Source organism: Stegodyphus dumicola, chromosome 12 (assembly GCF_044657685.1).
Source record: "Stegodyphus dumicola isolate Sdum_Otavi_A_Nest chromosome 12, ASM4465768v1".
NCBI classification, from domain to species: Eukaryota; Metazoa; Arthropoda; class Arachnida; order Araneae; family Eresidae; genus Stegodyphus; species Stegodyphus dumicola.
Window position 1 is genome coordinate 27,326,625 of NC_140779.1, and position 288,358 is coordinate 27,614,982.

General features: G+C 35.9%; 1 protein-coding gene across 1 annotated transcript; it reads right to left on the bottom strand.

Annotated features, from left to right (window-relative positions):
• Positions 1–13,255: 13,255 nt before the first annotated feature.
• Positions 13,256–232,361, bottom strand: LOC118205220 (uncharacterized). The gene is made up of 36 exons (XM_085827386.1): positions 232,321–232,361; positions 226,815–226,859; positions 226,371–226,415; positions 220,634–220,678; positions 216,769–216,813; positions 214,107–214,151; positions 193,974–194,018; positions 188,932–188,976; positions 182,241–182,285; positions 181,163–181,255; positions 179,579–179,623; positions 175,856–175,900; positions 173,181–173,225; positions 170,327–170,371; positions 169,997–170,041; positions 162,807–162,851; positions 154,895–154,939; positions 141,408–141,452; positions 136,780–136,824; positions 122,078–122,122; positions 118,226–118,270; positions 111,595–111,639; positions 105,929–105,973; positions 105,232–105,276; positions 90,421–90,465; positions 85,896–85,931; positions 85,198–85,242; positions 81,256–81,291; positions 78,371–78,415; positions 77,682–77,726; positions 69,121–69,165; positions 35,578–35,622; positions 32,634–32,681; positions 23,821–25,425; positions 16,402–16,519; positions 13,256–13,622 (listed from the first exon to the last, which is right to left on the bottom strand). Exons 1-36 carry the CDS (start codon positions 232,349–232,351, stop codon positions 13,409–13,411), a joined length of 3,441 nt encoding a protein of 1,146 aa, XP_085683512.1. The 5' UTR covers positions 232,352–232,361; the 3' UTR covers positions 13,256–13,408.
• Positions 232,362–288,358: the final 55,997 nt, after the last annotated feature.

Below are 288,358 nucleotides of genomic sequence, written 5' to 3' on the forward strand. Positions count from 1 at the left end.
TAAAGTTTTACAAAATATGAAATACATAATAAAACATATTCGAAATCTGGTCTTCACAAGACGGGAAACATGCATATATATTCATGCTGATTCTTCGTTATTTAATTTTTTTAAATATAATACAGGGTGATAATATTTTTCGGCAATAACTTAAAAAGTGATGTGCAGTTATAGTGAAAATGCCGTTACGGGAGTAATATCCCATCCATCACATCTCTTTTGAGGTAATATAATTACCATAAAAATATCAAATGTTGTTGAATAGAAAATAAAGTAAAATGCGTCAATTTACATTGAAAATTCAGTGGCCACTTTAACCGTAGAATTTAAACTTAATAAATATTTAACTCGTAAGAGATTTGCCTATGATAACGTTGAAAAGTGGATACTGTAGAGTATTGTGAAACTCCTGAAAATCAATTCCTAACTTTTTAAAGTAAACCTTGTAAGGATCTTAAGTTTTACTAACGTTTATTTTATTTTAAATCTTTACTATCACTTCTTATTTTCTACTTCCGGCCAGAATTATAAGCGTGAAGGATTTTATGCAAAGTTTGTCTGGCGAACGCCAAGTACTTAAGTTGTGGCTTTTTGCCAAGCGAAAGAGAGGAAGCAGTGAGTTCGAAGCAGGCCGCTTACCTTAGAAGTTACGCAGTTGCTATTTGCCTTCCAGGCCAGAGGTTTTAATCCTCTTGATAAATTAAAACGTATTGTAGTGTTCACAGTCTCTGTGCTACATACGCTTCCTGTTATTATAAGGCCAATCTTCCACGTGTATTATTCTAAAGTTAAATTAGAGTTTAGTTTTATTTTTATACTTTTACGTTAGACCCCCGAGTGGCGGGTCATTGTATTCCGAAGTACGGAAGTCATTGTATATAGAGAAAAATAAAGGGTTTTGTATACCCTTCTTCTGTATCCTGTCTACTTACTACAATTAGAGAACATAGCTTTAGTAAGCTCTCTGTTCCTAGTCAGGTCCTTGTATGTTCCCGAAGAAGGTTAGAAGGAACATTGAACCTGATAACCTTAACGCTAAAATTTCTTGTACTGATGAAAAAATAAAAAAAATCAAGAAAACTAATAAAAATTTTGTTGTCAACATTCAAACAATCGGAAGAAATCAAAATGGCGCTATTCCTCTATTTTTGCTGAGAGCGACTGTAATCTAAGTAACAAGGCTACCATTCCCTTTGAACCCCATTTAAATGCAGTAATGTTTCAACCCAGCACTGCATTTAACATTGAAAAACAACCTCCCCAAATGTCTGAAAAGGCGTTTTTTGGAATTTGGGAAGACTCAGAAATTTGCGGTTACTATGGTAAAAATCGGTATGGTTATGGAAGATTTTTAGAAAGGGAAAGGATCGCTTTTATGCGGCTGGAAGTGAATTTAGCGGCTCAACCATTATTGTTTTTAGCGACGGTGACTGCCATACCGAAAGCCCCGGGTTCGAATCCCGGAGAAAGCATGGATGCTTGTAAATGTATTTTGTCTGTCTGTGTCTAATACGCAGCGAGTCAAACAACTAAATTAAAAGTTTGGTGGTAGATAGAGGAAGAGAGGTGAAATACCCTTCGACTCGTCCGCACGGAGTGCTCTCCATCAAAATTGGAATTCGTGCTGTCACCTGCAGGGTGCTCAATGCTGTTGCGAACGATAGACGCAGTCTTGCAATCCTTGCTGCGCTGAATCTCGTGGGCTTCTTCTGATGATACTACCTGTTATACAGATGAGATAACTCGCAACAACAATAACAGAATGAATTTCATATCTGCTAAAACCCAGGCAAAGGAAGCCCAAACCTTTGAATGGAGTAAACCTAATGAGCTTGTTCTGATGAACCTGTGAAATGTTAGTGGAAATGCAATTTAAATAAATGCTAAAACGATATTATGGAACTAAATTAAATTACTAAATCCTCTGGCAAAGTTACGGAAAAAGAGGATAGCGAGCTAAAAGTCTTCGCCCAAACACTGTTACTGTTGGTGCTTTTTAGAAACACAGGAAACATGAAAGAGCTAGAATTAAGTTACAGAATTTGTACAAACAGAATTATTTATATATTAGCATAATTTCATTTCATTTACCATCCTGAATTTTCTCCTCGCGGTTTAAAATAATCCAGCCATTTTATAACATAAAATGAGAATTTAAATTTGGCAGTTAATGCCTGCTTTTCTTAAAGAGAGATTAGTGTAATATCTTGGAAATTTATTATTAATTAGAAGGCCTATTCTTGAAAATAATTTACTTCAGTACAATTTTTTTAATTATATTAATTTGATTTATAGTTGTGTTATAAATAACGTTTTCAGAAATATTAGATTTCCGATGAATTAATTGAGTATTTTTAAATTTTAAGCCTCTTCTTTTACTTGTTGTTGTATATACAAATATATATACATGTATGTAAAGGAATGAAAACGTTATTCAAAGTACTTTTTTCTGTCAAATGACATAAACATGTACTACTGGAATTCTTGCATGTACTACAGTACAATGTGTACTTGTATAATTTTAATACATCTGGTTTCTTTGGGAATGGAAAGGGAAATAAACTAAATTTCTTAACTAGAGGAACATTAATTTTTCCGGATTATGTATAATTTTAAATTAAAACTAATTTTTAATAACCCCAAAATTTAAAATTCTGCCATAAGTTTTCATGTTTCAGCTCTTTCGAAGAATAGTCAATGGGAGTTTAAGCTTTATAATGCATACCTTGGGTGACATAAACAGAAAATGACACTGATGAATGATAATAAAGAGAAATAAATTTAAGTACTTATCATACTGTGATACCGTTCCTTGCAGGACGAGACATTACGACTGTGAAATAGTGTAATAACACGTCATTTGTTAAGAAAAAATGTGAATAACATTAAAGATGTTTTCTTCAAAACATAGACCCCATCAGAAGCATAAATAGATATTTAAATTTTCAGTTATGAAAAATTTTAATATAAAATACGTATTTATTAACATAAAATATACTTCTAGGCCTTACCGCGCGATTGATAAAATAAACTGTAGACACAGAGGAAGCTTTAAATTAACATTTTTATTTAAACCTTAACTTAACAATTCACTGCTTGTGCTCACAAACGTAAATCTCCGTTGATTACAGTATTTCAGATAACACAAAATGTAATTTAATGTTAAACAACATTAACTCTGCACATTTGTAAGTGTTCAGCCTAACCCGGATTATTTCAGTTCTAATTGCGTGAGGAACTTGGCTGGCGAAAATGTAACGCTGGATAACGAAATTCACAGAACTATGCAAGAGAATAGAACAATGCTGCCAAAGCTCTTTTTTAAATTTTCAAGAATTCTATTTTTTTATACACTTGTCTCATATACATCTTAGTGGGAGTTGATGAAAAGGAAAAGTGAAACTAAAGTTTGAATCATAAGATAATGAGTTAACTTGACTCAACAAAAGTTTAATAATTAAATGTTTCATCTCAGAGTTAAGTAGAATATACTACAAATTTCATCATAGATGAAACACAGATAATAATGAAATAATAAATAAACATAACATAAATTTAAATATTTATTCAGTTCTTATTTTATCCCTGTATTGTGTTCCTGAAATAGCATCTATCCTAAACTGACATAAACTATAATATAAAATTGTGTAGGTTTATTATTATTTTAATTAACGATTAACTATGATTAAGACCCTATCTATATATTATCATTTTTTCACTTTCTCTCGAGAATGCAAAGGAGTTTGAGAGTATTAAGTCGAGGGTTTGGGAGAGCGTGTTTCTACCTCTCCACGCCACATTACTAAACTCAGAATTTAAAATCAAATGTGTAGTCTTTGAATACTAGGCCTAGTTTAATTCCTGAACTTCACTGTTAATTTAAGTTATAGGTCCGCAAGTGGCTGCTGTAACTTGTAATAAGTACAATATTTATTATTATGAATCCCGATTTTTCATTATCTTATTTTTGAAGTTTATTTATTTTAAATCCTTACATAGTGTTGTTTTTCATATTTCAGGTATTAATCAACTTTGACAGTATTATAAAAGTATTTGACAGTATTATAAGTCAAAATCTTAATTTAAAAGAAGAATAAATGTTTTAGGTTATATAATGTGTAAATGTATTAAAATAGATAAAGGTATTAAAACATAAAACACATAAATACTTTTACGAATAAAACTGAAGGAACATAAACATCATAAACAATGTGAAACAAAAGTCTATTATTTTTTTTTTCATATGGGAGCTACTGTTCCAAAAGGTTTTTTTTTTCTTTATTTTATCTCAAAGATCATTTTTAGAAGTCGTTTATTTTTTAGAAGTATATAGGTTTATTTTTCTTATATAAATACACTCCTTTTCAACGGGATGAAGGAAATTATACAGGACTCCGACTTTCATTCTCCTCTCATCTCGACAACTTAGCATTCGTGTAACGTTTCGAATAAAATTCTTCTCGGTAATTGTACGTTCGAACCAGAATACATACTTAACAATATGATATAATGTCATAATCCCACTAAATCCTAATCACAAGCTTAATCTCGCTTTAAATTTCACTGGCCATGCATAATTTGTAAAACTCGAGAAATGATTCAACTGAGCGTGAAAAGAAAGCTTCGAAGAAGACAATTACAGTAAAAACAAAAATGTTTCATTTTCAAGTTTGATAGTGGTCTGAGGCGTTGCGACTTAATTCTGAAGACGACTATGCTATAAAAATTAAAAGGCAAAACAGCAGTATAAAAAGATATAATGTGAAGAAAATTATGGTTGTTAATAATTTGGTTTTATTTGGTTATGGCAGAGCCCTCGACATATTATTGAAACTTATTATTGAAGATATCAAAAAAATTAACTTTGATTAACGAAAAGCAGTTATGCAATGACAGTATTTCTAAACATTATTCAGTCTGAAAACAAACCGATAAATAGTAACCTCACTTGATAAGGTGTCTACAACCAGAGCTCGAAACTATTAATTTAGCAAACGTAACGAATATTCGATAAGCGAAGTGGCTTTCATGCTTATGTAAGACATACGATGATTACCAAAAAACAAAAAAGCAATGCTGAACATTTTGTTGAAGAGTTTAAAATCTTTGTGCTGAAAGCTGAATTTATATCTAATCAGATTTTCAGTTGTGTGAAAAAAAACCTTTTCTACAAAAATATTCGTTAGAACACTTACATTGCCTAAAAGGAGGAATGGAAGTAAGCCATACCTTGCACTAGTTTTACAAGCTACCTAATGAGGGCATAAAATGTCAACTTTTGCTTATCTAGCTCTTTAAAACTCCAGAAATATAATGATATAAGAGAAAGTGTAGTTTATGGGGACTACGTGTTTTATAATAAAGGCACATTTTTTATATTAAAGGCATTTGTATACCCTTTGTATACCCATGAAATATTTTTTCTATATGGAAATGCATCTAGAAAGATTGATTCACCACTTTTTGGCCTTCCAGGCATTGAACAATGCCCGTGCTCACCATCAAATTTGGCAAAACATGTGGTAGTTAAATATAACTTCCGTCAAATGTAGTTCTTTCTCTCTAACACTATTTCTCTAATCAATGCAGAGTCCATCTAGAAATTTTAAAACTTTCTTTGAAATGATTTCACTTTTTTTAAGAAACTCTAATCAAAGCAACCCTTTTATAAGAGCTCTAATGTGATCTCAAACTTTGAACTATTTCACGAAGAAACGGTGAATTTTATACCATTTCTAAACATCCAGTTCTTGAGAATAATGCATAAAACCTAGAATTTGCTTTTAACGAGTGAATGTTTATTTTGAGAATTTGCGGCCAGAGCGATGTTCTAGTCAGAATTTTTCAGGGTGTTGAGCAAGAATCTGAGGACCAGTCTGTAGTAGGAGGCGATATTACGTCTTCGGAAAAGTCTACGTTTTAGATCAGTATACCACAGAGATTTAGGTAAACACTGAGATTCAAAAGCTGCACAGGAAGCATAAATAAGATTCTTTTACCAGAGAAGAGGATTGCCATGTACAGAAATAAAGTACTTTTGTTGCCAAGGGTAGAAAACAAAGAACGTGGCGTGAAAATTAAATCATCCCATCGCTATGCTCACCCTGTTCAACTATAATATTGTGGATCGCTTTATAAAAATACATTGAAAAATCATCAACTTTCCCTTCTCCTTTTTCGCTTTGCACTAGTGATTGTACATTTTGTCAGTACGGTTGAATGGCAGTTAATTTCCATTTTCATACACATTTATTGATTTACAAATCAATTTAAAGTTCTATGTTCTTCTATGATTTGTTCTTTCTGTTTATCATAGCGGTAAGGTTTAGTCCTACAGGGTTTGTCGGCAGTTAACTGTATCTCATGCGTAACTATTTGACAGCTACCAGGCCGTTCTGAAAACAAGTTTGAAAAGTACTCACCATTTGCTGGATGGCTTGACTTTCATGGTCATTCAAATGGCTAAGGTCAACTTGCGGTTGTTCCACTGGTTCCACCACCCTCCGGTCCATCTCCAGCACAATAGAACTGTCCTGGAAATTCAGTTTGGCCTTCGCGGCTTTTAAAAACTCCATACTTAAAATAAGTGGACTTTGCAAATGTTTTACTACAAAAATTAATACTTTAAGGCTTTCATTTTGAACCTTTATTTTTAAAGATAGTTTTCCTATACATTGACAAGTTTGTCCTTACGCTGCTATGATTTCTGTGTTTTTATTTTTAAATAATCGTAACCTATTAAAATTCTTCTTAAAAAAATATCACTCATAAAATTACCTCCTGCTTCTGTATCGATGAGGGCTTCTACTCGTACATCGCCAACCAAGACTTGTATAATTGGTAATTGCGAATTTTTTACGATGACCGTATTTAAGTATCTTTTTGAGGGTTTTTTTCAAAACTTCCGGGGTCTGGACCCTCGCTTTCACAGGCCCCTCTATTCGTTTAAAGCTTTCCTTTCAACTTCTGCCTTCTGGGTACGCGGACGGTTGTTTTCAAATTTCCTTTTTGGGCCTTGACCCTCGAGCTTCGATGAGTTAGCTTGATAGCTCTTTCCCCCATAAGAGCGGTTTGCATTTCTGGTCTGCTCATTTGAAGATTGCCTTCGGATACTTTGAGAATAGGATGCCCCTCTAGCTTTTTCCGCTATTCTGCGATTTTGGAACTTGACCGCCAATTCGAAGAGCTCCTGCAATGTGCTTGGGTTTCTAATTTCGAAATAATCTTGAGCAGCAGGTAGCAATCTTGGTAAGATTATTTCAATAATCTCCGCGTCGGGTTTCTTACAGCATATCCGTCAGCTTAATTTTTCGCAGAATGAAGTCCGTCAACTCTTCTATATTCCGTTGATAAAAACTGTATAGTTCGGCTTCTAGCCTTGCTCGGTCTTTCACTATGGGGAAGGCCTTTAATAACGATTTTTTGAAATTTTCAAATGTATATGTCTGGCCTCCGAATTCCCCTAATAAAAATTTGCCTATTCTTCCACCATAGCGCGGCCTGTCCTCTTAGTGCAGATGTGTCGATGGCAACTTTTTGTCTTTCAGGCACAGGGTAGAGCTGGAAGTGATTTTTAAGGCCTTCTAGAAATATCGCCACCGAATTTTTTCCGTCGAAATTGACGTTTGGCTTGATTGACGCTCTCATCGTCTGGACCAGGTATCCAAATCCTTCCAATTGGTTTGCCATTTCTTGTTGTTGTCCAACAGCTTCCATCCAATTTTCGGCCATTTCAGTTCGACAAGTGTTCGGGCGCCAATGTAATGTTGCGCGCTTCCAACCTGCACGCAACAATAGTGGTGACTGCTATGAACTGGAAAGTATACAAAGTCTTGAGGAGGGTTTAAATCCCTCTTTATTCAACTTTAGAAATTACAGATGCGTGCTCTTGACGCTCACAAACTACGCCGAACCGGCGGTAAAATAAAAATAAGAAACTAAAAAAAGAATACCAACAAGTGCCTAACTACGAGGCTCTCTAAACGTAACTAACCTAACCGCGTTCTAAAATACCTCTGACAATTCAGCAAACTTCTGAATATTACGTTGAAAGATTTAACAATCTGCCGAGGCAAGCACACAGGCCGAAACGCGTGGTTCTTCAATTTCTAACTAGCCACCTCCACGCTCGTGAAGCAAGAAAGCACACCTTCGAACTCGTTTCCCTTCTATTTAACTCAGATTACTTCCGCTGACAATTTGAATCCTTGCGCGTTCTACTAAAATTTACATACTCTGGCATTGGCAATTCTAGGGGAAAGTGAGGCTTGACAGGAAAGATAGTTTAAACTTAAAATAAATGTTAGTTAAAATAAATCTAAACCCTACAAACTAACAAAGGTCATTAATAAATTAAGCTTTTTTATAATGTTTAACTGATACCTTTTCATGAAAAATGCAGTTTAAAAATGCTTAGACAAAAGAAGATAAATAACCCCACGAGGTAACCTGAATAAAAATTGTATACTTAAGGATAATTTTTTTTTCACATTTGTTAATCTGATATTGTTTTATTGAAAATTACATGTTGTTTTGTTTCCGTTTATTCTTAAAGTGTTATTAACATTTTCAAGTAACGCGTGCAATCAATTTTTTGGATGTCGATTTCTTAGCTATGTAGAAAGTTAGTTAGATAATATGTCACTATGCAATTTGAAAAACACATGTATGCGATGTTAGCGTCATGCGATGATTGGTAAGTACTTTATTTTTTACCACGATATTTTCGATGACGATGTTCTTAAACTGCGAAGTATTTGAACAACTTTGTTTTCGACCACGATATGTTAGAACTGCGATGTTTTCTCCCACGATGTTTTGTACCACGACGTTTTCTCCGCGACGTTTTCGTCTGAGCTGTTTTTGCCGCCATGTTTTCGGCTGTAACCCAAGATATTGCTCAAAGCCGAACGCGCTACAGAATTCTCTATGAGGAAAATGAAAAAATGTTATCATAATACATGAATCTTGGTTATTTAAATGACCGAAATAAAAAGAGATCCATTTATTACCATCAAAGCGAAGAAAAAAAATCTTAGAAACTAAAGAAAGTTTCAAAGGAATTTATGATCCTTGCCGTTTTTTTATATAACGACAAATAAAATTAAAGAGAGTGTAAAATACTGTTATAGTCAACTCTATATATTATCAATAATATGTTTTCTACCTAATTTGCAAATATATAATACATTCCCTTTACCCACAGTGCCATCAATCAGAAGAACTGTTCAAGACAAAGCAGACAGCCAAACGTCAAAATCCACTGTTAGTGTCCTGTAAAAAATGGAACGTGTATTAAAGCCACACCCTTCATCCATATCCCTACTAAATCTTCTCATGTATTTGATACTATAAAAGGCTTCAGTGTCTTGGAAATGATGGTGTATAAAGACAGTAAAGAATAAGGGTTATCAAATGAGACATTCCAAACACAAAAATGTTAGGTAAAATATTTCTGTAAATACAATGAAAATCGTCTAAAAATAGGGGAACAGTCTCTGCATTTGCTTGAGATTAATTTGATAATTCGGTATTAAATTAGTAAAAAGATTTTATTAGGCTTTAGTTTCGGGTTTGAGTGAGTATATTGCTTGACTGTGAATTCGTATACACTGCCCTTTTTAGAGCGCGACTGAAGATTAGAGAATTCGTTCGCAAACTCCTGGTGGTGAAGAATCATCGTCCACAACCACTTAAGTTCTCTGTAGAGTCATTTGGTTATATCTGAAGCAGTAGACATGAAAAATGAGCAATGCTCTGGCCGGGACTCGAGCCTGGATTTCTGGAATACGCGCCGAGTGTGCTACCGTTACACCACGAAGGCATTTAGAAAGGACGGAAAAAATATAAATAGAACTACTGCAGTTGGGGTAGTTTCAAATTAACAACAATATCGTACTTCATTCTGAAACTCTATTTGCACACTCATATAAACAGCGAAAATATGTATTATTTATTTTCCGTTTTCAGAACCCTAAAAATAGTTTTAAATTTTAGAAGATACCAGATACACTTCTGTATGTTTGCTTCTTCGTTTTTACTGAACATAAACCGCAGCAACGAAGTCGCAAATAGAATGCGTAAAGCTAGAATTAGAAAATTTAATAGAACTGTTATAAGTTGCGCTTACCTTAACACAAATTTCCAGGTCATCTTTGATATTTGTCAAGGTCATCTTTGATATAGTTTTGGATGTTGCTTTGCAAAAATACATATACTTGCTGACAGGGTTACTTCTGTATGAAGCATCCAAAATATGAAGCATCCAACCTGCACGCAACCTGCACTGTATGAAGCATCCAACCTGCACGCAACAATAGTGGTGACTGCTATGAACTGGAAAGTATACAAAGTCTTGAGGAGGGTTTAAATCCCTCTTTATTCAACTTTAGAAATTACAGATGCGTGCTCTTGACGCTCACAAACTACGCCGAACCGGCGGTAAAATAAAAATAAGAAACTAAAAAAAGAATACCAACAAGTGCCTAACTACGAGGCTCTCTAAACGTAACTAACCTAACCGCGTTCTAAAATACCTCTGACAATTCAGCAAACTTCTGAATATTACGTTGAAAGATTTAACAATCTGCCGAGGCAAGCACACAGGCCGAAACGCGTGGTTCTTCAATTTCTAACTAGCCACCTCCACGCTCGTGAAGCAAGAAAGCACACCTTCGAACTCGTTTCCCTTCTATTTAACTCAGATTACTTCCGCTGACAATTTGAATCCTTGCGCGTTCTACTAAAATTTACATACTCTGGCATTGGCAATTCTAGGGGAAAGTGAGGCTTGACAGGAAAGATAGTTTAAACTTAAAATAAATGTTAGTTAAAATAAATCTAAACCCTACAAACTAACAAAGGTCATTAATAAATTAAGCTTTTTTATAATGTTTAACTGATACCTTTTCATGAAAAATGCAGTTTAAAAATGCTTAGACAAAAGAAGATAAATAACCCCACGAGGTAACCTGAATAAAAATTGTATACTTAAGGATAATTTTTTTTTCACATTTGTTAATCTGATATTGTTTTATTGAAAATTACATGTTGTTTTGTTTCCGTTTATTCTTAAAGTGTTATTAACATTTTCAAGTAACGCGTGCAATCAATTTTTTGGATGTCGATTTCTTAGCTATGTAGAAAGTTAGTTAGATAATATGTCACTATGCAATTTGAAAAACACATGTATGCGATGTTAGCGTCATGCGATGATTGGTAAGTACTTTATTTTTTACCACGATATTTTCGATGACGATGTTCTTAAACTGCGAAGTATTTGAACAACTTTGTTTTCGACCACGATATGTTAGAACTGCGATGTTTTCTCCCACGATGTTTTGTACCACGACGTTTTCTCCGCGACGTTTTCGTCTGAGCTGTTTTTGCCGCCATGTTTTCGGCTGTAACCCAAGATATTGCTCAAAGCCGAACGCGCTACAGAATTCTCTATGAGGAAAATGAAAAAATGTTATCATAATACATGAATCTTGGTTATTTAAATGACCGAAATAAAAAGAGATCCATTTATTACCATCAAAGCGAAGAAAAAAAATCTTAGAAACTAAAGAAAGTTTCAAAGGAATTTATGATCCTTGCCGTTTTTTTATATAACGACAAATAAAATTAAAGAGAGTGTAAAATACTGTTATAGTCAACTCTATATATTATCAATAATATGTTTTCTACCTAATTTGCAAATATATAATACATTCCCTTTACCCACAGTGCCATCAATCAGAAGAACTGTTCAAGACAAAGCAGACAGCCAAACGTCAAAATCCACTGTTAGTGTCCTGTAAAAAATGGAACGTGTATTAAAGCCACACCCTTCATCCATATCCCTACTAAATCTTCTCATGTATTTGATACTATAAAAGGCTTCAGTGTCTTGGAAATGATGGTGTATAAAGACAGTAAAGAATAAGGGTTATCAAATGAGACATTCCAAACACAAAAATGTTAGGTAAAATATTTCTGTAAATACAATGAAAATCGTCTAAAAATAGGGGAACAGTCTCTGCATTTGCTTGAGATTAATTTGATAATTCGGTATTAAATTAGTAAAAAGATTTTATTAGGCTTTAGTTTCGGGTTTGAGTGAGTATATTGCTTGACTGTGAATTCGTATACACTGCCCTTTTTAGAGCGCGACTGAAGATTAGAGAATTCGTTCGCAAACTCCTGGTGGTGAAGAATCATCGTCCACAACCACTTAAGTTCTCTGTAGAGTCATTTGGTTATATCTGAAGCAGTAGACATGAAAAATGAGCAATGCTCTGGCCGGGACTCGAGCCTGGATTTCTGGAATACGCGCCGAGTGTGCTACCGTTACACCACGAAGGCATTTAGAAAGGACGGAAAAAATATAAATAGAACTACTGCAGTTGGGGTAGTTTCAAATTAACAACAATATCGTACTTCATTCTGAAACTCTATTTGCACACTCATATAAACAGCGAAAATATGTATTATTTATTTTCCGTTTTCAGAACCCTAAAAATAGTTTTAAATTTTAGAAGATACCAGATACACTTCTGTATGTTTGCTTCTTCGTTTTTACTGAACATAAACCGCAGCAACGAAGTCGCAAATAGAATGCGTAAAGCTAGAATTAGAAAATTTAATAGAACTGTTATAAGTTGCGCTTACCTTAACACAAATTTCCAGGTCATCTTTGATATTTGTCAAGGTCATCTTTGATATAGTTTTGGATGTTGCTTTGCAAAAATACATATACTTGCTGACAGGGTTACTTCTGTATGAAGCATCCAAAATAGAATGAGAGTAAAAATTTGACATTTTGAGTTCAGTTTTTATGTAGTTAGATACGTACGGTATTCAAAACAAAAAAATCAATGTCCACTTTAAAAACGCGAAAGTTAGATTTTTTCCCCCTGTTAGAATATTTTTAAAGTTAAGTATCATTTTATCGAAGGAAAAGGCAATATAGATTGTATAATGATCGTTAATAAATAAAAATTATGCCGCTGCCTTCAACGCATTTTTGTCGGAAATCTTTGCTGGAATTATGTGTACCAGAATCTTCTCAGTGTCGGAAACTTTTGCCTTAGGATATACCTTTGAGGATATAAGTATATACGCAATGGTATAGACCTAAAGGTTTAGTGAAACATTTTTCAATCATATGAATTTAACAGTTAGAACATTAAATCAAATTCAGAAACAAATTACCGCATTTTATGCAATAGAAATTCAGCACTACCGAATTAAGAATGCAGTAATACTATTTTATTATACGTATGCATAAAATATCAGCATAGAGAATTAGGACAAATTTAAAGGAACACAAACTGAAACACCTTTATAAGAAGTGTAATAAAAACGATTAAACTGATTTACCATTCAAAGAGGCTTTAAATTATTCAAAAGAATTTGATGCCTAAATTTATGATGAAGGCACCAATTTTAATGGTTTTATGTTAATTTTTTCAATTAAAAGCTTAGAAAACACAGAAAATTTGCAAGATGTCATGTTCTTATTAGTGGTCTTTGTATTATTTGGAAAGATGTCCAATAACCCCAGTATGCATCTGAAGGTCACCTCTGAGCAGTTGTTGAAAATTTCTTTAACACATGTCTTCAAAGGAGTATTCAATTCGCTGTATGAAAGAAATATACGATTTATTTACAAATAACATTCACAAAATAACTTTCTAAGCAATACAAGTATGAACATAGACTATTGTTAAAGAATATTTTCATAAATACAATGCTTTCTCTTTCATAGTAAATTTTTAATCTATGTTTCATGCATTTCTTTTAAAACTTCTGAATGTTGAAATTTTCTCTAGGAAAGAATCTCATATGGACACTACAAGATTTTGGTATTTATTTTAAAGAAAACATTCATATGTATGGGCCTATTATATTGTACAAGTTTTTTGCTGCATTTCATTTAAACTTATTTCCTCGAATTTCATGAGATATATTGCTCATTCAATTAATTAGATTCGCACTTTTCGGCAAGACTAAAATACATAAAAGCTCAAAATATTTTCATTAAAAATTAAAAAATATAGAAAAGCATAAAACACAAAATACAGTTAAAATAGTTTAAAAAAAACAGTTTTTACAATTAAAATTAGTTTCTACGCAAAAACAAGCGATTCGGCCAGCGGGCAAGAAGGCAGATTTTTCGGTGCGCAAAACTGAAAGTTTACGTTTGGTCCCACTCGGCGAAAAGATACTGAAGGTGCAGAAACTGACTTAATTCACTGCTCTGCTAAATTTCAAATGTAAAACAATAACTGCTGTGTTAGGCTTAGTTGTACTTAAACACCTTTTAAATTGTTCCTAATTTGATAACTATTGCATGCAGATTCATTAATACATAAAAACCTTAACCGGAATATCAAAACAACATACTTCAATCACTTTCAAAGCCAAAAAGTGAACAATTTACCAAGAAGGGTACCCACAAAGGGAAGGGATGCCCTTCGCGGAGAACTCTTTAAGAGAAATTGGGTCGTATCCACGTGACACATGAAAAAAGATCACAGAAACTTCCCTGTACCTAGTCTGTGAGGATTTCAATCCGGATCCAACAAGGTCCTTGGCGTTGGTGGACAGTAAGATTTGATTATGTTGATTAACATCTTTCGAGCATATAACAGAATAAATAACTAAATTACGCGCAACTGAAAGTCTAAAAAATGATACTAGAAATTTAAGGAAAACTGATTCGTATTTGCGTAACACATGAGAAACCACAGCGAGCTCATTGCATCAGGATGTGAAACCATGTCGAAGTATCAATGTTCAGTGATTTTAAAAGAACAAATAAATATGGCAAGAGGGAAATTTTCATGCTTTACTTTTTCCATTTTTATGGATATAGGTGACACCATCACTCTGAATGACTTTACTGTACAATCATATTGTAATACCCTGTTTATGTCATGCATTTTAATGAGGCGGAAATACACTACTCGACATTAAAAATGCAACACCAAGAAGGACTGGTCAGAAACTGATGAAATTTGGAAAAAGACAGAGACAGCAAGCAGCAATATTTGATCTTTATTTCAAAATGATAGTCAGAATACAGAGCGAGAACGGCGTCGGCTCAGTAGGATGTAGGACCACCGCGGACAGCGATGCCCGAAGAAGCACGTCTAGGCATAGAGTCAATAAGAGTGCGATAAGAGTGTGGTGTCCTGAGGGATGGTTTTCCATTCCCTTTCAACCATTTGCGACAGTTCGTCTTCTGAACGAGGCAGAGGCAGAGTCTGCAAACGGCTTCCAATCACATCCCACACATGTTCGATTGGTGACAGGTCAGGTGAATACTGTGGCCAGGGAAGCATCCGTATTCTTTGCAGAACATGTTGGCAGATGCGAGCACTGTGTGGTTGGGCGTTATTCTGCTGAAAATTTGCATTAGGCAGCCCCTGAAGGTAGGGGATTGCTACCGGCCGCAGTACATTATCCAAGTATCGTTGGGCCGTCATAGTGCCCTGGATACGAACTAAAGGTGATTTAGAATCGTAGGCAATAGCGCCCCAAGAGAGGATTAGAGGATTCCAAAACAAAGTTTAAGAAACTGAAAACAAACTGAAATAAGCCTGAAATAAAGTTTCGCTGCGATAGCAAAAAGGTTATTCTAACGAATCAACTTATGTCGCCTTTGAAAATATGAACAAGTCTGAGAATTAGTGTTAGATTTATTTTTGGTATAATGCAAAACGTTCACCCTAACCATCCGAAATGGAAAAATTTTAATTCTACGAATCGACAATGTTATCTTTTATGCCTTCCTGAATTTTATACCTTTTTTTTCATTTGAATTATGACGCATAGCAGTATGTGCATTGCTAAACGAAAACTTGGGAAAAGAGAGAAATAGGCGCAGGCGGCGTAGATTTCGGATCAGTGATAAAAATTAATGCATAATGATAACCTGTATTTGTGATCCCCGTAAATGACCTGAAATCTTTACACACATGCATGGTTATATATTTTGCACGTAGTTTCAAGCAGTCTTGAACTTGAAAACGTTCAATAACTATTAATATTAAGAACCTGAATAAATATGCAATGAATCCTAGATTTACGAAGCGAATAAGATCAGATTTTAATTTAATTATCAGTATTTTAATTTAATTATCAGTAATTTTAATCTCACGTATCGCCTTTAGTACACATTTTATTAAAGGTAGAGCAATAACAAGCAGCTGTATTACATCTCAAAGATTTCTTTTTTCTTATAGATTATAAGATTACCAAATGATGGATGTTCTAAATCATAAAAGTTTCCACTGTAGTTCAAAAGGTATTATCAAAAATATGTCTTAGGTACTTTAACATTACAAATGGAAAAAAGATGTATAACATATACTTTTCAAATTTTCTTAAAGTGGTTTTCAAAACAATACTTACTCATGCAATATCTCATTTCTCATATTTTTGGCATCTTCTGTAGTGTCATTTGCACAATAAGTAATGAAGGCATTCTTCATTAGTGGGAAGCAAGATGACAATAAATCTTCGGAGCAAGCTAAATTTATTAATTCAGGTTTAGGATATTTCATTAAATCGTGAAATATTTTTATAAATATGTCATCCAGATTTAAAGGACACTAATAATTATATAGCTCTTGTACAGTTTTGTACAGTTAATACATTGATTTTCATACATACATAAAAAGAGAAGAACAATAGACACATAAAATATATACACATATAAAAGACGAAGAAGTCAGCAAACTATATACAGTAGATTTACCATTTTTTTCCTACTTAATTATTTCCATTCGTTAAATTAGTTGTGATATATTTGTTAAATAAAAAATAAATAAAAAGCGCCTACTTTAATACATACTAACATTAACAAATATCGTCGTTGTAAAAATATAAACATAAATAAGGATAACTTTAAAGTGAGTTCAGGGCAGTTCTCTATTTGCTGGCTTCCTGTTTTTTATGACCCTGTTAGGAGTTCCGTGGCCTTTGCAGTCTTGCATAACTTTATCTTTTTTCTTTGAACTTTTAGTATTATTTATTTATGTGGTTGGATATTTTATCTTTTATATGTCATTGTATTATTTTGAGTATTGTCTGCGATTATGTTATGTAATGATGCTTTATACTGTTGATGTACTATGTTTCTTTGTATTAATATTATTTTTAAGCATTATTTCATTTTTACTATTATTGTATTATTTTAAGTTGATTTATTTCCTTTTATAGGAGTATTAACATAGTTTAATTATTCATGGTACATTTCAGTATTCTTATTATAACATTATTTGTATTTTATACAAATATATATTCTTTCCTCTCTCGAGGCCTAGAGATTCTTTTTTTTTTTTTATTGTTGCCTTTCCTCTACTGTGAGTTATGTTATTTACATCTGTAAGACTTGTGGGATACTTCATGGAGGACCAGGATTTTGCATCTGTTTTCTCAATTAAAAAAAAATAAGGCTAAACATATTTCTCAAGAAAATGGGCAAGGCGATTTTATAATTAATAATGCTAACATAATTGAAATTTGCTATTTGTTCTATTTTAACTAATTTTATATATCTAATAAATTTCCAGTATTTTCGAATTAAAAAAATTGCATTTTTAAGAGGAAAGAAAACGATTTTTTAAAATATCAGAGAAATTATACAGATAATATACTTCTTTTATATCTCTGAATGTTGGACGATTTCATCTTAACAAAGAGTTCTTTTATTCATGTCATTTTAAAGTAAGATTAAAAATTTTTAAACATATATAAAACACTGACATAAATGTTTACATTAATCGTTAAAATAAATTCGATGATTATAACATTTCGCATACTTGTTTTAACAGCAGATGTATCCCTACCAAAGCGCTAAAAGCTAATAAATTGATTTATCTTTTATTTATAGTTCGAGATATTATAATTCTTCAAACGGTATCTTCGTTGTTTTAACAACTGACATGTCATAGTTTTTATATGTTATATCTTAGCATTAGATGCGGGAATTCTTCTATACTTACAATTAGGACGACAATCACTTAAACAGCCCTAAGAAATATCTTATTTTTATTACTAAAAAGTATAAATACATTTTGTTGCTCTGATCTGTTAAACGGCTAAATTGAAAATGCTACACAGATATTAAAATGAGAATTATTTCATTAACGTTGAAATAACTAAAAACTTTATTAAATAATACACTATGATGTATACTGTTTACTTATTCGTATATGCAGTACTTGCTGCTTATTAAACTCACTGATTAATAAACTCAGCCGCTTACGACGTTAAAATTTCCAGGAATCTATGCTAATCAATTTAAAAACTCACTCAGAAGTCAAACAACAAAAATCAGCGTTATACCTACAAAATTTTCACAGGACTAGTTTCGATGGTTTTACCGAACCATCATCTTCAGCTGCAAAACCGCAAATGAACAAGATAGGAAACAATGATTAGATAAGATAAGAAAGCCTGGACAAGAATAAGCAAGTGGTGCCATCTGTTGGCGAAACCAGAACTAAAACATAATTTCTCTAAAAGCCGAAGGCAAATTTGGATTGGAATTAGGATCGTTAACTAGAACAGAAAGATTTTTATGAATATGAAATGCCTCTAGAAAATCCAGTTCTCCAATGGAAGATGTTTTTTGAATAATTTTGGCAGCAGAAAAATTGAAAGTGTGATTTTCGGACCAACAATGTTGAGCAACAGAAGACCTCTGTGTTTCCTTTTTTCTAACATATGCCTCATGTTCTTTGACGCGAAATTTTAAGGCTCTCTTAGTTTGGCCAATGTAAATTAAACCACATTGGCAAGGAATCCTATAAATACCCCAGGAATTCATATCCGGAATGGGGTCCTTGAGTATAGAAGTTGGAATTTTATTGATGGGAGAAAAAACAACCCGAAAGTTAAATTTCTGCAAAATATGTGCAACTTTATAGCTAATTGATGGAAAGAAGGGAATGACAACAGAATTTTTATAATCTCCTAAAATAAGAGTGTGGCTTTTAGTGTGTTGAGATGAGAATTTTTTAACTGCTTGGTTAATAATGTTGGGTGAAAAGCCCCTGTCAATAGCTATTGCTTTTAAATAATTTAGTTCTTCATCAAGGGCTAGTTTGGAGGAGCAAACTTGAAGAGCACGGAAAACATAGGAATAAAATGAAGCTAACTTTTGTTTAGTCGGATGACATGATTTAAAGTGTGGTGGAAGGCAAACCGATGAAGGTTTACGGTAAACTGTAGTACTGAAGTTGGATGTGTTACGTGTGACCAGAATGTCGAGAAACGGAAGAGAATTGCAAGTCTCAAGTTCAAAAGTGAACTGAATAGCAGGATCAATAGAATTCATTGTTGAAAGAACTTTATTTAAATCATCTTTATTACCTTCAAACAGGGTAAAAGTATCGTCTACGTAGCGGAACCATGCTTTAAACTTCCCGGCATGGTCCCGCTACGTAGACGATACTTTTACCCTGTTTGAAGGTAATAAAGATGATTTAAATAAAGTTCTTTCAACAATGAATTCTATTGATCCTGCTATTCAGTTCACTTTTGAACTTGAGACTTGCAATTCTCTTCCGTTTCTCGACATTCTGGTCACACGTAACACATCCAACTTCAGTACTACAGTTTACCGTAAACCTTCATCGGTTTGCCTTCCACCACACTTTAAATCATGTCATCCGACTAAGCAAAAGTTAGCTTCATTTTATTCCTATGTTTTCCGTGCTCTTCAAGTTTGCTCCTCCAAACTAGCCCTTGATGAAGAACTAAATTATTTAAAAGCAATAGCTATTGACAGGGGCTTTTCACCCAACATTATTAATCAAGCAGTTAAAAAATTCTCATCTCAACACACTAAAAGCCACACTCTTATTTTAGGAGATTATAAAAATTCTGTTGTCATTCCCTTCTTTCCATCAATTAGCTATAAAGTTGCACATATTTTGCAGAAATTTAACTTTCGGGTTGTTTTTTCTCCCATCAATAAAATTCCAACTTCTATACTCAAGGACCCCATTCCGGATATGAATTCCTGGGGTATTTATAGGATTCCTTGCCAGTGTGGTTTAATTTACATTGGCCAAACTAGGAGAGCCTTAAAATTTCGCGTCAAAGAACATGAGGCATATGTTAGAAAAAAGGAAACACAGAGGTCTTCTGTTGCTCAACATTGTTGGTCCGAAAATCACACTTTCAATTTTTCTGCTGCCAAAATTATTCAAAAAACATCTTCCATTGGAGAACTGGATTTTCTAGAGGCATTTCATATTCACAAAAATCTTTCTGTTCTAGTTAATGATCCTAATTACAATCCAAATTTGCCTTCGGCTTTTAGAGAAATTATGTTTTAGTTCTGGTTTCGACAACAGATGGCGCCACTTGCTTATTCTTGTCCAGGCTTTCTTATCTTATCTAATCATTATTTCCTATCTTGTTCATTTGCGGTTTTGCAGCTGAAGATGATGGTTCGGTAAAACCATCGAAACTACTCCTGTGAAAATTTTGTAGGTATAACGCTGATTTTTGTTGTTTGACTTCTGAATTAGTATTTATTCGGCGTGTTATTGTGTCTTAATTAAAAACTCACGTTTATCAAACTCACATCCATCGCTTATTAAACTCAGACTGGCAAAAGATAGTGTCAGAATATCTTTCCTGTACCTAGCAATGCTTTTCGTAGTCCATCTATTAAAATTATTGTGGACCGTATCTTTATCGTTAATGTATGTAATACTTCAATAAAATGGGTTTGACTGAAATTTTCCTAACCTTGCTTTCTGTATTTGTCTTCAGACTTCCTAATCTGAACTGGACTTCAGACAGGCAGAATTTTCTTATCTGAAGGTTAATAAAATAATCGTCTACAGTTTGGGAACTGTAACTGAGTGAGGGTTTTCAACTTCTGTACCCCATCTTTTAAGCTAAGGCACAGAACAGAAATTCCGAAGTACCTATGGTTAGGAACAACCTATTTAAAAACTTTAAATAGTGTGCAGAATAAGAAAAATACACAAAAGTAAAAAGAAGGAAAAAATAAGGAAATCTAACATAGCTTGAGCTGTAAAGGAAGAAAAGAAAATAAATCTCTGTGTGAAAGGTGAAAATATTTGAAGAATCATAATTAGTATAAAGAAAATTAAAAAAAAAAAAAAAAAAAAATCCCTAGGCCAACGCGCAGAAATCATAGCGTGGAGCTAAGGTGAAGAGTTTGAGGGGTACTGAGACCCTAACTCAGGAACTATATACCGACTTATATTCCAGCTATATATGACTCTCCAACTATATATCAACTGATATATAGCTGCAGGAAGAGAAACCCAAGACTGTTACCCAGGAATTGCATAGATGGAAGGAAGAAGCGGATAATCATGTAGCAAACAACTGGATAGAAAACGTTTTTATTTCGGCTTCTAAAGTGAATAAAAACTACAAGAAATTTATAACAAAGATGAAGCTGGAACGATACCAGAGCACGGATCAATATTTAAGAATGAAACGGCAGGTGGGTAAAGAAACTGAAGGAATACGTTACTGCGTTATTAACGTATAACATAAATCCAACAACTCAAAAGACAATTGTGGTTATTGCCAAAAATGAAAGTCTGGATGTTTGAAAGGAGAAAAGAATTTACTTCTAATATTTCATAACAGTAAGAACTCATATATTACAAACCCTGAAAAGTTTTAATCCTGAAATATTTTAACTTCTTATTCTAACCCCTCTAAGAAGTAGTGCCTTAAATTTTGCAATGTTATTTCGCGTATATCAAGATTTGTTTTGCAACAATTTGTTTTGATTTAATATATATATGATGTTTAGATTCGGGGGATTTTAAAATGCTTATGTCACTAGGAAGTTGAAGCGGAACACCTCGATAGGGTATGTTTGTTGTAGGATACTATATGACAAGATTTCTCTTCTATAAAAATACAATAACAGCCAGAGTTTACTCGATACATTGATTAATTAAATTTGTCTATAATTCGAGGCACCTATAGGTCATTTTTCGTACGTCGAAGTTGTGTCACTTTTCACAAATGCCGTAAACCTTGCTCCTGCTTAAGAGAGTGAGACCAGTATCAAAGCTTCAAGTTTATCCATTACCGCGAAATAAGCTGTTAAAGTTTTCTAATGCCTTTATGGCCTTGAAAGACAAGCTAAATTCAACAAGACGAACAAATTTCAACAAAAGCTGTTCGCGGAAAATATCGATGCCGTGCGTGAATAGATAAAGCAAGATCATCTTGTGAGATACCGTGAGATTGACGCTTTTTAAGCATTAGTATGGCAAATATAAATAAATTCCATGACCATTTGGCCATAAAAAAGATTTGTTTGCGTCGGATCCCGCACAATCTGACAAACGCTCAAAAGAAGGCTCGTGTAGATCGATGCAAGGAAATGTTGGAAATATAAGTTCAAGCTGCATCAGCTATTTATAATTATTTATAACATCTACAAGCTATTTATAACATCTACAAAGGTGACGAATCATGCATCTAAGAATATGAACTCAAAATAAAGCAACAGTTGACTGTATGGGTCTTCCAAGTCGAGCTAAATTCAACAAAAGTTCTTCGCGGAAGAAGCACATCGAAACAGATGATTGCCTGTTTCTTTTACTTTTGTGTTTCTTTACTGCTTTCATCTGCGGTATAGTCCTGATTTGGCACCAAATGAGTTTTGTTTATTCCCGCACATCAAAATAAATTACGTGGTCAGCGATTTGCGAAGACGGAAGAAGAGTCTGATGCATTCAAAACACATGTTTTGGAGTTACCTCAATGGGGGTAGAAAAAAGCTACGAAAATTGGTTCAAACGCGTGCCCGAGTGTATTGATCTTCATGGACAATATTTGAAAAACAATAAAATCAATTTAAATCAAAAACGTATTTTTTTATTATTAAGCCAAAAATATAAATAGCAACTCTCGTATTATACTCGATGGGTTAATCTTTCAAAATCAGTTAAAAATATTTTAAAATGGGACTTTTATGTAGAAGAATCCTCAAAGGAATCGCACGCTATAGCTAATATTTCAGATTTCAGTAAAGGAAGTTACGAGGATTCAGTATTCGAATATGTATTAATTCACAACAGTATTGAGGCAATGTATATAAAAATTGACTATGTATGGAGCATTGCGTTAAACTAACTGCATACGCTGACTAGTAAAATAATGCAGAGAAACGCGATTATTTGCACTCTTCAATCGAATCTAGAAACGTACTGCATATTCTAAGAAAATTTCTTAAAATGGAAAGTGAAGATGAAAAAAGTTATCAGAAATTTTACAAAACGGAGAATGCAATTCATAAATTGGATTTGAAGACTTAAATAATATGAATCAAATACAGATTTGTAAAATCTAAATTTTCAACAAAAAAGGAATTTAAAAAATATTTTTATGAAAAAGTTTTAAATGAATTTTAAATTTGTGTCAATAATTTAATTGTAGCATTAATGTTTAATTATTATATTATAATTAATTAATGGATTAGCTGTTAGTTATTATTTTACTTGGAAAGTTTAAAACTGCTATTACGGTTTGCAATTGCCGCTTACTACTTAACGAACTCAAATTGAACGGAAGTGATTTTAATAAGCGGCAAGTACTGTATATGAAGAATTAATATCAAATCAGAAAATAATTTTTAATATTTTAATTAAATTTGAAATCAACTTCTAATTAAAGTCATTGCTTATATTTTTATCTTCTGCAAAGCTTCAGTATTTTAGCATAGGGAACTATTACTTGCAGTAAAAATTTTTGCGTAAACGGAAATAAAATTTATCTAAATACAGTAGAATACAAAACTTATGACTTTACCTGTTGGACTCGCCAGACAGGGAAGCGAATTGTTGGCCTTTTTGAGATCATCAGTAGAATGAACATTCGAAGGTGCCGCCACTTCTGTTTCATTCCAAAGCGAATGGTTGGCCTTTTTGAGATCATCGGTAGAATGAACAGTCGAAGGTGCCGCCACTTCTGTTTCATTCCGAAGCGAATGGTTGGCGTTTTTGAGATCGTCAGTGGAATAAACGTTTGAGGGTACCATGTCAGTTTCATTCCGAAGCGAATAGTTGGCGTTTTTGAGATCATCAGTAGAATAAACGTTTGAAGGTGCAATGTCAGCTTCATTCCAAAGAGAATGGTTGGCGTTTTTGATATCGTCAGTAGAATAAACGTTTGAAGGTGCAATGTCAGCTTCATTCCAAAGAGAATGGTTGGCGTTTTTGATATCGTAAGTAGAATAAACGTTTGAAGTTAGCATGTCAGTTTCATTCCGAAGCGAATAGTTGGCGTTTTTGAGATCGTCAGTAGAATAAACGTTTGAAGGTGCAATGTCAGCTTCATTCCAAAGAGAATGTTTGGCGTTTTTGATATCGTCAGTAGAATAAACGTTTGAAGGTGCAATGTCAGCTTCATTCCAAAGAGAATGGTTGGCGTTTTTGATATCGTAAGTAGAATAAACGTTTGAAGTTAGCATGTCAGTTTCATTCCGAAGCGAATAGTTGGCGTTTTTGAGATCGTCAGTAGAATAAACGTTTGAAGGTGCAATGTCAGCTTCATTCCAAAGAGAATGGTTGGCGTTTTTGATATCGTCAGTAGAATAAACGTTTGAAGTTACCATGTCAGTTTCATTCCAAAGCGAATAGTTGGCGTTTTTAAGATCGTCAGTAGAATGAACATTCGACTGTGTCACCTCTGTTTCAATCCGAAGCGAATGGTTCGCGTTTTTGAGATCATCAGGAGTAAAAACAATCGAAGGTGCCATCTCAATTTTACTTCTTTTATCATTTATAGGCACACTGTAATCGTTGAGAATTCTTTCCTTGTTGGACTCATGTACAGTATCAAAAAATCTATACGAAATTTTCAAAGCAGAGATACTGTTATTATTTGAGCTGATGCTACAACTACTGTCATTTTGAGGATTTATTCCTTCTACAGTTTCATAAGGAATAGCAGGCACAGGTGATGGATTATTAAATAATTGAATATCCATTTTGTTCGATGAGTTTTGGCTAGATAATTGCTTTAATTTATCGTCTTTATTTAAATCTGTAAAGGATGTCTTGTTATAATAAACAGGATTCAACTCATTCTTCTCTTTCTCACTTTTTAGATTTGCAGTATTTAACTGACTTTGACTTGTTTCATTACTAGCAGACTCAATAATTTCATTAAAAGGGCGTTGTTTATTGCTGTAAGTATTTGGAAAAATAACTGTGGTATTCTGAGGTATGACTGTGGTATGAAGTTCCTGAGAAGAATTACCTGTTTGCAAATCATAAAATATTGGTTCATGTTCTACAGAACTTCTAGATGCAGTATGTTCTGAGAGTAATTCTCGCTTAAAATCAAAAGAAGGATATGGATCATCGTCCTTCTTAAGACCGTGTTCTCTTCTTGATCTTGATTGATTTACATCTGTAAAAATAATGAAAGATATTTTTAAATAATATTTTGCAACATAAATATAAAAACAAGAAAACAGCATATTATAAACATATTACAAAAAAGCCTGCAACAGTCTTTGCAGTGATATCATACAGATTATTCAATTGAAAGTGGACCACATTTTAAGAACGTAAAATTTTGTTCACATTTTGTATTCTTCAATTCAATAGTTATAACACTGCTATGTGAAAGAGTTTGATAACCCAATTTTTCATGGGAGAATTAATTTGTCAGAAGCAGAAACGGGATTTATAAGTCCTTTGTGAAAATCACTCATTCAGCACGGTCATATGAACCTTGAAAACGGTTTAAAAACTGTGTTTGGGATAACATTTCCATTGTAGATCAGTCCTTAAGAACAAGGCATACTTTGATCTAATTAGACGTGTCAACGGTGTTCCGTAATATCCCCCCCCACAAAAATTAGACATGAAGAAGATTATTTTTAATACAGAGGCTAACAAATATACTAGTGCATTTTGATAAATTAACAAACTTCGATAAAGGGAGGTAAATCAAAGTGATCATATTATCATAGAAATAAGTAAATTTTTCATTTGTTGAATGTCATGAAAATAAGTAAATAATTTGTAGGGTTTAACTTCATTTTTAATAGTTATTTTTATTTTGGAACAAGCCTTTTCCTTACCCTCCAATTACCTACCTACGTTTCTCTGCCAGAATGAGTTTTCAGTATTACAATTTATGCGAATAATTTGGAAACGACTATTTAAACTGAAGTCTGGTTCCCTTCAATAGGACAGTGTGTTCTGCCTTTCGATCACGCTTTTGCTATTAGTTAAATCTTACTATTCTACGGCTGTACTTAATGCAAGCCTGCTAGTATACGCCCGTGATCCTTAATTAGAGGCAAACTACGAGAGTCTGATTCTCTGCATTTTAGGCTGATTAATTTTATAATAAATCTGTAGTTTTATATTTTCTATTTTGAGTTCAACCCCAAGTGGAGGCTTTCCATTCGCACAAAAGGGTAAACTGTAAATATATTTTGAGTTAGAATAATATGGTATTTTATTTTAACGCTTTTTGGAGTTTTTACTTACTCACAAGAATTCGGAGAATAGTTTCTAATCAGTTCTTCGGTATTCTAGCTTCCAAGAACTCCGTTTTAACTAGAATATTTCAAATTTAAAAAGGAAACGAAGCGCAAAACACACAAAACATATATCTTTTAATTTTTATGCAATTTTTTCTTTTGAAATTGAATTAATATTCCACTTTGGTATCATGAATATAATATGCCATTTCTATACAAATAGAAATAAGTTTTTCCTTAATAAATTATTTTTTATTTCTTTGAAAATATATCTCCAAAAATATGGTACGTGAGTCATCAAGACCACAGCATCGATACTGGTCTATGGACGGTATTGATCAGTGCTTTGATATAAATTCGCTTGATCTTTTCTTTGCACATGCTCCATAATGAGCTCGTGCATGGATGCGTTCAGCTTACAAAGGACATTCCCATAGTTCAAACTCGTAATTATTGTTGCCACCATATTTTACTTCAGTTTCTTTCACATACCACAAGAAGAGTTTCACCGACGCGAAGTAAAATCTCGATTAAAAGTATATTAATTTAGTTACACGTGGTTGGAAATTTTAATTGTGAGGAAATTGCAATTTCTTACTACTTACCTCAGCATACCTAAAGCATCTATGGGAACGGGTGAAAGCTAGTTAATCCTTTCTCTCTTAAAGCCAATAACAACTCGAGCTCATTAGATTTGCATGAAAATCCGACTGCATTCGAAATGAGTTGTCAAAAGCGGTTAAATTATGGGGTGTTGGAACCCAAAAATCTTCAAAAATGATTACTTCGGATTTTTGCATTTTCAAATTCTCTACACTTTTATCTTTCTAAAAATACCATTCCTTAATCTCTATGAAAATTAGAACTGTAAAAAATCTAGTTTTAATTTTTCATCGAATGCTTTGATAAATGAGGATTTTTACATAAAAACGCGTTTTTCTCTAAACATAATTTTTTTATACTCGATGTACCTTTCCTCGGGAACAAGTGCTCACAGTTATCTGAAATTTTTATGGCATATTTATTAGATTTCCTTATGTTTACTGAAATGAGCTTTTTGTGATAAACCAAGAAAAAAAATTGTGTGAGAAAAATGCTAAGTTTTACTATGCCTAGCAAAGTATTTTGTAAATTACTCAGAAATTCAAAATGTTTCAAAAGCTCATTTCATTATAATAAGATAGGTGTACTTTAATTACACAAAAAATTTCAAGCGGGTATCTACAGCAGATTTTGAGAAAAGTACATCGAAAATGGCCAATTTAACATTGTCGGTATAGGAATTGCTCATATCCCTTCGAGTATCAGCAATCCTATACCGACAATGATGATATAGGGCGCGGTTGTAATACCGATAAAATGATTACACTTTAAAGTGCCAGGTTAAAAATTTACTGGAAAGTATTATTACCTTAAATGTTCGGGTATAATCTAGTCTACCCAGCAAAATGGCGGTATGCAAATAGGATAAGTGTATAACGAAATTGTTGGATCGTGATTATTGAGTTTTCGAGCTTTATTCTTACGAGACCTGGGTCTGGTGTACAGTTTAGAAAATAAGATTACTATAATAAAAAAGTTTACTCTTGTATCATATCACTGACACCTACTGTGCTCAAAAGCAAATGTTCGCTACTCCCTTTCTGGTTCTCCCTTTCTGGTTTCTGAGTCTAAAAATTGCTTATTTACTACCTTGGTCAACACGATGAATAATGGCAAAACTATTTGTTTGAAACAACGATGGATGCTAGTCTTACCTGAAAGTTCAATCCCTTATTCCAAAGCTATAAGCGTCACTTTTTGACAGAGCTAGATAGCTTGACATGTCATATCCTAGTTCTACATTAAAGATTCTGGAAGATTTGACAGAATTATATTTAAAGACTTTGAATTCTCTAAATCGCTTAAGTGTAGATTATATTTCCTAAAAATACATTAAATAACTGATGTATATAAGCAATACACACCTTGGAAGAGCATAAAATGAACATCACCGTTGTGATTCACAAATATATATTAGGAATATCCTCGTAAAATTTCTAAACTAGTGAAACAAATAGACAAATAAATTGAGCTTAATGAACCTCATTTCTAAAATAGTCTATAGGGAGATTTCATATATATGTGCGAGCCCACCAGTGGCCGAGCGGTAAAGTCGCTGAACACTGGTAGTTCGGTCCGAGGTTCGAATCCCGCGAACGGGCTGGCTGCATGGGCGTTTTCTTGGTTTTCCCCATGTGTAACGTGTATACGAGCCAGTTTCCCTTAGAAAGTCCTCCACGAAGGCATCCCTCCTCTTAGGCGAGATAGCCCTCGAGGCTTTGCCATAATCACACACACACACACACATATATATGTGCACTTTCTAACATAGGCTATAAGCATGTCTAATATATATGTAGACTTACTGTTTATGCAAAGGTTCCATTTTTAAATTTAATGCTCTGTATATACCGATTCACAGATTGGCTGTTATTATAACGGAAACATTCTATAATTGAACTGTAAATGGTATCATCAAAATTCTATAATGCACATGCGTTAACAATATTCGGATTCTACATGATTTTAACATTAATATTAAAACGTTGATGAATTTTAAAAACAGTATTAAACATCCTTATATTCTAGTTTTACAATTTAACTTTGTGGAGATAAATTTAATTTACCTAATAGTTAATTTTTGTTTCAATTTTCATCCCCATTTTCATCTACGCTTTCTTATCAAAATGTTAATAAGCCGGCACGAATTTGTTATCGAAAATTGTTATGTATTATTTTATAGTGTTAAATTATTCCTTATTATTTTACTGTGCATAAGGTATTCTTAGTATTTATATCATTTTAACGTGGACAATGAATTGTAATGTTCGTATTTAAGAATTAATGTATAATATTTCGTATTGTTTAAACGGTGGCTTTGCAAATGCGGTCAAGAGCAGGAGACTGACGTTAATTACGGAAGGGGGAGAGTAAACGGCTGTGTCAGATATCATATGGGGAGATATATTTTAAAAGAAAAGTATTTTTAGGTCTCATTCAGTATCAGTATATCAGGAATATATATCGCGCGCTGGAGATAAATTTTTTTTTCGTACAGTGTTGCCATTGCTCGCTTTGAAATCGCTGAGTTTGTTACTCAAAAATTCGTTGAAGTGTTATAAAATATGAAATCGATAATAAAACAAATTTTAAATTCAAATTAGGGCTTCCACACGCCGATATTATTCTATGGAAGATTACGTTATTCAAATTTTGATGGTTCTAGGTACCGTCGTTTTATCATAAGCGAGAAGCATACATACATTCATGCAGACTCTTCATTATTTAATTTCTTTAAATATAATACAGGGCGATAATATTTGGTGGCAACAAGTTGAAAAGTGATTCGCCGTTTATAGTTTTCAACGCGAAATGCCAAAATGAAATTAATAATCCTTCTGGGCAAATTGCCCCTTTGGACTAATAATGTATTCTAAGAGCGATAGGCTGATGCCTACCAGTAAGGGTTTGGAATCAAGAATATATTTCGCAGAACCATATTACTTGCAAGTATTTCATGGACTGATATCGTTAAATTTTGAAATTTCATATAAACTAGAAAAAGGGATATAAAAATTAGGAAATATTTTATTTTTAAATAAACATTCAATTTATGTGTAGAGAGTTTCAGAGATGTAATTTTATTGGGGGGGGAGAACTAGGAAATTCCCCTAGTTAAGTAATGGAAAATCGGGAAATTTTTGCGATCGAGGAGCAAAACGCTTTTTTGTGAGAGGGTGGTGGTGGTCTATACCAGAAACGAAGGAATAACACAGATAACTGGCATGTAACTAAATAAAATATTATACATTTTTTTTAATTACAAATTTACATTTATTAATCAATTCAAGAAATGCATACATAAACATTAGAGTCAAGATTACTGCTTAATTTGACTGTATTTTTAGACATTATGCTGTACCTAAAACGGCTTTTCTTCGTTAAGAAGTTCGTTTTTAAAAAGGTACCCTTTCCCATCGAAATCGTCGGCACTGATACGAAATGAAGGGCGATTTATACTATACCTCAATATCCTGGCCTGTAAGACGCGCAGTGGTTTATCAGGTTAAAACTTGGGAAAAATACTTAGACAGAAAAGGATTAAGTACCTATTTTAATGATAACACTTTATACAACGAAAACAGAACTGTTGCATTAAAAAATTAGCAAATACATCAGCGTTTCTTAGAATCCCAGAAATTCTTCATCACTGTTGCTAAAATCATAGTTATTTTCACTTTGGTTGTCACTGTAACTAGATTTGCCACTTTCCTAAAACTCAATGTCATCTTTATTTCCACCTAGTGCACTGCTCATTCCACTCTTTTAAAAAGATTTGTTGTAGGATGAAATTGGATAATAGGATAAATGTATTTTTCAGTATTAACTTCATTCTGAAGAATTTTCTGCAGTCTAGTTTGCTTCATTTTATTCATAATTCTCAAATTAAAAACAATTTAATGTTTATATGTCATTAGAAAATTAACCAAAAAGCACACAATGTAATTGAAAAACAGTCCTTAGACGTGAAAATATTGAAAGCCATTTGGGTTAAGACTATTTTCTCATACTCAGCTACTTCGCATACATGGAACAGCATTCAAAATGAAAAATTCAATATTTACTACAAATTCATTTATGTAACAAATATCTGTCTTTCTGCTCCTACTTTAAAAAAAGATGTTATTTGCCTTACAGTTTATAGTTAAAAAATACATTTTCATTGTACAAAATTGCATTCATTCGAAGAATTCAATTTGTATTTTCCTCTGTATAAAAACTGAATGTAAAGAAGTTCGATGTTTAAACGACCCCCACATTTTCTCAAGACCAGAAGCAAGATTATCCCCTCTTTTTCAGTCCCCCGTGAAAAAAGGGGTTCTAAATTTACGACCTGACCGCATATAAGGTGATTTCGTTCAAACTTTTCGTTCAATTAAGGCAAGCTCTTTTAAATTTGGCAGAAGATGAGTTACAGTTAAAAGGGCGCGGGTGTATTTCCGTTTCTCACGAGTCGGCTTCTTTTGGAGGTTAGGAGTGGGACTGCCCAGCTGCAATTTCCTCTTTTGTGGGGGTTGAACACACGTGTTTTGCTCGTTCAGAGGCGAATAGTTCTAAGGGGCGGCGATTATTTCACAGAGTTATAGGTTGGAAACATTCCTGTTTGCGCGGGAAAGTAAGGGTCTGTCACCTTGTAGAGAGTTCTGAATTTCTGCGAATTCTAGAGGCTATTTATCGCCTTTCTTCTAGTGGCTAGAGGGAGTCCAAGTTCTGTTTATAATTGGCTAAATTTTACTTTTATTAATGTTTAAGCCAATAGTGATTTTGAGGCGTTTCTTGGAGAGTGTCAACCGAGCTTTTAAAAGCCGCTGCACGAGAGGCAGGAGTCGATTTTAGAAGTTCTTTTTAGCTGATTTTGGTAGATTTTGTTTAGCAGATTTTTCAGAACCTTAGCGGGTTTGATTCCTTCACGACGGCCCCTTGGGTGCCAGCCGCGGTCAGTGGGGTGCTGAGATGACCGGAGAAAAAAACAAAAACGCGGCGGCTCTTTGGGGGTCGACCGCGGTTTATATTTAAAGCTATTTATCACCGAGATTCTGGTTACGGAGACCTGTCCGAGGCAGTGAGGGTGCTCGTCGTGTTGGACGGTGGCGATTCCTGTCTTGCGGCCTATTATTTTCGCCATTTTGTGACACCCTGCCCGATCAACAATTTGAAAGTGTAAGTGACGACTCTTTTAAGCGTACAGAAACATTACTGTTATTCCAGCAAAGGTCCTTTATTCACTTTAAAAAATGCTTAGTTGCTAATGTGCAAACAACCTAGGTAATTTGAGAAATGAAACTATTTTCCGTATTTTAATGGATCACCCTAGATAATATGCAGTATAACTAACTTCAACATGAAAGTAACATGAAACATATACAAAAGCTGAATGTTTTTTTTTAATTATATATTTTAAATAATAGATCATGGATTGAAATAGAAAATTTATAAATATATATTATATGAAAATGTTAATTCGCAAAGCATATATACATATTAAATGCAGAAATTAACTGGAAAAAAAATGGGGTACCTGATTTTCCCTTGGACTCAGCAACCGTCGTTCCTTTCTTTTCTTGATCTATAATAAGTATTAATATTTTCTTTCATGTAAGCATGTACATTGCGGAAAAAAAAAAAAAAAGAAAGAAAGAAACGGGACAGTTCTGTGTCTCCCTTTCTACTGGGCCGATTAACGAAATCCAGATTGCGTTTTCCATGTCTCGACTTAGGATATATATTAGATTTTTATATAGCATTGTTCTAACAAAGGGATTTTGACAAAAAATCGGAATTTTTCTGAAATGACATACCATTTGTTTTCCATATTTTGATTCTACGACACAAATTATGCCTAAATACTAAACTTTGTAAAATTTGGTGCGATATTTATGGAGAAATTCAAAAATTTTATCACCAAGTGAATTATTCTTGGTGCAAACTGAATTTTTTTTTCAGTTTGCACCAAGAATAATTCACCTGGTGAACTTCTTAATTTGTGGCAACCTATTTTCATTTCCCTTTTTGCACTGTGCACGATGGGGAAAAATGCACTTCGTTCCCACTTTCAAATAATTTTAACAAAGTGCCTAAATCACATTTGCTGTTTTATCGCTTTCAAGAAATATGCAAAATTCCAAAACGCGCCAATATATATTCACGTATATCTTCGGAAATTTTGAATAAAAATCTCTAATTTTTTGCAGGTTTACTTATAAATACATCTATTTTAAGATGATGGTAAAACTTCTGTAGGTTATAATTCAAAATGTTTTTCGAGAAATTTATAAAAATTGTTTAAAAATACAAATTTTAAAAATAAATCTTAAAAATTGGGCAAAATTTATTTGGAAGGAACTTGAATTTCGAAATATGAAAGAAAGAATCAAATAAGTTTAATAAAAAAGAGAGATTAAAAAATATATACAAAATTAAATTAACATCGAGGAGCCAATTTTTTAAAGAACTACTCCTGCGATTTTGACAAAACTTGAATCGTAGAATCGAAATATGGAAAAAAAGTGGCATGTTCTTTGAGAAAAAGTCCTACTTTGTGTCAAAATGCCTATATTAGCCCAATGCTGTATATAAATCTAATACATATCCTAAGTCGCGCTTTCGAGACATGAGAAACGAAAATTGAATTCCTTCAATCGGCCCAGTAGAACAGGAGATATAGAACTGTCCCATTTTTTTACGCATTGCACATATAGAGTGCACACATTTTTTTTTTTCACATATAGAGAGAATTGTAATAAGATGCAGAAAACAAATCAAAATACAAAATATAAAAAAGACGCAAACGAACAAAGAAAAAATAAACAATAAATAACTGAAAGATTTCAGATTTTTAACATTCGCACAAAAGGTTTTGTTAAAGCTGTTTACACTCTTGCTGAGCTCGCAGTCTACCAGTCTCTTCTTGCACTCACTCCTGCTAAACGTTTTTTTTTTTCCTTTATTATTAAGCACCGTTTTTTTTTCGTACTTATACCATTTAACTTTCAACAAAATAAACAATTTCTTACAGTTGCATGATTAAAATTTCGGATGCAGTGTTAAGTACTGGCATGCGTTTTTTAATTTTGTTTCAGTCTCTCAGTTCTTTATATTAGTATTCAGTTTTCTTAGTAAGCTAGCTAATAAAATAAACTACTCTTTCCATTCTTGCCCTTTTGAGTATTAACTGTATTCATTAAATATTACGTTCTTCGAACCTAAGCTACATAACATTCAATTCAAACACAAAATTTCAATGTAGTTAAAAACAGTTGATTTTTATAATTCCCAATAGAGGTTACCATACCTATTTTTATGTTTGCTAGACTGTTTCTTAAATAACTATGTTCCAGAGCCGCGAAGCGCCTAAAATAGTTATCATAGAAAAGAAAATATATATAATGGTTTTCATTCGTTCAGACAGTTTAAATTCATAAAGGTATTAAATATTTATAATTGGATATCTCCTGATTTTAATACATGCTTATTTAAATCAATCATATCAAAAAGAAAAAAAAAACATATTCTCCAGAATTGTGTTTAATGCTTTTAAATCTTTTATTTAATGCTTTTAATCGTTTACTCAAAAACTTCTAGGCTAACTAAATCTGAAAGTACCATAGGCTTCACTGAATGGCAACACGCTAGCTGGTGGAAGATAAAACTATTTTATTTCCAGCGGCGGCAAAATATTGTTTCACAGAGCTGAGCTTGCTATTTAAGACAGTTAAATATTAACATTTTTTCAAAGGCAAAGACAGAATCTCTCACGCTTAAGCTAATTTTTTTTTTTTTTTTTTAACAGAATTACTATTCTCACTCAAATCGTAGAGTTGGCTAATAAAAACTTCACTCAGTTTTAACATATATTAAATTATAAGATATTTCTCCCGCCTTCCTAGCTTGCCTTCGTGGTGTAGTAGTTCTGCACGCTGGGCCGGTAATCCAGAGCTCCGTGGTTCGATTCCGAGCAAAGACGATTGCTCATTTTTCATCTTGCCTGCTTCCAGAAAAAAAACCTAACGTCTCTATAGTGGCGCCCGAACTAAAAGAGTGTTGAATGATGATTCTCTCATCCAGGATCTGGCGATTGAGTCCCTTAAAAACCCCAGTCGCCCTTTAAAAGGGTGGAGTATGTACCGTATGTACACAACGATATGTAAATCTGATATTTTCTGACGCGTCTTACATATAAGAGTATAATTCTCACCTATCGTTAACTTTAGTATAACAGTTGAATTCCAGAAATCTAATACTAATGTGTTTAATACTGAATGGATCCCGCATAATAATTCACTATAGAAAATATTTAATATAATTTGAGCGAATATATAGCCCAATTTTTTTATACATGATATCGAAATTCTTACAGGAAAATAAAGACTAACAATGTCTCTCGTCCTCAACATACACATTATAATAAATTTTTGACATTTTAATAAAACCATTGAACAAAATTTGCTTTAAGCACCACATACCTAAACCTCCTGATTTCGCACCAACTCCCAATGCACCTGAACCACCTAAAATGAATAAATATGCAGCAGTTATAGCTTTCAATATTTTAGGTTTCTTATGATTAAAATGGTTCTTTTTAATAAGAATCAATCCGAAGAATTCAAGAACTATAAATTAATGTTCACTTTACAGCCGTGCGTAATTCGTGCATAATGGTATACGCCGGGTATTCTTCTATAACTGCCAAATGCTGGAGTTAATTGTGTGCAACTTCGGTTGATTCATTGTATTTAGTATTAATTTATTTTATGCTAGTGTAAATTAAAGACCAAAAGTAGGTTTATTGTACGCCTCAGAGGAACCACATACTTACTCAACATTTCTTTGGACTTGTTACATACACTAGAAGAATTAAGCGAACAGTAGCTACAAGATTCATTAGTATTTTAGCTTGCGAGGAACTCTAGTTTAGGCAGAATATTAAAAGCTCATTACTGGTCAAATACTTGGGACATTTGTGATATATCTTGGCACTGCGGTTTTCAGTACATAGGCCAATCATGACCAGTATTTAAAACGTTTCCCCAGGTTACCATAAGTAGATATTTGACAATAAATTTTGCTAGGCTTATTAAAATTGCATTCATTTCAAAATCTCAAAAATTTGTCCTTTTTCATTAATACTATTAAGAGCTATACAAACCTATATAATATTTCCAGATTTCAGGCATATGAGTTTTTCACGTCATATGTATAATTTCGTTTGATGGATAGCACTGGAACTGCCAATGCTGTGTTCTATCATTTTTTTTAGTGTAAAAAGGGTCTACTCTTCTGCAATTTTTCCTGCCAAAGCTTAATTCCCTGAAAATGAAGGAGCTGTGTCTGTTCGCCCTTGAATTTGAAAGGAATTTTATGAATGTATAGTTTTATTCTAAATTTAGATCCATGAGTATAGATTTAAATCCATGAGTATCCATGAGCTTCGGATTAAGCTCGAATTTTGAATTGCTGTAAACTATGCAGACTGATTCTAAATTTATTATGTACAAACTTGGGGGGGAATGATCCAGAGCAAAGATATGAATAATATTCTCATAGAAACCTCGTGTTGCAAGAAATGTATTTATTCGTAAATACAAGTTAAAGTGCACTTGCAGTAAAAACCTGTATAATGCGAATGAAATCACATAACATCTCGTTAGAATTGGTTCATACGAAGAACAGCACACATAGAAAAATTTGAAACACATTTAAAAACATTTTCTTGAAAGTATGTCACGAAACAGATTTGCATATTAGTTATTTGCATAAAGATGTACTGTTGCGAAAGAAGGCAATAGGTGTTGTGACGAGGTCACATTGAAATAATTATTTACTACGTTATGGCAATATTTAGATATTTGCATCAGATTCCTTTGGTGACAATTTCATTTTTTTCGCCAACTTGTGTTGTAAGGTGAGGAACAGATTTCATCAGACAACTGTTGTAAGCGGAGGAAAGTATTGCATCAGACAACTGTTGTAAGCGGAGGAAAGTATTGCGTCAGACAACTAGCGTCTTCACTTCTGTTTGCCTGGGTAGCTGAAGGTATTTTGCGATTGGTTGCCTTCTGACGCTGGATCTTTTTTCATTGGGCAGCAAAACTTAACTGTGGAACTTTATAAAAGGCGGTATTTTTTGTCTACCAGGAGGGAGGAGAAGGAGGAGATTGTGAAGGTGCGAGATGGAGATGCTGCATAGAGACAGACAGTAAGAGTGGAGTAAAAATGCAAACTTGTGGGAGTTTATCGTGCAAGCTTTCTTTGGTCTCCCAGTGTGTATGAAGGAAGTGATTTTCTTTCTCTTTGATGTTGTAGCTGCAAAATTTAAGCTAATCTCCTTTTTTTCCGGGCTTGTCATTTTCGCCCGGCATCCCGATGAAGAGTACCTGCATGTGTGTGAGCTGAAATACACCAAGTCTTCGAGGGGCTGTGTGGAAGAATTGATCTATCTTCTTTTGTTCTGAGTGAGGAGGCCTCATATCGTCATGTGACATACCGGATTACAAAAAAAAAAGGAGTATCTCTTCAGTATTGTTGGTATCCACTAAAGCAAGAATTAAATCTGTTTTCACGTGTTTGTCACTCTCTCGTCACGGCGGGCTATAGACCTGGATCTTGTCCTGGGGTAAGTTGCCACTATATTCCTGTTTATCATAACATGTGACATATACGTTTGCCACCACAACCAACGAAAATAATCTTTACCACACTTGGTGCCGCGCCCAACCGTTTCGTGTGCTGTGGCAATTACATTAACGTTGCATTGAACTGTATCTATTCTAAGACTGTATTTAAAGCAGTTGTATTTATGAATGTATTTAAAGTGAATATAGATTGTATTAATCACATGAATGATTCAAAGTCTAACTGAATGTATTTAAGATGAATATACATTGTATTAATCACATGAATGATTCAAAGTCTAACTTAAGTCTTATGCTGCAGTGGTAAATTTGTTTGATATTAATTTTTTTATTTGTATTATATATATGATTTATAGTATATACCTTTATTGGGCAAAAATTTGCATATTTATCATATGTGTCATTTCATAGAATGTTATTTTGTTTAATTGAGTATGTCTAAGACACGACAACAATCTCCTGAACAAATGGAAACTAAAACATTCACATTTAGTATTGCATCATTTTCTGGTGATCCTGATACCGTTCGCTGGTTCACTAGCCAGATTAAAGAATATAAAACTCTTAATAATTGGAATGATAAAGTTGCACTATTATATCTGAAAAGTAAACTTGTTGGTGCTGCACAGCAGTTCTTGGCAGAATCGCCTGCTTGCCAAAATGTGACTTCCCTAGACGAGGCTTGTGAAAAACTGATAAATTTCTTTTCAAAGGATTCTAACTCTTCATCTAATTTAATTGCTTTCCAGACCATTCAGCTGTTACCTGGTGAGTCAATGAAAAGTCTTGCTCATCGCATTGAAACTTTGGCTCATGCTACATACAACCATGTTCAAAATAGCAAAGCATTAAACCAAATAAAATCTTTGCAGTTCCTAGCTGCTTTACCAATAGAACTCAAAGAAAAATTAATTAGTGAATCTACAGATAATTTTGATCAGCTTGTGAATTTAGCTCAGCAAGATCATTCTAATTCGCAAAATTTGAAAATATTGCAAACACATTCCATTGCTTTGAATAGCAAAAATGATGCTATTGAGAGTTTAAAAAGTCAAGTTGAAAACCTCAGTCTTCAACTTGCATTACAGAATGAAAAATGTCAGTTTTGTAATTTAGATAAGCATCCCTTAAATCAATGTAATGCTGTTTTGTCTATACAGGCAGGTAATCCCACACATGCTCATACAAATGACCACTGTGTAAATTGGATACAAGAAACTCCCATATATCCTCCATACCCACTTCCTTGCTTATACTGTCATAAATTTGGACATTCAATGTCAGTATGTCGTGCGTATTTGGCGATGTGTAGCCCTCGTCAGAACCAGGTTAGAAGTTCGAATAACTATGTTAGCAGTCGTCCTAATCTCACTAGACCACAGTTATATCGCAATAGTACGCGACAAGGTGATAATTCAAATGTTAACAGATTTCCATCTTATGTTCGGAGACCAAATTATTATAATCAGCCAAGATACAGTACCCCTTTAAACGCAAGGGGAGTTCACAAGTAGGTGGCGATGTGACCTCTAATGTTTCAACCAAGTCACCAAAAACCAACTATCATACGAGCAAAGAATCGGAGAGTATTGAAACATATTTAACTAAGCAAATGATAATCAGTGGTAAACCCTCGAGTTCTATCAAAGAGTTTTTGCAACAGTTTCATGTCAAAAGTAAAAGTAATTGTTTACCTATTGCGCATATAAATAATGTCTTTTCTGATTGTACTCTTCCTTTGATTCATGTAACATTTGGTAAAAATTTGTGCACTTTATTACTTGATTCAGGAAGTTCTGTGTCATTGTTATCAAAAGCTGTGTTTGATACAATAAGATTGGATACTAAAGTTAGATTTTTATCCAGACATGTTCAAATTAAAACTATCAATTCCAATTTACATTTTTCAGCCTGTGCGGAAATATCATTTAAGATAAACAAGCAGCATTTTAAACACGCCTTTTATGTATCTGATGCTTTTCAACAAAATTTTCATGGAATTTTAGGTTATGACTTTTTATCCAAACATGATGTCTTAATATGTGCTAAAAGTGCAGTTGCAAAATTTAATAATTTTGATGTACCTCTAATTAATATGGCTAATGTAAAAAATTATAATTGTAATCCTGTACCTTCAGAATGTTATGCAATTTTGAAACACAAAATTATGTTAGATCCTGGAGAATCGACAATTGAGCACTTAAGAGTCAATAGTTCTCATGCTAACAATCAACCTGTCCTTTTTCAACCAACTGTAAGTAAACACAATATTGAATTGCATCCTGCGATCCACACTCTAAACGACAATTCCTTCATTACTGTCATCAAAAATATTGGTTCGAACAATGTTCATATAAACAAAAATCAGAAGCTAGGTCAAGTCACATCTGATATTGAATTTGCTGAGACCATACCTGATTCTGTAAATTCAGATACTCCTCAAAATGAGTATTGCAATCTTATAACTCCATCAAAAGAGGTTTTAGAAATAAGGAAACAAGAATTGTTACCAACTGACTTTGATCTTAACCATCTTTCTCCTGAACAAAGGCAGTGTTTATTGGATGTGTTAATCTCTAATTATGCAGCTTTTTCCAAATCTTTAAAATCACTTGGCTGCACTGATAGGGTAACCCCACAAATTTGTTTTAGGTCTTCGAATCCCATTAGGACCCTCCCTTTTGAAATTCCTTATTCATTGCAATCCCAAGTTAAAGAGGATCTTCAGGAATTGCAGGAAGCTGGTTTAATTCATCGAAATGTTGCTGAATGGGCTTGTCCCATGCTATTAGTAAAAAAGAAGCCAGATCCCAAATACTCTAATAATCCACCCAAATACCGCATGGCTCTTGATTTAAGATTGCTTAATTCTATTATTGAACATTCAACATATCCTCTTCCAAAGATTTCAACGCTTATAAACAACATCTCCACTTACAAGTACTATTCAGTACTTGACTTAAAAAATGCTTATTGGCAAATTAAACTTCCCGATCACTTGCAGGATGTGTTAACATTTACTACACCTTTTGGATCCTTTGCTAATAGAAGGCTAGTTTTTGGCTTAAAGACTGCCGCCAGTACTTTTCAAGCTTTAGTGGATACGCTTATTGATGAACTAAAAATGGACGGAATCGTAGGTGTGCATGCATATCAGGATGATATTGTAATAAGTGCTTCTGACTTTGATGATATGATGACTAAGTTGACTGCAGTATTGAAAATTTTATCTAAGTATAACATAACACTGTCTCCTACAAAATGTGTCTTTTTCAAAACAGCTATAGATTATTTAGGATTTCACATCTCTCATAACTTAATTAAACCCATTTCAACTAATATTGCTAAGATCACTAACTTTCAACCACCTAAGACTGTCCGCCAGGTCAGAAAATTTCTAGGCCTTTGTGGTTTCTATAGGCATCTCATACCAAATTATGCCGAAATTACTGATATTTTGACACAATTGACCAGTAAGAAGAATAAATTTAAATGGACTGATGCGCATAGCGTTGCATTTGAGAAACTTCAGCATATATTCTTTTCTGAACCTTTTGTTATCTTACCACAATGGGACAAGGAATTTATACTGAATACTGATGCCAGTGGTCATGCTATTTCGGGAGTTCTTCTGCAGGAGCACAACAATGAATTGCATCCTGTATCATATTATAGTCGAATATTGTCACCATCTGAAAGAAAATACCCGGCTATAAAATTGGAACTTTATGCCATTTATCGGTCTGTTACTGCTTTCAAATCATATTTATATAATCGAAAGTTTACAATTTTGACTGATAGTAAACCTCTGTTGCATTATCAAAAATCTACGCCACCTGCTGACAACACGACTAGGTGGCTTATGGAGTTAAGTGAATATACTTTTGAATTTAAGCACATTCCTGGAAAATTAAATTCTCTAGCTGATTACATGTCACGTATGCAAGATCCTGATCATAATCAGCCAGTGTTGGCTGAAAACTCTAAAGATAACTCAGTTATTCTTCCGTTTGTTGAAACAAATCTTGAACGACCCCAAGTGAATGCCCTGGTTTCTTCTGGAGATCCATGAAATTTCTGAGTCAACGTTTCTTGCTGAGCAAAGTTCGGATCCTTTTACTTCAGAAGTTATCACAATTTTGAAAAATCCTTCCTTGCTTAATGCTGCAAAGGTACATAATTTATTCATTAATGAGTCAAGCAAGCTTCTTATGTTTATTTCAAACAAACAAAATAATGCTGAGTTAATTGTTGTTCCACAAGCACTGAAATCTAAAGTGTTAGAAATTTCCCATATATCCCATCTTGGGGTGCAAAAGACTTATGAGATTTTATCGAAACGTTACTTTTGGAAGGGCATGTATAACGACACAAAGAACTTTGTCCTCTCGTGTCATTTATGCAACAAATATAAGTCGTTCACTCCTAAACAAGCACCATATAAAGCCACCAGAATACCTAAGTACCCAAATGACTTTATTTCCATGGATATTGTCGGTCCTATAAGGAATTCTGGCCATGTTCTTACTGTTTTAGATCATTTTTCTAAGCATCTTGCTTTATATCCACTTAAAAATCTCACTGCAGAAACTATTACAGGGCATTTATTACAATATATATCTGTACATGGACGACCGTAAATGATCTTGACTGATTTGGGCACACAATTCACTTCATTAGTGTTTGAATCAATTACAAAATCATTAGGTATTAAATTATCTCATTGTACTCCCCAGAGACCGGAATGCAATGCACAAAGTGAACGAGTTAATACTTCAATCAAAACTTCTTTACTTACCCTTCATGAAAAAGGTGTTTCATTTCAAAAGGCATTGTTAATCCATCAGAATATTTACAATGGTACTATTCATCCTTCAACAGGCTATTCTCCTAATATTTTGCATTTTGGAAGAAACTTATCTTTACTTTTTGATACATTTCATCCTGATCCAAGGCCAGCTCAATTGGATAAATCCCATTATTTGTGTGATCTTCTAACGCAGCTGAAATTAACTTATGAACATGCCTATGAGACGCTTGAGCGAAAACAAGTAGAACAAAATACTCGTCAACTGAAAAATGCCAAATTGAGATCATTCAGTATTGATGACGTAGTGTATCTGAAATCTAAGGATACATTTAAACCCAGATTTTCTGGACCATTCTGTATTGTTTCAAAATCAAGTGATGTAAACTACACTATTCGAGCACTTGACAATGAGTTACCACAGGTGTGCATCTCAGTAGGGAAAGAATCTATACGCGATTGTAGTATCTTCAGTGATGGAGGACTTTATGTGTGCCGAAAGAGCAGACATGGACTACATGCATGGCCCTGCACACGGTAATGCCTGAATTGCGCAACGAATGTCACACGCGCAGTTTCTCGACAGGCGAATGCCAGAGCACAGAATGTTTCATCGGTCACATCGCCAACTTTTCGAAACTTGTTTGTGCTCGTCATCAGAGAGGATGCTAGTCCACGACCAACTGTTCATAATACAAAATTTGAGGGTAAATTTTGACATACAGATTCGAATCAAATAGAAGAGATGTCGGACAAAGGTTTTGGTCAGCATAATATTTGGAGAGTGTTAAACAAAAATCGCTTACACCCGTTCCATTTTTTGTGAATACAAGCCTTGAATCCACAAGAAGATCCACTGTGCCTGACATTCTACCAGTGTCTTTTGCGGTAATTTGGATTCCAGCCCGTCTTCACAGGTCCTGTCCTGATTGCAGGTGAGGCGACATTAAGTAGGCAGGGTGGATTTGATGCCCACAATCCTCATCCGTGGGCAACAGAGAATCCAATGTTTATGCGAGCACATGTATCTCAACAAAAATATCAGTGCAAATGTGCGGTGAGGTATCGTCTAAGAGATTTTAATTGGCCCATACTTACAGCCGCAGTGACCCAAAGGCAAAAATCTATTTTTTTTGTTTTTTTGTTTCTATAATAGGTGCTACTAGAAATGTTTCAGGACGTTCCGATCTTCATTCGTAAATGAATGTAATTCCAGTATGATGGTGCACCAACAGACGTTCGCACTGAAGTTTGCGATTAATTAGATCTCACTTGTGTGGCGCTATGAGTCAGCGCTAGCAGACCAGTCCAGTGGGCACATCAATCCCCCTAGTTTTTTAACCTCGATTAAATTTTGTGGGATATTTGAACTGTCTTGTCTGTGCTACTTCAGTTGACTCGGCTAAGGTTATCGTTACTCGAATATCAGTAGTTGCAGCGTGTGTGCATGAAACACCTGGCATCATTGGGAGTGTACACAAGTCTCTCCACTGATGCTGTCATGCATGTATCGCTGTTGATATTCGGAAGTTTCAGCCGTACTTGTAAACACATTGTTTCAATTGAAATGAGACACACCTAAATTACCTAATCTGAAAGTAGTATTTTTAGATGTGAACTTACCTAAATGTCTTTAAGTTTTGCAGAATACATGAAAAATATGAGTACAGTTTATCTGGTAGTAGCCGGTGCTGCTGTAGTAATAAGGAGACTATCATTCATTATTGTTATGAATTGTGTACTTCGATGGATACTTTTATTCAAATTATATGTGGAATTTTTGTATTTTCCGGTATAATAATATAACATGAGAAGCATGAGCCCAAAGATGTTTTGCTGAAAATTTAAAAATAGAGGGACCAGTCGATAACATTCAGTAAATCGTTATCGCGGTATTTTGGCCAGATATTGCTAAACTGGTGATTATTTTAATCACTTATTTTTGTCAGCACATTTGATAGGAAATGGTCAAACGTCTAAAAGCCTCGGACCTATTTTGAAAATTTTGGTCTGGAACTGTATAACTAATGGATATTGAAATCATATGATGTATATTGAAATATATGATATGATATATATTGAAATGTCGGTAATTGATACCTGCATTAGCTATAACCGTATCTCCGCCCTGACATGGATTCAAGGCATTTCGAGAAGCAGAAAGCATTAGAGATTACTCAACGGCATGTAGAAAAGTATATAAGGCGAGAGAGAACATGAGATTCTCAATAGTTATTAGTAGTTAGTTCATCATAGTTCCTAGCTTTGAGATAACTGCATGCTAGTTTCGCACCCGATATTCATTTTGTAATACGCTGTGTTTAACGTCCTTAGTAGTTTCATGTGTACCTACTGATTATACTCTGTGATACTGTGAAGAGCTGTAGGTACGCGTTTGCAGAAAATTCAGAAGTGAGAACGGCTTTTTTGGTTCTATATATTTCAACAAGCTATGATCAGTTTTCGTGCGTACAATCTATTACGAAACCGTATGTAACACTAAATGTTTCTGACGTGTCTTACACGCATAAGTGTAATTCACTGAAATCGTTAGCTTTAGTATAACACTTTAGAGCACATGATACTACACATGATTTCGAAATTCTTACAGGAAATTTTAAAAATGACAAGTTCCTTCGTCCTTAACATACACATTATAATAAATTATTGACATTTTAATAAAACCACTGAACAAAATTTGCTTTAACTCGTTGAAGACCGTATCGGCCCAGACGGGTCTCTATTCAAATAACCGAAAACGCCCCAAACGGCGGAAATTCCGATGATGCTTTCTTCCCTCTCCTAAGGTATGCAGTAGCAGGTGCAGTTTTTTCAAATGCATTGTATCAGTTTTAGGCGGACAGCTTGACCTAAAAGGAGTTATTTGTGGTTTCGTATCTTTATTTGTTAGAGGTAGAAATGATGTCATTTGAAACCTTCATTCTTATTTATGTTTTAATGGACGGGGAGGGGAGGAAATTGCTGTGACTTTCGAAAACCATTTCGAGCGGTTCGGTATTTTAATATAGAGGTTAGCGAAGGCTTTGGGTTTTAATGAGTAAAATACTACATACCTGAAACTCTTGATCTCGCAACAACGCCCAATGCACCTAAACCACCCAAAATGAACAAATATGCAGCAGATATAGCTTTCAATAATTTAGGTTTCTTGTGATTAACATGGTTCTGTCTAAAAAGAATCAATCCGAAGAATTCAAAGAACTATAAATTAATGTTCATTTTACAGCCGTGTGGAATTCGTGCCTAATGGTATACGCCGGGTATTCTTCAATAACTCCCAACTCCTGGAGTTAATTGCGTCCAACATTTTTTATTAATTGTAATTAGTATTAATTTATTTTATGCTTTCTATTTTGAATTAAACAACAAATTGTGGATTTTTGTACGCCCCAGAGGAACCACATATTTGCGCATATTCGGTTGGATTAAATGGGTAAATTAACATGTCTTTGGACTTGTGAAATACATTAGAAAAACTAGAATATAATAAGAAATTTCATCAGTATTCAAGTATAGGAGGAACTCTAGTTTAAATAGAATATTACAGCCTCTTTTCTGGTTAAATACTTGGGCAATTTGTGAAATATCTTGGTATTGAGTTTTTCAGTACATAGGCCAATGACGAACAGTGTTTAAAACGTTTCGGCAGCTTATTAGAAGATATTTCACAATACATTTTCCTAGGCTTATTAAATCGCATGAACACATCTCAACTTCTCAAAAACTTGTCCTTCTTTGTTTCATATTATTAAGAGCCATCCAAACCTATGTAATGTTTTCAGATTTGTGATATCTGAGTTTTTCACGTCAGATGTATAATTTCTTTCGACAGACAGCACTGCAACTGTGAATAATGTGTTCTGTCCATTTTTGTAGTGTACAAATAGTCTACACTTCTGCAATGTTGCCTTCCAGAGCTTGCTTCCCTAAAAAAGAAGGAGCTGTGTCTGCTCGGCCTGGAATTTGAAAAGAATTTAATGAATGTATAGTTTTATAATAATTTAAATCCATGAGTGCATATTTCGGATTAAGATCAAATTCTGAATTGCCGTGAACAACTATACAGGGGTATCCAAATTTATTAGGTACAAACTTGGAGGGATGATCAGGGACAAAGATATGAATAATATTCACATAGTACCCTCGGGTCGCACGCCGTTTATTTAATAATAAATGCAACTTAATGTGCAGTTACAATAAAAACCTGTATAACGCGAATTATATCACATAGCATCTGGTATGAATTGCTTCATACGAAGAACAGCACACATGCAAAAATTTGAAACTTATTTTAAAATATCCTCTTGAAAGTATGTCACCAAACAAATTTGATATTAGTAATTTGTACTTTTCAGATTTCTACTTAAACATGTACTTTTGAGAAAGAAGGTATTAGGTGTGCATCGCAGTAAGTAAGTAAGATCTAGGCTGCCCCGCCTCGTGAACTAAATCACATTATGTGTCTTCTCCCCCTTTTGGCACTTCGTGGAGGTTCAACCTCCACTATTACCCTTCCAGGGAAGCAGAGCACCACCTGGATACGACACGAGGCAGCACTGGTCGTCAATTGCTCCTGCCAGTCGCATGGGCGAGCCCGTCGGAGCGGGCCGTAACCTAGCAAACCGAGGGGAACTAGCCCTCCGGCTATGGTTCCACACCGCTCAGAACATGCCAGATCACGAGGGCCGCCAATAAGTGAGTTTTCCCAGGCCTTCAGATCAACCAAGTTCAAAAATTTTATTCCCCCGTGACCGACACTGCCTAGGTACAGATCCTAGATAGTAGCTTCGCAGAGTTCTCTATGTCGACCACCGGGGGGTGGAATCGCAGTAGGGAAAGGATCTATTCGCGATTGTATTCACGTCCAGTCTTCCTGCCAGAGGTTTAAGCCTTGACCCCATAATAGCCCTCTGAGGTAGGAAGAAGGAGCTGGGATTATAATTTTTTTCAGCTTCTTCGCTTCTTCATCAGTGGCTGCTTGCGTGGCAAAGCTATCAGCTGCTTCATTTCCCTCGTTTTCTGCATGTGCCTTGATCCATGTGAAGGAGAGATGTTTCGGCGGGTTGCGCTGTAAATGTTGTTTTAATTTGATTATCAGGGGCGAGGTGTGGTTGTGATTTTCTATAAAAGTGTTCACATACTGTCTGTGAAACTTTCGCCCGTTTTATTTTATTGTTGAAAATGTAATGTACCGCCATTGTAACTGCCTGCACCTCCGTCTCCATCGCAGTAGGGAACGAATCTATTCGCGATTGTACTGTCTTCGATGATGGGAGACATTACGTATGATGAAAGAGCAGATCTGGATTACATGATTGGCCATACAAACGGAAATGTCACAGCAGCGCTGCGAATGTCACAAGCGCAGTTTCTCGATAGACGAATGCCCGAGCACAGAATGTTTCATCGGTCACATTGTCAAACTTGTGAAACTTCTTTGTGCTCGTCATCAGACAGGAAGGTAGTCCACGACGAACTGTGCATAATACAAAAGTTGAAGGTAGAATTTTGATTTATAGACTGGGATCAAGTGCAAGAGATTTTGGACAAAGCTTAGGTTTTGGTCAGCATAACATTCGGAGAATGTTAAACGAAAATAGCTTACATCCCTTCCATTTATAGAAGGCTTGAATCCGCAAGACAATCCTCTGTGCCTGAATTTCTACCAGTGGCATTTGCGGAAATTTCCATTCCAGCCGGTCCTCGCAGCTCCAGTCCTGATTACAGATGAGGCGAAATTTACTCGCCAGAGTGTATTTGGTGCCCACAATTCTCATCTGTGGGTAACTGAGAATCCAAAGGTTATACGACCATATGTATCTCAACAAATATGTCAGTGACAATCTGTGGTCAGGTATGGTCCAAGATTTTTTCATTGGCCTATACCTACTGCCGTAGTGACCCAAACGCAAAATCTATCTTTTCTTCTTGAATAGGTGTTACCAGAAACGTTCCAGGATGTTCTCATTTTCATACGTAAAGGAATGTAATTCCAGTATGATAGTGCACCAACAGACTTTTGCACTGAAGTTTGCCATTAATTGCATGTCACTTGTGGCGCGCCATGAAACAGCCGAGGCAGACCAGTCCCTGGCCACGCCGGTCCCCCTATTTGTCGAGCCTCGATTATCTTTTGTGGGGTATTTGAACTGTCTTGCCTACGCAACTCTAGTTGGCTCAGCTAAGGATATCGTAGCTCGAATATCAGTAGTGCAGCTTGTGTGACTGAAATACCTGGCACCATTGGGAGTGTACACAAGTCTCTCCACCGATGTTGTCAAGAATGTATCGCTGTTGATATTCGGAAGTTTGAACCGTACTTGTAAACATCTTGTTTCAATTGAAAAGAGACACACTTAAATTTCCTATGTAGACATTGTTCATATCTTAATTCTGGACCTCGCTTCGAATTTTGTACCATGAATTTGAGAACAATTCGGTATAAGTTAGAGAAAATTCATAAATAGTAGAAAAAAGTTTCTATCGCAAATATTGTTTTGTGAAATATATTTTGAAAGAAAAAGTTATTATCAGCAAAACGTAGGATTTAAAAATATAGATCTGATTTAAATCTTATTTATAGTCTGAAAGTAGTATTTTTAGATGTGAGCTTACCTAAATGTCTTTACATTTTGCAGAATACATGAAAAAAATTAGCATAGTTTATCTGATAATAGCCGGTGCTGTTGTAATAAGGCAACTATCATTCATATCGTTATGAATTATGTACTTAGATGGATAATTTTACTCAAATTATGAGTGGAATTTCTGTATTTTCCAGTATAATGAGAAGCATGAGACAAAAGATATTTTGCTGAAAATTTAAGAATAGAGGGACCAGTCTATTTAACATTCAGTAAATGGTTATCCCGCTATTTTGGTTAGATATTGCTAAACTCACGATTGTTTTAGTGACTTATTTTTTCAGCATATTTAGAAATACCAGCGACTGTAGGGAACGTACTAGTTGCATTCTTTCAACGTCGCTCCGTCTTTTGTTTCAATAACTGGGGAAATTTTGCGATTTATGTTTTATGTTTCAAAAGCATTTGCTGTGTATAGTCAACATCTCAGGGATTACGAGTATACCAAATTTGTGGTTTAAGTGCCTTAGTATATTAATTACCAATTAATTACGTTTTCTACACCGAGGATTACAGTGTAAGCCTACCTACACGAATACAAGTTCCGTCCCAGTATCTGCTGCTTGCTGACCTGCCTTGTGCCTTATACCAATGAGTAATATCTTCAGGAGTAATTTGGTACCAATTACAAGTTTTTAGCTAAATTTGAAATCGAGATATTAATTTTTAAATATATTTCACGTGTAATTCCGTTAACTTTGATCTTTCTGCAATTCGAACGGTCGAACGGATGCAATCTACCTCCCGTAGCTTTCAGTTCCCATTCCACTAACAAAGGATGAATATTGGTAAGTAGAGTATTGTTTCTTCAGTGATTGCGCGGGAAATAATTAAGCCACGACATCAGTTCCAGCATCATTGTTCCAGTTCTTAAGAGAGCGACATATATTTCAAAATTTGGTGAAATTTGGACATATAGTTCAGAAGATATTACTTTTATCAGCAATTTTTCGCACTTAGTAAATTCCATGATGAGTGACAGCTACGTATGCAGCGCATAGTGAATGAATTTGGATATTTCCATACATCAATTTATGTTTGTCCGATTACTTCAATAGTGTAAGCTACATTAAGAGATTCGCGCTTCAACTACCAGTGTTTATACACTGAAGTGACAAAAGTCATGGGATACCTCCTAATATTTTGTCGGTCCTCCTTTTTCCCGGCGAAGTGCAGCAACTCGACCTGGCATGGACTCAACAAATCGTTGGAAGTCCCCTGCAGGAATATTGAGCCATGCTGCCTCTATAGACGTCCATAATTGTGAAAGTGTTGACGGTGCAGGGTTTGGGGCACGAACTGACCTCTCGATGATGTCCCATAAATGTTCGATGGGATTCATGTCGGGCGATCTAGGTGGCCAGATCATTCGCTTGAATTGTCCAGAATGTTCTCCTAACCAATCGCGAACAATTGTGGCCCGTTGATATGGCGCATTGTCATCCATAAAAATCCCATCGTTGTTTGAGTACGTGAAGTCCATGAATGGCTGTAAGTGATCTCCAAGTAGCTGAAGGTATCCATTTCCAGTTAATGATCGGTTTAGTTGCACCAGAGGACCGAGTCCATGCCATGTAAAAACAGCCCAGACCATTATGGAACCACCACCAGCTTGAACAGTGCCTTGTTGACAACTTGGGTCCATGGCTTCGTGGGGTCTGCGCCACACTCGAACCCTACCATCAGCTCTTACCAACTGAAATCGTGACTCATCTGACCCAGCCACGGTTTTCTATTCGTTTAGGGACCAACTGATATGCTCACGAGCCAACGAGAGTCGCTGCAGGCGATGTCGTGCTGTCAGTAAAGGCAACTCGAGTCGGTCTTCTGCTGGCATAGCCCAAGGAAGACAAATTTCGCCGCTCTGTCCTATCGGACACGTCCCTCGTACGTCCCACATTGATTTCTGCGGTTATTTGATTCAGTGTTGCTTGTCTGTGAGCATAGACAACTCTACGCAGACGTCGCTGGTCTCGGTCGTTAAGTGCAGGTGGTCGGCCACTGTGCTGTCCATGGTGGGATGTTATGCCTGAAATTAGATACTCTCGGCACACTCTTGACACTGTGGATCTCGGAATGTTGAATTCCGTAACGATATCCGAAATGGAATGACACATGCGTCTACCTTCAACTACCATTCCGCGTTCAAAGTCTGTTAATTCTCGTCGTGCGGCCATAATGACGTCAAAGCCTCTTCACATAAATAACTTGAACACAAATAAAAGCTCTGCCAAAGCACTTAGCATTTATACATTTTCTACGCGATACTACTGCCATCTGTATACGATATCCGAAATAGAATGACACATGCGTCTACCTTCAACTACCATTCCGCGTTCAAAGTCTGTTAATTCTCGTCGTGCGGCCATAATGACGTCAAAGCCTCTTCACATAAATAACTTGAACACAAATGAAAGCTCTGCCAAAGCACTTAGCATTTATGCATTTTCTACGCGATACTACTGCCATCTGTATATTTGCATATTGCTATCCCATGACTTTTTGTCACTTCAGTGTATTATTCAGTGCTCCCAGTTGTGATGTATGGGTGACGCCAACCAACAAGATGTATAGAGGGCGCTAACTCTCAGTCTGGAGAGGCGCCAAAAGTTTAGTTTCCAAGAGGGAGACCGAAAAAGAGGTCATATGGAAGGCTCGTGGGAGCCATTAATGAAACTGAAATTCACTTTTATTACTTTATATATTTCAGTTATTAGTAGTGTAGTTTATTATTAGTTTGTGTTTGTAAAATAAATGTTTAAAAATACAAGAAGGTGGAGTTATTTCTCTATGAGGCGGTGGATGAAGAAAGGGATGATATCACACGCTCTCTTACGAGAACCAGAGCTTTAGATGACAATAAAGTAACTTCAAGAGAAGCAGGTAGGAAGCTTTTGATTTTATTTACTCACAGTATAGATGTATTAAAGATATATATATATATATATGTAAGATATATATAAATTAAAATGTATAAGAATACTAAGAAAGAAGACTTAGTAAACCTTCTTGGTGAAATTGAAGATACACAAACTGTTGGTTTAACAGTGGTTCAACTAAAAGGTAAAATTGAGGACAGTAAAATATTTAAAGATGATCCAGAATTTGTAATTGGATTATTAAACTCAATAGTTGTGGAAAGAAAAATTAGAGAAGAAAATGAAATAAAAGCTAGGGATACACAGTTAGCCTTAGAAGCTCAAAAGGTTGAACTTGAAAAATTAAAATTAGCGCAGCTAGAGAAAGAATTAGAATTAGAAAAATTTAGAAGTCAGAATACAGTTAAAGATGGATCTCGCGCAGATAAAGACATGATTACAGGTTCGGGAAATTATTTAGAAAATTTGATAAAGAGTGTTAAAACGTTAACTATTCCTATTCCGGGAAGATCGGAAAATTTCAATTTGTTTTTTCAAACATTAGAGAGAGCATTCATAACTAAAAATGTACCACAGGAGCTCAAATCCGAAATTTTGATTAACATTTTAGGGGATAAGGCAACTAATATATTATTTTACACTAATGATGAAGAACTAAAATGTTATGAAACCATTAAAAAACTAGTATTAAAAGAATATCAGCCAACTGCTTATGAATGTTTAATGAATTTCCGAAGAGCACGACGCGATCCTAAAGAGTCACATGTTCAGTTCGCTTCTAGACTGTCTGCAAATTTCCAGTATTACTGTCAGTTACGTGAAGTTAATAACTTTGATGCACTTTGTCAACTAATGATTTCCGACAAACTTTTCCAAACGTTACACAAAGAAACGGCAACTTACATTAATATTAAAACCGGAGAAAATTGGTTAAAACCTAAGGATTTAGCTAAAGAAGTTGACTTGTATTTTGTAAACAAAGGCAAATCGTTAAACGAAACCACTTTTAACACTAATGAAAACATAGCTAAATCGTCCCACTCTTCAAGAGAATCGAAATATATTCCGCCTCATATGAGAAGCAACATAAATAAAAATAAATATCCAAAGACCGTTACATATGTGGAAAATTAACGCATCTCGCTAAATCTTGTCCACAAAGAAACAAATCGGTAACACAAAACCCTCCTCTAAAAAAAAGAAACACCAGAGCAAAATACTAGTGATAAAGTAATAGCAAAAATCGGATCTTCATGCTTGTCAAATGAAAGTTTTACGCAACCATTGCAAAAAGTAAAGATTTGCGTTGCAGGTAACGAAATCCAAGCCATAATTGATTCAGGTGCTGAAATTTCTGTTATAAATCCGAAACACATATCAAATTTCTCTATTGAGAACAACTGTAATATTGACCTAATTTCTGCATTTGGAGAAACCATATCAGCTAAAGTGGCTAGAACTCCTCTATCCATCAAAAATACTGATAATCCTAATTTATTGAAACCTGTCGATGTATTAGTAGCTTTAACAGAAAAACTTCATATTCCCTTCATATTCAGAGGTCAATAAATCATATACATTTGGAGTAATTACCTCTGAATCTCATCTGCTTAGCGCGAATCGTGATTGCGACACAGTGCCTCCATCGCAGATACCGGAAACGAGGAGCCATGAGTCAAAACAATTCGAAGGCGAAAGCCGCGCTGATTTATTTATGACAGGAGGAGAGCAAAGTTTAGTCATAAGTTGCATTCAGGGCGAAAACGAAAGTGGGGTGGGTCAACATTCAGATGCCAGTATTTTTAAACAACAGCAAAGGGAATGTGAGACATTACGCAGTACCTATAAAAACGCGCAAAGAAATAAAAATAAATATTTTTTAATGGATGACTTAATTTATCATACTGAAAGAATTTCCGGAGAACAAGTTAGTCAATTGGTATTACCTAAAGTTAGAATGGAACAAATTTTAAAATTAGCTCACGAATCTATTTTTGCAAATCATTTAGGGATGAGAAAAACAAAAGAAGGATTCGTTATTCATTTTATTGGCCAAAAATGTCACGAGATATTGAAGAATATTGTAAAACTTGTAAGGAATGTCAATTACAAAGTAGAGAAAGAACTAAAGATCGTATACCCATAGTTCCAGTTCAGAGGCCTGATTTTCCATTAACACAGTGAATGTAGATATAATCGGTCCAACTGAACCTCCATCAGCACGTAAACACAAATATGTACTATGTTTAGTCGACCAACATTCTAGGTGGCCAGAAGCTGTCCCTTTGAGAACTATTACAGCAAAATCAACATGCGACGCATTATTAGAAATCTTTATGAGAACGGGCATACCTCGGGTAATAGCTAGCGATCAAGGTACCAATTTTGTTGCAGAATTAACACAAGAATTCCATGCCAGATTAGGAGCAAGTCCTAGATTTGCAACACTAGGACATCCACAAAGTTCGGGATTAGTTGAACGGTATAACCAAGCTCTAAAACGTATGCTTCATCATATCATTAGAAACGACTCTAAAAATTGGGACAAACATATACCATACCTGTTATTCGCTTACCGCGAAATTCCAAATTGTACTACGGGAGTATCCCCATTTAAATTAATGTATAGAAGAGAGGCCAGAGGTCCGTTGTCAGTATTAAAATCGTCATGGTCAGGAGAAATTCCATTACCAATAAAATTGGGTAAAAGTGCTGTTGATTATCTACAGGAGCTAAAGATGAATTTAGAAATAGCAGCAGAGCAAGCATCTATAACTGCAGAATTGAAACAAGGTGCATATGCAAGATATGCTAATCGAAGGGCTATATATAAAGAATTCAACCCTGGAGATCAAGTGTACCTGCTGATTCCAGATTCCAGTAATAAATTATTTGCCAGATGGATAGGACCTGCAGAAATATTATCTCGTTGTAATCCAGATTCTTACAGAGTCAGACTGACAGATGGTACTATAAGAAGAGTACATGTAAATAAAATTCGAAAATTTAATCCAAAAGTACAGGCAGTAGGTGTAATATTTGAGAACGAAGAAGAACTAGGAGAAGTCCATCCCACACACAGTGTGAGTGACAAGTCCAATCATTTTCATCTTAGCGAAGTAAATTTAAGCCATTTAGATGATGATAAAAGGAATGAAATGATGAACTTGTTATTTAATCCAAAAGTACAGGCAGTAGGTGTAATATTTGAGAACGAAGAAGAACTAGGAGAAGTCCATCCCACACACAGTGTGAGTGACAAGTCCAATCATTTTCATCTTAGCGAAGTAAATTTAAGCCATTTAGATGATGATAAAAGGAATGAAATGATGAACTTGTTAAGAAAATATGAAAACTTATTTATAAATAAGGTACAAATTGCCAAAGTAGGAGAACATAAAATAAGATTAAGTGACAATGAAAGGAAGAAGCCATATGTTTATCGAATTCCAGAAGCATTGAAGCCTCAAGTAGATAAACAAATCGAAGAAATGTTATCAATGGGATTGATTGAAGAAACCAACGCTGAAATTTCGTACCCTATTGTATGCGTTATGAAGAAAGACGGTAATATTCGCCTTTGCGTTGACTTTAGATCCCTTAATGCAGTAACGAAACCAGATGACTTCCCTAGGGAAAATCCTAAAGAGCTCTTATTCTACATTGGAAAAGCCAATGTGATATCCAGCATTGATTTATTCAAAGGCTATTGGGCCATACCATTAGAAAGAGAGAGTCAAGAATTAGCATGTTTCAAGACACATCGAGCTCAGTATCAATTTAAAGTCATGCCTTTCGGGCTACGCAACGCCGCTGCAACATTTCAGAGAGTCATGAACCAGGCCCTTGCTAAATACAAAGATTTTGCTCGAGCCTACGTCGATGACATAGCTGTTTATTCAAATAATTGGAATGAACATTTAGTACATCTTGACACCATTTTTTCAAAACTGTTAGAACTACAGTTTTCCGTAAATCTCAAGAAATGTTCCTTCGCTAAAACTCATATTAAGTATCTAGGACATATCATCGGTTCCGGCAGTCATCCAGAGAAATCCAGAGAAAGTGGAGGCTATCCAGAAATTAGCTAGACCTCAATCAAAAAAACAATTGAAAAGCATTCTAGGCCTATGTAATTATTACAGAGACTACATTCCACATTACGCCGAAACAGCGTATCCATTAACCGAGCTCACCAAAAGAAGAAGAAGTCCTGAAGAGCTGTGCTGGACAGAAAAATGCGACAAAGCATTCATTAAATTAAAGAAATGCCTAATGGAAGCACCTAGTCTTTATACCTCTGTACCAGGGTTACCTTTTATAATTCAATGTGATGCATCTTCAACAGGTGTTGGAGCCTGCTTATCTCAAAGGAAAATCGGAAAGTTCTACCCGATTAGTTACGCCAGCCAGAAACTTACCAAAACACAACAAGCATGGCCAACTATCGAGAGGGAAGCTTATGCTGTTATTTGGAGCTTGAAAAAGTTTGAAACTTGGATTTTTGGATCACCTGTGGAACTGATAACTGATCACAATCCGTTAACTTTCATCACAAAGAACGCACCACAATCTTCTAAGTTACAGAGATGGGCTTTAGCATTACAAAAGTATGATACTACAATTTCACATTGCCCAGGTGCTAAGTTAAGCAATGCTGATGCGTTGTCCAGACTAGAGACTATTGAGTGACTTGTGTGAAAGAAAGAACTTTTCATAGACATTTATGAACTCTTAATATTATTATTTTTTTATGTGTGTGTTTCTTTTTCAGCTACTCTCCCAGAGACTTTTAAGTATATCATAGACGCTTTAAGTATTCTATTGCATTAGAATTGTTTGAAAACTAAATTTTAATCATTTATATATTACAGTTTTAGAAGAAGTCTTGTAGTAGGTGTAGAACTAACCTGTATAAGTATTGTGTTATATATCTTTCAACTTCAGTATCGATTGATTTGTAGACTTTAGTAGGTAAGTAACTCTTTCGTTTGACGTCACCATGATTTGTCATATTTTAATAGGCTTTCACCCTATTTCAATCTTGGATGGGGGGTGTGATGTATGGGTGACGCCAACCAACAAGATATATAGAGGGCGCTAACTCTCAGTCTGGAGAGGCGCCAAAAGTTTAGTTTCCAAGAGGGAGACCGACAAAGAGGTCATATGGAAGGCTCGTGGGAGCCATTAATGAAACCGAAATTCACTTTTATTACTTTATATATTTCAGATATTAGTAGTGTAGTTTAGTATTAGTTTGTGTTTGTAAAATAAATGTTTAAAAATACAAGAAGGTGGAGTTATTTCTCTATGAGGCGATGGATGAAGAAAGGGATGATATCACACCAGTGTTTCTCCGTATAGTGTAATTAGTGCAGCTCTGTGATTAGTGTGTTATCCTTCAGCTATTCTGCCCATTGGATTACCATGAAGTTTTGCACAGATGAAGTTATAGCACCCTAGGTAGGAGTTCATAGAACTTCTTCAATAGTTCTTTATTTTCATTTTTAATTACCTAATAACGCTAATTAATAACCAATAGAAGGTTTTCCAAGGAACTTTAGACTCAGAGATAATTACAACAATAGTTACTACTTGCTTATAATTTTATAGGTTATTTTACTGTCTAAATATATCTCCACTGGGATCAAGTTCATTTAATTAGCGTTATACCTCGTTAATTAGCATCAATTAATTTTTGCGTCAATCACGCATTTGCCTGCTCTGTGTTAACTTCTACAGGCATCATTACTTATGCATATATGTAATGATGTAATTTAATTACTTACATCATACCCTAATTTTAATGTCAATTTGTCACTGTATTGCTATATTGATTGTGTTATTTTTATATAGTGTACGTCACACACATTAGAAATGCATCAAAGCAACAAAATCTTTACTTACTGGGACAGCTTTTACACTAGGTTTTTAATAGTCCACAGTGTAACATATTTCTCACTGAACTGAGTTACTCCTATCTCTGACACTGACTGAACTTTAATACAGTAATTTAATACAGTAATACCTGTACCGGACTTTGAACTATTGAACTTTTGCTTTCAGTACTGTTATCCTAATAATATTCCCTGTATTACTGAATTGTGCAATTAACTGCATTTTCAAACATAATTGCATACCTCTCTATCATATTCGTGAATGAGTGTGTTAAGAATCAGTGTTGTATGACAACAATTTTGAATAGTATTGCAATATTGAATAGTGTCCCTTGCCAAGCAACGATCTACTGTACCGAATGAAGAAGACCATACGCCTGTCAATGGCATACTAGACCATTTTGCCTTACTTTCTTCAGATCGGACACACGCAGAGAAAATCGTAGCACTAGCAGAAGACATCAAATAGGCCTCCGCGACATCCAGAAGGAACCAGTACCTCTTGCCAAACGACGTAAGGGTACGCATACAAAAATCGTTAGAAATTCTACAAGAGCTAACTCTAGAAGGCCCGGAATTCCCACTGAAGCCCGAGACAATTGAAACTGGGGTCAAAACATCCACCTTCGACTGTTGCAAAGCAGTACGCGCACAACACTCTACAACCTCGAGTGATCTTCCTGCACTGAGTGCATCAGTTTCTGACGCAGCAACATTAGCAGTTATATAGGAGCCACCCCCACGCTCTTTTGAAGAAGTAGTAAAACTAACATAGAGGCGTAGTTTAATAATAAAGCCTACTGGTAAGAAGACAGAAGCACAACTCAGGAACGAACTCCAAGGAAAAGCCCCGATTAGCCGTCTACAAATTGCGGTGGAGCATATCTCCTCAACATCGAAAGGAGAATTAAAGGTCTTTTGCAAATCAACTAAGGACATAGATCAAATAGAAGATAAATTACAAAATGCCAACCTGGAGATTGATATGCAAAGACGGCAAAGAAGAAAGCCACGCTGCACTGTTAATAACGTCTTGGACAACATCATGCCCGAGGAATTCATCGGGGAAATCACTGCAACAGCAGAAATCCCATCTAAAGCCTCAAAGCGCTCTTCAGACTCCAAGAACGGAAACCAAAGCGAGTCAAATGGGTCCTGGAGTGCGAACCGTCCATCCTTCCGGCAGTCCTTACGGCAAGACGAATTTTCATATGCTGGCACGTACACGCAATCAGAGTACCTGGGCATCCGTCGCTGCTACAAGTGCCAGCAGCTCGGACATACCCAGAATAAATGCAAAACGAACTTCTGTGCCTACTGCGCCGGACCGCACAATGTAAAAAACTGCAAAGCAGAACTACCAGAATGTATTAACTGCTGTGAAGCAAACAATAGACATGGAACCATGCACGACTGTAGGCACCCAGCTCCCCGAGTGCTGACTCAGGCGAATGCCAGGGAAGTACTGGTTAGGACCTGTACCTAGGCAGACTCAACCACGGCGATATATAATCACTCTTCACAGAAGGCCTGAGGGGTCTCGGGACAGGGTAAGGCTCGGCAGGGACAGTGCTGGTACTGTCTTGTTCGTCCTTGCTCTGTGTGTGGGGTCGTTACATGGGGATTGATCCATGCGCGGGGCGGTATTAATCCTCTTTGGCACCTTCGAGGTTGCATTAGGTCAGGAGCCGTCTCGCTCCAACAGCGTTGTAGGCACCCAGTTTACGCAGCTGAATGCGCAGGATACCAGCGAGCATCACCCAATATTAATAACAACAACACATCACCTAATTTCAAAAGTCAACAGACACAAAACGTTCAGATAAACACAGTGTTTAAGTCAAACGAAGAACCCATCAGATTTCTACAAATCAATATGCAGTGAATCAAGGACAGGGACAGGGAAAAGTGGACGGAGCACCAGAACTTCTTCAGTGACTTTTACAGGTGTTGCTCCGCCGCACTACTGTACCCCGCTGGGCTTTTAGTTGGCCCGCATCGGATGCCTGCCTACCAAGACATTTACATAGTAATTTTACATTAATATTAGACTTACGTATTGAATATACAATTACAAAGACAAAGTATACAATTATTGCAAAGAAATTAACCTATTAACAAAAGTTGGATTATGGCAGATTGAAATAACATAATTACTTCGAACATACATACAAACTTTCATTGTATATTGTACTTCATACAAACAATATATTTACATTAGTATATCTAGTTACATCGAATTAAAATAAACATCATTTTAAGGAGCTAATTGAAGAATTTTTTTTTGTGCATTTTATCACACTTAGTTGAATTACTAAGGCGAATTCTCTTATTAATACATTTCCTTTCATTTTTTTAACTTGTTACACACAAATGCATGGGCTGCGGTCGCTCAGACAGTTCAATTCGCAATTGATGATAAAATAGACTTTATCATAGGTTTAGAGCCATATACCCGCGATAGCGCGGCAGCAGGTTTTGAACTCCAATGGACATTATTTCAAAGTTCTAATCATCCGTCAAAACCATCCACCATAATATAAGCTATTAAGTCCAGATTATAGCTTATATATAATAATAAGCTATAATCCGGACTGCTTAAACTAACTAAAACTAAAAAACTAGGACTAAGATTATCACCTTCAAGCATACAGTTTAACTTCTGCTCAGTTATGGTTTCAACAGGTATTGAAAAGTAATATGCTAAGAAATCATCTTCAAAATCTAATAAATTATATCTCCGAAAACATCGATTATCTTAAAGAAACTTGAAATCATACTATTCTATGTTCATTTACCTTACTTAATAAGCCATCCTTTCTGCTACCTCATTTTAATGCTTTCACTCAAGACCATCTTTATTTAAGTACATCTTCAAGATCTAACTCCATCTCCTTAATATATTAATCTTAAATATATTAGTAAAGTCTGAACTCAAGATTATTAGTCAAGACTTTTACTCAAGAATGACTCTCTATCAAGAATTTCCAAGAACGTTTCATTCAAGTCGTCCTAATTCATTCAAATACTATTTCTCATCAATTTTTATTCAATTACAGCTCTTCATTCTCCATAATGGAAAACTATACTCTTATTCTAATTTCTTTACAAACTTACATTCTCAACCCCTACTATTCGCATACTTTATGTTGTTCATTTTCAAAATTTGTAAAGTATTTCCTTACGTATTTATGTTTCATTTACTTACATATTTATTTAGGTAATATGTATGTATAAATTTAATTTTTAAAAAATTAAAATAAACATCATTTAAGGAGCTAATTGAAGAATTTTTTTTTGTGCATTTTATCACACTTAGTTGAATTACTAAGGCGAATTCTCTTATTAATACATTTCCTTTCATTTTTTTAACTTGTTACACACAAATGCATGGGCTGCGGTCGCTCAGACAGTTCAATTCGCAATTGATGATAAAATAGACTTTATCATAGGTTTAGAGCCATATACCCGCGATAGCGCGGCAGCAGGTTTTGAACTCCAATGGACATTATTTCAAAGTTCTAATCATCCGTCAAAACCATCCACCATAATATAAGCTATTAAGTCCAGATTATAGCTTATATATAATAATAAGCTATAATCCGGACTGCTTAAACTAACTAAAACTAAAAAACTAGGACTAAGATTATCACCTTCAAGCATACAGTTTAACTTCTGCTCAGTTATGGTTTCAACAGGTATTGAAAAGTAATATGCTAAGAAATCATCTTCAAAATCTAATAAATTATATCTCCGAAAACATCGATTATCTTAAAGAAACTTTAATTTTTAAAAAATTTTGTTATATAATTCTCAAAATTCTAATACTACATTGACTTCATATATAACAACTTTGTATTTTGGCTTTTATCTAATTCTAAATTTTTATCTTTATTTATTGTATCTATTTATGTATATTATTTATTTATTTATTTATTGATATTTAATTTTTATTATGTAATTATAAAAATTCTAAAATTTTATTATATTTTATATAACAACACAGTTGATAGATGATTCCATCAGTTGAGCGTAAAAGCTGAATTTCTTAAAGGCTGTGCAGCTGCTCATCTGATGGTAAACAAATAAATAAATAAATCCGGACTGGTCTCCAACATCTATCTCACTCGCTCAAGTTCATGTAGCAGTGCTCCTAGAAGTACATTCTATCTCTGTTTTCTTAGCGTCGATCTATTCTTCTCCAACAAAGCATATTGGCCCGACGACAAGATTCATCCAAAGTACTGTAGAATGGTATCGTCTATTATAATCGGATGAGGCGACAAGCTGTGAAAATAAATCTTTTACTTTTCCGATCATAGAAGTTATACGATTCCGCCATTAAGACGATGATGATACTGAAAGATGTTTACATGTAAAAGACGGTTGATTCTCTTCATCTGTAAATAATATCATCTGTTTCCTTCTACACATGTAATAATTTTGTAGCTTGTAGCAACTATTCATGTTTCATTAAAGTTTCGACCCAAGTAGCCCGGCAACGTCGTAACGACGTTGCAAACTGGTCCGAGAGGTTGCAAAGTGGTCGTGGTAACTTTTACGTCTTTACAACGTTGCGAAGACGCAAAATATTTGCCGACGTCGCTGAAACGTCATGATATGACCGCTTTTAGGCGTGGTCGTTTCAGCATCTTTTTCATAGTTCATCAGCGTTACTTTTAGAATTAAAAGAGACTAAATTTGCTCTTTCAAGAATCTGAAGTCCGCATAAGATTTATTTTGCAATGTTTCATTACTTTATTTCATATAAATATATTTAACTAAGGTAGATACATCTAATGAAATATATATTTAATATAAATACTTGAATTACTAAATTTAATTAGTACTAAAAGTACGTGCTAATTATTGTTAATATTTTGTTAAAATAATTAATACTTAAAATTTTTTAAATAAATAAATATTATAGCAAAATATTTAAAAATTAAAATAATCTATAAAGTAAATTATTAAGTTATGCTTTTATATATTTTAAAAAATCATATTTCCGAAATTAATGCAAATCACATGTTAGCAATTATTTTACTGTTGAAATATGACTTTATTTATTATTGTTGAAGTAAGGACGAATTTATTTTAATTAATATGGTGACATAATATGAAACATTTCACCGCATACAGTGCAAAAATTAAAGTTTTCGCGAAGATATGATTGCGTGAAGATATATTCACAGATTAAAATTGCGTCATTTTAAGAATTCCGAGAAAACGTCCAATGTTAAAAGACCATATCCATGCAATCAATCAATCAATACATGTATTCCCGGGCTATCGCTAATATGTGCGATATTGCCGGCTCAATGACAAGTCTGCCCAAGCGGTGCATGACGTAACAGTCGAACGGACATCCATGCATATTTAACGGCTGTCCAATGAACATCTGAGCTCGAGGCTTCCGCGCTTTGGCTAGCTGCCAAATTCAAACACGTTAGTTATCTGCGCAATAAATTTCAGACTCCATCTTATTTTCAGGACTGTTTTCTTAACGGTTTTGCAATTAACCGTCGGAATTAAATATCTGAGAGCTTTAATACAGAAAGAAAAGGACGTACAAAAATACAATGATGGCAGTTTATTTTGAATTGAGGAGAAATCATCGTAAAAATATTGAATTTCTGCTTATTTTGTTTGTGAATATCTGCTTGCAACATCGTCTATGCAGTTAAATAGTGTTCTGTTCTGGTGTTTTGACTTTCCGGTGATTAAAATTATATTGTGGTTTTCCAGTCTTCAGTGGCTTCAGCTGTCCAATATTTGGATACACGAATTCTCTTATAACGTCCTAAGTGCTATGGTGTATATCATTCATATTAATTGATTATTGTCTTCATGATACAGATTGGTGCTCAGACTTTGCGAAAAAATAGCATTAAAAACTTTAAATATTTTTTAATTGATTGAAAATTTCAGTTTTATTACTTGTCTTTTGATATCTATTTTTCCAAACACTGTGTAATTCGTTTTTTATTTATTTATTTATTTTATTTTGCCGTTATGTATGTCTATTAGATTATCTCAATAAATGAATGTTGGAAATTAGGTTTTGCTCTTTATTAAATTTAAGTATATTCATTATACTTAAATAAGTATATTAAATAAGTCATTTAAGTATAGTATATTCATAATTTAAGTATATTCTTCGCTTACATTTTATGTGCTTGGGATCATAAAGATATTCATAATAAATAGAAACAAAATATTTCATCTTGTGCTATTTAACGAAGGGCTTACGATCGTATACTGAGGGTAAAATGAAAAATAGGTTTCCCCTGTCGACTGTGGTCAGAGTTGTGTATGAAAGTCAAAAAATAGAATGAGACATTAAAGATATGACATACCTTTATTTTTCCACATATGTACCAAGTACATTGAGACAATTGTCATATCGCTTGATAAGCTTCAAAAAGCCCTCCAGGAAAAAATCAGGGCTTTGCATATGGAAGAAGCGTTGAACGGCTTGTTTCTGGCGTGAAATGGTGGACCCACGTTTTTTCCCCCGTTACAATCCGAAACGGTTTGCCATCTTCATGGTAACGCACGAGGTGTTCCAGGCTGACCCCCATGCGTTGTTCCTTGTGCGTCGAGGTCAATTGTCGGGGCACTCATCGTGCTGACACTTTTCTGTATCGAAGAATGTCGTGGATGATGTTTTGAGCTCGCTCATGTGAGATTTCAAGTTCGTCCGCTACTTCATCGATGGTGATACGCCGGTTCGCTCTAATCATGTCATCCACCTTCCTCAAATTTGCATCTGTAGTGGCCGTGGGCGTCCGTCCAGCTCTCGGTATGTCCTCCACTTGCTGACGTCCATCACTGAATGTGCGACACCATCTCCGCACCATTTGCTTCGACATCACACCTGGCCCATAGACTTACACGAGGCGGTTATGAATTTCTGTTCCTGATACTCCACGTGCCCATTCATAGCGGATAACCGCTCTCACTTCCTCCTTCGACCACCTCCTTCGACACACAAGGAACAACGCATAGGGGTCAGCCTGGAACATCTCGTGCGTTACCATGAAGATGGCAATGACTTTCTGTTTCGGATTGTGACGGGGGATGAAACGTGGGTCCACCATTTCACGCCAGAAACAAGCCGTTCAACTCTTCTTCCATATGCAAAGCCCTGATTTTTTCCTGGAGGGCCTTTTGAAGCTTATCAAGCGATACGACAAATGTCTCAATGTGCTTGGTACCTATGTGGAAAAATAAAGGTATGTCATATCTTTAATGTCTCATTCTATTTTTTGACTTTCATACACTACTCTGACAACAGTCGATAAGAGAAACATATTTTTCAACTTACCTACGTATATTATTTCAATTATTTCTGTACAGTGTCAAAGGAAAGTTATTGACTATAAAGAGTGCCTGAAATGATCATTGTAATCTAGCACTATTCTAAAATGTAGAAACTAAACATAGGTAAATACATTTACATATGATCGAAAGAAATAGTGTTAAGAAACATCAGCATTACTAGTAAGTACTGCAATCCATAATTATTGCACTTTTAATTGCTTATTATTTAAAAAACACAATTTTTTTATTAATTGGAAATTTTATTTCCAATTAATTGTTACCTTCCTACTGTTATTTATACTTTCAAACACAACTAGTTCATGATTTTTTTTTAAATAGTGCTGTCATGTATGTTGTTTGTAAGGTTATTATTTCATTTTAGATATGAATATGGGAGATTATTAGATTTAGGTATATTTTTGTATGAAATATTTTTATCACATTTATTAACTACTTTATACTGTCTTTCATTTGCATATCTTGGAGATATAGAAGTTAATGGTTATATTTATTACTGTGAAACGCGAATAAATTTATACTTGACTTCAGGCAAAATAGTGATTATGTTACCTTAAAAACCACTTCCTAATTTATCATGAAAGGGGCAGTTTTCAATGCCTCTGAGATTTAACAGAAATAAATGTGATAATGATGTTATCAGAAACGCTCTTTTTTTACCCACCATATGTATCTTTACTTTTATTTATGTTTAATTGAGTTTTATTTACTTAAAACCTACAATTAATGTTATATATTTATAATAACCACTTTCATAATTACTCTCACTTAAGGAAAAAAAAATGATCAAATCTTAAATAATCGTAACTTAGAATTTGAGTTATTTAAAAATATAGTTTAAAGTACTGAAAATAATTAAGGCTATTATTAGTTATGTATATTTAGTCTAAAGAGGAATTTAAAATCTATATTTAAAGTACTGAAAATAATGAAGTCTATTATTAATTATGCATATTTAGTCTAAAGAGAAAAAACTGTATAATCTTCTGGTTTTCAGGAAATGATAAAATATTTAAACCTTAGATAAATACAAGGAATAAAAAATTTTAAAACAGAAGAAAATTATATTAAATATTAAGCTTATTTTTCTGCATAAATCAATATGCAACACAAGGACATAATAACGGTATTTTCATAACTGTTGCAAAAAGGTGGAATTTGGCGAACATTTAGACGTCTTTAAGACGTCGTGAAACGATGCTTTCACAACCAAAATATCACCTGCGAAAGACGCAATAGCGACATCTATGCGACAAAAACCTTATCTGCAAAGACGTAATAAAGACATCTTTGCAACGGTTGCAAAATAGTGCATGTTGGCGGACATCTGGGCGTCTTAAAGACGACATATTGCAACGTTTTTGCAACGACATCCGCAACGAGTTTGCAACGTCGTTAAGATGTTGCTGTGCTACTTGGGGAGTTATTCATAAGTCGGAGTAGTCATTTCAAGCCCCCAGACAGCCACATCGGAAGTAAGTTTACAAACATCATATTCTTAGACAGTGAGTACCGATCCTACGGATATGGGCGCTCAGGCCAAATTACGAGCCTAGGAAGAATTATGACAAATATGACAAAAGAAAGAAGTCAGTGTTTTTTCGATTATTTTCACATTGTTACTTCTAAGAATAGTGTTCTACTGTATTTTGAAACAAGATGGTACTTTACGATACCTAGAATTTCTAATTCGTTAAGAACTGGGCCTACAAAATCCATTAAACTGTTACATCAAATTGTGTCTGGAACTTAAGGTGATCGAAAAAATAGAGCGAGATCGAGTAACTTTTGTGGTTTTGTATCTCATTTTAATATGGAAGAAACAAAATAAAAATTACTTCAAACTTTCACTGCATTTTATTTCTGTGTGTAATTTGTTACATATTAATTATATGTAACAAATTATAAAACTGTACCCATGCACCCGCATATATTTCTACGTAACGTGACACAGTAAGGCAAAATATAAGTCTAGTGTCCTATTATGAAATTAATAAGCACCTATTACTAGTTATAATATTATTTTATCGGTCTAGAGTTTATGTAAGTATATGAAGTAAATACCAAATGTTTATGTCACCAATGAATATTATGTACCAAATATAAGCGTATATACGCTTTTGTCTATATGTAATTGTGTCTGTATGTCGTTGTTTATATGTAATTGTATCCAAATATCTACTAGTATTATCACATATCTTGGCACTGTATAGTTAATATACATCTATTACGCCCTGGATAATCATGCACCTAATGTGTCCACCCAGAATGTCTGTATATATGTATATGAATTTATGTTCTGTATATATGATGTAATTAACCAAGAATCTGCACATTTTATCCTGTAACACGGCGCCGTATCGCAAAAATCAAACTAGGGTCCCACTCTAAAATTAATTGCACCAATTATCTGTTCAGAATTGTATTAAGTACCTATTGTTAATGTATGTTAAAGTAGCACTCACCTAACGCTTGGGTACCCGCTGATTACTGTGTACCTGATACATGTGTTTTAATATCTTTGTACAAAGGTTAATGTACTTAGGAAACGGCTCAAATAATCCAGTAGCAAGACACTGCACCCCACAGTACTAAGCTAAGGTCTAACATTTAATTCACTGTACTAATTACTTATTCCAGCATAATATTGCGCACCTAATATTTCAGTATGTACACGTCTTGTGTATCTAATGATAATGCTTCAAAGGATCATAGTGTACTCATGGTGAGTACACTATGATCGTAATGTATATATGTATATACCCGTTATGTATATATGCTACCATATCCATGCTTTTCCATACACCTTGTAACATGGCAATGTATGTTAATTAGTGTTAGACACTAGAGTCTAACACTAATTACTTTACCGCCATTGTATTTTAAGTACCAAATTTGTATGTATGTTTATGTAATAGTGTATTAGCATGATGACTACGTATGGTTATCTAGATAAAGGTGCACGTGGCGCTATACCGATTAAACGTATTGGTAGAGGAGTAGTGCCCACGTCCTTCTCCGTATGTCAGCACATTTGACAGGAAATGGCCAAACGTCTAACAGCATGTGACCTAGTTTGCAAATTTTGGTCCGGAGCTGTATAACTGTAATGGATATTGAAATTAAATGTCCGTAATTGATACCTCTATTAGCTGTAACCGTATCGCGGTCCTGGCATGGTTCCATGGCATTTCCAGAAGTAGAAAGTATTAGACGTTACTCGGCGGCAGATAGAAAAGTATAAAAGGCGAGAGAAGAACATGAGGTTCTCAATAGTAGTTATTTCATCACAGTTCCAAGCATTGAGATAACTGCGTGTTAGATTCGCTCCCGACATTCGCTTTGTAATGCGCTGTGTTTAACGTCCTTAGTAGTTTGATATGTACCTACTGATTATACTCTGTGATAATGTGAAAAGTTGTAACTAGACGTTTGTAGAAAATTTGCACGCAACGATATGTAACACTAAAGTTTTCTAACGCGTCTTTCACACAAACGTATAATACACTGCAATTGTTAACTTTAGTATCAAAGTCGAATTTCGGAAAACTATTACTAATGCGATTGATACTAAATGGGTCCCGCATAATAGTTCACAACAGAAAACACTTGACATAATTTGAGCGAATATATATCCCAGCATATTTTATACATGATTTCGAAATTTTTACAGGAAAATAAAGATTGACAAGTTCATTCGTCCTTAACATACACATTATAATAAATTGTTGACATTTTAATAAAAAAACCATTGAACAAAATTTGATTTAAGTACTACATACCTAAACCTCCTGATTTCGCACCAACTCCCAATGCACCTGAACTACCTAAAATGAACAAATATTTATTATAGATTTTAATATTTTAGGTTTCTTGTGATTAAAATGGTTCTTTTTAATAAAAATCAATCCGAAGAATTAAAGAACTATAAATTAATGTTCAGTTTACAGCCGTGCGTAATTCGTGTATAATGCTACACGCCGGTTATCGTTCAAAAAGTGCCAACTCTGGAAGTTGTGTCCAACATCGGTCGATTAATTGTATTTACTCTTAATTTATTTTATGCTTTGTAGTTTAAAGACTAAATGTGGTTTATTGTACGCCCCAGAGGAATAACATATTTACTCATCTTCGGTTGGAATAATGGGTAAATTAACATTTCTTTGGACTTTTTATATACACTAGAACAACTCAGCGAATAGTAGCAAGAAATTTCATCAGTATTTTCGTATACGAAGGATTCTAGTTTAGGTAGAGTATCACAACCTCTTTTATGGTGAAATACTTGGGAAATTTGTGAAAAACTTGGCATTGCGATTTTCAGTACAGAGGCCAATCACGACCAGTGTTTAAAACGTTTCGCCACCTTATCATAAATTGATACTTCCAAATAAATTTTGCAACTCTTATTAAAATTGCATGAGCATATTTCATGTTCTCAAAAACTTCTCCTTCTTTGTTTTATATTATTAATAGCCATCCAAACCTATATAATATTTTCAGATTTGTGATATCTGAGTTTTTCACGTCAGATGTATAATTTCTTTTAATAGACAGCGCTGGTACTGTGAATTATATGTTATATCCATTTTTTAGTGTACAAACAGTCTACACATCTGCAATTTTCATTTCGTTTTAGTGTACAAAAGTCTTCTGCAATTTTTCCTTCTATGCATGTTTCTCTAAAAAAGAGAGAGCTCTGTCTATTCGGCCTGAAATTTGAAAGGAATTTAATGAATGTCTAGTTTTATATTAATTTAAAACCCATGAGTGCATATTTCGGATTAATTAAATTCTGAATTGCTGTGAACTTTACAGGGTGATTCCAAATTTATTAGGTAGAAAATTGGAGGGATGATCCAGAACATTGATATGAATAATATTCAAATAGAACCCTCGGATCGCACGCCGTTTATTTATTCATAAATATAACTTAAATCTTCTTGAAAGTATGTCACGAAACTGATTTGCATATAAGTAATTTGCATAAATATGTACTGTTGAGAAAGAAGGTAGTAGGTGTGCATCGCAGTAGGTTGGTGGTTGGTAACGGAGGGCGAGGACGCCTGATATCTAACAGAAGTAAACAGACATGTGTACCGCGCCCTCCACTAACCAGAAAAAACTCTACGAGGCCGCCTCGGGAGCATTTTAGATGTTAATAAGAGCATTTACATGGCCATACAAGGGCAGATTGCATTTGTTTTACTGTTTTGACACTTGTTGTTGTAATTTGCTATGGTAAATTTGCACATTCATAATCAAATTCAAAGAAAAATACAAAATCAAAATTGAGTTAAAAAATACAGTTACAAAATAATAGGATTAAAGTACAGGCTCGTAGATAAAAATATGAAGTATTATGCATATACAGAAGAGGAAACGTTAAATACATGCTGGAAACTGTACATTGAGTGTACATTATTTGATAAGTGTCTATGATAGGGACTTATGTAAGTTTTAGGAGTTGACTTATGTGTTTCCGGATGTGGAACTACGAGCTGACTTAGTTAGTGTATCATGCCTTGCGAATTTTGGTTAATGAAGAGAGCAAAAATCTTTGCCCATTCCCTTGAACTTGTTGGCAATTTTTCAGAATGTATTTACTGCCGGATTGTGCTTTTAAGGAAACGGTGTTAAGCTTCTATATTGCTGATGGGAAGAGGGAGGGGATGTCCTACTGTCAAATGGCATTCAAAAACATAGTTGTCTGGGAACCCTTTCGCTCCGCAGACGCATATGCCCATGAATGTTATTCCATGTCTATTGAAGTAGGTCGGTAATGGGATTTGTCCCGTAAAATAAGACGTAATGTTGCGTTCGGTGCTGACATTGAGTGCGTCCAGTCTTCCTGCCAAAGGTTTTCGCCTTGACCCAGTAATAGTCCTTTGAGGTAGGAAGGAAGAGATGGGATTGTAATTTTTTTCAGCTTCTTCATCAGTGGCTGCTTGCGTGGAAAAGCTATCAGCTGCTTCATTCTCCTCATTTTCTGCATGTGATTTGATCCATGTGAAGGAGGGATGTTTCTGCGGGTTGCGCTGTAAATGTCGTTCTAATTTGATGATCAGGGCCAAGGTGTGGTTGTGATTTTCTAGTGTTAGAAGTGTTCACATACTGTCTGTGAAAACTTTCGCCCGTTTTATTTTATTGTTAAAAATGCAATGTTCCTCCATACTAACTGCCTTCACCTCCGCCTGAATAGCAGTAGGGAAACAATCTATTCGCGGCTGCACTGTCCTCGATGAGGGGAGACTTTACGTATGCCGAAAGAGAAGATATGGATTACATCTATAGCCGTAAAAACGGTAATGCCACAAAAGAACTACGAATGTCACACGCGCAGTTTATGGATAAACGAATGCCTCAGCACAGAGTGTTTCGTCGGTCACGTCATCAACTTTGATAAATTTCTTTCTGCTCGTCATCAGATAGGAAACTTGTCAACGACTAACTGTACATAATGAAAGAATTGGAGGTAGAATTTTGACTTATAGACTGAGATCAAGTGCAAGAGATGTTGAACAAAGCTTAGATTTTGGTCTCTAGAATAGGTCTTACTAGAAATGTTCCTACATGTTCCGATCTTCATTCGTAAACGAATGTTATACCAGTATGGCAGTGCACCAACAGACTTTCGCACTGAAGTTTGCGATTAAGTGGACGTCATTTGTGGAGCGATATGAATCAGCCGTGGCAGACCAGTCCCTTGGCCAGGCTGATCCACTTATTTTTCGAACCTCAATTATTTTTGGGGGAATATATGAACAGTCATATCTATGCAACTCCAGTTGACTCAGGTTATCGTTATTCGAATATCAGTAGCTGCTGCGCGTGTGCGTAAAACACCTGGCATCATTGAGGCATCATTGGAGTCATTGGGAGTGGCATTAACTCTTCACCGATGTCATGCATGTATCGCTATTGGTATTCGGAAGTTTGAAATCTTCTTGTAAACATCTTGTTTAATTAACATAATTATCTGATAAATTATATGTGGAATTTCTATATTTTCCGGCATAATTATATAACGTGAACAGCATGAGGGCATGAAAGAAAATCTTTTGCAGAAAATTTACACTAGAGGGGCCAGTCTATTTAACATTCAGTATATTGCTATCGCGCTATTTTGGCGAGATACTGTCAAAGTGACGACTGTTTTAGCGGCTGTTCATACCTTACATCTGTACGATGAATTTGGAACCATTTGTTATAGGTTAGAGAAAATTCATTAAAAGTAGAAAAGAATACCTATCGCAAATATTGTTTTGTGAAATATATTTTGAAATAAAAAATTATTAACAACAAAACGTCCGATTTAAAAATATAGAGATGATTTAAATCTTATTCATGGTCTGAAAGTAGTATTTGTAACGTGAGCTTACGTAAATGACTATACATTTTCCAGAATACATTAAAAAATGAGCACAGTTTTTCTGATAAGAGCCGGTGCTGTTACACTGAAAATGCAACTATCCTTCATATCGTTATGAACTATGTACGCCGATGTATATTGTTAGTGAAATTATACGTGGAATACCTGTAGTTTCCGTCATAATAATATAATGAGAAGATCATGAGAGAAATGATGTTTTGCTGAAAATTTAAGAATGCAGGCGACAGTCTATTTAACATTCAGTGAATGGCTATGGCGCTATTTTGGCGAGATATTGCCAAGCTAACAACTGTTTTAGCCACTTATTTTTGCCTATTTTTGTCACCATATTTGACAGGAAATAGGCAACCGTCTCCAAACCTGAGGCTTATTTTGCAACATTTTGCTTCAGATCCTGTCTAAATGTAATGGATATTGAAATGGAATACCCTTAATTGATACTTTTATTAGCTGCAACGGTATCGCGGCCCTGAGAGTTTTCAAAGGATTTCTAGAAGCAGAAATTATTAGAGAGTACTTTGGAGACAGGTATGTAAGGCGAGAGTGAACATGAGTTTCTCAATTGTCCAAGCATCGGCATAACTGCGTGTTAGATACATTCCCGACATGCACTTTGTACAGCACCTGTCTTAAACATCTTTAGTAGTTTGATGTGCACCTTCTGATTATACTATGTGGTACCATGAAGACCTGTAGGTACACGTTTGTAGAAAATTCCTAACTATGAAGTGCGTCTTTGGTAAAATAAATTTGGCTATCTATCAAACGAAATTATGCATCTGACGTGAAAAACTCAGATATCACAAATCTGTAAACATTATACGTATCTGGATGGCTCCTAATAACAGAAAAGAAAGCAAGAAAAATTTTACAATGTTGAATGTGTTCATGTAATCTTAATAATCCTAACAGAACGTATTGCCAAATATCTACTTATGATAATTTGTCGAAACGTTTTAAACTCTGCTCGTGATTGCCCCCTGTATTGAGCCGGTGCTGTTACATGTGCGAGCATCCTTCATATCGTTATGAATAGTGCACTCAGGTGTACAATGTTAGTGAAATTATATGTGGAATTTCTGTATTTTCCGGCATAACAATATAACATTAAAAGCATGAGAGAAATCATGCTTTGCTGAAAACTTAAGAATGCAGAAGCAAGTCTGTTTAACAACCAGTGAATGGCTATCGCGCTATTTTGATTGGATATTGCTAAACTGATAACTGTTTTAGCGACTTATTTTTGCCTATTTTTTCAACACATTTGACAGAAAATAGCCAAACGTCTCCAAACCTGCGGCCCAATTTGAACATTTTGGTCCGAACCCTGTCTAACTGTAATGGCTATTGAAATTGAATATCCGTAATTGATACCTGCGTTAGCTGTAACCGTATCGCGGACCTGACATACTTTCAAGGGATTTCGAGAAACAGAAATCATTAGAGATTACTCGGGAGGCATGTATATAAGGCAAGAGAGAACTTGAGTTTCTCAATTGTTATTAGTAGATAGTTCATCAATGTTCCAAGCGTTAAAAAACTGCGTGTTAGATTCACTCCTGACATGCACTTTGTACCGAGTTGTGTTAAAAGTCTTTAGTAATTTGATGCGTAACTACTGAATATATACTCTGTGATACTATGAGGAGCTATACGTACACGTTTGTAGAAAATTCAGAACTATGAAGTGCATTTCTGGTAAAATATATTTTATCAAGCTACCGTCAGTTCTGCATGCATTCAATCTATTAGGAATACCAACTCAGCGAATAGTAACTAGAAATTTCTTCAGTATTCTCTCTTACGAGAATAGTAAAACTTCTTTTCTGGTCAAATACTTGGGTAATATTTTGGCATAGCGGTTTTCAGTACATAAGGCAATCACGACCCGTGCTTAAAACAGTCCGGCAACTGATCATAAGTAGATATTTGAAAATATGTTTTGCTAGGATTATTAAGACTGCATGCACACATTTTAACTTCTCAAAAATTTGTTCTTCATTGTTTTATACATTTAAGAGCCATCCAAAACCATATAATGTTTCATATCTGGGAAATCTGAGTTTTTCACGTCTTATGCACAATTTCCTTTGATAAATTGCTCTGCAACTGTTAATTATGTGTTCCATCAATTCTTTTAGTGTACAAATTTTCTATTCTTCTGCAATTTTTCCAGCCAAAGTATGTTTCCCCAAAAAAGAAAGAACAGTGTCTCTTCGCCCTAGAATTTGAAAGGAATAAAATGGATGTATAATTTTATTCTAATTTTAAACTCATGACTGAATGGTTCGGATTAAACTCAAATTCTGAATTGCCGTGAACTATTCAAGGTGATTCCTAATTTAATAGGCACAAAATTGGAAGGATGATCCAGAACAAAGATATGAATAATATTCACATAGAACCCTCGGATCGAACGCCGTTTATATATTCATAAATACAAATTAAGTCTTTTGAAAGTATGTCACGAAACAGATTTGCATATTAGTTATTTGGATAAATACCTACTTTTGAGGAACAAGGTAGTTGGTGTGCATCGCAGTAGTGAATTAATCTATTCGCGATTGTACTGTCTTCTTTGATGGGAGATATTAAGTATGCTGAAAGGGAAAATATGGATTACATGCATGTCGGTGCAAAATGTAATGCCAGAGCTGCACTAGGGACGTCACACGGTCAGTTTCGCGATAACCGAATGTCTGAGAACAGAATATTTCATCGGTCATATCGTCAATTTTGTGAAACATCTTTCGGCTCGTCATCAGACAGGCAGCTAGTGCACGACGAACTGTAAATAGTACAAGAGTAGAAGATATAATTTTTACTTATAGGCTCGAATCAAGCGCAAGAGATGTTGGGCAAAGCTTACGTTTTGGTCAGGCGATATTAACTCGCCTGTGTGTATTTGATGCCTACAATTCTCATTCGTGAGCAACATAGAATCCAAAGCTTATGCGACAATATGTATCTCAACAAAAAAAGTCAATGTGAGTCTGCAGTCAGTTATCGTCGAAGAGCTTTTATTTGGCCCATGCCTACAGCCGCTGTGACCCAAAGGCAAAAATCTATCTCTTTGTTTCTATAATAGGTGCAGCTAGAAATGTTCGAGAAAGTTCCGATCTTCATTCGTAAACGAATACACTTCCAGTATGATAGTGCACCAACAGACATTCGCACTGAAGTTTGCGATTAATTAGATATCACTTTGGGGCGCTTTGAATCAGCCGTGGCAGACCAATCCCTTGGCCACGCTGATCCACTTATGTTTCGAGCCTCGATTATTTTTCTGGAATATATGAACAGTGTTGTTTATGCAACTCCAGTTGACTCCACTAAGGTTATCGTTACTCGAATATCAGTAGCTGCCATGTGTGTGCGGGAAGTACCTGGCATCATTGTGAATGTGCACAACTCTCTCCACAGATGTCGTCAAGTATGTATCGCTGTTTTTATTCGGAAGTTTGACCTGATGTTCAAACAACAATTTGAGCAAGATGTTTACATCTTGGTTGAAATGATGTGAGACACCCCATGTTTATGACTTAATAGATGGATTTCTACCTAACTTTCCTATGTAGATATTCTTTATATCTTAGTTCTGTACCTCGCTTCGAAGTTTGTACTATGAATTTGGAACCATTCGGTTTAGGTTAGAAAAAATTCATTAAAAGTAGAAAAAAAAATCTATCGTAAATAGTTTTGTGAAATATATTTTGAAAGAAAAAGTAATTATCAGCAAAACGTCTTATCTGAAAGTATATATATGATTTAAATCTTATTTACAGTCTAAAAACAGTATGTTTAGGCGTCAGCTTACGTAATTGTCTATACATTTTGCAGAATACATGAAACAATGATCGACCATTATCTGATAAAAGCCGTTGTTGTTGTACTGAAATTGCGACTATCATTCATATCGTTAGGAATTATGTACACAGATGGATAATTTTAGTGAAATTTTATGTGGAATTTCTATATTTTCAGGCATAACAATATAACATGGAGAACATGAGGCAAATCATGATTTGCTGAAAACTTAAGACTAGAGGGGCCAGTCTATTTAACATTCGGTAAATGACTGTCGCGCTACTTTGGCGAGATAATGCCAAACTGACGACTGTTTTAGCGACATATATTTGGCTATTATTGTCAACAGATTTGACAGGAAATAGCCAAATATGTCCAGACCTAGGGCCCATTTCGCTATGTTTTGGACCGTAACCTGTCTATCTGTAATGCATATTGGAACTGAATAACCATAATTGATACCTGTATTAGCTGAAACCATATCGTGGCCCTGACATGCTTTCAAAGGATTTCTAGAAATAGAAATCATTAGAGATTATTCGAAAGGCAGGTATATAAGGAGAGAGAGAACATGAGTCTCTCAATTGTCCGAGCATTAGCATAATTGCGTGCTAGATTCACTCCCGACATGCACTTTGTACAGAGCTGTTTTAAACATCTTTAGTAGTTTGATGTGTACCTACCGATTATACTATGTGACACTATGAAGAGCTGTACGTATACGTTTCTAGAAAATTCAGAACTATGAAGGGCATATTTGGTAAAATATATTTTATCATGTTATCACCAATTCTGCGTGCACTCAATCTATATGAAACCGTATGCACGCAAAGATATGTAAGACTGATATTTTCGGACGCGTCCTTCACACAAATGTATAATTCACTGCAATCGTTAACTTTAGTAAAAGAAAATGAATTTCGAGAAGTGATTAATACTAAATGGATGCTGCATAATAATTCACTCTAGCAAACATTTAAGTTAATTTGAGCAAATATATATCCCCGCTTTTTTTATACATGATTTTGAAATTCTCACAGATAAATAAAAGTCACAAGTTTATTCGACCTTAACATAGACATTGTAATAAAATTTGTCATTTATTAAAACCATTGAACAAAATTTGCTTTGAGTACTACATACCTGATTTTCCGGATTTCGCACCAACACCCAATGCACCTGAACCACCTAAAATAGACAAATATGCAGCAGATACAGCTTTCAATATTTTAGGTTTCTTATTATTAATGTGGTTGTTTTTAATAAGAATTAGTCCGAAGAAGTCAAGAACTATAAATTAATGTTCTTTTTACAGCCGTGCGTAATTCGTCCGCAATGGTATACGTTGAGTATCCTTCAATCAGTGCCAACTTCGCGAATTAATTTGCGTCCAACATCGGTTGATTAATTGTATTTAAGATTAGTTTAATATATACTTTCTAGTTTAAACAAAACACCGAAATGAGGTATACTGTACGGCCCTAAGGATCTACATATTTGTTTTTATCCTCGGTGGAATAAATGGGTAAATTATCATGTCTTTGGACTTCTTACATACACTACAAAATCTCAGAGAATAGTCGCTAGAAATTTCTTCAGTATTCTAGCTTACGATGAACTCTCGTTTCATTCTAATAATACTAAATGGGTGTCGCTTAATAATTCACTATAGAAAACATTTAATGTAATTTAATACTTTTAATACATAATTTGGAAATTCTTAAAGGAAAATAAAGACTGACAATTTCATTCCTCCTCAACATACACATTATTCTAAATTTTTGGCATTTTAATAAAGCCATTGAAGAAAATTTGCTTTGTGTACTACATACCTGAACCTCCTGATAGCGCACCAACACCCAATGCACTTGAACCACCTAAAGTAAACAAATATGCAGCAGTTAGAACTTTCAATATTTTACGTTTCTTGTGATTAAAATTGTTATTTTAATAAGAATTAATCGAAAAATTCAAGAACTATAAATTAATGTTCATTTTACAGCCGTGCGTTATTCATGCCTAATGGTATACGCCGGGTATCTTTAAAATCCAACTTCGAGAGTTCATTGTGTCCGACATCGGTTGATTATTTGTATTTAGTATTAGTTTAATTTATACTTTCTAGTTTAAATTAAAGCCCAAAATGAGGTATATTGTACGCTCCAGAGGATCTACATATTTTTTTTTTATCTTCGGTGGAATAGATGGGTAAATTATCATTTCTCTGGACTTGTTACAAACATTAGAACAACTCAGCGAATATTAGCTAAAAATTTCTTCAGTACCCTGGCTTACGAGGAACTCTAGTTTAGGTAGAATATTACAACCTCTTTTCTGATTAAATACTTGGATAATATTTTGGGATTGCGGTTTTCAGTACATAGGGCAATCACGAGCAGAGTTTAAAATGTTTCGACAGTAGATATTTGATAATAAATTTTGCTAGGATTATTAAGATGCATGAACACATTTCAACTTCTCAAAAATTTTTATTTCTTTGTTTTCTATTATTAAGAGCCATCCAGACCCATATAATGTTTTCAGATTTGTGATTCCTGAGTTTTTCATGTCAGATGCATAATTTCGTCTGATACATAGCACTGCAACTGTGAATTATGTGTTCTATCGATTTTTTTAGTGTATAAATTGTCTACTCTTCTGTAATTTTTTTTCTGCCAAAGATTGTTTCCGAAAAAGATAGAGCTGCGTCTGTTCGCCCTAGAATTTGAAAGGAATATAGTGAATGTATAGTTTTATTCTAATTTTAAATCCATGAGTTCATGTTTCGGATTCAGCTCAAATTCTGAATTGCCGTGAACTATACGTGGTGATTCCAAATTTATTAGGCTCAAATTTAGAGGGATAATCCAGAACAAAGATTTGAATAATGTTCACGTAGAACCCTCGGGTCGCAGGCCGTTTATTTATACATAAATACAAATTAAATCTTCTTGAAACGGAAATGCCACAGCAGCGCTACGAATGTCAGATGCACAGTTTCTCCATAGATGAATCCCCCAGCGCAAAATGTTTCATCGGTCACGTCGTCAGGTTTGTGAAACTTCTTTGTGCTCGTCATAAAACAGGAAGCTATTCCACGACGAACTGTGCGTAACACAGTTGAAAGTAGAGTTTTGATTTATAGACTCTTATCAAGTGCAAGAGATGTTGGACAATGCTTAGATTTTTGTCAGCAGAATATTTTCTCTGACCAAGAACAGTGATTGGCCAGGAAAGCTAGACATTACAAACCACTTCATAACTGTGTTTCGCATTTATAATTAAGTACATATAACTTCTGTTGCAAATAATTGAATTTTGTGTTTTGTAATGAATTCAGTAATAAATTCTCTTTAAAATGATGTATACATGTTTGCATTTTGCGAAACGTAACATTTTCTATAAGCATACAAAGTTCAAAAACATAAAAATTTCCAAAAGTCCTCTGCAATTTTGGCCACCACTGTATTGTTAGTGAAATTATATGAGGAATTTCTGTATTTTCCGTCATAATAATATACCGAGAAAAGCATGAGAGAAAGGATGTTTTGCTGAAAACTTAAGAATGCAGGCGCCAGTCTATTTAACATTCAGTGAATGGCTATGGCGCTATTTTGGCGAGATATTGCCACACTGACGACTGTTTTAGCGACTTATTTTTCCATATTCCTGTCAACATACTTGACAGAAAATAGGCAAATCATCTCCAAACCTGAGGCCCATTTTGCAACATTTTGTTACGGCCCACCAACGGCCGAGCGGTAAAGTCGCTGAACGCTGGTAGTTCGGTCCGTGGTTCGAATCCCGCGAATGGGCTGGCTGCATGGGTGTTTTCGTGGTTTTCCCCATGTGTAACGTGTATACGAGCCAGTTTACCTTAGAAAGTCTTCCACGAAGACATCCCTCCCCTTAGGCAGATAACCCTAGTGTGCTTTGTCATAATTAAATACACCAAACACCAAGCAACATTTTGTTCAATATCCTGTCTAAATGTAATGGATATCGAAATTGAATAGCCTTAAAAGATGCCTGCATTAGCTGAAACCGTATCGCGGCCCTAAGAGGTTTCGAAGGATTCCGAGAAGCAGAAATTATTAGAGAGTACTTTGGAGGCAGGTATATAAGGCGAGAGTGAACATGAGTTTCTCAATTCTCCAAGCAATGACATAACTGCGTGTTATATTCACTTCCGACATGCACTTTGTACAGAGCTGTGTTAAACGTCTTTAGTGGTTTGATGTGCACCTTCTGATTATAACCCGTGATAGTATGAAGAGCTGTAGGTACGCGTTCGTAGAAAATTCCGAACTGTGAAGTGGTTTTTTGGTAAAATATATTTTATCAAGCTATGATCAGTTCTGCGTGCTTTCAATCTATTAGAAAACCGTATGCACGCAGCGATATGTAACACTGAATTTTTCTGACGTGTCTTTCACACAAAAGTATAATTCCGTGCGACTGTTAACCTTTAGTAGTCGAATTTCGAAAATCTAATACTAATGCGATTAATGCTAAATTGGTCTCGCATAATAATTCTCTATCGAATACATTTAATATAATTTGAGCGAATATATATCCCGGGGTTATTTATACATGATTTCGACCTACTTACAGGAAAATAAAGACTGACAAGTTCATTCGTTTTTGACATGACCATTATAATAAATTTTTGAGTATTTAATAAAATCGAACAAAATCTGCTTTGAGTACTACATACCTGAACCTCCTGATATCGCACCAACTCCCAATGCACCTGAAATGAACAAATATGCAACAGCTATTGCTTTCAATAGTTTATATTTCTTGTGATTAAAATTTCTTGTGTTTACATTTCTTGTGATTAAAATGGTTCTTTTTAATAAAAATCAATCAGAAGAATTAATGAACTATAAATTAATTTTCAGTTTACAGGCATACCTAATTCGTGCCTAATGGTATACGCCGGGTATCCTTCAATTAGTGCCAACTTCGCGAGTTAATTGTGTCCAACATCAGTTGATTAATTATATTTAGCATTAGTTTGTTTTATACTTTCTAGTTTAAATCATAGCCCAAAATGAGTTATATTGTACGCCCCAGATGATCTACATATTCTTTGTCAATGGTGGAATAGATGAGTAAATTATCATTTCTTTAAAATTGTTGCATACACTAGAACAACTCAGCGAAGAGTAGCTAGAAATTTCTTCAGCATTCTATCTTACGAGGAACTCTAGTTTAGGTAGAATATTACATCTTTTCTGGTTAAATACTTGGGTAATGTTTTGGCATAGCGGTTTTCATAAGTAGACATTTGAGCTTACTGATCATAAGTAGATATTTGAAAATATATATTGCTAGGATTATTAAGACTGCATGTACACATTTTAGTTTCTCAAAAATTTGTCCTTCTTTGTTTTACATTGTTATGAGTCACGCAAACCTATATAATGTTTTAAGATTTGTGAGGTGTTCACGTGAGACGCATAATTTCGTTTGATAGATAGCTTAGCCAATATGAATTATATGTTCTATCCATTTTATTTATTTGTTTATTTATTTATTTTTTTTTTTTGGTGTACGAAATTTCTGCTCTTTTGCAATTTTTCCACCCAAAGCTTGTTTCTCAAAAAAAGGGAGAACAGTGTCTCTTCGCCCTAGAATTTGAAAGGAATTTAATGCATGCATAGTTTTATTCTAATTTTAAACTCATAAGTGAATGATTTGGTTTAAGCTCAAATTCTGAATTTCCGTGAACTATACAGGGTGATTCCAAATTTAATAGGCACAAAATTGGAAGGATGATCCAGAACAAAGATGTGAATACTATTCGCTTAGAACCCTCGGGTCGCACGCAGTTTATATATTCAAAAATACAAATTAAGTCTTCTTGAAAGTATGTCACGAAACAGATTTGCATATTAGTGTTTTGCTTAAATACCAAATGTTGAGAAACAAGGTAGCTGGTGTGCACCGCAGTAGTAAATTAATCTATTCGCGATTTTACTGCCTTCTTTTATAGGAGACATTACGTATGCTGAAAGAGCAAATATGGATTACATGCATGTTTGTGCAAAATGTAATGCCAGACCTGCGGTAGGAATGTCACACGCGCAGATTTAAGATTGACAAATACCCGAGCTCAGAATGTTTCATCGGTCATATCGACAATTTTGTGAAACTTGTTTGTGCTTGTCATCAGACAGAAAGCTAGTGCACGAAGAACTGTAAATAGTACAAGAGTGGATGGTAGAATTTTTACTTATAGGCAAGTGCAAGAGATGTTGGGCAAAGCTTAGGTTTTGGTAAGAATAATATTCGGAGAGAGTTATACGAAAATCGCTTCTCTCCTTCCATTTCCTTTGAATACTAGCCTTGAATCCGCAAGACAATCCTCTGTGCCTGACATTCTACCAGTTGCTTTTGCCGCAATTTAGATTCCAGCCGGTCCTCACAGTTCCAGTCCTGATTACAAGTGAGGCGATAATAACTCGCCAGTGTGTATTTGATGCCGACAATTCTCATTCGTGGGCAACAGAGAATCCAAAGGTTATCCGACCACATGTATCTCAACAAAAAGAATCAGGGAGATTCTGCAGTCATTTATCGTCCCAGAGGTTTTAATTGGCCCATACCTACAGCCGCAGGGACCCAAAGGCAAAAATCTATCTTTTTGTTTCAATAATAACTGCTACTAGAAATGTTAAAGGATGTTCCGATCTTCATTCGTAAACGAATACACTTCCAGTATGATAGTGCACCAACAGACTTTCGCACTGAAGTTTGCGATTAATTAGATGTCACTTGTGGGGCGCTATGAATCAGCCGTGGCAGACCAGTCCCTGGGCCACGCTGATCTACTTATTTTTCCAGCCTAGATTATTTTTGGGGGGATATGTGTGTGTGTATTTAATTATGGCAAAGCACACTAGGGCTATCTGCCTAAGGGGACGGATGCCTTCGTGGAGGTCTTTCTAAGGGAAACTGGCTCGTATATACGTTACACATGGGGAAAACCACGAAAACACCCATGCAGCCAGCCCGTCCGCGGGATTCGACCCTCGGACCGAACTACCAGTGTTCAGCGACTTTAACGCTCCGCCGCTGGTGGGCCCCTAGGGGATATATGAACAGTGTTGTTTATGCAACTCCAGTTAACTCAGCTAAGGTTATCGTTACTCGAAAATCAGTAGCTGCTACGTGTGTGCGTGAAGTACCTGGCATCATAGTGAGTGTACACAACTCTTTCCACAGATGTCGTCAAGTATGTATCGCTGTTTTTATTCGGAAGTTTGACCTGATGTTCAGACAATAATTTTAACAAGATGTTTACATCTTGTTTCAAATGAAGTGAGACACCCCATGTTTATGACTTAATAGATGGATTTCTACCTAACTTTCCTATGTAGATATTCTTTATATCTTAGTTCTGCACCTAGCTTCGAAGTTTGTACTATGAATTTGGAACCATTCGGTATAGGTTAGAAAAAAATCATTAAAAGTAGAAAAAAAAATCTATCGTAAATAGTTTTTGTGAAATATATTTTGAAAGAAAAAGTAATTATCAGCAAAACGTCCTATCTGAAAATATATATACGATTTAAATCTTATTTACAGTCTGAAAGCAGTATGTTTAGACGTCAGCTTACGTAAATGTCTATACATTTTGCAGAATACATGAAAAAATGATCGGCCTTTATCTGATAAAAGCCGGTGCTGTTGTACTGAAATTGCACTTATCATTCATATCGTTCGGAATTGTTTACATACATGGATAATTTTACTGATATTATATGTGGTATTTCTATATTTTCCGGCATAACAATATAAGATTAAGAGCATGAGGCAAAACATGCTTTGCTGAAAATTTAAGTCTAGAGGGGCCAGTCTACTTAACATTCAGTAAATGGCTATCGCGCTATTTTGGCGAGATAATGCCAAACTGACGACTGTTTTAGCGACATATATTTGGCTATTTTTGTCAATAGATTTGAGAGGAAATAGCCAAATGTGTTCCGACCTAGGGCCCATTTCGCTGTATTTTGGACCGGACCCTGTCTATGACTCGGCAAGCAGGTATATAAGGCGAGAGAGAACATGAGTTTCTCAACTGTCCGAGCATCAGCATAATTGCGTGTTAAATTCATTTCCGACATGAACTTTGTACAGAGCTGTTTTAAACATCTTAATAGTTTGATGTGTACCTACCGATTATAGTATGTGCCGCTATGAAGAGCTGTACGTATACGTTTATAGAAAATTCAGAACTATGAAGGGCATATTTGGTAAAATATATTTTTCAAGTTATCACCAATTCTGCGTGCACTCAATCTATAGGAAACCGTATACACGCAAGGATATGTAACACTGATATTTTCGGACGCGTCTCTCACACAAAAGTATAATTCACTGCAATCGTTAACTTTAGTAAACAAAAATGAATTTCGAGAAGCTAATACTAATGTCATTAATACTAAATGGATCCTGCATAATAATTTACTCTAGCAAACATTTAAGTTAATTTGAGCGAATATATATCCCGGCTTTTTTTATACATGATTTTGAAATTCTCACCGATAAATAAAACTGTCAAGTTTATTCGTCCTTAACATACACATTGTAATAAAATTTGGCATTTTCGTAAAACCATTGAACAAAATTTGCTTTGAGTACTACATACCTGAGCTTCCGGATTTCGCACCAACACCCAATGCACCTGAACCACCTAAAATAGACAAATATGCAGCAGATACAGCTTTCAATATTTTAGGTTTCTTATTATTAATATGGTTGTTTTTAATAAGAATTAGTCCGAAGAATTCAAGAACTATAAATTGATGTTATTTTTACAGCCGTGCGTAATTCGTGCGCAATGATATACGTTGAGTATTCTTCAATGAGTTGCAACTCCGCGATTTAATTACCCCCAACAACGGTTGATTAATTGTATATAGGATTAGTTTATTTTATACTTTCTAGTTTAAACCAAACCCAGAAATGAGGTTTGTTGTACGGCCCAAAGGATCTACATATTTGTTTTTATCTTCGGTGGAATAAATGGGTTAATTATCATTTCTTTGGACTTGTTACATACATTAGAAAAACTCAGCGTAGAGTCGCTAGAAATTTCTTCAGTATTCTAGCTTACGATGACCTCTCGTTTCACTCTAGTAATACTAAATTGGTCCCGCTTAATAATTCACTATAGAAAATATTTTATATAATTTTATTTGTTTAATACCTTTTTATACATAATTTCGAAATTCTTAAAGGAAAATAAAGACTGACAAGTTTATGTCTCCTCAACATACACTTTATTATAAATTTTTAGCATTTTAATAAAACCATTGAACAAAATATGCTTTGAGTACTACATACCTGAAACTCCTGATAGCGCACCAGCACCCACTGCACCTGAACCACGTGAAGTAAACAAATATGCAGCAGTTAGAACTTTTAATATTTTAGGTTTCTTGTGATTAAAATCGTTATTTTAATAAGAATACATCGAAAAATTCAAGAACTATAAATTACTGTTCATTTTACAGCCGTGCGTATTTCATGCCTAATGGTATACTCCGGCTATCCTTGAATAAGTTCCAACTCCGCAAGTTCATTGTGTCCAACATCCGTTGATTATTTATATTCAGTATTAGTTTATTTTATACTTTCTAGTTTAAATTAAAGCCCAAAATTTCTTTTATTGTACGCTTCAGAGGATCTACATATATTTTTATCTTCGTTGGAATAGATGGGTAAATTATCATTTCTCTGGACTTATTACATACATTAGAACAACTCAGGGAATATTAGCTAAAATTTTCTTCAGTATCCTAGCTTACGAGGAACTCTAGTTTAGATAGAACATTACAACCCCTTTTCTGATTAAATACTTAGATAATATTTTGGCATTGCGGTTTTCAGTACATAAAGCAGAGTTTAAAATGTTTCGACAAGTTATTATAAGTAGATATTTGACAATAAATTTTGGTACGCTTATTAAAATTGCATGATCACATTTTAAGATCTCAAAAACGTGTCCTTCTTTGTTTTATATTATTAAGAGCCATCCAAAACCTTTATAATATTTTCGGATTTGTGATATTTGAGTTTTTCACATCATATGTATAATTTCTTTTAATATACAACACTTGTATTGTGAATTATATGTTCTATCCATTTTTTAGTGTACAAATAGTCTACACATCTGCAATTTGCATTTCGTTTTAGTGTACAAAAGTCTTCTGTGCAATTTTTCCTTCCAGAGTATTTTTCCGTAAGAAAGATGGAGCTGTGTCTGTTCGGCCTGGAATTTCAAAGGAATTTAATGAATGTATAGTTTTATATTAATTTAAAAACCATGAGTAAATATTTCGGATTAAGCTCAAATTTTGAATTGCTGTGAACTTTACAGGGTGATTTCAAATTTATTAGGTAGAAATTGAAGGGATGATCCAGAACAAAGATATGAATAATATTCAAATAAAACCCTCGGATCGCACGCCGTTTATTTATTTATAAATATAACTTAAATCTTTTGGAAAGTATGTCACGAAACTGATTTGCATATTAGTAATTTGCATACATATCTACTGTTGAGAAAGAAGGTAGTAGGTGTGTATCACAGTAGGTTGGTGATTGGTAACGGAGGGCGGGGACGCCTGATATCTAACAGAAGTAAACAGGCATGTGTAACGCGTCCTCCACGAACTAGAAAAATCTCTAGGAGGCCGCCTCGAGAGCATTTTAGGTGTTAACAAGAGAATTTACGTGGCCGTACAAGGGCAGATTGCGTTTGGTTTACTGTTTTGACACTTGTTGTTGCAATTTGCTATGGTAATTTTGCACATTCATAATCAAATTCAAAGAAAAATACAAAATCCATATTGAGATACAAAAATACAGTTACAAAACAATAAGATTAAAATACAGGCTCATAGATAAAAAAAATTCAGTATTATGCATATACTGAAGATTAAACGTTAAATAGATGCTGGAAACTGTACATTGACTGTACATTGTTTGATAAGTGTCTCTAATAGGGACTTATGTAAGTTTTAGGGCCTGACCTATGTGTTTCCGGTTCTGGAACTACGTGCTGACTTAGTTAATGTATCATGCCTTGCGAATTTTGGTTAATGAGGAGAACACAAATCTTTGCCCATTGCCTTGAGCTTGTTGGCCTCTTTGCAAAATGTATTTACTGCCGGTTTGTGCTTATTAAGGAAGCGGTGTTAATCTTCTATATTGTTCATGGGAAGAGGGAGGGGATTTCCTGCTGTCAAATGGCATTCAAAAACATAGGGTTCTGGGGACCATTCCGCTACGCAGACGCATATGAATATTGCGTTCGGTGCTGACTTTGAGTGCGTCAAGTCTTCCTACCAAAGGCTTACGCCTTGACCCAGCAATAGCCCTTTGAGGTAGGAAGGAGGAGCTGGGATTGTAAATATTTTCAGCTTCTTCGCTTCTTCATCAGTGACTGCTTACGTGGCAAAGCTATCAGCTGCTTTATTCCCCTTATTTCCTGCATCTGCCGTGATCCATGTGAAGGAGAGATGTTTCTGAGGGTTGCGCTGTGAAAGTTGTTCTAATTTGATGATCAGGGGCGAGGTGTGGTTGTGACTTTCTTGTGTCAGAAGTGTTCACATACTGTCTGTGAAAACTTTCGCCCGTTTTATTTTATTGTTAAAATGCAATGTACCGCCATAGTAACTGCCTTCACCTCCGCCTGCATAGCAGTAGGGAAATAATCTATTCGCGGCTGCACTGTTCTCGATGACGGGAGACTTTACGTATGCCGAAAGAGAAGATATGGATTACATCCATGGCCGTAAAAACGGTAATGCAACATCAGCGCTACGAATGTCACACGCGCAGTTTCTGGATAGACGAAGGCCTGAGCACAGAGTGTTTCGTCGGTCACATAGTCAAAGTTTATTAAGCTTCTTTCTGCTCGTTATCAGACATGAAGCTAGTCCACGACTAACTGTACGTAATAAAAGAGTTGAAGGCAGAACTTTGACTTATAGAGTGGAATTAAGTGCAAGAGATGTTGGACAAAGCTTAGATTTTGCTCTCCAGAATAGGTCTTACTAGAAATGTTCCTAGATGTTCCGATCTTCATTCGTAAACAAATTGTATTCCAGTATGATAGTTTACGAACAGACTTTCGCACTAAAGTTTGCGATTAATTGGATGCCACTTGTGGAGCACTATGAATCAGCTGTGGCAGACCAGTTTCTTCGCCACGCTGATATACTTATTTTTCGAGCCTCGATTATTTTTTGGGAGATATATGAACAGTCTTTTCTATGAAACTCCACTTGACTCAGCTAAGGTTATTGTTCCTCGAATATCAGTAGCTGCTGCGTGTGTGCGTAAAACACCTGGCATCATTGGGAGTGTACGCTCACTCCACCGATGTTGTCATGCACGCATGGCACTTGGTATTCGGAAGTGTGAAATCTACTTGTAAACATCTTGTTTCAAATGAACTGAAGCACACCGTGTTTATGACTGAATAGATATATTTCTACCTAAATTTCCTATTCTCTTCTTCATATATTAGTTCTATACCTCGCTTCGAAGTTTCCACCATGAATTTGGAAACATTTAGTATAGGTTAGGAAAAATTCATTAAAAGTAGAAAAAAATCTATCGTAAATAGTGTTTTATGAAATATATTTTGGAAGAAAAAAATATTAACAACAAAACGTCCGATTTTAAAATATAGATCTGATTTAAATCTTATTCTTTGTCTGAAAGTAGTATTTTTAGACGTGAGCTTACGTAAATGTCTATACAGTTTGCAGAATACATGAAAAAATGATCGCCCTTTATATAATAAAAGCCTGTGCTGGTGTACTGAAATTGCGTTTATCATTCATATCGTTATGAATTGTGTACATAGATGGATAATTTTAGTGAAATTATATGTGGAATTTCTATATTTTCTGGCATAATAATGGAACTTGAAGACAATGAGGGCATGAGGGAAAATCGTTTCCTGAAACTGTAAGACTAGAGGGGCTAGTCTATTTAACATTCAGTAAATGGCTATCGCGCTATTTTGGCCAGATACTGCCAAACTAACGACTGTTTTATAGATTTATTTTTTTCTTTTTTTTGTCAACATATTTGACAGGAAATAGCCAAATGTCTGCAGACCTAGGGTCCATTTAGCAACATTTTGGACAGGACCCTGTCTATCTGTAATGGATATTGAAATTAAATATCCGTAATTGATACCTGTATTAGCGGTAAGCATATCGCGGCCCTAACATGCTTTCAAGGGATTTCGAAAAATATAAATGATTTGAGATTACTCAGGCGAGAGAGAACATGAGTTTCTCAATTGTCGGAGTACTGACATAACTACATGTTAGATTCACTTCCAATATGCACTTTGTACAGAGGTGTGTTACATGTCTTTAGTAGTTTGATGTGTACCTACCGATTATAATATGTGATACTATGAAGAGCTGGACGTATTCGTTTACAGAAAATTCATAACTGTGAAGGGCTTTTTTGGTAAATTATATTTTATCAAGATATCATCAGATCTGTGTGCACTCAGTCTAGTAGGAAACCGTATGCACGCAAGGTAATGTACACTGAATTTTTCTGACGCGTCTTTCACACAAAATTATACTTGTAATTAACTGCAATCAATAACTTTAGCATAGGAGTTGAATTTCGGAAATCTAATACTAAATGGGTCCCGCTTAATTAAAAAAAATTTAATATAATTTAATTGGTTTAAAACTTTTTATACATGATTTCGAAATTCTTAGAGGAAAATAAAGACTGAAGGGTTCATTCGTCCTCAACATACACATTATTATAATTTTTTGCGTTTTAATAAAACCATTGAACAAAATTTGCTTTCAGTACTACATACCTGAACCTCCTGATAGCGCACCAACACCCAATGCACCTGAACCACCTGAAATAAACAAATATGCAGCAGTTTCAACTTTCAATATTTTAGGTTTCTTGTGATTTAAATAGTTATTTTAATAAAAACCCATCGAAAAATTCCAGAACTATAAATTAATGTCCATTTTACAGGCATACCTAATTCGTGCCTAATGGTATACGCCGGGTATTCTTCAATAAGTGCCAACTCTGATAGTTAGTTGTGTCCAACATCGGTTGATTTATTGTATTTAGTATTAGTTTGTTTTATGCTTTCTAGTTTAAATTAAGGCCCAAAATGAGGTATATTGTACGCCCCAGAGGATCTACATATTCTTTACCTTCGGTAAAATAGATGGGTAAATTATCATTTATCTGGACTTGTTACATACACTAGAACAACTCAGCGAATAGTAGCTAGCAATTTCTTCAGTATCCTAGATTACGAGGAACTTTAGTTTAGGTGCAATATTACTAACCTCTTTTCTGGTTAAATACTTGGGTAATATTTTGGCATAGCGGTTTTCAGTACATAAGGGCAATCACGACCAGTGTTAGGTCTTGGAGCAAAAACAATTTTACTTTACACCTGACTGCCACTGGCTCCGACATAGCAATGTGAATACTCTACATCTAAAATTTTAAAACACCATTCCAGAATTTTAAATGTTTATTTTATAGAATTCTATTCATATATTTTCAATTTATACACTATAAACACAATAACAAAAATTTAAACTTATCTGCACCAGCGTGAATAAGCCTGGCCTAATATTCTGAACTCGACGCAACTTTAGGAGGAAGATTACCGCAAATTCAAACACAAGGATTTCATCCTTTCTAACGCAGCTAATTTTCTAAATATATTTTACTAATATTCGCAGCGGGACAGCGGATTCCATTTCATTCACCCAAAACTCAAATGTTTTAACGCAATAATATCGCAAAGGAAACATCGACTCAAAATCAAAATATTAAAATCTATAGAATATTACAAAATAAACTTGGCAGTGCTGGAATGGCATCCGCTGTTGCCATTCCAGCACTGCCAAGTTTTTCTTCCTGCAGCTGTTGATAGACTTATCCTCGCTGTATGATGAGAGGTACAACATCCTCCCACACTGAATTTCTCAAAATCAGACATTGCACAAAATTTTCTAACATTACGAATAAAACAAAACAGTACTATGTATTAGTTTAGAAAACACATAAAAGAAACTCGATTAACATACAATATATATGACAGATCATACTAAAATGAGATCAATAAAGAATAAACTTCTAATTAAAGTCATTGCTAAAGAAAAGAGGATATAAGTCCAAAACGTCTATATTGTACATTATTTCTATGAGCATGTCCTTGGTTTTTAGAGTCTACCGTATCTAGATCTGTTTTCAGTTGCCAGATTTAGCACAGGATCACTGTTGGTTGAAACTGCTAGAGGATACAGGTTTTTGATTGGTCTTACCAAATATCCACTGCTTGTTTTTATCTGTACCACTCTGGTAGCCCCATCGCTGCTACTGAATATTTTTACAATTTTGCCCATTGGCCACATTACACGTTTTTTATTGTCTAGTTCTGTGAGGACTACGTCCCCCACCTTTAGGTTTTGACATGAAGCGCTTGCCTTCTGCACCAGTTGAGCCAGAAAGTCCTTGCAGAAGCGACTTCTCAGTTCTTGTCTCAACGTATTGCAGTAATTTACACGCACATTCAGTTTCTGGGAATCGGTGTAATCCAGATCTGGTACCCCCACTTGTTTTACGACCTGATTTTAGACTTGTTTTTAGACCTGTTGTTGTTTTTGTGTTATTGTTTTTCGGGGTAGGTTATTTTTTTTTAATTTTCCATAATGGGTGAGTTTATGAGGAAATTTACTAAAGCTCTGCTATTGGAGTTAGCAGAGGAGTTTGAAACAAATGTGTCTCAGGCAAATAGAGTAAGAGAAATTAGGCAGGCTATTCTAAATGCCGAGGACTATGAAGAAGAAGCTGCGAAAGAATACGCGGCAAGAATTTGGGCTACGGCTGAGCAGCGAAAAGCAGAAGAAATAGCCGAACAAGAGAGAGCAGAGCGGGAACGTGAACAAGAGAGAGCAGAGCGGGAACGTGAACAAGAGAGAGCGGAACGGGAACGGGAGCGGGAGCGAATTTTTGAATTGGAAAGGTTAAAACTGATGAATGTGGTTCAGACTAATAGCCAAGCGTCCACAGTTTCGAAAGTTGAACAATCTAGAGAAAAAAAGGTTAATTTGAAAGATCTAGTACCGCGTTTTGAACCGAGTAATATAGATATTTCATTATTCTTAATGCTATTTGAGAAACAAGCTCAAAAAGAGAACGTTAATGAGATTGATAGGGTCTCGCAATTAATTCCTTTATTACCTTACGATGTAGTCCAGTTAATAATGAAAGAACCAGCGGATAAAGGGGATGATTATCAGCATGTTAAGAAATTACTCATGCAGAGATTCAAGCTTAGTTCTTGGGCACTAAAAACAAAATTTGAAGAACATTCTAGAAAAAACGGAATGTTATGGGTGGATTTAGTGTATCAATTGAGAGTGTATTTAGAGAATTGGTTGGATTCATTAGAAGTTCAAGATTTTGAAAGTCTTAAGGAACTTATGCTCACTGAGGAAATTAAACGACGAGTCCCTCTAGAAATAAGAGAGCACTACTTAGACAATTGGGAAGAATTTAAAACAGCTTCCATTTTAGCAGAGAAATGCGACAAGTATGAGGCTTTGCGAAGAGATACGAGGAAGTTAGAACAGAGAGCGGGGTTAAAGAAACCATTTGAGAAAGATAGAGAGCGGTATGTAAATTCTAACTGTAGTTATAATCAGAAAAGTAGTGGTCATCAAAGAATTAAATCAGAGGAGCATAGAAAAGTGGAGGCTCCTAAAAAAAGCAAGTTTTCAATGAAGCAGGTTTCGAGAAACAGCGGAAAATAAGGTGTTACCAATGTGGAAAGGACGGACATATCCGACCTAACTGTCCACTGGAAAAGAATAAGGCTAATCTGGTGAATAATCTAGGAACGGAGAGTTTAGGAAAATGTTTTGAGCCGTATTTCAAGAAAGCAGCATATAATGGGATAGAGAGAGAATATCTGAGAGATACTGGAGCTGGTATAGATCTGTGTAATAGAACTTGGATTAATACTAGTGACTTATTAGGGGAAACTGTATGGGTGAAACAGACTTTGGACACAGAATGTAAATGTTTACCTTTGGCGAAAGTCACCATTGAAGGTGATTTTGATGTGGTCACCACAAAGGCAGCGGTTACTCCGGTAGAGTTAGATAAAGAGTACTATTTGTTAGGGAATAAAACTGCACAGTTGATTGAGCAAATTAGGGAACGACCGGTTCTCTTGAATGCTGTGGAGACTCGTAGTCAGGCGCATGCGCGCAGGAGTTTAGAGAAAGCGAGTGCAAAAGACTTAGATTCCAGATCGGAAGAAAAGAAAGAGATAGAAAGTGAAAGGGCCGTCAAAAATGAGCATTCGGAAGAAAGGAAGTTAACCAGTAACACGGAGGAGAACATTAAAGTTCCAGACATCAGTTTAGAGGAAAGGTCTATCATTGTGGATGTTTGGCCAGCAGAATTCTTGGAAGCACAAAAAACTTGCGCTAGTTTAGCGACCCTGTGGAAGAAAGGGGAAAGTGAAAATGAAAAAGAGTTTATAATAGTCAAGGAAAGACTATTCAGACTGGCAAGTTCTAAAAAAGGGGAAGATAAGCGTCAGCTGTGTGTGCATCTCGTTTTTAGGAAAGGGATCTTGAAGTTATGCCACGAGGAAATCTCTGTTCATTTAGGGTTTCTGGCCTAATTGCTACCAGGAAATTGAAGAATTTATGAGGACGTGCGATATTTGTCAGCGTGTAGGTCACAATAAGGATAAAAAGAAAGCCCCTATGAAGATTGTGCCTGTTATATCAGAAGTGTTTAGCAGATTAAATATTGATGCAGTAGGACCTATGATCCCTAGTTCGCGTGAAAATAAATGCTTAATTACGTCTATTTGTGTTGCTTCCAAATATCCAGATGCCATTCCTGTACAGAATTTAAACTCTAAATGTGTGATTAAAGCCTTGATACAAATCTTTTCTAGATCAGGTTACCCTAAGGAAATTCAGTGGGATTTGGGTAGATCGTTTACCAGTGAACTTACATCTGAGTTCTTTAGTAAGTTCGGAATTAAGGTGTATCATTCTTCTGTGTGTCACCCTCAAAGCAATTCTGTTCAAAGGTTGCATTCCACCTTGAAAAGGGTATTGAAGGCTTTGTGCTTGGAAAGTGGGAAGGATTGGGAAGAATGTTTGCCATTTGCTTTGTTCGCCCTGAGAACTGTTAGCCATGAGAGCACAGGTTTTTAGTCCCTGCGAGTTAGTACATGGAAAAAATTTGAGAATGCCTCAAACGATTGTGTTTGAAAACTGGCTAGATGAAGAAATTTCAGACCCCACTGTGGTCAAGTATGTTCTAGACTTAATAGACAGATTAAAGAAGTGTCAGGAGCTGACTGTAGAGAGGATGAAAGAGTATCAGAGTAAAAGGAAACTCTGGTATGATCGCAACGCTGTTACGAGAAGGTTTAAGATCGGAGATCTCGTGCTTGTTTTAGCCACGTCTAAACCACACAAAATGGCTGTGAACTGGATAGGGCCAGGTAAAGTAACTAGTGTGATTTCCGAAACCAATTATACGGTAGAGATTCCGGGTAAGCTTAGCAGTGACACCATTTATCACGTAAATTTGATGAAACCTTATTATCACCGCCTTGAGTTTGTGAATCTTGTGATGGAAGAGGTCATGGAAGATATTGAGGGAGAAGTGGATATTCCTTATCCCTTGGCTGATCCAACTCAGGTAGATTTTTGGAAAATAGTTGGAGATAGTAAGCTAGAAGAAAGAGCTTCGGCAGAGGAAATAGGGAAATTCCAAGAAGTTGTAAGGAAGTATGGAGCGGTGTTTTTATCCGACCCCGGCTGTACGTTTTTGGTCGAAATGGATATTAAATTGTTGGATGAGACTCCGGTTAGTGTCAGGCCTTACCGAATGTCGGCGAGACAAACCGACATCCTAAAAGAGGAAATTAGGCGGTTGCTTGAGTTAGGAGTCATAGAAGTCAGACAATCTGATTATGCTTCGTCTATGATTTTAGTAGAGGTCCCAGGTAAAGATCCCCGTCCTTGTATAGACTACAGAAAATTAAATTCAAAAACTATGACCGCATTTTTCCCCTCTTCCCAATAGTGAAGAAAAGGGTAGAAAAAGTCAGCGCAGCTCCATTTATCACAATCATGGATCTAACCAAAGGATACTTCCAGATACCACTCACAGAGCGTGCACAGAGGTATGCGGCATTTGTGACGCCCTTTGGATCTTTCATCCCGAAGAAAATTATGTTTGGGCTTTTAAATGCGCCATTCTATTTTTGTAAATTGATGGCTCAAGTTTTAGGAGGGCTGGACAATTTTATTCTACCGTGTATTGACGACATCGCAGTCTTTTCGCCGACTTGGGACAGGCATATGAAGGATTTGGATGTGGTTTTAGGAGGCTAAATTGACTGTTAAGCCCTCGAAATGCAAATTCGCACAAGACCATGTGAAATTTCAGGGTCATGAAGTAGGGTCTGGGAAAAGGTCGCCTAGTGAGGCCAAGATTCAAGCAATCAGAGATTTTCCGATCCCCACTACTAAAACACAGATACGTAGCTACCTTGGTACTGTGGGCTACTATGCAAGGTACATAAAAGACGACGCTCGTATTGCGGCACCTTTGACAGACGCTTTGAGGGGGAAAAACAAAAAAGAAAAAGTTATTTGGACAAAAGAGTGCGACGAGGCTTTCAATAAACTGAAGACCAAACTAGTAAAAAGTCCGGTTTTATTTGCACCAGATTATTCTAAAGAATTTATTGTGCAGACAGATGCCAGCTTATATGGTGCGGTTATTGTGTTGTCTCAGATTCAGGATGGGGAGAAACACCCTATACTGTATCTTAGCAAAAACGTTTACTAAAGCGGAGCGAAAGTATAGCACCATTGAAAGAGAGCTAGCAGCTATTATTTATGGACTGAAGAAACTAAGTCATTACTTAAACGGACAGAAATTCAAGATGCAGAGGGATCATAATCCGTTGACTTTTTTAAACAAAATGATGAGATCAAATTTTCGTTTGACTCGCTGGGCATTGTGTCTCCAACAGTACAACATTGAAATTGTTCATAGGCCAGGCAAATTACACGGTAATGCAGATGTCTTGAGTCGTGCCCTAGTCTAGTGACTGAATATCACTAGTGGATACAAAGTAAGGTAAAAAGTAATGAAAATGGGCGAAAATGATTTTTGTAGAGTTTTGGAATTATATTTGTGTAGATTCAAAATTGTTTGCATTGTGTGTTTCATTTTCAAAAAAAAATTGTTAGAATTAAATGTTTTATCTTAAGTATTAGCATTGTGTAAAATTTGAGGAATATGCTTTGTATAAGGCACACATTAGGAGTAGTTTAAATTATTTTTGTTGTATTTAGGCGGTTGTGTTGTCTAAACATAAGTGCAGGGTAATGTAACTGGCTTCTCTATTATCACTTAAATGGTTGCCACTTGTGTTTTGAAAGCAGTGAAATGTATTTAGAATGTTTCCTTCCATAGTCAAGAAAAATTTCTTTATGAGGGGAGGAGTTGTGATAAGGTCACATAAAAGAAGAACAGACTGAAGATTAATATGGACAAGGATGTCTCGTGAGAATAAGCTGAAATTATTATTTTTTAACTTACAAACAGGTTTTCAATAGTTGTTAAAATAGTCTTTATTAAAATAATTAAATTGTTGGCAATGTTAAAAACGCAAGCTCGAGAGCCACGAAATGCTCTCGCACATAAAATGTATAGAATTTGATTTTTGAAATAGATAGGTTTTTCTCTGCAGAATTGTATGTAGCCATTTTTTTTAGCATTCAATAAATTTTATTATGCTGTGTTTTGTTTTCAACCTAATGTCACAACCCAGGGTCAGCATAGCGGTTTCGGCCACTACACCACAGCCCATACATACAGCCGCAGTGAACCAAAGGCAAAAATTTATCTTTTTGTTTCCATAATAGGTGCTACTAGAAATGTTCCAGGATATTCCGTTCTTCATTCGTGAACGAATACACTTCCAGTATGATAGCGCACCAACAGACTTTCGCGCTGAAGTTTGCGATTAATTAGATGTCACTTTTGCGGCGCTATGAATCAGCCGTGGCGGACCAGTCCCTTTGCTACGCCGAACACCTTATTTTTCGAGCATCGATTATATTTTGTGGGATATCCGAACTGACTTGACTATGCAACTCCAGTTGACTCAGCAAGGATATTGTTACTCGAATATCAGTAGCTGCTGCGTCTGTGCGTCAAATACCTGGCATCATTGGGATTGTACACAACTCTCTCCCCAGATGTCGTCGAGTATGTATAGCTGTTTGTATTCAGGAGTTTGAACTGATGTTCAAAAAACAATATGAGCAAGATGTTTACATCTTGTTTCAAATGAAGTAAGACATCCCATGTTTATGATTTAATAGATGGATTTCTACCTAACTTTCCTATTTAGATATACTTTATATCTTTGTTCTGCACCTCTCTATGAAGTTTGCACCATGAATTTGGAACCATTCGGTATAGGTTAGAAAAAAATTATTAAAAGTAGAATAAAAATCAATCGTAAATAGGGTTTTGTGAAATTTATTTTGAAAGAAAAAAATATTAACAACAAAAAGTCCGATCTGAAAATATAGATATGATTTAAATGTTATTTACAGTCTGAAAGCAGTATTTTTAGACGTCAGCTTACGTAAATGTCTATATATTTTTCATAATACATGAAAAAATGATTGCTCTTTATCTGATAGAAGCCGGTGCTGTTGTACTGAAATTGCTACTACCATTCATATCGTTAGGAATTTTGTACATAGTGGATAATTTTAGTGAAATTATATGTGGAATTTCTATATTTTCCGGCATAATAATATAACATGACGACCATGAGACAAATCATGCTTTGCTGACAATTTAAGACTAGAGAGGCCAGTCTATTTAACATTCAGTAAATGGCTATCGCGCTATTTTGGAGAGATAATGCCAAACTGACGACTGTTTTAGCGACATATATTTGCCTATTTTTGTCAATAGACGCCCTGCCCCGTGACAACGCTGCAGCAGTGTGTTAGGAGCTCCTCGTTGAACGAGTTATAACCGCGGTAATATTTGTCGTGTGTCTACAAGGTTAGTAACATCGTAAAGGTCTCAACAAGATACAAATTTTGATGCTTGATTTGTGTTCCTACGTCTTATAATTCCGGAGTTATTGAAATTTTTAAATTCTCATCCATTGTTTACGCATGAGCCTATGTTTTTGAATGAAGAACCGGAAGAAGAAAATGAAGTGCTGCTTTATGCTCCGTCGTTGTTAAGTGATTACTCGCGACCAAATTGCCTTCTGTTCTCAACACAGATATCTGGAGAAAGCTGGTGCATTCCGCTTTCTAACGGTGCAAGAATTGTGTTTGTGGTGTGTGTTTAAGCAGAGTTATAATTATTTTAATTAGAGTCCATAAAGTGTCATTTTTGCGGATTTCTTCTAGGATATCTCGGCTTCTATTTGGAATATCATCATCATTTATCCTCGGCAAAGTAGGTCTTCTTGTACTCTTTATTTCGGTACCCTTGCTTTGAATTTATGTTTATTAGTTCATCTGCTATGCACACTTTTGTGTTATTTTTATTATCCGTAACTCGTATTCCCCCCTACTAACTTCTTCCAAGTCGAATTTTTCGACGCAGGGGTTGCAAGGTTGTTGTTTTCTCAAGAAGCCCCTCAGGGTTAGCATATTAACAACGACCTTTCCCCTCCACCTACAAAGCGCTTGGCACAGAATCTGTTGACACCTGTGACATTAGAACTTTTTACCGCGCGGCTTTGTTTATGTTCCGAACTTCAACTTTCTCATTTATTCGCCCATTCATGTTTATGTTACAATCTTTTTATACTTTATAAATGTAAATTTATTGATTAATGAAATTTACTGATTGTATTATAAATTACTGACTACTGATATAAATTTAATAACTTTGTGTTTGCACTTTCTAACCTTTTAAGTTCTCAGTCCAACATTAATTTTATTTCCTCTATGACTTTCTAGTTAAGCTGTCTTCAAGCCTTTTCCCCTCTTCTTTCCCCCTTTAACTGACTTCCCCTTCTTTTTATTTCTCTGATAACTTCGCTTCTATGTAACTTAGCGGCCTCAAACTCTTCTTTTCATCCCCTTGTTATCCTGTTATTCCCTTTTAATTTCTAAGTTTTCTCCTTAACTACATTAGATAGCGCCGTCTTTTCTTTTTCCCCTCTTGACACTTTACCTTATTTTTTTTTTCTTTTGCTGACCACCTCTTTCTTTCCACCCCAACCCTCCGCACACCTTTTTTTATATTTTAATTAATCCTTTTTTTTTTACAGTTTCCTCTAGTGGAAACACCTCCACATTCTTCCTGTTGTAAACCCGCAACCTCTTTAAGGTCCAGGCTCTCCTATTACTACTCTTTCTGCACCTGCGATTCTCCTTCTGTTCACGTTTCAGCTATTCCTTACATTCTCCCCCATTTTTCATCACTCATCTCTTCTCTTTGCTATCTTTGACTTATTAACATTCTTCGGGCCTCTGGCATACCACTACAACCTCTCGGTTTACGTGTTTATCACTTAAATATATGTGTATACTTACAAAATATCATGTGTACTGCTATTTACTGTGCTTACTGAAACTTTCGTGCATTAATAATTAATTATTTCCATCACACATTTGCTGTGTTGTGTACTGTAACTCTCACTACGTGCTCAGTTTCAAGTTCTGCGCAAGTGATAATTTGTGTGCACTTTACTTTGTAATTCTTCCTGCGGGCTCAATTTTAAGCACTGCTCAAGTGAACTACAGTTATGCAGTGGCTTTGTGATTTAGTGTATTCAGTGAATTAGAGACTCAGTGCCTTAATATAGAGATCTCAACAGCTTCCTAATATAAGACTTCAACAGCAGTGCTTTAATACAGAGATTACAGTGCCTTAAGATAGTTCCTTGTTATAGTGCCACAATTTAGTGCTCAGTATAGTGCCTCTAATTGCCATAATATAGAGATTTCTACAGCATTCAGTGAGATAGTCTACACAGTGAAATTAGAGACTTAGTGCATAATTTTAAAGATTCCAATAGCAATTAGTGACTCTGTGGAATAGCAGAATAATTTATATATTTTTTTATTTATCATTAGTGATTTCATACAATAGACTCAATGCAGTATGTCTGAAATGCGTACCTCCACACACTGCAGTGATCTAGATTTGCCAAATCACTTAGTTTCAACAGACTTCTCATATAGAGAAAAAATAAAAGCGGTCTTCGACGAGAGCGTACAAATAGCCAATACAGTTCGAGGTAATAAAAATATATTACCACGCCTCATAGCCACTCTAGAGATCTTTCGGGACATCGCATTACGTGGAACAGAGGTAGTCAACAAAGACGTGAACACTTCTGTAATCCCGCGCTGTACCACTGGCACTAACACCCCTTACCTTGAGGTGGTTACTTCAAGTACAAACACGGACTCCCTGCCAGTAACAGCAACTACGCAGGCTCCCAGGAACACAGGGGAAAGGCATAGCCACTTGAAGTCAGCGACAACACCATCAGCGATTGTGCCCCAGAAACCAACCTTTGCGGCAGTGCTTAAACAGTTCAGTAAACCCAGTCTGATCATCAACCCTTTAGAGAGTATCCATCCACGTGATCTAAGAACACAGTTACAAGAAAAGGTTCCCCTTAGTGAGATCCCAGTTGTCGTCAACGCTATCAAACCGGCTCCAAAAGGCGGACTAGAAGTTTTTTTGTAATACAAACGAGGAGGTACTCAAGTTACAGGAGCACATCAAAAAAGCTGAGGTCCAGGCAGAGGTTCGTCTCAGGCAAAAGAGGCAGCCGAGAATAGCCATCCATAATGTTCCAGAACATGTTAAACCAGAACAGCTCATCGCAGAGCTCAGCGCAACAGCAGGTCTATCAGCAAGAGTATACAAACCCCTGTTCCGACTTAAAGAGCGCCGAGCAAACAGAGTCAAATGGGTTCTCGAGTGTACCACGGAGAGCTTTGGAATCGCCATCAACATCAGACGTCTGTTCACGGCATGGCAGGCTCATACTATCACGGAGTTCTTGGGAATCCGTAGATGTTATAGATGCCAGCAATTCGGGCACTCCTAGGATCTCTGCCGCAGCAAGAAACAGTTCTGTGTCTTCTGCGCTGGGTCGCACAACACCAAAGTCTGTCAAGCAGAGTCACCAGCCTGTATCAACTGCGGGGACTGTAACTACCGCAACGGCACCTCCTACTACTTTGAACATCCGGCATACCACCCGGAATGCCCGATGTACCAGAGAGCCGTCTACAACACACGCTGCAACACACAATACTAAAGCTATAACATCACAGCAGCCTACCAATGCTATGTTACTACCTAATGCGTCTGAAGAAAGCAACACTTTCTCACAAGAGATCCTATCGACAAATATCGACAACCCAGTCAACCTGATTCTAACTCATTCTTCAGCAGGCTCCATAAAATGCACGCAAATTAACCTCCAGCGGGCAGAAGCAGCTAATACTCAACTAGTGCAGCATGTCCTCGATCATGAGATAGATATCATTCTTCTCCAAGAGCCTTACTGCAGAAATGGCGCAATAGGCTGCCTACCACTCTCATGAAAGATCTTCCAGCGGAAAGCGCAACTTGCTACGAACTACCCCCGAGAGCGGCGATCATTTGTTGTAATCCACAATGGTCCCCACTCATTATCAAGCAGGCACGAGATCATGTTGCAATTCTTCTGAATTATAATAACTCCCAGATTATCCTATCATCCGTCTACAGCTCTCCACCAGAAGACATCAGCAATGCAGTAGATAGTATAGCAGAAATACATAGAAAACATACTACCATTCCTCACGTAATAAGTGGAGACCTAAATGCGCACAACGTCATTTGGGAATACCCAGATACCTCACCGAAAGGAACAGCGTTAGAAGAATTTATAATGACAGCCAATCTACAGTTAATAAATACTCAGAATGCCCCACCGACGTTCGACAACTCATACAACAAAGGATGGCCTGATTTAACAATAGCTACAAGTAACATAGCCAACAATATAAGAGATTGGAGCGTCACAGACGACGAGAGTTGCTCTGATCATAAATATATCCACTTTGCAATTAATACCGACACAAGCATCACTATCCTTAAGCGCTACAAGATCCCAGGCAATAAACTGCGTGCATTAACAAAGGCTTTCTCGGATACCCTACAGAGTGAAGAAGAAGTAATAGACCAAATAAACAGCCCAGAGGAATTAGACACTTATACAGATCATCTCCTCAATACATTGCGATGTATTTGCGACAAGCTCCTGCAGACTCGCACTGCTAAACGCATACAAGGCATATGCTGGTGGACTAAGGAACTACGCCAATTACGGCAAAAGTGCAGAGCCCTAAGACGGCGTCTCCGAGGTGTAATGGACGAAGCCACCAAAATGGCATTGCTGACCACATTCCGCAGGGAAAGAGCGCATTATAAAAAATGCATACTACGAGCCAAAGTCAATAGCTGGCGGAAATTTTGCACAGCTAATACCAACGTCTATGGAATCCTGCATAAACTAGCTACAAATAAAGTTTACAAGCCTGACCAGCTTTATGCCCAATCAGCCAATAACTCAGACAACACCAATCTTGCAGAGACCACAGCATCTGCTATCCTTAATGCAATCTTCCTAGCAGATAACCCGGATGATGACTCAACAGAACAACAGAAGATATGGGACAACCATTCCATTCCTAACACACCAGACGACATACCCTTCGACTCAGCTGAAATACAGCAAATCTTCCGTTTTCTTCCCATAAAAAAGGCTCCGGGACCAGATTATGCAACAATAAAGGTGGCTTACACATCCCGCCCTACCTTCGTCGAGAAATATTTCGGCAAGCTCTTAAAACACCAGATCTTCCCTACTGCTTTCAAAAAAGGAGAAGTGGTCCTGTTCCTGAAGAAGCAGAGATCCCCAGATGACCCAAGCTCGTTTCGGCCAATTTGCCTACTTTCGTCTCTGGGAAAAATTTATGAAAAATTACTGGTAAACAGACTTAAATTCCATCTCCAGCAGACCAACTTCCTCAGCCCACGGCAATACGGGTTCCGAACTGGCTTGTCAACCACGCATGCCCTGAGTCATCTTAAAGATAGCATAGAACAAAATAGAGGCAGAAATCTTCATACGGCATTCATATCCCTGGACCTGCAAAGCGCCTTTGACACCTTCTGGTGGCCTGCTATAAAGCAAGCACTTAGAGAGGCACAATGTCCCAAAAACATCTTTAACATCATCACGGACTATCTACATGCACGTAGCCTCATAGTAGCCAACAACAATGGCCTCACTATCAAGCGGCAGGAAAGAGGGTGTCCACAGGGCTCTTGCGCCGGTCCGTTGCTCTGGATAATCACCTTTAACTCCATACTACAACATGAATGGCCTTTTCACACAGACATCATAGCATACGCCGACGATGTAGCTCTTCTGGTGTCTGGCCGCACAAGAGATGAACAGGAACGGAATGCCACAGAAACCTGCTCGATATTCACGGACCTATGCAATAAACTTAAGTTAATCATCTCTCGACAAAAGTCCGCAGCCATCGTAATTCCACGTCCTGGCACAAATCCCACAAGACGTCCATGTATAAAGCTACTGGGCAAGAACTTAAAAATAACGAAGACGATTAAATATCTAGGAGTCACTTGGGATCAAAGACTCACCTGGTTACCGCACCTCCAAGAAATACGTACAAAAACATCGACCATCGCAAGGAAAGCCAGGCAATTTCAAGGGAGAAATTGGGGACAAAACCCCCATATCAGGAAACTATTGTATCTAACATTGGCAGAGAGAATAATTCTCTACGCAGCAGTCATATGGGCACAACCAATGAGCAGCTGAAAGACCAAGCTACTGACCACAATTCAACGGCCGTTTGCATTAAACATCTGCGCAGATTATTAATCATTACAGATTACTCGGGAGGCAGGTATATAAGGCGAGAGCGAACATGAGCCTCTCAATTATCCGAGCATTGGCAGAACTGCGAGTTAGATTCACTCCCGACATGCGCTTTGTACAGAGGTGTTTTAAACGTCTATAGAAGTTTGATGTGTACCTACCGATTATACTATGTGACACTATGAACAGCTTTACGTTTATAGAAAATTCAGAACTATAAAGGGCATATTTGGTAAAATATGTTTTATCAAGCTATCACCAGTTTTGCGTGCACTCAATCTATAGGAAAACATATGCACGCAAGGATATGTAACACTGATATTTTCAGACGCGTCTCTTACACAAAAGTATAATTCACTGCAATCGTTAACTTTAGTAAAAGAGCGAATTTCGAGAAGCTAATACTAATGTGATTAATACTAAATGGCTCCCGCATAATAATTCATTCTAACAAACATTTAATAATTTGAGCGAACATATATCCCGGCTTTTTTTATACATGATTTTGAAATTCTCACATATAAATAAAAGTCACAAGTTTATTCGACCTTAACATATACATTGTAATAACATTTGGCATTTTAGTAAAACCATTGAACAAAATTTGCTTTGAGTACTACATACCTGAGCTTCCGGATTTCGCACCAACACCCAATGCACCTGCACCACCTAAAATAAACAAATATGCAGCAGATACAGCTTTTAATATTTTAGGTTTCTTATTATTAATGTGATTCTTTTTAATAAGAATTAGTCCGAAGATTTCAGGAACTATAAATTAATTTTCTTTTTACAGCCGTGCGTAAATCGTGCGCAATGGTATACGTTGAGTATCCATCAATGATTTGCAACTCCGCGATTTAATTGCCTCCAACAACGGTTGATTAATTGTATTTAGGATTATATATGTTATACTTTCTACTTTAAACCAATCCCCGAAATGAGGTTTATTGTACGGCCCAAAGTATCTACATATTTGTTTTTATCTTCGGTGGAATAAATCGGTAAATTATAATTTCTTTGGACTTGTTACATACACTAGAAAAACTCAGCGAATAGTCGCTAGAAATTTCTTCAGTATTCTAGCTTACGATGAACTCTCGTTTCACTCTAGTAATACTAAATTGTTCCCGCTTAATAATTCACTATACAAAACATTTAATATAAATTAATTTGTTTAATACTTTTTTATACATAATTTCGAAATCCTTAAAGGAAAATAAAGACTGACAAGTTCATTCCTCCTCAAGATACACATAATTATAAATATTTGGCATTTTAATAAAACCATTGAACAAAATTTGCTTTGAGTACTACATACCTGAACCTCCTGATAGGGCACCAACACCCAATGCACCTGAACCACCTAAAGTAAATAAATATCTAGCAGTTAGAACTTTCAATATTTTGGGTTTTTTGTGATTAAAATCGTTATTATTTTAATACGAATCAATCGAAAAATTCAAGAACTATAAATTTATGTTCATTTTACTGCCGTGCGTAATTCATGCCTAAAGGTATACGCCGGGTATCCTTGAATAAGTTCCAACTCCGCGAGTTCATTGTGTCCAACATCGGTTGATTATTTGTATTCAGTATTAGTTTATTTTATACTTTCTAGTTTAAATTAAAGGCCAAAATTTCTTTTATTGGACGCTCCAGAGGATCTACATATTTTTTTTTCCTCGGTGGAATAGATGGGTAAATTATCATTTCTCTGGATTTGTTACATACATTAGAACAACTCAGGGAATATTAGCTAAAAATTTCTTCAGTACACTGGTTTACGAGGAACTCTAGTTTAGGTAGAATATTACAACCTCTTTTCTGATTAAATACTTGGATAATATTTTGAAATTGCGGTTTTCAGTACATAGAGCAGAGTTTAAAATGTTTCGACAACTTATCATAAGTAGATATTTGACAATAAATTTTGCTAGGATAATTAAGATTGCATGAACACATTTTAACTTCTCAAAAAATTTTCTTTTTTTTTTGTTTTCTATTATTAAGAGCCATCGAGACCCATATAATGTTTTGAAATTTGTGATATCTGAGTTTTTCACGTCAGATGCATAATTTCGTTTGATAGATAGCGTTGCAACTGTGAATTATGTGTTCTATCGATACTTTTTTTAGTGTATAAATTGTCTAATCTTCTGCAATTTTTTCTTCCAAAGCTTGTTTTCGAAAAAAAGAGAGAGCTGTGCCTGTTCGTCCTAGAATTTGAAAGGAATATAGTGAATTTATAGTTTTATTCTAATTTTAAATCCATGAGTGCATGTTTCGGATAAAGCTCAAATTCTGAATGGCCGTGAACTATACATGGTGATTCCAAATTTATTAGGCTGAAATTTCGAGGGATAATCCAGAACAAAAATGGGAATAATGTTCATATAGAACTCTCGGGTCGCACGCCGTTTATTTATTCATAAATACAAATTAAATCTTCTTGAAAGTATGTCACGAAACAGATTCGCATATTAGTGATTTGCATAAATATGTACTGTTGAGAAACAAGGTAGTTGGTGTGTATTGCAGTAGGGAAAGGATATATTCGCGATTGTACTGTCTTCTTTGTTGGGAGACTTTACGTATGCTGAAAGAGCAGATATGGATTAAAGGCATGACCTTGCAAACGGAAATGCCACATCAGCGCTACGAATGTCAAACGCGCAGTTTCTCCATAGACGAATCCCCGAGGGCATAATGTTTCATCGGTCACGTCGTCAACTTTGTGAAAATTCTTTGTGCTCGTCATCAAACAGGAAAATATTCCACGACGAACTGTACGTAACACAAGATTTGAAAGTAGAATTTTGATTTATAGACCCTTGTCAAGTGCAAGAGGTGTTGGACAAAGCTTGGACTTTTGTAAGCAAAATATTCGGAGAGTGTTAAACGAAATTCGCTTACACCCCTTCCATTTTCTGTGAATACAGGCATTAAATCCGCAAGAACATCCTCTGTGCCTGAAATTCTACCAGTGGCATTTGCGGCTATTTGGATTCCAGGCGGTCCTCGCAGATCCAGTCCTGATTACAGATGAACAAATTAACTCGCAGGGTGTATTTGATGCCCACAATTTTCATGTGTGGGCAACAGAGAATTGAAAGGTTGTGCAACCACATGTATTTAAACACAAAAATCAGTGTGAATCTGCGGAAAGTTATCTTCCAAGAGTTTTTACTGGCCGATACCAACTGCCGCCAAATGCAAAATCTAAATCTATCATTTTGTTCCCAAATGCAAAATCTATCATTTTGTTTCTAGACCAAGTGTTACTAGAAATGTTCCAGATGTTCCGATCTTCATTCGTAAAGGTATATAATTCCAGTATGATAGGGCCCCAATAGACTTACGCACTGAAGTTTGCAATTAATTAGATGTCACTTGTGGGGCGCTATGAAACAGCCGTGGCAGATCAGTCCTTTGGCCAACCGATACCCCTATTTTCGAGCCTCGATTATTTTTTTTGGGGGGGGATATCTGAGCTGTCTTGTTTATGCAACTCCAGTTGACTCAGCTAAGGTTATCGTTACTGGAATATCAGTAGCTGCTGCATGTATGCGTGAAACATCTGGCCTCATTGTGAGTGTATACAAGTCTCTCCACCGATGTTGTCAAGCACGTGCCGTTGTTGGTATTCGGAAGTTTGAACTGTTCTTGTAAACATCTTGTTTTAAAGGAAATGAGACAGCCCGTATTTATGACTTAATAGATGGATATGACTTATTAGATGGATTGGGATGGGAGTCATTTTTCATTGAGGATATTCTGCGCAGCGACGCCGAACGTGTAGGACGCGCTGCAGTTTTCTCTTACTTTTGATCTGAATCTTCCAGTGAGTAGGCGGGAAGTTCTGTGTCAGTTTTTAAGTTTGCAAAACATATTTTTTAAAGTTCTGATTTAGGTACCCTCGGGTACATAAGAATATCCTTTTTTGGGACATCCAGAGAAGACGACGAGGATTACAGCGATGATGCAGAATCAGGATACTCGACAATTGTGATGCCGGCTACCTCCAGAAGAATTGAATTTGTCAAGACCCTTGTGTCAGAAAAACTTGCAATACCAGAAAGGTAACAAAAAAGAAGAAACTTCCAGTAACCCCTGTTATCCCAACTGAAACTGAGACATGTCCGCCTGCGGAACTGATTGAACAAGAAAAAATGACGCACCTACTCAGTGTAATTGAACAACATGGAGTGGAACATCTTATGAGCCTACGAAGCTGATTGGTCGGAATTACATGCACTCTTTAAACAACATTGTAAGAAATTCGAATCATCTCGGAAAACTAAATCAATTTATGTCTATACAAAAAGCTCTACAGACTACCGTACCATGTGCAAAGCTCTTTTAGCACAGGAAATTCCATTTCACTCATACATTCCTGACTCCTACAAGCCGTTACGTGTCATCCTGAAGAGAGTTCCCGCTTCAAGGAAAGTATCATATATGACAATCTAACCAAACGTGGATATCCCATCTTGAAAGTTCAAAAATTCACAAGAAACAGATCAGAAAACTTCACCAAACTGCCGAGTTCCTCCTTGAGCTGAATAAAAATAACGAAGATCAACTAATTCTTAACTTTTATAACATGTTCAGCTTCAACTGCACAATTGAGAAGTTCAACACACGCAGACGGCCGGTACAGTACTACACAGTGCCAGGAATATGAACACTCGCAGACTGAACCAGAGAGGTACGTAAAATGTGAATAATGCATCGCAACAATTTATGCCAAATCCCTAAAGAACATTAACCTGCATTTTTGCCGAAGTCACCACATCAGCTGCTACAGGGGTCATAGCTACTAACAAAACACATTTCGAAAACAAAATCCAGGAACCTAAGCAATTACCCCCAGCACAGGAAATCTCAGACTTGGATAATTTTCCGCAGACAATCGCAGAGCCAAAACCAGCTGAAATCGCAGCCCAGCAGGAACTAACTCATCCACATCAGATTTACAGCTCAAAATTGAAACAGATGTTACAAACGTCCTACAAGAGACTGAAGAAATTTTGACTTGAATATCAGAGATGAGAAGTTCAAGCAATTTCTTTCCACAGTCATGCAGCTAATCGGCAAATTTAAATCTGCAAAGAACCCTTCAGAAAAGTTAAGAGTCGGTTTTAACGCCACTATAACCATCATGAAGTTTGCGTAAGAAAACTGAGACGATTGACGATCCCCTTACTAGGCAGCACACAAACCCTTCACTAATCCTAAATCTCCTTTCTTGGCCAGCTTCTGAACTCACCGATAAATGGAACCACAGATAGATAAATGCATAGATGGCATCACGTTAGCACATCTTGTTCACCAGTTCAACGATTTTTCCAGATTTACCCCTACTAGTATTTAGCCTATTTTAAATGTTAGTCAACTTCTGTTATTTCAGCTTTCCCTGATTTAAATTAAAATTTTTACTTTAGCTTAAATAACTTTTTGCACTAAAATTGTTTAGGAATTTATTGCTTCACAAAATGTTACAGAAATTGACAGGTTATTTTTTGTCACCAATAGAAACATTTAAACATGTTCTACAAGGAATAGGGCTTTCGGCCCAGGTACCCTGGTGTACCAATACATCGCTCTACTGGAGTATATGGATTTCTACCTAACTTTCCTAAATAGATATTGTTCCTGTCTTAGTTCTGTACCTCGCTTCGAAGTATGTACCATGAATTTGGAACCATTCGTTATAGGTTAGAGAAAATTCAGTAAAAGTAGGAAAAAACATGTATCGCAAATAGTGTTATGTGAAATATATTTTGAAATAAAAAATATTAACAACAAAACGTCGGATTTAAAAATATAGATCTGATTTAAGTTTTATTCATAGTCTGAAAGTATTCTTTTTAGACGCGAGCTTACGTAAATGTATTTACGTTTTTCAGAAGACATGAAAAAAAGAGCACAGTGTTTCTTCATAAGAGCCGGTGCTGTTACATTGAAAATGCGAGTACCCTTCACATCGTTATGAATAGTGTACACAGATGTATAATTTTAGTGAAATTATATGTGGAATTTCTGTATTTTCAGGCATAATAATATAACATGAATAGCATGAAAGAAATCATACTTTGCTGAAAACTTAAGAATACAGGATCCAGTCTATTTAACATTCAGTGAATGGCTATCGCGCTATTTTGACTGGCTATTGCTAAAATGACGACCGTTTTAGCGACTTATTGTTGAATATTTTTGTCAACGCATTTGACAGAAAATAGCCAACCGTCTCCAAACCTGGGGCCCAATTTTCAACATTTTGGTCCGGACCCTGTCTACCTGTAATGGATATTGAAATTAATTATCCGTAATTTATACCTGTGTTAGCTGTAACCATATCTCTGCCCTGACATGCTTTCAAGGAATTTCGAGAAGCAGAAATCATTCAAGATAACCCGGGAGGCATGTATATAAGGCCAGAGAGACCATGAGTTTCTCAATTGTTATTAGTAGTTACTTCATCAAAGTTCGAAGCATTAAAAAACTGCGTGTTTAATTCACTCCTGATATGCACTTTGTACAGAGTTGTGTTAAACGTCTTTACTGATTTGATGCGTAACTACTGAATATACTCTGTGATACTATGAGGAGCTATACGTACACGTTTGCAGAAAATTCAGAACTATGAAGTGCATTTCTGGTAAAATATATTTTGTCAAGCTATCATCAGTTCTGCATGTATTCAATCTATTAGGAATCCGTATACAGTATGTATGAAGGAATTGTTAACCTTCTGTCGAATTTCGAAAATCTAATACTAATGCTATTAATGCTAAATGGGACTCGCATAATAATTCCCGATCGAATATTTTTAATAAAATTTGAGCGAATATATATCTCGGTTTTTTTTATATTCTTACAGGAAATTAAAGACAGTTTATTCGTCCTTTGCATACACATTATATTAAACTTTTGAAATTTTAATAAAACGATTGAACAAAATTTGCATTGAGTACTACATACCTGAACCTTCTGATAGCGCACCAACTCCCAATGCACCTGAATCACCTAAAATAAACAAATATGCAACAGTTATAGCTTCAATTTTTAGATTTCTTGTGATTAAAATGGTTCTTTTTAATAAGAATCAATCAGAAGAATTAAAGAACTATAAACTAATGATCAGTTTACAGGCATACCTAATTCGTGCCTAATGGTATACGCCGGGTATTCTTCAATAAGTGCCAACTCTGACAGTTAATTGTGTCCAACATCGGTCGATTAATTGTATTTAGTATTAGTTTGTTTTATGCTTTCTAGTTTAAATTAAAGCCCAAAATGGGGTATATTGTACGCCCCAGATGATCTACATATTCTTTATTTTCGGTGGAATACATGGGTAAATTATCATTTCTCTGGACTTGTTACATACACTAGAACAACTCAGCGAATAGTAGCCAACAATTTCTTCAGTATCCTAGCTTAGGAAGAACTCTAGTTTAGGTAGAATATTAATAACCTCTTTTCTGGTTAAATACTTGGGTAATAATTTGGCATTGCAGTTTTCAGCGCATAGCGCGACCACGAGCAGTGTTTAAAGTGTTTCGCCAACTGATCATAAGTAGATATTTGACAATAAATTTTTTCTAGGATTATTAAGATTGCATGAACATATTTCAAATTCTCAAACATTTTTCCTTCTTTCTTTTATATATTTAAGAGCCATCCAAAGCCATATAACGTTTTCAGATTTGTGATATCTGAGTTTTTCACGTCAGATGCATAATTTTGTGTGATAGATAGCACTGCAACTGTGAATTATGTGTTCCATCCATTCTTTTTAGTGTACAAAATGTCTACTCTTCTGCAATTTTTCCTGCCAAAGCTTGTTTCCCCAAAAAACGGGGAGCTGTGTCTCTTCGACTTAGAATTTGAAAGGAATTTAATGACTGTATAGTTTTATTCTAATTTTAAACTGATGAGTGAATGGTTCGGATTAAGCTCAAATTCTGAATTGCCGTGAAATATACAGGGTGAGTCCAAACGTATTAGGCACAAAATTGGAAGGATGATATAGAACAAATATGTGAACAATATTCACATAGAACCCTCGGGTCGCACGCCGTTTAATTATTCATAAATACAAATTTAGTCTGCTTGAAAGTATGTCACCAGACAGATTGGCATATTAGTGATTTGCAAAAATATGTACTGTTGAGAATGTAGTTGGTGTGCGTCGCAGTAGTGAATTAACCTATTCGCGATTGTACTGTCTTCTTTGCTGGGAGACATTACGTATGCTGAAAGAGCATATACGGATTATGTATATGCTCTTTCATATGGAAAATGTAATGCCAGACCTGCGGTAGGAATGTCATACGCGCAGTTTTAAGATAGACAAATCCCCGAGCTCAGAATGTTTCATCGGTCACATCGTCAATTTTGTGAAACTTGTATGTGCTTGTCTTCAGACAGAAATCTAGTGCACGACGAACTGTACATAATGCAAGAGTTGAATGTAGAATTTTGACTTATAGACCCTTATCAAGTACAAGAGATGTTGGGCAAATGTTAGGTTTTGGTCAGAATAATTTTCGGAGAGTGTTAAACGAAAATCTCTTATACCCCTTCTATTTTCTGTGAATATAAGCCTTGAATCCGCAAGACAATCCTCTGTGTCTGACATTCTACCAGTGGCTTTTGCGGCAATTTGGATTCCAGCCGTTCCTCACAGCTCCAGTCCTGATTACAGGTGAGGCGATATTACATCGCCAGTGTGTATTTGATGCGCACAATTCTCATTCGTGAGCAAGAGAGAATCCAAAATTTATGCGACCACATATGTCTCAACAAAGAAATCAGTGTGAATTTGGAGTCAATTATCGTTTAATAGTTTTTAATTGGCCCATACCTACTACCGCAGTGACACAAAAGCAAAGTCTATCTTTATGCAGCACCTTGAAGGAAGCATGCAAATAACATGAAATTTGCGACACGCAGAGGTCAGGTATGCAAATAATTAGAATTTCCGCGCAGACGCACATCAAACGCGCCTGTGGCGCCACTTCAAAAGGCTATTTAAGGCTTTGAGTTTCCAACGATTTCAAGTTCGGTAATTGTGTTTTTCTTGTGGGTTTTTTCAAATTAAAAAGATTAATTATGCCTCGTAGTAAACAGCGATCATCGTTTGATCAAATATCCGATTTCGACAAAGGAAGGACAGCCGCCAGCGAGAGTGTGGATTATCTTCAGAGAAATCGGTAGTCGTGATGGACGAAACCAAACAACTGTATGCGGATATATGTTTGTTGAATGCAGGAGGGTACGACGGACCGACGTGTTCGATCGCATCTACTTCAGTTCACCACTTCACATGATAACAGGAACATTGTGCGCGTGGCAGTGACGGATCGCTCAGTCACATCACGAACCATAGCACATCACATTCAGTCTGTAACGCATCATGCAGTGTCTGCGCGTACCAATTCACACTGTTTACAGCAGAGTGATCTGTCCGCAAGACGTCCATTGCTTCGTCTACCCTTGACATAGAATCACAGACGTCTCCACCGCCAATGGTGCGATGAAGGAAGGATGTGGACGGCAGAATGGAATGAAATTGCCTTTACTGACGAGTCACGCTTCTGTCTACAACACTTCGATGGTCGGATTCGAGTCTGGAGAAACCGTGGAGAGAGGATGTTGAGCAGCTGCGTTATGCACCGCCACACTGGTCCAGCACCGGGTATTTGGGTATGGGGCGGTTTGGATATCACTCTCGCACTCATCTAATACTCATTACCGGTAATTTAAACAGCCACCGTTACATCTCCGAGGTGTTGGAGCCAGTTGTCCTTCCTTACTTTCAGGGCTTGCCCACAGCCCTATTTCAACAGGATTATGCGCAACCACACGTGACACACATTGTCCAAGGTTTCTTCGTCAATCGCCAGGTTGAATTGCTTCCCTGGTCGGCTCGCTCTCCGGACCTTTCGCCGATAGAAAACATGTTGTTCATGTTTGCTGAGCGATTGACGCAGATTACATCTCAAGCTGCCGCACCAGATCAGCTTTGCAACGTGTTGAAGCTGGTTGGCCTGCTGTACCGCAAGAACATAGCCAAAGACTCTTTGAATTATTTCCGAGGCGTGCGGTAGCGGTGATCTCAAACAATGGCGGCTGCTCTGGCTACTGATTCTGGAAGGAACCACACTTCACAGAAGTCTATAAATTTAATCATTTGATACTTGGTCGATATGTTATCTACTAAATAAATTTTGTTGTGATATGTCTTGTCTTTCTTGGTGTTGCAATTTGGGTGGCCAGCAGTGTAGAATAGGGGCTACTAGAAATGTTCCAGGATGTTCCAATCTTCATTCGTAAACAAATATAATTCCAGTATGATAGCGCACCAACAGACTTTCGCACTGAAGTTTGCGATTAATTAGATGTCACTTGTGGGGCGCTATGAACCAGCCGTGGCAAACCAGTCCCTTGGCCACACCGATCCCCCTATTTTTCGAGCCTCGATTATATTTTTGGGGATATCCGAAATGTCCTGACCAGTTGACCCAGCAAGGTTATCGTTATTCGAATATTAGTAGCTGCTGCGTGTGTGCGTGAAATACATGGCATCATTGGGAGTGTACACAAGTCTCTCCACCGATGTTTTCATGATTGTATCGCTGTTGTTATTCGGAACATAGAAATCTTCTTCTAAACATCTTGTTTCAAATAAAGTGAGACACCGCGTATTTACGACTTAATAAGTAGATTTCTACATAACATTTCTATGTAGATAGTGTTCATATCTTAGTTCTGTACCTCGCGTCAAAATCTGTACGATGAATTTGGAACCATTCTCTACAGGTTAGAGAAAATTCAATAAAAGTAGAAAAAAAACACACCTATAGCTCGCAAATATTCTTTTGTGAAATATATTTTGAAAGAAAGAATTATTAACAACAAAACGTCCGATTTAAAAATATAGATCTGATTTAAATCTTATTCATGGTCTGAAAGTAGTATTTTTAGACGTGAGCTTACGTAAATGTCTTTACATTTTGCAGAATACATGAAAAAATGAGCAGAATTTTTCTGATAAGAGCCCGTGCTGTTACACTGAAAATGCCACTATCCTTCATATCGTTATGAACTGTGTACGCAGATGTTATATTGTTAGTGAAATTATATGTGGAATTTCTCTTATTTCCGTCCTAATAATATAACGAGAAAAGCATGAGATAAATGATGTTTTGCTGAAAACTTAGGCATTCAGCGCCAGTCTACACTGGTGTGCAAAAATTAAGCACAAGACGATTTTTTCAATATAACTTTGTACAAAAGCTTTCCAAATCAACACATTTAATACCGTAAGATCCCCAATAGGTAAGGACATGAGTAATGTAAGCAACACTTACTAAAAGAGAAATCAGAGCTTTATTGAAAAAGTAGCATGGAGTGCAATGCGACTGAAGGCCGAAACATCCCTGCGATGGGTGTCCAGCAAGAAACATCCGGTCTTTAATAGGGGATATGATCTCCCCTCACTGCTAGACAGGTTTCACAGCGTCTGCCCATGCTGAGAATGAGGTTGTCAATGAGTTGTTGAGGCATTGCTGCCCATTGGTCTTGCAGCGCCAATCGAAGCTGCAAAATCGTTACTGGTGGTAAGGTACGAGCTGCCAAGCGTCTGCCTAGAAAATCCCATACATGCTCGATGGGATTGAGATCCGAAGATCGTGCCGGCCAATCCATACGTTCAATATCCTCACTCTCTAAGAGCTGTTCGGCAGCTACTGTGCGATGACATGGTGCATTGTCGTCCATGAAAAGAAACTGCGTACCCATAGCGCCTCTAAAAAGACGCACATATGGAAGAAGAATCTCGTTACAATAACGGGTCCCGTTGACTGAACCTGCGTCGAAGATGTGAAGGTCTGTACGACTACCAACCATGATGCCTCCCCAAACGAGAACACCGCCACCTCCATACCTGTCCCTTTCAATGATGTTCGAGGGATGATTGCGGCTTCCCCGCTCTCTCCAGATCAGTATGCGATGAGAATCGCTACTCAGACTGAATCTGCTCTCATCTGTAAAGATTACTCGTCCCCATTCATTGTCTCTCCAATCCCGGTGTTCCCGGCACCACAGAGAACGCCTTCTCAGATGGGCAGGCGTTAGAGGTACACACCGTACAGGGCGTCGTGCAAACAGACCACCACCGTGCAGTCTTCTGGCCACGGTAAAACGCGATATCGGTCGTCGAGTCGCCTGTGTCGTGTGTCTAGCGATTTCTCCCGTTGTATGCCGCCTGTTTCTTCTGGCCTGTAAGGCAATATACCGGTCATCTGCGGGTGTGGTTCCTCGTGGACGACCACTACTAAACCCCCGGATAGCTGTTCCTGTAGTTTGAAATTGTCTCCAAAGTCGTGAAACGATGCTGTGAGCAATTCCGAACTCTGCTGCCACACTTGTCACACTGCGGCCTTCCTCCAACTTCCCAATGATTTGACCTCGGGATGTCGTCTAACAGATTGATTATTCGCCATTTCTCGCTGAGGCAGCAACTCGGTGTGATTTTAACTGCTATACGGCGTGCAATCTCTTTGCCAGAAATACTGATCTTACACCGACAACATGCTTTATACTACTCAGACACTCCCCCATTACGTCTACCTGCATATCTGCGCATGTGCTACCGTACATCACCTTACTTAATCTCCTGATTGGTCTTTCTGCCCGCTCTGCCTCTTCGTTCAGCTGATATGCTAATTTTTCGACTTGGTCCTTAATTTTTGCATACCAGTGTATTTAACATTAAGTGAATGTCTATGGCGCTATTTTGGCGAGATATTGCCAAACTGACGACTGTTTTAGCGACTTATTTTTGCCTATTTGTATCAACACATTTGACAGGACATAGGCAAATCATCTCCAAACCTGAGGCCCATTTTGCAACATTGTGTTCCAGATCCTTGATGTGATGGATATTGAAATTGAATAGGCTTAATTGATGCCTGCATTAGCTGTGACCGTATCGCGGCCCTGAGAGGTTTCAAAAGATTTCTAGAAGCAGAAATTATTAGAGAGTAATCTGGAGGCAGGTATATAAGGCGAGGATGAACATGAGTTTCTCATTTGTCCAAGCATTGGTATAACTGCGTGTTATATTGACTTCCGACATGCACTTTGTACAGAGCTGTATTAAACGCCTTTAGTAGTTTGATGTGCACCGTCTGATTATAATCAGTGATACTTGAAGAGCTGTAGGTACGCGTTTGCAGAAAATTCCCAACTATGAATTGCTTTTATGGTAAAATATATTTTGTCAAGCTATCATCAGTTCTGCGTGCTTTCAATCTATCACAAAACCGTATGCACGCAACGATATGTAAAACTGGAATTGTTAACCTTCAGTCGAATTTCGAAAATCTCATACTAATGCGATTAATGCTAAATGGGTCTCGCATAATAATTCCCGATCGAATATATTTAATATAATTTGAGCGAATATATATCTCGGTTTTTTTTATATTCTTACAGAAAATTAAAGACTGACAATTTTATTCGTCTTTAATATACACATTATATTAAATTTTTAACATTTTAATAAAACCATTGAACAAAATTTGCGTTGAGTCCTACCTACCTGAAGCTTCTGATAGCGCACCAACTCCCAATGCACCCGAGCCACCTAAGGTGAACAAATATGCAACAGTTATAGCTTCAATATTTTAGATTTCTTATGATTAAAATGGTTCTTTTTAATAAGAATCAATCAGAAGAATTAAAGAACTATAAATTAATGTTAAGTTTACAGGCATACCTAATTCGTGCCTAATGGTATACGCCGGGTATCCTTCATAAAGTGTCAACTTAGCGAGTTAATTGTGTCCAGCATCGGTTGATTAATTGTATTTAGTATTAGTTTATTTTATACTTTCTAGTTTAAATCAAAGCAAAAAGTGAGGTATAGTGTCGCCCCAGAGGATCTACATATTCTTTATCTTCGATGGAATAGATGGGTAAATTATCATTCCTCTGGACTTCTTATATACACTAGAACAACTCAGCGAATAGTAGCTACCAATTTCTTCAGTATCCTAGCTTACCTAGCTGTTCTAGTTTAGGTAGAATATTACTAACCTCTTTTCTGGTTAAATACTTGGGTAACATTTTGGCATAGCGGTTTTCAATACATATGGCAACCACGAGCAGTTTTTAAAACATTTCGGTAACTGATCATAAGTACATATTTGAAAATATATTTTGCTAGGATTATTAAGACCGCATGTACACATTTTAACTTCTCAAAAATTTGTTCTTCTTTGTTCTACATTATTATGAGCCATGCAAACCTATATAATGTTTCCAGATTTGTGAGGTGTTCACGTGAAATGCATAATTTCGTATGATAGGTAGCACATCCGATGTGAATTATATGTTCTATCCATTTTTTTAGTGTACAAAATTTCTGCTCTTCTGCAATTTTTCCAGCCAAAGCTTCTTTCTCTAAAAGAGGGAGAACATGGTCTCTTCGCCATAGAACTTGAAAGCAATTTAATGAATGTTGTATAGTCTTATTCTAATTTTAAACTCATTACAACAAACAAAGAACAAAGATGTGAATAATATTCACATAGAAACCTCGGGTCGCACGCCGTTTATATATTCATAAATACAAATTAAGTCTTCTTGAAAGTATGTCACGAAACAGATTTGCATATTAGTGATTTGCATAAATACCAAAAGTTGAGAAACAAGATAGCTGGTGTGTACGGCAGTAGTGAATTAATCTATTCGCGATTGTACTGTCCTGTTTGATGGAAGACATTACGTATGTTGAAAGAGCAGATACGGATTACATGCATATCCTTGGTAAACGTAATGCCAGACCTGCGGTAGGAATGCCACACGTGCAGATTTAAGATAGACAAATCCCCGAGCTCAGAATATTTCATCGGTCACATCGTCAATTTTGTGAAACTTGTTTGTGCTTGTCATCGGACAGAAAGCTAGTGCAAGACGAACTATGAATAGTATAAGAGTGGAAGGTAGAATTTTTACTTAAAAGCAAGTGCAAGAGATATTGGGCAAAGCTTAGGTTTTGGTAAGAATAATATTCGGAAAGAGTTATAAGAAAATCGCTTATCTCCTCTTCCATTTCCATTGAATACTAGCCTTCAATCCGCAAAACAATCCTCTGTGCCTGACATTCTACCAGTGGCTTTTGCGGCAAATTAGATTACAGCCGGTCCTCACAGTTCCAGTCCTGATTACAAGTAAGGCCATATTAACTCGCCAGTGTGTATTTGATGCCCACAATTCTCATTCGTGGGCAACAGAGAATCCAAAGGTTATGCGACCACATGTATCTCAACAAATAAAATCAGTGAGATTCTGCAGTCAGTTATCGTCCAAGAGTTTTTAATTGGCCCATACCTACAGCCGCAGTGACGCAAGGCAAAAATCTATCTTTTTGTTTCTATAATAAGTGCTACTAGAAATGTTCCAGTATGTTCCGATCTGTATTCGTAAACGAATACACTTCCAGTATGATAGTGAACCAACAGACTTTCGCATTGAAGTTTTCGATTAATTAGATGTCACTTGTGGGGCCCTATGAATCAGCCGTAGCAGACCAGTTCCTTGGCCACGCTGATCCACTATTTTTCCAGCCTAGATTATTTTTGGGGGGATATATGGACAGTCTTGTCTATGCAACTACAGTTGACTCAGCTAAGGTTATCGTTACTCGAATATCAGTAGCTGCTGCGTGTGTGCGTGAAATGCTTGGCATCATTGGGAGTGTACGCAACTCTCTCCACAGATGTCGTCAAGTATGTATCGCTGTTTGTATTCGGAAGTTTGAACTCATGTTCAAACAACAATTTGAACAAAATGTAAATCTTGTTTTAAATGAAGTGAGACACCCCATGTTTATGACTTAATAGATGGATTTCTACCTCACTTTCCTATGCCGATATTCTTTATATTTTCTTTCTGTACCTCGCTTCGAAGTTTGTACCATGAATTTTTAAACATTTGGCATAGGTTAGAAATAATTCACTAAAAGTAGAAAAAAAACTATCGTAAATAGTGTTTTGTGAAATATATTTTGATAGAAAAAATTATTAACAACAAAACGTCCGATCTTAAAATGTAGATAAAATTATTAACAACAAAACGTCAGATCTGAAAATATAGATATGATTTAAATCTTATTTACAATCTGAAAGTGCTATATTTAGACGTCAGCTTACGTCAATGTCTATACATTTTGCAGAATACAAGTAAAAATGATCGCCCTTTATCTGATGAAAGCCGCTGATGTTGTACTGATATTGCGACTATCATTCATATCGTTAGGAATTGATTGCGAGCATCATTCATATCGTTAGGAATTGATTGCGACTATCATTCATATCGTTAGGAATTGATTGCGAGTATCATTCATATCGTTAGGAATTGATTGCGACTATCATTCATATCGTTAGGAATTGGGCACATAGATGGATAATTTTAGTGAATTTATATGTGGGATTTCTATATTTTCCGGCACAGCAATATAACATGAAGAGTATGAGGCAAATCAAGCTTTGCTGAAAATTTGAGACTAGAGGGCCAGTCTACTTAACATTCAGTAAATGGCTATCGCGCTATTTTGGCGAGATAATACCAAACTGACGACTGTTTTAGCGACATAAATTTGCCTATTTTTGTCAACACCTTTGACAGGAAATAGCCAAATGTTTCCAGATCTGTGGCTCATTTTGCTATATTTTGGACCGGACCCTGTCTTTCTGTAATGGATATTGAAACTGAATACTCGTAATTGATCCCTGTATTAACTGTAACCATATCGCGGCCCTGACATTCTTTCAAAGGATTTCTAGTAATAGAAATCATTAGAGATTACTCAGGATGCAGGTATATAAGGCGAGAGGGAACATGAGTTTCTCAATTGTCTGAGCATTGCATAACTGCGTGTTAGATTCACACCCGACATGCACTTTGTACAGGAGCTGTTTTAAACGTCTTTAGTAGTTTGATGTGTACCTACCAATTATACTATGTGACACTATGAAGAGCTGTACGTATACGTTTCTAGAAAATACAGAACTATGAAGGGCATATTTGGTAAATTATATTTTATCAAGCTATTACCAGTTTTGCGTGCACTCAATCTATAGGAAAATATATGCACGCAAGGATACGTAACACTGATATTTTCGGACGCGTCTCTCACACAAAAGTATAATTCACTGCAATCGTTAACTTTAGTAAAAGAGCGAATTTCGAGAAGCTAATACTAATGTGATTAATGCTAAATGAGTCCCGCATAATAATTCACTCTAGCAAACATTTAAGTTAATTTGAGCGAATATATATCCCTGCTTTTTTATACATAATTTTGAAATTCTCACAGATAAATAAACCTGGAAATTTTATTCGCCCTTATAATATACATTTAACATAATTTGCTTTGAGTACTACATACCTGAGCTTCCAGATTTCGCACCAACACCCAATGCACCTGAACCACCTAAAATAGAGAAATATGCAGCAGATACAGCTTTCAATATTTTAGGTTTCTTATGATTAAAATGGTCCTTTTTAATAAGAAATAGTCCGAAGAATTCAAGAAGTATAAATTAATGTTCATTTTACAGCCGTGCGTAATTCGTGCCCAATGGTATACTTTGAGTATCCTTCAATAAGTTCCAACTCCGCGATTAATTTGCCTCCAACATCGGTTGATTAATTGTATTTAGGATTAGTTTAATTTATACTTTCTAGTTTAAATTAAACCCCGAAATGAGGTTTATTGTACGGTGCAAAGTATCTACATATTTGTTTTTATCTTCGGTGGAATAAATGGGTAAATTATCATTTCTTTGGACTTGTTTCATACACTAGAAAAACTCAGCGAATAGTCGCTAGTAATTTCTTCAGTATTCTAGCTTACGATGAACTCTAATTTAGGTAGAATATTACAATCTCTTTTCTGGTTAAATACTTGGGTAATAATATTTTGGCATAGCGGATTACAGTACATATAGGCAGTAGAGAAACAATCTATTCGTGATTGGGCTGTCCTCGGTGATAGGAGACTTTACGCATGCGGAAAGAGCTCTATTTTGGCGAGGAATCGACAAACTCACGACTGCTTAGGCGATTAATTTTTGTCATCAAATCTGAGGGGAAATGGCCAAACGTCTGAAAACTTGGCGCTTAAATACTTGGGTAATATTTTGGCATTGCGGTTTTCAGTACATAATGCAATCACGAACAGTTTTTAAGACGTTTCGGCAACTGATCACAAGCAGATATTTGAAAATAAATTTTGCTAAGAGCTTATCAAAAATTGCATGAACAGATTTCAACTTCCCCAAAATTTGTCCTTCTTTGTTTAATATTATTAAGAGCTATCCAAACCTGTATAATATTTCCAGATTTGTGATATCTGAGCTTTTCACGTCAGATGTATAATTGCTTTTGATAGATAGCACTGTAACTGTAAATTATGTGTTCTATCCATTTTTTAGTGTTCAAATTGTTTAATATTCCTCAATTTTTCCTGCCAAAGCTCACTTCCCTAAATAAAGGGAGAGCTGTGTCACTTCGCCCTAGAATTTGAAAGGAAATTAATGTATTTATTGTTTTATTTTAATTTAATTCACTGAGTGCATGTTTCGGATTAAGCTCTAATTCTGAATTGTTGTCATCTATACAGTATGTTTCCATATTGATGGTACAAACTTGGAGGGATGATCCAGAGCAAAGATATGAAGAATATTCACATACAAACCTCTTGTCGTAAGCCATTTATTTATTCATAAATACAACTTAAAATGCACTTAGAATAAAAAACTGTAAAATGCTTATTGCGAGCAGATAACATCTCATATGAATTGCCTCATACGAAAAACAGCACACATAGAAAAACTTGAAACATATATGAAAAGATCTTCTTAAGAGTACGTGACGATATAGATTTGCATATTAGTAATTTGCATAAACATTTACTGCTGCGAAGGAAGGTAGTAGGTGTGCATCGCAGTAGGGAAAGAATCTATTCGAAATTGTACTGTCTTCAAATGTGGGAGATTTTACCGTATGCCGAAAGAGCTGATATGGATTACATGCATGGCCGTGCAAACTGTAATGCCAGAGCTGCGCTAGGAATGTCACACGTGCAGTTTCTCGGTAGAGGAATACCCGAGCATAGAATATTTCATCGGTCACATTCTCAAATTTCTGAAACTTGTTTGTCCTCGTCATCAGACAGGAAGCTGGCCCACGACGTACTGTACATAATACAAGAGTTAAAGGTAGAATTTTTACTTATAGACTAGAATCAAGTGCAAGAGATGTTTGAAAAAGCTTAGGTTTTGGTCCACATAACATTCGCGAGTGCTAAACGAAAATCGCTGAACCCCTTCAATTTTCTGTGAATACAAGCCTTGAATCCCCAAGACAGTCATCTGTCCCTGACACTCTACCAGTGGCGTGCCTTTTGCAGCAAATTGCCTCAAAGCCGGTCCTCACAGCTCCAGTCCTGATTACATATGAGGCGATATTAACTCGCCAGTGTGTATTTGATGGCCACAATTCTAATCCGTGGGCAACAAAAAATCCAAAGGTTATGTATATCTCAACAAACATTCATTATGAATCTGCGGTCCGGTATCGTCCAAGGGTTCTTAATCTCCCCATACCTACTGCCACAGTTACCCAAAGGCAAAATCTATCGTTTGTTCTGCAATAGGTGTTACCAGAAATGTTCCAGGATGCCCCGATCTTCATCCGTATACGAATGTAAATCCAGTATAATGGTGCACCAATAGATTTTCGGACTAAAGTCTGCGATTAATTACATGCATTTGTGGGGCGCTATGAATCAGTAGTGGCAGACCAGTTCCTTGGCCACGCCTATCCAGCTATATTTCGAGGTTCGATTATTTATTGGGGGATATCCGAACTGTCTTGTCTATGCATCTCCAGTTGATTCAGTATATCGTTGCTCGAATATCAGTAGCTACTGCGTGTGTGCATGAAATACCTATAATCATTGGGAGTGTACACAAGTCTCTCCACCGGTGTTGTCAAGCATGTATCGCTGTTAGTATTCGGAAATTTGAAATGTTCTTGTAAACGTCTTATTTCAATTTAAGTGAGACATCCTGTACTTATGACTGAATAGATGAATTTCTACCTAAATTTCCTATGTAGATATTGTTCCTTTTTTAGATCTGTACCTCACTTCAAAGTTTGTACCATGAATTTGGAATCATTCGGTATAGGTTAGAGAAAATTTATTAAAATTATAAAAATATCCATCGCAAATAGTATTTTGTGAAATATATTCTGAACAAAAAAATTATTAACACCAAAACGTGTTTTAATAATATTGATGTGTTTTAAATCTTGTTCATATACTGAAAGTAGTATATTTAGACGTGAGAGTACATAAATGTCTTTACATTTTGCAGAATACATGAAATTGAGCAGAGTTTATCTGATAATAGCCGGTGCTGTTGTACTGAAAATGCGATTATCCTTCTTATCATTAGCCCACCAGCGGCCGAGCGGTAAATTCGCTGAACACTGGTAGTTCGGTCCGAGGTTCATATCCCGCGAACGGGCTGGCTGCATGGGCGTTTTCGTGGTTTTCCCCATGTGTAACGTGTATACGAGGCAGTTTCCCTTAGAAAGTCCTCCACGAAGCCATCCCTTCCCTTAGGCAGATATCCCTCGTGTGCTTTGCCATAATTAAATACACTACCACCTTCTTATTGTTATGAATTGTGTACATAGATGGATAGTTTTAGTGAAATTATATTTGGAATTTCTGTGTTTTCCGGCATAATAATATAACATGAAAAGCATGAGAGATATGATATTTTGCTGAAACCTTAAGAATGCGGGGGCTAGTCTTTAACATTTATTAAATGGCTATCGCGCTATTTTGTCGAGACGTTGCCAAACTCACGACCGTTTTGGCGTTTAATTTTTGTCATCAAATTTCGACACAGTCTGATAAATTGTAAGCTGTAGCATCTAAAGCAAGAGGTTTGAGCCAAGTAGCTACCCTCTGCCACACGTTGCTTGTGTACCCAAAGGAAGCCACCTGCTCCACCAATCAAGACTTCAAGGCCAAGCTAAGTCAAGAATTTTTGCTACTTAAGATCGGAGTAAAAGTAGCGTCAATCAGAGGTATCCAAAAATGCGGCCTCGCAGTTGACTGTCCCACGAAGGATGACCTAGAAAAATTAAAAAGCACATTATCAAGTGAAAAGGGTCAGGATCTGGTCTACGCTAAGGTACCAGCATCAAGACTTCCAAGATTGTACATGCATACCGTCTCACAGATGTCCAGGAAGCAGAGATTGAACGGGCACTGGCATCAGAGCGCAATGCCACAAAATCAACGATCAAGATCCTGTATCGTCTCCGGGACAACGCTGTTGGAGCGAGAAGGGCTCCCGACCTAATGCAAATTCGAGGGTGCCAAACAAAATTAATACCGCCCATTCTTGGATCAATCTCCATGTTGCGACCCCACAGAGCAGTGGCAGACAAGGCGGTAGAAGTACGGTCCCTGCCGAGCCTTACTCTGTCCTGAGAGCCCTCAGGCCTTCTGTGAAGTCTGATATTATGCTCCGTGGATGAGACTGCCTAGGTACAGATCCTAACCAGTACTTCCGAGGCGTTTTGCCTGAGTCATTCCCCGGGAGGGGCCGAGAAGGAACTCATTCAAGTGGGTTCTTGAATGACAACCCATCGTATACCAGCACATCATGCAGGCTCCCAGAATCTATCTCGGCTGACGGGCATTCATAATTGCAGACTTTTACAATACAAAGCGATGCTTCTGGTACTAGGAGTTTGGCAACACTCCAAAGGAATGCACCAACAGCAATATTGTGCCTACTGCACAGAACAGCATGATATACGAAACTGCCGAGCACAACAACCCGCATGAATCAACTGCGCGGATTATAACTATAGGACTACCAGGATCATCCCCTGTGGCCATCCCGCTTACGATGTTAACTGTCCTTCCTACGGAAGATATATTGCTATCATCAGACGAAACACCAGATATCAATGAAGTGCCACAACCTTCCACCCAACAGTCGCCAACGCCGGAAATGCACAGAGATACAATAAAATGCATACAAATTAATTTACAAAGGGCAAAAGCAGTTGCAACGCAATTGGCGCAACATGCAATTAACCACCAACCAGACTTCCTAACCATCCGAGAACCCTACTGCAGAATAGGAGAAGTGGCCTGCCTTCCACGCTCCTGGAAAATCTTGCAATTCATAATGATCCACCACCCAGACTAGCAATCGCCTGGTGCAAACCTCTATGGCTCCACTTACAAACAGAAAAGAAACAACAGAAAACAAACAGAACCAAACAGAAAAGAAATCACGTAGCAATACTCCTAAGTCTCACTAATATGAAAATCATTATATCATCAATCTACAGTCCCCCGCCAGATGATATCCACGAGACTATCTTGAGTATCGCGGAGATACAGACAAAATACTCAAAAACCCCGCCTATCATAGGCGGATATTTTAATGCCCACAATATCATCAGGGGATATCCTACCACCACTCCTATTTAGAAGACTTTTAGCTAGCACGTAATCTACAAATAATAAACTCCCCAAATGCGCCAACTACATTTGATAATACATATCACCAGGGTTGGCCAGACATCACAGTCGCCACCCATAATATAGCAAATTACCTCCAAGATTGGCTGGTGGCAGACGAGGAGAGCTGCTCAGACCACCGCTACATTCACTTCAGCATTGCGGGGGACGTGCGGATTAACATTCTCAAGCGATAAAATCTACCAGGCAGCAAAATTAAGAGCATTCACCTGACCTTCGCATTAACACTGCGGCAGGAAGAACCGAAATTAAGTCTCCACAGTGATCCTATAGAATTGACTAACTACACAGAGAAGCTGCTGGACACCTTGCAGCACACCTGTGATCAGCACTTGCCTACAAGAATGGCAAAACGCTTACAAGGTATATCATGGTGGACAAAAGAACTGTGCCCACTAATAAAGTCCATAAGCTCGGTCATCTTTATGCCCAGACCGCAGCCCCATCCACTACGAACAACATACCGGAAACAACAGCAGCCACTATCTTAAATACGATCTTTCGAGCAGACAATCTAGATGACGATTCCCCACAGCAACGGCGAACAAGAAAACTCAACCACATCCCTTACACACCAGATGATTAACCTTTCGAGATGGAAGAAATGAAGCAAATATTCAGGCACCTCGAGGTTCAGAAAACGCAAGATTCTGATGGCCTGGATTATTCCATTATCAAGGTGGCTTTCTATGCTCGCCCTACTTACTTTAAAGGCTTCTTTAACAAGCTCCTGCGATGTCAAATTTTTACAACTGCATTTAAAAAAGGACAGGTTGTCTTATTTCTAAGAAAGCATAAATTTCAGGAAGTTCCAAGTTCTTTCAGGCCCATATGTATGCTGTCTGAATTGGAAAAAATATATGAAAAAATGCTGGTAAACAGGCTTAAAGCATCACGTTTATCGCCTTAACTTTATCAGCACGTTCCAATACTGATTCCGCTCAGGATTGTCTACCGTCCATGCACTGGAGTACCTCAGGAAGAATATATGCAACAGAGCAAACAACCTGCATACAGACTTTATATCACTGGATCTCCGAAGTGCCTTCGATATCCTCTGGTGACCTTCAAAGGGAGGCAAAGGGCGCCCTAGGAACCTATTCAACACCTTCAGTGACTACCTTCACTCCCAAAGTTTAATAATAACTAACAATAACGGCGTCACTACTAAACAACAGGAAAGAGGGTGCCCAAAGATTTCATGTGCTGATCCTCTATTATGGATCTTAACTTTTAACACCATACTGCAAATGAACTGGCCTACCCTCACCAAACAGATAGCATATGCAGAAGACGCAGCATTGCTAGTCACAGGCCACACACTGGAAGAGCTGGAACGTAACGGTACAGAAACTTGCTTCCTCTTCTCAGACACATGCATCAAACATAAACTGGTCATTTCTGCCGAGATATCGACGACGATGGTCATACCTCGACAGGGTACCAACCCAACAAGACGGCCGTGCATTAAGCTTATGAGTCAGAACCTTTAAATCACCAAATCAATAAAGTATCTCGGAGTGACGTGGTACCAAGGACTTACATTGCTATCCCACTTACAGGAATTCAGAACAAAAGCGGCAAACATAGCAAAAAAGGCCAGGCAATTTCAAGGTAGCAACTGGGGACAACATCCGCATTTACAAAAGCTGCTTTATCCAACGGTAGCAGAGAGGATTGCCCTTTATGCCTCGGCCATATGAGCGCAACCAATGGGACTAAACCAAGACTAAACTTCCGTCAATAATACAGCGTCCATTTGCCTTAAATATAAGTAAAGCCTATAGAACAACGGCGACTGACGCAACACAGATACTTACAGGACTAATGTCTCTGCATATAAAGGCCAGCATAGAAGCCGTATACGAACACCTAATCAGGCTAAAGAAAAATGCCACATTTGCAGATACCCTCTTCCATATCGACGAATATCGACGTCGAAGAGGAATATCGACGAATTGTTAGAGAGACACTCAATATTGGGGAAGATGAAATGGATAGATTTGATAATAATGAGAATGAGTTTAGTAGTGAAAGTTTGGAGGTTGAAGTGGATTTTACATATGAAGAAATCAGAGAAGTTATATTAAATCTCAGAGATAAAGCTGCTCCGGGACTTGATGAGATTCGTGCAAGAGTAGTTAAAAGACTTTTTGTAAATTACCCCTCTTTTTTTGTTATACTTTATAATAGGTGTCTGTCTCTAAATGTTTTTCCGGATGCTTGGAAAGTTGGTAAACTTATTTTGCTACCAAAAAATGAAGAAAAATATCGTCCTATATGTTTGCTAAAGGTATTTGCCAAAGTTTTCGACAAGTTGATTGTTAATAGATTATTATATGTTTTAAATGGCAAACATCATTTAGCGGATAGCCAGTATGGCTTTAGAAAACGAAGATCAGCTAATTTGGCACTTTTTAAGGTTGTGGATGAAATACGAAAATTGAAAAGCACTGAACATGTTGCTATTGTTTCTATTGATGTCAAAGCTGCCTTCGATTCTGTACGATGGTCCTCCGTGTTGAATAAATTGAATGAGTTAAAGGTAACAAAAAAGTTGTATATGCTTATCAAGGATTATTTTAACAATAGAAGTATAGTTTTTAAGGGTGTATCAGAAAATATTGATATAAATTTGCAATTGTTTAAAGGATGTCCGCAGGGATCATGTAGTGCTCCCCTGTTCTGGGCCCTTATAGTTAACCCACTCCTGACTAGTTTTAATGTTCCTAATGCAAAAATTATATGCTACGCTGATGATATTTTACTTCTTATCAATGGCACCTCTTTGGAGAAAATTCAGGATACTTTTACTGAAGTTGAAAAACGAATGCTTAATTGGAGTCAATGTGAAAACATTCAATTTAATGTGGATAAAACTTTTGGACTCTTTTTTCCTAGGGGAGGTGCCAAGACTAGAGTACCGAAATTGAAATTTGATGGGAAAAATATTAGATTTCAGAAGAATATTAAATATCTTGGTGTAGTTATTGACGAAAAATTGAATTTTATTGAACATTTTAAACTTTTACACAGAGATACTGATAAGATTTTACATTTTTATAGGAGTACTTTTAATGTGGAGATATTACAAAAGAAAGCACCAATACTGAAGAAGATTTTTAATTGTGTCATTTTACCGAAAATATTTTATGGTATAGGTGCTTGGGGTGCTAGGGCAGGGGAGTTGATCAGACTAAGAGATAAATTAAATTCTTTGCAGAGGAGCTGGATGCTGGCTATTACTAGAGTCTTCAGGACTGTTTCTACGGAGGTGGTCTGTATTCTTGCAGGAATTCCTCCCCTCTCTTCCCAATATAGATTTTACTATCAAAAATTTTTACTTTTAAATGATTTGGTGGAGGAAATAAAGATTGATAATTGCAGTATTAACAGCGATGCTTTCCGAGGTTTTGATGATAGCTATATACATCCTGCTAATAGAATTCAAATTTTTTATGATTGTAACTATTTGAAATATCAAGAACTGGATATCTATACAGATGGGTCGGGGCTCGAGGGTGGTATTGGAGGAGCATTTGTTGTTTTCTTCTATGGCATTGAGATTCATAATTGGAAATTTAAACTCCATGCTATGAATTCTGTGTATCAAGCTGAGATGTACGCAATATTTGAAGCTTTGAATTGGATTAAAAGCACTTTAAAAGTTGGTTATTGCATAAATATTTACTCCGATGCCTTGTCGGTACTGCAATCCCTCTCGGGCCCGGAAAATAAAAACTGTTTAGTATTTGATATAAAAAATTTATTTTTACAATTGAAAAACATACATAATATTAAAATTCACTGGGTGAAAGCACATGCTGGTTATGATGGGAATGAAAGAACTGATGAGTTGGCAAAAGCTGCGATATTAGATGAGAATGTTATTGTGAAGTATATACCATACTCTAAAAGAAGAGCCACCTCCGTTTTATTTAATCATGTTTTGTATGAGTGGAAAACCAGCTGGGAACACTCTAGTAGAAACTATGGTTTGTTAAAAAATATATATTTAGGAAAAAAAATGGAAATGTATATAGATATTGATGTCAATCAGATACTAACAGGACATGGTCGTTTTCCAGCTTACTTAAAAAGATTCGGACTACAGGATAGTGATAAATGTAAAGTTTGTGATGGTCTTGGAGACTCGAAGCATTTTTTTGAGGACTGTAGTCTTACCGGGAGTGCTAGGGTTAAATATAGAAAACAACTTCACAGTGATTTTAAGAAAAATTATAAGAATCTTCAAGAATATTCTAGAGAGATTATGAGGATTATAAATTCGTCAAAAGAAGCCATAGGCATTTTTGTGTGAATGATGTATGTATATGTGTTTATATGTTTTTACGTCGTCTTATTTTTTGTTTCTAACAGTTATTATTATTATTTGTTTCTGTTCGTTTGTATGAATGTTTTAGGTCCAGGGATAAAGTGAATTTCCCTGGTCGTATTTATTATTTCTTTTCGTTTTCCTTTTACTAACTATTTTGTTACTCGGTTCCTGTTGTTTGGTTTCCCGGGGCTTGTAGTTTTTCCTTTTTGTTTTTTATTGTTCTCTTGTTGAGTGTTTTGAGCACGGCTGGATCGCTGGCTCGTCGTTTGTTGTTGGATGGGCTTCCTCCCATGTAGAGTCATATGACCAAGCTTGTCTTGGTTAGGTGGGCTGGGGGCTGCGCCCCGTAAATATACCCTCTTCCATATGGCGCAATACGATTCACCTGGCAGTGTACAGCATGTGCACCCAGCACATAAAAGCAATGGCATTCATGTCGTGATAGAAAAGCACCCAGCGCCTTACACAGAAAACGTACAAGCAAATTCGTTTTTATACCGATGGTTCGAAACATGACAATGGAGTGGGATGTGCTAACATTCATATTGAAAATGGGCGGATAGACAACAAATGGAAAGGTATCGGCCCACAATAGCATTTTCCAGGCTGAAGCACTGGAAATTGCAGCTGCAATACAATATGCGCTAAACATAAACCCAGTAACAACTGAAATCCACGCATACAGCATGTCAGTACTACAAGCACTCAAAAAGCACCAACTTACCTCCCCCATAATTACAGAAATCGAGCAGCTCCTGCGCCACAACCAGCAAACCATCTTCAAATTAATATGAGTTAAGGGACACGCTGGTATTGAGTGCAACGAGATGGCCTACCAGTTAGCAAATGAGGTGGCCACTAATAGCGATACGCAAAAGGTGATAGCTCCAATCCTGGCTTCGCATCTAAAGCGAATCCTGAAAGACCTTGGCAAAAGCAGTGGCAACAGGAATGGGATAACGGAGAAAGAGGGCGAAGGACGCACAACTTTTATCCAATAGTTGACAACGAACGTCTACAGGCCATAGCACCCCTGACAAATTACATTACGAGTCATGGCCCATTTCCTACCTAATTCCAGAGATTTGCCATTTCGACGACAGATATATGTGTCTGCGGGGCAATTGGCTCCCCTGACCACTATACATTTCAACGTAGTCTTACGTCCAACCTCCGCCTACCACTCCCAACCACAAATACAGATTCCTATAAGCGCTTTGACATTAAACATCCATCAGAGATAAAAAAATGATCTGTGAAATAATAAAGTAGGTAAACGCCTTAGGACAGGATGTTTGCCATTCAAACTAACCCCACTAAGAGCACCTCAAACACAACCATAGCTAGCCTTTGTGTATGTCCATCAATGTTCGCCAATTCGGTATGTCAAAACTGTATTTACCTAACTAACTGTGTCAGTGAGCCATACATACCCACACAAACTTTAACACTGTGCGAAACTATAAACTGGTAAACTGGCACAGTGCAAACTAGTCGTCATAATTAAGTTACCAATAATCTACATCACACGTATTGTGCTGGGTATTATGACTGTTTTACAGTACATAATACCATTGTACGCAGACTAATCAATTGTACGCAGATTAAAATAATGGTGATTATTTTAATCTGTCTCATATTTGTTTGTGCATACACAAAGCATTGGAATGCTATACTAACAGCTTTATACAGTCACACAGAATTTGCCTCTGCCTGAGTAGTCGTGAGTAAACATTATCCAATACCCACAGCATTGTGTAACTCATAACATAAATGCGTTATACAAACTATCTGCAACATTATATGCACCCTATTCTGCACTGTATCTGTATAACTGCACTGTATCTGCTATATATAATATGCATCTATCTACATTGTGTGTGCATTACCAGTATAATATGTATTATCTGCAATACCTTACGACCTGCAATGTATCTGCAATACCTGTGAAATCCAATAGCTTTGTACAGAATTATTTAGCTTTGCACGAACACACAACATGGCATTCATGATATTGCACACTATAACTGTGCTGTGTATAGTTGTATAGTGTTATATTTTGTTTCATTCTGTTCTTATAACTATGCGCAAACTAAATTCTAACATCTAATACTCTACAAGCATTGTGTATCCGGCTTTGGACTGCGTATCTGTTCTGTGGCCAATGTGTATATAAAAAGTACTGTGTACCTAATATAATTCAATAAGCACTGTGGATCTAATATAATATATAATACGTTCCGCGCATTCTATAACATAGTGTCTCCACTACAGTTACTGCCTGCACATCATATCTGTTTTTATATCTGCACTGTATCTGACATATATATATATATATATATAATGTATAATTCATCTATCAATATTATATCTGCATTATCATCTCATAGCTCCTCACAGAAATATATAGCTTGGCAACATCACACAACATAGCATGCATGGTGCTGCGTATTATAATTGTGTTGTATATCACAGTATACGGCTTTAGTTTCTAAGTATAATTGTGTTTATATAAATTGTGCACTATAATTGTATTGTATGTGGTAGTATAGCGTTTTATTCTGTGTTTTAAGTTAGTATAATTGTGTTGGCATAATTTTACACCATAACTGTGTTATCTATAGTAGTATAGTGTTTTATTTTGTTTTTACAATTGTCCGCAATATAATTTCTAATATCTAACACTTTACTAGCATAGTGTATCCGTTTTTACATTGTGTTTCAATTCTGTAAGCATTGTGTATATAAAAAGTGCTGCATATCTATTCAAATTATATAAGCATTGTGTACCTGATATAATATTTAAGAAGCATAATGTATTCTACAGCGTAAAGTTTCATCTGTAATTACTAATTTTACTCTATACAATATCAGCATTATACAACCTACTTGTATTCTATCTGCAATATGTCTACTCTACACAAAGCGTAGAATTAATCTGCATCTACCTACAGTGAATCTACTTAATCTGTATAATCTAATAACTTTGCATAGAAATACTTGGCTTAGCAAAATTACACAACACGGCATACATGGTGTTACATATTAACATTGTCTTACATATTATTGTATAGTGATTTATTCGGTTTGTATAATAATGTATAATATCTAATAAGTGTCGTTTTACTTTTATAATATCTAATGTCTAATATACAACAAGCATTGTGTAACTGATTCTGCACTGTGTATATATTCTGTAAGCACTGTGAATATAAAAGCATTGTGTATATATTCTAATTCTATAAGCATTGTGTACCTAATACAATATCGAATAAGCATTGTATACAGTGCAGCAAAGAGTCTGCAATTATTGATCGCAGCGCATACATTAACGACATTATATAACCTGTCTGTATTGTACCTGTTATATACATAGTGTATAAGTAGTCTGTATTTATCTGCATTGTATCCTCATTACCTGTTTAATCTAATACCTCTACATAGAATTTTTAGGCTTGGCAACATCACGCAACACAGCCTGCATGGCGCTGCGTGTAAAACTGAAGTGTATTTTGTTGTACAGTGTTTTATTCTGTTTATATAATTGTGCGCAATCTAATATCTAATAACTAACACTCCACAAGCATGGTGTATCTGATCTCGCATTGTGTATGTATTCGTATGGTGTATCTACCTGATTTCGCATTGTGTATCTATTCGTATGGTGTATCTACATGATTTCGCATTGTGTATCTGTTCGTATGGTGTATCTACCTGATTTCGCATTGTGTAACTATCTATAAGCATCGTGTATCTAATATAAGCACTGCGTAACTACTCAAAATATATAAGCACTGTGTATATTGCTTGTACAAGTGCAAACAATCTAATAACAAAATCTAATATTCTACAGTGTGTCTGTATGTTTTATATGCGCATTTTACATGTGATCTATATGTATCTTTAAATGCGTTAAGTGTATAATATATATTAGCTTAATTATGTTTAATTATAATTATATGTTTTACTTGTATAGGTGTGTGCAAACTAATATCTAATTTCTGTTATTCTATAATGTGTTTACATGTTTTACATGTGTTATTTATATATGTGGTCTTATATATTATTTATACGTGTTTTTTATGTGTCTTTATATGTGCAAGTGTAAGTGTATGTGTTTGTACATGCTGTAAATTGTGTTTAACAAACCAAGTTATAACAAATCATTCGCTATCAATTAAAACTTATGCATCCTTAAGACGCCCCTGTGAGGCCATGCACAATTACGTAAAATTCTTCAATAAACTTCTGAGCTGGCCTCATAAGGCTCCAGGGAGTTGCTGCTACCAGACAAGGGAGGGCGTAGGACATATGCTTGTTTACCACTGTTAAACACCAAGCGTCCTACGTCACCAGTCACCAGCCATCACATTTGACGGGAAATGGCCAAACGTCTCCAAACCTAGCAGACCCTCTCTAAGGGTAATAGATATTGCAATTGAATATCCGTGATTGATACCTGCATTAGCTGTAATCTGACATGCTCCCCAGGGACTTCGAAGGGCAGAAAGCTTTAGAGGTTTCTCGTCGGCAGGTAGAAAAGTATAAGAAGAGATATAACATGAGTTTCTCTGTTATTAGTGGTTAGTTCATAATCATTCCAAGCATTGAGACAACTGCGTGTCTGATTCGCTCTCGACATGCGTTTGTACTGAGCTATGTTTAACGTCCTTAGTAGTTTGAAGTGTACCTACTAATTATACTCTGTGAAGCTGTAAAGAGCTGTACGTATAATTATGCAGAAAGTTTCAGAAATGTGAAGAAATTTTACGGTAAAATATATTTTATCAAGATATCATCTGTTCTGCGTGCATTCGATTTATTAAGAAACTGTATGCACACAATGTTTTATGTAAAAGTGAACTTTTCTTACGTGTCTGCGACACAAAAGTATAATTCTCTGCAAACGTTAACTTTAATATAAGAGTTGAATTTCGGAAATCTACTACTAATGCGATTAGCACTGCTTTGGATCCCGCATAATAATTTACTATAGAAAACATTAATTCCAATCTGAGCGAATATATATACCGGTTTTTTTATACCTGATTTCAAACCTCTTCCAGGAAAATAGAGACTGACAAGTTCATTCGTCCTTAACATACACATTGCATTAAATTTTTAACCCTTTAATAAAATCATTGAACAAAGTTTGAGTACTACATACCTGAATCTCCTGATTGCGCACCAACTACCAATGCACCTGAATCACCTAATATAAGAAAATATGCAGTAGTTACAACTTTCAATATTTTAGGTTTCATAGGATTAAAATGTTTCTTTTTAATGACAATAAATGCGAAGACTTACAGAATTATAAATTAGTGTTCATCTTACAGCCTTATGTAATTCGTACCTACAAGTAGACGGTAGGTATCCTTTAAGAGCCAACTCCTCGAGTTAATTGTGTCCAACATCGGCTGATTAAGTATAATTAGTATTAGATTATTTTATATTTTCTAATTAAAATCAAATCCCAAAAGGAGGTTTATTGTACACCCCAGAGGAACCACATATTTTTTTTTTATCTACGGTAGAATAAATGGGTAAATTAACATGTCTTTGTACTTGTTACGTACACTAGAAGTTGAAGCTATGAGAGAATTTGCAATACCTGAAAAATTTATAAATTTGGTCACTATTACTCTTACTGAAACAGAACTTAGGGTTAAAATCTAGAATACTCTTTCTGAGCCTATTGCGGTTTCAAAGGGGCTCAGACAGGATGATGCACTTGCCTGCTTGCTTTTCAACCTTGCCCTCCAAAAAATCAATAGACTCCAACAGTAATACTCGTGGAACTATATTTAACAAGTCTGTTCACAGTTTACGTTTGCTGACGATACTGACATAGTCTTACGCACTCCCGAGTCACTTAGGGAAGCTTTTACATCTCTAGAGGCTGCAGCCAACAAAATGCACCTAACAATCAATCAAAATAAAACTAAATACATGCCATGTGGTAATTACAGTAAGTACAGTAGCCCTTATTTTGAAATTAGGAATTGCAAATTTAGATATTTAGGATCAGAAGTTAATACTCTCAATGATTTAATGCCTGAGATTTGTAGTAGAGCCCCAGATGCTAACCGACATGTTTTCGGTCTCAAAAAATTCTTGAAGCCTAACTTCACTAGGAGAAAAACGAAGATTTTAGTTTACAAAAGTTTAATCAGATCCATTTTTACATACTTTGCTGAGACCTGGGCAATGATAGAAAAAGCTAAAAGTATCATTTCTATCTTTTAAAAAAAATTTTTGAGAAGAAGTATTTTTGGTGGAATAGAATGTAACAATATCTGGAGACGAAGAACTAACTCTGAACTCTATAAATCTTTTAAAGAAATAGATATAGTAAATTATATAAGGATATATACAATTAAATGAGTAGGACACCTATGCAGAACGGATGAAAACCGAGTAACTAAAATGATCTTCTCGGCCAGGCCATTCGGAACACGAAAAAGAAGGGGACCTAAACTTAGGTGGCTCGGCAATTTGGAAACAGACTTATGAATTTTAAAAAATAACCAATTGGATGTCCATGGCCAGGGATAAAAGAGCGTGGAATTCGATTCTGAGGAAGGCAAGGTCCCATCCTGAGCTGTCTGGCCAGTGAAGAAGAAGATATACACTAGAAAGAACTCAGCGAATAGTAACTAATAATTTCATCAGTATTCTAGTTTACGTGGAACTCCAGTTTAGGTAGAGTATTACAACCTCATTTCTGGTTAAATACAAGAGAAATTTGTTAAATATATTGGCATTGCGGTTTTCAGTACATAGGCCAATCACGACCAGTGTTTAAAACGTTTTCGGCAGCTTATCATAAGTAGATTTTGACAATAAATTTTGCTGAATCATATCAAAATTTTGCTAGGCTTCCTTACATACCTAAATCTTCTTTTTTTTCTGTTATTAAGATCGCATGAAACATTTCAACTTCTCAAAAATTTGTCCTTCTTTGTTTAATATTATTAAGAGCGATCCAAATCTATATAATGTTTTCAGATTTGTGACATCAGAGTTTGTCACGTCAGATATATAATTTCTTTTGATAGATAGCACTCCAACTGTGAATTATATGTTCTATCCATTTTTTAGAGTAGAAGTATTATACTCTTCTGCAAATTTTCCTGCCAAAGCTAGTTTCCCTAAAACAGGGGGAGCTACGTGTGTTTGCCCTAGAATTTGAAAGGAATTTAATGAATGCATAGATTTATTCTAATTTTATGTCCATGAGTGCATGTTTTGGATAACCTCAAATTCTGAATTGCCGTGAACTACACGTGGTGATTTCAAATTTATTATGTACAAACTTTGAGGAATAATCCAGAACAAAGATACGACGAATATTCTCATAAAACCCTCGGGACGTAAGCCATTTATTGATTCATAAATACAACTTAAAAAGCGCTTTCAATAAAATACTGTAAAGTGCGAACATGCCAATATATTGAGGTCACATAACATCTCGTATGAATTGCGTCATAAGAAGAACAGCACACCTAGAAAAATTTGAAACTCATTTAAAAGGATCTTCTTGAAATTACGTCACGAAGCAGATTTGCATATTAGTAATCTTCATAAATACGTACTGCTGTGAAAGAAGGTAGTAGGGAAGGAATATATTCGCGATCGTACTGTCTTCAGTGATGGAAGACTTTATGTGTGCCTAAAGAGCAGATACGGACTACATGCATGGCCTTGCAAACTGTAATGCCAGATCTGTGCTACGAAAGACAAACGCGCGATTTCTCGATAGTCGAATGCCCGAGCATAAAATGTTTTATCGGTCACATCGTCAACTTTGTGAAACTTGTGTATTTTCGTCATCAGACAGTATGCTCGTCCACGAAAAACTGTACATAGTGCAAGATATGAAGGTAGAATTTTGAGCGGAATAAGTGCAAGAGATGTTGGAAAAAGCTTAGGCTTTGGTCAGAATAACATTCGGAGAGCCTTAAACGAAAAGCGCTTAAACCCCCCCATCCCTCTGTGAATACAAGAGGTGAATCCGCAAGACAATCCTCTGTGTCTGAAATTCTACCAGTGGTGTGGGCTTTGCAGCAATTTTCATTTCAGGCAATTCTCACAGCTCCAGCTCTGATTACAGATCCGGCGACATAAACTCGCCAGGGTGTATTTGATGCCCACAGTTCTCATCTTTGCGCAAAAAAGAATTAAAAGGTTACGCGACTACGTGTATCTCAACAAAAAATCAGTGTGAATCTGCGGTCAAGTATCGTGCTCGAATGTTTAATGGGCCATACCTACTGCCGCAGTGACCCAAATGTAAAATATATCTTTTTTTCTTGAATACGTGTTACCAAAAATGTTCCAGGATGTTCCGATTATATTTTTTGGGATATCCAAACTGTCTTGTCTATGCAACTCCAGTTGACTCAGCTAAGGTTATCGTTACTCGAATATCAGTAGCTCCTGCGTGTGTGCGTGAAATAACTGGCATTAATGGGAGTGTACACAAGTCTCTCCACTGAAGTTGTCAAGCATGTATCGCTGTTGGCAATCGGAAGTTAAAACTGTTCTTGTAAACATCTTATTTCAATTGAAGTGAGAAATCCCGTATTTATGCCTCAATACATGGAATTCTACCTAAGTTTCTTATGTAGATATTGTTCTGTACCTCGTTCTGTATCTTAGTTCTGTACCTCGTTCTGTATCTTAGTTCTGTACCTCGTTCTGTATCTTAGTTCTGTACCTCGCTGCAAAGTTTGTACCATGAATATGGAAACATTCGGTAGAGGTCAGAGGAAATTAATTAAAAGTAAAAAAATATCCAATGCAAATAGTATTCTGTAAAATCTATTTTGAATAAAAAAATATTAAGAACCAAAACGTCCGATTTAAAAATATTGATAATATTTAAATCTTATTCATAGTCTGAAAGTAGTACTTTTATACGTGAGCTTACATAAATGTCTTTACATTTTGCAGAATACATGACAAAATGAGCACAGTTTTGCTGATAATAGCTGGTGCTGTTGTACTGAAAATTGCGAATATTCTTCATATCGTTATCAACTTTGTACATATAATTTTAGTGAAATTAAATAATTTTAGTGAAATTATATGTGGAATTTCTGTATTTTTCGGCATAATAATATAACATGAAAAGCATGAGAGAAATAATATTTTGCTGAAAACTTAAGAATGTAGGGGCTAGTCTCTTTAACATTCAATGAATGGCTATCGATATCTTGGAGAGATATTACAAAACTGAAAACTGGTTTGGCGATTAAGTTTTGTCATCAAATTTGAAGGAAAATGGCCAAACGTCTCCAAACCTGATGCACATTTTTCAACATTTTCGTCCGGACCCTCTCTAACGGTAATAGGTATTGCATTTGAATATCCATAATTTTTGTTTAAAATATATTTTATCAAACTAACATCAGAGCTGCTTAAATTCAATCTATTAAGAAAGCGTATGCACGCAACCATATGTAACAGTGAATTTTTTGACGTGTTCTTCACACAAAAGTATAATACACTGCAAACTTTAACTGTAGTATAAGAGTTAAATTTCGGAAATCTACTACTAATGCAAGTAATACTGAATAGATCCCTCATAATAATTCACTGTAGAAAACATTTAATATAATTTGAGCGAATATATATCTCGGCTTTTTTATACATGATTTCGAAATTCTATGAGGAAATAAAGAGTGACAATTTTATTCCTTTTTAACATACACATTACATTAAATTTTTGACACATTAATAAAGCCATTGAACAAAATTTGCTTTGAGAATTGCTAAATTGCTACATACCTGAATCTCCTGTTTGTGCACCAACTCCCAATGCATTTGCACCACCTAACATAAAAAAATATGCAGCAGTTATAGCATTCATTTTTTTTTTTTAATTTTTCGTTTGATTAAAATAGTTCTTTTTAATAACAATAAATCCGAAGACCTCAAGAGCTATAATTAACGTTCATTTTACAGCCTTACGTAATTCGTACCAACTGGAATACACCAGGTATCCATGAATAAGAGTCAACTCAGCGAGTTAATTGTGTCTGACATCGGTTGATTAATTGTAATTAGTATTATTTTCATTTCTATACTCTATTTTGAATGAACGCCAAACCGAGATTTATTGTACACCCAAGAGGAACCACATAATATTTCATCTTCGGAGGAATAAATGTAATCGGAACAGCCGGTTATTAGGACCAGAACGTTCCCGATGTGGTCGGATTAACCGGAATCGACTGTACATGGAAAATATCTTGGCAGTACGGTTATGGTAATCACGATCAGTGTTTAAAACGTTTCGGAAGCTTATCATTAGTAGATATTTCACAATAAATGTTGCTGTACTTATTAAAATTGCATGAACACATTTCAACTTTTCAAGAACTTGTCCTTCTTTGTTTTATATTATTAAGAGCCATCCAAACCTATATAATGTTTTCAGATTTCTGATATCTGAGTTTACGTCAGATATATAATTTCACTTGATTGATAGCACTGCAAATGTCAATTCTGTATTCTATTCATTTTTTAGAGTAAAATTCGTCTACTCATCGGCAATGTTTCCTCCCAAAGCTTTGTGCCCTGAAAATTATGGGCTGTGTCCGTTCGCCCTTAAATTTGAAAGGAATTTAATAAATGTATAGTTTTATTCTAATTTTAAATTCATGAGTGCATATTTCTGATTAATCCTACATTCTGAAGTGCCGTGACTTATACAAGATAATCTAAATTTATGGTAAAAGCGTGGAGAGATGATCCAGAACAAAGGTATGAATAATATTGATATAGGATCCTTGGTTGGCAATCCATTTATTTATACATAATTACATATGTATAAATATTTCATTTACAATAAAAACTGGAAAATGCGAATGAGATCACATAACATCTCGTATAAATTGTTTCATACAAAGAACAGGACACAGAGAAACTTACGAAACGTATTTAAAAAGATTTTCTTCAAAGTATGTAACGAAACAAATTTACATATTAATAATTTGCATAAATATGTACTGTCGCGGTAGAAAGTTGTAGGTGTGTATCTCAGCAGGGAAGGAGGCTATTCGCGATATTACTGTCTTCAGTGATTGGAGAATTTACATATGCTGAAAACGCACATATGGCATACACGCACCGCCGTGCAAACGACAATGCCATATCTACGCTACAAATGTCATACGCGCAGTTTCTCGATATACGAATGCCGGAGCACATAATGCTTCATCGGTCAAATTGAAGTTTGTGAAAGGTGTTTATGCTCGTCATCAGACAGGATACTAGCCAACGACAAACTGTACGTAATCCAAGATTTGAAGGAAGAATTTTGACTTATAGACAGGAATAAATGATAAGAGATGTTGGATAAAGCGTAGGTTTGGGGTCAGCGTAACATTCGGTGATATTTAAACGAAAATCGCTTACACCCTGTCGATTTTCTGCGAATGCAGTCCTTGAATCCACAAGGCAATCCTCTGAGACTGAACTTCTACCAGTGTTTTTTGCAGCTGTTTTCATTCCAGCCAGACTTCACAGCTCCAGTGCTGAAGCCAGATGAGGCACTCCTCCTGGGAACGTTCGAATTGGTCGACATTCTGTCGCTCCGCCTTGCAAGTCCTTTTTAGCCGATTACTTCTGTCTACACTGCCAAAAGTAACATCAACGGAAAGTGCATTGCGTAAGGAAAACAACGATGCCAAAGGTTTGATTATGTAATCATTAGTTCCGTTTAATTAAGTTTTTCAAAAATTCGTAATAACTTCCATTCACCACGGACTTTCATCAGAGCTTTCGAGACCCTGGAGAAGTTCTCGCTCTCTCGACGTATAAGTGTCTTACATCAATATATGCACGAGATTCCTGAGGAATAATTTGGTGCAAGCTTCAAGTGAATCGGTTAATTAGTTATTAATTACGAGCAAAATTATGATTTTCGGACTTTGGAACCTCACTGAAGCGTGAATCATCCATACCTCAGCGACCGTTGACGACGGTTAACAAAAGGAATCTCGTCTTCCCCAGAGCAACAAAGGGAACTGAGAGTTTTTAATTATCTTCATAACGCTGTTAATTACCATTGTATCTTAATAGTACCAGGACGGAAGTTATTTTCATCGCCTGAAAGACACGAGATCCCAAATTTCAAATTAATCGGACAATTAGTTGAAATTTTACAACTTCTTTTCCTTATTTTCGGACTTGGCGACCGTTAACCAAAGGAAGTTGCCTCCTCCCTGCAATATAAGGTACTTGAATATTTTAATCAGTTCAATTACTCAGCTAATTAGCATCGTACCTTCATAGAGCCGTGTCTGAAGTCGCTCTCATAGCTTGCGCGACACAAGTTTAAATATAATCAAGAAAATCGGTCGGTTAGTTGAATTTCTACAGTTTTTTAACAAAATTCTTTGAACTTGGTTAAAAAAAAAAGACTACCTCCAACGAATTTGTGAACTTCTATTATGTGCCTCATTAATTAGTGTCTGGAGCTTTCTTCGTGTTTAAGTGTTGTGCTTGTGCTGTGCCCGTGTTTCTGCTTTGTCCGATCAACAACAGAGCTAACTAGATTCATATACACAGTGCATTTCTTCAGCTTACTTGTGTGTTTCCAAACTGTATTACCATTATACTTACAAGCACAAAAGAACAGATCAAGTATTTTGGCCAAGATATGCCATTATTTACATATAATTAATTATGCTGTCAGCTAGTTTAAATTATCTCAATTTTACTCATAATCTTGGAATTTCTTCTCAAATTGCTTTAATAGTGATTATACATACTTTCATTCAAATATTAAATCTATGTGTTTATATTACACCTAAGTATTTTTGACAATGTAGTTCTTTTGCAGACAATTTTAATTGGTTAATTAGGACTCAATGCATTTATTCATTATTAGCTTCATTTTATTATCTTACCTTTATCAATTCATTATAAGTATTTCTTCTTTTTTTTTCTTTTTTTTTTGTAATAATTAGCTTTCCAACTTTTCAATATAGCTAACTGAATTTCCATAAACTGGTTCTTGCACAGTTGAAATTATGATCTGACTGGTCCTTGTGTAATTAGCGTTAATTTTGCAATTTAGTCTCTTGTACAGTTGAAAATTTACAAAGTTACTAAGCTAATTATTACTAATTGCCTAACTAATTGTACGATTATTACGTGTGTCATTAACATCAAAGACGAGGATGTACTGAACCCAATAGCAATTAAATAGTAAACAATACTTTCTAATTGAATGTATTCTTGTTAATTTTACCATATTTGATTCTTATATATGAATTGATCCATTTCCTGTTCTTCATATTTTATTTAAACTGTATCCAGTATTATTGTTGGTTCTTATCGTTATATGATTGATTTAATTTGTACACCTGCATTTAACTGATTACCTGCATTTAATTGATTGCCCGCAATTTATCGTTCTTACCTGTATCCCTGTTTCACACCATTCAAACTCCCGCAATCGATGAGCACACAACTTACCACACACACATCAATCATCTGTAAATCTTTAGTGATTGCCAACTAGTGACTCTGTGAATTAGTGCCTTCCAACTATATAGCAACTCCTCAGTGACTGCCAATCAGTTATTTATCGTCTATGTGACTTTGCAACGTAGTGATTACCAAATATATAGCACCTCAATTGTGACTCCTCAGCAACAGCGCGTTAAATCGTGTGTGCGCAACTCTAGTGACTCGATCTCTTAACTCTTTCGCATCGAGAGACGACCAAATCTGTTTTCAAGAAACATCGAAAACGCCCGTGTTTACGAATTTGTCTTGGAATAGTTTTCCTTTACCCCTTTTGCGGTTTCATCCATTCATCCATTGTGCGCAGTTTCACCTTAGGGCCGGATTGCACCTGCGAACGTCAATAGCTTTCCGTATTTCTCCTTTATTTGCTTCAAAAGAATGATTGACATGTCTTTTAACAACTCGCGAAACCAATGAGCCATACACTAACGTGGAGGGGAAAGAACTAGGTAGAAAATAAACGAGGCGTTGGGGCGGTTTGCCGTTGCCTGAATGAACGGGCGCTACGGGCGATTTCGATGCGAAAGAGTTAAGCAGTTTCCTAGTGTGCATACCACATTTAGGTACTCAAAGCTTGGTCCTTGCAGCGCACAGCGCAACGGGGCAACTTCACAAAATGCCAAATACAGATATATCATAGTACGTCCGGAAACTCAATTTGGACGCAATCCTAGACTCCACCTCTCTCTCCCATAAAGATAAAGTCTCTGCCCTGCACGAGGAGTGCTTCGCAATCGGAACATCTAAACGAAGAGGCAGGCATTTACTGCCAGCCGACTTAAGATAACCTTTAGTTCGGTTCCTGCAAGCGCTCAAGACCTTTGCTCTAAGCGGCCCCAATCCAAAGGCAACAAAAGATCGCGCGACCAACACAGACCACGTCCATTCTCCACCAAGGAATACTACGGACTTCGAATGGGCCAGCACAAACCAAAACAGCAGGCACCAACCGGCCTGTCACCCAACCTACAGTCAGGCTCTGACTCACGCAACCCCTTCCTACTGAGCTCATCTACTCACATGAACAACCTACGAGCAATACACTACGACGGAAACTCGCAGAATTTCCCCTATCTCAGAGTGGCATCAAGGTCCGCGAGGCATCGCTGTTGAGTGTGCCACCCAAGCAGACCTCTCCAAACGCTCCACCACGTTTCAAAGCGACAAAGGCAAACAGCTCGACTCAACAAAGCTTCCTGTCACAGGATCCCCGCCATACTCAATATCCCAACCTCTCAGCAGAAAGAACTCGCCAATATTATCGACTTAAACCGACTATTACACCAGCTTAAGGACAATAATAATGTCAAGTGGATCGCCGAATGACAACCACCTGCCTTCAGACAAGCAAGCCTTCAGGTAGATGCAATGCTCAAGAAATCTATACTTCTTGACAACCGACTACTTAGAAAATAGAATCAGCCTAATTCTTCATAACAACACTGTAATCTCCAGAAAGCGAGAAAGAGCATGTTCTCATTGATCATTGAGTATCATTGATCACAAATGGCCAAGCCACACAAGAATTGTTGCCTTTGCTGACGATGTAGCGTTCATTGTACAAGGCAGCACGCGGACCAGCTCCAGGATAACTGCAACACCACGCTCAGCTTATTTAATGACCTCTGCAACAGTTTAAAGCTCAAAATTTCACACATCAAATTTCAAGCACTAATTTTTCATAAACCTGGATAAACACTAACAAGGAATCCTATCCTGCGAATTGGCCAAAACAGATTACAATGCGACAAAACTATCAAGTATATTGGTTAAATTATACATCAAAAATTTACCTGGATACCTTGTCTCCAAGATAAAAATTAACAACCCTCAAAATGGCACACGCACTAAGATTAATGAGAGGTTACTCCTGGGGCCTCAACTCCCATATTATGAAAATGCTGTTGACAACAGTCGTAAATAAGACCATCACGTATAGGGCTGCCATTGGGCCCTTCTAGTGACGGCCAGGAAAGTTCGCAATTTCAATGCCATCCAGCGACCAGTCTTAATTAACATTACCCATGCATCTAAAACACCCACCAACACCCTTCAACTTCTGGAAGGTGTGACTCCTATGCCACTTGCAGCTAAAATTGAAGCACTGTCCTCCAAAATTCTTCAGCTGAAGAAATCGGTAAGCTACGATGATATGATCTTCAATCCACAAGACTGCGAGGATACAATACGGAAATACATTAGACACTCGAGTAACCACTATAAATTTCGGGACAAGTAGAGCACTGAATGGCAAGGTGTCCTCAGACACGAAAACAGCGTATTCCAAGCTCAGCTTACAACCATTCTGAATGCTATCAAGCTGCTTTTACCAATACATACGGACACCATTCAAATGATTACTGATAGCCAGTCATCTCTCTGTGCTATCAAACAACAGTTCCCAAACTCGCCAATTCCATATGTAATTGAGGATTTAATAATCAACAGCAAGAACAAATTTATAATATCGTGGAATAGAGGTCACAGCGCTAGTGCAGGAAATGAACGCGCTGATCTCATAGCAAAAGACGCAACTATCCACCAAATATGCACTGCAATCTCTATCCCGTGGCCAAAGTCGGCATTGAAATGCCAGCTAAAACTACTTGCAAACGCACAATGGCAACATCAATGGGATCACGGACAAGAAGAAAGATGAACATATGAATTCCTCCCTAAAAAGTAGATGAAAACGTCACTTTTTCATCCTACTTCCAGGCCCACCAGCGGCCGGGCGGTAAAGTCGCTGAACACTGGTAGTTCGGTCCGAGGTTCGAATCCCGCGAACGGGCTGGCTGCATGGGCGTTTTCGTGGTTTTCCCCATGTGTAACGTGTATACGAGCTAGTTTTCCTTAGAAAGTCCTCCACGAAGGCATCCCTTCCCTTAGGCAGATAGCCCTAGTGTGCTTTTCCGTATTCTCAATAAACCAAACCAAACCTTCATCCTACTTCCTTTCTCAGTACATCTCGGGCCACAACCCATTTCCCTTCTACAACACACACAAAGCCTCCTCTGAAAGATGTATTTACGGAAGCAACGGGGACCCAAAGCACTACATCTTCAACTGTCCAAAAACCGTCTGTTCACCATATCCGTCATACAGGCAACGCAGGTCTAGAATTCATCCAACATGCATCAACTGCGCAGATTTCAATCATAAAACAAAATGCACAATCACCTACGGACATCCAGCGTACCATCCCACCAGTTCCACCTACCAGAAGTACATCGAGAGGATTCGACGCAGCACCAACTACTAATCCTACCATACCCCAACCAAGTCAGCCCTACCTGAATTCTGAACAAGCTTACAATCTCCCACTTCAGAGCTCCAGAGCCTGTCACAACCTACCGCCAAATCACTCCTCACCAAATACATGCAACTTAACAACGCTGAGGGGCAGGGGGCTCCCGATCTAAGGTACACTGCCAAACGGGATTAGTGCCACCCTAATCATGAAATAATCTACCATGTTGCGATTCCACAGAGCAGGGGCAGTATATTGATATTCTATGTTTGGCTTTGCTCTGTGCAGCCGATTTACTGGTTTAAATAAATAAGGAGCTAGTCATGTAGCCAATCGTAGTTATTTTTCTGTTAAGTTACTTTGCCACAAGTGATGGTAGACTGTGAGCACCGAGCAAGTGAAAATTTTTGTTTTTGTTTTCTGTTGTTTTTGTTAATTTCAAATAAAAAGGTTATTTAAACCCTCTGCTGCAATCATCTGTTCTTAGAAGACCTAGTCACAACTCCAGACAATCTCCTCAAGTGCATTCAAATAAATTCGCAACGTGCAAAGGCGGCAGCCACACAAACCACAGCACATGCCATCCAAAACGATAAGGACATCCTTCTCATTCAGGAGCCTTACTGCAAGAACGGCCAAGTAACTTCCTTCCCGCTCTCCTGGAGAACAATCCAAGTGAACGAAAGCACCCAAGCCCCACGAACAGCCATCATAATATGCAACCCGATTTGGACTCCCGTAATAATAACGACGGAAAGAGAGTCTCTATCCCCGTCGAAACTTCAGACATGACACTCATCTTCAGCTCCATCTACTTCTCCCCCCGCAGACATCATCAATGAAGCCACAGCCACAATGGACAGAATTCCTCTTCAAATAACTTCAAATACCTTTCTGCTCCCACCATCTTTAGTGGCGACTTTAATGCCCATAACACAATCTGCGGCCATGCGGACAACAATAGGAAAGATCAAGAATTAGAAGACTACATAGTCGCAAACAATAATCACGTTTACAATCCCATAGATGCAGCCCCTTATATTTGACAACCCCTAGAACAAAGGATGGCCAGACCTACCCTTACCAGCAACAACGCCAGCCACTTATTGCAAAACTGGGAGGTATCAGACGATCGTAATCTCAGGGATCACAGATACATCCATTCCAGTATCAGCACCAGCAACCATCCCAATTTTTAAACGCTACAGAGTACCGAAACAAAAATGAAGTCACTGAAAAGGCAACTCCATGACCTACTAACGAGAGAACTTCCATGACCGAAAAGCTGCCACAATACCGCAGGCCTCGACCAGTACACAAACCATCTAACGCAGTAGCTACAAAAATGCTGTGACATTACTCTCCCCATCTGAAAAGCCAAGAAAATCCAAGGTCTTTCATGGTGGTCGAATGACCTTCGCGAGCAACATAAAAAATACCGGGCACTAATATACTGCCTTGCCAAGGCTTACAGCCCAGAGGAACGCCCCTACTTCCTAACATAGTTCAGAAAAGAGAGAGCTACATGCAAAGGAAGTACACTGACAGCAATAACTACCACCTGGAAGAAATTCTGCAGTGAGAACTCTGATCCCTTCGGCATTCTCCTTAAAATCTCAAGAAACAAAGTTTTCCTACCCCACCAAATCTACTTCCAGCAACAAACAGCCTACTCAAACACCAGCCTTATCTCAAACACTGCTGCAATTACCTTCAGCACCGTCTTTCCTTCAGGAAACCCAGCTGATGATTAACCGAAACAAAAGCTTCTTAGAAACAACCACGCAACACCGATGACCCAAGACGACATTCTCTTCACCAGACAAGAAATCACACAAATGTATGGTACCCTGCCCATGAAGAAAGCACTAGGCCCTGACGGCCTACACTATAGCATCCTCAAGATCACCTACAAATCACATCCCATCTTCTTTCTGCACTTTTTTGTGCAAATGCGCCTTTAAGACTCGTCATGTAGTCTTTTTCACTAAAAATAACAAAGATGCCCAAAGCCCAAGCTCACTCCGACCTATCTGCCTGTTGCCGGCTCTAGGCATCTAGGCAAAGTCTACGAAGAAATAATAGTGCAAAGACTCAACTTTCACCTGCCAGACAACTGCATCCTAAGCAGCAGACAGTTCGATTACCGCTCTGGCTTCTCCACACTGCATGCACTGGAGGAATGTCGACGGATAATCCACCACAACAAAGAACAACAGCTTACACGGCCTTTGCCTGAATTGACCTTCAGAGTTCCTTTGACAGTCTTTGGTGGCCGGCCATTAAGCAAGCTCTCCGCTGATCCCGATGCCCCCGTAACGTTTATAGCGTATTCGACAGTTACCCCCACATAATCGTTTGCTTCTGGTCCCATACAACAACGAGACAACCATCAAACAGCAGGCGAGAGGATGTTCGCAGGGATCCTGTGCCGGCCCATTTCTCTGGAATCTAACTTTCAACGGCATCATCTCCACCAACTGGCCACAGCATACACAGCTAGTTGCATATGCAGACGACGTTGCGTTCCTAATCCAGGGTCGCACCAGAAACGAATTGGAACACATAAGCACTTAAATATTACAAAAATTCAGCTCACCATGCGAAGAACTCAAAATAACCATCCCCACTGCCAAATCAACCGCATCTACAGCAACTCAAAACTAAGACACAAGTCTTTCAAGCAAGACCCGTCAATTCCACAGTATAAATTGGGGACAAAACCCATATATTAACAAGATTTTATACACCACAGTCATTGAATCCATTGTCCTCTGCGCTGCCGCAATATGTGCGACGCCGATGCAAAGCTGGAAACTTAAAGAACTACAGACCATCCAAAGATCTTTCACACTAATGATGTGCAGAAGTTTTCGCACCACAGCCCCCTCTGTGGCCATAATCCTCGCAGGCATACCCCCACTATACCTTAGAGCCGAGCAAGAAGCTACAATAACTAGAGTCCTGTAACAATGCAAAGACGCCACCTTCCACGATAGAAACCACAGTCCGACCATATATGAAAACCATCGCCCCTTTCAACGCACACACCCAGGCATTCAACGTAGAAACTTCCGCAGCACCATAGACAATAATAGTACATCTAGTATTCCCAACGCTACTTATGCCTTCTACACCGATGGATTCAAGATTGAAGACGAAGTTCGAAGCGCCTACGTTTGCTACCATCAAAATGATGAACATACCAGCTGGAAAGCAGCATTGTGGCACTTCAATAGTGTATTCCAGGCAGAAGCCTTAGCTATTCTCAACGCGAGCAACGACATACTAAATAACAGCTACCACCAAGCATGCATCAGTACAGAAAGCCAATTGTCACGCCTGGCAACTCACAACTTAAGACATACCTCCCCAATTACCTCCGAAATTCAAAAGCTACACTCCCTCAACTACCAGCAACGCATTCACCTCACCTGGGTCAAGGCGCATGCTGGCCTCGATGGAAACGAGGCAGAAAACACTCTAGCCAAATGAGCCGCTACCAGTTCTGAAGTCCAGCAAATTCGCATCCGTGCACCACCGTCGGACCTAAAGAGGCTAATCAAAGAAGACCTACTCAAAAATGGCAAGAGGAATGGAAGATGCTTGCGTGTGCAGCCAACCTGTATCACCAGAACACTACATCTACTCTTGCACACTCACAACACACAACCACATTAAGCATCCCATTCCTCCTAGAGACGCATTTCAACGGTTCATTATTAAAAACAAACCTGCAATCAATAAAATCTGTAAGTCATTGACCAGCTCGCAGCTATGAGCCAAGATATATGCGACGCTGCATAATCCCACAACGTCCACCACTAACAGAAGTCAACATGCACATCACCCTGTGCTGTTAACACGTCACCGCGCTCGGCGTGTTCACACACTCAACAACCTATGTGCTCTACAAATATATATTCGCCAGGACCTCTCCGTGTCCCCCATATCAATGCCCAGCAATCACATGTTAATCCCAGTATCCTGGCCCCTCGTCTGTAAACACACTCCACAATGTACCAAATATGTGGTCAAATGAGGCCAAATATGTACCTGACATGTGGTATATGTGTATTATGTTTTTTTAAGTGTGTTTTATTTATCTTTAGTGTTAATCAAGTTCATCCTCCTTTTTGTGAGTGTGTTTTCAGTATATTTAGTACTTAGCTCTGAGCCCCTCATGTGTAAATCCATCCCACAAGTCTTATACCTGTAATTATGTAACTAGTCAAGCAATGTAAATAACTCCCCCCTGTTTGGTTATGTAAACTCCTCTTGGGCTCTCAATAAGCTCCCGGTGTTGTCTCTTGAGGCTCCAAGGAGTTGTTGCCACTATATAGCGGAAGGCGAGGGACACACGCCTGTTTATCACTCGTAGACACAAGGCGTCCCCGTCTTCCGTCATCTACCTACCTACTTACCCACAGATGAGGCGACATTAACCCGCCAGGTTGTATCTGATGCCTACAATTCTCATCTGAAAATTCAAGAATTCGAAGTTTATGCGACAGAGAATTCAAAGTTTATGCGACCACATGTATATCAACAAAAATTCATTGTGAATTTGCGGTCAGGTACCGCGCAAGAGTTTTTAATTGGCCCATACCTATTGCCACAATGGCCCAAAGGCAAAATCTATCTTTTTTTCTGGAACAGGTGTTACCAGAAATGTTGCGGGATGTTCCAATCTTCATTCGTAAATTAATGAAATTCCAGTATGAGAAAGGACCAACAGACTTGCGCACTGAATTTCGCGATTTATTGGATGTTACTTGTGGGGCGATATGAATCAGCCGTGGTAGATCAGTCCCTAGGCTAACCAGATCCCGTAATTTCTCGAGCGTCTATTTTTTTGGGGGATACCCGAACAGTATTGTTTATCCAACTTTATTATTCTCATCTAAAGATATCGTTGTTCGAATATCAGTAGCTGCTGCGTGTGTGCGTGAGATACCTGGCATTTTCGGGAGTGTACACCACAAGTTTCTCCATCGATGTTTTCAAGCATGTATCGCTGTTGGTAATCGGAAGTTTAACTGTTCTTGTAAACATTTTGTTTCAGTTGAACTGAGACGCCCCGTATTTATGACTCAATAGACGGATTTCGACCTAAATTTCCTACGGAGATATTGTTCATATCTTAGTTCTGTACCTCGCTTCGAAGGTTTTACCATGAACTTTCATTAAAAGTGGAAATATATCTATCGCAAATAGTATTTTTTGAAATATATTCTGAAAGGAAAAAATTATTAGCACCAAAACGTAGGATTTAAAAACGTAGATCTGATTTTAATCTTATTCATTGTCTGAAAGTATTGATTTTAGACATGAGCTTACGTAAATGTCTTTACATTTTGCAGATTACATGAAAAAAGGAGCACAGTTTCTCTAATAATAGCAGATGCTGTTGCGCTTAAAATGCTGCTATTACTCATATGAATTGTGTACATAGGTGGATAAGGATAGTGGAATTATATGTGGAATTTCCAAATTTTCCGGTAAAATATACCATGAAAAGCATAAGAGAAATGATGATTTTCTGAAAATTTAAGAATGCAGGGGACACTCTATTTAACATTCCGGAAATGGCTGTTGCGCTAATATTGTCTAGATACAGCAAACGATTGCTTTTTACGACTGCTTTGGCGACGGATTTTTGTCATCAAATGTGAGGGGAAATGGCCAAACGTCTCCAAACCCGGCGACCATTTTGCAACGTTTTGGTCCGGATCCTGTCTAACTCTAATGGTTTTTGAAATTCAATATCTGTAATTGATACCTGTATTAGCTGTAACCGTATCGCGGACTTGACATGCTTTTAAGGGATTTCGAGAAGCAGAAAGCATTAGAGATTACTCGGCGGCAGGTAGAAAAGTATATAGAGCGAGAGAGAAAATGTGAGATAACTGCGTGTTAGATTCGCTCCCGACATTCGCTTTGTAATGAGCTGTGTTTAACGTCTTTAGTAGTTTGATGTTTACCTACTGATTATACTCTGTGATATTGTGAAGAGCTGTATTTAGACGTTTGCAGAAAATTCAGAACTATGAAGGACTTTTTTGGTAAAATATATTTTATCAAGCTATGATCAGTTCTGCGTGCATTAAATCTGTTAGAAAACCGTATGCACTCAACGATATGTAACACTGAATTTTTCTGACGCGTCTTTCACACAAAAGTATAATTCACTGTAATCTTTAGTACAAGAGTCGATTTTCGAAAATCTAAAACTATTGCGATTAATACTAAATGGGCCCCGCACAATAATTCACTAAAAAAAAAAAAAAAAAAAAAAAAAAAAAAAAAAAATTGAATATAATTTGAGCGAATATATATCCCGGCTTTTTTTATACATGATTTCGAAATTCTTACAGGAAAAAAAAAGACTGAGAAGTTCATTCGTCCTTAACATACACATTATGATATTTTTTTGAAATGTTAATTAAACCATTGAACAAAATTTGCTTTGAGTACTACATACCTGTATCTTCTGATAGCGCACCAACTCCCAATGCACCGGAGCCACCTAAAGTTAACAAATATGCATCAGTTACAGCTTTCAATATTTTAGGTTTCTTGTGATTAAAATGGTTCTTTTTAGTAAGAATCAATCAGAAGTGTTCAAGAACTATAAAGTAATGTTCAGTTTACAGACATACCTAATTCTTGCTTAATGGTATACGCCGGGTATCCTTCAATAAGTGTCAATTCCGCGGGTTAATTGTGTCCAACATTGGTTGATTAATCGTAGTTAGTATTATTTTCATTTATATTTTCTATTTTAAATCAAAGACTAGAGTAACTTTTCTGTATGTCCCAGAGAAACCACTCATCTTGTGTTGGAATAAAGTGGTAAATTAACATTTCTTTGGACTTGTTACATGCACTAGAAGAACTCAACGAATAGAACCGAAACAGGTCCTATGTACTGAAGCCAAATATTATTCGCTCATTTGCACCAAGATTCCGTTTAATCGGACGAAAGAACGTGAAAGCGAATAAGAAACAGAAGCCACAAGTCCGCCACGTACAGCGGATGTAAAGGTAGTCTGCGACATATTAGAGGATTTGTAGTTGCGGTTACCTAGGAAAATGCTTTATTTAAGGAAAGGAATTGCGTAAAGTGCATGACAAAAGCAAAACCGTTGGGAGGTGAACACGTGCACCATTTACTTTGATTTTTCTCTGACCTGCGCCTCCGAGTTTCGAGGAAATGAACAATGCAGTGTCCGGCTCCACGTGAAAGGAATTCCCGCGTATCAATCATGATTAATGCTTACACCAGAAAGCTATCATTTAATCACCTTTTCGGGAGGATTTTAGTGCCAAAGCTTGGGATGGCGAGCATTTTATCTCAATCTTCATCTCAACATCTTGAACCCGAAACACCAAGGTTTCTTCGGACCACTTTAATCAGTGAACTGTGCGCGCGTCTACCCTCCGCTGCCACAATGCCCCGACGGGACTTGACATTAGCTGAAAAATTCGTTTCCTGGATAGCATGAAGCAACAAACACCGAACACTAGTCAACGTCGGTTGTTGGAAATAACCGGATTGGCAAAGACTACAATTTCGCGCTTGATAAAACAAGAGAATTATCTGCGAGAAGAATGGGCACAATGTGAAGGACGAGGAGGAACTTAAAAAAAACGGAAGCGTGAAAGCAAGGACGCAGATGTTGATGAGAGCCTTAATGAATGGTTTGCATTGTTACTGGACGATCTGTGAGAGTAAGCGGCCCAATGTTAAAATGCAAAGCAGAAGAACTCGCTAAAAAGCTGGGCCACGATGACTTTGTTTGGTTGTCTCGATGGAAATCTATACACGACATAAAATTAAAAAAAGCACATGACGAGAAAGAAAGTGCTGATAGCGCAAATGCTGAAGAATGGAAATCAACAAAACTGTCCCATCAGCAGATGACATCTACAATGCTTATGAGACTGAGCTGTATTATCGTGTTACACCGGACAGCTCGTTAAATTACAAACATGCCAGGTTCGGATAAGAGGAAGCTGTTGGGAAAAGCACTAAGCTTCGCTGCTTTGAAGGAGTTAGGATTGAGAATTTACCAGTTGTGTACCGTGAGAACGGAAATGCGTGGATGACCTCTGAATGTTTTAAAGAATGGCTGAAGGATTGGGACAGAAAGCTACTACGACAGTCGAGAAAAATGCTGCTTCTTTTCGACAATTGTGCAGCACATACACATTTAGATTGCTTGATGAACGTCCAACTGGAATTTCGACCTCCCATGACCGCAGCTTTGGTAACGGCCATGGGCATCATAGAAGACCCTTTATCGTGCAATGTTGGCTAATTACATCCTTGAAGCAATTGAAGAAAGTTTGCTGACCTCATCGTCAAAATCCAGCGAAGTTAGTGCAAAGGTCAACATCTTACAAGCAGTTACATTTGTGGCCGACAGCTGGCGAAAAGTGAGCAGTGAGACAATTCAGAACTGTTTTTCTCACTATGGCTTTAAACACTTGGTTTTAGAGATGGATATGGACATGCTCATTGAAAGTGAAAGTGATGATTTACATGTGGAACTTCAACAGGTACACAGTTGCGAAGAATTTTTATCCATTGACAACAAGCTTCAATGCTACGATGAAAATGAAGATTATGACGCTGCTATCGTTGCTCGAGTTGCAGCAAAATACACGACAGTATTTGAAGACCAAGCAGGCGATGATGATGATGCCACTAATAAGTTGCGGCAAGTGACAATACAGGATGCGAGGAAATGCATTGAAACTTTGCGTCGGTATTTCATGCAGGAGGAAAATGAAGGCTGTCCTATTGCTGCGTTAGATGTTTGTGGCGATTTCGTTCACGTGCCATCCGTCAAGAGAAAAGCGTCAGATTACATTGGATACGTTCTTCAAATGTTGACTGGAACTTGGTAAGAAATTGTTTGGAGATTGTTTCTTAGAATTTGGTTTTAATTAATTTTTTAATGACAAAAGTTCGACTGTAGTTCTTGTTTGTACATGTATGTTCGCCATATGTGTGTACAGCACAATAAAGATCATAATTACACTTTAGTACATGATTTACATGTACATTTACTGTTTTGTACATATAGCACGTCCCATATTACAACATAGGAGATGTCCGTGTCATCGCACCAGCCGGTTATTAGGACCAAAACGACCGCTTCCCGATGTGGTCCGATTAACCGCAATCGACTGTACTTGGAAAATATCTTGGCCTTGCGGTTTTCAGTACATATGACAAACACGACCAGTGTTTAAAACGTTTCGGCAGTTTATCATAAGCAGATATTTGACACTAAACTTTGATAGGCTTATTAATATTATGATGAGCACATTTCAGCTTGTCAAAAATGTCTCCTCTTTGTTTAATATCATTAAGAGCCATGCAAACCTATGTAATATTTTCAGATTTACCATATCTGATTTTCTCACGTTAGATGTATAATTTGTTTTGATAGATAGCACTGCAACTGTGAATGCTGTGTTCTATCCATTGTTCTAATGTAAAAATGGTCTAAATATGTACGGATCTACTCTTCTGCAATTCTACTGCCAAAGCTTGTTTTCCTGAGAAAGGCGGAGGTGTGCTTGTTAGCCCTTGAATTTGAAAGGAATTCAACTAATGCATTGTTTTGTTCAGATTTTAAATCAATGAGTGCATGTTTGAGATTAAGCTAAAATTCTGAAGAGCCGTGAAGTGTACAGGGTGAATCCAAATTTATGGTACAAACTTGGAGGGATGATCCCTAACAAAGACATAAATAATATTCGCATAGGAAATTCGGGTCGTAATCCATTTAATTTTGCATTAATTCAACCTAAATTGCATTAAAAAAGAAAAAAAAAACTGTAAAGTGCGAATGAGATCACATAACATCTGGTATGAATTGCTTCACACGAAAAAACAGCACACATAGAAACTTTGGAAACTCATTAAAAAAGATCTTCATGAAAGTATGTCACGAAACAGATTTGCATATTGGTAATTTTCATAAATAAGTACGGGCCCACCAGCGGCCGAGCGGTAAAATCACTGAACACTGGTAGTTCGGTCCGAGGTTCGAATCCCGCGAACGGGCTGGCTGCATGGCGTTTTCGTGGTTTTCCCCATGTGTAACGTGTATACGAGCCAGTTTCCCTTAGAAAGTCCTCCACGAAGGCATCCCTCTCCTTAGGCAGATAGCCCTAGTGTGCTTTGCCGTATTCTCAATACACCATAAATATGTACTGTTAAGGTAGAAGGTAGCAGGTGTGCATCTTAGTAGGAAAAGACACTATTCGCGATTGTCCTGTCGTCAGTTATGGTAAACTACGTATGACGAAAGAGCAGATATGGATTACAATCACGGCCGTGCAAATGGTAATTTCAGAGCTGTGCTTCGAATGTCACAAGCGCAGTTTTCGATAGACGAATGCCGGAGCAAACAATGTTTCATCGGTCAGATCTTCAGCTTTGCGAAACTTGTTTGTCTTCGTCTCCAGGCAGGATGCTACTCGAAGACGAACTGTACGTGATCAAAGATGCGAAGGAAGAATTTTCGCTTATAAACCGAAATCATGTACATGAGACGTTGGACAAACCTTAGGTTTTGGTCAGCATAATATTTGGAGTGTGTTAAACGAAAATGCCGCACACACCTTCCTTCATTTTCTGTTAATACAAACCTTGAATCCGAGAGACAATCCTGAAAATGAACTTCTAACAGTGGCATATGCAACAATTTCCATTCCAGCCGGTCTGTGTAGCTCCAGTGAAGATTATAAATGAGGTGACATTAACCTGTCAGGAGGAATTTTATGTCCACAATACTCATCTGTGGGCAACAGAGAATCGAAAGTTTATGCGACCACATATATCTCAAAAAACGAATCCACGTGAAACTGTGGTCCAGTATCGTCCACGAGCATTTAGTCGGCTCAAAGCTACAGCAGCATTCACCCAAAGACAAAAGGTATCTTTTTACTCTCGAACAGCTGTTACTAGAAATATTCCAGGATGTTCCGATCTTCATTTGCAAACGAATATACACCCATGTCCATAAATTAAGGATAATTCGGACTCACGCTGATATCGAACTCTAAAATAAATATATCACCTGTAAAATCACTACACACATCCTCAAGAATCATATGCGAATTTCGGGAAGTAACCAGATGACACCGATGGTACATCACAATGAGGAGAGTGTAAGAGAGTGATATTATAAGGAATACAGGCAAATAAGTAAAATTGTTCGCAGGCGCTTTATAAGAATTTCAGTGCAATAACCGAATAGTTATGACTCAAAGGACGTATTTGGATGATTTTTTACGTGGAAGAATTATCGGCCGTCTGGAACATGGGCGTACCCAACTGGAAGTATCAAACGAACTTGAAATTGCCCTGAGTGTCATATCCAGGCTTTGGCAACGATTCCAAGACGATGGTAATGTGAGTAGACGTTACAGCACAGGTCGCCCCATAGTTACAACGCCGAAGGAGGACCGGTATTTGGCAGTTACTGACGAAAGAAACAGCAGGAGCACAGCCTCAGATCTGTCTCGTTAGCTCTCTTCACACACTGGTACGACAATTTCAAAGCAGACCGTGTACAAACGCTTAGGGCAGATTGGTCTATATGCTCGTAGACCTATCAGATGTGTTCCCCTTACTGCAACTCACTGTCGCCTGCGGTTAGCCTGGAGTAGAGAGCATGCATTGTGGACACCGCAACAGTGGGCTTGTGTGATGATTTCCGACGAGTCCAGGTTCAGCTGGCAGTCTGATTCTCGCCGGACTTTCATATGGAGAGCTCCAGGTACCCGTTACCACCAAGAAAACATCATTGAACGACACCATTAAGGTGGTGCAGGAGTGCTCGTTTGGGGTGGAATTATTCTAGGTTCCAGAACTGACCTGCATGTTCAAATTCGAACCGTGACATGCCAAATCTTTCGGGACGTCATTCTGGACAACATGTACGTTTGTTTCGGGGCGCCATGGGCGCACAATTTGTGTTTATGGATGACAAAGCCCGTCCTCACCGTGCAAACATCGTAAGCGAATGATTTCAATCAGAGGATATCACCCATATGGACTGGTTAGCATTCTCACCGGACTTGAATCTAGTAGAGTACGTGTGGGATATGCTTGGCCGACGAGTTGCAGCCCGTCAATCTCCTCCTACATGTCTACCGGAACTTCGGAGAGCACTGATTTTTTAGTGGTGTCATATCCCCCAAGATCAGATCGATAATTTGATACTCAGCATGCCTAAACATTGTACGGACTGTATTGCATCGTCTGGGAGACATACAGTGTATTAACAATCATACCAACCATGTAATATTGTTTTTTTTGTAAATACGTTTTTTTTTTGTAATTTGCTCCAGGGAGAAAAAATCGCTATTTTTTTAATAATGTCAAACATATAGCATCTCGTTTTGCTCTTTACCTTTTGTTTAATAAATAAGCTTTACAAATAAGTCAAATTTGCTTTGCTTCTAACTCTTCCTTTACCTGATTTTGCATTATCCTTAATTTATGGACATGAGTGTAATTTCAGTATGATAGCGCACCAACAGACTTTGGCACTGAATTTCATGATTACTTGGATGTCACTTGTTAGGCGCTAGAATCTGCCGTGGTAGATCCCCTTGGCTATGACAATTGCCCTATTTTTTCGAGCCTCGATTATTTTTTGTGGAACATCTGAACAGTCTTGTTTATGCAAATCTAGATAAGAACAGCTATAGATCAAAATGTTGCTCGAATATCAATAGCAGTGTACACAAGTTTCTCCACGGATGTCGTCAAGCATGTATCGCTATTGGTAATCGGAAGTTTGAAATGCCTTTGAGAAAATCTTCATTGAGTTGAAGTGAGACACCCCGTATTTATGACTCAATAGATGTATTCCGACCTACGATTACTATGTACAATATCGTTCATGTATTACTTCTGTATCTCGCTTAGAAGTTTGCACCGTGAATTTTGAAACATTCTGTATAGATTAATGAAAATTCGTTTAAAGGAGGAAAATGTCAATCGCAAATATTACTTCGTGATTTATATTGGAAAAGAAAATATTTAATAGCACCAAAACGTCCGATTTAAAAATATTGATCAGTTTTAAATCTTATTCCTTCTCTGAAAGTAATGTTTCTACGCGTGACCTTATATAAATATCTTTAATTTTTATTGAAAGCATGAAAACATGAGCAATGTTTTTCTGATAATACCCGGTGCTGTTGTACTGAAAATGCAAGTATGATTCATATCGCTATGAATTGAGTGCATAGATGGATAATTTTAGAGAAGTTATATGTGGAATTTCTGTAATTTGCTGCATGATAATATAGCCTGAAAGGCTTGAGAGAAATGATGTTTTGTTGGAAAACTAAGAATACAGGGGAAATTTATTTAACATTCAGTAAATGGCTGTCGCGCTATTTTGGCGAGGTATTGCCAAACCGACGAATGATTTGGCGACTAACTTTTGTCATCAGATTTGACGGGAAATGTTCAAACGTCTAGAAACCTGGCGACCATTTGTCAACATTTTCGTCCGCACCCTGTATAACTGAAATGATATTGTAATTGAATATCTGTAATTGATACATGTATTGGCTGTAAACGTGTACGGCCCTGACATGCTTTTCAGGGATTTCAAGACGTCGAAATCATTAGAGATTTTTCAGCGGCAGGTAGAAAATCATATAAAATGAGAGATAAAATCAGTTTCTCAGTTGGTATTAAAATTTAGTTCATCATGTGCCAACCATTGAGATAACTCTCCTAACGATTACTTAGCAAACTTAAGCCGATAGCTAACTTAGCTAACTTACAATGGAGAAAACTTTACTCTGGTCCTCACATCCGCATTGCGCAGTGAGCTGTGTTTAACATCCTTTATAGTTTGTTGTGTACCTAGTGATTATAATCTGTGATTGTGTGAGTAGGTCTACGAATATTCTTGCAGAAAATTTCAGAACGGTGAAGGGCCTTTTTGATAAAATATATTTTATCAAGGAATCGTCAGTTCTGCGGCATTCGATCTATTAGGAATACCTATGCACGTAACGATATGTAACACTGAATTTTTCTCATACTTCTTTCACACAAGGGTATAATTTACTGCAATCGTTTACAATCGTAAACGAGTTGAATTTAAGAAATCTAATACTGATGTGTATAATACTGACTTATTCCAGTATAAAAATTCACTATACAAAATATTTAATATAATTTGTACGAATATATATCTCCGCTATATTTGTACATCATATCGAACTTCTTACAGGAAAATAAACACTGACGAGTTCATTCGTCCTTACCGTACACATTAAAATAAATTTTTGACATTTTAAGGAAACAATTGAACATAATATAAGCTTCCAGTACTACGTACCTGAAAGTCCTGAACCCGCACCAAATCCCCATGCACCTGGACCACCTAAAATGAATAGATATGCAGAAGTTATTGTTTTCAATATTTTAGGTTTCTTGGGATTAAAATGCTTCTATTTAATAAGAATAAATCCGGGGACCCTAAGAAGTATGATTTAGTATTCATTTAAAGGAGCGTAAGGTAATACGCGCCTACTGCTACACGCCTGGTATTTTACAATAAGTGTCGAATCTGAGGATTAATTCTGTCCTAATTCTCTGATTAATTGTACTTAATAATAGTTACTTTTATACTGCCTACTTCAAATTAAAGACCAAATGCAGGTTTATTGTACTCCCCCCAAAAACCATCTATTTATTCATCTTCGGTTTTAATAAAAGGGTAAATTAACATTTCTTTGGACTTGTCACATACACTAGAAGAACTCAGCGAAACGTCGCTACAAATTTTATCAGTATTCTAGCAAACAAGGTCTCTAGTTTAGCTAGAATACTACAACTTCAATTCTGGTTAAATACTTGAGACATTTGTGACATATTTGGGCACTGCGATTTCCAATACATCGGCCAATCTCGACCAGTATTTAAAACGTTTCGGAAGCTTTACAGAAGTAGAACCTGATTATAAATTTTACGAGGCTTATTAAGATTGCATGAACACATTTCAAATCCTCAAAAAGTTTTCATGTTTGCCTAACTTTATCAAGAACCATCCAAACCCATTTAAAGTTTTGAGATTTCTCATATCTGAGTATTTGACCTTAGATGTATATATTTTTATACACAGCATTGTAAATGTGAATGCTGTGTACTATCGATTGATTTTAGCGTAAAAACGATCTCCTGTTCTGATATTTCTCCTGCCAAATTTGTTTCCACGAAAAAGAGGGAGCTATATCTGCTCGTTTTAGAGTTTGAAAGGAATTTAATGAACATACATTTTTATTCTAATTTTAAATCAATGACTACATATTTTAAATTAACCTAAAATTTTGAAATAGTCTGATGCCCAAATGGTGATTTTAAATTCATAGTACAAACTTGAGGGGATGGTCCAAAACAAAGATATGAATAATATTCACATTGGATCTTATGGCCGCAATCCATTTATTTATACATAAATACAAATTTAAGAGCATTTGCAATAAAAAAATGTAAAATGCAAATCAGATCAGATGATGTCACGCATGAATTGCTTCATAAGAAGCACATAAAAATATCTTCTTCAAACTCCGTCACGAAAAATATTGGCATATTAGTAATTTCTATAAATATGTATCGTTGCGGTAGAAGTTAGTATATGTGCATCCCAGTAGGGAAAGTCGCTATTCGAGATTGTAACGACTTCAATGATGAGAGACTTTTACGTATGCGAAAAGAGCAGATATGGATCCGAATCAAGTACAAGAGTTGTTGGACGAAGCTTAGGTGTAAACCCTTGAATACGTAACAGTTTCCTTTCGGCCTGTAATTCTACCAGTTAATTTTCCATCATTTTGCAATGTAGTCAGCTTTTACGGCTCCTATGCTGATTAGAGATGAGGCAACATTTATCCGCCAGAGTGAATTGGATGCGCACAATTCTCATCTACGGGCAACAAAGAATCGAACCGTTGTGCGACCACATCTATCTGAACAAAAAATCAGTGAGAATCTGTGGTCAGGTACCGTCTACGAGTTTGTAATTTTACCATACCTACGGGCGCAGCGATCCAAAACATAAAAGGTATCTCTCTTTGCTGGACCAGGTGTTACCAGAAATGCTCCAGCATGTTGCCATCTTCATTGGTCAGTGAAGGTAATTTCAGTATGATAATGCACCAGTAGACTTTGGCACTGAAATTCGCAGTTACTTGGATGTATTTTGTGGGGTGCTATGGATTTGCTTGGGTAGATTAGCAACTTGGCACCAAGAAACCCGTAATTTTCGAATCTCGATTATTTTTCGGTTGATTAGAACAATCTTGTTTATGTAATACCAGCTGCCTGAAGTAAAGAACACGTTGCTCGAATATCAGTAGCTGTTGTGTGTGTACGTGAGATACCTGACATCTTTGGCAGTGTACACAACACTCTACACCGTAGTTGTCAAGCATGTATCGCTATTGGTAGCCGAAAATTTAATCTTTTTTTCTAAACATCTTCTTTCAATTCAAGTGAGACGCCGTATATTTATGGCTCAACGCGTAGATTTGACCTATGTTCCCCATGTAGATATGGTTCATGTCTTATTTCTATACCTCGCTTCGAAACGTGTACCATGGAATTGAAACCTTTCAGTATAGGTTAGTAAAAATTTATTAAAACTATAAAAATATCTATCGCAAATAGTATTTTGTGAAATAGATTCCGATAGAAAACATTTATTAGCATCAAAACTTCCGATTGAAAAATATCGATCTGATTTAAATCTTATTCATTATCTGAAAGTAGTCGTTATAGACGTGAGCTTACATAAATATTTTAATTTTACTGAATACATGAGAAAAATGGCACTAGCCGGTGCTGTTGTACTGAAAATGCACCTATGATTCATATCGTTATGAATTGTGCACATTGCTAAATGAATTTAGTGAAATTACATATGGGATTTCTGTATTTTCCCGCATGTTAATATAACATGAAAAGCAAGACGGAAATGATGTTTTGGTGGAAAATTAAGAATACAAGGGCAAGTCAATTAAAAATTCATTAAACGGCTATCGCGCTATTCTGGCGACAAATTGTAAAACTGAAGACTGTTTTGGGGACTAAATTTTGTCATGAAATTTTTCAAAATTAGCCAAGCATCTCCAAACCTAGCAACCATTTGGCAAAATTTTGGTCCGCAACCGGTATATCTGAAATGGATATCTGTAACTGATAAATGTATTAGCTGTAAACGTATCCGAGACTCATATGCTTTCCAGCGATTTCGAGAAGCAGAAAGCTTTAGAGATTTCTCGCAGGCAGGCAGATGTATAAAACGGCAGAAAGTATCAGTGTCTTTGTTGATATTAGTAGTTAGATCATCATGGTTCAACCATTCAGGTAATTGGGTGTTATCTTCGTTCTCCATGTTTAGTAGTTTAATTTGTACTTTCTGATTATACTCTGTGATACTGTGAATAGCTATACGAATATTGTTGCAGAAAGTTTCAGAACTGCGAAGGGATTTTTTAGTAAAATGTATTTTATCAAGTTATGTGCATTCAATACATTAGGAACACGTATGAACGCAAAGATATGTAACACTGAATTTTTCTCACGCGTCTTTCACACAAACCTATAAATCACTGCAATCGTTAAATTTAGTATAAGATTTGAATTTAAAAAATCTAATACTAATGGGAATTATACTGCATGGATTCAGCATAATAATTCACTATAAAAAACGTTTAATATAATTTGAGCGAACATATATCCCGGCTATTTTTATACATGATATCGAAATTCTTACAGGAAAATAAAAACTCACAATTTCATCCGCCCTTAACATACAGATAATAATAAAGTTTTGAAATTTGAACAAAACCATTGAACATAATGTTCTTTTATTGCACATAATGTTCTAAGTAACTGAACATCCTGAATTCGCACCAAATCCCCATGCACCTGAACCACCTAAAATGAACACATATGCCACAGTTATTGCTTTCAATATATTAGGTTTCTTGTGATTAAAATGCTTCTATTTAATGAGAATATATAAGTAGACCTAAAGAACTATGATTTAGTGTTCACTTAAAGGCCGTACGTAATATGTACCTGCTGATATACGCCGGGTATATTTCAGTAAGGGCCAACTCCAGGTAATTGTGTCCTAATTCGCTGATGAATTGTACTTAATATTAGTTACGTTTATACTTTCTTCTTTAAATTAAAACCAAACGGAGGTTTATTGTATGTCCTAGAGGAACGATGTATTTACTGATTTTCGGTTGGAAAAAATGGTTAATTAACATTTCTTTGGGCTTATTACATACACTAAAAGAACGCAGCGAATAGTCGCTACAAATTTCATGAGTATTCTATCTTAAGACGAACTTTTGTTTATTTGTATAATATTATTAAAAGCCATGAAAACCTATGTAAAGTTTTCAGATGTCTGAGTATTGCAAGTCAGGCGTATATTTTGATTTTATACATAGTACAGCAAATGTGAATGCTGTGCTCTAACCATTTATTTTAGCGTAAAAATGGTTTAAATTTCTGAAATGTGTCCTGCCAAAGTTTTTTCCCTGAATTAGGGAAGCTATGTCTTTTCGCCCTTAAACATGAAAGGAATTTGATGAATATATAGCTTATTCTAATTTTTAATCACGGACTACATGTTTTAAATTGATGTACACCTGGTAATTCCAAATTTATGCTACAATTTTTGAGGGATGGTTCAGAACAAAGATATGAATTATATTCACAATGGAACCTTTGGTCGCAATCCATTTATTTATTCATAAATACCAATTTAAGAGCATTTACATTAAAAGCTGTAAAATCCAAATCAGATCAGATAACATCCCGCATGAATTGCCTCATAAGAACAGCACATATAGAAAATATCTTCTTCAAATTACGTCACGAAAAATATTTGCATATTAGTAATTTGCATAAATATGTATTGTTGTTTGGGATTTGGATTGGATTATTCAGTTATGGCAAAGCACACGAGGGCTATCTGCCTAAAGGGGGGGGGATGCCTTTCGTGGAGGACTTTCTAAGGGAAACTGGCTCGTATACACGTTACACATGGGGAAAACCACGAAAACGCCCATGCAGCCAGCCCGTTCGCGGGATTCGAACCTCAGACCGAACTACCAGCGTTCAGCGTCTTTACCGCTCGGCCGCTGGTGGGCTTAATGTATTGTTGTTATAGAAGGTAGTAGGTGTACATGTTAGTACGGAAATTTGGTATTCGCGATTGTACTCTCCTCAAAAATGAGAGACTTTACGTATGCCCGAAAGAGCAGATTATGGAATACACGCACGGCCGTGCAAACGGTAATACCAGACCTGCGCAACAAATGTCACACGGGCAGTTTATGGATAGGCGAATAAGAGATGATAGAATGTTTCATCGGTTACATCATAAAATTTGTTAAATTTTTTTTTTGCTTCTCCTCAGACACGACTCTCCTGGACAACGAACTGTGCATAATGCAAGATTTGAAGAAAGACCTTTTCACTCACGGACCCGAATCAAGTACAGGAGCTGTTGGAAGAAGCTTAGGTGTGAACTAGCGTAATATTTGGAGAAGGTTAAACGAAAATCGCTTACTTCAATTGCATTTACTGTGATTACAAGCCTTGAATTCCCCAAGACTAGCCTCTGAGCATGAAATTCTACCAGTTCTATTCTGCAGTAATTTCCATTGCAGCCGTACTTCAGAGTTGCAGAGCTGATTACAGATGAGGCGACACTTACCCACCAGAGTGTATTTCATGCGCATGAGTTTCATCTATGGGCAACTGAGAATCGAAACGTTGTTCGACCACGTGTATCTGAACAAAATATCAGTGTGAATCTGCAGTCAGGCATCGTCCACGAAATATAAAATGCACCATATTTACTGATTCTGCAGACACCCAAGAACAAAATTTATCTTTTTTTGTGCTATAGGTGTGGCCAGAAATGTAGCGCCGAATATCAGTAGCTGCTCTATGTGTGCGTGAAATACCTGGCATCATTGGGAATGTAGAGATGTCGCCCATCCGATGTTGTCAAGGATTTAACACTGTTGGTAGTCGGAATTTTGAAATGTTCTTGTAAAAATATTGTTTCAGTTAAGGTCAGACACCCCGCATTTATGCCTCAATAAATGGATTTCAACCTAAGTTTCCTATGTAGATATTGTTTAAATCTTAGGTCTGTACCTCACTTTTAAGTCTTCCCCATGAAATCTGAACATTCGGAATAGCATAGTAAAAACTCATTAAAGGTAGAAAAAAAATAAACATTCCAAATAGTATTTTAGGAAATATATTCCGAAATAAAACATTTATTAGCACCAAAACGTCCGATTTAAAATATTGATCTGATGTCAATCTTATTCATCGTCTGAAAGTAGTGTATTAGACGTGAATTTACGTAAATATCTTTAATTTTTTGCTGAATACATGAAAACATGAGCAATGTTTTTTTTGATAATAGCAGGTGCTGTTGCACTGAAAATGCAACTATGATTCAAGTCACTATGAATTGTGTACATAAAAAATAATTTTAGTGAAATAATACGTGGAATTTCTGTATTTTCCCACATGATAATATAACATGAAAAACAAGAGAGAAACGATGTTTTGCTTTAAAATTAAGAACACAGGAGCAAGTCTATTCAACAATCAGTAAATGTCTATTGCGCTATTTTTGCCAAATATTGCCAAACTGACGACTGTTTCGGGGACTAATTTTTATCATCAGAGTTGACGGGAAAGGACCAAACATATCCAACCTGGCGACCATTTGGCAATATTTTGGTTCTCAACCTGTAAAACTCAAATTGAGATTTTAATAGAATATCTGTAGTTGACACCTGTATTAGCTGTAAACGTATCTGCGCCGGACATGCTTTCCAGGTTTATGCAGAAGCAGAAAACTTCAGAGAAATGTATATTAAACGATTAAACGAGACAATACATCAGTTTATGAGTTGTTATTAGTAGTTAGTTCCTCGTGGTTCTAAACATTGAGATAACATTCATGTTAGCTGCCTTCTCCACATGCAATTTGTACTGAGCCTATTGATTATATTCCGTGGTACTATGAACAGCTATACGAATTTTGCTGCAGAAAATTTCGGAACTGTGAAGAGCATTTTTGGTAAAATATATTTCATCAAACTTTCCACAGTTCTGTATGCATTTAATGTGTTAGAAACACGTTTGCACGCAACGATATGTAACACTGAATTTCCTGACGATTCTTTGACATAAAAGTATAATACCCTGGAATCGTTAACTTTTGTGTAAGATTTGTATTTCAGAAATCTAACACTAATTCCATTAATACTAAATGGATCCCGCATAGTAATTCACCATAGAAAACATTTAATAGAATTTGATCGAACAAATTTCCGATCTTTTTATACACGATTTCGAAATTCTTACAGGAAAATGAAGTCTAACAAGTTCTTTCTACCCTAACACACATATTGTAAAAATGTTTTGACATTTTAATAAAATAATTGAACATAATGTGCATTGAGTACTACATACCTGAAAGTCCTGTATCCGCACCAAATTTCCATGCACCTGAACCACCTAAAATGAACAAATATGCGAGAGCTGTAGGTTTCAAAATTTTATGTTTGTTGTAATTAAAATGCTCCTATTTAATACACAATTGATCCCGCATACTAATTCACTAAAGAAAAAAATATTATAATTTTAGCGAACATAGTTCCCATCTTTTTTTATACATGATTTCGAAATTCTTACAGGAAAGTAAAGGTTGACAAGTTCATTCGTCCCTAACACACATATTATAAAAAATTTGTGACATTTTAATAAAACCGTTGAACATAATGTGCATTGAGTACTACATACCTGAAAGTCCTGTGTCCGCACCAAATTTCCATGCACCTGGACCACCTAAAATGAACAAATATGCGAGAGCTATAGGTTTCAACATTTTATGTTTGTTGTAATTAAAATGCTCCTATTTAAAAAGTAAAAGTCCGACGAACTAAGGAACTATAAATTAGCGTTCATTTTATGGCCGTACGTATTACGTGCCTACTAGTATACAACGGGTAACCTTCAATAAGTGCCAACTCCGCGATTTTATTGTGTCCTACCTCGCTAATTAATTGTATTTAGTATTAGTTACTTTTACACTTTCTCTTTTAAATTAAAAGCCCACTTGGAGGGTTATTGTACGCCCCAGGACAAACATCTATTTATTCATCTTCGGTTGGAATACAAGGGTAAATTTACATTTCATTGAACTTGTTACATACACTAGAAAGACTCAGCAAATTGCGGCTACAATTTCTTCATTATTCTAACTCATGAGGAATTCTAGTTATATTGTTTCTAGCTAGAATATAGCAACCTCATTTCTGGTTATAGACATGGGAAATTGGTGATATATATTGTGATTTGGGTTTGCAGTACATAGGCCAATCTCGCCCAGTGTTTATCGAGCAGATATTTGACAGGTTAACGACAGGTTCGGCAGGTTATCGTAAGCAGATATTTGACGGTAACATTGCTTACCTTTTTAAGATTGAATTAACACATTTCAAATTCTCAAAAATGTGTCTTCTTTGTTTAATATTACTAGGAGTAATCCATGCCTATCTAATTGTTCAAATTTCTAATATTCGATTTCTCACGTTTAGATGTACAATTTTTTTTGATTGATAGCACACCAAATGCGATGTGTTCTATCCATTTCTTTTAGTGTAAAAATGGTTAATCTTCCGCAATTTTTTCTGCCCACGCTTGTTTACTTGAAAAATGGGAAGCTATGTCTGTTCGCCCTTTAATTTGAAAGATATTTAATAAGTATACAACTTTATTCTAATCTTAAATCAATGATTACGTGTTTTAAATTAACCTAAAATTTTGAAGCACCCTGATGTATACAGGTTTATACAAAATTTATGGTATAAACTTGGAGGGATGATCCAGAACAAAGATATGATTAATATTCACATTGGAAACGCGGGTCGCAATCCATCTATTTATTTATAAACACAACTTAGCGTGTATTTATATTAAAAACATGTAAAATGTGAATGATGCCACATAAAATCTCGTACAAATTGCTTCAGATGAAGAACAGCCCACATATAAATATTAAAATTCATTTAAAAAGATATTTTTCAAGGTATGTGAAGAAACGTTTTTGCATATTAGTAATTTGCATAAATATATGTTACTGCGTTAGAATGTAGTATGTGTGTATCTCTGTAGGGAAAACGCTATTCGCGATTATACTGTCTTCAGAGATGGAAGGCTTTAAGTATGCCGACATAACAGATTTTGGATTACATGCACAGCTGTGCAAACGGTAATGCCAGAGCTGCGCTACGAATACGAATATCGCACAAATAATTTCACGATAAACGAATGCCGGATCACTGACAGGTTCCTCAGTCATATCGTGAATTTGATGACAATTGTTTGTGCTTGCCATCAGACATGATGCTTTTCAACGACAAACTGTACATAATCCAGGATTTGAAGGAACAATTTTGACTTATTGACAGAGTCAAATACAAGGTCTCTTGGACAAAGCTCAGATGCCAGTCAGCGAAACATTGGAAGAGTTTTGAGCAAAAATTGCTTAAACCCTTCTGTTTTCAGTGATTATAAGCCCTGAATCCGTAAGAGTGTCTCTCTATGCCTGAACCTTTACTAATGGATTTTGCAAGCACCTTGCATTGGAGCCGGTCTTCACAGCTCCTGTTCTGATTACAGATTAGGCAACATTTCCCGCCTGGATGGATTTGATCCGGACATTTCTCATTTGTGTGCAACCTAAACTCCAAATGTTATGCGACCATCTGTACATTAACAAACAATCAGTATAATTCTGCCATCAGGTTTGTACAGGAGGTTTTAATTTGCCCATACCTACAGCCTCAGTGACCAAAGACAAGAGGTATTTTTGTATTCTGGAACAGGTTACCAGAAATGCTCCAGTAAGTTCCGATCTTCATTCTAAGCAAAAGTAATTTCATTATGATGGTGCACCAGCAGACGTTGGCACTGAAGTTCGCATTTACTTAGATGTCACTTGTGGGGCGATTTGAATTCTCCGCGGTAGACCAGTTCCTTGGCCACACCTATCCTTCTATCGAGCCTCGATTATTTTTTGGGACTACTGAAAACTATTTTTTATGCAATTCCAGTTGATTCAGCTAAAGATCTCATTGCTGGAATACGAGTAGCAGCTGCGTGTGTGCGTGAAGTACCTGGCATCTGTTTCAGTGTACACAAGTCTCTCCACCGATGTTGTCGAACATGTGTTGTTGTTGGTAGTCGGAATTTTCAGCTGTTCTTGTAAGAGTCTTGTTTAAGTTGAAGTGAGACACCCCGTACCATTCAATCTATTAGGAGCCCGAATGCATCCATAATCTAGAAATAACCTAGAATTTCTCTGACACATTTTTCACATAAATATATAATTTCCTGCGATCGTTAACTTTAGTATAAGACTTCTCTTTCGAAACTTAATACTAATGCGATTAATGCTGAATAGATCCCGTATCGTAATTCATTATATTATACATTTAATACAATTTGAACGAATATATTTCCGGAATTCTTTTGTGCATACTGTCGAATTTCTTACAAGAAAATAAAAACGGACAAGTTCAATGCACATTAAAATAAATTTTTGATATTTTAATAAAACAATTGAACATAATGTGCTTTTAGTACTACGTACCTGAATGTCCTGAATCCGGGCCAAATTTCCATGCACCTGAACCACCTAAAATGAACAAATATGTGGGAGCTATAACTTTCAATATTTTAGGTTTCTTGTGATTAAAATCGTTCTTTTTAATAAGCATAAATCCGTAGATCTGAAAATCTATAAATTAGTGTTCCGTTTACGGACATACATAATACTTGCCTAAAGTATACGCCATTATCATTTATTAAGAACCAACTCCGAGAGTTGATTTTGTCCAGCTTCGGGTGATTTTTTGTGTTTAGTATTGCTTAATTTTCTAATTTCAATTCTAAATTAAACTCCAAATAGAGGTTTATTGTACGCGCCAAAATAACCATCTATTTTTTTATATTCTATTGGAATAAAAGTGTAGCTTAACATGTCTTTGGAAATGTTACATACACAAGAAAAGCGCAGCGAATAGTCACTTTATATTTCATCAGGGTTCTAGCTTACGAGGAATGTTTGTTTAGCTAGAATATTACAATCTCATTTCTGGATAAATACTTTTGAATTCTGTGACTTACTTTTGGGTATGTAGGCATATCTGGCTTTGCTTTTGTGAGTATATAGGCATATCTGGACCAGTGTTTAAAACGTTTCGGCAGATTATCATAAGTAAATGTTGACAATAATGTTTGCTGAGCTTGTTAAAATTGCATGAACATATTTCAACTTCTCGAAAATGAGTCTTTGTTTAAAATTGTTAAGATAAATCCATACCTATGTAATGTTATCAGATTTCTGATATCTAAGAGCTTTTCACGTTAGATGCATATATTTTTGATAGATTACACTGCAAGTGTGAATGCTGTGTTATATCAGGCGCATTTAGTGTAAAACCCGTCTACTCTTCTCCAATTTTGCCTGCCAAAGTTTGTTTCCCTAAAAAATAGGAAACTGTGTTTGATGGCCCGTGAATTTAAAAGCAAGTTAATGAATAAGCAGCTTTATTCTAATTTTAAATCAATGACTGCGTGTTTCCGATTAACCTAAAATTATTAAGCACCGTGATGTATACAGGATGAATCCAGATTTATGATCCAAAATTGGAGGGACGATCCAGAACAAAAATACGAACAATACTCATATTGGCAGCACGGATCGAAATCCATTCATTTATTCACAAATAGAACTTAAAGTTCATTTGCAATTAAAACCTGTAAAATGGGAATGACATCACATACTATCTCGTATGAACTGCTTCAGATGAAGAACAGCCCATATTGAAACTCATTAAAAAGGATCTTCTTCAAGCTACTCACGACGTATATTTTCATATTAATAATTTGCATAAATATGGACTGCTGCGTTAGAATGTAATAGGTGTTCATCTCAGTAGGGAAATACGCTATTTGCGATTATACTGTCTTCAGTGATGGAAGTCTTTAACATGCCGAATGAGCAGATATGAATTACATACTCAGCTGTGTTTACACAGTAAGACCCCGCTTAACGCTGTTTCGTTTAGCGCTGTTTCGGTTTAGCGCTCTTTTATTTCAACCCGGGGATTCTCTGAAATTGTGCGCAGCGCTAGGTTTCCAAATAACATATCCGAAACAGTGTAGTTGTGTTTCTTGCTTGGTGGACGCATTTTTATCATTTGAAACATTTGTTGACATTATTGTAAGTTTAAATTTGTATAATACTATAACGATTAATACAGTGACAAATGATCTTTAGTTTTTATCATGGGTGATAATAAAAAACAAGAAAAGAAAGCAACCAGAAAAAGCATTTCACTGGAAACTCAAATGCAAGTGATTAGAAGATTAGATTCTGGTGAACGTCAATCTCAAATTAGTGTTGCATTGATTTTGGCAACTTCAACAATAAGGACAATTCTTAAGAATAAAGAAAAAATACTGTCATCGGCAACTGCAACTACGTCAAGCTCTGCAACTAGAATTACCCGTTCTAGAAATAACATTATAGAGGAAATGGGAAAACGACTGTCTATATGGATTGACGACGAAATTGAACGCAATATGCCATTAAGCCGATCTATCATAATGCCTTCTTGACAAAAAGGCAGAAAATTGGAAACCCAGAATAAACTGAATGATCTGACTGAGAGTTTTATTTGTTTTTAAAAGTATATGAGTTTATATTGTTTTTATTTTTGTAAGAAATACATGTTTGATTTTATTTTTATTAAAAAAACATTACTAAATTTAATGCCTAACCATTTTTTATCCGTCTTCCCCTAACCCCATTATTTACTTGTTAAGATAGCCTCGCTTAGCGCTGTTTCGCATTACGCTCTACTTCGATGGAACGTATCCCCCGCGTTAAGCGGGGTCTTACTGTATTTACAACACATATTTACATCGATATATAATACTGAAATTTCCTGACCTGTATTTAATTCACTGTGTGACCAAAGTATGATTCACTGCAATTGTTAGCTTTAGTATAAGAGTTGAATTTCGGAAATCTAATACTAATGCGATTAATACTGAATGTATCCCGCATCATATTTCACTATTTAAAACACTTAAATTAATTTGAGCGTATATAATTCCAGACATCGTTTATGCATATGTTCGAAATACGTATAGGAAAATAACGACTAGCATGTTCATTCGCCCTTTACATATATTATAAAAAAATTTCTAACACTGTAATGAAACCATTGAAAAAAATTTGCTTTGTGTACTACATACCTGAAGCTCCTGATTTCCCACCGACTCCCATTACACCAGAACCACCTAAAATGAACAAATATGCAGCACGTATCGCTTTCAATATTTTAGGTTTCTCGTCAATAAAATGGTACATTTTAATAAGAATAATTAGGGAGACATGAAGAACTATAAATTAGTGTTCAGTTTACGGAGGTATATAATACGTTATTACTAACAATATACGCCTATTATCCTTCACTAAAAGCCAATTTCAAGAACTAATTGTGTCTAACTTCGCCTGATTCATTGTGCTTAGTATTAGTTATATTTATATTTTCTATCTTGAATTAAAGCCCAAACTGAAGTTTCTTGTATGCCTCAGAGGAACCATTCATTTAATTATTTCATTTGGAATGAAAGGATAAATTCACATTTTTTTTTGGACTTGTAGCATACACTAGAAGATTTCAGCGAACTGACGCTAAACAATTCATCAGTATTCTAGCTAACGAGAAACTTTACTTTAGCTAGAATATTACAACTTCGTTTCTGGTTAAATACTTAGGAAATTTGTGATATATCTTGGCACTGCAATTTTCAGTGTATAGGCATATCTTGACGACTGTTTAAAACATTTCCGCAGCTTATCATAAGTAGATATTTAACAATAATTTTTGCTTAGCTTATTAAGACTGCGTGTCTTCTTTGTTTAATATTATTAAGAGCCATTCAAACCTATATAAAGCTTTCAGATTCCTGTCATCTGAATTTTTTACGTTAGATGTATAATGCTTTTTATATAGGTAGCTCTGCAACTGGGAATGCTGTGTTCTATCCATTTCTTTTAGTGTAAAAATCGTCTCCTCTTCCGCAGTTGTTCCTGCTAAACTTGTTACTCTGAAAACGACAGAGCTGTGTCTGTTCGCCTTAGAATTTGAAAGAAATTAAATGAATATACAGCTTTATTATAATGTTAAACCAATGGCTACAGGTGTTAGACTAAAATAAAATTTTGAAGCTCTTTGATGTAGAAATGGTAATTCAAAATTTATGGTGCAAACTTTCAGGGATGATACAGAACAGTGATGTGAATAATATTCACATTGGAACTTCGGGTCGCAACCCATTTATTTATTTATAAATACAAATTTAGGTGCATTTACTATAAAAAAACTATAAAATGCGAATGAGATCAGATATCATCTCGCATGAATAAGAAAAAAAGCACACAAAGAAAATATATTCTTCAATCTACGTCACGAAAGATATTTGTATATAAGTAATTTGCATAAATATTTAGAGTTGCTGTAGAAGGCATGGGTGTGTAAATGAGTAGGTAAATTTACTCTTCGCGATTGTACCCTCTTTAATGGTGAGAGACTTTAAGTATACCGAAGGAGCAGTATGGATCAAATGAACGGCTGTGTAAACGGTAATGCCAGACCAGACCAACGAATGTCATATGCGGAGTTTCTCGACAGACAAATGCCGAAACACAAAATGTTTCAGGGTTTATATCGTCAAATTCATGAAAATTGTTTGTTCTCCTTATCAGACAGGATGCTATTTGACGATGAACTGCATATAATCCAATACTTAAAGAAAGAAATTTGTCTTATAGACACGAATCACGCACAAGATATTTTGGACAAAGCATCAGTGTGAACCAGCGTAACATTCGGAGAGTGTTAAAGAAAGGCGCTTACTCCACTTCCATTTACTGTGATTACAAGCCTTTAATCGCTACGACTATCATCTGGGTCTGAAATTCTAATAGTGGCCTTTTTCAGTAATTTGCAATGCAGCCAGTCATCAAAGCTTCTGTGCTGATTACAGATGGGGCGGCATTTACCCGCCTGGATGTATTTGATGCGCAAAATTCTCCTCTGTGGGCAACAGAGAATCCAAACATTTTGCGACCACATGCAATTTTACAAACAATGAGTGTAAATTTGTGGTCAGGTATCGTGTGAGAATTATTAATTTTCCTATACCTTATGCTTGAGTGACGCAAAGACAAAAGGTGTCTTTTTTCTGGAACAAATGTTACAAGAAATGCTACAGTATGTTCCGATCTTGCTATGTAATTTCAGCATTGTTAATGCAATTCCAGTTAACTCAGTTACAGACCATATTGCTCGAACATCAGTGGCTGCTGCGTGTGTAGGCGAGTACCTGGCATCTTTGGCAGTGTGTAAGTCTCTCCAGCGATCTTGTCGACCATGTATTGCTGTCGGTAGTCGGAAGTTTTAACTGTTCTTTTAAACATCTTGTTTCGGTTTCCGTGAGAAACCCCGTATTTAGGACTCAATAAATCAATTTCGACCAAGTTTTCCTATGTAGATATTGCTCATATCTTATATCTGTACCTGGCTTCGAATTTTGTACCATGGAACCATCGGTATACGTTAGTGAAAATTCATTAAAAGTTAAAAAAAAAATATGTATCGCAAATATTATTTTGTGAAACATATTCCGAAAGAAAAGGTTTATTAGCAACAAAACATCCGATTTAAAAATATTGATCTGATATAAATTTTATTCATGGTCTGAAAGTAGTGTTTTTAGTAGTGAGCTTACATAAATATCTTTAAATTTTGCTGAGTATGAAAACATTAGCCCTGGTATTCACATAATAGCCGATGCTTTTGTACTGAAAATGCAACTGTGATTCTGATCGCTATGAATTGTGTATATAGATAGGTAATTTTAGTGAGGTTATATGTGGAATTTCTGTATTTTCCAGCATAATATGAAAGCATGAAAAGCATGAGAGAAATGTAGTTTTTCTGGAAAATTAAGAATACAGGGGCAAGTCTCTTTAACATTCAGTAAATGTTTTCGCGCAATTTTTTGACATATTGCCAAACTGACTACTGTTTTGAGGACTATATTTGTTACAAAATTTGATGGGAAATGGCTAAGTGTCTCCAAACCTGGCGACCATTTGAATTTGGGCAAAATTTGGGTCCGTACCCTGTATAAATGAAATGATATGGTAACTGGATACATATGCAACTGATACTTGTATTAGCTGTAAATGTATCTGACCCTAACATGCTTTCCAGGGATTTCGAAAAGCAGAAAGCATTAGAGATTTTTCGGCGTCAGGTAGAAAAGTGTAAAAGTGTAAAACGGGATAGAATATCAGTTTCTCATTTAATATTAGTAGTTAGTTCATCATGGTTCCAACCATTGTAACTGCGTTTTAGCTCCACTCTCCACATATGCATTGTACTGAGCCGTGTTTAACGTCCTTAGTTAGCTTTATGTGTACCTACTGAATATTCTCTGTGATACTGTGAATATGTATCAGTAGTGTGAGCGGACCGACCCTCCTAAACAAACAAGTTGCTCTCATGGTCTTGACAGGCCCCGCCCTTTTCAAAAAAGGAAAAAATTTGAAAAATAAAATAACTAAATGAAATAATCATGTGTTGATAATAATTATAAACATAAAAGTGAAGAAAAGTAAGAAATACAAACATTTAAACAAAAGCAGACACCAGTATATGAGTTGAATTTTGTAAACCTAATACTAATGGGATTAATACTGCATGGATCCAGCATAATAATTCACTATAGAAAATATTTGATATAATTTGAGCGAATATATATCACGGCTTTTTTTATACATGATTTCGAAATTCTTACAGGAAAATAAAGACTGACAAGTTCATTCCTCCTTAACGTACATATTAAAATAAAGTTTTGACATTTTAATAAAACTATTGAACATAATGCGCTTTGAGTACTACGTACCTGAAAGTCCTGAATTCGCACCAAATCCCCATGCACCTGAACCACCTAAAATGAACACATATGCCGGAGATATAGCTTTCAATATTTTAGGTTTCTTGTGATTAAAATGCTTCTATTTAATAAGAATATATAAGTAGACCTAAAGATCTATGATTTAGTGTTCATTTAAGTAATGCGCACTTTCTGGTATACGCCAAAGACAAAATAAAAAACCGCGAACAACAAACACAAACAATGGTAACAATAAAATTTTTAAAATAGACCAAATAGTGATGGCAATAAAAGGCAAAAAACCTACACTGATTCCCGCTGCCCGGCTCTCACCGTTAATAATTTTCATCACAGATTTACATAATTGTGCGAAATTTTTATAACATAAAAAGGGATTTTCAAAATCCATTTTTATTGTTCCTTAAGCTATTAATGTAGGGACAGACCTGGAGGAAGAGCTTAGCAACACCTAACAGACCATATAATTTATATTTATTCGTCGTCCTATAACTTAAACCTAGCGAAGTACCCCAGGAAACACCCATGTCCGGTCAGAAACTTATTAACTTCAAAATTATTGAAAATAATTTTCTTTTTCTTAGTCTGTTCTAAATGTTTCAAATAACGACTTTTCCTATCAGGAGTATTCCATTGTGAATATTCCGATATGAGCTTTAACCCAGCCAAACTTAATATTGAAGGATAAGGATATTTTTGGTAAAGATCTTTAATATCGATAATCCGGCTATTATTATTTTCTGCATTATAAAGGGCATTTAAGCAAGACATGCAATCTGTAAAAATATAAAAGTAAGAATTTCTTGCAAAATTACTTTTCAATATCCATTTAAGGGCACAGAGGACGGCTATGAGCTGGGATTGATAAACAGAGTTCTATATTTCAAGGCCCAATTTATACTGATAGATCTCAATATTAAATAAATATACAACAAAAGCCGAGACAACCTCTCCCTCATAACCCGATCCATCACTAAAAATTTCGTATTTCATTAAGCAGGATCATAAATATTATAACTGATAGAAATACGGTTTGCCGGATGGATCAGACGTAAATTAATGACAGAAAGTGAATTAGCAAAAACTGGGAAATCATCATACTTAAATAAGTCCGAAATATTGTTTCTTAATATAATCTTATCATAATAAAACTTGTAGATTATCGACAGAGACTGAGTACCCGCCAAAACGCAAAGCACCTCACTCGAGACTGAAACTCACTGTCAACAGGTGTACGAATATTGTTGCAGAAAATATCAGAACTGTGAAGGGATTTTGGGAAAATATATTTTATCAAACTATCACCAGCTGTGCGTGCATTCAATCTATTAGAAACCCTCATGCACGCAACGATATATAACACTAAATATTTCTGACGCGTCTTTCACACAAACCTATAATTCACTGCAATCGTTAAATTTGCACATATATATCACTGTTTTTTCATACATGATTTCAAAATTCTTGCAAGAAAATAAAGACTGACAAGATCACTCGTCCTTAACATACATATTAGAATAATGTTTGACATTTTAATAAAACAATTGAACATAATGTGCGTTGAGTACTACATACCTGAAAGTCCTGTATCCGCACCAAATTTCCATGCACCTGAACCACCTAAAATGAACAAATATGCGAGAGCTATAGGTTTTAAAATTTTATTCACTATGAATTATAAATCACTATGAATTGTGTACATAAAAGATAATTTTAGTGAAATAATATGTGGAATTTCTGTATTTTCCCACATGATAATATAACATGAAAAACAAGAGAGAAACGAAGTTTTGCTTTAAAATTAAGAACACAGGAGCAAGTCTATTCAACAATCAGTAAATGCCTATTACGCTATTTTTGCCAAATATTGCCAAACTGACGACTGTTTCGAGGACTAATTTTTATCATCGTGTGTGTGTGATTATGGCAAAGCCTCGAGGGCTATCTGCCTAAGGGGAGGGATGCCTTCGTGGAGGACTTTCTAAGGGAAACTGGCTCGTATACACGTTACACATGGGGAAACCACGAAAACGCCGATGCAGCCAGCCCGTTCGCGGGATTCGAACCTCGGACCGAAGTACCAGTGTTCAGCGACTTTACCGCTCGGCCGCTGGTATTTTATCATCGAGTTGACGGGAAAGGACCAAACATCTCCAAACTTGGCGACCATTTGGCAATATTTTGGTTCGCAACCTGTAAAACTCAAATTAAGATTTTAATAGAATATCTGTAGTTGACACCTGTATTAGCTGTAAACGTATCTGCCCCGGACATGCTTTCCAGGTTTATGGAGAAGCAGAAAACTTCAGAGAAAAGTATGTTAAACGATTAAACGAGACAATACATCAGTTTCTGAATTGTTATTAGTAGTTAGTATAATACCCTGGAATCGTTAACTTTTGTGTAAGATTTGTATTTCAGAAATCTAACACTAATTCCATTAATACTAAATGGATCCCGCATAGTAATTCACCATAGAAAACATTTAATAGAATTTGATAGAACAAATTTTCCATCTTTTTATACACGATTTCGAAATTCTTACAGGGAAATGAAGTCTAACAAGTTCTTTCTACCCTAACACACATATTGTAAAAATGTTTTGACATTTTAATAAAATAATTGAACATAATGTGCATTGAGTACTACATACCTGAAAGTCCTGTATCCGCACCAAATTTCCATGCACCTGAACCACCTAAAATGAACAAATATGCGAGAGCTATAGGTTTCAAAATTTTATATTTCTTGTAATTAAAATGCTCCTATTTAAAAAGGAAAAATCCGACGAACTAAGGAACTATAAATTAGCGTTCATTTTATGGCCGTACGTATTACGTGCCTACTAGTATACAACGGGTAACAAGACCAATTGGAAGGTTATTGTACGCCCAGAGAAAACATCTATTTATTCATCTTCGGTTGGAATACAAGTGTAAATTAACATTTCTTTGGGCTTGTTACATAAACTAGAAGAACTCAGCAAATTGTCGCTATAAATTTCTTCATTATTCTAGCTCACGACGAACTGTGGTTATCTGCAAATTCGCTGCAAATTTCATGGGTGTTCTAACTTACGAGGAAATCTAATTTAGCTAGAATATTACAACCTCATTTCTGGTTAAATACGTGAAACATTTCTAACATATTTCGGCACTACAGTTTTCATTACATAGGCCAATCTCGACCGGTGTTTAAAACTATTCCGCAGCTTTTTATAAGTAGCTGTTTGGAAATAAAATTTACTATGCTTATTACGATTGAATGAACACATTTCAATTTGTCAAAAATTTTTTCCCTTTGTTTAATGTTACTACAAGCCATCAAAACCTATGTAGAGTGTTCAGATTTCTGACAGCTGAGATTTCAATTCAGATGCATAATTTTTGCTGTGTTCTATCAATTTTTAGTGTAAAAATGCTCTAATCTGCAATTTCCCCTACGAAAATTTGTTTCGCTGAAACAGGGAGAGCTCTTCCTGTGAGCCCCTAAACTTAAAAGGATTTTAATGAATATACAGATTATTCTTAATTTTAAATCAATGACTACATGTTTGAAATTAACCTAAAATTTTGAAGTACTGTGATGTAGAAAGGGTGGATACACATTTATGATACAACTTCAAGGTATGGATCAGAACAAAGATATGAATAATATTAACATTGGAACTTATGTTTGCAATCCAGTTATTTACGCATAAATACGAATTTAAGAGCATTTACAATAAAAAACGGTAAAATGCAAATGAGATGAGATAACATCCCGCATGAATTGTTTCATAAGAAGAGCACACATACAAAATATCTTCTTTATATTACGTCACGAAGTATATTTCCATATTAGTAATTTGTATAAACATGTATCGTTGCGGCAGAAGGTAGTAGGTTTGCATCTCAGTAGGGAAATTTGCTATTCGCGATTATACTCTCTTCAATGATCAGAGACTTTACGTATGCCGAAAGAGCAGATATGGAATACACGCACGGCCGCGCAAACGGTAATGCCAGACCTGCGCAACGAATGTCCCACGCGCAGTTTCTCGATAGACGAAAAACAGATCACAGAATTGTTTGATCGGTAACATCGTCAAATATCTGAAATTTGTTTGTATTTCTCCTCAGAAACGATGCTCTTCGACGACGAACTCTCGATAATCCAAGATTTGAATGAAGGACTTATAGACCCGAATGAAGAACAAGAGCTGTTGGTGAAAGCTTAGGTGTGAACCAGCGTAACATTCTGAGAGCGTTTCAAATGAAAATCTTTTACTCCACTTCCATTCACACTGATTACAAGCCTTGAATTCCCAAAACTATGCTCTGGGACTGAAATTCATCCAGGGGCTTTTGCAAGAAATTGCATTGCAGCCGGTCACAATCACAACAGCTCCTGCGTTGACTACAGATGAGGCGACATTTATCCGCCAGAATGTATTTGAAGCGCCTAATTTTCATCTATGAGCAACTCAGAATGGAAACTTTGTGCGACCATATGCATCTGAACGAAAAATCAGTGTGCATCTGCGGTGAGGTATCTTCCACGAGTTTTTAATTGAGCCATACCTATTGGTGCAGCGACCAAAACACAAAAGGTAGCTTTTTCCTGGAACAAGTATTACCTGAAATGCTCTAGTATGTACTCATCTTCATTGGTCAGCGAATGTATGCTCAGTATGATGGTGCACCAGTAGATTTTGGCATTGAAGCTGCGAAAGGTATCTGACATATTTGGCAGTGTCACAAATCTTTACACCGATGTTTCAAGCATGTGTCGCTGTTGGTGGTCGTAAATTTGAACTGTTCTTGTAAACATCTTCTTTCAGATGAAATGATACACCCCGTATTTATGACTCAATAAATGTACTTCCACCTAGGTTTTCTATGTAGATATGGTTCATATTCTAGTTCTATACCTCGCTTCGAAGTTTGCATAATGAATGCGCAACAATTCGGTGTAGGTTAGTAAAAATTCATTAAAAGCAGAAAAATATCTTTCACAAATGGTATTTTGTGAACTATATTCGAAAAAAAAAACAGTTATTAGCACCAATAAGTCCGATTTAAAAATATTGATCCGAGTTAAATGTTATACATTAACTAAAAGTAGTGTTTTCAGAAGTGAGCTTATATAAATACCTTTAGTTTTTGCTGAATACATGAAAACATGAGCACTGATTTTTCTGATAGTAGCCAGTGTTATTGCACTGAAAATGCAACTTTGATTCTGATCATTATAGATTGTGTACATAGATACGTAATTTTAGGGAAATTATATGTAGAATTTCTGTATTTTTCAGTATAATAATAATTATGAATAGCATGACAGAAATGTCGTTTTGCTGTAAAATTAAGGATACTGGGGTTAGTCTATTGAACATTCAGTAAATGGTTTTCGCACTAGTTTGGTGAGATATTGCCAAACTGACGACTGATTTGGCGACTAATTTTTGTCATCACAATTGACGGCAAATACCTAACGTCTCCAATCCTTGCCACAATTTGGCAACATTTTGGTCCGCACCCTGTGTAACTGAAATGGATATTGTAATTGAATAACTGTAACTGTTACCTGTATTAGTTGTAAATGTATTCGGCCCTGACATGATTACCAGGGATTTCGAGAAGCAGAAAGCATTAGAGATATCTCGGCAGTGGGTAGAAAGTTGTATAAAGTGAAAGAGAACATCAGTTTCTCAGTTGATGTTAGTAGTTAGTTCATCATGTTTCCAACCACTGAGATAACCGCGTGTTAGCTCCGCTCTCCATATGCGTATTGTGCTGAGCCCGGTTTAACGTCCTTAGTAGTTTGATGTGTACCTACTGAATATACTCTGTGTTACTGTGAATAGATTAGTTAGTTAGTTTTAAGCACTGACCCCCAGCCCACCTAGCAGTCGAAACCTGCCATATGGCTATGACTGAACAGGCCAAGCCACAAAAGCATAAGAAAAAAATGTAAATTAGATACATACATTTTAAACACTCTCGGTGGAATAGTATATAAATGTGTCGTTTCCATTTCTGTGTTTTTTCTTAAGTTTAAAATCTTTATAAGTTTTACTTTCCACCTTACATTTATAAAATACCGCAATTATTTCTGTTTTCAGTATAGTTTTCTGCTTTGTTATATCTCGATACCATTATTCTTCTTATTCTCATTCACAGTTTGCATAATATCTCTTTCAAATTTTCTAAACAATTTATAGTTACTAAATAAATCCTCAAACTTTATTATTTACTCGCAAATTTATATTTTTCTCTCACACTTCCAGTCAGGCAACAGTCCTCGACGAAGTGCTTTGAATCGCCGAATTTATTACAAACTTTACGCATATCATTTCCCTGGAGGTGGAACGTTTTTAAGTAAGCAGGGAACCTTCCAAGTGCAGTGAGAATTTGATTGACTTCTGCATCTCCTAAAATTCCCATTTTTGTTCCTAATTTTTAAACATTTTAGATAGTTTTTGTTTCTTCCAGTGAGATCCCTTAAATTTTTCCAGTCTCTAATAAGCTTGTCATATATTATAGTACATGTCTTCTTTTTCGAATCTTGAATAAAAACATTTTTCCGTCCGAACCCCCACGGAGGCTTCTTTCGCTACAGCATCCTCTCTCTCATTCCCATAATGACCAGCGTGAGTTTTGATCCAATGTAAATTCAAAATGTGCTTCTTTCGTTGTTCTAAATATATATGCTTAATTTCATTAACAATATTATTCTTTTGAAAGTGACGGGAGAGCGCCATAAGAGCAGATAAGGCAAGTGAGTATAAATTAATGTAATACCACACGGATAATTTCTTGATCCAGGATAAAGCCATTTTAATTGCCAAATATTCTGCTTGATAAACGGAATTTCTTGGTTTAAAAGGAAACGTTTTTTAATCAATTTCAGTACCGTGGAAAAAATACAACAAAGGCACAGCCGATGCTCTCCGCAAACCCTGATCCATCTGTATAAATTTCAATTTATCCAGCTGAAATATAGTCTTTATCATAGGATCGCTAGGATGGCTTGAGCTCATATCATGTTCTAAAAAAGCCTTGCTGGTAATTGCTTTATCTTCATACATTATTTTCTGTTTTATATCATATTTCAGACAAAATTTGTCCTAAGTAAATTTAAATTGTAGTGAGAGAAGTGGTACACCAGCCAGTAAGCACGCAACTTCTGTCGGGACTGTTCTAAATGATCTTGTAATTGCAAGTGTTCAGGCCCTCTTCAATGAGTCTAATTTCTGCCTTGTCTTCACCAGCTCCCCCGTTCGATCACTCGATGCGCCAATACCATAAAGAATTTTCGGTATAATAACATTTTTGTAAATATCCCTCAGCTTTTGTCAGAAAGAGTGATCGGAGTAAAAGTATTTTATAATAATTTAAATTTTTTTCTATCTTTCGTTGTATTGACTTAAAATGCTCTATAAAATTCAACTTATCATCGATCACTACACCCAGGTATTTAAAGGTATTCACAAATTTTATTCTTTTTTGATCATATTTCAATCTGGGGGTTCTAACATTTCTCCCTCCCCGAAGGAAAAACATACCATTTGTTTTTTCAATATCAAATTCTATATTTTGCTCAGTACTCCATTTCTTAAAAACATTTTCAAGCAGGTTAAAAGTAGCCTCTATTTTTCCGAGGGAGTCTTCTATAATAGTTACCATAATATCATCGGCATAACAGGTAATATTCGTATCAGGTGCGTTTTCTTGCAGTACTTTATTTGCTATGAGGCTCCAGAACAGGGGGAGCCCTGGGGACAGAATTTTTCAATTTTATAATAAAGATCAATTGTATTCGAGTTGCCCAGAAAAATTAGTTCTCTATTCTCCAGATAACTTTTAATTATGTCAAATAGATCTCTTGAGATGTCAATTTCTTTTAATATAGACAGTAGGCAGAACCAGCTAATAGAGTCAAATGCCCCTCGGACATCGAAGGAAACCAGGACTACATGTTTACTTTGTCGCTTTTCTCTACCTTCTTGGATCACATTGTATAATGCTAAATCAGTAGACATATTCTTTCGAAAACCATATTGATTTGAACTGATAATATTATTTTTGTTAAAAAATGCTCAAGTCTTTTTGTGATGAGTTTATCTAGGATTTTCGCATGGGTCTTTAATAAGCACATGGGTCCACCTGTAGATCTAGGCACAAGAATCAATCTTCCTATTTTTCAAATATCAGGAAAAGTCATTAAAACCATACATGTATTGTAAAGTAATATATAAAAAGAGGTGAAATTCCCCAAAAGAATTCTAATTAAAGTAGTCCCGATTCCATCAAGTCCAGGGTTATGACATCTCTGAGGCTAGAAATAACATGAAATATCTCTTCATAAGCAAACGCCCGCTCTACCTCTTTGTTGCCTTCCATAAAAATGTTTCCATAATCATGATAATTAGAACAATAATCCAGCCTCAGGGTGTCTTTAATCAACTCATCATAACATTCCATGGCAGACATGTATACACTACAATTATCTCTATATAAAATAACTTTTTCCTTTCCTTTATTTGTGGCATATTTATAAAACTTGTCATAATAAATCTTGTTTTTATTGAACAAATAATTTCGAGAGTCTCTCTTTGTCGTTTTTATTGCTTTTTTAAATACCGCTAAATCTCTTTTGTAATTAAGTTTCCTTTGTACTCTAGTCTCCACGTCCAGACACTTTATCTGAGAACTTTTCTTGAAGCTTTTGTCTTTCGTCTTAAAATATCTAATTCAGGGGTCCACCAGGTTGTCTTCTGACACTCGTTCTTTATTTTATGTCTTAAAAGTTTATCCATGCTTATTTTAATCTTTTTTTCTTAGCCTGAGGACCACACTATTCAAACTGTCTCCATCCCTATGGAGGTATTATTATTAAATTATTAACAGAGAATTGGTATACGAATAATGTTGCAAAAAATTTCAGAACTGTGAAGGGATTTGGGGGAAAATGTATTTTATCAAGCTATCACCAGTTCTGCGTGCATTCAGTGTATTAGAAACCCTCATGCACGAAACGATATGTAACACTAAATGTTTCTGACACGTCTTTCACGCAAACTTATAATTCACTGCAATCGTTAAATTTAGTAAAAGAGTTGAACTTTGAAAACCTAATACTAATGGGATTAATACTGCATGGAACCAGCATAATAATTCACTATAGATATTATTTGATAAATTTGAGCGAATATATATCCCGGCTTTTTAATAGATGATTTCGAAATTCTTACAGGAAAATAAAGACAGACAAGTTCATTCGCCTTAACATACATATTAAAATAAATTTTGACATTTTAATAAAACCATTGAACATAATATGTTTAGAGTACTACGTACCTGAATGTCCTGAATTCGCACCAAATCCCCATGCATTCGAGCCACCTAAAATGAACAAATATGCAGCAGTTATAGCTTTCAATATTTTAGGTTTCCTGTGATTAAATTGCTTCTTTTTAATAAGAATAAATCCGGAGACGTAGATATATGATTTAATGTTAAGGTCCGTAAATAATGCGCGTTTACAGGTATACACCAGGTATATTTGGGCCAACTCGAGGTAATTGTGTCCTAATTCGCTGATTAATTTTTTTTTTCTTATTATTAGTTCTTTATACTTTCTACTTGAAATTAAAGACAAAATGACGTTTATTATACGCCCCAGAGGAACCATCTATTTATTAACTTTCGGTTGGAATAAAAGTGTAAATTATTATTTCTTTGGGCTTGTTACATAAACTAGAGGAACTCAGCGAATAGTCGAAGCAAATTTCATAAGTATTCCTGCTTACTAAGAAAACTAATTTAGTTAGAATATTAGTACCTCATTTCTGGTTAAATACTAAAACCTTTGTGACATATTTGGGCATTGAAATTTTTATTACATATGCCAATCTCTACCGGTGTTTAACACATTTCGACAGCTTTTCTTAAATAGATATTTGACAATAAATACTAGGCTTATTAGGATCGCATGGACAATTTCAATTTCTCCAAAAATTTCACTCTTTGTTTAATATTATTAAAAGACATGAAAACCTATGTAAAGCTTTCAGATGTCTGAACATTCACCGTCAGGCGTATATTTTTATTTTTATACATCGCAGTGAAAGCTGTGTTCTTCCCATTTATTTTACCGTAAGAATGGTTTAAACTTCTGAAATTTGTCCTGCCAAAGTTCTTTCCCTAAATTAGGGAAGCTGTGTCTTTTCGCCCTTGAACATGAAAGGAATTTGATGAATATATAGCAGATTCAAATTTTCAATCACGGACTGCATATTTTAAATTGATGTACAAATGGTGATTCCAAATTTATGCTACAACCTTTAGGGAATGGTTCAGAACAAAGATATGAATAATATTCACATCGGAACCTATGGTCGCAATCCATATATTTATTCATAAATACCAAATTAAGAGCATTTACATTAAAAAAACTGTAGATTAGATAACATACCGCATGAATTGCTTTATAAGAACATATATAAAATACACTCACGTCCATAAATTAAGGATAATTCGGAGTCACGCGGAAATAAAACTCTAAAATAAATATATCACTTGTAAAATCACTACACACATCTTCAAGAATCATATGCAAATTTCGGGAAGTAACCAGATGACACCGATGGTACGGCACAGTGACGAGAGTGTAAGAGAGTGATATATAAGGAATACAGGCAAAGAAGTAAAATTGTTCGCAGGCGCTTTAGAAGCATTTCAGTGCAATAACCGAATAGTTATAACACAAAGGACGTATTTGGATGATATTTTACGTGGTAGAATTATCGGCCGTCTGGAATGTGGGCGTACCCAACTGGAAGTATCAGACGAACTTGGAATTGCCCAGAGTGTCATCACCAGGCTTTGGCAACGATTCCAAGACGATGGTAATGTGAGTAGACGTTACAGCACAGGTCGCCCCAGAGTTACAACGCCGAATGAGGACTGGTATTTGGCAGTTACTGCCAAAAGAAACAGGCGGAGCACAGCCTCAGACCTGTCTCGTCAGCTCACTTCAGCCACTGGTACAACAATTTCAAGGCAGACCGTGTACAGACGCTTAGGGCAGATTGGTTTATATGCTCGTAGACCTGTCAGATGACACTTACTGCAACTCACTGTCGCCTGCGGTTAGCCTGGAGTAAAGCATGCATTGTGGACACCGCAACAGTGGGCTTGTGTGATGTTTTCCGACGAGTCCAGGTATAGCTTGCAGTCTAATTCTCGCCGGACTTTCATATGGAGAGCTCCAGGTACCCGTTACCACCAAGAAAACATTATTGAACGACACCGTTACGGTGGTGCAGGAGTGCTCGTTTGGGGTGGAAGTATTCTGGGTTCCAGAACTGACCTGCATGTTCAAATTGGAACTATGGCAAGCCAAATCTATCGGGACGTCATTCTGGAACAACATGTACGTTTGTTTGGGGCGCCATGGCCGCACAATTATGGATGACAACGCCCGTCCTCACCGTGCAAACATCGTAAGCGAAAACTTCAATCGGAGGATATCACCCGTATGGACTGGCCAGCATTCTCTCACGGACTTGAATCCAGTAAAGCACGTATGGAACATGCTTGGCCGACGAGTTGCACCCCGTCAACCTCCTCCTACATGTCTACCGGAACTTCGGAGAGCATTGCTTTTTGAGTGGTGTAGGATCCCCCAAGATCAGATCGATAATTTGATACTCAGAATGCCTACGCGTTGTACGGACTGTATTGCATCGTCTGGGAGACATATTATTAACAATCATACCAACCATGTAATATTTGTTTTTTGTAAATTGTTTTTTTTTTTTTGTAATTTGGTTCAGGGAGGAAAAATCGCTAACTTTTTTAATAATATCAAACATATAGCATCTTTTTTGCTCTTTACCTTTTGTTTAATAAATAAGCTTTACAAATAAGTCAAATTTGTTTTGATTCTAACTCTTCTTTTGCCTAATTTTGCATTATCCTTAATTTATGGACATGAGTGTATCTTTTTCAAACTACGTCACGAAAAATATTTGCATATTAGTAATTTGCATAAATATGTATCGTTGTTGTAGAAGGTAGTAGGTGCACATGTTAGCAGGGAAAGTTGCTATTCGCGATTGTACTCTCCTCAACGATGAGAGACTTTTACGTATGCCCGAAAGAGCAGATTATGGAATACACGCACGGCCATGCAAACGGTAATGCCAGACCTGGGCAACAAATGTCACACGCGCAGTTTCCGGTTAGGCGAATAAGAGATCACAGAATGTTTTATCGATGACATCGTAAAATTTGTTAATTTGTTTTGTACTCCTCCTCAGACACGATTCTCTTGGACAAAGAACTGTACATAATGCAAGATTTGAAGAAATACTTTTGACTCACAAACGCGAATCAAGTACAAGACCAGTTGGAAGAAGCTTAGGTTTGAACCAACGTAATATTTGGAGAGGGTTAAACGAAAATCGCTTGCTTCAATTGCATTCACTGTGATTACAAGCCTTGCGTTCCCCAAGACTAGGCTCTAAGCATGAAATTCTACCAGTTCTAAACTGCAGGAATTTCCATTGCACCTGTAATTCCCAGCTCCAGTGCTGATTACAGATGACGCGACATTTACCCGCCAGAGTGTATTTCATGCGCATGAGTTTCATCTATGGGCAACTTAGAATCGAAACGTAGGACCACATGTATCTGAATAAAGTATCAGTGTGAATCTGCGGTCAGGCATCGTCCACGAATTTTAAAATGGACCATACCTACTGATACTGCAAAGAATCAAGAACAAAAGTTATCTTTTTTTCTGGAATAGGTGTAGCCAGAAATGTAGCGTCGAATATCAGTAGCTGCTCCATGTGTGCGTGAATGACCTGGAATCTTTGGAAGTCTACAGATGTCTCCCCACCGATGTTGCCAAGCATTTATCACTGTTGGTATGTTGGTAGGAAAACGGAGTTTTGAACTGTTCTTGTAAACATATTGTTTCAGTTAAGGTCAGACACTCCGCATTTATGCCTCAATAAATGGATTTCGACCTAATTTTACTATGTAGATATTGTTTAAATCTTAGTTCTGTACCTCAATTTCAAGTCTGAACCATGAAATTTGAACATTCGGAATAGCATAGTAAAAACTCATTAAAAGTAGAAAAAAAAATCCCAAATAGTATTTTAGAAAATATATTTCAAAATAAAACATTTATTAGCAGCAAAACGACCGATTTAAAATATTGATCTGATGTAAAACTTACTCATCGTCTGAAAGTAGTGTATTAGACGTGAGCTTATATAATAATCTTTAATTTTTTGCTGAATACATGAAAATATGAGCAATGTTTTTCTGATAATAGCAGGTGATGTTGCACTGAAAATGCAACTATGATTCAAGTCACTATGAATTTCGTACATAAAAGGTAATTTTAGTGAAATAATATGTGCAATTTCTCTATTTTCCCACATGATAATATAACCTGGAAAACAAGAGAGAAACGATGTTTTGCTTTAAAATTAAGAACACAGGAGCAAGTCAATTCAACAATCAGTAAATGGCTATTGCGCTATTTTTGCCAAATATTGCCAAACTGCCGTCTGTTTCGGGGACTTATTTTTATCATCAGAGTTGACGGGAAATGACCAAACATCTCCAAACCTGGCGACCATTTGGCAACATTTTGGTTCGCAACCTGTATAACTCAAATTGAGATTGTAATAGAGTATCTGTAGTTGACACCTGTATTAGCTGTAAACTTATCTGCCCCTGATATGCTTTTCAGGTTTACGGAGAAGCAGAAAGTATCAGAAAAAAGTATATTAAACGAGAAACTACACCAGTTTCTGAGGTTATCAGTAGTTAGTTCCTCGTGGTTCCAAACATTGAAATAATATTTATATTAGCTGCCCTCTTCACATGCGCTTTGTATTGAGCCTATTGATTCTACTCCGTGCTAGTATGAAAAGCTATATGAATTTTGCTGCAGAAAATTCCGGAACTCTGAAGGGCATTTTTGGTAAAATATATTTCATCAAACTTTCCGCAGTTCTGTGTGCATTTAATCTGTTAGAAACACGTTTGCACGCAACGATATGTAACACTGAAATTCCTGCCGCTTCTTTCACATAAAAGTATAATACCCTGGAATCGTTAACTTTTGTCTAAGATTTGTATTTCAGAAATCTAACACTAATTCCATTAATACTAAATGGATCCCGCATAATAATTCACTACAGAAAACATGGAATAAAATTTGATCGAACAAATTTCTCGTCCTTTTTATACACGATTTCGAAAGTCTTACAGGAAAGTAAAGACAAGTTCATTCGTCCCTTACACATATATTATAATTTTTTTTGACATTTTAATAAAACCGTTGAACATAATGTGCATTGAGTACTACATACCTGAACGTCCTGTATCCGCACCAAATTTCCATGAACCTGAACCACCTAAAATGAACAAATATACGACAGCTATATTTTCCAAAATGTTATGTTTCTTGGAATTAAATTGCTCCTATTTAAAAAGGAAAAATTCAACGAACCAAGGAACTATAAATTAGAATTTATTTTATGGCTGTACGTATTACGTGCCTACTGGTACCTTTACACTTTATCTTTTGTAGGTTTATTGTATGGCCTATAGCAAACATCTATTTATTCATCTTCGGTTGGAATAAAAGGGTAAATTTACCTTTCTTTGAACTTGTTACATACACTAAAATAACTCAGCAAATTGTCGCTACAAATATCTTCATTATTCTAGCTCACGAGGAATTCTAGTTTAGCTAGAATATAAGAACCTCACTTCTGGTTATATACTTGAGAAACTGGTGACATATATTGTGATTTCTGTTTTCAGTACACAAGCCAATCTCGACCAGTGTTTACATTGTTTCGGCAGGTTATCTTAAGCATATATTTGACGGTAACATTGCTTACCTTCTTAAGATTGCATTAACACATTTCAACTTCTCAAAAATGTGTCTTCTTTGTTTAATATTACCAAGAGTAATACATGCCTATCTAATGTGTTCAAATTTCTAATATCCGAGTTTCTCACGTTAGATGTACAAAGGTTTTGATTAATAGCACACCGAATGTGAATGTTGTGTTCTATCCATTTCTTTTAGTGTAAAAATGGGTAATCTTCTGCATTTTTTCCTGCCAACGCTTGTTTCCCTGAAAATTCCCTGAAAATGCTTCCTCTTTGTTTATTATTATTAAGAGAGATCCAAACCCATATAAAGTGTTCAGATGTTTGACATCTGAGTTTTTCATGTCAGATGTATACGTTATGCTGTGTTCTGTACATTTTTAGTGTAAAAATATGGGTCTACTCTTCTGAAATTTCTCCTGCTAAGATTTGTTTCCCTGAAAAAGGGGGAGCTGTCTCTGTGCGCCCTTGAATTTGAAAGGAATTTAATGAATATACAGCTTATTCTAATTTTAAATCAATGAATACACTTTTTATATTAACCTAAAATTTGGAAGTACTGTGATGCACAAATGGTGATTTTTAATCTATGGTACAAACATAGAGGGTTGCTCCCGAACAAGGATATGAGTAATATTCACAATGGAACCTATGGTCGCAATCCATTTATTTATTCATAAATACAAATTTAAGAGCATTTACATTAAAAAACTGTAAATTTCAAATGAGTAATATAACACCTCCCATAAGAAGAACAGCACATAGAAAATATCCTCTTCAAACCACGTCAAGAAAAATATTTGCATAAATACTCTGGTGAAATAAATTAAGAGCATTTGAATATTTTATCGAATTGCATGAAAAGAACTGAACTGAAGGAAAAACTACCGCTTTTAGATAAAAATGCAAATCTTGCACGGCAAATACGTAAGCTTAGACGTGTGTGTAGGCGGAGCCAGCAGAAAAACAGGCTTTATAAGGTAAGACGAACTGTGTTCACTAGCACACATCGGCGAATTTTTTGGTGTTATCTTGCAGCAATCGGTTAAAATCACATCGGAATTGTAAACATGAGTAACCATCAACGTTTAGATGATGGAATGAAGAGGCGTATTTTGGGGTAGCTAGAGGCAGGCCAATCGCAAGTCTAGATATGCAGAGAGTTTACTTTAACGAAAACTGTCGTGTGTAACCTATGGAAACAGTTCACAGATACTGGATTCATCGAGAGAAAGCCTGGGCGAGGTCGTCCAAGCGCTACGACGGCCAGAAAAATCGCTAGTTTAGCGACGCTTATACAGAGGGGCTACAGCTTCTCAGCTCTCTCGGGAGTTGTATGCAGCCACAGGAACCCGTGTAACAAGGGTGACTGTTACTAAAAGACTGAATGAGGAAAGTGATGTTTGCCAGAAGACCGGCTGTTTACGTCCCGCTCACGTCTATGGACAGGAGGATCCGATTAGCATGGTGCAGGCAGCATAGTGTTTGGATAACGGAGCAATGGGCGACCGTTCTGTTCACCGACGAGTCCCGTTTTAGCCTAAACACCGCTTCTCACTCTACTTTCATATGGAGAGTGCCAGGGAATAGCTAACTACCCTCCAGTGTCCGCGAAATCAACAATTATGGCTGTAAAATAGTCTGGTCAGCAATCATGTTGGATAGCCGTACACGTCTCCACGTCTTTGATAGAGGCTCTGTGACTGGTGTGAGGTATAGGGATGAGATCTTGGAGCCCTATGTTCGTTTTTTCCGGGGGAGTGGGCCCCGAGTTCATCTTACAGGACGATAAAGCGAGGGCACATAGAGTTCTTCTGGTCGACGAATTTCTCGAGAGTGAGGATATTCGCCGGATGGATTGGCCAGCCAAGTTTACAGACTTATCAAACCTATAGAGCATGTCTTGGACGCGCTGTGGAGGGCAACTGCAACTCGCAACCGCCCTCCGAGAACAATCCAGAAACTGAAACTGCGTTGTTCAATGAATGCGACCAGTTGCCACAGCCACTGGTAAACTGCCTTATTTCCAATATCACATCACGCTGCGAGGCCAGTGCGGCTGTAAGAGTGGACCATCCCCCAATTAACCCATATCTTTCGTGTCTTCTGCAAACGCTGTTTCAGACCTTCAGACTCCCATGAGTGTTACACACGACCATGTGTGTCTATTATAACTGTTGAATTTTTACTTTGTTTGTATTATATCAATCAATGATCACACAATTTTTTTTAATCTGTCCAGTAGATCTGGAGATAGTAGATCAAATATGAAAATTCTCTTAATTCCTTTCGCCAGTATATTTCAAGAAGGCACCTGATATCTTTTGCAGTGAACACAACTCTTTACACCGATGCTTCCAAGTATGTGTCGCTGTTGGTAGTCGGAAATTTGAATGGATCCTTTAAACTTCTTGTTTCATATCAAATGAGCACCCCGTATTTATGACTCAATAAATGGATTTCGACCTAGATTCCCTATGTAGATTTGTTTCATATTTTAGTTCTATAAAAGGCTTAAAGTTTGTATCATGAATTTTGAACATTTCGGTGCATAATTCAGACACAATAACACGCCGAGCAAATAATAATTCAGAAGACAAACAACACAAATCAGCGTTATAATTTCAAATTTTTACAGGACTAGTTTCGATGGATTTAAAGAACCAATATCCTCAGTTGCGGAAGCGCAAATGAACGAGATAGAATATAATGATCAGATAAAATAAGAAAGCCTGGACAGGAAATAAGCTAGTGACGCCATCTGTTGATGAAACCAGAACTAAAACATAATTTCTTTAAAGGCCGAAGGCAAAGATGGATTGAAATTAGGACCGTTAACTAGAACAGAAAGATTATTTTGAATGTGAAATGCCTCCAGAAAATCCAGTTCCCCAATGGAAGATGTTTTTTGAATAATTTTGGCAGTAGAAAAATTGAAAGTGTGATTTTCGGACCAACAATGTTGGACAACAGCAATCTTCAGTGTTTCCTTTTTCTAACATATGCCTCATGTTTCTTGACGCGAAATTTTAAGGCTCTCTTAGTTTGGCCATTGTAAATTAAACCACACTGGCAAGGAATCATATAAATACCCCAGGAATTCATATCGGGAATGGGGTTCTTGAGTATGGAACTCGGAATTTTATTGATGGGAGAATAAACGACCTGAAAGTTAAATTTCTGCAAAATATGTGCAACTTTATAGCTAATTGATGGAAAGAAGGGAATGACAACAGAATTTTTATAATCTCCTAAAACAAGAGTGTGCCTGTTAGTGTGTTGGGATGAGAATTTTTTAACTGCTTGATTAATAATGTTGGGTGAAAAGGCCCTGTCAACAGCTATTGCTTTTAAATAATTCAGTTCTTCATCAAGGGATAGTTTGGAGGAGCAAACTTGAAGAGCACGTAACATAGGAATAAAATGAAGCTAACGTTTTTTTAGCCAGATGACATGATTTGAAGTGTGGTGGAAGGCAAACCGATGAAGGTTTACCGTAAACCGTAGTACTGAAGCTGGACGTGTTACGTGTGACCAGAATGTCGAGAAACGGAAGAGAATTGCAAGTCTCAAGTTCAAAAGTGAACTGAATAACAGGATGAATAGAATTGTTGAAAGAACTTTATTTCAATCATTTTTATTACATTGAAACAGGGTAAATGTATCGTCTACGTAGCGGAACCATACCGGGAAGTTTAAAGTTTCAAACAATTTTTATTCATAATAATGCATGTAGATATCTGCCAGGATGGGTCTGAGGGGGCTTCCCATGGCTAATCCCTCAGTTTGCTTGTAATATTTATTTCGGAAAGCAAAATGTGTTTGTTTCAAACTGAGTGACAGAAATTAGCTCATCAATTTCGATGAAAGCGAAATTACATTCGAGAAGTCTGGTTTCTAGACATCTTAATGCACCCTCCACTGGAACATTGGTGAATAATGATTTTACATCAAAAGAAACCATGAGTAAATTTCTAGGACAAATGTTTTTAACCTTTTTTACAAACTCTATTGAATATTTTATGGTGTAAATGTTATTTTCTAATAGAATTGAAAATCTAGAAACTAAATATATAGCTAATGGATACGATACTAAACTCTTCAACGAAGGACCATATAATCCGATCCCCAAAGATTCTTCGCCTTCGGACCTGTCAAAAATAAAAACTTCGATCAGATCTTCACCAATCATTGCAAGCAACTTAAAACATTCGATTATCCCATCTGTTGCGAATTGTGCCAGATTATATGCTCCTTCCAAAATTCATAAATGTGGTATTCTATCCGCCCTATTGTATCAAATTTAGGTACTGCCTCGTATCCATTAACTAAATATTTAGTTTTAGATTTTCAGCTCTATTAGAAAATAACATTTACACCATAAAAAATTCAAAAGAGTTTGTAAAAAAGGTTAAAAGCATTTCTCCTAGAAATTTAATCATGATTTCTTTTGATGTAAAATCATTATACACCAATTTTCCAGTGGAGGGTGCATTAAGATGTCTAGAAACCAGACTTCGCGAATTTCATTTCTCTTGCATCGAAATTGATGAGCTAATTTCTGTCACTCAACTCTGTTTGAAAAAACACATTTTGTTTTCCAAAATAAATATTACAAGCAAACTGAGGGATTAGCCATGGGAAGCCCCCTCAGTCCCATCCTGGCTGATATCTACATGCATTATTATGAATCAAAATTGTTTGAAACTTTAAACTTCCCGGCATGGTTCCGCTACGTAGACGATACTTTTATCCTGTTTGAAGGTAATAAAGATGATTTAAATAAAGTTCTTTCAACAATGAATTCTATTGATCCTGCTATTCAGTTCACTTTTGAACTCGAGACTTGCAATTCTCTTCCGTTTCTCGACATTCTGGTCACACGTAACACGTCCAGCTTCAGTACTACGGTTTACGGTAAACCTTCATGGGTTTGCCTTCCACCATACTTCAAATCATGTCATCTGACTAAAAGAATGGTTAGCTTCATTTTATTCCTATGTTTTCCGTGCTCTTCAAGTTTGCTCCTCCAAACTATCCCTTGATGAAGAACTAAATTATTTAAAAGCAATAGCTGCTGACAGGGCCTTTTCACCCAACATTATTAATCAAGCAGTTAAAAAATTCTCATCTCAACACACTAAAAGGCACACTCTTGTTTTAGGAGATTATAAAAATTCTGTTTTCATTCCTTTCTTTCCATCAATTAGCTATAAAGTAGCACATATTTTGCAGAAATTTAACTTTCAGGTCGTTTATTCTCCCATCAATAAAATTCTGAGTTCCATACTCAAGTACTCCATTCCGGATTTATAGCATTCCCTGCCAGTGTGGTTTAATTTACATTGGCCAAACTAAAAGAGTATTAAAATTTCGCGTCAAGGAACATGAGGCATATTTTAGGAAAAAGGAAACACAGAAGCCTGCTGTTGCCCAACATTATTGGTGCGAAAATCACACTTTCAATTTTTCTGCTGCCAAAATTATTCAAAAATCATCTTCCATTGGAGAACTGGATTTTCCAGAGGCATTTCACTTTCAAAATAATCTTTCTGTTCTAGTTAACGATACTAATTCCAATCCATCTTTGCCTTGGGCCTTAATTGAACCCTTAATTGAAATAAAGATTGAAATAAGAACTAAAAGAAATTGGCCTTAATTGAAATAAGAACTAAAAGGTAATTTCTTTTAGTTCTTATTTCATCAACAGATGGCGCCACTAGCTTATTTTCTACCTAAGCTTTCTTATCTTATCTGACCATTATATTCTATCTCGCTCATTTTCGCTTCCGCAGCTGATAATGATGGTTGGATAAAACCATCGAAACTAGCCATGTAAAAATTTGAAAATATAACGCTGATTTTTGGTTGTTTGACTTCTTAGTTAGAATTCGGTGCATGTTAGTGAAAATTCATTAAAATAGAAAAATATTTGTCGCAAATATTATTTTGTGAACTATATTCCGAAGGAAAACATTTATTAGTACTAAAACGTCCAATTTAAATATATTGATACGATTTAAATGTTATTAATTGTTTGAAAGCAGTGTTTTAGACGTAGGCTTATAAAAATATCTTTAGTTTTTGCTGAATACATGAAAACATGAGCACTGATTTTTCTGATAGTAGCCAGTCTTATTGTACTGAAAATGCAACTTTGATTCTTATCATTATAGATTGTGTACATAGATACGTAATTTTAGGGAAATTATATGTAGAATTTCTGTATTTTCCAGCATAATAATAAATATGAAAAGCTTGACAGAAATGTTGTTTTGCTGGAAAATTAAGAATACTGGGGTTAGTCTATTGAACATTCAGTAAATTGTTATCGTGCTAGTTTAGTGAGATATTGCCAAACTGACGACTGATTTGGCGACTATTTCTTGTCATCAAATTTGATGTGAAATGACGAAATGTCTCCAAAGCTTGCGACCATTTGGCAACATCTTGTCCGCACCTTCTGTAACTAAAATGGATATTGTAATTCAGTATATGTAACTGATACCTGTATTAGCTCTAAAGGTATTCAACCTGATTTCCACGGATTTCGAGAAGCAGAACGCATTAGAGATTTCGCCGCAGCGGATGGAATAGTATATAAAACTAGAGAGAGCATCATATTCTCAGTTAATATTAGTAGTTAGTTCATAATGGTTCGTACCACTGAGATAATTTCGTGTTAGCTCGTCTCACCATGGTTTAGTATTTTAATGTGTACGTACTGATTATGTGATACTGTGAATAGCTATACGAATAGTATTGGAGAAAATTTTCGAATTGTGAAGGAATTTTTTGGTAAAATCTATTTTATCAAGCCATCATCAGTTCTGCGTGCATTCAATCTATTTGAAACCCATATTCACGCAACCATATATACCACTGAATTGTTCTGATGCGTTTCACACAAACACATAATTCACTGCAATCGTTAACTTTAGTATAAGAGTTGAATTTCGAAAATCGAATACTAATGCTATAAATACTGAACGGTTTCCGCATAATAATTCAGTGTACAAAACATTTAATATATATTTTGATTGAATACATATCCCGGCTACGTTTATACAGGATTTCGAAATTTTTACAGGAAAATAAAAACTGACAAGTTCATTCATCCTTAACATACAGATTAAAATAAAATTTTTGACATTTAAGTAAAGCCATTGAGCATGATGTTCTTTCAATGCTACTTTCCTGAACGTCCTGAATCGGTGCCAAATCCCCATGCACCTGAACCACGTAAAATGAACACATATGCAGAGGTTATAGCTTTCAAGTTTTAGGTTTCTTGTGATTAATATAATCAATCCGGAGACCTATAGAACTATGACTTAGTGTTCATTTAATGGCCGTGTGGCGCAATTAACTCGCGAATTTGGCCAATAAGAGCCAACTCCGCGAGTTAATTGTGCCCTAATTTGCTGATTAATTGTACTTATTATTAGTTACTTTCATACCTTTAAATTAAAGCCCAAATCAGGGTTTGTTGTACGCTCAGGGAAACCATTTATCCATTTATGTTCGGTTGGAATAAAAGGGTAAAAAACTTTTCTTTGGGCTTTTTACATAACACTAATAGCACGCAGCGAATAGTCGCTACAAATTTCATAAGTATTCTAGCTTACGAGGTACGCTAGTTTAGCTAGCATATTACAACCTCATTCCTTGTTAAATACTTGGGACATTTGTGACATATCTTGCCATTGTGTTTTACATTTCATTATTTAATCTCGACCAGTGTTTCTCAAACGTTTCAGCAGCCTTTCATTAATAGATATTTGAGAATAGATATTACTAGGTTTTTAAGATTGCATGAACACATTTCATCTTCTCAAAAATGTTTCCTCTTTGTTGAATATTATTAACAGCCATGCGAACCTATGTAAAATTTTCAGATTTCTGATATGTGAGTATTTCACGTTAGTTATACAGTCGATTCCGCTTAATTGGGACACATCGGGACGGGGCATTTTGTCCCAATTAAGCGAATTTCACAGTTTTTTTAAATAAATTTATTCGGTTTTGGAAACTAAGGCCAATAACAGGTAATAAATTAAACAATAGATATTTTTTCAATAATTTTAATAAATGTAAATTACAAATGGGAAAATTATGTATTAATATTTATCTAAAATTAACATGAATCTAAAATTTTAAATTTAAATTACAAAAATGAGTCAAATGTAGTCTGTTTGTTGTTTTTGTAGCATTTCTTTTCTACAAAATCAGCGCAGATATTCAGTGCGGATGCAGGGCTCCCTTCATTTCCTTCCTGCATAAAATAACGCTGTAACGTGGCAATACATTTTTTGGCTTCCTGGTTAGTCACAGGCACAGGTGACTCATCATCATCATCGTCATCTTCGTCTAATTTTCCATGTTTTGATTTAATACCTTTTACGATTGAATCCTCACAGTTTTCATTATCATCGTAACATGGTAAATTGTTATCTATTGTTGAAAATTCTTCATAGTTAATACAAATAGGAACTTGCAACATATTCTCATTTTCTTCGTTGCTTACATTTTCGGAAATTTCTAGGGGTTTAAAGCCACAATTAGTAAAACAGTTATATATTAGTGGCTTTTATAGCTCGCCAACTATCAGCGACAAACTGTATTGCTTGCAAAAGGGAAATTTTTGAACCTATCTGTCTGGCTGTTGTGGAAGTTGTTAATAAATTTTCATCAATGTATTCTAGTATGTAATTAACCAATTTCCCACGATACAAAATCTTCAAATTTTTTATTACTCCCATGTCTATTGGTTGCATGAAAGATGTGGTATTGGGAGGAAGAAATTCCAGCTGTATAGTTTGTAGATTGTCTAAATGAGGGTGTGCCGCACAATTGTCAACAATCAGCAAAATGTTTCTTTTTTTATGTTGTAAATTTCGGTCCCAACTGGTAAGCCAATTTCGAAAAATTTCAGAAGTCATCCAAGCACTTTTGTTTGCATGGTACTCCACTGGTAAACCCTCCATGCTCAACCCCTTAAAGCATCGAGGTCTAGCACTTTTTCCTATGATCAGTAGCTTTCGTTTGTCAGTACCTGACATATTTGTACAGCATAACACAGTAATGCGGTCCATCGCCTTTTTATAACCAGTCAGTGCAATGTGTTTATAGCATAAGGAACCGTCTGGTGTAGCAAGATAATAGAGGCCGGTCATTGCGGCCCAGTTGTTTAGCTAACTCCTCTGACTTCGCCTTCAATGTCGGGCCGTTGATATTTACGCCTCTGCCACTAACGATAGAAAACCATTAATCTAGTGCTTCTTCGACGTCTGGATCCTTACCCTCGCGTTTCCTTTTGGATGTTCCTCCTTGTCCTTCACGCAGTTGACTTTCTTGTCGTAAGACACACGATATGGTAGATTTTGGTACTCAAGTTATCTCAGTGAGCCGGCGATAACTTGTATTAGGTGGCTGGCTTTTTATTTTATCTAGCAAAGCAATTTTGCTAGAAAGTGTCAAATCATTTCTTGGCATTTTGGCAAAGTTTAAATTTTTGAAAAATAAGTTTATGCACTGCTCACCCGCGATGTGTATTGTGAGTGAAAAATATGCAACAATCGAAGCAGTCGTCACGTACGAGGTGTAATGGTAACTGAATAAGAACGCCCTTGCGCTCTCCTGTGATGCAACGCATATACAATCAGCTGTAAGGCAACGCATGCGCAATAAGCTGTAAGACTACGCTCCGTAACAAACTCGTAATATGTACTGCGATCTTAAATTTACTGTCCCAATTAAGCGGAATGTTGTCCCAATTAAACATATAAATTTTCTATTGGCTTCTTAGTTTGGTATCTGTTCTTTGAGATTAGTCTCAAATAAGCGGCAGTCCCGATTAAGCGGTTGTCCCGATTAAGCGGTGTCCCAATTAAGCGGAATCGACTGCATATATTTGTTTTTGATACATAGCACTGAAAATGTGAGTGCTGTGTGCTACCCATATATTTTAGAGTAGAAATGATTTACCATTTTGCAATTTCTCCTACCAAACTTTGTTTCCCTGAAAAAAGGGCGAGTAGTGTTTGTTCGCCCTTGAATTTGAAAGGAATTTAATGGATATACTTCTTTATTCTGATTTTAAATCAATGACTAAGTGTTTTAAAGTAACCTAAAATTTTCAAATACTTTTACTTTTACTCTGCAGAAGAGGACTGCCCACCCTAGGGCTATAATATTTGCCTCGCAGCAATTTTTTCCTCCTTGCAGAAGTCATCTAATGCTGCTGCGCTTCCTCCGCAGCAGGTTCGGCAGAACAGACTGCTACAAACATATGATTGAATAAGAAATTCACAAGGCTATTTACAGCGATGCATAAGTCCTCGCAGGCTACAGAGTCTTGTGCTAATTACGGACTAAGTAAAATCCCTGATGGTCCCGTGTTCAGATAGAGATTAAATTTAGGACTTAAAAAGTACAGTTACAGTGTTCAAATCTAAGATACATGAGACTGCATTACAGATATATGACTTGACATTTAGAATACTTATCATATATTATACCACTTTCACACTAACTTCACAGAAGACTATTGAACAATGCTTTGAAGTGCTATTGGAATTACTTACTCTATTGAATGAAGCAATTATGACGCTAGATTTGAGCAAGGTAATCAGTATACAATTGAAGCAAAAAGTGAATTCCGTTGTAACAAGAAGCAGCGAAATGAAACAAGGATTATACATAGATGCAGAGTGTATATAAATAAAATTACAGTTGAACACACACAAAAACTACATGTACTATTGAAGGACGTGGTTATAATATTAAGGATACTTTATGTAATGATGAATACTGCAGTGCTTTTCCTTTGCAGAGTGTCATTACATAGTATTACAAATCATAGAGACTTATGATGTACTGAGAAAAAGGTGTGCATAGCTATTTGGTTAATTTCTGATCGAGCAAGATGCCAAGTAGTAGGTTTCCCTGTTGTGCCCACTTACAGCCGATTTCTTTGTTGCGCAGTACATAGGAAGTTTTCTCAGCTTTACTGTGTCTAAGTTGTTTTTAATAAAATTTTCCGTCCATTGGGCCTGAAATTTCTGACTTGGATTTTTTGATGAATATGAGCTGTGTGGGGGCAAGACAAGAGATAGTGATCCGGACCACCCACTTCTCTACAGCCACAGGTATCTCTTTCACTTAGGTGGAAGCGATGTATATATGATTCAAAAGGGGCATGGTCTGTGAAGTAGTGGGTTAAATCACTAATATAGACTCGGAGTGCTTCCCCCGCTTTCGTAAAAAATTCATATGTTCGTCATTCATATGCCCGTTGTTGGTGTCTCCCGCCTTTGTTGCCACTGTACAGTGGCCTGTTGATGTGTGACTCTTTTAAGTTGGGAGATTGGAAGTTTCACTGGATGTTCAAGTAGACCCACATCATTTGCTGCCGACTTAGTTGCCCTGTCCGCTTCTTCATTGCCTTGGATCCCAACGTGTGCCGGGATCCAATGAATACTGGAACGGACTGCTTGTAGCTACAGAAGTAGCAGACGGCGAATTTCCTGTACTTGTGGACTCCGACTCTTGTGTCCTCTTACGGCCTCCAGGATCTAAGCAGATTCAATAAAATGGCTACTTTTCTATCTGAATTATTTCTCACATATATTAAGGCTCCCTTTAGTGCGGCTAATTCAACCTGATATAATGAGTTGGATTCATTCAGTCGTCTTCTCCACTCATGCAAAATCACTCCATCCTCTATAGCACAGAAAGCTATATCACACACATGCTCTATTGCACACATAATCGTGCACAACGTTGCTTGAATTCCTGGAGGTGAGGCATGCATAAAAGATTGTTAGTGAGTCTGAAACCTAAATACTTTAAAGATGAAACACAGTTTAATGGGACTCCATTGAGGTTCGCTGTGGGGTTTCTTTGTGGGATAGCCTTATGCCCTATGAAAAGTAGTTTGACCTTCTTCTGAGAGATTTCCAGTTTATGCTCTTCGGCTTATTCCATGAAGTAATCAATTGCATTTTGAGCTTTGCTTTCTTTGTCCGTTCTTTCTGTCACCATTAGCAGAAAGTCATCTGCAAACGCCTGGAGCTTGACTTTAACACTGACAACCTTCGAACGTTTACAAAGGTTGTATTTGCTACAAGGTTCCATAGAGTGGGTCCCAGACATGAGCCTTGGGGACACCATCTTTCACGATATAGCTTAATAACTCCCCCGTCCGTTGTAATCTGTACCTGGCTTCCGTACAGGTAACTTCTCATAAGTATTATGATTTCTTGTGTACAATTACTTGCGTTCATGCATTCGATTACGTCAGGTTACCACTACATGTCGAATGTCCCTTTGATGTCTTTAGAGTTAAAGTATGGAGGCCTTCTTCTCTATTTGCCTGTATATTGTTAATAAAATATGTTCTGTAGAGGTGCCCTTCCTGAAGACAAACTATAATTCGCTGATAATGCTGTTTCTTCTACGATAGTAATTTAGACGATTCTGGATAACCTTCTCCATGACTTTACTAAGAGAGGACAGGAGGATGACCGGTCTGTAGGATTCTGGGTCTGCTGGGTCCCTTAAGAAAGAGAGCCTCCGCAGTTTTCATTTTCTCAGGAAAAGTACCTACTCTCCAGCAGGCTTTACATAATGTGAGTAAGACCTTTGGTAATTTTGACTGTAGCACGTTCAGCATTGCATTGTCAATGCCATCTGGGTCTCGAGCATTGTCAGTAGAAATATTGTGTTATAATTCCCTTTAGTTCCGACAGTGTTGATGGTACCTTCTGTGTGTTACTGTTGCTCCAGCTGCGGGTATATAATTTCTGTCTTATTCATTTTTGTGCATATGAGTCCCCTGACTCTTCATCTTTTTTAAATATCGCGGTTAGAATTTTTTCCAGAATCTTCCTACTCTCCCTATCGGTGAGATTCATTGTGGCACTAAGTTGCAAGTAATGAAAGACCTTGTCAGTGGCTATTCTCTGCGTTGGACCGTATATTTCAATAAGGTTGCTACAAAGTTTTCCCCAGAATTCATTCTTAGCTGTTATAATAGTTTTCATGTACACTGCTCTTTGTTTTCGGTAAACAAGCATCTTTTTCTTCGTCAGTATCTTTCTGTGCTTTCCGATGGAGCGCTGACCTTGCTTCTCATGACCGTGAGTGTAGTGCTCCACCTGGAAAATGAAGTTGTTTTGGCATATATTTTCACTTCATAGGCTACTTTTGCTGCTGTCATCAGCATTTGTATAAGGTTGACGTAGGCAGTATCAGATACGTCCTTTGTATTACTCTCCTTCAACTCCTCTACGAGCCCCTCAATCATTGATCGGACTAAAACTTTTAATTTTTTGTCACCACCATACTTTGTCTAAAACGTTGCTTGGCAACTTGGGAATCTAGACTGAATTTGATTATTCTGTGATCCCTAACAGATGGTGTCTCAGATACCTCCCAATTGCACATCTGAGGGAATAGTGAGCAGGAAACCAGCGTTATATCCGGCCATCCCTGTGCTCTGATATTGAGGAGGGTGGTAGGTGTGTCATGTGTATTAATTAAGCACCGCCAACCTATGAACTTAGGCAAATTCCATAAGGCTACGGGCCCTATCATTGTCAAAGCAAGCGCCCCAAAGCGGACTCGTTGCGTTAAAATCACCCCAAAAATATATTTTCAGGAATCTCCATTCTCCCAGCATATGTGTTATCACGTTTTCTTAGTTGCTGCGTTGCACGTTGCTCACTCGCAATGGTTCCCTTTGGTACCAGGAACATTTCGGCGAGCTGGCCCGGTGGTCTGTTTCGTAATATGTTCCTTCCAAGTCGTTTGAATGCTTGCAGTTTATTCAGCTCTGTTCCTGTGATTTGCATTCCTCTAAACAGTGCCCTTTAGCGCAGTTCGAACAAGCGGGAGTAGTCTGTCAATTCCTGCTCAAATGTCCAAATTCTTGACAATTGTAACAGCGAATCACCCCAAAGTATTTCCTGAAAGGAAACGAGTGAAAACCAAAGAAGAATCTCTTATGCTTTAAGATATTGTCAACTTGTTCTGCCGCATTGTCGACAATCCAATCACAGTTCCTATCCGCTCGAGGTCCTGAACTTTTGGGAAAGATCACTTCCTTCGTTTGATCAGATTCGTTACTAAACTGTGCAGTAATGTTCATCGCTGTCGTCTCAGGAGGTAAACCAAACGCAATAATAAAACGTCGCAATTGACGAGGCTTACGTACTTTTAGGTGATCAGCTAGCGATTCAGATGCTCTGATGGCTCTTTTATGTATTTCGATGTGCTCTTCCTCTTTGTAACGGATGAGAAGTTCCTTTGTTCTTGTGGGGCGTATCTGGGTAATTTTTATGCCCAGTTGTTGCGGTTTCATGTTAAAAGCTACCTTGGGTGCGCAAGCTGTCTGTTGTTCTATTGGCGTCATTTTCCCTTAACTAGCAGAACGTGTTCCGAAGAGCGCTTTTTCGAATTAGACCGTATTGACTTCTTTTTATGAGACACTGGGATGAAGTCATGTCTTTCGAATTATAAATCTGCTTCCTCTGGGCTAGGTCGTTGAACCTCAATCCCACTGCTTTTTGGACCGTCTTCAGATTTAGTCAGTAGGAGTGTTCTGAGCTGATTCTCCAGTGAACTAATTTGACCTTCCTGATGCCCTAAGAAAATCTCTTTTTGAGAGGCAATATTAAGAATGCTCGCAGAGTAGTTAGAGATGCTCTCGAAGTCTGCCTTTTTAAAGCTGGATTTATCTCTGCACTCCTTCAGATGAGACTGAATATGCAACGTGAGAGAATTAATGCTTTCAGAGCATCTGACCGAGTCGTTTACTTCTGCAGGACTTGGTGCTCGGGATCCTTCTATGAGAATTGAACGTGACGGGGAAAACTCTCTGGACCCCATGGGAAGAATAGGAGCTTCTAAATTCTGCGGTCCTTGAGCCCAAAAGTTACTGAGCTAAGTACCCCAACACCAGAGGTAATGAAGTGGTTAAGCAAGCCCTTGAAACGTATGCTGTGCTATTGCAGCTCTAGTAAGGGGGTGTAAAAGTGATTATACTGATTGGCTGGTAAGACAAGAGAAAAGTAAAGCTATGCACAAATATTTCCTAAATCACATGTAAGCAGCCAGTAGTCTGAACACTAAATTTCACAGTAGAGATTCAATTTTAGGATAATCGAGAAAATTACACTGCATGCATAAGACAATGTAAATACAAATCTTTTAGAAATTCGTAAAAGCTGACTGTATACAAATACTTGGGTGTTAGAATTCAATAGATCACAATTCACAAACAGAGTAGACCGGTAGTACTAAGTATGCAAATAACACATGCACCAGCACCTAAATTGCACGCAACATTACGAACGCTTGATTGAAATTCAAACCAAACAGCATATCATACAAACCTTAAAACAAACAGCAATAAAACAAACAACATAGCATAAGATCAGTACTAAAGCTAATTAGCCAAAATGAAAAATATTAATTTATAACAAACCCTTAATTAGAGTACAAATGCAACTAGTAACTCTTACAGAATATTGTTAAACACACAGCGCAAACAAAGACTATTACTAAGTAGGCATTAGAATATTGTATACCTATTACAGGCACTTGCACATTTTTTACAGAATATTAAATTGCACAGTCCATTACGAGCACTCGATAAAATTAATTAATTTACTGAGATTAGATAATAAAGATTAGTAATTTACTGAGTGTTAATTAGCCAAAATGAAGGTTGTTCATGTATTGCAAACAATTAAAAATTAACATACCCAGATACTATCTCCTAATGAGAATGATATACAATAGTATTACATAGGACTCTTATTGAGTGCTAATTAACCAGCTGAACATTGAAAACCTGTTACAAACAAGTGAATAAACTTGCACGCACTATTGCGGGCACATGGTTAAAATAACTAATATTTTATTAACAGACAGCATAAAAAAAATTACTGTCACTACATAAATTTATGCGGATCAACACTTCATTTGCACCACTAGATTACACCGATTTCATATTACTTCCAGAATATATATGGCAAAAACGAAAATTATTGAAATGGAATTGAGAAAAGGCGAGATTAATTAATGCAATTAAATGCCTAAAAAGAGACTACATGAGGGCACATATTATTGAAATAAAATTGACATTTAAATTATAAGGGAAGGTTCTCTTAGATGTACTGCTTACGTAATCAGAGCTCAATGACTCCCTACAGGTGAAAGGAAAATTAAAAAATTAACTTGGCTGCCGCTGTTTCATCTCTCAGGAGGAAATCCGCATTAATCACTGAGGCACAGTGTCGATGAAACAACAAAAATGCAGAAGAAAATTCAAATACGTAATCGCGAAAAAGACACCTTCGGAATCATCTTAAAGTGCTGCTTAAGAAGACATAGGTCTCATATACATATGTCCCTTTAGGCGTAGAATTATTACTCTTTTAAAACAATAGCCAGTTCGCTTTGTTTGGTCGAAAACCACAAGGTCCGTTGAAAACGGTACTTTTTCCTGGGGGAGAGGGAGTCCTCTCAGAGTCTTTCCCTGTGTTAAGCACAAAAGCTTCTTTTGGGCTTGATCGTCAAAATGAGGTGAAACAACAAAATCACAAAAATGGAAGAAATAATCCAAATAATTACGAAAGAGTCACCTTCGGAATAGTCTTGATGAGCTGCTTAAGAATACATAGGTCTCATAAACGTACGTTCATTTGCCGTAGAATTATTACTCCTTGAAACAAAAGCCAGTTCCGTGTGTTTGGTCGAAAAACTACAATATCCGTTGAAAGCGGTACTGTCCTTGGGGAAGAGAGGGAAGTCGTATCAACTTCATTCTATTTGTAATGGAGCAAAACTTCTTTCGAGCTTGATATTGAAAATAACACACTCATTGCGTTAATAATAATTAAATAGTAACAGCTTGATCTACACTGAAGAGACATATATTAACACAATCCTTTTGACTTCTACTACATACTAAAAAAAAAACTTCGCACACAAAACTTCAGGAAGTACGCGCGTTGAAGGCGAAAAACTCAAAGCACAAAAAGTACGTCCGACACATTCAAGAGCCATTACTGATCAACAAATTTGAAGTACTGTGATGTAAAAATTTTGAAGTACTGAGATTTTGAAGTTTTAAATTAAATTTTGAAGAACTGTGATGTACAAATGGTAATCCCAAATTTATGGTACAGACATAAAAGGATGGTCCACAACAAAGACATGAATAATATTCACATTTCAATCTATGGTCGCAATCCATTTATTTATGCATAAAGACAAATTTAAGAGCATTTATAATAAAAACTGTAAAATGCAAATGAGATCACATAACATTTCGCATGAATTGTTTCATAAAAAGAACAGCACACATAGAAACTATCTTCTTTAAACAAAGTCGCGAAAAATATTTGCATAATAGTAATTTATATAAATATGTACAATTGCGGTAGAAGGAAGGTGAATTTCAGTAGGCAAAGACGTTATTCGCCATTGTACACTCTTCAATGATGAGAACTTTTACGTATACCGAAAGAGCAGATATGGATTATATGCACAACCGTACACACAGAATGTATCATCGATTGCACAGCCAAATTTATGAAACTTGTTTGTGCCCCTCCACAGACAGGATGCTCTTCGACGATGAACTGTACATTATACAAGATTTGAAGGAAGAATTTTGACTTATAGACACGAATCAAGCACAAGAGCTGTTCGACAAAGCTTAGGTGTGAACCAGCGTATAATTCGGATAGTGTTAAACAAAAATGTCTAACTCCACTTGCATTGACTGTGGCTACAAACCTTGAATCCCTAAGACTTTACTCTGGGCCTAAAATTCTACCAGTGGCTTTTCAAGCAATTTGTATGGCAGCCGATCTTCATAGCTCTTGTGCTGATTTTACAGATGAGGCGACATTTACTCGCCAGGGTGTATTTGATTTGCCCATAACTTGTGTGTGAGCGTCTGAGAATCGAAGCGTTGTTTGACCATATGTATCTTAACAAAACATCAGTGTGAATCTGTGGTCAGGTACCGTCCACGAGTTTTACAATGGACCATACCTACTGATACTGCAGACCCAAGAACAAAAGTTATCTTATTTTTCTGGAATAGGTGTGGCCAGAAATGTAGTGTCGAATATCAGTAGCTGCTCCATGTGTGCGTGAAATATATGGCATCTTTGGGAGTGTACAGATGTCTCCCCATCGATGATGTCCAGCGTATATCACTGTTGGTAATCGGAATTTTCAACTGTTCTTGTAAACATATTGTTTCAGTTAAGGTCAAACAGTCCGCATTTATGCCTCAATAAATGGATTTCGACCTAAGATACCTATGTAGACATTGTTTAAATCATAGTTCTGTACCTCACTTTTAAGTTTGCACCATGAATTCTGAACCATTCGGAATAGGATAATAAAACGTCATTAAAAGTAGAAAAAAAAAACCTCCCAAATAATATTTTAGAAAATATATTCCGAAATAAAACATCCGACTTAAAATATTAATCTGATGTAAATCTTATCCATCGTCTGAAAGTTGCGTATTAGACATTAGCTTATGTAAATATCTTTAATTTTTTTGGTGAATACATGAAAACACGAGCAATGTTTTTCTGATAATAGCAGATGCTGTTGCACTGAAAATGCAACTATAATTCATGTCACTATGAATTGTGTACATAAAAGGTAATTTTAGTGAAATAATATGTGGAAATTCTGTATTTTCCCCCATCATAAAATAACATGAAAAGCAAGAGAGAAACGATGTTTTGCTTTAAAATCAAAGAATACAGGAGCAAGTCTATTCAACAATCAGTAAATAGCTATTGCGCTATTTTTGCCAAATATTGCCAAACTTACGACTGTTTTGGGGACTCATTTTTATCATCAGAGTTGACAGGAATTGACCAAACATCTCCAAACCTGGCGAACATTTAACAACATTTTGGTTCGCAACTTGTATAACTGAAGTTGAGATTGTAAAAGAAGCAAAAAGCATCATAGAAAAGTATATAAAACGAGAGAATAGATCAGTTTCTCAGTCGTATTTAGTAGTTAGTTCGTCGTGGATCCAAACATTGACATAACTTTGGCATTAGCTGCCCTCTCCACATGTACTGAGCCTGTTGATTATACTTCGTATTACTGAGATCACCTATGAGAAATTTGCTGCGGAAAATTTTGGAACGGTGAAGAGCATTTTTGGTAAATTACGCATCATCAAACTTTCTGAAGTAATGTATGCATTCAATCTGTTAGAAACACGCTTGCATGCAGCGATGTGTAACACTGAATTTTCTGACGCTCCTTTCACATAAAAGTATAATTCCCTAGAATCGTTAACTTTAGTATAAAATTTGTATTTCAAGAAACTAAAACTAATGCCATTAATACTAATGGATCGCGCATAATCATTCACTATAGAAAAGATACAGTATAATTTGATCGAACAAATTTCCATCTTTTTTATACACGCTTTCGAAAGTCTTACAGGAAAGTAAAGACTGACAAGTTCATTCGTCTTTAACACACAAATTATAAAACGTTTTTGACATTTTAATTAAACAATTAAACATAATTAAACATACCTGAACGTCCTGTATCCGCACCAAATTTCCATGAACCTAAACCACCTAAAATGAACAAATATGCGAGAGCTATATTTTCCAAAATTTTATGTTTCTTGGAATTAAATTGCTCCTATTTAAAAAGGAAAAATCCAACGAACTACGGAAATATAAATTAGTATTAATTTTATGGCCGTACGTATTACGTGCCTACTGGTATACGCCAGGTTATCTTCAATAAGTGCCAACTCCATGAGTTTATTGTGTCCTACCTCTCTAATTAGTTGTATTTATTATTAGTTAATTTTACACTTTCTCTTTTAAATTAAAAGCCCAATTGGAGGTTTATTGTACGCCCCAGAGCAAACATGTATTTACTCATCATCGGTTGGAATATGAGGGTAAATTTACATTTCTTTGAACTTGTTACATACACTAAAAAAACTCAGCAAATTTTCGCTACAAATTTCTTCATTACTCTAGCTCACGAGGAATTCTATATTAGCTAGAATATAAGAACCCCATTTCTAGTTATATACTTGAGAAACAGGTGACATATATTGTGATTTCTGTTTTCAGTACACAAGCCAATCTCGAACAAAGTTTACAACGTTTCGGCAGGTTATCGTAAGCAGATATTTGACTGTAACATTGCTTACCTTCTTATGATTGCATTAACACATTTCAACTTCTCAAAAATGTGTCTCCTTTGTTTAGTATTACCAAGAGTAGTTCATGCCTATCTAATGTGTTCAATTTTCTGATATCCGAGTTCATCACGTTAGATGTACAATTTTTTTGATTGATAGCTCACCAAATGTGTTGTGTTCTATCCAGTTCTTTTAGTGTAAAAATGGTTAACATTCTGCAATTTTTGCTGCCATCGCTTGTTTCCCTGAAAAATGGGCAGCTATGCCTTTTTGCCCTTTAATTTGAAAGGAATTTAATAAATATACAATTTTATTCTAATTTTAAATCAATGTCTACGTGTTTTATATTAAGATAAAATTTTGAAGCACCCTGATGTATACAGGTTTATTCAAAATTTGTGGTATAAACTTGAAAAACAGCGCACATATAAATTTTAAAATTCATTTAAAAAGGTGATCTTGAAGCTATGTGAAGAAACATATTTGCATATTAGTATTTCTTGCATAAATATATACTGCCTCGGTGGAAGGTAGTATGTGTGCATCTCAGGAGGAAAAGGCGCTATTCGCGATTATACAGTCTTCAGAGATGGGAGGCTTTAAGTATGCCGAAATAACACATATGGATTACATGCACGACTGTGCAAACTGTGAATGCCAGAGCTGCGCTACGAATACGAATATCGCACATTCAATTTCTCGATAAACGTGCCAGATCACCGACTGTTTCCTCGGTCACATCGTGAATTTGATAAAAACTGTTTGTGCTTGTCTTCAGACATGATGCGTTTCGACGACGAACTGTATACAATCCAAGATTTGAAGGAACAATTTTGACTTGTAGACCGAGTCAAATACATGGTCTCTTGGACAAAGCTTAGATGTCAATTAGCGTAACATTCGGAGAGTGTTAAGCGATAATCGCTTAAACCCTTTTCGTTTCCAGTGATTACAAGCCCTGAATCCGTAAGAGTGTCTCTTTATGCCTGAACTTTTACTAATGGCTTTTGCAAGCACCTTGCATTGGAGCCGGTCTTCACAGCTCCTGTTCTGATTACAGATTAGGCAACATTTCCCGCCTGGATGGATTTGATGCGGACATTTCTCATTTGTGTGCAACAGAAACTTCAAATATTATGCGACCATCTGTACATTAACAAACAATCAGTATAAATCTGAGCTCAGGTACTGTACAGGAGGTTTTAATTTGCCCATACCTACTGCCTTCAGTGACCAAAGACAAGAGGTGTCTTTGTATTCTGGAACAGGTCACCAGAAATGCTCCAGAAAGTTCCGATCTTCATTCTAAAAAAAGTAAATACAGTTTGATGGTGCACCAGCAGACGTTGGCACTGAAGTTCGCATTTACTTGGATGCAACTTGTGGGGTGATGGGAATTGTCCGCGGTAGACCAGTCCCTAGGCGTCCCCGATCCTCTTATTGTTAGAGTCTCGATTATTTTTTGGCACAACTGAACACTATTGTTTATGCAACTTCAGTTGATTCAGCTAAATATCTCATTGCTGGAAATAGCTGCTGCGTGTGTGCGTGAAGTATCTGGCATCTTTTTCAGTCTACACAAACTCTCTCCACTGGTGTTGTCGAACATGTGTTGTTGTTGGTAGTCGGAATTTTGAACTGTTCTTGTAAACGTCTTGTTGAATTTGAAGTGAGACACCCCGTACCATTCAATCTATTAGGACCCCGAATGCATCCAACTATACCTAACCTAGAATTTCTCTGACACACCGTTCACATAAATATATAATTCCTTGCGATCGTTAACTTTAGTATAAGAGTTCTATTTCGGAAAACTTAATACTAATGCGATTAATGCTGAATAGATCCCGCATCATAATTCAATATATTAAACATTTAATATAATTTGAACGAATATATTTCCGGAATTCGTTTGTGCATACTGTCGAATTTCTTACAGGAAATAAAAAACGGACAAGTTCAATGCACATTAAAATAAAATTTTGATATTTTAATAAAACAATTGAACATAATGTGCTTTTAGTACTACGTACCTGAATGTCCTGAATCGGCGCCAAATTTCCATGCACCTGAACCACCTAAAATGAACAAATATGCGGGAGCTATAACTTTCAATATTTTAGGTTTCTTGTGATTAAAATCGTTCTTTTTAATAAGCATAAATCCGTAGATCTGAAAATCTATAAATAAGTGTTCAGTTTACGGACATACATAATACTTGCCTAAAGTATACGCCATTATCATTTATTAAAGACCAACTCCGAGAGTTGATTTTGTCCCGCTTCGGGTGATTTATTGTGTTTAGTATTGCTTAATTTTATATTTTTCATTTTAATTTAAACCCCAAGTAGAGGTTTATTGTACGCGTCAAAGGAACCATCTATTTATTCATATTCGTTTGGAATAAAAGTGCAGCTCCCGATTTCTTTGGACATGTTACATACACGAGAAAAGCTCAGCGGATAGTCGCTTTGAATTTCATCAGCGTTCTAGGTTACGAGGAACGCTTGTTTAAATAGAATTTTACAACCTCTTTTCTGGTTAAATTGTTGAGAATCCCTTAACTTAATTTCGCTTTGCGGTTTTGCGTATATAGGCATATCTGGACCAGCGTTTAAAACGTTTCGGCACATTATCATATGTAGATAATTGACAATAATTTTTACTGAACTTATTAAAATTGATTGAACTTATTTCAATTTCTCCAAAATGTGTCTTCCTTGTTTAATATTGTTAAGATAAATCGTTACCTATGTAATGTTATTAGACTCCTGAGATGAGTTTTTCATGTTAGATGTATATATTTTTGATAGATTACACTGCAGGTGTGAATGCTGCGTTACATAATTCGCATTTAGTGTAAAAACCGTCTACTCGTCTCGAATTTTGCCTGCCAAAGTATGTTTCTCAGAAAAGGAGGAAACTGTGTCTGTTGGCCCGTGAATCTGAAAGCAAGTTAATGAATAAGCATCTTTATTCTAATTTTAAATCAATGACTGCATGTTTCCGATTAACCTAAAATTTTAAGCACCGTGATGTACACAGGGTGAGTCCATATTTATCATACAAACATTGAGGGATGATCTGGAACAAAGATATGAATAATACTCACATTGGCAACACGGATCGAAATCTATTTATTTATTAACAAATAGAACTTAAAGTGCAATTGCAGTAAAAACCTGTAAAATGCGAATGACATCACATACTATTTCGTATGAATTGCTTCAGTTGAAGAACAGCCCATATTGAAACTTTTGAAACTTAATTATAAGGATCTTCTTCAATCTACCTCACGACATATATTTGCATATTAATAATTTGCATAAATATGCACTACTGCGTTAGAATGCAGTAAGTGTGCATCTCAGTTAGGAAATACGCTATTTGCGATTATACTATCTTCAGTGATGGGAGACTCTAATAATGCCGAAAACGCAGATATGGATTATTTGCAGGGATGTGCAAATCGTAATGAGAGAGCTGCGCTACGAATATTACATACGTAATTTCTCCATAAACGAATGCCGGAAAACAGACTGTTTTATCGGTAACATCGTCAACTTTGTGAAGAATAATTGTGCTCCTCATCAGACAGGATGCTTTTCGACGATGAACTGCATATAATCCAAGATTTGAAGGAACAATGTTGTGTTATAAACCGAGTAAAGTACAAGAGTTGTCGGACAAAGCTTCGGCTGGAGACAGCGTAACATTCAGAGACTGTTAAATGAAAATCGCTTACTCCGCTTCCAATTTCAGACATTCCTAGCTTTGAATCCGTAAGAGTATCCTCTGGGTTTGAACTTCTACCAGTGGCTCTTGCAGCGCATTGCATTGCAGCTGGTCTTCACAATTCCTGCGCTGATTACAGATGAAGCGACATTTACACGCCTGGGTGTATTTGTTGCACAAAATTCTCTTCTGTTGACAACAGAGAATCCAAACCTTAGGCGACCACACGTATCTTAACGAAATACCACTTCAAAATGGCGGGTAGGTATTTTACAGGTGCTTTTAATTTGTCCATACCTAGTGCCTCACTGACCGAAACACAAAAGGTAACATTTTTATTCTGGAAAAGGTGTTGCCATAAATGCTCCAATATGTTCCTATCTTCATTCGTACGCGAATGTAGTTTCAGTACGATCGCACACCAGCAGACTTTCTCTCTGATGTTCGCAATTACTTGGATGTCTTTTGTGGGGCGCTATGAATTGACCTGGGTAGATCAGACCCTTGGCCACCGCGAAACCCGTATTTTTCGAAAAATGATTATATTTTGGGTCATCTGAACAATCTTGTTAATGTAACACCAGTTACCTCAGATAAAGAACACGTTGCTTGAATATCCGTAGCTACTGCGTGTGTGCGTGAGGTACCTGACATCATACGTGAGGCAGTGTACACAGCACTCTACACCGATGTTGTGAAGCATATGTTTCGCTATTGGTAGCAAAAAATTTGAACTGTTCTTGTAAACATCTTCTCTAAATTGAAGTGAGACTCTCTCCGTATTTATGGCTCAATGAGTAGATTTTAACAAATGTTCCCTATGTAGATATCGTTCATAGCTTAGTTCTATACCTCGCTTCGAAATTTCTACCAGGAAATTGGTTCCATTGGGTAAAGGTTAGTAAGAATTCATTAAAAGTAGAAATATAACTATCGCAAATAGTACTCGTATTTTGTGAAATAGATTCCAAAAGAAAACATTCATTAGCACCAAAGCGTCCGATTATAACTATTGATCTGATTTAAATCTTATTCATTGTCTGAGAGTAGTGAGTTTAGACGTGAGCTTACATAAATATTTTAATTTTTGCTGAATACATGAGAAAAAGTGCAACGATTTTATGATAATAGCCCGTGCACTTGTGCTGAAGATGCAACTATGATTCTTCCCGCTATGAATTGTGTATATATATATAGGTAAAAATATGAAAAGCATGAGAGAAATGATGTTTTGCTCGAAAGTTATGAATACAGGGACAAGTCTATTTAAGATTAAGTAAATGGCTATCGCGCTATTTTGGCGAGATATTGCGAAACTGACGACTGTTTTGGTGACTAATTTTTGTCATCAAATTTGACTTGAAATGGCCACACGTCTCCAACACTGGCGAGCATTGGGCAGCAATTTGGTCCGGCCCTGGTTAACTGAATGGATATTGTAATTGAATATCTGTATCTGATACTTACATTACCTGTAAAAGTATCCGGCTCCAAGGATTCGAGACGCAGAAAGCATTAGAGATTACTGGGGGGCAGGACAGAAAAGTATAAAAGAAGAGAGAGAGCACCACTTTCTCAATTGTTATTAGTAATTAGTTCAGCATTGTTCCAAGCATTGAGATAACTGCGTTTAGATTTGCTCCCCACATGTGCTTTGTACTAAACTGTGTTTAACGTCCTTATAGTTTGATGAGTACCTACACTTTATACCCTGTGATAATGTGAAGAACTTTACGAACACTTTTGAAGAAAATTTTAGGACTGTGAAAGGCTTTTATGGAAAAATATATTTTTCAAGCTATCATCAGCTCTGCGTGCATTCAGTCTATTAGGATTCCGTATGCAAGCAACGATATGTAACACTGAACTATTCTGACTTGTATTTCACACAAAAGTATAATTCACTGCAATCCTTAGCTTTAGTATAACAGTTGAATTTCGGAAATCTAATACTAATGCGATTAATACTGAATGTATCCCGCATTATATTTCACTATATAAAACACTTTATTTATTTGGACGAATATATTTCCAGACTAATTTCGAAATTCGTACAGAAAATTAAAGACTAAAATGTTCATTGTCCCTTAACATAAATATTATAATAAATTTCTGACACTGTAATAAAACCATTGAACAAAATTTGCTTTGAGTACTACATACCTGAAACTGCTGATTTCGCACCAACTCCCATTGCAGCTGAACCACCTAAAATGAACAAACATACAGCAGTTATCACTTTCAATATTTTAGGTTTCTTGTGATTAAAATGGTTATTTTAAATAAGAATAAATCCGGAGGCCTGAAGAACTATAAATTAGCGTTCAGTTTACGGAGGTACGTAATACGTTTCTAACAGTATATCGCCAGTTATCCTTGAAAAAAAGCCAATTTCGCGAGTTGTTTGTGTCTAGCTTCGCCTGCTTCATTGTGTTTAATATTAGTTACATTTATATTTTCCATAATAAATTAAAGCCCGAATTGAGGTTTATTGTACTTCCCAGAAGAACCATTCATTTTTTAAATTTCAGATGGAATAAATGGTTAAATTAACCCTTTTTTTACTTGTAACATACACTAGAAGATATCCACGAGTTGTCGCTATAAAATTCATCAGTATTCTAGTTTACGAGGAATTCTAGTACACAGACTACCAATAAGTATTTGGACACCTGTGATAGAAAGAAAAACTAACTTTATTCAAAATCAATAGTTGGTAGATCCTCCACGAGAGGTATTTACAGCGTGGACCCTCCTGGGCATACTTTCCACAAGTCTTTGTATGACAGCTAGTGGTATTTTCTTCCACTCGGCTTGGAAAGACATAGGAGTTCCTTCACCGATTTTGCACAAGTAGTGCTCCCCTGATTTCAGCGATGCAACTCGTCCCAGAGGTTCTTGATAGGGTTCATATCTGGATTCTGGGCAGGCCAGTCCATTCGATGAACTCCATTGGCACCATACCAATCCTTGGTTAACGTCGAATCGTGACAGCTGGCATTGCCGTCCTGAAAGTAACAGGGGTCCAACCCGTAAAACTGCCACAACGTAGGAAGCACATTGTCATCCAAAATAGTGCAGTAGGCATCGGAGTTGAGCTTACCATGAATGGGGACCAAGGGTCCCAGCCCATACCAGGAAAAACACCCCCAGACGATAATTCCACCTCCGCCGAACTTGACTGTTGGCACAATGCATTCTGGCAGGAGACGTTCTCCAGGTAGACGCCAGACACAGACCCTGCCATCCGAACGGTAAAGGGTGAACCTTGATTCGTTACTCCAAAGAACCCGTTTCCACTGATCTACGGTACAATTTCGATGTGCTTTGCACCACATTAACCGAGCAGCGCGGTTGGACTTTGCGATCAAAGGCTTATGGGCAGCAGCACGACCATGAAAACCAAGCAGATGTGCTTCCTTACGGATGATATTCATTGAAACAACACTCCTGGATGTCTGTTGAAACTCTTCGCGGATGAGGGCCATCGGTTGGGTGCGGTTCATCCGAATTTCTCTGGAGAGCACTCGTCGGTCTCTATCTCCCAGTTTCGTTGGTCTGCCGACTCGAGCCACATTCCGACAGTGACCGCTCACCTTCCACTTCTTAATCACATAGGCCACTGTCGATTTTGGATACTTTAGATCGCTAGATATGTCCCTTAAGGATCGGCCATATTTGTGATACCCGATAATTATACCTTTCTCGAAATTAGAGAGCTCGAAACTGCAAGGCATCTTGCATGCGAGTAAAGCCGATGCTGTTTCCTACACGATATATACATACTATATGCAGAATCTGTGACGTACCTTAGGACCGCAGATATCGTCATTTGCATTAGGTGTTCAAATACTTATTGGCAGTCAGTGTATAGCTAGAATATTACAACCTCGTTTCCGGTTAAATACTTAAGAAATTTGTGACATAACTTAGCATTGCGATTTTCAGTGTATAGGCATATTTTGACCAGTGTTTAAAACATTTCCGCGGCTTATCATAAGTAGATATTTAACAATAATTTTTGCTTAGCTTACTAAGCCTGCGTGTATTCTTTGTTTAATATTATTAAGAGCCGTCCAAACCTATATAATGCTTTTATATTCCTGTCATCTGAAGTTTTCACGTTAGATGTATAATATTTTGGTTTTTTGATAGATAGCTCTACAATTGTGAATGCAGTGTTCTATCAATTTATTTTAGTGTAAAAATCGTCTACACTTCTGGAATTGTTCCTGACAAACTTGTTTCCCTGAAAAGGGTTGGTGTGTTGAGTTATGGCAAAGCACACGAGGGCTATCTGTGTAAGAAGAGGGATGCCTTCGTGGAGGACTTTCTAAGGGAACTGGCTCGTATACACGTTACACATGGGGAAAACCACGAAAACGTCCATGCAGCCAGCCCATTCGCGGGATTTGAACCTCGGACCGAACTACCAGTGTTCAATGACCAGAGTACCAGTGCGCTCGGGCACTGTTGGGCCCCTGGAAAGGGAGAGTTCTGTCTGTTCGTCATAGAATCTGAAAGGAATTTAATAAATATACAGCTTTATTATAATTTTAAATAAATGGCTACATGTGATATATTAAAATAAAATTTTGAAGCTCCGTGATATACAAATTGTAATTCTAAATTTATCGTACAAATTTCAGGGATGATACAGAACAATGACGTAAATATTATTCACATTGGAAACACGGGTCGTAATTGAATTATTTATTTAAAATTTATTTATAAATACAAATTTAGGTGCATTTACTATAAAAAACTGTAAAATGCAAGTGAGATCATATATCATCTCGCGTGAATAAAGAAAACAGCACACATAGAAAATATCTTCTTGAATCTACGTCACGAAAGATATTTGCATAATTGTAATTAGCATAAATATTTAGAGTTGCTGTAGAAGGCAATAGGTGTGTATCTGAGTACAGAAATTCACTAATCGCGATTGTACTTTATTTAATGATGGGAGACTTTAAGTATGCCGAAGGAGCAGATATGGATCAAGTGCATGGCCGTGTAAACGGTAATGCCAGAACTGCCCAACGAATGACATATGCGCAGTTTCTCGACAGGCAAATGCCGGAAAACAGAATATTTCAGGGGTTATATCATCAAATTCATGAAATTTTTTGTGATCCTCATCAGACAGGATGCTCTTTGACGACGAACTGCATATAATCCAATATTAAAAGGAAGAAATTTGTCTTATAGACCCGAATCACGTACAAGATATTTTGGACAAAGCTTAGGTGTGAAGCAGCGCAACATTCGGAAAGTGATAAAGAAAGGCGCTTACTCCACTTCCATTTACTGTGATTACAAGCCTTGAATCGCTACGACTAACATCTGGGCCTTAAGTTCTAATAGTGGCTTTTGCAGTAATTTGCAATGCAGCCAGTCATCAAAGCTGCTGTGCTGATTACAGATGGGGCGACATTTACCCGCCTGGGTGTATTTTATGTGCAAAATTCTCCTCTGTGGGCAACACAGAATCCAAACATTATGCGACCACATGTATTTTTACAAACAATCAGTGTAAATGTGTGGTCAGGTATCCTCTAATAATTTTTAATTTGCCTATACCTACTGCTTCAGTGACGCAAAGGCAAAAGGTATCTTATTTTTCTGGAATAGGTGTTACCAGAAATGCTCCAGTATGTTCCGATCTTGATATGTAAGCGAACGTAATTTCAGAATTGTTAATGCAACTCCAGTTAATTCAGTTAAAGATCTCATTGCTCGAACATCAGTAGCTGCTGCGTGCGTAGGCGAGTACCTGGCATCTTTGGCAGTGTGTAAGTCTGTCCACCGATGTAGTCGACCATGTATTGCTGTCGGTAGTCGGAATTTTCAACTGTTTTTGTAAACATCTTGTTTCGGTTTGCATGAGAAACCCCGTATTTATGACTCAATAAATGGATTTCGACCTAGATTTCCTATGTAGATATTGCTCATAACTTATATCTGTACCTGCCTTCGAAGTTTGTACTATGAATTTAGAACCATTCGGTATAGGTTAGTGAAAATTCATTAAAAGTTAAAAAAAATATCTAGCGCAAATATTATTTTGTTAAATATATTCCGAAAGAAAAATTTCATTAGCAACAAAACAACCGATTTAAAAACATTGATCTGATTTAAATTTTATTCATTGTCTGAAAGTGATGTTTTTTGTAGTGAGCTTTCATAAATATCTTTAATGTTTGCTGCATACGTGAAAAAAATTAGCCCTGATATTCTGACAATATAATAGTTGATGTTTTGTACTGAAAATGTAACTGTGATTCTTATCGCTATGAATTGTCTACATAGATAGGCAATTTTAGTGAAGTTATATATAGAATTTCGGTATTTTCCAGCATAATATGAAGATATGAAAAGCATAAGAGAAATGTTGTTTTGCTTAAACTAAAGAATACAGAGGCAAGTCTCTTTAACATTGAATAAACGGCTCTCGCGCTATTGACAATGTGACAAGTGTTTTGGCCATTCATTTTTTACATCAGATTTGACAGGAGATGGCCAAGTGTCTCCAAACCTGTCGAACATTTCGTTCCGCAACCTGTATAACTGAAATAGATATTGTAGTTGAATACCGGTAATAGATACCTCTATTAGTTGTAAAAATATCCGGCTCTGACATGCTTTGCATCATTTTCGAGAAGCAAAAAGCATTACAGATTCTCTGAGGCAGTTAGATAAGTTTATAAAACGAGAGAGAAAATCAGTTTTTTATTCGTTATTAATAGTTAGTTCATTATGGTTTTAACCATTCAGAGAAATGCGTGTCTGCTCGGCTCTCCACATGCGCTTTGTTCTGTGCTATGTTTAACATGCTTAGTAGTTTGGGCGTGTACCTACTCATTATACTCTGTGATACTGTGAATAATTGCGCGAATTTTTTTGCAGAAAATTTCGGAATTGTGAAGGGCTATTTTGGAAAATATATTTCATCGAGCTATAATCAGTTCTGCATGCATTCAATCTATTAGAGACACGTATGCACGCAAACATAGGTAACACTGAACTATTCTGACGCGTCATTTCCAAGTATAATTCTCTGCAATTGTTAACTTAAGTCTAAAATTTGTATTCGAAAATCTAATACTAATGCGATTAATACATAATTGATCCCGCATAATAATTCACTGTAGAAAAAATGTATTACAATTTAACAAACATAGTTCCCACCTTTTTGAATTGACCAAACATCTCCAAACCTGGCGAACATTTAACAACATTTTGGTTCTCAACTTGTATAACTGAAGTTGAGATTGTAAAAGAAGCAGAAAGCATCATAGAAAAGTATATAAAACGAGAGAATAGATCAGTTTTTCAGTCGTATTTAGTAGTTAGTTCGTCGTGGATCCAAACATTGACATAACTTTGGTATTAGCTGCCCTCTCCACATGTACTGAGCCTGTTGATTATACTTCGTCGTACTGAGATCACCTATGCAAAATTTGCTGCGGAAAAGTTTGGAACGGTAAAGGGCATTTTTGGTAAATTACGCATCATCAGACTTTCCGAAGTAATGTATGCATTCAATCTGTTAGAAACACGCTTGCATGCAGTGAGGTGTAACACTGAATTTTCTGACGCTCCTTTCACATAAAAGTATAATTCCCTAGAATCGTTAACTTTAGTCTAAAATTTGTATTTCAGAAAACTAAAACTAATGCCATTAATACTAATGGATCGCGCATAATCATTCACTATAGAAAACATACAGTATAATTTGATCGAACAAATTTCCCATCTTTTTTATACATGCTTTCGAAAGTCTTACAGGAAAGTAAAGACTGACTAGTTCATTCGTCTTTAACACACAAATTATAAAAAGTTTTTGACATTTTAATAAAACCGTTTAACATAATGTGCATTGAGTACTACATACCTGAAAGTCCTGTATCAGCACCAAATTTCCATGCACCTGAACCACCTAAAATGAACAAATATGCGAGAGCTATAGGTTTCAACATTTTATGTTTGTTGTAATTAAAATGCTCCTATTTAAAAAGGAAAAATCCGAACTAAGGGACTATAAATTAGCGTTCATTTTATTGCCGTACGTATTACGTGCTTACTGGTATACTTTAGTATAAAAGTTCTATTTCGGAAACCTAATACTAATGCGATTAATACTGAATGGATCCCGCATCATAATTTACTATAGAAAGCATTTAATATAATTTGAACGAATATATTTCCAGACTTCGTTTATGCATAATATCGGAATTCTTACAGGAATATAAAAACTGACAAGTTCATTGCACATTAAAATAAATTTTTGATATTTTAATAAAACCACTGAACATAATTTTCTTTGAGTACTACGTACCTGAACGTCCTGAATCCACACCATATCCCCATGAACCTGAACCACCTAAAATGAAAAAATACGTGGGAGCTATAACTTTCAATGTTTTAGGTTTTTTGTAATTAAAATCGTTCTTTTTAATAAGAATAAATGCGTAGACCTGGAAAATATACGGACGTACATAATACGTGCCTAATAGTATATGATATTATCATTAAATGAGGACCAACTCCGAGAATTTATTTTAGTGAGCTTCGGCTGATTAATTGTGTTTAGGACTGCTTACTTATATAATTTCTACTTTAAAATAAAGCTCAAATGGAGGTTTAATGCACGCGCCAAAGGAACCATCTTTTTATTAGTATTCGGTTTGAATAAAAGTGTAATTTAACAATTCTTTGAACATTTTACATACACGAGAAAAGCGCAGCGAGTAATTATTAAAATTAAAATTGCATTATTAAAATTAAAATTAAAATTAAATTGCTTATTAAAATTGCATTTTTTTGGAAATGTTACATACAATAGAAAAGCGCAGCGAATAGTCACTTTAAATTTCATCAGTGTTCTAGCTTACGAGGAATGCTTGTTTAGCTAGAATATTACAACCTCATTTCTGGTTAAATACTTTTGAATTCTGTGACTTACTTTTGGGTATATAGGCATATCTGGCTTTGCAGTTGTGAGTATGTAGGCATATTTGGACCAGTGTTTAAAACGTTTCGGCACATTATCATAAGTAAATGATTGACAATAATTTTTGCTGAGCTTGTTAAAATTGCATGAACATATTTCAACTTCTCAAAAATGTGTCTTCTTTGTTTAATATTGTTAAGATAAATCGTTACCTACGTAATGTTATCAGATTTCTGATATCTCAGTTTTTCACGTTAGATGTATATATTTTTGATAGATAGCACTGCAAGTGTGAATGCTGTGTTATATCAGGCGCTTTTAGTGCAAAAACCGTCTATTCTTCTCCACTTTTACCTGCCAAAGTTTGTTTCCCTGAAAAGGGAAAAAATCAGTCTGTTGGCCGGTGAATTTGAAAGCAAGTTAATGAATAAGCAGCTTTTTTTCTTATTTCAAATCAATGACTGCGTGTTTCAGAGAAACCTAAAATTTTTAAGCACCATGATATATACAGTGTGATTCCAAATTTATGGAGTTTATTTATTCCAAATAGACTTACAGGGAGGATGCAGAACAAAGATATGAATAATATTCACATTGGCAACACGAGTCGAAATCCATTTATTTATTCACAAATATAACTTAAAGTGCAATTGCAGTAAAAACCTATAAAACGCGAATGGCATCACGTACTATCTCGTATGAATTGTTTCAGATGAAGAACAGCCCATATTGAAACTTTTGAAACTCATTTAAAAGCATGTTCTTCAAACTACCTCATGGAACATATTTGCAAATTGATAATTTGCATAAATATGTACTGCTGCGTTAGAAGCTAGTAGTTGTGCATCTCAGTAAGGAAATACGCTATTTGCGATTATACTGTCTTCAATGATGGAAGTCTTCAAATATGCCGAAATAACAGATATGAATTACTTGCTCGGCTGTGCAAACGGCAATGCCAGAGCTGCGCTACGAATGTCATACACGCAATTTCCCGATAAACGAATGCCGGAAAACAGACTGTTTCATTGGTAACCTCGTCAACTTGGTGAAACTATTTGCGCTCCTCATCAGACATGATGCTTTTTCACGATGAATTTCATATAATTGAAGATCTGAAGGAACAATTTTGACTTTTAGCCCGAGTCAAGTACAAAAGCTGTCGGAGAAAGCTCAGGTGTGAGTCAGCGTAGCATTCGGAGCCTGTTAAACGAAAATGGATTACTCACCCTTCCATTTTCAGTGATTACAAACCTCGAATTCGTCCGAATATCCTCTGGGCCTAAATGTGTACCCGTGGCTTTTGCAGCACCACCGAGCAATCGGTGATGCCAGGACCTGGGCAACGAATGTCACATTCGCACTTTCTCGATAGCGAAATGATGGATCACAGAATTTTTCTCGGTTAGATTATCAAATTTGTAAAATTTGTTTATGCTTCTCATCAGCCAGGATTCGGTTCGAGGAGAAACTGCACTAATACAAGATTTGAAGACACAATTTTGAATTATAGAAGCGAACGAAGTACAAGAGCAGTTGGACAAAGCTCAGGTGTGAGCAAGCGGAACATCCGAGGAGTGTTAAACGAAAATCCCCTCCACCCCTTCCATTTTAGTGATTACAAACCTCGAATACGTAAGAGTATCCTCTGGGCCTGAACATCTTCCAGTGGCGTTTGCAGGACATTGCATTGCAGGCGGTCTTCACAAGTTCCTGGGCTCATTACAGATGAGATGACATTTACTCGCCTGGGTGTACTTGACACAAAAAAGTGTCACTTGTTGGCACCAGAGAATCACACCTTATGCGCCCATATGTATGTTAACGAAATATCAGTGCAAATTGGCGGGCTGGTATTTTACACGAGCTTTTACTTTACCCATACCTACTGCCTCAACGAACCAAACATAAAAGGTATCTTTTTATTTTGGAAGAGTTGTTGCGAGAAATGCTCCAGTATATTTCGATCTTCATTCGTAAGCGAATGTAATTTCAGTGTGATGGTTCACCAGCAGTCTTTGGCTCTGAAGTCAGCAATTACTTGGATGTCACTTGCGGGGCGCTATGGATTGACCGCGGTACACCTTTCCCTTGGCCACATCGATCCCCCTATTGTTCGAGCCTCGAATATTTATTTTTTTTTTTTTTTTTTACATCTGAACAGTACTGTTTATGCAACTCCAGCTGACCAAGCTAAAGACCTCATTACTGGAATATTAGTAGCTTCTGAATGTGTGCGTTAAGTACCTAGTATTTAACGCACACATTCAGAAGCTATTAATCGGCTGATGTCAAGCATGTATTGCTGTTGGTAATTGGAAGTTTAAACTGCTCTTGCAAACATCTTGTTTAAGTTGAAGTGAGACACCCCGTATTTACGACTCATAAATGAATTTCCACCTAGATTTCCTATGTAGATATTGTTCATATGTTAGTTCTTCACCTTGCTTCGATGTTTGTACCGTGAATTTGGAACCATTCGGTATAGGTTAGTGAAAACTAATTAAAAGTGGTAAATTATTTATCGCAAATAGTATTTTGTGAAATATATTCCGAAAGAAAACATTTATTAACACCAATAGGTCCGATTTAAAAATATTGATTCGATTTAAATCTTATTCATTGTCTGAAAGTTGTGTGTTTAGACGCGAGCTTACATAAATATTTTTAATCTTTGCTGAATCGATGAAAAAATGAGCCCTGAAATTCTGATAATAACCGCTGCTGTTGTAATAAAAATGCCACTAGGATTCTTATCGCTACGAATTGTGTCCAAAGACAGGTAAATTTAGAGAAATTATATGTACAATTTCTGTATCTTCCAGGGCATAATAATAAACATGAAAAGCATGAGAGAAATATAGTTTTGCTGGATAATTAAGAATATAGGGGCAGTATATGGCTATCGCACTATTTTGGCGAAATATTGCCAATCATACGACTGTTTTGGTGAATAATTATTGTCATCAAATTTGACGGGAAATGCGCAAACGTCTCCAAACCTGGCGACTATTTGGCAGCATTTGGGTACGGACACTGTATAACTGAAATCGATATTGTAATTGAATATCTATAATTTACACCTGTATTAGCTGTAAACTTTTCCGGTCCTAACATGCTTTCCAGGCATTTCGAAAAGCAGAACGCATTAGATATTTCTCAGCGGCAGCCAGAGAAATACATCAAAGCAAAGAGAACATCAATTTCGCAGTTGTTTTTGGCAGATAGTACACGATGGTTGCATGCTTTGAGATAACTGCGCATTTGCTCCACTGTCCACATGCGCTATGTACTCAGCTCTGATTGCTCATAATGTGCTTTGGGTACTACGTATCTGAAAGATTGTAGGTTAGTAGAAATGTATTAAAAGTTGAAAAATATCTGTCGCAAATGGTGGTTTGTGAAATATATTTCGAAAGAAGAAATTATTAACACCACAAAATAAGATTAAAAATATTGATCTGATTTAAATATTATTCATTGTCTGAAAGTAGTGGTTTTACATGTGAGCTTATATAAATATTTTTATTTTTGCTGAAAACACGAGAAAAAGAGCACTGATTTTATGATAATAGCTGGTGCAGTTGTACTGAAAATGCAACTATGATTCTTATCGCTGTAAATGGTGTACATAGATGTGTTAAGTTGGGGAAAATTATATGTGGAATTTCTATATCTTCCAGCATAAAAATAAACATGAAATGCATGAGAATAATGATGTTTGGCTGGAAAATAAAGAATAAATGGGCAAGTTTATATAACATTCAGTATGTGGCTATAGCGATATTTTGGCGAGATATTGCGAAACTGATGACTGCTTTGCTGACTAATTTTTATCATTAAATTTGAATGGAAATGGCCAAACATCTCGACGCCTGGGGAGCATTTGGCAACATTTTGTTCCGGACTCTGTGTAAAAAAATCAAATGGGTATTGTAATTGAATATCTGTATTTGATACCTAAATAGCTGTAACCGTATCTGGCTCTACGAATTTCGAGAAACATTAGAGATTTCTCGGCGACAGGTAGAAAAGTATATAAGATGCGGGAGAACATCAGTTTCTTTGTTGTTATTAGTAGTTAGTTCATCATGGTTCCAAGCATTGGAATAATTGCGTGTTAGCTTCGCTCTCCACATACGCTTTTTACTGAGCTGTGTTTAACGTCCTTAGTAGTGTGATGTGTACCCAGTGATTTTACTCTGTTATAATGTGAATAGCTGTTTGCGCAAAAATAGGCTCACCAGCGCCCGAGCGGTAAAATCGCTTAACACTGGTAGTTCGGTCCGAGGTTCGAGTCCCGCGAACGGGCTGGCTGCATGGGTGTTTTCGTTGTTTTCCCCATGTGTAATGTATATACGAGCTAGTTTCGCTTAGAAAGTCCTCCACGAAGGCATCCCTTCCTTTAGGCACTTAGCCCTAGTGTGCTTTACCATGATTAAATACAACACTACACCACTTGCGCAAACATACGAATATTTTTGTAGGAAATTTCGGAACTGTGAATAGGTGTTTTGATAAAATATATTTTATCAAGATATAATAAGTTCTGAACATGCACGCAACGATATGTAACAATGAACGTTTCTGGCACGTCTTTACCATAAATGTATAATTCACTGGAATCCTTAATTTTAGTATTACATTTTTGTTTCGGAAATATAAAACTATTGCGATTAATACTGAATGGATACTTTATCATAATTCACAGTAGTAAACTTTTCATATAATTTGAGGGAATATATTTCCAGACTTATTTTATGCATGATTTCAAAATTCTTAAAGGAAAATAACAACTAACAAGTTCATTCGTCCTTAATATACATGTTATAATAAATTTCAAACAGTGTAATAAATCCATTGAAGAAAATTTGCTTTGAGTACTACATACCTGAAACTGCTGATTTCGCACCAACTCCCATTGCAGCTGTACCACCTAAAATGAACAAACATGCAGCAATTAACACTTTGAATATTTTAGGTTTCTTGTGATTTAAATGGTTCTGTTTAATAAGAATAAATCCGAAGACCTGAAGAACTATAAATTAGTGTTCAGTTTACGGAGGTACGTAATACGTTTCTAACAGTATATCGCCAGTTATCCTTGAAAAAAAGCCAATTTCGCGAGTTGTTTGTGTCTAGCTTCGCCTGATTTATTGTGTTTAATATTAGATACATTTATATTTTCCATAGTAAATTAAAGCCCGAATTGAGGTTTATTGTAGTTCCCAGAAGAACCATTCATTTTTTAATTTCAGTTGGAATAAAAGGGTAAATTAAGCCTTTTTTGGACTTGTAACATACACTAGAAGATATCAGCTAATTGTCGCTATAAAATGTATCAGTATTCTAGCTGAAATACTATAATGGCCATCCCGTCTTCAAAAGGTTAATACTCTCCGAATGATACGCTAGCTCACACCTAAGCTTTGTTCAACAAATCTTGTACGTGATTCAGGTCTATAACTCAAATTTCTCCCTTTAAATATTGGATTATATGCAGTTCATCGTCAAATAGCATCCTAAACTATAGTTTAGCTAGAATATTACAACCTGATTTCTCGTTAAATATTTGGAAATTCTGTGACTGAACTTAGCGTTGCGGTTTCCAATGTATAAGCATATCTGGACGAGTGTTTGAAACATTTCCGTAGCTTATCATAAGTAGATATTTGAAAATAATTTTTGCTTATAGCCTGAACATATTTCAAATTGTCAAACATGTTTCTTCTTTATTCAATATTGTTATTAAACATCCAGACGTATGTAAAGATTTCATATTTCTGATATCTGAATATTTCAGGTTAGATATATAATTGTTTTATTCGTTTTATTTTGGAAGCACCGTGATGTGGAAATGTTAATTCAAAATTTATCGTACAAACGTTCGGAGATTATACAGAACAAAGATGTGAATATTATTTACATTGAACCTCGGGTCTCAATCCATTTATTTATTCATAAATAAAGATTTAAGTTCATTTAGAATAAAAAACTGCAAAATGCAAACGCGATCATACAACATCCCGCATGAATTGTTTCATAAGAACAACAGCACATATAGAAAAAAATCTTCTTTAAACTACGTCACGAAAGGTTTTTGCATATTACTAATTTGCACAAATTTGTACAGTTGCTTTAAATGAAAAATATCTATCGCAAATAGCATTTTGTGAAATATATTCCCAAAATAAACGTTTATTAAGACCCACAACATCCGATTTAAAAATATTGATCAGATTTATTGACTATCGCAAATAGCATTTTGTGAAATATATTCCCAAAATAAACGTTTATTAAGACCCACAACATCCGATTTAAAAATATTGATCAGATTTATATCTTATTCATTGTTTGACAGTAGTGTTTTTAGTAGTGAGCATACATAAATATCTTTAATTTTTGCTGAATACGTGAACAAAATTAGCCCTGATATTCTGAGAACTGTTTGGGGCTTTTTTGGTAAAATATATTTCATCAAGCTATCATCAGTTCTGCATGCATTATACCTATTAGGAACCCATATGTACGCAAATATATGTAACACTCAGTTATTCTGACGCGTGATTCCCATAATAGTATAATTCTCAAACAGATGTTAATTTAACTCGTAATCCCATAATAATATAATTCTCTGCAATTGTTAGTCTAAAATTTGTATTTCGAAAATCTAATACTAATGCGATAAATAAAGAAAATGCGGAATTAATATCGCAAAATAATTTACTATAGAAAACATTTATTATAATTTAAGCGAACAGATTTCCGAGGTTTTTTTATACATGATTTCGAAATTCTTACAGGAAAATAAAGACTGACAATTTCATTCGTCGTTTACATACCCGTAAAATTTTTTGACATTTTAATAAAACCATTGAACATAATGTGCTTTTTAGTACTACGTACCTGAACGTCCTAAATCCACACCAAATCCCCATGCACCTGAACCACCTAAAATGAAAAAAATATGCGGGAGTTATAATTTTCAATGTTTTAGGTTTCTTGTGATAAAAATCGTTCTTTTTAATAAGAATAAATCCGTATACCTGAAAATCCAGAAAATAGTGTTCACTTTACGGACGTACATAATACGCACCTAATAGTATACCTATTATAATTTAATACGGGCTATCAATTAATAAGGGTCATTTAATAAGGTTTGATTTTGTCCGGCTTCCTCTGATTAATTGTGCTTAGTATTGCTTAATTTTATAATTTCTATTTTAAATTAAAGCGCAAATGGAGGTTTATTGTACGCACCAAAGGAACCATATACACTCACTGCCATAAATTAAGGATAATTCGAAGTCACGCGGGAATCGAACTCTAAAATAAATATATCACCTGTAAAATCACTACAGACATCTTCAATCATAAGCAAATTTCAGGAAGTAACTAGATGACACCGATGGTACGTCAAAATGACGAGAGTGTAAGAGAGTGAGATATAAGGAATACACGCAAAGAAGTAAAATTGTTTGCAGGCGCTTTATAAGCATTTCAGTGAAATAATCGAATAGTTATGACACAAAGAACGCATTTGGATGATGTTTTACGTGGTAGAATTACCGGCCGTCTGGAATGTGGGCGTACCCAACTGGAAGTATCAGACGAACTTGATATTGTCCAGAGTGTCATCTCCAGGCTTTGGCAACGATTCCAAGATGATGGTAATGTGAGTAGACGTTACAGCACAGGTCGCCCCAGAGTTACAACCCCGACGGAGGACCGGTATTTGGCAGTTACTGCCAAACGAAACAGGCGGAGCCCAGCCTCAGACCTGTCTCGTCAGCTCTCTTCAGCCACTGGTACTACAATTTCAAGGCAGACCATGTAAACACGCTTAAGTCAGATTGGTCTATATGCTCGTAGACCTGTCAGATGCGTTCCACTTACTGCAACTCACTGTCGCCTGGGGTTAGCCTGGAGTAGAGAGCATGCATTGTGGAAACCGTAACAGTGGGCTTGTGTGATATCTTCCGACGAGTCCAGGTTTAGCTGGCAGTCTGATTCTCGCCGGACTTTCATATGGAGAGGGAATTATTCTGGGTTCCAGAACTGACCTGCATGTTCAAATTGGAACCATGACAAGCCAAATCTATAGGGACGTCATTCTGGAACAACATGTATGTTTGTTTCGGGGCGCCATGGTCGCGCAATTTGTGTTTATGGATGACAACGCCCCTCCTCACCGTGCAAACATCGTAAGCGAATGCCTTCAGTCGGAGGATATCACCCATATGGACTGACCGCCATTCTCACCGGACTTGAATCCAGTAGAGTACGTGTGGGACATGCTTGGCCGACGAGTTTGCAGCCCGTCAACCTCCTCCTACATATCTACCGGAGCTTCGGAGATCAATGCTTTTTGAGTGGTGTAATATCCCCCAAGATCAGATCGATAATTTGATACTCAGCATGCCTAGGCGTTGTACGGACAGTATTGCATCGTCTGGGAGACATACAAAGTATTAACAATCATACCAACCATGTAATATTGGATTTTTGTAAATAGGTTTGTTTTTGTAATTTGCTCCAGGGAGAAAAAATCGCTAATGTTTTTAATAATATCAAACATATAGCATCTTTTTTTCCTCTTTATCTTTTGTTTAAAAATAAGCTTTACAAATAAGTCAAATTTGTTATGCTTCTAATTTTTCCTTTGCCTGATTTTGCATTATCCTTAATTTATGGACATGAGTGTATTTATTCATACTCGGTTGGAATAAAAGTGTAATTTAACATTTCTTTGAACATGTTAAATACACGAGAAAAGCAGAGCGAATAGTCGTTATAAATTTCATTAGTATTCTAGCTTACGTGCAACTCTTGTTTAGCTAGAATATTACAACCCCATTTCTGGTTAAATACTTGGGAATTCTGTAACTTAACTTAGACGCGAGCTTACTTAAGTATTTTAATTTTTGCTGAATACATGAAAAAATGAGCTCTGAAATTCTGATAATAACCGGTGCTGTTGTACTGAAAATGCAACTATGATTCTTATCGCTATGAATTTTGTACATAGATAGTTAATTTTAGGAAAATTATGAGAGATATGTTTTTTGATGGATATTTAATGATACAGGAGCACGTTTATTTAAAATTCAGGAAATGGCTATCGCGCTAATTTTGTCCAAATATACGACTGTTTTTGCGATTAATTTTTGTCATCAAATTTGACGGGAAATGGCCAAACGTCTCAAAATCTGGCGACTATTTGGGAACATTTTGGTCCGGATCCTGTATAACTGAAATCGATATTGTAATTGGATATCCATAATTAACACCTGTATTTGCTGTAAATTTATCCGGCCTCGACATGCTTTCCAGGGATTTCGAGAAAAAGAAATCATTAAAGATTTCTAGGCGGTAGGCAGAGAAATACATCAAACCATCTCAGTTGTTATTAGTAGTTAGTAGCTCATGGTTGTAGTTAGTAGCTCAAGCATGGAGATAACTGCATGTTAGCTTCTCTCTCTACTTGCGTTTTCTACGGACATTTGTTTAACGTCGATAGTAGTTTGATGTGTACCTACTGATTTTACTGTGGGATTCTATGAATAACCGTACCAAAATTTTTGAAGAAAATTTCAGAACTGTGAAGGAGTTTTTTTGGTAAAATACATTTTACAAGGTACCATCAGTTCTGAGTGCATTCAGTCTATTAAGAGACTGAATGCTCGCAACGATATATTAACACTAAATTCTTCTGACCCGTCTTTCACATAAAGGTATAATTTCATGCAATCATTAACTTTAGTATAAGAAGTCTGTTTCGGAAACCTAATACTAATACTAATGATTTTGCAGAATTGATACTGCATCATAATTCAGTGTAGTAAACATTTAGTTTCATTTGAATGAATATATTTCCAGACTTCTTTTATGCCTAATTTCAAATTCTTACAGAAAAATAAAGACTAAAACGTTCATTCTCCCTTAACATAAATATTATAATACATTTCTGACACTGTAATAAAACCATTAAAAAGATTTGCTCTGTGTACTACACTCATGTCCATAAATTAAAGATAACGTAAAATCAGGCAAAGGAAGAGTTAGAAGCAAAACAAAATTGACTTATTTGTAAAGCTAATTTATTACCCAAAAGGTAAAGAGCAAAAAAAGATGCTATATGTTTGATATTATTAAAAAAATAGCGATTTTTTCCCGCTGGAGCAAATTACAAAAAAACCTATTTACAAAAAACCAATAATACATGGTTTGTATCATTCTTAATACATTGTATGTCTCCCAGACGATGCAATACAGTCCGTACAACGCGTAGGCATGCTGAGTATCAAATTATCGATCTGATCTTGGGGGATATTACACCACTCAGAAATCAATGCTCTCCGAAGTTCCGGTAGACATGTGGGAGGAGGTTGATGGGCTGCAACTCGTTGGCGAAGCATGCCCCACACGTACTGAACTGGATTCAAGTCCGGTGAGAATGGCGGTCAGTCCACATGGGTGATATCGTCCGACTGAAGGCATTCACTTACGATGTTTGCACGGTGAGGACGGGCGTTGCCATCCATAAACACAAATTGTGCGCCCATGCCGCCCCGAAACAAACGTATATGTTGTTCCAGTGTGACATCCCGATAGATTTGGCTTGTCATGGTTCCAATTTGAACATGCAGGTCAGTTCTGGAACCCAGAATAATTCCACCCCAAACGAGCACTTCTGCACCACCGTAACGGTGTCGTTCAATGATGTTTTCTTGGTGGTGACGGGTACCTGGCGCTCTCCATATGAAAGTCAGGCGAGAATCAGACTGCAGGCTAAACCTGGACTCTTTGGAAAACATCACACAAGCCCACTGTTGCGGTGTCCACAAGGCATGCTCTCTATTCCAGGCTAACCGCAGGCAACAGTGAGTTGCAGTAAATGGAACGCATCTGACAGGTCTACAAGCATATAGACCAATCTGCGCTAATCTTCTGTACACGTTCTGCCTTGAAATTGTCGTATCAGTGGCTGAGGAGAGCTGCCGAGACAGGTCTGAGGCTGTGCTCCGCCTGTTTCTTTTGGCAGCAACCAAATACCGGTCCTCATTCCGCGTTGTAACTCTGGGGCGACCTGTGTTGTAACGTCTACTCACATTACCATCATCTTGGAATAGTTGCCAAAGCCTGGAGATGACTCTCTGGGCAATTCCAAGTTCGTCTGATGCTTCCAGTTGGGTACTCCCACATTCCAGAAGGCCGATAATTCTACCACGTAAAAAATCATCCAAATGCGTCCTTTGTGTCATAGCTATTCGGTTATTGCACTGAAATGCTTATAAAGCGCCTGCGAACAATTTTACTTCTTTGCCTGTATTCCTTATATATCACTCTCTTATATTCTCTTCATTGTGACGTACCATCGGTGTCATCTGGTTACTTCCTGAAATTTGCATATGATTCTTGAAAATGTGTGTAGTGATTTTACAGGCGATATGTTTATTTTAGAGTTCGATTTCCGCGTGACTCCGAATTATCCTTAATTTATGGATGTGAGTGTACATACCTGAACCTCCTGATTTCGATCCAAGTCCCCATTTACCTGAACCACATAAAATAAACAAATTTGCAGCAGTTATCGCTTTCAATGTTTTAGGTTTCTTGTGAATAAAATAGTTCTTTTTAATATGAATAAATCCGGAGACCTGAAGAACTATAAATATGCGTTCAGTTTACGGAGGTCCGTAATACTAACAGTACATGCCAGTTATACTTCAATAACAGATCATTTCCCGAGTTGATTGTTTCTTGTTTCGCCTGATTACTTGTGCTTAGTATCAGGTATATTTATATTTTCGAAATTTGAAATTAAGGCCCAAAAGAGGTAACCAGAGGAACCATTCATTTATTAATCTTCGGTTGAAATAAAAGGATAAACTGCCTTTTTTTAGACTTGTATCATACATTAGATTTCAGCAAACTGTCACTATAAAATTCATCAGTATTGTAGCTTACGACGAACACTAGGTTAGCTAGAATATTACAACCTCATTTCTATTTAAATACTTGGGAATTTGTGACATATCTTGACATTGCGGTTTTCAGGATATAGGCATATCTGCACCAGTGTTTATAATATTTCCGCAGCTTATCATAAAAAAGATATTTAACAATAATATTTGCTTAGCTTATTAAGAATGCGTGTCTTCTTTGTTTAATATTGTTAAGAATAATTCATACCTATCTAAAGCTTTCAGAATCCTGTCATCTGAATTTTTCTCGTTAGATGCATATTTTTTTATAGATAGATAGCTCTACACTAAATACAACTGTGAATGCTGTGTTCTATACATTAATTTTAGTGTAAGAATCGTCTGCTCTTCTGCAATTTTTCCTGCTAAACATGTTTTCCTGAAAACGGGAGAGCTGTGTCTGTTCGCTCTAGAATTTGAACGGAATTTAATGAATATACAGCTTTATTATAATTTTATTTCAATGAATACATGTTTTAGATTAAAATACAATTTTGAAGTTCCGTGATGTACAAACAGTAATTCCAAATTTATCATAAAAACTTTCAGGGATGATACAGAGCAACGATGTGAATAATATTCACATTGGTACCTCGGGTCGCAATCCATTTACTTATTTATAAATACAAATTTAAGTCCATTTACTATAAAAAACTGTAAAATGCGAATGAAACCAGATATCATCTAGTAATAATAAGGAAATCAGCACATGTAAACATCTCCTTCAATCTACCTCGCGAAACATAGTTGCATATTAGTAATTTGCATAAATATTTAGATTTGCTGTAGAAGGCACTAGGTGTGTATCTGAGTAGGGAAATTCACTATTCGCGATTGTACTTTATTTAATGATGGGAGACTTTAAGTATGCCGAAGGAGCAGTATGGTTCAAATGAACGGCCGTGTAAACGGTAATGCCAGACCAGCCCAACGAATGTCATATGCGCAGTTTCTCGGCAGACAAATGCCGGAACAGAGAATGTTTCAGGGATTATATCGTCAAATTCAAGAATATTGTTTGTTCTCCTTATTATGCAGGATGCTATTTGACGATGAACTGCATATAATCCAATATTTAAAGGAAGAAATTTGAGTTATAGTCCCGAATCACGTACACGATTTGTTGGACAAAGCTTAGATGTGAGCCAGCGTATCATTCGGAGAGTATTAACCTTTTGAAAACGGGACGGCCATTTTAGTGGCCATAGAGTCCTCTCTTTGAAAAGAAGGGTTTGTCCACTTTAGTGACCATATCTTTTTCCCCCATTTTCCATGCTGAAAAGTGGGGCGAAATGTCAAATTTGACGTCCCTGGGGTTTTAACCACTTATCTTTTTCAAACTTCTTCCTTTTGCCACATAGATGCACCCCTCTGAGAATCCATTAAACTACACACAAGAATCTTTGTTCCAAATAAGTGTTTTTTAAAGGAAGGAAAGCATTCGGTTTAAGATTCCCCGTCCTTTGGTAGCTTTTACTGCTACAAAAGCCCCGGTCTCAGACGGTTAAACGAAAGTCGCTTACACCACTTCCAATTACTGTGATAACAATTGTTGAATCGCCAAGACTATCCTCTGGGCCTGACGTTCTACCAGTGGCGTTTGCAGCAATTTGCATTGCAGCCGGTCAGAAAGCTTCTGTGCTGATTACAGATGGGGCGACATTTACCCGCCTCGGTGTATTTGATGAGCACAGTTCTCCTCTGTGATCAACCGAGTTTCCAAACACTATGCACCTACATGCATGTTTAGAAACAATCAGTGTAAATCTGTAGTCAGGTATCGTCCACGAATTTTTAATTTGCCCATACCTACTACCTCAGTGACCCAAAGACAAAAGGTATCTTATTTTTCTGGAACAGGTGTTACCAGAAATGCTAAAGTATGTTCCGATCTTGATAGGTAAACGAATGTAATTTCAGAATTGTTAATGCAACTCCAGTTAACTCAGCTAAAGTTCTCATTGCCCGAACATTAGTAGCTGCTGCGTGTTTGCGTGAAGTACCTAGCATCTTTGGCAGTGTACACAAGTCTTTCCACCGCTGTTGTGAAACGTGTAGCACTATTGTCAAACGTGTATCGCTGTTGCTAGTTGAAATTGTGAACTGTTCTTGTAAACATCTTGTTTCAGTTGACGTGAGAAACCCCGTATTTATGACTCAATAAACGGATTTCGAGATAGGTTTCCTATGGAGATATTATTCATATCTTATTTCTATTCCTCGCTTCCAATTTCGTACCATGAATTTGGAAAAATTCATTATAGGTTAATAGAAATTTATTAAAAATTGAAAAAATATCTATTGCAAATATTGCTTTGTGAAATATATTCCGAAAGAAAAAAAATATTAGCACCTAGACATCCGATTAAAATTATTTTAAACTGATTTAAATCTTATTCATTATCTGAAAGTAGTGGTTTTAGACGGCAGCTTACATAATTGTTTAAATGTTTTGCCACATACATGAGAAAAAGATCACAAATATTACGATTACAGCCGGGCAGTTGTACTGAAAATGCAACTCTGATTCTTCTCGCTATGAATTCTCAACATAGTTAGGTAAAAATATGAAAAGCATATGAGAAATGATGTTTTACTAGAAAATTAAGAATACAGGGGCAAGTCTATTTAAGATTCAGTAAATGGCTATCGCGCTATTTTGGCGAGATATTGCGAAACTGACGACTGATTTGGCGACTAATTTTTGTAATCAAATTTGACTAATTTTTGTCATCAAATTTGACAAATGGCCAAACTTCTTCAAATCTGGCGACCACGTGGCAACATTTTTGTCCGGACTGTGTATAATTGAAATGCATATTGTAATTGAATATCTGTATTTGACACTAGTCTTAGCTGTAACCGGATCCGGTCGCACGGATATCGAGAGATGAGATAAAACATTAGTTTCTCAGTTATTATTATTATTAGTTAGTTCATCATGGCTCCAAGAATTTCCATAACTGCTTGTTAGCTTCGCTCCCCACATGCGCTTTGTACTGGTCTGTGTTTAATGTTATTAGTAGTTTGATGTGTACCTACTTATTTTACTTTGTTATACTGTGAATAGTTGCACAAATATATTTCTAGAAAATTTTAGAACTGTGATGGGCTTTTTTGGTAAAATATATTTTACAATGTAATATCAGTTCTACGTGCAATTAATCTATTAGGAACCCGAATACACGCAACGATAAGTAACACTGAATTTTTCTAACACGCACTTCACATAAATTTATAATTCCCTGAAATCGTTAACTTTAGTGTAAGATTTCTATTTCGGAAACCTAAAGCTAATGAGATTACTACGGAATAGATACCGCAACATAATGCATTATATAAGTCATTTAATGTAATTTGAGAGAATATATTTCCAGACTTCGCTTATGCGTAATTTTGAAATTCTAACAGTAAAATAAACACTGAGAAGTATATTCGTCTTTAACATACATATTATAATCAATTTCTGACAATGTAATTAAACCATTGAACAAAACGTGTTTTGAGTACTACATACCTGAACCTCCTGATTGCGCACCAAATCCCATTGCACCTGAACCACCTAAAATGAACAAATATGCAGCAGTTATCGATTTTAATACTTTAGGTATATTATGAAAACTCTTCTTTTAAAAAAGACTAAATCCGGTAATCTGAAGAACTATAAATTGGTTTCAGTTTACGCACGTACGTAATACGTACCTAAAAATAAACGCCGGTTATCCTTCAATAAAAAGCCAACTCTGCCAGTTGATTGTATCACCCTCCCCCCTAGCTTCGCCTGATTAATTGCGTTTAGTATTAATTAAATTTATATTTTCTATTTTAAGTTAAAGCCCAAACAGAGATTTATTGTACGTCGCAAAGGAACAGTATATTTATTCATCTTTGGTTAAAATAAAAGGGTAAATTAACATTTATTTGATCTTGTTACATATACTAGAAGAACTCATCAAATTGTCTCTACAAATTTCATCAGTATTCTAGTTTACGAGGAACTCTGGTTTAGTTAGATCATTACAAACTCATTTCTATAAAAAATACTTGGGAAATTTGTGACATATCTTGGCATTGCGGTAGTCCGCGAGTAGGCATATCTGAACCAGTCTTTAAAACGTTTCCGCAGCTTATCAGAAGCAGATATTTGACAATAATGTTTTCTTAACTTAGTTTTAGTATAAGATATCAATTTCAGAATACTAATGCGGTTAATACTAAATGGACCCGCATCGCATTTCACTATATAAAACATTTAATATAATTGGAGCGAATATATTTCCAGACATTTTTATGCATTTTTTTCGAAATACTTACAGGAAAATAAAGACTGAAAACTTCATTCGTCCTTAACGTACAAAATTTGATAAATGTTTGATATTTTAATAAAACCATTGAACAAAATGTGCTTTGAGTACTACGTACCTGAACTTCCTGAATCCACACCAAATCCCCATGCACCGGATTCACCTAAAATTAACAAATATGTAGGAGCTATATCTTTCAATATTTTAGGTTTCTTGTAATTAAAATGCATATAATTAATAAGATTAAATCCGGAGACCTAAAGAGCTATATATTAGTGTCCATTTTACGGCCGTACATAATATGCGCCTACTGACATACTCGGATTATCCTTCGAAAAGAGACAACTCCACGAGTTAACTGTGTCCTACTTCGCTGATTAATTGTAATTTTTTTTTTTTTTACTTTTATAATTTCTGTTTCAGATTAAAGTTCAAATGAATGTTTATTTACGCCCCAGAGCAATCATCTATTTATTTCATCTTCGGTCGGAGTAAAAGTGTAAAATAACATTTCTTTGTACTTATAAATAAATGTATCAACCGTCGAGATTTCATGTTATCCTGTATCAAGAAACAATAATTCAATTCGAATCACACAAATCACCAAGGTAAATGAACTTTACGAATCAGGTTGCAAAACTTCGAAGTTTATTCATGTCTATCATACATTTAAGGGGCCCTGCCAAATCCAAGAACATATCATGAGTACATATCATGAGAGATTTACGCCCTCTTTGGCGATTAAAATATATTTCCACAAAACATTTCTTACACACTGGGCCCGGCTGAACAGCAGTTCAGAACAATGAAGATTATCAGTGATACATGGACATTTTCAAAAATTAGTATATAGAATCATTATGCATTTCAATGCAAATTCAAGTTTTTCTTATCAAGAAATATCACATAAACATCAAGATGTAAAACATACCATATGTTTCAAGAATATCAAGTAAATTTTCATTCATCAAGAATTATTGTTATAACATTCCTGTTCAAGCATCAGGAATTTAATTCAAAAATTTATATAACTAAAAGATAATGTGGGATGGCATCGTTCATTATAATCGGATGACGCGACAAGCTGTGAGAATAAATCTTTTACATTTCTGATGATAGAAGTCAGACGATTCTGCCATTAGGACGACGATGCGAGACTGAAAGATGTTTACATGTAAAAGACGGTCAGTTCTCTTCATCTGTAAATATCATCTATGTGAATTCATCCTTCTACACATGTAATCATTTTGTAGTAACTATTCATGTTTCATTAAATATTGAAGTTATTTGTAAATTGGACTAGTTTATTAGCCCCTAGCCCTTTCGCGCTGACTGTCACGTCTACGTGCCAGCAACGAACACACTCACCTACCGGCCGACACGCAGGCGTGACAGAGCATTTTCCCGTTTACTACCTACTGTCACGTATTTGTGCCAGCGTCCTGGAACGTTTTTCAAACTATAATTTCTGCCACAAGATGGCACTGTATGTCCATATGATTTCAGATACATGTACATTAGACCTTCTACTCGAAATGAGAGAAGCATGACTCACATACACGTGTTTTTGATTATATAAACAAACGGGGAAATAAATGTTTCCGAATGGCGTGATTTATGACGTCTCTTTAAATCGCACTTTATTCGCACGTGGTAGTTGTTTATTGTAAGTAGAAGTTTTATATGCGGTAAAGCGTTGAGTATTTCGGTTTACAGTTCAGTTTTTAGAAAATAATTAGATCTTGTTAGACGTGAATTCTTTCTGTTTTTACCGTTGCAATGTCGAAGCGTCGAAAATGTTTAACAGAGCATGAAATAGCAGAAATGATGCAAAATATTTCAGATATTGATTCTGAAATTCTGATATTCTGATATTGATTCTGAAATTCTGATATTCTGATATTGATTCTGAAAGATTAACTGAAAGACATTTTCCAAAACTTTGTTCAGAAGAGACATAAGAAAATGAGACGATGATGCTTCGTTTGTTCACAATCCCGGAAAAATCCTCCAAAACGGCAAATGAGTTATTACGAGTGTAAGGAATGTAACGTAGGACTGTGTGTAGATCCCTGTTTTCAAATTTTTCATACGTAAAGAGAATTTTAAGTAATACATTTAGTTTTCAGATGTATAATGTTAAAAGTCATAAAATGGTGAATAATTAAAATAAAATGTGTAAAATATGCATTTAAACAAGAAATAAGGTAATTAAAGTATATATATAAAAATATCTATAAAGCATAAGCCGTTTAAATACTCTATAGAGCATTATTAAACAATGCGTTGATACTTTGGAATTTTCATGGATTTAGGTTTAGTAGCAAAAAAGCCCCCGACCCTGGAGAGACGCTCACGGAAGACACTGCCGGCCTCCGCGATAAGCGCGCGGTTTCGATACCCGGCTCGAAGGGGCTAGACAGCCACAAAAGAAGTAAGTTTACAGACATCATATTCCTAGACAATAAGTACCGATTCTACAGATTTGGGGGCTCGGCCGGGATGAGCCTAGGAAGAATCATGATGAATATTACAAAAGAAGTAAGTTTTGTTTCTATTATTTCCACATTGTTAATTCTAAGAATAGTGTTCTACTGTATTTTGAAACAAGATGGTACTTTACGATACCTAGAATTTCTAATTCGTTAAGAACTGGGCCTACAAAATCCATTAAACTTTTACATCAAATTGTGTTTGGAACTTTGGGTGATCGAAAAAATAGAGCGAGATTGCGTAACCTTCGTGGTTTTCCATCTGATTTTAATATTGAAGAAACCAAACAAAAATTACTTAAAGCTCTTACTGGAAATGATTTTATTTCTGTGTGTAATTTGTTACATCTTAATTATGATTCAAATCCTGATAAAAACTGTGAATTAATATTGAATAGTCTTTGTGATTTTAAGCTTCTAAAATTCGAAAGTGACGACGATGATGAGTTATCTGAAAACGAAACTGTTTATGATTCGGATCAAAATGATGATGGTAATTCCATTCGATCATAATCACCTCCCATAAATAACTCAATGGATGAAAAAATTATAATGCCTAGGAATACTTCCCTACATTTTTGTGATATCTTATAAACTGTTTCTGAATTTAATGGCACTGATACATATCCCGTTGAATCCTTCATTGGTGATTTAGAAGAATCTTTTAAATTATTTAAGTTATCGGAAATAGAGAAAATTGTGTTTGCTAAAAAATTGCTTATTGGTTCTGCTAAATTATTTATTAGGTCTTTGAAAGGTATACTATCATGGGACAGATTAAAAGAAAATCTTTTATCTGAATTTGGTTCTAAAATAAACAGTGCACAACTTCATAATTTATTACAGAAACGACACTTAAAACCTAGTGAATCACTTTCCGAATATTTAATTGCCATGCGTGAAATAGCCAGTCGCGGTTCCGTTGATGATTCATCAATTCTTGATTATGTAATCAATGGGATACCAGATCAGAGTAGTAACAAAATTTTTGTATGGATGTAAAACCATTTCTGAATTCAAAGAGGATTAAAAATCTATGAGAAAATTCGCGTTCCAGATACGAAAAATAAGGGTTATTCAAGTACTAACACACAAAATAAAACACGCGCTATAACTAGCAAGATTAAAGAGCCAAGGTGTTAGAATTGTGGAAGTTTAGGTCATAAACTAATTCGTGTAACAATAAGAGTAAAGGATTTAAGTGCTTTAAATGCTATCTGTTTGGACACAAAGCCGTAGATTGTTCCAAAACATCTTCTAAAAATATCCAAGAGGCCAAACCTGTAACTCCAATTACTCAGACTTGTTAGAAAGAAATGCATAAAACTGTTAATTTGGGTAATTTGCAAATTGATGCTTTAATAGATACTGGTAGTCAAGTAACGTTAATCCGAGAAGATATACATAAGAAGATAGGTTTTCCTGAACTTAAGTCGGCAGATCTGCAGTTAACGGGGTTTGGTAATGAGAAAATTAAGCCTATAGGAAGATTTGAAGGTGAATTCGAAATTAATGGTTCTTCATTTAGATCAAATGTTTGTGTTGTCACAGAAAACAAGAAATCTGAGAATGATTCTGAAGAGCAAAAAAAAATGCTTATTGCAATGGAAATGGTTCTGAAGAAAGATTTGAAAAAGTTGTTAATTTTGGTATTTTACTTCCAAAACCAGAAACTTATCCTGTTAGTATAGTTCCTGTTACAGTACAGAATGTGATCAAACTGGACACTTCATCTACAATCAAAGAAAGTGGCAGTGATTTGATGATTGTCAATTCTGATGATGTTTCGAGTGATGCAGATTTTGCTGTAAATGAAAATGATGCTATAAGGATGAATTAGTGCAAAAAGGAAACTCAAGCACAATACAATTAGTTCTGAAGCCAACGAGGAGAAATGCCACTGCAGAAGAAGATTCTGAAGAGAAGCATTTTCCCGAAGAAGAATCAGTTGCTAAAGGGATGAATCAAATGCGAATTCCACTGGAACAATTTCAGTGAAATACCTTACAATAGAGAAGCAAAAGATGTTACTGGACACGAAGAAACTACAGATACCACCGAAGAAGAGGAGAAGATTGAAAAGGAGATGTCAGCTAGAAAACCTGATGACAACGACGTTGATACAGAAAGGAAAGTCGGAACAAAAGGAACTGAAGAAGGTGAGAAAAAAGAAGCGAAAAAGCAGATTCAGAAGATCCGGGAAGAAAATTTAAAATCTTTGATAATGAAATACCGATTTTGATGATTCCTGATTTAGACGTTTTTCCCGACTAGACAAATTTCTCCCGATTTGACTAATGAACTATTGTTTTAGAGACGTGAACTAATTTAAGAAGAGTGAAGATGATGTCTAAGGATGAAACGTATGAAGGAAGACGGTTTAAAGAAGATGGTTTTGAAAAGACGCATTCGAATGACGGATTTTGAAGATATCTAAGACGCATTCAGAAGACATATCCAGACGGTATCTAAGAAGACGCATTCAGAAGACGTATTCAGATGTTGTTCAAAAAGTCGTAAATACGAAGACGAATCCAGACGAATTGTTCCAGACAACATAAAAAGAAGCCGTGTCTTGAAAATACATGTCTTCAGATAGACTGTTAAAGATGACGAACTCTGAAAGAGCATTGAAGAAGAGATAAAGCCGTTTTTTCTGAAGATGTTAAGATAATGAGAGAAGATGGCATAAATAAAACCACTTATGACGATTTTTCCCTCAATAACTAACTAAATTTGTTTTTTTTTTCTTTTTTCAGATCCCTAGATGTTGATGGCCTTACTACGAGAATGCGAGGCCGCATTCTGTCAGAATAGACCGAGCAATTGTGGGATGGCATCGTTCATTATAATCGGATGACGCGACAAGGTGTGAGAACAAATCTTTTACTTTTCCGATGATAGAAGTCAGACGATTGCGCCATCATGACGACGATTCTACTGAAAGATGTTTACATGTAAAAGATGGTCGATTCTCTTCATCTGTAAATATCATCTATGTAAATTTATCCTTCTACACATGGAATCATTTTGTAGTTTGTAGCTACTATACATGTTTCATTAAATATTCAAGTTATATGTAAATTGGACTAGTTTATTTGCCCCCAGACAGCCACAAAAAAAGTAAGTTTACAGACATCATATTCCTAGACAGTAAGTACCGATTCTACAATAATATTAAACAAATAACATTTCAAAATCAAAGATTATCATAATTCAACTAAAATAATAGAATTATTTACTAGAATTATTACAAGAAATCTGCCTTTTTCTTTTCAGAATTAAATTAAATTTTTTAAATACACTTATACATTTCTACAACCTTAAAGTTTTTTAATATCTACATTTCTTTAAACAGCCTTTAAATATTTTAATTAATTTAAATATTAAGCATAGATACAACATTGGTAGCATTAAAATTACATTTTCAGTAAGAAATATAGAATCACACAATATTAATATCCTTCGCACTCTAAATCTAGATAAAGATAATGGTGCTACAGCTTCTCGCATCGGTCGGGAGTTATAACGCTGACACAGTACACAGTTTGTTATAACACGATTCACATTTTGTCTGGATCTAATTATCCAATATTATTCACGGAGAAACATGAGAGTACCAGCTACACCGGTTTGAAGAACTCGTTTATTTGCATCAAGTACAGAAGATCTGTAAAATGAGATTTTGAAGGAATAATAATAGAATGCTTTTCATGAAAACTTAAAGTTGATGTTTGTAGTCTTCCACCTACTAACCAAACTCTTTCCTCACTTAGAAAAGGATTTAGTTCATAAATGTTTGAGATTTTGAAATCAACTGTCCAGACTTTAAACTATTAATTTCATCAGAAAAATGTCCATATTGAACTTCTTTTATCAAATATAATTCTGCGGCAAAGAGTTCTTCTGCAATCAAGGGTCCTGTTTTCTTGTCAGTTTCATTTTTCAGATTGTGAAAAAATCTAAATATTCATGCAGACACGCTAATAGCTCTGAATAATTTACTATAATTTTCAAGATTCAGCAGAGAATTTGAGTTTTCTGCAATAGACGGTAGTATTGTGGTATCATTTATACACTTTTTCCGCTTTACTTCAGCATCAGAAAACTCCGTCGTCTCAATAAATATACTAGGCCAAGCACTCGCTGATTGAACTAACCAATCTGGTCTAGACTGCCATAATCTTAAAAGCAATAAATATTCGGCTGAAAATATTCGAGATAAAATGTCCGCTGGATTGGACTTCCCATTACAATGCCTCCAGTTATTTGGGCAAGTTAATGATTATATTTCAGATACTCGATTATTTACAAATATTTTCCATCGTCAGTACCACTAAGAATCAAATGAACCACTATCATAATATCAGTCTACAGACAACTGATCTAAAATACGCAACTCAACCGTACGCTTTAATAGATGCATCACAAAATAAATGCAGTTCGATGTCTTTATTTTGATCCAATTTGTCGGCGAATTGTTCTCCAGAAATTTGAAGTTTCCTGAATTTCTCCATTGCATCGCTCAACTCGGACCACAACTGCTTACAATCTTTGTCGTCAAATTCTAATCCAAACTGCCAAAGGTTTTGCATTATCAATTTTGCACATAATACAAATAGCGCCAAGAACCCTACTGCGTCGAAAACAGTAGCAGTCACCTTTAATATCTTTCTTTTTGTGGTATTTCTACAACTATTTTATGTTTCGCACAAGTTATCTATGTTCAAAGAAATTACATCCAATTAAGCCCTAATACTTTTAAGGAGCTATTTAGTTTATTTTCTGATTTAATTATTCCACAATCATCCCAAAGATTTTTGAGTTCTCTGAATTTGTATTAAAAGGACGCAAATTCATTCGGGCATTTTTAGCACGCAATAGGATCCAGTACTTAACTTAAAAGCCTGTTCTACGGAATCTGCCCCTTAGAAAACATCATCTACGTAGATAGAACAGTTCAACATCTCAAAAATACCTGAATTTTCTGTTTCCTTTATATTCTTTTTTATAGTGCATGCCAGAATGAAAGGGTTACATGACACACCGAAAGGAACGCGAGGCATTCTATAATGTTTCAAATTGTAATTATTATCAAAGTATAAAAACCGCAATACTTCTCTATCAATTTCAGTGATTCTAATCTGGAGAAAGGCCTTTTCAATGTCTCCTGAGAACGCATGTTTGTATTGTCTGAACCGCAATATATAGTTCCAAACAGAAGGTTTCAAATGTGGGCCATGCATCAAACAATTGTTCAGAAATACCCCATTACACTTCGAAGATACGTCAAACACGATACGGATAGTTTTTGATACATTTTTTCTTACCACTGGAGAATGTGGAATGTAATACATTTTACTATTGTCACAATTTTCAATTTCGCACTCTTCAATTAGTCATTTTCTAGCTGTTCGTTTATTATGCTATCATAATTCGGCATTCATCATTTTTTATTTTATTAACCAAAGATACTAGATGTCGCTTGGCATTTTCTAAATTATTACCCAAGTTTTCATGATGTGATTTCCATACCAAACGAGCTACATATCTAACATTAGTAAAATGCAATTCTTTTTCAAATTTCTGAATGACTGATTTATCATCAGGATTCTCCTTCTCCTCTAAACCCAAATAGTCCGAAGTCCAAAACCTTCGCAAACAGTCATTAACTGAATTATGATCTTCCTTCAAACAGTGAGAAGCACCAGTTGTAAAAATACAGGCACTGGACTCATCACCTTCCAAAGATCCAACCAAGAACCAATCAAATATAGAAAAGGACACCGCCAATAATTTATTACTTACCCTTTTCTTTTCTCCTGTCTGCACTTCCCATCATGAATCAGATCCTAATAATATTTTTATTTCAGCTGCTTCACGATTACGGGCTAATTTCAAATTTTCTGATTTCAATATTTCTAAAATGTTTTTGGAGGGAATTTTTATGATCGCTTCAGGAAGTGTATCTGTAACAAGAGCTTCAACAGTGATTGTGTCATTAGGGCAATGTATACATTTCAGGGTAATTTGAAGAACATTATATTCCATTAGTCTACCCTGGATGTATCCAAAAGAATACATATAAAACCTTTCTTTCGTTCCAAGACCTTAATTTTAGTTCTTTAGCCAAATCAGATCTAATAAATGACCTCTGTGATCCACCATCAATTAAGATTTTTACTATTTGGCTTCTAGTATTATCTGTATCTGAAGCGTAAACAGTGTACGATTGTAAATATACACCTTTATGAGCAGTTTCAGAAACAGTCTTAGAGTTAAACGACAGGGATGCAACTAACATTCTGCTTAGAATCTAATACTGTAACTACTTTCTGTTTAACATCTGAAACTGCTTCCACTTCAGGAACAATATTTGTTTGATCTTTAGAATATGGTAACTGGTAGTTTGGCGACATTTTGGAGGCGATAAAGGTTACTACCTGGGACTTTGGTAATAAAGTGAGCAGTACTCAGTTCCGATTACGCATTATTTTGTGTGAGGGAAATGAGAGATCATGGGATATGTCATGTGATATTAATGGACGAATTACGGTTCTTTAATCGGAAAAGGGGGGAAATCGGGAAAAAAATCTGGAAATTTTGTATTTGGCTTTATTCTGTGTTGTGTGAAACAGTGTTGGTTAATTTTTGGATCCCATGGCCGTAACTAAAGTGAATTCGAAATGGGTATTTAGTGGTATTGAAAAGGGTAGTAATAAATGTTTGTTTAAGGTTGTGCGAGATAGAAATAAAGATGTTTTATTATGTTATTTATTTTACCTGGTACCTTGCTGTGAAATATAAGTATGATTTTAAAGATCCTGAAACAGAAAGAAGAAAAGTTTATCGGACACGTAATCAAGATTCTGAAGAAGATTAGGTAAGTTAGTATTTTTAATTATTTGAGGATATTATTTTTATGCATTGTTCTAAATGTAAGGTGGAAAGGAATTTGGTATTATTGGGAAAATTGTTATTAGCAATGATTTAGTTTAAAGTAATTAGGATTGTAAGGTAATTTTTATTAATTTAATGTATGTGCTCATTTATATTTTAAGTAGTGCTTTTGAATTTAATTATATTTTAATGAAATGATAGTTATTTTGTGAATTTTATGTTTGTAGGAATTTGGTATACGTTTTAGTTGAAGTAAACGTGCATGGAAAAAATTTAAATATCTGACACTAAGTATTTGTAATGGTTGCGGTATGAATTCGTTGGTGACGTTTATAATATAATAGATGATTTAGAGGTAAAAGTTTTTGGATATTTTATTTATTTTATATGTGGAAATGTTCATATTTGGAAAGGGTAAATACTTTTTCGCGATCAGGTAATTTCATATATTCATATATGTTCTTTTTACCAGGTTTAAAGATTGAGAAAATTGTCATGTATTTTCGTGAAATTTTTCTAATTTATGAGAAAAAAGCAGTGTACATGGATATAGTGAAGAGTGTGCGCAATGCCATTTTTGTGCAATTCTGGGATGTTTTTTTAAGTAAAAATAAGTCGACGTGTACATGGTTTAGTGATATTTTAATTAAATGATAGTTATTTTGTGAATTTTATGTTTGTAGGAATTTGGTATACGTTTAAGTTGAAGTAAACGTGCATGGAAATAATTTAAATATTTGATACTAAGTATTTGTAATGCTTGCGGTATGAATTCGTTGGTGACGTGTATAATGTAATAGATGATTTAGAGGTAAAAGTTTTCGGATATTTTATTTATTTTATATGTGGAAATGTTCATATTTGTAAAGGGTAAATACTTTTTCGCGATCAGGTAATTTCATATATGTTCTTTTTACCGGGTTTAAAGATTGAGAAAATTGTCATGTATTTTCGTGAAATTTTTCTAATTTATGAGAAAAAAGCAGTGTACATGGATATAGTGAAGAGTGTGCGCAATGCCATTTTTGTGCAATTCTGGGATGTTTTATTAAGTAAAAATAAGTCGGCGTGTACATGGTTTATGTGTATGTGTTATTTTGAAAAACGCGTAAGGAGTATGGTATTGTGCACTTTTACCCAATTTTGCAGTGAATATTTGTCATGATTAAGCAGTTTTGTTTGATAAAATTTCTAGCATAAGTGTAATTCGGCTAGTAGATTGTTGGAAGAAGTGTTCAGTAGATAAAAAGAAAAGAAACATGTCTTTACTTCGTGAAGACAAAATGGCGGCGGGGAAAAAAATAGAGGGTTGCTGTAGGAGAGATGGTTGCCAAATTTTCGCCAAAAAATCGCCAAGTTACCATAATGTAAAGATCAACCCAATATTTTTACAAAATAACGTATGATTTGAACAATTAAACAACTGACAAGGTTGAAGTTTCATTTTACATCTGGACGACACATCTTTAACCATCTGTAACAACGACCATGGTTTCTTAATATTGCTCTCTTTTGTTCATTTGTTTTCTCACATATTCCTACATCATGGGTATTCTGATTACAATTGAAACGATATGGCTTAGTCACTGTGGGTAACGCCGCAGCAGTAGGAACGCTTGCCTTTTTTAAGTAATTATTTTATTTTGCTTAACACTGCAATTTGTGTCTCGCTTCTTTGAGTTTATTATTAATTAGAAGCTTCCAGACTCTCAACATCCAATCGAATGAATTCGAGAAGTTCTTTTAGGCTATATTGCTCTTTCGAATTTCTTTATATATTAAACTCCAGATTCATATCGTCTGGTAAAAGCTTTAAAATAACAGGTTCTAAAAGTGTCCCATAAGCTTCCGACACAATAGCTAATGAATTTAAACTTCTTATATTGGTTTCACAGGAATCGTAAAGTGTTCCTAGTGCTTTCACATTGGACGAACTTCTAACCGGTACAAGATTCAAGAGTTTATTCCTGTGAGAAGATATAACCAAATCTGTTCGTCCAGATCTTTCTTTAATTAAACTTATAGAACCGTCCTAATTTTCATTAAATAGTGCAAACCCAGATACTGCAGGTCCTGCGATTAAGGATTTAAGATATTTAAACTTCTCGGTCTCTGTTAACTCATTATTATTACCAATAGCATTTTCAAAATTATTATAAAATTCCAAAAATAAACTGGGATCACCATAATATTTAGGAACTGAAATTTTAGGTAAATTAGTTTTATTTTCGACATTTACGGCAGCAGTATGGTTACCAGGCGATTCATTTTCTGTATTCACTATCTGAGAATTTAAATTAAGGTTCTGTTTAGCCCTAAAAATACATAAGATCATTTTTTCATCACACTCTAACACGGTATTACATTTTTTCTCAATATCGGACTCATCCCCTTTAAAACAATCCAGCATTTTTTCATTAATTTCTTTCAACGCAGATTGTTTAGAAGTAAGTAAAAACACATTTTCTTCTACCATATTCTTGCCACAAATGTCTTTTTTAATTTCAGGTTATAAAACATTTATTATTTTATAAATAGCTTGTCTCATAGTTTTTCTAGCAGCTTTCAGTTTAACAATATCGTCTGCCATAATAACAACAAAAGTAATTTTATTCGCTTATCTGATGTGTAGTCTTTAATAATTTAATGCTTATTTAGTCACTCACTTTCCAAGAGAAAAGCATTCACAAGTATTCTGAACGTTTATCCTGCCACGGTCAGTGCAGAGAATAATTTTTCCACAACACGTAAATATACTGCATTTTTAAATCAAAAACTCTTCGTGCGCCCCACATTGGGCGCCAAAAATATAAAATAATATATTAACCGTCAAGATTTCAAGTTATCCTGGTTCAAGAAACATTATTCAATTCAAATCACACAAATCACCAATGTAAAAGAATATTACGAATCAAATTTCAAAACTTCCAACTTTATTCAAGTCCTCACACACATTCAACTGGCACTGCCAGATCCGAAAACAAGAAGTATACATCATAAAAGATTTACTCCCTCTTCGGCAATTAAAATATATTTCCACAAAAATTTCTTACAGTACTTGTTAGATACACAAAATAAACAGAGTGAATAGTCGCTACAAATTTCATCCCTATCCTAGCTGACGAGGAATTCTAGTTTAGATAGTTATTACAATTTTATTTCTGGTTATAAACATGGGAAATTTGTGACATATTTTGGGAATGTTTTTTCAGTACATAGCCCAAACAAGACCAGTGTTTACAATGTTTCGCCAGCTTATCATAAGCAGGTATTTAATAATAATTTTTACTTAGATTATTAAGATTGCATGAACACGTTTCAACTTCTCAAATACGTGTTCCATGTGTAATATTATTAAACGCAATCTCTACCTAAATAATCTGCACATATTTCTAACATCTGAGATTCTCACGTAAGATGTATTTTTTTTATTGTTAACCCATTAGCCGCTGGTGTTGCGTTGACGCAACGGTCAAAATAAATGCGTTTATAAATATAACTACCTAAGATATTTTATACCAGCAGAGGATTTTGTGTAGGGAATATTATGAAGATTATTTCAGTAAAAAAATATTTGCCTTCAACAATCATTTTGTTTATAATAATTAATCTCATACTTTAAGCAAAATGTTCGACCGTTTGTTTTGCTGAATGTTTTGCTGAAAATATTTAACGAAAGAATCGCCGTCTTTATGAGTGATCTATTTTTAGTCAAGATCACCGTTTATCAGAACATTGCATCTGTCACATGTTTATATTTGTGTTGGGAAGGAAGGGAAAACAGGTGTTGCGTTGACGCAACGTCAGCAGGAAACGGGTAGTCAAACTCCTTTTTCACTCATTCCTTTCGATGTTCTGGTTCATGTTCTGGTTGTTTAAAAATGCCTAGAACGAGGTATCTTACATTAGAAGGAGCCCTTCAAAGGTTTTTTGATGAAGAAACAGATGATGATAATGTTAATAATGACCAGAATGAAACTGATATTGTTGTTGTTACCCAGAAATTGCAGAGGCTAATGAGAAAGAAGAATGGAATGGCAATGTTTTAAATAATGATAATGATGTTTTACCAAATGATACTGCTCGGGAAGTTGAAATTCACGTAAGAAGTAAGTTTCAGCCTTCTAAAAGCAGTTATAGTCATACTAAAAAGTTTAAAAAGCAGAAGACTGAAATCTTGAAGTGGATAAAAAGGAACTGTTAGTTATGTCTCAGGAAGAACATGAAGAAAGTGATAGAAGAGAAATTATAAAAAACAAAACACAAGTGGTTTTGGTTTAGACATTTACTCTCTTCTCGTTGAAGACAAATATATACGCTCAGGAAAAAAAAAAAAAAAAAAAAAAAAGCCAGAATTTTTTGCATCTGAAGCCTATATGAGAAGATTTATTGGAATAGTATTGCTTGCAGGATATCATTCTTTACCTCAAGAAAAAATGTGCTGGTCTTTTGATAAGGACATTTATGTTTCTGTTGTACGAGAATTGATATCACTTTTGCAGTACAGGAATATGAAGTAGAATTTGCATTTGACAATAGTCAAACTGACCATACTGATAAATTATATGAGGTGAGACCGTATGTAGACTAGAGACTGATAAATTATATGAGGTGAGACCGTATCTAGACCGTATGTATATGAGGTGAGACCGTATGTAGACTAGAGACTGATAAATTATATGAGGTGAGACCGTATCTAGACCGTATGTATATGAGGTGAGACTGTGTGTAGACCGTATGTATGACCACATTTTACTATTGGAAATATAAAGTCTCTTTTAGATTTCAGACGCGAGAATGCATTATTCCTTTTGCAAACTCCTATTGAGAGTGTAGCATTAGCCAGAAATAGATCAGCAACAGGAAGACCTAGTAAATTCAGCATTCAAAAACCATTGCATGGAGATGGTAGACATTTTATCGTAAAGTTCGTTGAAAACAAGACTTTGTTGTAAAGCTTTACATCATGATTGTAATCAAGCTTTTCATGCTTGAATCTTTCAAATGAAATAATCTGTATTTGTAAAAGAAATACAAAGTATATTTTAATATTAAATTAATAACAAGTAAAGTGATTTGTAGATTTATAAAACGTTATACAGCTAAAAAGTAATCCTGCGCTCCACTGGAAAGAAACACCACAAGAGTACAATCCTACTCACTAAACATCCGTAGTCTTATTCCGCTGATGTTGCGCGAACGCAACACTCGCGTTTTCCACAGGTAAGAGCATTTTTTTTTTTATTTTCAATGTAAATTTATGTTATAAATGCTTAATTTAATATTCGGTATTATTTTCATGAGAAAAGAAACATTCCTTGTAGTTTTGGCGGTTAATAGTTTAGCACAGCAAACGTGGCAGTGTACATAAGTGTCCATTCCGATGTTGTCACGCAAGCATCGCTGTTGGGAGTAAGTTTGAACTTTCTTTGTAAACCTCTTGTTTCAGTGGAAGTGAGATATCCCGTATTTCTGACTCACCTAGGTTTAATATGTAGATATAGAACATGTTATTCTTCCGTATCTCGTTCCGAATTTTGTACCATGAATTTGGAGATATTCGGAATAGATTAGTAAAAATTTATTAAAAGTTGAAAACTATCTATCGCAAAAAGTGTTTTGCGAAATATATTCCGAAAGAAAACATTGATTAGCACCGAAACATCCGATTTAAAAATATTGATCTTACTGAAATCATATTCATTGCCGAAAGTATTGTTTTTAGACATCAGCTTGCATAATATCTTCACTTTTTGCTGAATATATGAAAAAAAATGCACCGTTTTTGTAATATTAGTCGGTGCTGTTGTACTGAAAATGCAACTATGATTCTTATCGCTATGAAATGTGTACATAGATAGTTGATTTTAGTGAAATTATACATAGAATTTCTTTCTTTCCGGCATAATAATATAACATGAAATGTCTGATACAAATGATGTTTACCTGGAAATTTATAAATAAAATAAAGTATTGCGCTACTTTTGGGATAAAATGACAAACTGACAACTGAATTGGACACTAACTTTTGTCATCAAATTTGAAAGGAAATGGTCAATCGTGTTCAAACCTGGCACCCATTTGCCAACATTTTGGTCCGCACCCTGTATAACTGAAATGGATATTGTAATTGAATATCTGTAATTGATGCCTGTATTAGTTGCGAACGTAACCGGCCCTGACAGGCATTCCGGGGATTCTGAGAAGCAGAAAGCATTAGAGCAAAGTATATAAAACGAGACAGAACATCAGTTTCTCAGTTGTTATTAGTAGTTATTTCATCATACCTCCAACAATTGAGATAACTGCGCGTTATCTCCGCTCTCCACATGCGCTTTGTACTGAGCTCTCTTTAACGTCTTTATTAGTTTGATGTGCACCTACTGATTTTACTGTGGGATATTGTAAATACCTGTACGAATATTTTTGCAGAAAATTTCTGAACTGTGAAGGGTTTTTTGGTAAAATATATTTTACAATGTATCATCAGTTCAGTGTGCATACAATCCATTAATACCCCGAATACACGCAACAATATGTAACACTGAATTTTTCTAACACGTACTTCACATAAATGTATAATTCCCTGCAATCGTTAACTTTAGTATAAGATTTCTATTTCGGAAACCTAAAACTAATGCGATTAATACTTAATGGATGCCGCATCATAACCCACTATATAAATCATTTAATGTAATATGAGCGAATATATTTCCAGACTTCTTTATGCATAATTTCGAAATTCTTACAGGAAAATAAAGACTTAGAAGTTCATTTGTCTTTAATATACATATTATAATCAATTTTTGACAATGTAATAAAAGCACTGAAAAAAATTTGCTTTGAGTACAACATACCTGAAGCTCCTGATTGAGCACCAGCTCCCATTGCACCTGAAGCTCCGATTGCACCTAAAATGGACAAATATGCAGCAGTTATAGATTTTAATATTTTATGTATATTTTGATGAAATTGGTTTTCTTTTAAATCACTAAAACCTGGGATGTGAAGAAATATAAATTACGTACTTAATACGTTCCTAACAGTGTACGTAGGTTATTCTTCAATAAGTGCCAACTCCGCGAGTAGATTATATCCAGCTTCGCCTGATTAATTTTGTTTAATATTAATTACATTTATATTTTCTATTTTAGATTAAAGCTCAAATTGAGGTTTATTGTACGTTCCAAAAGAACCATTTATTTATTCACTTTCGACTGAAAATGAAAGGATAAATTATTCTTTCTTTGGACTTGTAACATAAACTAGAAGATCTCAGCGAATTGTCGCTACAAATTTAATCAGCATTATAGGTTACGAGGAACTCTAGTATAGCTAAAATATTACAACCTCGGTTAAATACTTAAAAATGTGTGAAATATCATGGCATTGCGGATCTCACTATATATGGGCATATCTGGAACAGACTTTAAAATTTCTCGGCAACTTACCAAAATTAGATAATTAGCAACAATTTTTGCTTACTAAGATAGCATGGACATATTTCAAATTGTCATGAATTTCTCCTGTTTGTTCAATATTGTTATGAAACATAAACTAGTTATGGAAAGTTTTCATATTTCTGATATCTGAGCATTTCAGATCAAATATATAATTGTTTTTTTAACTTAGAATTTTTGAAGTATCCTGATGTCGAAATGGTAATTCGAAATTTAAATTACAAACTTTCAGGGATGATACAGAACAAAGACGTGAATAATATTATCATTGGAACCTTGGGTCGCAATCCATTTATTTATTCATAAATAACATTTAAAGTGCATTTACAATAAAAAACTGCAAAATGCGAACGAGATCACACAACATCTCGCATCAATTGTTTCATAAGAAAAAGAGCACATATAAGAAAACATCTTCTTTAAACTACTTCACGAAAGTTACATAAACGGTAATGCCAGAACTGCATACCGTTTATGTATGTTACTGTTTATGTAATGCCAGAGCTGCATTACATAATCGGTTACATCTTCAAATTAGTTTGTGCTCCTCATCAACCAGGATTCTATTTGAGGACGAACTCCATGAATACAAGATTTGAAGGAAGAATTTTGACTTATAGAAGCGAAAAAAGTACAAGAGCGGTTGGACAAAGCTTTAGGTTTGAGGAAGCGAAACATTCGACGAGTGTTAAACGAAAATCAATTACACTCTTTCTATTTACAGTGATTACAATCCTTGAATCGTCAACACTATCCTCTGGGCCTAAAATTCTACCAGTGGATTTTGCGGCAATTTGCACTACAGCCGGTAATCACAGAAACTGTGCTGATTACAGATGATGCGACATTTTCCTGCCAGGGTGTATTTGATTTTAACAGTTCTCATCTGTAGGCATCTGAGAATCGAAATGTTATGCGACCACACGTATCTTATCAAAATCTCAGTGTGAATCTGCTTTCAGGTATCGTCCAAGCGTTTTAAATGTGTCATACCTACTGCTGCAGTGACACAAACACAAAAGTATCTGTCTTTTCTGGAACAGGTGTTACCAGAAATTTCCCAGCATGACCCAGTCTTGATTGGTAAGCAAATGTAATTTCAGTATCGTCGGGCAACCCAAGACTTTGGACCTAATGTTCGCAGTTACTTGGATGTCAGTTGTAAAGGGCTATGAATTTCCCGTAGTAGACCAATTCCTTGGCCACCCGGTTCCCAATGTTGTTCGAGCGAAGATTATTTTTTGCGACATCGGAACAGTCTTGTATATGCAACTAGAGTTGACTCAGCTCAAGAACCCGTTCTTCGAATATGAGTAGCTGCTGCGTGTGTGAGTGAAGTCCCTGGTATCTTTGGAAGCGTACACAATTATGTCTATCGATGCTGTCGAGCATCTACCGCTGTTGGTGGTCGGAAGTTGGAACTCTTCTTGTAAACATCTTGTTTCAATTGAAATGAGACACCCCGTATTTATTACTCAATAAATGGATTTCGAACTAGCTTTCCTATGAAGATATTGCTCAGTTCCGCACATTGCTTCGAAGATTGTACCATGGATTTGGAACCCTTCGGTATAGGTTTTTTGAAAATTCATTAAAAGTAGAAAAAAACCATCTATCACAAATAGTGTTTTATGAAATACATTCCGAAAGAAAAAATTTATTAACACCAAAACATTCGATATAAAAATATTGATCTTATTTAAAACTTACTCATTCCTGAATGTGGTGTTTTTAGACATGAGCTTACATAATATCTTCAATTTTTGCTGAATGCATGAAAAAACGTGCACAGGTTTTCTCATATTAATCGGTGCTGTTGTACTGGAAATTGAACTATGATTCTTATCTCTATACAATGTGTACATAGACAGTTGATTTTAGTGAAATTAAACGTGGAATTTCTTTCTTTTCCGACATAATAATATAACAAGAAATGCATGAGTGGAATAATGATTTGCTGGAAATTTAACAACACAGGGTCAAGTCTATTTAACATTTAATAAATGGCTATAGCGCTATTTTTGGGATAAAATGACAAACTGACAACTGAATTGACGACTAACGTTTGCAATCAAATTTGAAGGGAAATGGTCAATCGCTTCCAAACCTGGTACCCATTTGGCAACATTTTGGTCCGCACCCTGTATAACTGAAATGGATATTGTAATTGAATATCAGTAATTGATACCTGTATTAGTGGCAAACGTAGCCAGCCCTGACATGCTTTCCATGTCATGAGATTTGGACAAGCACAAAGCATTATAGAAAAATATAAAACGAGAGAGAACATCAGTTTCTCCGTTGTTATTAGTAGTTAGCTAATCTTACCTCTAACCATTGAGATAACTTCACGTTAGCTCCGGTCTACACACGCGATTCGTACTGAGCTCCGTTTAACGTCCTTAGTTGTTTGATGTGTAACTACTGGTTTTACTGTGGGATACTTACTGTACGAATATTTTTGCAGGGAATTTCAGAACTGTGAAAGGCGTTTTTGGTGAAATGTATTTTCGAATGTATCATCAGTTCCGCGTGCATTCAATCTATTAGGAGCTCGAATACACGAAAAGATATGTAACACTGAATTTTTCTAACACCTACTTCACATAAATTTATAATTCTCTGCAATCTTTAACTTTAGTATAAGATTTCTATTTCGGAAATCTAAAAGTAATGCGATTTTTACTGAATGGATACCGCAAAATAATCCACTATATAAGTCATTTAGTGTAATTTGAGAGAATATATTTTCAGATTTTCTTTATGCATAATTTCCAAATTCTTACAGGAAAATAAACACTGAGAAGTTCATTCGTCTTTAACATACATATTATAATCAATTTCTAACAATGTAATTAAACCATTGAAAAAAAAGTGCTTTGAGTACTACATACCTGAACCTCCTGATTGCGCACCAAATCCCATTGCACCTGAACCACCTAAAAGGAACAAATAAGCAGCAGTTATCGATTTTAAAACTTTAGGTGTATTGTGATGAGACTGTTCTTCTTAAAAAGACTAAATCCTGTAATCTGAAGAACAATAACTTAGTTTTCAGTTTACGCACGTACATGACACTTACCTAATAGTACACGCCGGTTTTCCTTCAATAAGAGCCAACTCTGCGAGTTAATTGTATCTAGCTTTGCCTGATTAATTGTGTTTAGTATTAATAAAATTTATTTTTTCTATTTTAAATTAAAGCCCAAACAGAGTTTTATTGTACGCCCTAGAGGAACAATATATTTATTCATCTTTGGTTGGAATAAAAGGGTAAATTATCTTTTATTTAATCTTGTTACATACACTAGAAGAACTAATGAAAGCACTGAACAAGATTTGCTTTGAGTACTACATACCTGAACCTCCTGATTGCGCACCAAATCCCATTGCACTTGAACCACCTAAAGTAAACGAATAAAATAAACAGGGTAAAGTGTCTATTTAACATTAAATGGCTATCGTGCTATTTTCGCGACATAATGACAAACTGACAACTGAATTGGCAACTAACTTTTGTCATCAAATTTGACGGTAAATTGTCAATCGCTTCCAAACCTGGTACCCATTTGGCAACATTTTGGTCCGCACCCTGTATAACTGAAATGGATATTGTAATTGAATATCAGTAATTGATGCCTGTATTAGTGGCAAACGTAGCCGGCCCTCACATGCTTCCCATGTCAGAAAGATTTCGACAAGCACAAAGCATTATAGAAAAATATAAAACGAGAGAGAACATCAGTTTCTCCGTTGTTATTAGTAGTTAGCTAATGTTACCTCTAACCATTGAGATAACTTCACGTTAGCTCCGCTCTACACACGCGATTCGTACTGAGCTCCGTTTAACGTCCTTAGTTGTTTGATGTGTAACTACTGGTTTTACTGTGGGATACTTACTGTACGAATATTTTTGCAGGGAATTTCAGAACTGTGAAAGGCGTTTTTGGTGAAATGTATTTTCGAATGTATCATCAGTTCCGCGTGCATTCAATCTATTAGGAGCTCGAATACACGAAAAGATATGTAACACTGAATTTTTCTAACACCTACTTCACATAAATTTATAATTCTCTGCAATCTTTAACTTTAGTATAAGATTTCTATTTCGGAAATCTAAAAGTAATGCGATTTTTACTGAATGGATACCGCAAAATAATCCACTATATAAGTCATTTAGTGTAATTTGAGAGAATATATTTTCAGATTTTCTTTATGCATAATTTCCAAATTCTTACAGGAAAATAAACACTGAGAAGTTCATTCGTCTTTAACATACATATTATAATCAATTTCTAACAATGTAATTAAACCATTGAAAAAAAAGTGCTTTGAGTACTACATACCTGAACCTCCTGATTGCGCACCAAATCCCATTGCACCTGAACCACCTAAAAGGAACAAATAAGCAGCAGTTATCGATTTTAAAACTTTAGGTGTATTGTGATGAGACTGTTCTTCTTAAAAAGACTAAATCCTGTAATCTGAAGAACAATAACTTAGTTTTCAGTTTACGCACGTACATGACACTTACCTAATAGTACACGCCGGTTTTCCTTCAATAAGAGCCAACTCTGCGAGTTAATTGTATCTAGCTTTGCCTGATTGTGTTTAGTATTAATAAAATTTATTTTTTCTATTTTAAATTAAATCCCAAACAGAGTTTTATTGTACGCCCTAGAGGAACAATATATTTATTCATCTTTGGTTGGAATAAAAGGGTAAATTATCTTTTATTTAATCTTGTTACATACACTAGAAGAACTAATGAAAGCACTGAACAAGATTTGCTTTGAGTACTACATACCTGAACCTCCTGATTGCGCACCAAATCCCATTGCACTTGAACCACCTAAAGTAAACAAATAAAATAAACAGGGTAAAGTGTCTATTTAACATTAAATGGCTATCGTGCTATTTTCGCGACATAATGACAAACTGACAACTGAATTGGCAACTAACTTTTGTCATCAAATTTGACGGTAAATTGTCAATCGCTTCCAAACCTGGTACCCATCTGGCAACATTTTGGTCCGCACCCTGTATAACTGAAATGGATATTGTAATTGAATATCAGTAATTGATGCCTGTATTAGTGGCAAACGTAGCCGGCCCTCACATGCTTCCCATGTCAGAAAGATTTCGACAAGCACAAAGCATTATAGAAAAATATAAAACGAGAGAGAACATCAGTTTCTCCGTTGTTATTAGTAGTTAGCTAATGTTACCTCTAACCATTGAGATAACTTCACGTTAGCTCCGCTCTACACACGCGATTCGTACTGAGCTCCGTTTAACGTCCTTAGTTGTTTGATGTGTAACTACTGGTTTTACTGTGGGATACTTACTGTACGAATATTTTTGCAGGGAATTTCAGAACTGTGAAAGGCGTTTTTGGTGAAATGTATTTTCGAATGTATCATCAGTTCCGCGTGCATTCAATCTATTAGGAGCTCGAATACACGAAAAGATATGTAACACTGAATTTTTCTAACACCTACTTCACATAAATTTATAATTCTCTGCAATCTTTAACTTTAGTATAAGATTTCTATTTCGGAAATCTAAAAGTAATGCGATTTTTACTGAATGGATACCGCAAAATAATCCACTATATAAGTCATTTAGTGTAATTTGAGAGAATATATTTTCAGATTTTCTTTATGCATAATTTCCAAATTCTTACAGGAAAATAAACACTGAGAAGTTCATTCGTCTTTAACATACATATTATAATCAATTTCTAACAATGTAATTAAACCATTGAAAAAAAAGTGCTTTGAGTACTACATACCTGAACCTCCTGATTGCGCACCAAATCCCATTGCACCTGAACCACCTAAAAGGAACAAATAAGCAGCAGTTATCGATTTTAAAACTTTAGGTGTATTGTGATGAGACTGTTCTTCTTAAAAAGACTAAATCCTGTAATCTGAAGAACAATAACTTAGTTTTCAGTTTACGCACGTACATGACACTTACCTAATAGTACACGCCGGTTTTCCTTCAATAAGAGCCAACTCTGCGAGTTAATTGTATCTAGCTTTGCCTGATTGTGTTTAGTATTAATAAAATTTATTTTTTCTATTTTAAATTAAATCCCAAACAGAGTTTTATTGTACGCCCTAGAGGAACAATATATTTATTCATCTTTGGTTGGAATAAAAGGGTAAATTATCTTTTATTTAATCTTGTTACATACACTAGAAGAACTAATGAAAGCACTGAACAAGATTTGCTTTGAGTACTACATACCTGAACCTCCTGATTGCGCACCAAATCCCATTGCACTTGAACCACCTAAAGTAAACAAATAAAATAAACAGGGTAAAGTGTCTATTTAACATTAAATGGCTATCGTGCTATTTTCGCGACATAATGACAAACTGACAACTGAATTGGCAACTAACTTTTGTCATCAAATTTGACGGTAAATTCTCAATCGCTTCCAAACCTGGTACCCATTTGGCAACATTTTGGTTCGCACCCTGTATAACTGAAATGGATATTGTAATTGAATATCAGTAATTGATGCCTGTATTAGTGGCAAACGTAGACGGCCCTCACATGCTTCCCATGTCAGAAAGATTTCGACAAGCACAAAGCATTATAGAAAAATATAAAACGAGAGAGAACATCAGTTTCTCCGTTGTTATTAGTAGTTAGCTAATGTTACCTCTAACCATTGAGATAACTTCACGTTAGCTCCGCTCTACACACGCGATTCGTACTGAGCTCCGTTTAACGTCCTTAGTTGTTTGATGTGTAACTACTGGTTTTACTGTGGGATACTTACTGTACGAATATTTTTGCAGGGAATTTCAGAACTGTGAAAGGCGTTTTTGGTGAAATGTATTTTCGAATGTATCATCAGTTCCGCGTGCATTCAATCTATTAGGAGCTCGAATACACGAAAAGATATGTAACACTGAATTTTTCTAACACCTACTTCACATAAATTTATAATTCTCTGCAATCTTTAACTTTAGTATAAGATTTCTATTTCGGAAATCTAAAAGTAATGCGATTTTTACTGAATGGATACCGCAAAATAATCCACTATATAAGTCATTTAGTGTAATTTGAGAGAATATATTTTCAGATTTTCTTTATGCATAATTTCCAAATTCTTACAGGAAAATAAACACTGAGAAGTTCATTCGTCTTTAACATACATATTATAATCAATTTCTAACAATGTAATTAAACCATTGAAAAAAAAGTGCTTTGAGTACTACATACCTGAACCTCCTGATTGCGCACCAAATCCCATTGCACCTGAACCACCTAAAAGGAACAAATAAGCAGCAGTTATCGATTTTAAAACTTTAGGTGTATTGTGATGAGACTGTTCTTCTTAAAAAGACTAAATCCTGTAATCTGAAGAACAATAACTTAGTTTTCAGTTTACGCACGTACATGACACGTACCTAATAGTACACGCCGGTTTTCCTTCAATAAGAGCCAACTCTGCGAGTTAATTGTATCTAGCTTTGCCTGATTGTGTTTAGTATTAATAAAATTTATTTTTTCTATTTTAAATTAAATCCCAAACAGAGTTTTATTGTACGCCCTAGAGGAACAATATATTTATTCATCTTTGGTTGGAATAAAAGGGTAAATTATCTTTTATTTAATCTTGTTACATACACTAGAAGAACTAATGAAAGCACTGAACAAGATTTGCTTTGAGTACTACATACCTGAACCTCCTGATTGCGCACCAAATCCCATTGCACTTGAACCACCTAAAGTAAACAAATAAAATAAACTGGGTAAAGTGTCTATTTAACATTAAATGGCTATCGTGCTATTTTCGCGACATAATGACAAACTGACAACTGAATTGGCAACTAACTTTTGTCATCAAATTTGACGGTAAATTGTCAATCCCTTCCAAACCTGGTACCCATTTGGCAACATTTTGGTCTGCACCCTGTATAACTGAAATGGATATTGTAATTGAATATCAGTAATTGATGCCTGTATTAGTGGCAAACGTAGCCGGCCCTCACATGCTTCCCATGTCAGAAAGATTTCGACAAGCACAAAGCATTATAGAAAAATATAAAACGAGAGAGAACATCAGTTTCTCCGTTGTTATTAGTAGTTAGCTAATGTTACCTCTAACCATTGAGATAACTTCACGTTAGCTCCGCTCTACAGACGCGATTCGTACTGAGCTCCGTTTAACGTCCTTAGTTGTTTGATGTGTAACTACTGGTTTTACTGTGGGATACTTACCGTACGAACACTTTTGCAGGGAATTTCAGAACGGTGAAAGCCGTTTTTGGTGAAATGTATTTTCGAATGTATCATCAGTTCCGCGTGCATTCAATCTATTAGGAGCTCGAATACACGAAAAGATATGTAACACTGAATTTTTCTAACACCTACTTCACATAAATTTATAATTCTCTGCAATCTTTAACTTTAGTATAAGATTTCTATTTCGGAAATCTAAAAGTAATGCGATTACTACTGAATGGATACCGCAAAATAATCCACTATATAAGTCATTTAGTGTATTTTGAGAGAATATATTTTCAGACTTTCTTTATGCATAATTTCCAAATTCTTACAGGAAAATAAACACTGAGAAGTTCATTCGTCTTTAACATACATATTATAAATTTCTGACAATGTAATTAAACCATTGAAAAAAAAAGTGCTTTGAGTACTACATACCTGAACCTCCTGATTGCGCACCAAATCCCATTGCACCTGAACCACCTAAAAGGAAAAAATATGCAGCAGTTATCGATTTTAAATCTTTAGGTGTATTGTGATGAGACTGTTCTTCTTGAAAAGACTAAATCCTGTAATCTGAAGGGTGTCCGCCGATAACATCGCGGCAAAAACATCGTGGACGAAAACGTCGCGGAGAAAACAACGCAAGGTAAAAACGTCGTGCTACAAAACATCGTGGGAGAAAACATCGCAAAGAGAAAACATCGCAGTTCTAAAACATCGTGGTACAAAACATCGTCGTCGAAAGTAAAGCGGTTCAAAAACATTGCAGTTTAAAAACATCGTCGTCGAAAATATCGTGGTAAAAAATAAAGTATCTACAAATCATCGCATGACGATAACATCGCAGACATGCTTTTTTCAGGTTTTAATAATTGTTAATGGATATTCCCATAATGATTTGTGAGCGCAAGGTGTAAAGAAGGATAAATTTTACTTTGACATATTTTATTAACTAATAAATTTTTGCTGAAAACGTACGAAGGAAACTTAAGCATAGAAAATTAAATGTAACTTATAGATTATACTTTTCATGAAATATTACCAGTAAAAACTTTATAAAAATGATTTATTAATGGCCTTTGTTAGTTAACTATGTCGGTTTAAAACTCTATTAAGTGTTATAAGTTGCATTAATTTTTTTATGCTTAAGTTTTCTTTTTATTTTCTCAGCAAAAATTTATTAATTAATAAAAAATCTGAAAGTAAAAATTATCCTTCTTTCCATCTTGCGCTCACAAATCATTATGGGAATATCCATTTACACTTATTAAAGCATGTCTGAAAAAAGCATGTCTGCGATGTTATCGTCATGCGATGATTTGTAGATACTTTATTTTTTACCACGATATTTTCAACGACGATGTTTTTAAACTGCGATGTTTTTGAACCGCTTTATTTTCGACGACGATGTTTTGTACCACGATGTTTTAGAACTGCGATGTTTTCTCTTTGCGATGTTTTCTCCCCCGATGTTTTGTAGCACGACGTTTTCGCCTTGCGTTGTTTTCTCCGCGACATTTTCGTCTGCGATGTTTTCGGCTGTAACCATCTGAAGAACTATAAATTAGTTTTCAGTTTACGGACGTACATGACATGTACCTAATAGTACACTCCGGTTTTCCTTCAATATGAGCCAACTCTGCGAGTTAAATGTATCCTAGCTTTGCCTGATTAATTGTGTTTAGTATTAATAAAATTTATTGTTTTTATTATAAATTAAAGCCCAAACAGAGAGTTATTGTATGCCACAGAGGAACAATCTATTTATTCATCTTTGGTTGGAATAAAAGGGTAAATTAACCTTCATATAATCTTGTTACATACACTAGAAGAACTCAGCGAATTGTGTTTACAAATTTCGTCAGTATTCTAGCTTACGAGGAACTCTGGTTTAGCTAGAACATTAAAACCTCATTTCTGTAACACTATATGAGAAATTTGTGACATATCTTGGAATTGCGGTTTTTAGTAAGTAGGCATATCTGTACCAGTCTTTAAAACGTTTCGGCAGCTTATCCGTAGTCGATATTTGGCAATAATTTTTGCTTAACTTAATTTTAGTATAAGATTTCAATTTCGGAATACTAATGCGATTAATACTAAATGGACCCGCATCATATTTCACTATTCGCATTTAATATAATTTGAGTGAATATATTTCCAGACATTTTTATGCATTTTTTTTTTTTTTTTTTTTCGAAATTCTTGCAGGAAAATAAAAATTGAAAACTTCATTTGTCCTTAACATACACAGTATTATAAATTTTTGACATCTTAAGAAAACCATTGAACATAATATTCTTTGAGTACTACTTACCTGCACGTCCTGAATCCACACCAAATCCCCATGCTCCGGATTCACCTAAAATTAAAAAATGGGCAGGAGCTATAGCTTTCAATATTTTAGGTTTCTTGTTATTAAAATGCTTCTATTTAATAAGAATTAATACAGAGACCTAAAGAGCAATATATTAATGTCCATTTTACGGCGTACGTAATACGTGCCTACTCACATATGCGGGTTATCCTTCAAAAAGTGAAAACTCGGCGAGTTAATTGTGTCCTACTTCGCTTATTAATTGTATATTGTTGTTGTTACTTTTATACTTTCTATTTCAGATTAAAGTTCAAATGGAGGTTTATTTACGCCCCAGAGCAATCATCTATTTATTTCATCTTCGGTGGGGATAAAAGTGTAAAGTAACATTTCTTTGTACTTATAAAATAATATGTTAACCGTGAAGATTTCACGTTATCCTGGTTCAAGAAACAATAATTCAATTCAAAACGCACAAATCACCAAAGTAAATGAACTTTGCGAATCAGTTTGCATATTCAAGTCTAACAGACATTCAGCTGACCCTGCCAGTTCCAAGAACAAGAAGTATACTTCTAGAGAGATTTACGCCTTCTTTGGCGATTAAAATATATTTCCCCCCCCCAAAAAAAAATTCTTACGCACTGAGCCCGGCTGAACAGTAGTTGAGAACAATCAAGGTTATCAGTGATACATGAATATTTTCAAGAAATATTTTCTAGAATCATTATGCATTTCAATACAAATTCAAGTTTTTGTAATCAAGAAATGTCACATAAACATCAATAACATGTAAAACTTATCATATGTTTCAAGAATATCAAGTAAATTTTCATTCATCAAGAATTATTGTTATAACATTCCTGTTCAAGCACCAGGAATTTAAATCAAGAATTTATATAACTCAAGATAATAGTAAACAAATAACATTTCAAAATCAAGATTATCATAATTCAAGAAAAATACTAGAATTATTTACTGAACTATTACAAGAAACCTGTATTTTTTTTTTTTTCAGAATTAAACTAAATTTTTTAAATAGACTTATACATTTCTACAACCTTAAAATTTTCTAATATATACATTTCTTAAATATTAAATATACAATCATTTAAATATTAAGCATAGATACACAATATTGGTAGCATTAAGATTACACTTTTAGTAAGAAATATACAATCACATAATATTAATACTCTTAGCACTCTAACTCTAGATAAAGGTAAAGATGCTATGACTTGTCGCATCTGTCGGGAGTTATAACGCTGACACAGTACACTGTTTCTTATAAGACGATTCAAATTTTTTCTGGATCTAATTATCCAATATATTTCAAGGAGAAACATGAGAGTACTAGCTACACCAGTCTGAAGAACTTGTTTATTTGCATCACGTACCAAAAGATCTGTAAAATGAGTTTTTGAAGGAATAATTATAGGATGCTTTTCAGGAAAACTTAAAGTTGATTTTTCTAATCACCCTCCTACTAACAAAACACTTTCCTCACTTAGAAAAGGATTTAGTTCATAAACGTTTGAGATTTTGAAATCAACTGTCCAGACTTTAAACTACAGTCAAAAGTCATTAATTCGGACACCCATAATCCAGAATGATCTATAATCCGGACCTCAAAGCTACAAACTTTCTGCGCATGAGTCGCGTTGACGTATGCGCATAGGCGTTTACGCGTGCGAGTAAGACCTTTACGGTTGCGAATATGCGTGTGCGCATGCGCATAATACGTTTATGCACGCGCGTTTAATTTATAACGGATGGTATAAGCTAAGCTAAAATTATCTAATTCAGTTAATGTTGCAGATTGTGTTGTTCCTTAATCTTCGAATTGAATCCGGCTTATTATTTTTTGCAGACTGTTACAGCAATTTTATAAAAGTATGTTTTAACTTTCGATTATGTCAAATAGAATTTCCGATATATATTTACTAATATGTAAAGGATTTACAAAGCGAAAGTATGTTTCGAAGTCGTTTAAACAGAAAGTGGAATTGCTGCAAAAAATGGATAAAGGCATACCTTTGATTATCTAATCATTCCGAAATATGTTTATCAATTTCACGCTGCTCTGCGGGGGGAGGGAAACGACGCGGCGCGCAATGAATTGGAAGTTGATCTGTCAGCACCAGATCAGATCTTCAGGGCAGATGTTTTTATTTTATTTGGCTTATAATTCCTTACTAAATGTAGTATTACATCCCGATGTACTCCATCTTTGATATGATTTAAATCAAGTTCTTCGTCATTATAATTCGCTTCCGATAGTGAAGAAAGTGACACAGAGGTTATAGGAACCGAAAAAATTTCGATTCACAAATTAGTCGGTATTCTCGGCGGACAATTATAGGACTTGAACAGCGGAACTTTGTAATAGAACAAGAAATTATGTCTGTTTAATAGAATTAAAGAGAAAGTATTATCACATGAAACGAAGCAACTGTCATATCCTTCTTTTTCTTGGGCGTGTAGCTTCTGGATATGTATTTACTTCCTACCGTAGACGTATCGTATTGTGTGCGTTGCATAAAACAGCCATTTTAACGGCACAAAACTTTATTAACACACAAATAAAAATAATAAGTACAAACGATGAACACACAAGTATCACTTCGTTTCTTGCATCTAAGCTGACATACAACACATTTCCTTCGTTACTTCGCTACTACCTACTAACTACTCTTCTCTAGTAAGTCTCATGAGAGAGAGGCGTTGCAGGCCGTTCGGCTAAACTGCGCATGCGTGGTCATCACGTCATGACACCTCCCCTCGAAAAGATTTGATTGCGTCTTTCAATGACCTGTCAAATCCACATATATAAACATTTCTTGAAACAAAATAAAATAACATCCATGAAATTTTCGAACTTAATTAACCAATTCTTACCATTTTAAATTAAAATTACTTCAACATAAATTCAGTAATCCTATTCATTTAAAAAAATGTAACATTCAATTAACATTTCAAACTTAAATCCTTCACATAATCATAACCATATAAGCAGTTATATAAACGAGGCAATACAAATCAATCATTAACGTTAAACATAATACTTTAGCAAACCCTCGCTAAATCTTTAAACCTATTACATAACGTTAGAAAAAAATTTAGCATTTTAGCTAAAAAAAAAAAATCAAACTAAACAGTCAAACTGTCTTATAGTTCATAGTTCATAACGTTAGTCATGCTCCACTCACTGGGGAATATTATCATGTCATTTTAAGTCACGTCATCAATAAACTCAGCATGATATTTTAGTCTACACATGTTACCGTTATATTTTGTTGACACATAAACTACTGGATGCACTTATTCACTTTCTGATTCAACGATTAGCTTTAGCTGTAAAAGCTTATCTATTTGACGATCAGCTTCATTTCTTAGAACTTCAGGTATTCGATACGGTTTCTGCTTTCCTGGCATACTTCCAGGTTTCAGTTTGATGCTGTGTTCTCACACATTGGCGATTTTCGGAATACCAGTTCTTAGGTTCTTATGCCTTCTTAAAATCTCCATAAGTTCTTTCTTCTTATGCGGTTCAAGGTGTGTAAAATCACATTCCTCATTAGAATAGTGTTCTTTTGCTTTCCGTGGAACAATTCTTGGAACGTTTTCAACTTCGCCGAAATCAATATCTGTATCATATATCACACCGACATTATTCACAGCGGTATTGAACTCTCGTATCTTGTTTGCGTGAACGTGCTTCGATGAATTGTCAGGCATTTGTACTATGTAACTATAATCAGTATGCTTTTTGATGATCGTAGCAGGTCCCGTCCATCTGGCATAAACTTTGTTTTGACTATCAGGGATTAAAACTATAACCCTGTCCCCTTCCTTGAATTCTTTATGACGAGTCTTTCGGTTACGGTAGAATGTATAAGCTTGTTGCTTTCCAACATCTGTACGTCCTGCGTATTCAGCAGCTTTTTCCAATTTCGTCTTCAAATCATTCAGATAATCGGTAACTGAACTTAACTGTCCATGAGGAACAGGAGTTTCATTAGTCCATGACGATTTCAAAATAGACAACGGGCCATTAGGACGTCTTTCATAAAGCATTTGGAACGGACTAACACCAGTCGTAGCATTAGGAACTTCTCGGTAAGCCCAAAGTAAATACGGTAGATGTTTCTCCCAATCTTTCGAGTGTTCTCTAACGGTATGATGTATCATTCCCTTTAAAGCAGCATTAAATATTTCTACCAGGCCATTTGAACTTGGATGATAAGGAGTCGAGAACCTTGGGGACGATCCGATCCTTTTCAAAAACTCTTGGGTCAACGAAGCAGTAAAATTAGTTCCTTGATCTGAAGCAACAATTTGAGGAATTCCTGTGCGTGAAAGGATTTGCAACAATGCATCGCATGTTGCTTTGGCATTCAAATTCTTCAATGACACCGCTTCGGGCCACCTTGTACATTGATCAACAGCACACAGAACATATTTGTAACCTCTACAGCTTGGCTCTACAGGTCCTAGGATATCCACATTAATTACCTGGAATGGTTCTTTAGGACGTGTTACTGGGTAATCGGAACTTCATCAAAGGGACGCTTTTTCGCTTGAAGTTGACAAGAAGTACAAGCACTGCAGTATTCATTTACATCTTTCTTGATTTCAGGCCAATAGAACGAATATCTCAAACGTTCAGCTGTCTTCTTGGTTCGCAGGTGGCTTCCCCATAAGCTAGAATGAGCTAAGTCCAAAATCTGTTTTCTTCTTTCTTTGGGTACGACCAACTGGTAAACTCTTTCTCCTAGAACTTTATCTTTATGATACAAAAATTTGTCAATAACAATAAAGTTATTACTTCCGTTCTTAACATTTTGCCAGCATGTTTTTAAAGATGGGTCATTCATTTGTTGCACTCGAAACAGTTCTGAATCCGAAGCACATTGATCGTGTCCCGGGCTACCTTTGGAATCATCCTTACCTGTATCTTCATATACAAGCGCACAACATTCTATTATCTTCTTAACAGTTTCATTACATTATTCATTAATTAGGTTTTCCCTATCATGGTTAAGTATTTCGTCAAAATTTTCAGTTTCATGAAAAGGCATTTCACCGAAACTATCAGTAGCAATGTTTACATTTTTACATTCAAAATTAAACTTTCTTTTATCATCTCCCCTTAACTCATTAAAAGTACTTAACGACAAGAGTAAATCATTACATAACTTATCCACCATTGCACATGTTATAAAAATAGGTGACATAAATTTATCATTTTCAGAATATATTACTAAAGGTAGGTTAATGAGAGGAGCTTTTAAAGCTTGTCCGAAAGCTGACGTGAGGATAACACTTCCATGTGGCGTACGGTATTTTTCTGGTACAATATCGGTCTTGACAACGGTCAATTGCGTGCCTGTATCTGCTACTGCATTAATTAATTTACCATCACATATAAGTTTAACGGTTGGCAAGTCATCTATTAATTATTTAACCTCTTGATTCGCAGTAAAATATTTAGAAGAAATCTTTGCAGTTACGGCGTTAGAATTATTCTTAATTTCTTCTTTAGCAACCCTTTCCCTTATCTTCATTCAACAATATATTATGATACTTAGAATTACATTTTGAACATTTTAATTGAGAAGGGCAATTTTTTATTCTACAATTCCTTTCGAAACAAAGAAAGCACCGATTAGAAGCCCTTAAACTCTTTTTCCTTTCTTCCGGAGACATAACGCATTTTTCGGAAGCATGATTTTTGCTTTCGCAAAATAAGCAAGGGAAAGTTCGAACAACTGCAATTTTGCTTACATTAGGGGAATGGCTGGCGCCAAATTTGTTGGCGTTGAATGAATTCCGAGTGTGGAAGTTGTTTCGCTTTTCATTTGGTTGTGAATGCCTTCCAAGAGAATTAGCGTGACTCTTAGAATAAAATAGATTTAATGAAGTTCGTTCGCGACTTTCAATTTCCCGTTTTAGAAATTTCATGAGGTTATCGACATTAAAAGTTTCCTCATCTGCGTTTTGACGAGCAAAATCAAGCGTTATATCCTGAGGTATGCATTTCATTAACAAAGGGTATAGTAAATTTCCATACGATTGGGTCTTGACCCCTATCGAATTTAGTGACCTTACTTGTACGTTGCAGGTATCATATAATTCCCTCAAAGAATTAATGTCATTAGAACTTCGGACAGGCCGTAAATTTAAAAGTTTATGCATGTAAGAATTAATAAGGAGATCTTTTCGACCATACCTCTCTTTACGAAGAATACGAAGAATTTTAAAAGCTTCGTCGTAGTTTTCTGGAGATAAAGAAAAGCCTTCTATTGTTTTTAAAGCTGCACCGCCTAACAGGCTACGCAAGTAATTAAACTTATCTACTTTAGATAGTTTTAGGTTTTGATTTATTGGCGTCTCAAAAGAATTGTAAAATGTCTGCCACATTTCAGCATTTCCATAAAATTTATCAATCATAATCTTCGGCAATTTAACATTATAATCAGAACTTTTATCGACACCAGAAATAGATAAATTGTTACTATCATTAGAAGAACCATTAGAAACTAGCGAACTATTGCTATTTCGTTTTCTTTCAATAATTTTGTGCCTCTAAAGCTCTATTTCGAAATTTTTTCTTCGTCTTCCAAGGCACTTTCGATTTCGGTTTCAATGTCATTAACATCAGTCAAAGTTTTAATTTTTTCGTCTAACGCTTTCAAAGAAATAGCTTTTACTTTTAAACTTTCCAGTGATTCTTCAAGGTCTTCAAGGTTACCGGCTGCAATTAATGATTCAATAGCATTTGTTACTTTAGTAATGGCTGAACGAATAATTTTCCGTTCTTTCTTAGATTTCGTTAGCTCTTCAGCCATTTTTGTAACCTTGAATTCCACTTTACCACAAAATAAATTGAACAAATTTCTTACCTTTCTGAAGACTCACTTACGCATTTATCCGTGAACTTTGCAGAATAACATATCCTCCTGTTCTGACACCACTGTCATATCCTTCTTTTTCTTGGGCGTGTAGCTTCTGGATATGTATTTACTTCCTACCGTAGACGTATCGTATTGTGTGCGTTGCATAAAACAGCCATTTTAACAGCACAAAACTTTATTAACACACAAATAAAAATAATAAGTACAAACGATGAACACACAAGTATCACTTCGTTTCTTGCATCTAAGCTGACACACAACACATTTCCTTCGTTACTTCGCTACTACCTACTAACTACTCTTCTCTAGTAAGTCTCATGAGAGAGAGGCGTTGCAGGCCGTTCGGCTAAACTGCGCATGCGTGGTCATCACGTCATGACAGCAACTTAAACAACTTACATGAAAAGAAATGTTTAATAAAGTAAACAAATAAATATTAAGCTTTTCCTTTTTGTAAATTTTGATACCCTTTAGATCATAATTGTTCTTTATTTCATAAATTACGGTTTCATATTTTTAATTTTATAATTTCTGCATGCCATCTTACCAGATTTAAACTGATGATCTATAATCCGGAAAAATCGATAATCCAGAATCGTCGAAGTCCCGACGAGTCCGGATTAACGACTTTTGACTGTATTAATTTCATCAGAAAAATGCCCATATTGAACTACTTTTATCAAATATATTTCTGCGGCAGAGTTCTTCTGCAATCAAGGGTCCTGTTTTCTTGTCAGTTTTATTTTTCAGATTGTAAATAAATCTAAATATCCATGCAGACATGCTAATAGCTCTAATTAATTTACTTTAATTTTCAAGATTCAACAAAGAATTTGAGTTTTCTGCAATAGACGGTAATATTGTGGTATAATTTATACACTTTATGCTCTGTTTCATTATCAGAAAACTCCGTCGTCACAATAAATATACTAGGCCAAGCAGTCACTGATTCAACTAACCGGTCTGGTCAAAACTGTCATAATCTTAAAAACAACAAATATTCGACTGAACTTCCTCGAGATAAAATAATCTCTGAATTTTACTTCCCATTAGAATGCCTCCAGTTATTTGGGCAAGTTAATGATTCTATTTATGATACTCGATTTTTTACAAGCATTTTCCATCGTCAAGAGCATTATGAATCCTCTGAACCACTATCATACTATCAGTCCACAGATAGATATTTTCATGAACTGAAAACAGATCTTTTAAATTTTTGGCAGGTCTTGCCGATGTTAATGCTCCTAACAATTCTAGCCTGGGAAGTGTGAGTTTTTGTTTTATTGGTGCAATTCTAGATTTTGCCATAATGAATGCTGCCTGCCCTTCTTCAACAGATCTAAAATACGCAACTCAAACGTACGCTTTGATAGATGCATCACAAAATAAATGCCGTTCGATGTCTTTATTTTGATTCAATTTGCCGGGGAAATATTCTCGAGAAATTTGCAGTTTCTTTAATTTTTCGATTTCACCACTCTACTCAGACCACAACTGTTTACAATCATTTGGAACCTCGTCGTCAAATTCTATACCCAACTGCAAAAGGTTCTGCATTATCAATTTTGCACGTAATACAAATGGCGCGAAGAAAACTACTGGATGGAAAATAGTAACAGTCACCTTTAATATATTTCTTTTTGTGGTGTTTCTACAACTATTTAATGTTTCACACAAGTTCTCTATGTTCAAGGAAATTACATTTGTACTCGTAAAACAATTAAGCCCAAATACTTTTAAGGAGCTATTTAGTTCATTTTCTCATTTAATTATTCCACTATCAACCCAAAGTTTTTTTGAGTTTCTCTGAATTAGTATTAAACTAACGCAAATTAGTTCGTGTATTTTTAAGCACGCAATAGGCTCCAGTACTTAACTTAAAAGCCTGTTCTACGGAATCTGCCCCAAAGAAAATATCATCTACGTAGACCGAGCAGTTCAACATCTCAAAAATATCTGGATTTTCTATTTTCTTTATATGCTTTTTTATAGTACATGCCAGAATGAAAGTGTTACATGACACACCAAAAGCAACGCGAGTCATTCTATAACGTTTAAAATTGTAATTATTATCAAAGTATAAAAACCGCAATACATCTCTATCAATTTACGACTATTTTTGCAGAAAATTTCAGAACTGTGAAGGGATTTTTTGGCAAAATATAGCTTATCAAGCTATTATCAGTTCTGTGTGCATTCAATCCTATAAGAGAATGAATGCACGCAACAATATATAAAACTGAATTTTTCTGACACGTCTTTCACATAAATGCATAATCCCTGCAATCGTTAACTTTAGTACAAGAGTTCTGTTTGGAAAGCCTAACACTAATATTACTTATGATGCAGAATGGTTACTGCATCATAATTAAGTGTAGTAAACATTTAAAATAATTTGCACGAATATATTTCCAGATTTATTATGTGCATATTTTCGAAATACTTACAGGACAATAACGACAGAGAAGTTCATTCGTCTTTAATATACATATAAGAATCAATTACTGAAAATGTAATAAAAGCAATGGACAAAATTTTCTTTGTGTACTACATACCTGAAGCTCCTGCTTGACCACCAGCTCCCACTGCACCTGAAACTCCCATTGCACCTAAAATGAACAAATATACAGAAGTTAACGGTTTTAAAATTTTAGGTGTATTGTGATGAAATTCTTCTTTTTAAAATTTTATTTAGTCTGTAGGGTTTATATTTATTTCAACTAGCATTTATTTTAAGTTTAAACTATCTTTCCTGTCAAGCCTTACTTTCCCCTGGAACTGCCAATGCCAGAGTATGTAAATTTTAGTAGAACGCGCAAGGATTCAAATTATCAGCGGAAGTATTCTGAGTTAAATAGAAAGAAAACGAGTTCGAGGTGTGCTGTTCGTACTTCACGAGCGCGGAGGTAGTTAGCCAGAAATTGAAGAATCCCGCGTTTCGGCCTGTGTGCTTGCCTCGGAGAATTGTTAATCGTTCAACGTGATATTCAAAGTTTGCTGAATTAGCAGCGGTATTGTAAAACGCGGTGAGGTTAGTTACTTTTAGAGAGCCTCGTAGTTAGAGTCTTGTTATTATTTCTTTTCAGGTTCTTATTTTTATTTTACCGCCGGGTCGGGACTTGCTTTACAGATTTCCCCTCTCTCGTTCTTAAGGTACAATACGACTCCTTTGATTTCCTGAATAACATAGGGGCCTTCAAATTTTGGAGCTAACTTTACAGTAAAATTGTCTGGGGCACTTGATAAAGAAAATTTCCACTTCAATACTTTATCCCCAACTTTAAAATCTGCTTCACGGCGTTTTCTATCGTAATACACTTTTTGCTTATTTCTTGCCGTATCCGAGCTTTTAAGCGCCTTATCAATAAGTTTTTGCACATCTTTCTGTTTAAACTCTTGCTCTCTTTGTTGCACAAAGAATAATTTATCTAAAGGCGTAATTAACTTTCGGCTTAAAAATAATTCTGCTGGGGTTTTTTTCCGTAGTGTCGTGATTTGCCGTTCTTAAAGCATAAGCTAATTCATTTTTGTAGCCATCCCAGCGCTTGTGATGTGTGCTAACGTAACTGCGAATTATTTTTACGATGTTTTTATTCACTCTTTCTGCTATGTTTGCATGTGGTCTATACGGAACCATTTTGATATGGCGTATGCCAAGTCCAGTGCATATGTTTTCAAATATTTGGCTAATGAATTGTTTTCCGTTATCGCTAATGACTTTTATCGGTGCACCGTATTTTAAAATGTATCTGTGTAAGAATGCATCTGCGACTGTTTTGGCTGACGCGCGTTTAAGTGGAACAATTTCTGTCCATTTTGAAAAATGATCTACTATTACTAAAAGAAAACGATTTTTATTTAACTCGCTCTGGGGGAAGGGACCAAGAAGATCTATGCCTAAAATTTCATTCGGAAATGTAGCGTGAATGCTATTTAAGTACCCGGCCGGGCTGTAATTAATATCATTTATTAACTGACATTGAATGCAGGACCTGACATACGCCGTTACTATTTTGTATAATTGCGGAAAATATACCGCCTCGCGTACCCTTTTTAAAGTCTTTCTGACACCTAAATGACCCGCTGTTTTCGCGTCGTATAATTCCTTCAAAATGCTTAATCGAAGCGAGGCTGGGATGACTCGTTTGTACTCGAGATTTGCGTTTGTTGTTTTCGTATAAAATAATAAATTATCTATTATTTCATAGTTTTCTGCTCTATTTCTTATCGCATCGATATCTGTGTGCGTTCTACTGAAATTTACATACTCTGGCATTGGCAGTTCCAGGGGAAAGTAAGGCTTGACAGGAAAGATAGTTTAAACTTAAAATAAATGTTAGTTAAAATAAATATAAACCCTACAAGTCTTTTTAAAAAAGACTAAATCCGTAGATCTGAAAAACTATAAATTACGTACTCAATAAGTTCCTAACAATATACGCCGGTTATTCTTCAATAAGAGCAAGCTCCGCGAGTTGATTGTGTCTAGCTTCGCCTGATTAATTTTTTTAGTATTAATTACATTTACATTTTCTATTGTAAATTAAAGACCAAATTGAGGTTTGTTGTATGTTCCAGAGGAACCATCTATTTATTCAGTTTCGGCTGGAATGAAAAGATACATTAGTCTTTCTTTGGACTTGTAACATAAACTAGAATATCTCAGCGAATTGTCGCTACAAATTTCATCAGTAATCCAGGTTACGAGGAACTCTAGTTTAGCTAAAATATTACAACCTCGGTTAAATACTTGGAAATGTGTGAAATATCATGCCATTGCGATTCAAAATTTTTGAAGCACCGTTATGAAGAAATACTAATTGGAAATTTATCGCACAAACTTTCAGAGATGATACTCGGCAAACACGTAAATATTATTCACATTGGAACCTCGGGACGCAGACCATTTATTTATCCATAAATAAAGCTTTAAGTGCATTTACAATAAAAAACTGCAAAATGAAAACGAGATCACACAACATCTCGCATGAATTGTTTCATAAGAAGAACACCACATGTAGAAAATATCTTTTTTAAACTACGTCACGAAAGTTATTTGCATATTACTGTGTAATTTGCATATTAGTAATGTAATTTGGGAGAATATATTTTCAGACATTTTTTATGCATGATTTCGAAATTCTTACAGAAAAATAAAGACTGAGAAGTTCATTCGTGCTTAACATACATATTATAATCAATTTCTGCCCATGTAATTAAACCACTGAACAAAACGTGCTTTGAATATACATACCTAAACCTCCTGATTGCGCACCAAATCCCATTGCACCAGAACCACCTAAAATGAACAAATAAAATGAACAGGGTCAAATCTATTTAACATTTAATAAATGGCTACCGCGCTATTTTTGCGATATAATGAGAAACTGAGAACTGAATTGGCAATTAACTTTTGTCATCAAATTTGACGGGAAATGGTCAATCGTGTCCAAACCTGACACCAATTTGGCAAAATTTTGGTCGGTACCCTGTATAACTGAAACGGATATTATGCTTTCCAGGGATTTCAACAAGCAGAAAGCATTACGCAAAGTATATAAAACGAAGGAGAACATCAGTTTCTCGGTTGTTATTAGTAGTTACTTCATCATATTTCCAAACGCTGAGAAAAATGCACGTTAGCTCCGCTCTCCATATGCGCTTCGTACTGAGTTCCGTTTATCGTCCTTAGCAGTTTGATGTGCACCCACTGATATTACTGTGGGATATTGGGCATAGCTTTACAAATACTTTTGCAGAAAATTTCAGAACTGTGAAGGGCATTTTTGGTAAATTATATTTTACAATGTATCAGGATTTCAGGGTACATTCAATTCATTATTCGCCCGAATACACACAACAGTATATAACACTGAATGTTTCTAACAAGTACTTTGAATAAATGTATAATTCCGTGCAATTCTTAACTTTAGTATACGATTTCTACTTCGGAAACCTAAAACTAATGCGATTAATGCTGAATGGATCCAGCATCATAAAAAATCATATAAATCATTTAATGTAATTTGAGCGAATATATTTCCAGAATTCTTTTATACATAATTTAGAAGTTCTTACAGGAAAATAAACTGAGGAGTTCATTCGTGATTAATATGCATATTAGAATGAATTTCTGACAATGTAATTAAGGCATTTAACAAACCGTGCTTTGAGTACTACATACCTGAACCTCCTGATTGCGCACCAAATCCCATTGCACCTGAATCACCTAAAATGAACAAATATGCAGCAGTTATCGATTTTAATACTCTAAATATAATGTGATTAAACTGCTCTTTTTAAAAAGACTAAATCCTGTAATCTGAAGAACTATAAATTACTAATTCAGAAGTCAAACAACAAAAGTCAGCGTTATATTTACAAAAAATTCGCAGGACTAGTTTCGATGGTTTTATCCAACCACCATCCTCAGCTGCAAAACCGCAAATGAACAAGATAGAAAATAATGATTAGATAAGAAAAGAAAGGAGGGACACGAATAAGCAAGTGGCGCCATCTGTTGGTGAAACAAGAACTAAAACATAATTTCTTTAAAGGCCGAAGGCAAATTTGGATTGTAATTAGGATTAGGACTAGAACAGAAAGATTTTTATGAATGAAATGCCTCTAGGAAATCCAGTTCTCAAATAGAAGATTTGAGAGAATATATTTCCAGACTTCTTTTATGCATAATTTGGAAGTTCTTACAGAAAAATAAACTGAGAAGTTCATTCCTCTTTAATATACATATTAGAATCAATTTCTAACAATGTAATTAAGGCATTGAACAAAACGTGCTTTGAGTACTACATACTTGAACCTCCTGATTGCGCACCAAATCCCATTGCACCTGAAGCACCTAAAATGAACAAATATGCAGCAGTTGTTGTTGTTGTTGTTTGACTTCTGAATTAGTATTTATTCGGCGTGTTATTGTGTCTTAACTATAAATTAGTTTTCAATTTACGGAAGTACATAATATTTATCTAATGGTATACGCCAGTTATCCTTCAATAAGAGCCAATTCTGCGAGTTAATTGTATCTAGCTCCGCATGATTAATTGTGTTTAGAATTAATTAAATTTATATTTTCTATTTTAAATTAAAGCCCAAACAGAGATTTATTGTACGCCCCAGAGGAACAATCTATTTATTCATCTTTGGTTGGAATAAAAGTGTAAATTATCTTTTATTTAATCTTGTTACATACAGTAGAAGAAATAATGAAAGCACTGAAGAAGATGTGCTTTGAGTACCACATACCTGAACCTCCTGATTGCGCACCAAATCCCATTGCACTTGAACCACCTAAAATAAACAAATAAAATGAACAGGATAAAGTCTATTTAACATTAAATGGCTATAGTGCTATTTTTGCGGTATAATGAGAAACTGACAACTGAATTGGCAACTAACTTTTGTCATCAAATTTGACGGGAAATGCTCAATCGTGTCCAAACCTGCCACCAATTTGGCAAAATTTTGGTCGGCACCCTGTATAACTGAAATGTATATTGTAATTGAATATCAGTAATTAGTGCCTGTATTAGTTGGAAACGTAGTCAGCCATCACATGCTTTCCAGGGATTTCGAGAAGCAGAAAGCATTACACAAAAGTATATAAAACGAAAGAGAACATCAGTTTCTCGGCTGCTATTAGTAGTTACTTCATCATATTTCCAAACATTGAGAAAACTGCACGTTAGTTACGCTCTCCACATGCGCTTCGTCTTGAGTTCCGTTTAACATCCTTAGCAGTTTGATGTGCACCTCCTGATTTTACTGTGGGATACCGAGATTAGCTGTACGAAAATATTTTTGCAGAAAATTTCAGAACTCTTAAGTGCATTTTTGGTAAAATATATTTTCCAATGTATCAGGATTTCAGCGTGCATTTAATTCATTAATAGCCCGAATGCACGCAAGAATATGTAACACTGAATCTTTCTAACAAGTACTTCACATAACTGTATAATTCCGTGCAATTCTTAACTTTAGTATACGATTTCTACTTCGGAAACCTAAAACTAATGCGATTAATACTGAATGGACCCTGCATCATAAAAAAATATATAAATCATTTCATGTAATTTGAGCGAATATATTCCAGACTTCTTTTATGCATAATTTGGAAGTTCTTACAGGAAAATAAACTGAAAAGTTCATTCGTGTTTAATATGCACATTAGAATCAATTGCTGACAATGAAATTAAGCTATTGAACAAAACGTGCTTTGAGTACTACATACCTGAACCTCCTGATTGCGCACCAAATCCCATTGCGCCTGAAGCACCTAAAATAAACAAATATGCAGCAGTTATCGATTTTAATACTCGATTTAATACTCGTTTTATCGATTTTAATACTTATATAGTGTGATGAAACTGCTCTTTTTAAAAAGACTAAATCCGGTAATCTGAAGAACTATAAATTAGTTTTCAATTTATGGACGTACATAATACGTATCTAATAGTATACGCCAGTTATCCTGCAATAAGAGCGAACTCTGCGAGTTAATTTTATCTAGCTTCGCCTGAAATTGTGTTTAGAATTATTTAAATTTATATTTTCTATTTTAAATTAAAGCCCAAACAGAGATTTATTGTACGCCCCAGAGGAACAATCTATTTGTACGTTCCGTTGTTTAAAAATAGTGGACTGTAAATTGACTTGATATTAATTCAGTATAGAACCCAAGAAACCTCAGAGTCATAATCGACCGGAACTTCTTTATTGGCTTTCAAACATTAAGTTGGTTGAGGAACAGCGAAGACCACACTGCAAACTCCGACTTCGGTAGCGGCTTACCACACAAACTCAGAAGAACCTCTGCTTAATTGAAATTCCAGTAATTTACAGCAACCTCAAAGCTCAAAACGCGAGCTGTAAAAGCATAACAAATTTGCGTCTGCGCGGCTCCTCGGTACAAAGAAAGGAATACAATTTGCCATTATTACATCGAACATACCCCCAGCCTTGAAGTCTCAAGTGGGTTCAAACAATAAATTTAAACTCTTGAACTGCATAAACCTGAAAATAAAAATTAAATTCTCTAAAACAGGAATTAAATGGCAAAGCGCATAGCTTTGCAATAGGTCGTTTTATTTCACCATTGGTAGTGCGTAAACTCACCACTCGAACTTTCTCATCAAGACCAGGATACACTTTAGTAATTCTACCTAATTTCCAACGTAGCGGAGGTAGATTTTCCTTCTTAATAAGAACCATATCACCAACCTTCAGATCTTGTTGTAAGTTGCACCACTTGGATCTCTGCTGCAACCTAGATAAATACTCAATGTTCCATCTCTTCCAGAAATGTTGAAATAACCTTTGCACGTTCCTCCAACGATCACTGCAGCTCATGGTTTCTTGAATTTGGTTAAATTCTGGAATAGCGCTTAAACCCGCTCCGGTTAAAACGTGTCCTGGTGTTATCGCCTCCAAGTCGCTACAATCACTTGAAGCTGGTACCAAAGGCCTAGAATTAAGACAGGATTCAATTTGGGTTATTAATGTCAAAAATTCCTCGTATGTTAAAATAAGTGTTCCTAAACATCTTTTTAAATGATGTTTCATAGACTTGATACCCGCTTCCCAAAGGCCTCCAAAATGAGGGGCAGAGGGAGGATTAAATAACCATTTAATATTTTCTGAAGAAATATAACCTTGTAGCTGTTCATCACGTTGAACAATAGAAAAGGCTTTCCTTAATTCTTTATTAGCTCCTATAAAATTCGTTGCACAATCACTGTGAATTTCACACGATTTGCCTCTACGAGCTATAAATCGCTTAAGTATCGGGAGGAATGATTTTGTTGAAAGATCTCCAACTAATTCTAAATGTATTGCTCTTGTAGTAAAACAAATAAATAGACATACGTAACACTTAAAGATTTTGACTCCTCTACCAGGACGATATTTAATGTTAAATAGTCCTGCTAAATCAATCCCTACACGAGAAAAAGCTCTACTTTGAGTAACTCTTGAAGCGGGTAAATCTGCCATTAGCTGAGTTGCAGTTTGCGCTCTAACTCTACGGCAGATAACACATTGATTTAAAGGCAGATAACACATTGGTATAAAACACTTTCTTATAATATCTCTAGCATTCACAATCCAAAATCAATATCGTATGACAGAAGTTAGTAGCTGCGTACCTGCGTGAAGATACGTGTCATGATAATGCTTAATAATTAAACGCGTAATATTGTGATTCTTAGGTAAAATCATAGAATGTTTCTGATTATTTGAAACTGTAGAGTTTCTGAGCCTTCCGCCTACACCTACTCCCGCGGA

Bases quoted from the DNA above. Each gene is read 5' to 3' on its own strand.
- LOC118205220 (XM_085827386.1), bottom strand. From the start codon at position 232,351: ATGGGAGTTGGTGCGAAATCAGCAGTTTCAG. The intron at 162,852-169,996 runs GTATGTAGTACT...TATTCATTTTAG, and splicing joins TGCGGATACAGGACTTTCAG to GTGGTCCAGGTGCATGGGGA. The intron at 32,682-35,577 runs GTATGTGGTGCT...TACTTATTATAG, and splicing joins TGCGAAATCAGGAGGTTTAG to ATCAAGAAAAGAAAGGAACG.